This window comes from Anser brachyrhynchus (genome assembly GCF_964034855.1).
Source record: "Anser brachyrhynchus genome assembly, chromosome: Z".
NCBI lineage: Eukaryota > Metazoa > Chordata > Aves > Anseriformes > Anatidae > Anser > Anser brachyrhynchus.
In genome coordinates this window covers 49,403,482-49,690,905 of record NC_137697.1, presented here as the reverse complement: position 1 = coordinate 49,690,905, position 287,424 = coordinate 49,403,482, and the positions used below count along the sequence as shown (strand labels likewise).

The following is a 287,424-nucleotide window of genomic DNA, read 5'->3' as shown; positions in this document are numbered from 1 at the left end:
AAATAAGCAGCTTGTATTGCAAGCCTATAAAGATGCCTTTTGAAAATTGGTATGACTGGCAACGTATGAGTTAAATCTGATTTACTGTTAGTAGGATCACCCTTGAAAGGTAAGATGTCAATCCAATTAAAAGGGAAGTGTCTAGATAATCCATCTAGATATTCCATCTCCTAACCTGTGCAACATGTTTCTCTGAAGTTAAACCAGCCTCCTGGAGAACAGCCATATGCCCTTAAATCAGGGATGTATTATATACGAATGGCATTAAGATTAACTCCAGCAATAACACAGAACAGAAAACCAAGGATGAAAACCTGTCATATATGATATGAAGTATTCTGCCACTGGCACTAGTTGCGAGTTCAGCACTTCTAGCTATTCTGTGGAATGTTTTCACTAGTGTCTTAATAGTTAATTTTTTTTTAAATATGGGACTGTAGGGAAAACAGGATTCACAAAATGTCAGGGTTTTTTATTTGTTTGCTTGTTTTCTGGTAAATATCCTCTGAGAGAGTACTATGTCCTTTTTCTTCTGATCCTGTGTTCTGGCACGAAACTTCTGCAGAGGGCAGTTAATGCTGATTTTGCTTTCAAACATACCTGCTTGTATTATATGCTAGTCTCCATACCTTGGCCTGTGGATGCGTGTGTTTGTGAACATCAGCGTACACATACATATATAAATTTAAAAAAAACACAGTTAAAGACATGGGAAGATGTTACAATAGGTGGGATGGTGAGAAGTCTCCACTGAAATGTAAAAACACAATTGAACTAAAAGACTACATCTTGAAGAAAAAGTTATGAATCTGGAAAAATCATACTTCATGGTTGAGGAAGCATCTCTCAAACATATGACCAGTCTCTCAGTTTCAGCAACCTTTTTGTCCTTCTTTATGCATTTTAGCCCTACTTCTCTCCATTGTTCAGTTCTTCACTTGTCAAAGAGTTATTGGCTAGGTATTGCTGGTTTATATGTGTCGCAGAACTTTCCAAGCTTTTGAGTGAGGTCATGAAGAAATACAAAAATCTGTTCATTTTCCATGGAGAGCTGTGTGTTAGTAAAGTACAAAGATACTTTTACAGGAGCAATGTGATGGCCGCTGTTGTAGAAAGGCTTTATACTGTAATAAGGTCGTATAAATGTGTGCACAGCTTCTGTGTTTACCTTTTCAGCTCTGTAAACCATACTGTGCAGGAACTATCACAAGTGGAGTTTTTTGTACTAAGCTATGCTATATATGTAAGTTCAACAGTATGCTGGAAACAGATTGTTTCATTTGGGAACAGGGCTTTTTAATCCCTTAATAATATGTTGTTTTACACTTAGCAATTTTGGGATCAAAGCTTTGTTTGACAAGCCCTGCAAGAAGTTTCTCAAATTCCTCACAGAAATTAATTGCTTACTGGTTGTGAAATTAAATACCCATAGTCAATAAAATAGAAGGCCAGATTTGGCATCTACTGATGTGAGTGGAAATGTTCTCTGTTAATTCAGTGGCCTGTGAATTGGCCCCCAGGTCAACAAAGTGACTTAACATTAATAACCTAATTGGACTAATTAAGATAAATCCTGTTTCTATTCACTCTTTTAAAGGTGTGGACACTCACCTACAAATAATGGATATGACTAATTTGGTACAGGAAAGTCAAGCTAGTTCTCATAACGAATTAAAAAAGAATTAAATCTTGACTACCATTTTAAGAAAGTGCATTAAGCTCTAAAAGAACTTACAGCTGTGGAGGTCCACAGAAATTACCCTACTATCTGTCAGAACATATGTATTTGAGTTTGATTTGACTCATCCTCGAGTATTTAAAGTAAAATATTGTGTATGTACTATAGAATTCATTTTATTCTAATAAAAGCTATGGGCATTCTGTATTCTGTACTTTTTCCTATGAAATTTTGTGGGAGTTTTCTGTGTGAGCAAAGCTGGAAACAGTGGAATTAGAAAATTATATCTTTAAGAAAGTCTACACACCAAATTCTCTTTGTGGATTTTAACTTTAACTCCCTTTAATTTGGATGGCAGCCATACACAGTCATGCAAGGACACACTTTGGTCTATTATAACCTCAGAACAAATTTAACTTGCCCAGACACATTTAAGATGTAATAAGAAGACATAAATCCTACAAAATAAACTGATTATGTAAATTAGCAATAATTGGTGATTTTATGTACTCACTGTGTGGAAGCCAATGAACTGTACTGCAGAATTATATCCCTTCATATCTATCATCTTTGGTAACCAGGTTGTGACTTCTTTCTCTTTCCCTTATGTTTTGGAGAGGCTTGCAAATAAATTCAGAAATGCGTGATGGCTTTGTGATTCACACTTGCTTCCAATAACTGACCCTGTAAGGACAGTCTTAGAACTGCTGTAAAAAAGCAGAGATTCATGGAGAACATATGTCTACACACATTACAGATTGTCAGAATGGTTTAGTTTGGGAAGGAACTCTGGAGGTCACCTGGTCCAAACACCTGCCCAGGCAGGTCTATCTACTGCAGGTTGCCCAGGACCATATCCAGATGGCTTGTGAAAATCTCCAAGGACAGAAAACCCAGAACCTCTCTGGGCAACCCTGGGCAACCCTGGTTCCATCCTCTTTGCACCCTCCCCTCACATATTTGTACACACTGGGGAGATTCCCCTTGAGCCTCCTCTTCTCCAGGCTGAGCAGTCCCAGCTCTCTCAGCCTTTCCTCACAGGAGTGGTTCTCCAGTCCCTTCAATATCCTGCTGACTTTTCACCAGGCTCTGTCCACTATCTCTTTCTCTTGTACAACACAGAGCTGCACACAGTGCTCCAGGTGTGGCCTCACCAAGGATCATCTCCCCTCCCCTGCTGGCAACACTCATCCCGATGCAGCCCAGGGTACCGTCTGCTGCCTTTGTGACAAGGGCACTTTATGGGCTCAGCTTGGTGTCCACCGATCCTTTTGTGCAGAGCTGCTTTCCTGCAGGACAGCATTCAGCTTGTGCTGGTGCATGGGGCTGTTTCTTGTGCCGGTGCAGGACATTGCACTTCTCCTTGTTAAATGGCGTGAGGTTCCTATCAGCCCATTCCTTCAGCCTGGCCAGGTCCCTCTCGATGGCAGCACAACCCGCTGATGTACCAGTCACTCCTCCCAGGTTTGTGTCATCTGCAACCTTGTTGAGGGTACACTCTGTCCTGTCATCCAGATCATTAATAAAGGTGCTGGACAGGACTGGGTCCAGTATTGACCCTTGGGGTACAGCACCAGTGACTGTCCTCCTGCGAGATTTTGTGCCACCGATCACCGTCCTCTGGTCCGCCTGTCCAGGCAGTTTTCAATCCACCTCACTGTCTGCTCATCCAGCCTGTACTTGTCAGCTTCTCCACGGTAGACAGTGTCCCTTACTGAAGTTAAGGAGGACAATATCCACTGCTCTACCCTTCATCTGCTGAGACATTCATTTCATTGTGGGCTATCAAGTTAGTCGGGCATGACTTTCTCTTTGTGAAGCCATGATGACTCCATGCAGCCACCTTTTCCTTCATGTGCTTGGATGTGGTTTCCAGAATTATCTGTTCTATCTCTCTCCTGGGTGATATATCATATGTAGCTTCCATACAATAGAAACAATGGATGTTAAATTAACATCCACTTTGTGTTGCTTTGCATTTCAGTGATTCCTGTAACTGTGAGTCCTGAACATAACTCTCATTCCTTAATAAACATTAGCTTCACCAGCCCAGGTTTGCTCTGCCAGTATGCATAAGCCTTTATGGCAATACTCTGCTGATGACTTCCTCATGATGCTAAGATACCACAAGGCTGCTGTCAGCTTTGAAGTTCTGGATATTCAGATGTGTTTCTTGGCAGAGATAAGAGGTCTGTGGTGCACCTTTGGCCTTTCCTAAGTGGCAGAGATAAAAGCTATTCTATGATGTATATGAGAGCTGATTCTCACTGGGTTAGAGAGGTCTGAAATCTCTGTCTCTGCACAATGTTTCCCATGAGGAAAGTCAAAGCAGTGGAACAAGACCTGGATAAGGACTTTACTCAAGTTCCAGTACAGACAGCATAAACTGGATTCCTATTTTGTGGCATACTGTTAGACTCTGGTATCAGGGAAAGAAGAAATAAAGAGGTCAAGGTACTTTTACAAATACCATATTCTCCCATGTGCTAATAACATCTATTCCTTAAATTCTCTACAGCAGACTTACTGAAGGCTTGACCTTTAAATGAATCTTAAATATGGATTAGTTGCCTTGCAGTGTTCCAAGTTACAGGTTGGGAAAAGGTTAGTGCAAGAAAAACCAAGAGCGTCAGATGTCAAGACATGAACCACTAGCACACCCTTTGTAAGGTGCTGATTTATCACAAGGCCACATGGAAGAATGGGAGGAGATTTCTAATCTGAGACAGAAGGAACAACTATGAGAAGCAGATGTACTACTGATGGGTAACCACACTCTATAGCTCCTATTGTGTGAACAATTTGTATAGTTCACATGAAAAGGCTTTTTTATCTACGCCCCTAAAAAAACCAACCAACCAACAAACAAAAATAAAAAAATAAAAAACAAAAACAAAATACAAAAACAAAATAAAAAATAATAAAAAGAAAAAAAAACACAACCACAAAACCAAACATCCCAAACCAAAACCAAAATGAAAAACTTTAGTCCTGATTTTCATTTTAACCTCCTTAAGTCAAGAGGAAGTTCTTCCCACGATGAGTCTTACAAGATGTCTCACTCCCAAACATTTGGATCGATGTGTAGCTGTTCTGCTGGAAAAGGACAACGAAGCATAACCAGAACAACACATGACACCGAACATGTGCTGGGATTTGCTGCGTCTTCAAGTAGCCGTTTCACAACTGATGGTGGACAGAGGAACACCTCCTGTCCATGGCAGAGAAACTCTCCATCCTGTAGCACAGTTAGTTCACTGTGATGATCATGCTAGAAGTTTTGTGTAATTGCTGAGCCTTTCTGTTAGGGCAAGGCAGTGGAGGGAGGCCTCCCTCGGAGGGAGCTCGAACACCAGGTTGTGCAGCTTTGAGACTGGCAGCGTGGGCTTGTGATCCAGCATGTCTCAGCTGATGGCACTAACTACTTGTTGCTGGGCCAAGGGCAGGAAACTTTACTCGTTATTCATATTTTTCTAGTTGCACTTGAATGGAAATGAGTGTGATGTTACAGACTCTAGATTGCAAGTGGTAAACCAGACTGAGTGAATCTGATTAGAAAAATCTGTTTGCATACAGATACAATCTTCTGGCAATGAACATGGACAGAAGAGGAAGTAAAGAATGGATGTAAAATATGAATGAGCTTTGGTAGTTGTTTGCCTGATTGTGGTAACAGATTTCCTCTTGTGCTCAGATGTTCCTGTTCCTACACCGAAAAAATATTTAGAGTTTCTCCCTTGTTACAAGAAAAAAGCTGGATAGGATGTGGCACTATATCCACAATATGATAATTCATATTGTTATTGAGGACAGACCTACAAGCAGTACAGTCTTTCACAGCAAACAGGAAATACTATGAATGACTTAGGAATGAGACATATTTATAATCCCTCACTAGTCATACAGTTTAAGACACCACTACTCTGGCACAAAACATGCAGTGCAGATCCTATTTTAGCACTGAAAAGAATAAGCCAATTTTGCAATATTGCTGTGTTTTGACACAACCATGCAAAGTGTAAAACATCTATGTTTTGACATCCAGTAGTGACAACACTCTGGATCACACAAATATATTCCAGCTTTCCTAAAATGACTGCCACTTTACATACTGTCTTTTAACACATTCCTTCTGGAAAAACAGAAAGAAGATTCTCTTCAAAAAATCAGATCAAATCTTTGTTTCTCTTTCTAGTGCAGTGACTATAAAATCTAATGTACATTTCAGTTTAGCTATTTTTTCTTTATTATTACAATACATTATTTACCATTACTTTTGCAAAAACCCTTTTTATGATCCTCATGATCAATCAAATACCACTTCTATAGACAACACAGAACAGCAAGAAGTCGGAGTTTCTGTATTTCATCTTCTGAATGAAAATACTAAAATGCCAGGTTTTTTTTTACATTTTTTTTTTTCTTTTTCTCACCTGTTTAAAGACCTAGTGGACGAGATCCTCTGGAACACTGTCCTTGGGGAGAAAGGAACTGAACAGAGGTGTCAGCTCTTTAATGATGCTTTTCTTACAGCACAAGAGCTCTTCATTCCCCCTGTGTAAGAAAGCAAGCAGGGAGGGCAGGAAACCAAGATGGCTTAGCAAATCTGCTGGTCAAACTGAGGCACAAGAAGGAAATGCACAGGCAGTGGCAGCAGGGACATGTGGCCTGGGAAGAGGACAGGGATGCTGTTCAGATGTGCAGGGATGGATTCAGGAAAGCCAAAGCACAGACGGAATTGAGCCAGGCAGGGGATGCAAAGAATAACAAGGAGGGATTCCATTGGTACATTGGCCAGAAAGGAAAGGCCAAGGAGAGTGTGCCCCCTGTGATGGATAAGGAGGGAGAACTCGTAACAACAGACATGGAGAAGGCTGATGTACGCAGCAACTTCTTTGCCTCAGCCTTCACTGCCAGTCAGTTCCCACATCTCTCCAGTCCCTGACCCTCTAGGTGAGGGCTGGGGGAGCAAAGTCCCTTCCACTGTAAGAGAAGAGCAGGTTGGAGACCCCCTGATGAAACTGGACAGGTACAGGTTTGTGGGCCTGGTGCCATGCATCCCAGGGTCCTGAGGGAATGGGCTGATGGAGCTGCCAAGCCTCTCTCCATCATATCTGAAAAAAAGTCCTGGCAGTCAGGTGAAGTCCCTGGTGACTGGAAAAAGGGAAACACCACTCCCATTTTTAAAAAGGGTAGAAAGGAGGACCTGGGGAACTACAGACCGGTGAGCCTCACCTCTGTGCCTGGTAAGATCATGGAACAGATCCTCCTGGAAGCAATGCCAAGGCACATACAGGACAAGGAGGTGATCTGAAGACCCTGGTGACTGTAAAAAAGGGAAACATGAGGAAAAAGAAACTACGAAGAAAGGATTTTAAAGGCAAAGATTAAGTGGAAAACTTCATTCAGCTCATGATCTGAATCTTTTTCATCTTTAAAGGAGGCATGAGATGAGCTACACCCTGTTGGACCCGTGTTGTTACAAAGAAGAGAGGTAGGTTATGTGCCATGCAAAAGGTAAGCACCACATTCTCTTCTTAATAGTGAAAAATCTATCTAAGACTTATGGGCATTACAAACTTTATAAGACAATACTGAAAGAAAAGTAGTTATTTTAAGCAGTGGGGTTGCAAGTGACGTGGCTCACAGAGACTCATATCAGACAGAGCAACCCTCTCACATTTCTTCCCTTTGCTGTGCCTTACAACTTGGTAGTGTGAACTCCACAGTTTCTGTGACAGCAGATTCACAAAATCTGTGGCAGAAAACACATTCATTGCTTAAGATCTGGAGGTGGCAGCTGCCAACGTTGCCTCTTGACTGACCACAGCGATTGGACAGACTGCTAGAATCTGGCAGTACAAGAGGCCTGAGGTTTACATTTCAGGCTGCTATCAACAACATGACCCGGGACAAACTGTGAAAATCTCTTTTATGTATCATTTCCAGTTAGTAGCTCCTGGAAAGGGAACATGTTATTTCAAGGGATCAAACTGTAGTAAGAAAATTGTGCCTCCCCTCCACCACCACTAAAGTGTTCTGAATACAGGAGTCTATAATTACAACATATTGAATGGTCAGGCAAATATTTCTGAGACAAGCGACGACTGTGATTATAAGCTTTGAAGCAAGGATCCCTAGCCTGGCAGGAGCTTTGGATTTAGGAGTCCTACTTCCTTTTACTTCAGGCTCTATGACTCCCCTCTGCAAAATTCAGCTATGCTCCATGCCAAGCTAGGCCAGCACCCTGCCTCTGTGTCTCTTGTGGTCAGGCTCCGCTAGAACCTCCTTGGCCTGTGGTTGGATGTCTTCCCCTAATTTCTAGCCTGTTCATGGCAAGACTACTCATTTGATCTTATGCCAACATTGTGTCTTAGCTCAAAATATTTCTCTCCCACTGTGGCATTTACTTTTCTGATGTATTTACAGAGTGATCAAATACCTTCAACCCTCCCTTTAACTGGGAAAATCAACCAGGCTTTTGGTCTTCATTCTGAAGAGCTGCCATTCAGCCCAGAGCCCTGACTCTGGCACTAGGTAGCACAACATGCATTAGGAATTGTTTAATACCAAATCAGCTTCCAGTAGTCTGTGAGCTGAAGTTTCCTGAGACTCTTGCTATCCTTTTATACAAAAGATCTAAGTGCTTTTTACTTCCTTGAATTTGTCTCAATCCATATTTTAGCATCCATGATATTCTGGGGGAAAGTCCACATGTGAGTGTTATGAAGGTTCAGTTAAATCACTACAACTTACAATAAGCTAGTTTCCTTTCAGTGGCCACAGTTTTAGCATGTGAAAATACACTGAATTAGCATTCAAAACTGACATATTACACTGACATATTTTACACTTTCCCCTTTCTTTGTAACCATGATGATCACACCTGTACAGCTTTCTGTCACACTACTCACATTGCTTCTAGGCTGAAGGCTCTCTGTTCCCACAGGATGGTCTTGTGTACAGACTCCATCCATCCTTTGTCCCTGAAGTCTGCTCCTGTTCATGGAGGTTATTCCTTCTGAGGTGGAGAGACTGGAATACAAAGTATTCTAAAGGAACATTTTTACAGCAGCATGAAGATATTTTCTCTCTCCATAGCTCCTTAGAGTCTGTTTGTTTCTTGACCTTCATTCGTAAGACAGGCTCCTCATTCCCCAGTTAACATCACAGCCTTTGTCTGCATCAGATCTAGTATGAATTCATCTTCCATTAGTGAGAGGAACAGAACTTGATGCAGTTCTGGAAGCAAGATGAGGCTTTAATTACAATTAATCCTTTTCCCAAATACCTTAACATACACATTCTAGGCATCCTTTTGTCCTTTCTATAACTGCATCTGCTTGGTGGATCATAACAATCCTGAAAATGATAAGTATACTCATTTCCTTCTCTTCCTCAGATCATTCAAGTCTTGGAAGCTCCTGTAAACTTATTTGTCCCCCCCCAAAAAAATGTCCTAATATCTTCTTGTGTTGAATCGTACTCCTGTTAATGTGTGCAGTGTACCTTCATATAGACAATAACTTCTAACATTTTTCATCAGCAATTTTCATAAGTATACTTCTCTTGGGAATAAGGTCATTAATGTAATTATCAGACATGAATACAATGACTGGATCTTTTATAACTCACTCGTGTCTCCTGTTTAACATGATAGTGTTGATTCCAATGCAATGTGGTGATATGTCCTTTTCAATTAGTTCTGCATTCACCCCAGTTCTGCATTTTTGGATTTCAGAGTGTGATTGACTATTTCCCATACAGAATCACAAGTTTCACTACTGTCCAGATATCTAGCTGGGTAAGGTATCATTTCATTGCCAAAGATCTTCCAGATCATGATCTAGAGATCATTAATGATCTTTGTCTAGAAAGTCAGTTACATTAACATGGGAAGCTGGTCTGGTATGATACATGCCTGGATAACTGATTTTGCATTTCGTACTTATTACTGCATTATTCCATGTCTTTGATGTCTCTTTCACTAAAACAAAGGAAAAAAAAAAAAGGACAGTGTTACCTAATACTTACAATTACTTTCATTCTGAAGGTGGATTTTACCAAAAAAACCCACATTAATCTAAAACAAATAATTACCTGAATTACCTATATCTTTAATAATGACTGTAAAAAATTTGGTTAGGTTTTGGTACTGAAAATTGATTAGAAGGCACAGGTTTATAAATATCGCTTACATGCTAACTGAAATTTTCTTAATATGACATTCCCAAAGTTTCACTGTAACTGTACGGTTATTTACTTTTTTTTTTTTAATTTTTGTCCAGAGATATATTTATGATTAAATCTGATTTTGTGAAGTGGGTGTGTCTGACAGTGAGGATTAATGTGCAGTCTATGGTGTCACCTTGTGTATTGGAGCTGAAGCTGAAGTCAGCCATTATGCAGATAGGAATCCTGGGCCTCTTTGTTACTTTTATAAGAGACAATTACTAATTTTAAATTTGTCAGAACGCTGGGTCCAGACAGTAATATGCCAAAGGAATATTTATCATTTTGAAATGAGATACAACTGTCCTCCCCCATATCTAAGTCTTGCTTTATAGCCCATCCCTGCCTGACAAGACAAGTTGTTCTTCCCTGCCTCACCCTCACTCAGGTTGACTTCACCTTCTACCACCATGCAAAATTTTCTGGCCTTCAGCTTTCCCTTCCTTACTGTACTGGCAGCCCCCAGCTGTCTATCCTCTTTTTCAAAATGACACCCTGATTCAAAAGTTTGGAGCTATCTACTCAATAATGGCTTTCATTGGTTACATAGAGTACTGCTTCTTTCAGATAACAGCTGAGGCTGTGAAGGACCTTGGGTCACTAGCCCAGCCTTGTGTCCCGAGAAGAATCATCTTGTCAGAGTACAATGCGCTCTCATCAGGTTCTTTTAGATATTACATGTATGTGGGGTTTAATATTAAACTTACTTATTTGAAAATAGTTGATGTTACACCAGATTTCTGATCTAGCAGAGTGATACAATATATACTGAAAACAATACAATTGTAAGTTACACTTAACAAAAGATACCAACTACAATACAAAGTTCAATCACAATACCAGTGCAATTCCCATTCCTCATCTCTATAACATGTTCACCATCATTACACTGGTTGTTCCCAATTGCCAGGAAGGAATACGTGGGTTGAAGCCAGCCCAAAATTTCTCTTTTAAATTCTTTTTCTACTTGTTTAATTTCTACACTCTATGTTGGGCTGAGCTATGTATTCACTCCCTGCTACACAGCCTCTCTGGGCAACCTGCTTCAGAGCTTGATTGTTCTCATAGATAAAAAGTGTTTCCTTATATCCAGTCAGAACCTTAGCATATTTGTCCTGTCTGCTTAGACTGCCTGATCTCTACTTACCTCTTATTTCCCACTCCTTTCCCTGTGAGTAGGAAAGGGGAAGGAAGAGGAAAAAACAAAACAAAACAAAAAACAAAACAAACAAATCCAACATATTTGAAAACTATTCTGGAGCACAAAATTCCATTTGGAGTGATTCATTCTTTTTTTCTTCACGAATGATGGAAAAAAAGGTAAATCACTTTTTCAACACACAAAACAAATCCAAGCAACCAGAAACACATGGAGGGCAGCTGAATTTCCCCACTACTTTTCAGACCTGCACTTTCTGACTTTCTCTGAACATTTGTTGTCCCTACTCTCTTCTGCCTCTTTGTGGTCTTCCTGATTTCACAGGATTTTTGGCTGATTCTGTTGGACTGAGACTCATCACTTCCTAAAAAGATCTCAGGTGCCTGTGAAAACACTGGATCTCTCTATACAAGCAAGGTGCCCTCCAGGGGATAGGGAATGACATATGAACATATGTGTGGGTCTAATCATCTGTCTGTAGGCAAGAATACAGGCAAAATTTCACAGCACGGTATGGATGTTACACAAAGACATAAAACAATTAATGTTATTTCTGCTGTCAAGTGAAGAACAACCTCAAAGTCATCAAGAGGGCATGCTCAAGGACAGGTTAGGTTATTTAAGACAGTGCCTTTACGGAGACATCATTTTTAAGTGCAATACACTGCTGTCACACAGTGGAAAGAAGACTTCTCATGGGTAAGTAGGCTGCCTTCATGGTACCACTCCCCAGGATTCACACTGCTGAATCTAAGGTTCCACTGAGAATCCGTGAACAGCCTGGTGCAGTGGAGGGCACCCCAGAGAAACCTGTCCACTTCTCCCATCTCCCACTCTCACTCGTAAGACCTCATCAAGCTGTGCCACGATGCCCACACACATATCGTCTCTGGGTGACATTTTACTTTTTCCTTTTCACATAACCTGTCTGCTTCCACTGATATTTTCCTAATTTCAACTACCTCCATTTATAGTTACCCAATTTATTTTCTATTTTTTTTTTTTTTTTTTTGGCATTTAGATTCTTTCTTTCCCTCACTCCATGTTTTCTTTCAGTTCTTTCTCCTTTGTCATGTTTGCTTTCACTGAGGCAGCTGCTGTTTTCCTGTCTTTAATTTCACTCTGTGATTCCGTCTCCCTTTTTGCTGGTATTTCACGTGTTGCTTGCTTCCTCTGCAGAATAGCTGGAGTGGCTTGCTATCAGAGCAGGGATTGAGTCTCTGCATTGTCTGGGTCCATAGCACCAAGTGTTGCACAGCTTGTCTGCCAGAGATCTGTTATTTTGCTCCTGCTTTTGGGGCTGTCTAAGAAAATCTCTCTGCACATTTATTTTTATTTTTATTTTTATTTTTGTTTTTGTTTTTATTTTTACTTTTATTTTTATTTATTTTTGCTTTCTGAGAGAATAAATACAAATATCCTGCTCTCCTGGTTTCCCTACCTGCTCCACTTCCCCCTTTTCCCCAAATTATCTAGCTTGGAGAGCAGAAGAAACAATCCCCAGGCCAGCTTCCATGTTAACAGATACCCAGCCACATTAGTGCTACCAGCAGGGCTGTTTGTGTGGTCTTGTGTCACAGTCTTTTCCAGGACCTTGGTGCTCTGTTGTGTTTCTACTACATTGTTATAAGCCAGGATGTTCCTCCTTATATCTGAACCACAGAAGACACTTTTCCCCTCCTCCAACAGCAAAACCAGCCTGGTCTGTGCAACCCTTCACACATCAGCCCTAACGCCTTGGGAGGCTGGGTGCAGGTGAATGTGTCAAAGTATCTTGATATTTAGATTCACCACACCCTGTTCTGAAAAATAAAAATAAAAATATAAAAAAATAGGAGTTTTCCTGTTACCTGCAAATCACTACTAACTTAACCTTCTTAAGGTAAAGTACAAATAGAAGAGTTCATTTACCATATTAAAAGAAGCAGAAGGAGAGAAAGAAAACACATTTTACCTTGTTAAACCTAGATCAATGCGTTTGCCAGTGTGCAGGGCCATTGCCTGGACCTGAGCTAGGCCACTCACTGAGTCTCTTGATGCCCTTCCTGCAGGGGTTTGTCTGCCCTGACTCTTTCCATCTCATACTGTATTTCTTACAGAAAGCCTCTCCCTTGCAAAACAGGGCAGCTGCCACAGACAGGCTTCCTCCTGTAATGACTGCAGGCTTGCCCATACCTCTCAGCACCCAGACTTAATCACCTCTGTGTGATGACATGCTCTGGAGCTGTAACAACTAAGGTCTTTCTCACATCTTTGGAAATGCTTGAGCAAAGCAGTAATGATCTCTAGTGCGTAACCGTGCAAGCAACAACACCTTAACTTGAGAAGGGTTAAAATGCCCAGGTTCCTTATGCAGACTGAGGCTGGGCAGTGAATACAGGATGGAGGTACTCTCATTCCCTTTCTGGCTGCCAGCTCCTACCCCTGTGCCACACAGGGATCTCTGTGCTCCTATCCTAGGCTGCGCTGGTACAACTAGCTTTGTCTTTGCCTCACTGGACCAATCTGGTATTTTAAAAAAGCTGTTCTTATGCTTTGTTTCTTTCATTGAGCTATACAAGTTCCCAAATTCATGTCCTCATGTGTCAATACAAACAACTGGGCACACGTCTGAAGGAAGGGGAGGACATACATGCCCATATTAAGGAAACAAGCAGCGAGAAGAAAGCTTCTCTACAGAAAAGTAAGCTTGGGGAAAAAAAGTGTTCTTTTGATACTGTCTTGGAGTGGACTTCCACTTGTGCTTTTCTGTAACAGCTCCTATTCAAGCTTCTGATTGTCATATGTAAAGTAAAACTCACGTCTGCAGGAAAGGCAATGGTCAATACCAGGGGAACGTGACCAGCACTACCACAGGCTGCCCAGTCGGCTCTCATGCTTCTCCATGGCACACAGACACTTAGAGGCTCACACAAGTGCTAACTGTCTCCAGTGCTTCTGATAATGCTGTGGCAGGTTTCTGGCTTTCCCAGGCAAGCCAGCACACACACAAAAAAACTGAAATGAATGGAAACTTGAGAGTAGGAATGCAGGAGCTGAACTAAGAATTTTCCCATGGTTTTTGTTGTCAGGGAAACTCACTCTCCTTTCTGTGTGGGTGCAGATCAGATACTTCAATTTATTGTTGGAGTACAGTACGGTGCAGCTTTGGGAATAATACAGCAAATAAAGAGTAAACACTTGTAATGCAACAAAATTGAGTCAAATAATATGACTTGTTTCCTGTTCTGGCACAGTTTCAGGAAGACCAGTAGCTACTTTGGCTTTCTGTCAAATATTCACAAAGTTTTGTTGCTATACCACCTTTCACCTTCTATATTTTCTTCTTCAGTAGATAGGTTTCCCATTCTGTTATCCACATGTAGACTATCAGACCATTATGTAATAATGCAAAGATTAAAAAACCTGCCAAATTATACTAAAGATTTAAAACTTTATGCCTTTTATGAAGTACCACATCATCCTGGAGTCTGACCTCGCATTGATATCAACAGGTAGAAATTTTGTTTAAAAAAAAAAAAAGTGGAAAATCTTCTTATTTCAAATATCTGCCTTTGATAACATTATTGTTGTCTCATTTGTTATATTTGCATTCCTGATTACATAGATTCTGTTCTACAATGATGTGCTTATATAGAGTCAAGGCAATTTTAGTGTTATGACACAGACCACTGTAGTGACCCTGAGCAGAAGATCATTGTACATCGAGGAGTTAATGACCCACAAAACAGCTATCCCGGGTAGGCCCTAGCTTGTGCTGTGCCACACTATAGTATGCAGAGTGTATGGCTTGACCTTCAGGCCTGTCTTCTTCTGTACATATTCCTTGGATGCAGGATAAACTTATCTGATTGATTATAGCGGAGGAGCCTGTAACCAGCTTCCACTTGATACCAGCAATTACACCACCTGCACGCTTTTATCTTTATCTAAATGTCAGCTAGAAGTTCTTATGTAAACATCATCTTGACTGGCAGTAGAAAGGATGTAGAAGTTATTTTCTTTTGAGAAAATACTATAAGAAGCTCAGTTGATGAAAATGGGATAACCCTTCTATGGACAGGATCAGCATGGTTTGCTACATGCTGGTTGAAGGCCCATTGATGCTGCACAACTCAGGGCTCCCAGTCTCTGAAGGGATGGCAGAGTATTTATACTACCGTCTCATTCTTTTAAGGTTGGCTCTAATAAGGAACATTATAACTGACACTTTAAATGATCTGAGTGCCTTTCTTACTTTGGTTATCATGAACCAGCATCTCCTGCTACAAAACAGAAATGTGGTATGGACCTGTGGTCAAATATGAATGACAGGTGTTAATTTAGAGGCAGGCTCACACAAATACTGGTATTTCTTCTGATATGCTATTGGATAAAGCACTGTAGGGAAGAGAACCGAGGAAAGCTAGTTAATACTCAAGAATCACCTCCTGCAAGCTCAATCCCAATGTGATCCATCCCAATGAGCAGGCAGTCTCCTATAAAGACAGTCTGAGGGAGTTGGGGTTGTTCTGCCTGGAGAAGAAAAGGCTGCGGGGAGACCTTACAGCAGCCTTCCAGTGCCTAAAGGGGACCTATGGGAAAGCTGGGGAGGGACTCTTTGCCAGGAGATGTAGTGATAGGAAAAGGAGGAATGGTTTTAAACTAAAAAAGGAAAGATTTAGATTAGATATTAAGAAGAAATTCCTTACTGTGAGGGTGATGAGGCTCTGGACGAGGTTGCCCAGAGAAGCTTTGGATGCCCCATCCTTGCAAGTGTTGAAGGCCAGGCTGGATGGGGCTTTGAGCAACCTGGTCTGTTGGGAGATGTTCCTGCCCATGGCAGGCGGGTTTTAATTGCATTATATTTATGGTCCCTTTCCATCCAAACCATTCTACGATCCTAAGAAAGCCAAAGATCACCCACATTGAATACAGCAATGTATTTCAAAGGCATAAACAAGGGCTTCCATAAGTTCATTGGTGACAAAAGGAAGACTGGGGAGGCCAACTCATTTTCAGCCTGCTGCTGAACAGGATAGGTGACCTGGTGACACAGAACATGGAAAAGACTGAGGTACTGAATGCATTCTTCATCTCAGGCTTTACTAGCAAGACTGGTCTTTGGGAATCTCAGGAATCCCAGGGACCAGTGTGAAAGGCTGGAGCAAGAAGTACACGTGGTGGAACATGATAAGGAAATGCTTAGGCAAATTGGACATGCATAAGTCAATGGACACTCATGGGATCCACCCACGAGTGCCAAGGCAGATGAGAGCTGGCAAATGTCACTGTGAGGCCACTCGTAATCATTTCTGATTAATTATGGTGATTGGGAGAAGTGCCTGAAGACTGGAGGAAGGCAAATATCACTCCTGTCTTCCTTTAGGGCAAGAGGGGAGGACACAGGGAACCACAGGTCAGTCAGACTCACCTTCATCTCTGGGAAGGTGGGAGAGCAAGTAGAAACCAGAAAACATTTCCAGGCACAGGAAGCAATAGAAAGACACCAGGAGTTATCAGTATGGATTCACCAAAGGGAAGTCATGCTTGACCATCTTGATAAGCTTCTGTGATTAAATGACAGGTTGGACACCACCTCCCATAACATCCTCATGGAGAAGCTGACAAGTACAGGCTGGATGAGCAGACAGTGAGGTGGATTGAAAACTGCCTGGACAGGCGGACCAGAGGACAGTGATCAGTGGCACAAAATCTCGCAGGAGGACATTCACTGGTGCCATACCCCAAGGGTCAATACTGGACCCAGTCCTGTCCAGCACCTTTATTAATGATCTGGATGACAGGACAGAGTGTACCCTCAACAAGGTTGCAGATGACACAAACCTGGGAGGAGTGACTGGTACGTCAGCGGGTTGTGCTGCCATCAAGAGGGACCTGGCCAGGCTGAAGGAATGGGCTGACAGGAGCCTCACACCATTTAACAAGGAGAAGTGCAATGTCCTGCACCGGCACAAGAAACAGCCCCATGCACCAGCACAAGCTGAATGCTGTCCTGCAGGAAAGCAGCTCTGCACAAAAGGATCGGTGGACACCAAGCTGAGCCCATAAAGTGCCCTTGTCACAAAGGCAGCAGACGGTACCCTGGGCTGCATCGGGATGAGTGTTGCCAGCAGGGGAGGGGAGATGATCCTTGGTGAGGCCACACCTGGAGCACTGTGTGCAGCTCTGTGTTGTACAAGAGAGAGAGATAGTGGACAGAGCCTGGTGAAAAGTCAGCAGGATATTGAAGGGACTGGAGAACCACTCCCGTGAGGAAAGGCTGAGAGAGCTGGGACTGCTCAGCCTGGAGAAGAGGAGGCTCAAGGGGAATCTCCCCAGTGTGTACAAATATGTGAGGGGAGGGTGCAAAGAGGATGGAGCCAGACTCTTGTGAGTGGTGCCCAGTGACAGAACAAAGGGGAAGTGGGCACAAACCAAAGCACAGGAGTCTCCCTCTGAACACCAAGAAGCACTTCTTTGCTGTGTGGGTGACTGGGCACTGGCATAGTTTGCCCAGAGAGGTTCTGGGTTTTCTGTCCTTGGAGATTTTCACAAGCCATCTGGACATGGTCCTGGGCAACCTGCAGTAGATGGACCTGCCTGGGCAGGTGTTTGGACCAGGTGACCTCCAGACTTTTCTAACCTTATCTATTTCTATTCTGTGATTGAATGAGAGCCTTCACCCAAGGTTTGTGCTGAAATTTAAACTCCACTATCCCTGGCATTCATCTTTGTCTGGCAAGTCTCTCCTTCTCTGAAATGTGTTGCACAGCCAAAAACAATTTCAACCGTCACTTTCCTCTGAATTTTTCCTTCACCACTAAGTGCAATGTTCAGCCTCCGATCATTATTTTTTTACACTAGGAACAGGGTCCATATTTCTCCTCATGATTTGACTGCATGCAACAATTCAATAGAGTTCTCAGAAACAGTAACTTTTCTCTTGTCATAAAGCCAACAAGTGATTGTCTGTTAATCCAAAAACGGTTAATACCTTTTAAATTCCATACTTAAAGCCACATTACTTTGTTACTGTGCTCTTCCAATTACCTGTATTGTTGTCTACCATCCTCTCTGGCTTACAATTCTTTGAAGCCTTGTAACTTCATTTTTAGTATGAGGAGAAATTAACAGGTGGAACAGGTGTGTCTATTGCAGTTCTGCTGATTATGGACAATGAGAACAAAAGCACACTATTAATATGATGCCTTAGGGAGTTTTCTTGCTCAAGACTTTTGAGTCATTCACTGTCAACGAGTGTTATGCCTGAAAATGCACAGTGTCTTTGCTCAGCGCTGTTTCTGTACCTGTTTCCTCTCTTCTCCCTTTCTCATCCATGCAGTTTACCAGGCAAGAAATTCACTGATCACTGCATTTGAAATCAGGGAAACTCCTTGCTGTGCTACTATGTGTTCGAGCAAGCCTCACCAGGGACCCATTGTCTTTGATGTTGGTCTCTACTGTCTTTGATTATCTCCTCAGGTAAAAAGTTTTATGTCTCCTATGTTGAAAGGCTCAGCTTTAAACACATCTGCATTTGCTGGCAATTTTGCCGATGAGTACTGCACTGTCCCACCTGCAAGCTCTTTGAAGCATTCTCTCTACGTTTGTGCAGTACCTAACAGCAGATCCGTCGGTGGAGTCTATAGACACTACTGTAATAATAAAGTGAATCATTCAAATATATGATGAACACACAGCTTTTAACAAAAGCAGGGTTTTTCTCCCAAGGAGCCTGTCAGTGAATCTGATGAACAATACATGATACAACAGCATGGGGCAGGATGGTGGGAAGAATTATCTGGAGAGGAAATCAGTACGGGGAAATAAAGTGTGAGTCAAGGATAGAGTGGGTTGGTTAAAGACAATATTGTCCAAGATAAACAAGTTGTTCCCTTTAATAAGATAATACAGATGACATGAAGAGGAGAGATGGATCATTATGACAATTTCATATGTCCAAAATCCTGAGTCCTGGCCTTCTTTCACAAAGTAGCAAGGTTTTTAAAGCCAATAGAAATGATGGATCTCTTACCATCCAGATGTTTTATATTGAACACCCAGCATATTTTTGAGTTCTTTCTTACATGAAAACATACATATTTCCTTCCGTTAACTCTGTGATTCATTGAAAATTGAGCTCTTAGGAAAAATCAACTGTTATAAAAACCTAGGAATTCATGGATTTTAGAAGGTCTGTCAGAACTTAGCATTGTTATCTCATGAACTTGTCTTTTTTTTTTCTATGTATGTAGACACATGACATTACCACACACACCTCTCTATATGTGGGGTGTGTCCTTGGCGATACAGGAAGATGGGGCCTAGGTCAGAGGTCTGCAGTTTGGAGGACGTACACATAATGTGAAGTCAGGATTTAGTTCACCTCCTGTAGAGAGTTGAAAGGAAGGGTTGTTGGCCCAAGGTTTGTCTCCAACAGTGAAAGCTGGGTGCTCTCCCCTGCATCTTCACCTAGCATGCTGTGCTGGGCAGTGGGACAACACCACCATACAGTCTTGTACAGGCCTTGAGAGGATGGGTGCAGCATGGTGGTTGGAAGATGCACAGGTAGTGAAAGTCTGACTTAAAACTCCTGTTTCCAAAGCACTAAATAGCTCCCACATGAAGCCAATAGTATTTCAAGAGCTCCATTTTCAGATGCTCCTGATAATGTGACCTCGGGAATTTTATGAAGCACATAAATCCACCTCTGCTGGGCAGTCTCAATTCCACATTTTATATTGGTTCCACAGTAATTTGCAATGTCTAAATGCCCTACACTGTGGAAAAAAATATATAAAGACATGTCTGAAGAGGAACATGATTCAGCAAAAGGTATATGAATATATTTGCAGCACAAGGAGTTACTGCTACAGTTAGGGAAAACAGCAAAAGATTTCATTACCACGTCTCCAGCTTTCAGCATGCTTCCCTTTCAGGGGGCAGTATGCAGCCCTCAAGAGCTCCCATCTTCTTCATCATCATCAACAGCTGCAGCAGCTTCCTGATGGGAAGGAAAAAGATTCTTCACAGCCCTCTAGCTCATGTAGTCACTCAGCTCAATGCAAAGCAAAGACCAGCTCTATGTGAAATTATACCCTGTCGTGTGGGCATTAGGGTGGCACCTTTTGTCTACAGTGAAGGCCAAACATATGCTGAGCCAAAGATGTAGTCCTGCCACTGGTGGGACACACTGGCAGTCCCATGAAAGCAGGTTAGATGTCACAACATTGCTAATATGCCACAGTAAGCAATTCGGGTTTAACCATATATTGAATGAGAAGTTTTAGGAATGTGTAAATCACCATCCTCTCACATGGGTCGGATGTGTCCCAAGGAGAAGCTGAGTTATCATGAAGGCTGCTCTGCTCTGCTAGCAAATTTTATTTGTTGTTATAAACAGAAGGCTGATAAGGAGGGTTGCAACCATCCACATCTGATCAGACCAGGGTGCTAGAAGAGTTCCTGTTCAAAGTTGTGACTGGGTCTGATGGTAGGATAGGCTTTACTTTGATGTCTCCTGTTGCGTGATACCATGGTTCTTCAGATTTTGAAGAGCAAGCATGGAGGGAATCTGCTGCTAATTAAGAATGAACCTTTTTTTTATTTTCTAAATTGTAGGAACAAGAAGACTGGTTTAATGACCAACACTGGATGACTGCTACCTCCCCAGTGAAGACATGTTATTCATATTTTCCTCAGTCAGAGGTGCAAAAGGGAGGACAAGCATAATACTGCTCATTTGTGTGTACCAGGACAGAGTTACTCTGTAATCCAGGGTGGGAAAGATCTACATCCATTTGAACTGTTCATGCAGATTAAACACAAGCCATTTTGATCCCCATGTACGTTGTTGAAATTCCATTGCAGATCCATGCTGAGCCCACTGTGATGGTCATGGACTAGTCAGAGGAAAGCCATCACAACTTCCCTTGATATAAGAGTCCCATTCAACCACCAGCATGCACTTCTCCACAATGCAGTAACCAAGCTGAAGCCAGCTCAGCTCAGAACTGCTGAAAATCAAAGACCCACCTCTTCTTCCCAGCTGAACACGTAATACTAACAGAACAACACCATCACCAAGCAGGTGAAGTACCTGGGATATTTTTACTGCTTAGATACTGGTGCTTCTGTGGTCTTTGCTTTGCCCAGCTTTTCTCCAACTACCTGGAGTCTCCTAAATTTCCAGCTTGAGATTTTTCATGGAATAGCAAATTAATTTGTTGTGGTTGTGCCTCCATTCCTTTTGAAAGCATCCATGAGTGGGTGAGCATGCACCACCTGCCATAGGATCTGAGTGTTTTTACCCAGTTTCTCAGATGGTCTGTTACAGTTCATAGAATCATAAAACCATAGAATCATTCAGGTTGAAAAAGACCCTTAAGGTCATGTACTCCAACCTTTAACCTAGTACTGACAAGTTCACTGCTAAATCATGTTACTAAGTTCTACATCTATACATGTCTGGAAGACCTCCAGGGATGGTGACTCAACCACTTCCCTGGGCAGCCTATCAACCCTTTCAGTAAAGAAATTTCTCCTAATATCCAACCTACACCTCCCCTGGTGCAACTTGATGCCATTTCCCTAATTTGGAAGCAAAAACACCAAAAATTACTAAGTCAAAGCAAGCACCAGTCATGGGAGAATGATGAAACTTCTACGCTCTAAGTTACTACAGATGGCAGATGTCTTAACCAAGCATGAACTGTCAGTGTGGAGACTTGTAGTACTCATACGGTCTTAAAAAGGGACCGGATTGTCAGCCATACCTGGCGAGTGCTTCGTGCACAGCGAGTGTTAAACAATGCAACGACAGTGGGAATACAACAGCATGGGAAATTGTTTCATAAAAGTAACTATCAATTTTCATTTCATTTTGCACCAATATGCTCAGAAGACAGAAAATTGTACTCTGCTTGACCTGTATTTGAAATGAGTTGGATGTTTTGCTGTATGCTTAATTTGTGCATGCATTTGCCACCATTGTTCTCAAATGCTGAGACATTTTCTGTGAAAATACTGTCATACATCTATTGCCAGAGCTATACTTCACTATACTATGTGGGTCCCTTCCCACTTGGGATATTGTATGGTTCTAGAGTTTAAAATCTGAGCCACTATATTTCATTTCTTCAATAAAAGCTGTTAGAATAAATACTAGTAATGAAGAAGCATTCCAGGATGTTGTCGTGTGGCTGATGTTAGGCTGAGGTTGAATACTGCTCCAACCAGCAAGCTCCCTTCCTCTCTTTGCAGCCTGGTATGACATTCTGGCATACTGCACTTGCTGACATACTATACTTGCTAGCACCTCCAACATACAAACCAGTTTGGGCAACACATTTTCTAAAAACTGATCTCTTGTATAACACTAGCAAGCCAAAACTATCCGTGGCTTGAGGCAAACCTTCAGCTCACCAAACACACCTTATAGACAAGTTGGTGGTTTATCCCAGCCTTTGATTTGCTGATTGGTTACATTTATCACAAACCACAAATGGTTGTGAGCTGCCATGAGCTGCTGATATTAATTTCTATTTCCATAGCACACAAACAAATATCAGTTTGGCTTCAAAAGCCTCCTGCAGGGCTTAATTCACAGGTTAAGTTATTTCTATTCTATGAATGAAGAAAATGTGGTCATAAAGCGTCAATGGATTTAGGCAAATCTGAGCACAGTAGAGGAAAGCATAGCACTGCTTTACATACTCCAGTCTATAGGTATGTCCTACCATGTAGTTTCTGCTTGGTAATATTCCGATTCAGCTTCCCATTTAGCAACATTTCATTAACTGAGCTCTAGACTCCCATGTAAGTAGATGCACAGCTCCACCGAAGGCATACACAGGATTTTTTTACATGTTGTGGGGAGGGGGAAAGGAGCCAGCAAAACTTCCTTCCTTAATCACTACCAGGCACATAAAGCATGGCAGAAGCCAGGAGCAGAAATAAATAGGAAATGGGATGTACTCAGTGCCAAGTGGAATTCCATCAGCAGAATCAAAGCTTAGTAACAAGTGTGCAGGAGATGGAGAGGTGGTGAAGAATGCTTTGCACAGCTTCCTGAGGCCACTGAGTACCTCCATAACAATTTACCATGCTTCTCTGCAACAGTGATGTCCTGTGTTTATGTAACAGTTATCTTAGCTGATTTAGAAAATGCAAGTATTCATGTATTAACAGGAGAAGTGAGCTTTTATGGAACTGTGATCAAAACTGGCAATCGTCCTCCAAGTTAAGGCTTTTCCTTATTAAAATAAAAACAGAAAAAGTTCATAGGAGTGGGAGAACCATTGCTCATACCCAGAGTAGGTCCATCCTGTAAGATCACTAAGGAAAATTGCCTATGGAGAAAAAATCTGCAGTGTGGCAAAATGAGAGGTGGTGCCACAACATACTTCAGCGGAGAACCAAAGCAAAGGTCCAGCGGTGAACAGACAGCATTTCATGGCAAAGTCTGAGCCTTGGGCAGCAAAGGTTGCTGCCCAAATTTTAGCAGAGTTCATTTCACAGTTTTTTTGTTGTTAGTAATTTAATTATGCCTTGAATTTTCAATCTGTTTATAGACAGTATGTTAATTAAAATTATTAATGTCATTTGTTAGACCTCATTAAAGCGTGATTAGTAGGGAAGGTAAACTTTTAACTGACTTTTTGTTGAAATGGGTGTTCTATGAAAATCAAAAATACTGAAAACTAATATATAACCATGGAAAAGGGGAGTGGATGATTACATGTTAGTTTGACAGTCCAATTTTCGAAAGTACTTTGGGATCCCCGAAGGCCAGAATTTTAATGCTGTGCTAAGTGCTTAAACATCTTTTGAAATCTTATCCAGTGTGCCTAACTCCTGCTCAGATCTGTGAGAATTTGGCACACCCGTATCTTTGAAGACCTTGGCCTTAATATTTCTAGAACAGGGCTGTAAGTCCCATGTTGAGCAGGCATCTAAACGTTTCCCACTAAGTCTTTTAGGCAATGAATCCAAATGCCCTTCTTGATCAGCCTTGGGCAGGCAGTCCCACTAGCTGTGCAGGGCTACCTGGGGAGTTATTTCTTTAACACTTACACTGAGTCTCAGAGTACCTTGCACTGGTGAAGGAGGAGGGCTAAATGAGAAATGGGTGAAGAAAATGTGGGCAGAGTGTCCACCAGGAGAAACACGAGAAGATGCTGCTTAACTACAGCTCTCAGCCCTGTGTTTTTATCCCTCATAAAACACCTTTGAGGTTTGCTTGAAGGAGATCCAGGTATTGGTGTTTTGCTAGACAGTCACTGCAGCTCCACGTCTGGCTGCAGACACCAGTCACAGCATCAGCTCAGAAATCACGGGGCTCCCTTAAAATTAAAATTAGCAATATCTAAAATAAAGCATATATCAATGTGTCACGGCTTTTAACTGCTGTTGCACTTGAAAGCTCCCCTCCTCGGCGCAATGGCCAGGGTTTAGGTACGATTTGCGGGGTGTTGTGGTTTAACCCTGGCAGGCAGCTGAGCCCCACGCAGCTGCTCGCTCACTGCCCCCAAGTGGGATGGGGAGAGAACTGGATGGTAAAAGCTAGAAAACTCTTGGGATGGGAAAAAGACAGTTTAAGAGGTAAAGCAAAAACTGCACATGCAAGCAAAGCAAAGCAAGAAATTCGTTCACTGCTTCCCACTGGCAGACTGATGTTTATCCACTTTCCTAGAAAACAAGAATCCATCACACATAAGAGTTACATGGGAAGAAAAACACCATGCCCATGAATGTCACCTCTTCCTCCTTCTCTTCCCACCTCCCCATTTTTTTTGCTGAGCATGATGTCATATGGTATGGGACATCCCCTGGGTCAGCAGGGGTCTGCTGTCCTGGCTGTGTCCCTTCCCCTTCTGTCCCATGTTGGTGGGGTCGCATGAGAAACAGAGAAGAACGTGGTGGTGTGCAACCACTGCTCAGCAGCAGCTAAGACACTGGTGTGTTATCAGCACTGCTACCAAAACTCTCCTTCCTGCCAGCATATGAGTAAAGCACAGTCTGCTGCAGGATTCGTGCATTCATGCTTGTTGACCCAGGGGTCAATGCTCCACAGTGCTGAGCATCCTTGCCTCCAAGTTAGGAGGCATTCAGCTTCTTCTGAGATCAAGAACCTACAAAGGAAATCCAGCTAACAAGGTGTAGTTTATACCAGGAAAGCATTTGGCATGTTGGATCTGTACCTGAATCTGCATTTCCCAGGTCACAGATGCCCAAGCTGGTGAGTTCTTCCTAGCTGATTAGAGAAATAATGATCAGCTATAAAGTTTTGAGTCAGAACAGATACTGATCCCTAAAATCGAGATCCCATGAAAACTTTCTTCCGCGTATACAAGGCAACTGTAGGTATGTATTCTGTGCTGCTGGGTACCTCAGACCTGGCATTAGCCTTCTGGAGTCTGAGAATGGCTGGAAGAAAAGGATTAGATATCAGGAACCTCATGCAAGTATTGAGAATCAGTGCATCTGGCACCCCTCACTCTACCTGGTCCACTTGTACCGTGTGGTCTTCCCCATCAAACCTTCTGTCTCAACTTCAATTTAGAGAGTGGTCTTTCCTCTGCTTCCTGGACTTGATTGGTATCAACTCACAGACATGTCCTTCAGAAGCTGATTTATTCATGTTTTCACCCTTCTTTGTGAGATAACTTCTGTTTGTTTTGTCTTTGCCCCAAAGCAAACAGGTTATCATTGGGTCATAGAATGGTTTGTGTTGGAAGGGACCTTAAAGATCACCTAATTCCACACCCTGCCAGGAGTACAGACACCTCCCACTAGATCAGGTTGCTCAAAGCCCCATCCAACCTGGTTTTGAACACTTCCAAGCAAGGGGCATCCATAACTTCTCTGGGCAGCCTGGTCCAGTGACTCACCACCAACACAGTAAAGAATTTCTTCCTAATATCTAATCTAAAACTACTCTTTTGTAGTTTAAAGCCATTACTACTTGTCCTATCACCACACCCCCTGACAAAGAGTCCCTCCCCAGCTTTCCTGTAGGCCTCCTTTAGGCACTGGAAGGCTGCTGTAAGGTCTGCCCAGAGCCTTCTCCAGGCTGAACAACCCCAACTCCCTCAGCCTGTCTTCATAGGAGAGGTGCTCCAGTCCTCTGATCATTTTCATGGCCCTCCTCTGGTCTCATCCTAATACTTCCCTGTCCTTCTTGTGCTGGGGGCCCCAGAGCAGAACGCAGTGCTCCTGGTGGGGTCTCACAAGAGCAGAGCAGAGGGGGACAATCACCTCCCCAGCCCTGCTGGCCACGCTGCTTTTGATGCAGCCCAAAAATTTTCTGAGCTGCAAGTGCACGTTGCCAGCTCATGTTGAGGTTCTTGTCAATCAACACACCCGGGTCCTTCTCATCAGGGCTGCTTTCAATCTGAGAAAGATATCTGAAAAAGATAAAGGAACCCAAATCCAAGCCAGTCGTTGCTCCTTAAAGCTAAGTTTAGAGTTTGTGCAATGAAAAATCCAGATCTAACACTCAGAATACGTAGTTTCCTCTTCCTTAGTTACTGTAATTTCTCACGTCTCATTTGTCTCACATCTTAATAGCTTCCAGTTAAGTACTGATTTTACCTACATTACCAGAAGGACACAGACCCATTCCATGGCAGAGAAATCTGCTTTCTGTGCCAGGGGAGTGAGGGAGAGAGGGCCCTCTTGATGAACTTTAGCTAATGTTAGCTTTCCAGGAGTATAACTGAAACAGCTGTTCAACTGACATCAGCATGCAGCCATGAAAACAGAGCAGCTGTATGACATATCCTCATACTGCTTCCTGCACGTGCAGCGGGGTTGCCAGGTCTGTGTTTCTGACTATGGGGTTGACGGTATAATTAGAATAATTTTTTCTGCCCTTGTTGCCTAAGTGAGTTGGGAAATGTAGGTAAGAAATTTTCTTGTAGTATTTCACTCTCATGTTCTTTCTTGAAGTCATTCTGGTCTTGAGGAGACTGATTCCCCAGAGTAATTTAAACTGACCAAACTGTAGCAGCTATACAAAAGTTATTCAGCTCTCAAATATCTAAATACTGTAGAGGCCTAACACTGAAAGCCATTAAGAAAATGATCTGACTTGGCTGATCATTCTGTCTGTTTAACATCAGACAGAAATTAGAGCAACTAAATAAAAGGTATTACATCATTAATCTGGTCTCATCAAAAAGTTAACATTGCAGTTTTGTGCTCTTCTCACGATGCCCAATCTGGATCAAAATGATTCAAATGAGAAGGTAAGGTCATAGCACTAGTTTTCCCTCCTACTCTACTTATTTTTTATTTTTTTTTTGGACTGCAGTATATTTTCCCCATTACTTATTTTAAAATACTTGAGAAATCTGGTCTCCGGTCTGTGCTGGTTATGTGCCCTGAGACCCCAGCATGAGCCAGAAGGGTTCCAGCAGCAGGGCCAGAGGGATAGGGGCTGTCACCAGATAAAGTGTGTCCACAGAACACCTTCCAGTTGGGCAAGGGCAGCTTGTTGGTGATTTAGGATTCATACCATCCTACTATCAACTGCAAAGCATACAAAGGGCTGAAAATCTACTTGACTAGTGCACTCACACTCAAATCATGAGAACATTCGTAAGGTACATTCTGATGTTCATGTCCATGCTGGAGAGCATCTTATTCTGCCCTCCCACAGAAGTCCTCCCAGGGTACATGCTGTGAGCAAGCACATCAGACTTGGGCTCATCAGTATTGATAGGAAACAGCAAGGTCCTTGCATAAAGCTCATTGCACTCTCCCTGACAGCATCTGAATTTACCTCATGTCTGTTTCTCTGCGGCGTGATTTATTTTCTTCTTCATAGATTATGATGATGCAGGGAAGAACTAGCATGCAGTAGCCTTTTGGCCAGCTTCATTTTATTCATGCATTTCGTTTTCTATTGATGACTTCTACTCGCTTGTAACTTGTATTCCTTTCAAAGTTGTTTGCTGCCAAATTTGAAGGTAAGCTGTGTTTAGATGATTATTCCATTGCAGGACAAATTTCAGCCAACCTGTTGACTTGTAATATTTTATCAAGATCTGATTTGTGTTCTTAGATGTAATTTAAGTCAAACTTATGCCCTAAAGAGTATACAAAATATTGACCTTGTTATTTGTATGTCAGTTATAACTGCTGCTTCTTCAGTTCTATACCATTTCTGTTTAATCGTACTAAATTTTGCAGCATTTTCCTGGAATTAGTAAAACATTTGATTACTGTCTGTCCTGTGGTGTGTAACTTTAGCTGTAACTATGATGTCTTTATAAATGGCGTGGCTGTTTGCTGAGTAGGGCTCGGGTCTTTTTGGACCTTTCTAGCAAGGAACAATTCAAAACAGAATAAACCATTTAGGGTCATTTTATATTGTTTTAAATACATATCTACTACTTATTTTCTTCCTTTCATTTAGTTATTTGAGAAAGAAATTAAAATTCTTACATTTTATATATAGCCCGTTAAGTATCCTTGGCTTTAATTTAACTTCTAGAAGGTGAGGGCTTCATACTTTATCCCTGAATCAAGATTTCACCCTAATATAAGATAATCTGACTGTGCAGTTTCTACCCCTCCATAAAAGGTAATAACCTTTCACATCCAATCCACAGCAAAATAATCTGAACTAGGGCCCATCAGTGTAAATCTTTGTGATACTGTTGGTGCCATTTCTATTGTTTGTTGCTGTGAGAATGTAATAAAGATTAATTCAACAGCAAGGATATACAGTGCACAATCCAATGCACAGAAACTCACAGAAATACTTTAAAAGATTAAATTATGGTAATTTAAAAGACTAATAATTTACTTGCTCTGGATCATGTTTTAAATACTGTCCTTTGAAACCATTACTTTCTTGTGATTATTTGTGATTCTCCATTTTAATTCTAAATGTGCACACTCTTCTTTGTGGTCACAGACATTAGGTCCTTCTGATGTCAGTTAGGCCAGGAGAGGTTAGGATTTTAATCTTTTAATCATGCTATCAGTATGTTTTATAAAACAAGCATTATGTACGCTAGATTTATTGCAAACTTTCTGCTAGGCTTTATGTGGTGATGATTTACCATTAAAAAAAAATAAAAAATTACCTAATCTAAGCACAGAGCAATATATTTTTATTCTAAGTTGTATTTTTTCAACTATATTTTGTGAACTATGATCATCACAAATGGAAAAAACTTCTTTACTTCCTTAATGTTCTGATGGCCAAGCTGCATTCCTGCTGCTGTCACTTGGAAGGCTCAGTAATGGGTCATATGAGGACAGTTGTTTGGTGACTTTAGATTTCTCATTAGTAAATCAGAATCAGATGTTACTCATCCCAAACAGAGAAGAAGAGAAGGAGGATGCATGTATCTCAGAATAAGCAACCTTCACTGCATAAATCAGCCCACGTCTCCAAAATGAAAACTGAAACAGCAATCACTCATATGATTAGCATTCTTCTATGTGCAGAATGGATGAAAAAAATATAGTCCTTATAATTAAGATAGCCAACAGCGCAGGTTTCGAATTTGTATTTTGCAGGGAGCGACAGCAGCTTGCTCAGGCCATCCTTAAGGAGAAGATGGGAAGGATAAACTGGGAGCAGCAGCAGGCAGAGTGGGATTTGTGTCCCAGTTAGCAGGGAACATGACTGCTCATAGGCAAAATCTGTTTTTTGGGGAGAAAAAAAAAAAGACTGTTACCCTCTTTAGCGTTCTCAGAGTTTATGAAGCTTCTGCATATCCAGAATTTGTTTTGTCCAAACATACCTTTGTGTGTGTTTGTGAGTGGTGGTGAATGGAGTGAAATCTAGCTGGTCATCGGTCACCAGTGGTGTTCCCCAGGGGTCAGTGTCGGGGCCCATCCTCTTTAATATCTTTATTGATGACTTGGATGAGGGAATTGAGTGCACCCTCAGTAAGTTTGCAGATGACACCAAGTTGGGGGGAAATGTCAATCTGCCGGAGAATAGCAAGGCCCTGCAGAGGGACCTGGACAGGTTGGGTCAATGGGCAGAGGCCAATGGGATGAGGTTCAACATGGCCAAGTGCCGGGTCCTGCACTTTGGCCACAACAACCCCATGCAGCGCTACAGGCTTGGGGCAGAGTGGCTGGAAAGATATGTGGAGGGAAAATTGTCTGGGGGTGCTGACAAATGCTGACCTGAACATGAGCCGGCTGTGTGCCCACGTGGCCAAGAAGGCCAATGGCATCCTGGCTTGTATCAGGAATAGCATAGCCAGCAGGACTAGGGAGGTGATCATCCCCCTGTACTCTGCTCTGGTGAGGCCGCACCTCGAGTACTATGTTCAGCTTTGGGCCCCTCACTACAAGAAGGACATCAAGGTCCTGGAACATGTCCAGAGAAGGTCTACGAAGCTGGTGAAGGGCCTGGAGCACAAGTCCTGTGAGGAGCGGCTGAGGGAGCTGGGGGTGTTTAGTCTGGAGAAGAGGAGGCTCAGGGGAGACCTCATTGCTCTCTACAGCTACCTGAAAGGAAGGTGTGGGGAGCTGGGCGTCGGCCTCTTCTCACAGATAACCAGTGATAGGACTAGGGAGAATGGCCTCAAGTTGTGCCAGGGGAGGTTCAGGTTGGAAATGAGGAGACATTTCTTCTCAGAAAGAGCAGTCAGGCACTGGGACGGGTTGTCCAAGGAGGTGGTGGCGTCACCGTCCCTGGGGGTGTTTAGGGAAAGGTTGGACATGGTGCTTAGGGACATGGTAGTGGGTGACATTGATGGTAGGGGGATGGTTGGACCAGATGGTCTTGGAGGGCTTTTCCAACTTTAATGATTCTACAATTCTATGATTCTCTATGTGTATATACTTGGGTACACATGTATGTCTATAACAAGAGTGTATCCTATTACTGCTAGACTTGCAATGCAGTTATTCCAGGAAAGGACCAGGACTGTATGTGGTCATATATGTAACTCCAGGAAATTTTGTAGGTTTGCTCAGACCTCAGTAAGGTCTTATTTCAAAAGCAGGTCCACCTTCAGGAATCTTTTGGCTATGCTGCAGAAATAAATAAAACCACCAGAATGAACATGTGGATGACCACATCACATCTCTCACATCACACCACTGCACACTGAGATGACCTGTCTCTCCCTCCTGCCTCTTGGCCCTGGTCATGTAGACAGCTGCTGTACTTTGGTCTCAAAGTGGGGTGATTCATACAGATCCTTTGCAATGACTGGGACAGGCAGATGCTTCACAGGATGAGGACTTTTCTGAAGGAATTTTGACTGATCCAAGCACTAACCCTTTCCCAGCCCAGCTAATTTAGGACCATGTCCCTTGCCTTTTCTTTTCTCTCTCCCATCCCCCATGCTGGGAGAGGCAATTCCTATAGCAAGACAGTGTGAGTGAGTTTAACATCTTTCTTGGCATGACAAAAATGACACACCAACTGAGTGCTCCTCCCCAATCCCCACAGGTAACTATTAATTTCTCTTTGATTTCATCACGGTTTTTCTCTTTTTGTGAAAAATCTTCTGACCTTTTCAGTATGTTCTAAACTCTCCTTTGACATCTTACACATCAATGGAACAGAAGATCTGCCCTCAGAGTACCTGAAGATGTGGGTCCTTATTGATCTTTGGAGAAGGCTATTGCTTGGGAGAATTTTTTTCTTGCCGTCTGGATGTAGCATGTGTTCAGCCAGAAAAACCCTCTCACAAACATACCTCCACACCCTTCCCCATTCTGCTACTTGCTGACCTGTAGTCATAAAGCCATAACAGTCTGCCCTGCACTAGGCTGGTGCAAATCAAGACTTATAACAATATCTGAGGGGTGGGGAAATGGACTGTCTAATCTCCTTCCCACCTGCCACTATCAAAGTCTGCTGCTCATAGGAAGTGGCAATAAAGTCAAAAATGACATTTTGGTTTAGTTCCTGACTGAGGAGTTGGAATCCTCCAATGCATCTCATTCATCAGAGCTAAGCTGAACGGTTTGGAAAAGGCTCAGTGGAAAAGCAGACCAATAACTTGATCAGCAAGTTGACAGTGATTCTGACTGCCTCAGCAAAGAGTCATTGGCTTGACCTAATCCAGCCACAAAATCTACTATTCTGAGAGAAATTTGGCAGGGCAGTACTGGCCAGGAACTAAGGCACCTCAGACAAACAGAAATTACAATATAAATAATACCTGCAGCACTGTAGCCAGTAAGGGAGTTTCTTTTTAGAGTCCAGGTCAGCCTTATTTTACTCAAGCTGTAAGAAGCATCTTGCTCTGGAAATGATTTTACAAAGGAGATAGGGCTGGTCACAGAGGGAACTCTCAGAAAATCCACTAAGGCACAGTACAGCAATGCTAATTTGTGACCAAGGGAGGCTCTGGCACTGAGGGCAAGAAGGTCTGGCTGCAGGATGGGCTAAGCCGAGGGGAAACAGAAATGCCAGGGACAGAACAACTCCGCGTAGGGAGTGAAGTTCCCCTTGCTGATGAGATAAGAAATGCTGCAGCTTTCTCCCATAGTGATCGTGTGGTGCAGGTGCTGGAGGCCACCTTTGGGGATTGGAGGTAAGTGCTGGGGGACAAACCCAACACCAGGCAAAGATGTCCTGTGCCAACACTCATGATTGATGCTGGGGCTAGTACATAAGGAATCAGCTCATGACACAGCTTTGCAGACTCCTTGTAGAACTGCTTACGGTGGTAGGACTGTTCAATGCACTGTTCATTAAATCTCTTTATACTTAAGCATAAAGACATGTTTAATTTACCTCAAGGGATACAATAAAAATTCCCCAACAGTCATTGCCTGTTTACTCATGAGTAGTATAATTTCCTACTTGCCTGAACACAAAACAAGAATCAAGTATCAGTTACTTTGCAGTTACTTTTACCAAAAACCTTCTCTTAGCATCTTCCTCTGTATCCCTTGTCAAGCATGCTCTTGAATTGTCTGCAGTTTCTCTGCACATTCTCTTTTATCTTCTGTATCCACAGAGAGATTTTCATTCTTACACTCCTGTGTGGAAACTGGTTACACAACCTGCACACACGGACGTGCACATGCACACACATGCATATATGCCATTATAGCCATTCACCAGCAGAAATCCAAACCTAATCAGCCCACTGAAATACCTTCCATTTGCTTGGAGGATCCCCCCATCCGTTCCAGAAGGAGGCGTGAGGTCATCTTAGCTCCTCCGTCACATCAAGATTTCAAAGGTTTCTTACAAATACAAATGCCTCTGACTCTGCCTCAGTCCTCATTCAGCTCCATGGTAAATGCATATATGTGCATCACATGAAACTTGAATTCGGTGCACTTTTTCTAAGTGGCTATTTTTTAGTTTATACCTAACAAAACCTTCAAAATCTAGTAAGTAAAACAAGCAAGGGGAGCACATCCTTTGCCACCTCATCCTAGGCTTTCTTCTCATATCAGGGCCTAACTCTATTTAAGAAGAAAGATCAGTGCTAGGTTTCTCCATTACCAGAGCAGGCTGCTCTCACCCTGTTTGGCAGAACTCTTTCTCAATGACTGTCTTCACCAAAGTAGCACAGCATGTGGAGGGAAGAAATGCACCTGCATCAATGAGATATTTAGATCAGTCAATCAAGGAGATAAATGTCACACTAATCAGTGCCACGCTCTGTAGGGGTGTCTTCTGATTTTAGTGGATGAATGGGTAATCTCTTTACTACTTATTAGATATGCTTAATAGTGAAACTCAGCCTCCAGAGGCACTGAGTCAGTGCTTGTCAATCCTGAATGTTCTCACTTTGTAGACACCTCATAAATTCTCTCTATTCCTCAGACCCACACAGTTAGCAATGATGGCTTCTGTCATTCCAAACTATATTTAAAATTCCTGAGTGTGATTGCTGTTATTTATGAAACAGCAATACCACTGTGTCAAAAAAAATAAACATTAAATTTTGTCAAAAACATTAAATTAGCAACTCTTGGCTTTAATTTTAATTTTGAAAAGTTAGGTTTTTAGGGATTTAATTTTAATCTGGATACATTCTATCTAATTCTACTCAGTTTAATACTGAAGTATATATTTATATACATGATATATGCCTACCAGTCCGAAATGTGTCCTCCATGGAAAAACAATTGCTTCTTTATCAAAAGACAGACACAAACTTCTCCGGTGAAAATATGTTTCTTTATTTACTTGTTTTATTTTGGTTTCATATATTTGTGAAAATATACAAATATTACATTAGTTTTTGTCAGGACTATAATTTGGGCAGGAATCCAGTTTCCAACAAAGAGGGTTTGAGTGGGAGTGTTTTTGCTTTAGAAGAACAAGTTTGCCCAAAATTTCAGTTTAGGTGTTCTTAACGTATAGAGCCCTTTGCCCACTAGGGTCATGAGACATTCCTAAGATTCCTACAAGAGAACACAAGAAAATATTTTTCACTGTTTTGAAGAGCACTTCTTCTGATTTGGTTTAAAGTAAGATGCCCTGCAAATATTTCACAAGAGCCTTGTGTTATCTTGTATTTCTTTGCTACTGTGCCTTGTCTGAGCACCTGGCATACACTAAAGTACAAAAACAGATGGAAAAAAAAATCAATGGGTGCATATATTTTAAAAAACTGATTGAAACAGGGTGACTCAACAAGGTTCTGTTGTAGGTGACAACTCAAGCACAGGAAGCTGGGCTCTTCTCCCACCTACTGACTCTTCTTCAACAACAAAGCTACAGATGAGCACGCAGGCTGAAGCTCTCATCTCCCTCTATAAAGGGAAGAACTGCTGTGGTCCAGTCTGTTTCTGTCACTGGGAAGGGGGTGATGGTTTCTTCAGCACTCCTACATGTGTGTAGTGAGCTGGCTGGTCTGAGGTGGTGTTTCTCACTGCCTGTTGGAACAAAACTCAGAGTGTACTGGACACTTCCAAACAAACCATAATACCTATCACTCCACTACCTTGCAGACACAATTGCTATCTTTGCTGCAAAGTAAATCAATTCTTGCAGCCAGAGTTAATTTTCACAGGCTATAGGTAGCGTTTCCTGTAATTAAATTGGTACTTTATAACCCCTTCCTTAACAAGCATTCATTAAAACATTTTGTTGAGAGAACTGCATCTTTCAGGAGAAGCTTTATACAGTGTCTGATTGCTAATGTATTCGTGAGCTGTCCCAACAATTTCTGCTTCATCCTTGGACTCAGGAATGGCCACTGATGCTCTCCATGTGACTTCTGGATCCCAGGCTGTTTTTTGAAAATAACATTGAGTATGAGCACATGAAGACTCCAACAGTGCCCATCTTTCAAAAAAATGCCTAGGTGCCCTCCTTGAAAGTCAGACCTTTGAAATTATCTTGTTATATTATTATATTATATTTTATCTTGTTATTATTATATTATTATCTTGATATTATTATGTTATTATCTTGTTATCTTATTACACTCTTATTAAGAAGCAAATATTTTTAATGTTCCTCTTCTTATACAGGGTCGTTCTGCATCACCTGAAAAACTGTGATGCAGTGAATCCCTGATCAATATGTCTTCTGTCTCCCACCTAGACAATGTTGCTCTTCAAAAATTCCTTTTATGTGCTTTGAGCTTCCAGTAATGCCGAGCCTTGCTTCTCTATAACTATCATATCCACATTTTCTATTTTCTTCAGATAATTATTATTATTACATAGCATTCATAAAAGACAGCAGCAGCCTGAGGCTCCTGTCAGGATCAACACTTGCTGTGCTGGCAGTGTAAAACAGACAAGTTTCTCTAGCCCAGCATTTTATTGGGCTGACAGTATAATACTTAATTATGTTGCTTTTCATGTCCATTTTTCTCTTCTCAGGACCTCCTCTACTTCCCTCTTTCCAATGTTATACTAAGATGAAATATTCCTTTGCAATTTCTGAATAGGGTATACACCTGGTCTCTTTGCAGTTTCTAAATAAAACATCACCCTGGTCTCTGGATTTCTGCTGTCACACCAACAGATATTCCTACCTTGTTCAGTCCCTAGAATTGTCCTCTCAGAAGCTGTGGCATTTCCCTTCCACTCTGCTACAGCATTTGTACGTGAGGCGTGGGGTTGCTTCACACTTGGGTGTGAACAATTTTTTGGATTATATCAGCTGTTTTTTCCTCTCCCCATTCACAACCCCACAAAGGTTGAATATAATCTTACTGCATGAGATGAAAGCGTAACCTGCAAAAGGCAGGAAAATCTGGTCTCAAGTGAATTTATTTTCTACAGTGTTTATACAGAATGACATACAGCTGGTTAAAAGAGGTGATTGTCCCACTATATTTAGCACTGATGTGGCCTCACATTGAATGCTGCATGCAGTTCTGAGCTCCACAATGTGAAAAGGATGTTGATGTCCTTGAAAGCATCCAGAGGAGGGCAACAAAGCTCTTAAAAGGGCTGGCAGACGTGCCCTGTGAGGAGATGCTGAGGACATTTGGGCTGTCCAGTGCAGAGAAGAGGAGGCCAAGGGGCAACCTCATGGCTCTCTGCAACTCCATGAGGAGGAGAAGCTCGGAGGGAGGTGCCGGTCTCTGCTCCCTGGTCACCCACGTCAGGATGTGCAGGACTGGCACAAAGCTGCACTGGGGAGGTTTAGATTGGGTGATGCCACTCATTAGGTTTGGTTGATGGTTGGACTTAGTGATCTCACAGGTCTTTTCCAGACTGCATGGTTCAGTGATTCTATCTGTGAAGTCACCACACACAGAAATTTGGTGTTACTTTTTGACTGGAAATAGTTGCTTTATTTCCACACCCAAGAAAGTGGCTTAGCTGTCTTTTTTTTTTTTGGTGTTCAACATTGCAATGCCCTTCAGTGTTGAAAAAATATCTTGTTATACCTTTCTCTCCCAGCCCTCAAACTGTATAAAGTATTTTGGATCCATTTGTGGAAGTGATACCTGATGTAATTATCTCTTAAAGTCAAAGGGAATTTAATGGCAAAGCATCCAGCCTTTACAGATACACTGAAGAAGCCTCAATGCTTTTAGGATGCACCAAAATTGCAGAGCCAGATATAAAGTCTGCTTTCAGAAATGCCAGTGGTCTGAACCATTCATAAGTGCAGGTCTCAAAAGAAAAACTTGCCAGTGAGCCACTGAACTCTTGTCCACTGGACTGCTAGATCAAAAGCTGTGTCCATTACTGAGAATTTCCCGCATTATCACCATGGGAGGGACCAGTACTTGGCAGAGAGATCTGTAGAATAGCAATGTGGAGAAGGAATTCTTGTGACATTCCTCCTGGTATGTGAAACAGCTGCTAAGCCCCACTTTCTGGAAATAGTCCACCAGAAGACAGTGAAACTATATCACACCTTCCCCGTTAGTCGCCCATATGTCTCTGAGAACTTCTACAGTCTTAAAAGCAGCAGCTGAGTTACATGGATGTGGACATCCTGCCTCATGCTTAAGCAAGGAGATTACGTGGCAATAGTGGTTGGGCATCCCAAATGCTGTGCTGGTCAGAAGCCAGGTGGGGCAGGGAGTGGGAAAGTATTCAGTGCAGTCCTAAGGAGCCAATTTACAATGAATTACAGAGAAACAGACACTGCTGCAAGTGTTATGCTCATCTTGCCTACCCCTTTTCCATTTGCATGTTCCTCCTTTTCATGCATGTTCATATTCTGAGAGTAATGGAAACAGCATTATAGGCTATTCCCATTTTGTTTTTAGTGTACCTATGGCCAGGAAAGTATCGGTTAACTTTGGTCCGTAAAACAGTTAATCATTATCTACAAAGAAAAACTCTTTCCCTGAAGTACTGTGTCCTTTGTCTTTCACCTAAAAGAAAATTTACTCAAGAAAGCAGTGTGGTAAGAATGCAACAACAAATTCAGTCCAGGACTGTTCTGCCTCTCTAGTGAGGGAGTTTGCAGCTTGCCATTAGTGGGTATGACATTAAAAAGCAGTAATTTAAATTAAAAAAATAAATGTCAGGTTGCATCACTGTAGACACCTTCTGCTCTTCTCTGTTTTGCAGGGCTGACTCCCATGCTCAATCCCCACCTCAAAAAAAAAATAAAATCCAATGTTTGCAAGCTCCAAACAGGGTACTTGTTGATACAAATAAACGTACCCACTTAAATCAGTGCTTCAGATAAAACAAGGGAGCTTTTCAGGAAAGTAGTTTTGTTCCAGCAAACCCTTATTCCAAATTTCCAAGGCCTCTGCGTGCCCGAAGAAAGGCTGTTCAGGAAAAGCACAATAGGTATGCTGATGACAAACAACCACTGGGTGGCAGCTGCAGCAGGGACGTACCACCTGTGGAGAAGTACAAGTGCCGTGCTTCTCCCCGTGTGCACAGCTATATCTAAGTTCAGCTTCCTTGGTAGTGTAAGGAGTCATTGCTAGCAAGCCTCTACACCAGGGACCTTCTTTAGCAGTTACTTGCCTATACTTACAAACATAAGTAGTACATTGCTAAAGTTAGTTATGAGTAAAAGCAGATCTCTAAAAAATTACAGGGAGCAAGTGGAAGGAGACTCAGCAAAAATTACGGTCAGAAAACTGAAAAAGTAGCAAGAGTCATAACAAAAATGTAGGATTCGATTTTGGCCATTGTAATTTAAGGAAGGTATTCAATCTTCACCCTACAGTATGGTTCTGCTGAATGGAGCACGGGATCTCTGCATTTAATCCAAATAAAGCGAACACTTTCACATTTGTTTGTCTTGAGAAGAGCAAACTAAAATGTGGCATCTCTTGCAGATTTAACTATTTGATAACTGCTATAACGTGGTGATTGCCCTGTATGAGCATGGGGGTAGAAGTGTTAGTGTTGGGGAGAATCGAATGGATGTTTTATTAATGTCTCTTAGGTGATGGGTCATACAGTATAATTAAGCATTGCCGAATGTACTTACATTATCAATTAATTTATGTATACTGGGAAGTTTAGGGAGTATATTATCGAATAATCTATGTATACTGGGAAACTTAGGGAGTATACTGAACAGTCAAATGAATCTTTGAAGGGGAACCCTGGGAGGGAACAGATACAACCTGACCTTGGATAAGGGCCTGGAAGTGCTGAAATGAGTTGAAGCAGAACCAAGGAGCGGAGGGAGCATGCGTCGAGTGAGAAAGGTGAAAAGTTTAGCAGAGAGGAAGACTCCTTACTTCATCTGGACGACCACCTGGACGACCACCAGAGAGCACCACGCATGTGCAAATGGGAGGAGAGCTAATTAGAATGGAATGCGAGGCTGATGTTGCAACCTGTAATGAATATGTATGCCTTACGTAATGTTAAATGTATAAATAATGGCTGGAAAGTAACGGGACTTGAAGCCAGATTTGGGCACCTGCCCCGGCTTCCAGCGCTGAATAAAGCACCTTCATATAATCACTTGGTGGTTATGTGGTTGCTACGCTAACATTTTGGCGACCCAGATGGGACAGCGTGGGCACTGCTGAGGCGGATCGTGTCTCGGTTTCGCTCCAGCCGGCACCGAGGGATTCTCGGGGAGCAGTCGACCGCGACCGACCTCCGCTGCTCACGACGTACCACTGGAGCGGTAAGCAAAGGTGCTTTCAACTTCGGGTATTCGGTACCGATTTGGTTGGGAAAGCCTGCCGGTCAGACGCGGCGAAAGCCACGCTCGGTTGGGCAGGGAGCTCCCGGGGTAAGCCTAGGCGCCGTCCGTTAGACAGAGCGAAAGCTCTGCAGGTTCGGCATTGGTGGTTTGGTATTGGTAATTGTATTGGTTTGTGCTGAAGGGTCAGCACCTGGTATTATTGGTATGTGGTAAGCACGCTGCTGCTCCGGCAGCTTCTGGGAGAGCGTGCTGCTGCTCCGGCAGCTTCTGGGAGAGCACGCTGCTGCTCTGGCAGCTTCTGGGGGAGTGTGCTGCTGCTCCGGCAGCTTCTGGGAGAGTGTGCTGCTGCTCTGGCAGCTTTTGGATTTGTATCATAAGCTCAAAATGAAAAAGATTAAAGGAATTCTGGGAAAAGATGTACCTATCCCGCAGACATCCCCACTGGGGTGTTTGCTAGCACATTGGAAAGAGGGAGGTTTTGGTCAAGAAATGCGGAAAGGAAAGCTGATTGATTATTGTAATATTTGGTGGCCACAGTATAAACTAGAGGACCAAGAAACTTGGCCTGAGAATGGAACATTGCAATATAATACAGTCTTACAATTAATGCTATTTTGTAAGCGGGAAGGAAAATATGATGTACTGCCGCATGTGGAATTATTCTTTTATTTGCGCCGAAAGCCTGAATGGCAGCATGCTTGTGGAATAATGGTGCTTGAAGTTTCAACTGAGGAACGTTGTTGTGCATGTACTAGGGAGGGACGCTGTATACAGCATCAGGCAATAGAGAATAATAAGTATTATGGGGAAATGAATAATGGAAATATTGATTTGGAAGTTGCGCCGTCGGCTCCGCCGGAAGAGCCAGGACAGGGAGGGAAAAGAGAAAAGGAAGATAGCAGTAGTGATGGAGAATCCCCGACTTTAGTCTCCCCTGTGTCACATAGGACCCGGCAACAGCGAAGGGCAGGAGAAACTATAAATGAACAGAGAGGGAAAATAATCGCTCCCCTCAGGCAAGGAGTGGGGACAGAAGGACCGGTATATGTTAAGGTGCCTTTTTCAGCTGGGGACTTAATGATATGGAAACAAGCAGCCGACACCTACAGGGAAAACCCAGATAAAGTAGCCAGGGTAATGAAAATGATAATTAAAACCCAGAATCCCGATTGGGATGATCTCCAGGTGATCCTGGATACTTTGATGGACTCGACAGAAAAAGACATGGTATTGCGGGCAGCCAGAGAGAGAGCCCGAGAAGATATATGAAATGGATTAGTGCTTGGAAATCTAGATCAAAACTTCCCCACTGAGGATCCCCAATGGGATTATAACACAGGGGATGGAATAAGGAGGCTGAAGAGATATCAAGATTGGGTACAAGTCGGGGTACAGAATGCCATGCCCCGGACCATAAATTGGTCAAAATTTTATAATGTCAGGCAAGAAAAAGCGGAATCACCTTCCGCCTTTTTAGAGAGATTGAAAGAAACTGCTAAGAAATATACAGATTTAGATGTAGAGACTGAGCAAGCTAAAGCTCAATTGGCACCCATTTTCCTGGGACAAGCCCAAGAGGATATTAGGAAGAAATTGCAAAAGTTAGAAGGTGCAGATTTGAGAAATTTGGATAGGCTGTTGGAAATAGCCTGGAAAGTGTATAATAACAGAGAAAAGGAAACGACAAAAAGGCAACAACAGAACTTATTAGCAGTAATTCAAGGGAGAGAACATGCAGGATTAAGGGGCAGGGGAAGAGGAAATATTAATGGTCGAGGTAAAGGAACAGGGAGAGGCTACCCGAGCTCAGGGGGAAACCAGCTGGGTCTTAACCAATGTGCCCATTGTAAGGGGGAGGGTCATTGGAAAAACGAGTGCCCTCTCCATGGACAGCTGATCGTTGGTGGGGGAAATTCGTTCCGAAACCAAGAAGCACCTAAGGCGATGGTTCTGGGGGAATATAGTAGCTGACTAGGAGATCCGGTAGCAGAAACTAAAGAGCCCTTAGTAAAAATTCAAATAGGAAATAAGGAAGTAAAATTTTTAATTGATACAGGGGCCACATATTCAGTACTCAATAGATTAAGTGGTAAGATAGGGGAAAGGAAAACTACTATTGTAGGTGCCACCGGGAAGGAGGAAATACGGCCTTTCTTACAACCCCTTGATTTACGGTTTGGAGGTAAAGAAATTACGCATGAATTTTTATATGTACCAGAAAGCCCTATTCCTCTTTTGGGACGGGATTTGCTAACTAAACTAAACGCTACCATAACATTTGAAGATGGAGAATTGATTATGAGAATCCCGGAATCAAAAGTGGGACAAATATTAATGATTAAAGAGAAGGCTGTTCCTCATATACCAAAAGAGGCAGAAAATGCAGTAATGCCTACAATTTGGGAAACGGACGTGCCTGGAAAATCAAAAGTAGCCCAGCCAGTAAAAATTGAACTTAAGGAAGGGGCCCGACTGGTACGGATTAAACAGTACCCATTGAAGCTAGAAGCTAGGCTAGGAATAGTAAAGATTATAGATAAATTTCTTAGCTACCACATTCTGGAAGAATGCAAATCTGAATATAACACCCCAATTTTCCCAGTAAAGAAACCTAATGGGGAATACAGGCTAGTGCAGGACCTTAGGGCAATAAACGAAATAACAAAAGATATTCACCCAGTGGTGGCTAATCCTTATACATTGTTAACATCTGTAAAAGAGAAATATAAGTGGTTTACAGTAATTGATTTAAAAGATGCCTTCTTCTGCATACCCATTGACAAGGATAGTAGAAAACTCTTTGCTTTTGAATGGGAAAATCCACGGAATGGACGAAAGATGCAACTGACCTGGACAAGATTGCCTCAAGGATTCAAGAATAGCCCGACCCGCTTCGGCGGTCAACTAGCTAAAGAAATAGAAGATTGGATTAACCAAGGACAGATTCAGGTACCAAAGGATCGATACCTGCTGTTACAATATGTGGACGATATATTAATAGCTACCGAAGGAGAGTCAGAATGTATTCAGGTAACTATTGATATTTTGAATCAATTGGGACTAAATGGGTACAAGGTTTCTAAACAAAAGGCACAAATCGCGTGCACAACAGTAATTTATTTGGGATGTGAAATTTCTCAAGGACAGAGAAAATTGGGAGTTAACCGAATACAAGCTATTTGTGAAATCCCCGAGCCGCGAAATTTGCATGAACTACGGGCTTTCCTAGGTATGGCCGGGTGGTGCAGACTGTGGGTAATGGACTATGGACTCATAGCAAAGCCCCTCTATGAAACCCAAAAGGCCTGTACATTTACCTGGGGAAAGCCACAACAAGAGGCCTTTAAGAAATTAAAAGAAGCCCTGATAAAGGCGCCTGCCTTGGGCTTGCAGGACTTATCAAAGGACTTCCAGCTGTTTGTGCATGAGAGACTACGATTGGCATTAGGAGTACTGACCCAGCGACTTGGGAGCTGGAAAAGACCTGTGTGGTATTTTTCTAAACAATTGGATGCGGTAAGCGTTGGATGGCCCTCGTGTTTAAGGGCCGTGGCAGCCACAGTCCTTTTAATACAGGAAGCCAGGAAGCTCACATTAGGGAAACAAATTGAGGTGTTCGTGCCACATATGGTGACTACGGTATTGGAGCAAAAGGGGGGCCATTGGCTATCGCCCAGCCGAATGATGAAATATCAAGCTATACTAACTGAGCAAGATGATGTAATCTTAAGAACTACTAACTTATTGAACCCAGCAGTGTTTCTAGGAACAACTACGGAGGAAGGAGACCTCAGTCATGACTGCGTGGAGATCATCGAACATACCTATGCCAGCAGAACAGACTTAAAGGATCAGCCTCTGGGGAGACCGGATTGGGAACTTTTCACGGATGGAAGCAGCTTTGTGGAAAATGGGACTCGTTATGCAGGATACGCGGTAACTACATCAAAGGTAGTGATTGAGGCAAATTCCCTACCTCCGGGAACTTCAGCCCAACGAGCAGAAATAGTTGCCCTGACACGAGCCCTGGAAGTAAGCGAGGGTAAGAACGTGAATATTTGTACAGATTCAAAATATGCATTCGGGGTAGTTCATGTACATGGGGCATTATGGAAAGAAAGGGGAATGCTATCCTCACAAGGGACTAATATAAAATACCAGGAAGAAGTATTGAAATTAATAACAGCTGTACAGAAACCCCAACAGGTGGCCATAATGCATTGTAAAGCCCATCAAGGAGGGGTGTCAGAGATTGCAGAAGGTAACAGACTGGCAGATTTGACGGCCCGGAAGGTTGCGCGTGAAGTATGGAAAGTAATGGCTCTAATTCCATCAAAGGTAGGCCTCTCTTGTTTTAAATTACCTAAAGACCCAAAGTATTCAGCAGAAGATGAGAGACTTGCTAATTTGATGAAGGCCCAGAAGAATCCTGACAGATGGTATGTGACTACGACAGGACAATTCATAGTGCCTCCTATAGTAATGCGAGAAATCTTACAAATAAAACATAATGAATGTCACTGGGGTGCAGGAGCAATGGTGACCTATTTGAAACGAGGTGTCATCTCGGTACACATGTTAACAATGGCAAAGTCAGTAATGTCAAAATGTGAGCTTTGCTTAAAGAATAATCCGGTAGCAAGGAAACATGCTGAGATGGGAAGAACTAGAGCTGGGATAGAGCCTGGAGATTACTGGCAAATAGACTTCGTGGAACTGCCTAAAGCAAGAGGTTATAAATACCTATTGGTAGGGGTTGATACTTTTTCAGGATGGCCGGAGGCCCTTCCCTGTCGCACCAACCAAGCAAAGGAAACAAAATGGTTACTACGGGAAATAATCCCTAGATTTGGTGTACCATTGGGTATTTCTTCAGACAGGGGACCACATTTCATTGCCAATGTGGTTAAGGAGGTTAGTAGGTTACTGGGAATTACCTGGAACTTACATACCCCATGGAGGCCTCAATCTAGTGGTCAGGTAGAGAGGATGAACCAAACTTTAAAAAGACAATTAAGCAAAATCTGTCAGGAAGCTAAGATACAGTGGCCACAGGCCTTACCAATAGCCTTGCTAAGAATTAGAATAAAGCCAAGAAGTGGGATGTCAGTAAGTCCCTATGAAATCATGTATGGAAAACCTTATGAGTCTCCTGAACCAAACCCGAATATGCACGTTACCAGTAAACAGGATGTATATAATCATGTTTTATCCCTTGGTAAGACTTCAGCTCAACTACGCAGCGTTCTGGTGTGGAACCGACCCCTGGCCTTGGAGAATCCAGTGCATGATATACAGCCAGGAGACAGAGTCTACATCAAAAATTGGAACGAGGAACCCTTGAAGGAACGGTGGAATGGACCTTACCAAGTTCTACTGGTAACCTTCACCGCTGTTAAGGTAGAAGGGGTAGATGCTTGGATACATTATACTCGGGTGAAACGAGTACCGAGACTTTGGGAGGTACAGCCACTGGGCCCTACAAAATTAAAGATCCAGAGTATTTGATATGATTGTTTATCAAATTTTGGGAGTGTTTTGGGGTTGGTGGGTACTATCGTATTATAGTGAGACAAATGCTGCTTCTCTGAAAACACCTCAGAAGAAAGAGAATAAGACCGTATATGTCGGAAATAATGCCACTCTGATCTGCAGGGTCAAAAGTGATTCCCCGATAGATCTGTCGAAAGCCCAGATTGTACAGGAAAAGATTCGAGACCCCCCGCAAGACCCCGATACAATTTACAACAACAAGGGCGGGCATGAGGGATTATGGGAACGCTGGAAAAAGAAAAGGTGGGTAAATGAAAAATGTCAAGGGAAAGAAGGAAGTGTAGAGCTGCACCCCCGGAACCTGACTCTCGAAGACCAAGGAAAGTATAGGTGCTTGGTAAGAACTGGCGAGAATTTGAGAGGAAAAGAAGGCTATGGAATTAGGCCTGGTCATTGTTGTAGGTTACAGGGTAACAGTAGAGCCAATACCAGCTGGACAAGGAACAACGATCCAGTTGAGGAGGATGAGAAACACAAGACAGATACAGGATTGGGAGGCCAGATGACCCTAACAATTAGAGGAGTTACCAGGGAGAACTTAGAAGAATATCAATGTTCATATAATAACGGAACTGCTGGAGGATTTAGTAAGATTACAGTCTCCGAAACCAGAAGGAAAAGATCAATTCTCCTACAACACCAGGAATGCAATGGGTAGTAAAGAATCGAGAAGAAAATCTGATGATAGGTTTGATTAGGGATTTTGCAAAAATGCAGAATGTGAGTCAAGTAACTGCCTGTTTACCTATACCCAAGTCAGCAGGGGACCCTATACCATGGGGCATAATAACATCTTCATTGCCCCAAATTGAGCGGAATAAAACAATTCAATGTAAAGCAGAAAAGACTGTGGAAACGGAAAAGATCGAGGGATATTATAGGGAAAGGATAGTTGCCTACTACTCACAATGCGAAAAGAAAAGAAACTATCAATTCACGAATTTAAACACCATGAGCAGACGACTAGGATGGTGTGAGTATGATGAGCAACGTACAAAATCACGGGAGAAAGTTAAATGGGAATGCGAGGAAGTAAGTGAATCAGGAGAATTAGAAGGCTGGGATAGCGCATGGACCATGAGCATACTGCAGAGATATCAATACGGAGGAAATACTCCCTGGTGCATACAGTGGACTGGTAAGACAAATGATAGCCAAAGGGACCAAGAATATATGGCAGATCAGAGGGAAACTAGTAGTCAAGAACGAGTGAAGGCAGTCCCATGGTGGAACTGCTCCCAGATCCTGAATTGCGATACGGACCTGAAAACCATACCTTTACCCCCAGTAAAAATAGCTTTAGCGACCGGATGTGCATGTAGGGGACTGCAAGTCAACGGAAATATAACCAGTCAGAAGAGCAACAAGAGAATCAAGGTAAATTGCAAATATTCAACAATACGGAGTATGGGACACTTCGTATGGGCTGCTAATGATGGAACTTGGACAACACACCTGGAACTAGATGGTCCAGCGAAAGAAATAACACTAGGCTTGCCCACCTTGTGTCCGCTCTGGAAGAAATCTCCTTTTAAAGGGAGTTCGACAAACTTGCGAACTAGAATAAGAAGGGAGGTAGACCAAGATGATGACTGGCAAGACCCCCCAACTGCAATCAGGATAGGATGGGTGATAGAATCACTATTTGCCCCAATAGCAACATACCAGAATAGGGAAATAATATATAGCTTAATGGGCCAAGTAAACAGGTTGGCAAAGGTAACCAAGAAGGGGTTCAAAGATTTAAACTTACAATTACAGGCCACAACCAAAATGACCCTGCAGAACAGAATGGCTCTGGACATGCTTTTGTTAAAAGAGCATGGGGTGTGTGGATATTTGAAAGGCAGACTTGATCATTGCTGTGTACATATTCCAAATGTAACTACAGATGTGGAAAATGACATATCCCAACTAGCTCATGTGGAACATGAGCTAGAGGAAGAAAAGCAAGAAGCTGAGCAAAATTGGTTGGGAGCAACTTTTGAGGGACTAGGCCTTCATCTGGAAGGATGGCTCAAGTCCCTCCTACAAAGCATTGTGCTGCTGCTAATTGTATTCGCTGCAATGGGAGTAATGTTCTCGTGTGTGAAAGGAGAAATAGTTAGGAGTAGTGCATGGAATCGCCGAATAATGAGAGTCCTTACTGGGAATCACCCAGAACACCCTATCCCACTTACTCCACCCCCATCCTATAGTACTAGCGTTAACAAGCAGGCATAGAGGAATCAATAAGATAGTAGACTAACGAAGATGCGTTAAGATTATACTTACTAATCTCTATATCAAGTTATACTCACTAACCTCTACTAACCTGATTCAACCTAATAGTAATGAAAATATTTGCTCTTGGTATGAGTGAAGTATTTTCAAAGGGGGGAAATGTTAGTGTTGGGGAGAATCGAATGGATGTTTTATTAGTGTCTCTTAGGTGATGGGTCATACAGTATAATTAAGCATTGCCGAATGTACTTACATTATCAATTAATTTATGTATACTGGGAAGTTTAGGGAGTATATTATCGAATAATCTATGTATACTGGGAAACTTAGGGAGTATACTGAACAGTCAAATGAATCTTTGAAGGGGAACCCTGGGAGGGAACAGATACAACCTGACCTTGGATAAGGGCCTGGAAGTGCTGAAATGAGTTGAAGCAGAACCAAGGAGCGGAGGGAGCATGCGTCGAGTGAGAAAGGTGAAAAGTTTAGCAGAGAGGAAGACTCCTTACTTCATCTGGACGACCACCTGGACGACCACCAGAGAGCACCACGCATGTGCAAATGGGAGGAGAGCTAATTAGAATGGAATGCGAGGCTGATGTTGCAACCTGTAATGAATATGTATGCCTTACGTAATGTTAAATGTATAAATAATGGCTGGAAAGTAACGGGACTTGAAGCCAGATTTGGGCACCTGCCCCGGCTTCCAGCGCTGAATAAAGCACCTTCATATAATCACTTGGTGGTTATGTGGTTGCTACGCTAACAGAAGAGCAGGAAGGCCAAAAAGCATAATTAAAGGCAACATGTTTGCCTTCACAGTGAGGAGCAAAGACACCCTGGAACTTGCAGTTTGGGTCAACCTTTGCAACTGCACAAGCTCCCTGGAAGGGTCTCAGGTCCCAAGGTGTGTGGTACTGCCTTGGGAAGGTTTCTCCTCCCTATGCTACCCAATCAGACTGCCCCTCCTCCCATTGTCTTCACTCCATACTTCACACCCATTGTCCTCATACGTGTGCTTGGCATGTTGGGTTTCTCTTTCACTCTGTGACACTAACAGACTTCTTTTAAAAGAGAGTCTGCATGCCTGACTATCGGCAAGGAACTGCATAAGAGTGGATCATGGGGTGGTTTGTCTCATATCTTATTTACTGTACAAGGTCACAACAGGAATTCAGGCATCTTGCCTCTTACACACAAAGGGAAACGCTTTCTTTCTGGGGAATTAAAAAGCAGTATTTTTTTTTCCATGGCTTGCAGATGGACAGTTGAAAAAGAACAGGGACAATGCATAGAGAAATCATTTAGTGCTTCAGCACAGTGATTGGGATGAGGATAATATAAGCAATGAAGATAAGAAAATGACAGATTTGGGTCTGAAGTGATTTCTCTGCCCCCAAAACCTGTCCAGAGATTGAGGGCACCATAAGGCATTGTATGATGATGGAGGGGAAAAACAGAGCCAAAGGGTGTCCCTGTCTAATCTCTTCGCACTGAATGCTCTGCAAACACTGCTGGGGAGGCATGCAAAACCCAGAATGAAAAATAACCTTACTGTTTTCATCAAATATGTCAAACACAGGGTGTGTCAGTCTGGCAGCTATGGTGCCTTCTGTGGATGTATTACAACATGACATGTGCATCACTCCTGTTTCTGATACTGTTGGGAGTAAAATTTCTCTGTAGAATTAAACTCTTGAGGTCTCCCCAGCCAAGCTTTAACCTAGCAAAGGGACTGGCTTGTGGTAGAAGTTGCCAATCCATATCCTTGAAGGTAAGTATTAGTTTCTTCTTAATGTAGATGCATCTCATGCTCCCAAGCTCTCACTACCTATCTTATTTTCTGCCAAGACAGAGATACATGCTGTTCAGAGCATGCGACCTCTACAGCCTCTGGTAGAGACAATACCTGTGTTCTTTCTTGGCTTTGTTTTGCACTTTCGAGTTTTCCTAATCCAAAATAAAACTCACTCAGGCTGGACATACTCAAAATGTTGTCATTATTTCCTTAAATCTGTGTTGTTCTCTAGGTAAAGGAATCTCACCAAGACCAAGAGGTGTTGCCAGACTTTAAAAATATGAAGTAAGTTGCTGATCAGTTAGCCATAGATCAAAAACCTTGCCAGCTGCTCAGGATGTAAGTGAACCCAAACCTCATCAAAGCAGGTTTAGCTGTGTTCAGCTCCCCTATGCTGAACCCTTTAACTCACTGTCTGGCTCACTCCAGAGTGCTGGGCTGTGTTCAGCTTTCCAGAATACTTTGCATCTAAGAAAGACAAGTTTCAGAGATTAGAAAGGTTCTTTTATTGTGTGTTGAGAGGCAGAGCACACTTAAACAATGGAGCTGTTTCTAAATGTAAATTGAAAACTTAATTTGAAATGCTTCAGGCTACCTGTTTTGCACTTCTTTCAATGTAGCTGGTTAATATCTTACTTGAAATTTATATATATATACATATACATATACATACATATACATATACATATACAAATATATATTGGGGGGGGAGGGTTAGTTTCCATAATAAAGCATTTTATTGACAACCTCTTGAAGGAAGAATTACAGAACCACAGAATGGTTTGGGTTGGAAAGAACCATAAAGACCTGGTTCCATCCCTCCTGCCATGGGCAGGGACACCTCCCATCAGACCAGGTTGCCCAAAGCCCCATCCAGCCTGGCCTTGGGCGCTTCCAGGGATGGGGCATCCGCAGCTTCTCTGTGCAACCCGTGCCAGTGCCTCACCATCCTCTGAGTAAAGAATTTCTTCCATATATCTAATCTAAATCTACCCTCTTTCAGGCTAAAACCATTACTTCTCGTGTCCTATCGCCACAACCCCTGACAAAGAGTCCCTCCTCAGCTTTCCTGTAGGCCCCCTTTAGGTACTGGGAGGCCACTGTAAGGTCTGCCTGGAGCCCTCTCTTCTCCAGGCTGAACAACCCCAACTCCCTCAGCCTGTCTTCATAGGAGAGGTGCTCCAGCCCTCTGTTCATCCTCATGGCCCTCCTCTGGACTTGTTCTAATACATCCACATCCTTCTTGTGCTGGGGGCCCCAGAGCTGAACGCAGCGCTCCAGGTGGGGTCTCACGAGAGCAGAGCAGACGGGGACAATCACCTCCCCAGCCCTGCTGGCCACGTTGCTTTTAATGCAGCCAGGATATGGTTGGATTTCTGGGCTGCAAGCGCACACTGCTGGCTCATGTTGAGCTTCTCGTCAACCAACACCCCTAGGTCTTTCTCAAGAACAATATATTCTTGTTTCAGTTCCTTTCAAGTTGAATATTTGTTTGCTTTAAATCTATTAAGTATGCCTTTATTCCAAAGTTGGAAATTTTTGAAATTCTGATGGTTTTCATCTTACTTTTTCTTTGGTTTCCAAAAGAACCCATGGAAAGGAAAAATTAAGATTAAGACTGAAAACTGTTCAAATTTTTTGCCGTTGAAAACTGTTTACATTTTTTGTAATTAGAGGCTACAAAACTGCTTAAACTTTAGAAACTTGATGGGGGAAGAGAAGAAATTCAATGCTTTAACTTGCCCTCTTTAAAACCTGCCCAGTGCTATTCCTACTACATCAAGTGACAAAAAAATAGAAAGGTAGGAAAATGCGGGACAAAGAACTAATAATTGAAAATGTAAAGAATATTTCAAAGTGTACTGAAAGGTTTGCACATGTACCTTTATGTTCTGAAAACCAAACTAAAAAAAAAAAAAAGATCCAAAATAAAAATTAAAATTCGTCTTATTACCCTTTGCCAGTGTGTCCTGGTTCCAGTTAGGACAGAGTTAATTTTCCCTCATAGTAGCTGGTAGGGTGCTATGTTTTGGATTAGGATGAGAAGAGAGCTGATAACATGCTGATGTTTTAATTGTTGCAGAGCAGTGTTTACACCAGGCCAAGGACTTTTCGGCTTCTCGCTCTGTCCTGCCAGCGAGCAGGCTGGGGGTGCAGTAGGAGCTGGGAGGGGACAGACCCAGGACAGCTGACCCAAACTGGCCAAAGGGGTATTCCATACCATCTGACGTCATGCTAAACAATATATATGGGTGGATGGCCGGGGTGGGGGGGGCCGGCTGCTCGGGAATAGGCTGGGCATCGGTCAGCGGGTGGTGAGAAATTGCATTGTGCATCACTTGTTTTCTTACACATTATTATTATTAATACTATTATCATTATCACTATTATTATTATTATTGTTATTATTATATTCCTGTCTTAATAAACTGTCTCTATCTCAACTCACCGGCTTCACTTTCCCGTTTCTCTCCCCCATCCCAGAGAGGGAGGGGGGAGGGTGAGCGAACGGCTGTGTGGTGTTTAGCTGCCAGCCGGGTTAAACCACAACACAGTGAAAGATTTTAAACAAAAACACCAACCAACCAACAAAACAAAACAAAAAGCTAAACAGAATATATTGGGATTTTGTTTGTTTGTTTGTATTTAATCTGGTACAAAAAGGCATGACAACATCAGAGGACATTCATTATCATCACTGTAGTCCTGCCTATAGCAAAATGGTCATGTAGTTTGCTTGCTCCTCATGTGGGATCTCTAAACGTTGTAGAGTCTGGCTTAGGTACTGAGATATTTCATGCATATTTCCTTTTCTAGTATTTCCTAATCAAACCACAGTGACATTTCACATAAGATTGTTCATGTAACCTACATCTGTTCTAATGTTGAGCTGGTCTGACGCTCTATTCCACAGTTGGAGGCAAGACATGAATTTGTTGTACAACGCAGATGTTTGGCATTAAATATAGGTGGGCATTTGGTCTTGAGTTGGAGACACATGTGGCAGATGAATCATGCCAAGCACCAAAGCTGCAGAGAAGCCTAGTGTGCCAGCTCTGCCATTTTGCTGCCTTACTCTGCTCTGACTGAAGTAGTGCAAAAGTTGGTTTACGTACCAGCAGTTTAGCTTGGGTTCTGCATCAGCTACAGGAGTACTTTACACAGCAATAAATACAGTATAGCTATACTAGGGCTATTTATGTATACAAAGTGAATCATAATTCTACTTATTTTAAGGAACCTTAACATTGTCAGACAATTTGCTAATGTCTCTGGCACAGGGTCCACCTTTCCTAGGAACCCTTCTCTGACTATAGCCAACACCAGACGCTTCAGAAGAAGTTACAAAAAGCCCAATGCTGGCAGCTGTAGTCTCATCTGTTCTTTGAACAGGATTTATCTTTAACCTTTTGGAGACTGGCTTAGGGCTGAAGTATGAGGTTTCCTACTTCCTCTAAAATTCACTTCATTTTTCAATATCAGCCATCTGTGCACAGACTTGCACCTGCTTGACTGGGCTAGTTTTCATTCATCTAGTGTAAACTCTGCGAGAATGTGTGGAGGTTCCTCTTACCATCCAGGCTGCAGACATTAAAGCAGGGGACGAAGGCTTTTTTTTTTTTTTTCTTTTCCCATTAGTGAGGGAGCATAGCTTTAATTTTACAGATGCAATGAAAAAGGTACAAAGCCAGCTTAGCAACCAGTCCTTTCATTGTTTTTCCTTCAAAGCGTACTGCAACCCAAGATTGCCCAGAAGCAGCTGCACTTAGGGGTCTGGAGCACAGCAGCCAGCAAACACGATGTGCAGCTACACAAGCAAAGGGTGAGAATGTTTTACATCCAGAATAAGTGTGCCACTGTCAACTACACAAAAAGAGCAGTGAGGATGCAACAGCTGGTCTTCAGCATGCACTAGTAAGCAGATCAATGCCCCCCCTGTTGCAAGTGTGTGCTAAAGCCCATACTGTTGGGCTGTTCCAGGTGCTGCTCTGGGACTAGGTTAAGCCAGCACACTGGTAGCAGCACCTGACAATCCTGTCTAGCTGAGCCTTGTGTCTGGTCACCACAGCCTTGGTCATTTGAGAGGATGATACATCAACATACCTCTGCCGGAAAGGCAAAGTGCGGTTCACGCAGGGCGGGCAGCTTTGAGAAGGCAGGGAGAAGAGCGATAGGGAAGTGCTGCTGTGACAGCATGCAGGATGTTGGTTTGCCTGTGTGCTGGTTTGACATATTTGAGGGATGAGACATACTTTGGGAAGGGTTCCCAAGAATGCTGGGACAGTTCTAGTTTGGTTGCCTTCCCAGCCTCCCTATTCTTTGGTTCTGCCTCCCAAACGCCATGCTCCCCTTGTACTTGTGCATGAGCCTAAGGGTCAAGACAGCTCGTGTTTGACAGCCTCTACACTTGTTTGTTGATGTATAAACCACTGCTAACCGTTCTCTGTGGCCACTGACACAAAGAGCCTTGAACCCTAAAGCCAGCATGGTCTTTCCACTGGTTTAAGTTGCCCTGTAGACAACTGACTCCTGTGCTCACCCCTGTAGGTCAATAAAGAGCAGCAGCCTCCCCTCTGCACCTGACACTGTGTGGATGTCTCTGCTACCCCAAGGAAGTGAACCCATGTCAACCCTCACCTTAGGTCACACTGGCCACCGCATTTATTCTTCTTATCAGCATAGATCCTCCAGGAAGGTGAACTCTTTAACAGAGAGGATGGCTCACCAGTCTGAAACCCTTTTATCTGAAGCAGAGACAGTGATGAATAAGACCTGTAAGATTTTCTCTAAAGGGTTTTGACTTTAAACACACATCAGGGAGTAGTGACAGCCACCTTAGCCATTTTGCATTTAGGAGTGGTGATCACTTCATGCTTGTGGATGAAGGGTTACCAGTTCAGTGTGCCTGCTGGTCCAAGGCACTTCCAGGAAGGGCACCATCCCAAGCTCATTCTCCACCCTGAGGTGAAGCATAGCCAGAGGCAGATGGTGTGCTTTCAGGCAGTATCAAACCTGAGGCGTTGGATGTGAGTTCTGCCACTGAGATGCCCTGTTTCCAGAGGCAAATAAGTGCGCTTGTCCGTGCCTTAGCTTCCCTTCTTCCCCGTTCTTCTGAATAGATTGCAAGCTCCTCAGGACTATGAACATGTTTGTACAGCACCTCACACAGCGGGGTGCTGCCGTTGGCTGAGCTCTCTCTAGCACGTCCCAACACAAATGTAAAAGAAAGAGAACTTGCTACATTTGGCACTCCTTTATCTCCAAGGTCTACCACTTGGGATATTCCCCCTATTGCATCATTGCGTCTACACTGTTGAAGTCGCTCAGAATGCTAGACTGTTTTTGTCCTGTGTCCATTCGGCATTCAGATGGACATATTGTTAAAGTCCATTATGAGTGACACACTGGTAGTGAGAAGATAGGAAGTAACAAGTATGTCCTGGAAGAACTACAGACAGTACAGACAGTTCTTGTCATGCACAAGCAAAGCCCTTCTCTTTTCACTTACATTCCTTGTTCCTGTCTGTGTACAGATAAGCAAGTAATTGTGCATGCTCTTCAGCTATGATGTATGCTCAGCTACATGATTTCTCGTCTCCTCACTAAGCTTTGCCTAGGGTGAGGTTTTTGCAACTCGGCTGGAACATACAGAAGAGTTTAGAAATGACTGCGAATGGGGAGTCCAACAAAAGAGCAGCTTCAAAGCGAGTGAATGCTGGGATGGAGCATGAGGAAGGACATCAGAGGGCCCATCTGAAAGCTCCACACTGTCTGTGTGACTGCCTACTACAAAAACGTTATCTTGTTGGAGGAGTAGAAGACCTGACTATATTTCCATGTGTTACTAATGCTAAAATTTGTTTCCTGAGGGATGTGTTACATCTTCTGCCTTTTGCATACCTCACTTTTCACTGAGGTTAGCAATGTCTCAATGGCAACTTCAGTGAGTGACCTGTTCTGTCCCCAGCAGGGCCAGCCCCACTGCCTGCTCTGCGTCCCCTGCTCTGTGTCCCATTTGCTCCCCAACAAAGAGGTGACCGAGTGCAAGAGTGTAACCCCCAGTGTCTCTTAGCCCCTGGCAGGACTGCAGCTGCCCCTGCAGTAAGCAAGGGATGGCTGCGCATGTTGAACATGCAGTAGACACAGAGCTAGCACCACTGGAAATACCTCGCAGGAGAGACAACACCTGTATTGTTGCAGTCAACTATCAGAGCTGTTGTTTTAAGTCTTGTTGATTTCAGTGTCTTTCTGAACTACTTAGAAGATAGCTTAATGTCAGCAGGAAGCTGGACATGGATTGTCTCTACAAGGAGTTTCCGAATGAACATGTTTATTCGCCCATGAAGAAAAGAAAACACTTTTAAAACATGCATATCAGCTTTCTGTTGAAAACGTTGTTGTTTGTTTTTTAAATCTGACTCAACTCTCTGATGTTTTTTGTTTGGTCTTTTTTTTCAATTAACTGCCACTGTGCCAGTCTTAGTTGGACTAAGACTTTTTTTCTGTGTCCCCCTCATAATCAGGCACTTCAGCATCACTGAGAGAGACAAAACAAAGCGTTCAAGGTAAATATCATCCCGTTGCAAAGCGTGGCTGACACAAAGACTTAAACACCACTTCAACTGTTATCAGTCTTTAAGAGATGCCTTTGGGTACAGTGGAGGCTTAACTGGATCAGTTTTTAATGAAACAATTCAGCTGATGTCACCTTTTTCAAGACTGGTTGGAACCCTGAGAACTGTATTGTATGCCTGATTCTGGCAGACTATTTGGCAGAAACCCACACTCAAATTTTGTGGGGTTTTGTTGTTGTTTTAGACAGAGTTAGCTATGAGGTTGGAAGAAACAAGCACTCCTGATCTGCAAGGCGGCTTGCAGCAGCGTGAGACGTTGTTGTACCGATTGCTCCCAGTCAAACCAGCAAACTCTTGAATTCACCTAAGTCTACAATACTGAGTGCGGTAGCTATTTGGTCATTGCAGTACTTCAAGTTTGTAAACTTTAAAACAAAGTGAAAGCTGTAACGTAAAAAAAAAAAAAAAAATCATTCACCTTAACTTTTGCCTGGATCTGCTTGATGAGTTTAACCCATCAGTGAGTTTACCTCTAGACTTCTGTCAGTTTGTTTCTAAATAGAGAAATGAGATACTAGCTGTTTCAACAGTACAGAGAGAAAACTTTAAGTATCTGGAGACCTTAAACAGACCTGAAGAAGGCTCCTGTCTAAAGCTGGTCAGTTTTCCGAATACGTTAATCAGCCTAATAAGCTATTGGGCTAAAGGGATCACCATTTCTGTCCCCCCTGAGCTAAAAGACACTTGGAAAAAGGCTGTATCTGACTCTTGTAATGGTATGTTCTAGATTTTACTTCAGAACCAGCACGACAGGAGGACAGGACAGCCCAGCCCCAGCAGCAAAGGCAGTGCCAGGCACCAGAACCCTCCTGCTACGCATCCATGGGCCCACCGACCCGTGTCCCTCGGACGCAGCCTCCCCGACCTTCCAGAGAGCCCGTGGCCTGGGGTGCACATTAGACCAGTGGCTGAAGTGGACTCATCACGTGGAGACATCCTGCCTTTGCTTGTTTCTGGGAGACAAACCAGGCGCATCCAAGTTGGACTTAGTTGAACGACCGACGCTGTTTTCAGGCCTTTTCCTGCAGCAGTTACCCTCTAGCATTTGACTCTACCCTGTTTCAGAGGGTTCACGAGGAAGGAAGTCTGTGCCACAGCGCTGCGTTGTGTAACAGCTTCAGCTTGGGAGCTGTTCAACAGCAGCTTCCCCTCAGGAAGCCGGCGAGAAATGAATCACCAAGGAGCAGCGGTGGCTTCTGTGACCATCACCACACAGCCCGGGGCTCCATGTGGGCAGTGCACATCTGCCCCATGGCCACCTGAAAGGGGCACGGGCACCTCACACGGGTGAAGCAGGTGATAGGACAGGGATCACCATGCTGTGGGCGAGCTCTGTGGAGCTCAGAACACCAACCTTGAGCAGCTTTGAGTGACCCAACGCGACTGCTGGCAAAGTGAGCCGTGTGGGCACTGGGCTGCAGGCCCCAGAGGCGCCAGCCCTCTGGGAGTAATGGGTCCCACCGTGTGAAGGGGTGAGGCAAAAGGCCACGGGGGGGATGCTGACACCACCCGCTGCTGCGGAAACCTTCGCCACTTGCTGCACCGCATGGAAGGTGGCACTGCTGTGGCGCGTAAGCGCAACGAGTCCTGCCCGCACAGTTGTTCTCCAGCTGGCGACATCACGTGTGGCCCCGCCAACAGCAAATACTGCTAAGCAGCGGTTTTCCATTGGCCATGGGCGCATCCACGCTCCCATTCCTCCCCTTTCCCCTGAAACCCAGCACCCGCTCGGGGCGGCGTGCCAAACGCAGGCGCTCATTCCCCTTCCGTGTGATACATTGGCTCCCGTGCTTTTCCACGAACTCCTGACACCGCCGCGCTGCCCTGTGCCAGCCGACAGCCGCCGTCCCGCGGGCAGGAGCACGGGCAGCGGCACCCCGGCCCCACGCGTATCCCTGCCCGTGTCCGGGCGCAGCCCCGCGGGCGTGGAGCCGCAGGCGCGGATGGGGCCGGGCCCGGCGCGACTGCGCGGGGCGGGCGGAGGCTCCCGGGCCCCGGGGGGCCGGGTCCGGTCGGGCCCCGCTCGCCTCCACCCCCGGCCGGGCGGAGCGGAGCGGAGCCGAGGGGCGGCCGCCGGCAGCCAGCCCGCGGCACCCGGACCGGCGGGCGGCCAGCGGGGATCGGCCCCGGGAAGGCGCCGGGCCGGCGGAGCGCGCTGGGGACGGGGCGGAGGGAGGAAGCTAGGCGGGGAGACTTCCTCCTCCTCCTCCTCCTCCTCCTCCTCCTCCTCCCCGGCGCAGCGCCGGGCGGCGGCTCCCCAGCACCCCCGTCCTGTCCCGGGGCGATGCCGGTGCCCCGCCGGCCGCAGCCTGACTCCGGCCCCGGCCTCCCCGCCCGCCGCCGGGAGCTCGGCGCGGCTCCGCCCGGCTCGGATCGCGGCTGCTGGGCGGCCCCTGCCACCGCCCCCTTCCTGCCTCCCCCCGCCCCCGCGCCCGCCTCCTCCTCCTCCTCCTCCTCCTCCTGCCTGTCCTCCCCCTCCCCCGCCGCCCAGGCCGCCGCCGCCGCTGCCACCTCCCCCCCGGCTCCCTGCCTCCTGCCGGCGGCCCCCCGGCCCCGCGCTCGCCCCCGCCCCGGCCGCCCCGCGCCCGCCATGAGCGGCGGCGCCGCTCGCTTCCCCCCGCCGCCGCCGCCGCCCCCCGCCCGCTGCCCCCCTCCGCCGCCACCGCCTCTCCACGGGCCGAGCCTGCCGGAGCCGGGAGCGCGCAGCCAGGGCCGGGGCAGCCCCGCCGCGCCCCGCAGCGCCCCGGGAGCCAGGGGCCCGCCGCCAGGTGAGCGGGGCGGGCACGGCCCCGAGCTGCCGCCCCCGGGGCTGGGGGGCGCGGCGGGACGGGGCGGGGCGGGGCGGAGCTGCCGGCGGGGACCGGGGGTGCGGGGACCCCCCCCCGCCGCTTCGCTGTGTCCGCGGGAGGGTCTCGGGGCGGGGGGGGCGGCCGGGGGCTGTCCGAGGGCACGGCGGCCTGCTGCGGGCTGCCAGCCGGCTGTCCGCTTGGCTCGGCCCCGCTCGTGTGCCCGCGGGGGTCCTGCTGCACGGTGGGGCGGCTGCGGGAGGCAGTTCGCCCCGAGATTGGCGTTGGGCAGGGGTTGTGCAGCCGCGAGAGGCAGGGCTGGAGTTTGTGGCGTTTGGATTACGCTCGGGTGCTTAAAAAAAAAAAAAAAAAAAATCGCATCTCCGACGTGCCGAGGCCACACGGCATGTGCTGGAGGCTGGCCCCTCGCCGCCGGCTGCACGGGGCTTGTGCGTGGGGTGTCCTGGAGGAAACGAGCCTGCGGGTACGGCTCATCTGCAGGAGGGTCTTCGCCTGCCTGAAACCGTATTTCAGCTTTTTGTTTCAAAACTGCCCCGACGGTGTTGGGGTGCGCGTCCCGCTGCCAGCCGTCCCCTGCACGAAGCGTCCTGGTGCGGGAGATACCCCTGTGTGCTCCGGGAACCCTTGGTGGTGGAAGGAAACGTAGCCCTCACCGTGCGGGGGGTGAGCTCAGCGCAGCCCTGCTGCACCCAGAGCTTGCTGTCGGATCAGGGAGCACTTTCCCTTTTCTTTCCCAAAAATGAAGGGGGTCCTGGGGGCTTGTCCCGAAGTTTGGGTGTTCACCAGCAGAGCCCCCGTGCTTGAAGGCAGCCCCAAGAGTCAGAACCTCTGCTCAGAATAATTCCTGCCGGTGTCGGGGTGAAATGGTGAAGTTTTACAGTGCGCTTCGCTTGCCGTTAGCGGATCAATGTTCGCTGTTAGTCGTGATCTCAGAAATATATGAAATGTTTTTATGTGGTGTGGTCTCTGATTCATCTTCTGTTTTCGAGATAATTTCATAATTCACAGGCCGATCCAGGAGATTTCCAGCTTGCGGATGAGAAGTGTATATTTTTCCTCCTCCGAAGGGAAAAGCTGTTGTACAGAATTTGTGGCAGTCCCCCTGTCCCATTCAGATATTTGCCACCAGAGGAAAAAGCAATGTGCCAAACTGGCGTCAGGGCCAGGCTTGGATTGTTTTGCTAAGCATCCTCCTGGCCTTGCTGTTGAAAGCAGTAGTCTCCCATTGGTGGTCCCTGTATTTTAACTTCGGGGAAAATAAAACAAACAAAGCCTGTATTTTTATGATCCAGCCTTCAAGTACAAGAGGCTAGTGAACTTAGCATAATTTATGAGCAGGATTGAGAGAACGTGCTATTTCTTTTATTTCTTTTCCCCCAGCAGAAGTAGTTTTGGTGTTGTCTGGTTCTTTTTTTGGCTGCTGTTGTTTCTTTGTGTGTGTCTGTTCTCCCCCTGTGTGTCAGCAGAAGGGAAAGTCTCTATTCATGGCTGTCAAATTAGTGAAAGGATATTGGACCAGAAAACACTGCACAGAAGAGCTGATTCCTTGTTTCATTCAGGAAATTGATCCTGATCTTAAGAGGCACTTCACCTTCAGTAAAGTACTTTGCTTCCACCGGGGTACGTGCATCTTCTTAGGGCAAGAGAGAAAATGACCTAGAGGTGTGGTTGTCGGCTGGGAGGAGAAGAGTGTGGCTGCAGTGGAAATTTTTAGATGCACTTTTTTGTAAGGGGTCCATATTACTGTTCTGAGGTTTTGCAGCATTCGAAAAGCGACTTTGAAACTTGCAATGTACTTAGCACCAAAGGAATAAAGGTGATGTCTATGCTGCTGAACGCAGCTGCTCTCTTAAATATCTTTGCTACACAGGTCAGCCCTTTGGATGTCACCTGGTGAATTTTGCTAATATTAGTTAACATCCTCCTTATGTCGCAAAGTCTCGAGCTAGAATCATGTTAAAACTAAAAACAACGTTTACGATGCGCATGAGGCCAAGTCCTATCAGGAAACATTGTTAAAAGGAGTAACGGGTGATGCGTACTTAGGCAGATAACCCAGCATTTGCAAAGTCTTTCTGTTTGGAGAAGCTGGCAGTACCGATGGAAGGATGGGTGCCAGTTTTCCAGCATAACCCACCCTGCAGAGCCCTGGGGCGGCCCGCTAAGTGCAGTAGGAGGCTGTCTGGGCTCGCGGTGCTTCTGCCGAACGCGGCACGTGCTGAGCACCAAGTGCCAGCACCCTGCGTCTTGGGATGGGCCCATGTGAGCTTGTTGGCCTCGAGCGATTACCTGCATGTGGTGCATCTCGTTCAGTGCTCCAGCTGTGGGGCAGTTCCTCTGGCTGCGTGGTGGAGCCAGGGGAGGTTTAGGTTGGGCATCAGGGCTAATTTCTTCGTGGAAGGGGTGGTTGGGCATTGGAATGGGCTGCCAGAGGAGGTGGTGGAGTCCCTGTCCCAGGGGGTGTTTAAGAGACGTGTGGATGTGGCACCAAGGGATGTGGTTTGGCGGTGGACTTGTAGAGTTAAGTGGTTGGTTGGACCTGATGATCTGGAGATGAGCACGGGTCTTCAGGTTTGTGTTACAGTGATGCCTGCACAGCTTTATAAATGTGTGAAGTAGGGCAAGATGCAAATGCAGCTCCTTCCTAAGCAAAGTGCATTCAGTATGTGGATGGTTTACAAGTATCTTGGTTGATTTGGGTAGATTAAAACCAAAAATGACAACAAACTAAAATTTCACAGCACCTGTATTTGAATTTGTTTAAAGTGCAGTGTTCAGGAGTACGTGGTTTGGTGGTACTTCTTGGTTAGGATTACCACACTATTGTAAACCTGCAGTGTCTTACTGTGCATATTTGATGGATAGAAATAGTTTATCACAGACACTAAATTGTAAATGCGTTTATTATCTCAGAATTATTTATTATAATGCTGGTGCATTGTTTTTGCTAGTTTTGAATTAAAATTGAAGATAGAAGGCTTTGGTTTTTACATAAAGTAGTTGTATTCTGACCAGATCCTCGTAATCGTGGAATTAAAGTTAGCAGACATATGTTGAGCACTTACTTCAAGACTTTCGTAGAAATAAGTTGCATATTTATGGGACCGCTTTGGGAAATAAATGCAGATGTACTTTTTTGTAATTTAAATGTTTTCAGGTAATGTGCACTTTGCTTTTAAGTCATGGTCATCTTCCCTACCAGTTTCATTTCCTTTTGATTTGTTTTAGTAAGTTAATAAATAAGCAGTGCTTATGTAAACTGGAAATTATAATTTTATGACATAAAATTGTTCTATGCTATAAATGTACTGTATAAAGTTGTTTTAGAAGTAGGCTTTTTAGGTGCTGTTAGCACCAACCAGTTCAAGCAAATGCTAGCAAGTATTTATTTATTTTTTCTATTTTCCCAGGCTTACGTATTTAAAGATAGTGTCAGACTAGGATGACTACATTTTCAGGAGAAAAAATCAAATAAAATGAATATGTGGGTCCTTAAAATGTAGTCCTTGCAGCACAAACTACTTTATCCTTGTTTATATTGGCATTTTTCAAATGTAGGATAGGCAGGAGCACAGGAATGAAAAATTCTGAACTGACTCTACAGTACAAAGATCTGTATAATATTAGGAAGAAGACCAAAGGTAAATGTTTAATTTTGAAATGCATACTCTGCTTTGCAATGTCTGCTTACGAAATAACCTAAATTACCTTCTTGGTCTAATCCGTCAGGATACCAGTTTCTGTCAGTGTGTGTTGATTTGAACTGGATGGTCTCCTGGAATGGATCCTTCAGCTGTCAGAAGGATGAGAGTTTGGGGGCCCACACAGAAAAACTTGCTGCAGAGCTGTGGTGTGGCTGGCAATTGAGCCGGTTTGCAAACTCATCTGTCTTTTTTCAGCTAAAAGTTGTGAAGTGCCTCGAAAGTGTAATTATCTGCATCTCCTGCTATACTTCCTTTGGTTTGCCAGCTCCAAATTAAAGATAAATTCAGGTGCTTCCATCAAAACAAAAAAAGTGTTAGACGCGAGTGTGCATATATACCTGGAGACAAACACTTTTTCTCTCTGTTGCTTTTTCTGCTGGCTTTCACGCCACAAGTATTAGTGAAGATGCCATGGATATGTAGCTAAAAAGCAATTCAGGTCTGATATCTTGTACAGTTTGTATTGGTTTGTCTCATTTTGCAACAGATAAATCCATCTCAGTTCCTGACTTAATAACAAATAGTTGATAATTCAATGTGCAGTACAGTCTCAGTTCAGAGAAATGAAATGTCAACCAGAATTACAAGTACATGTATATATGCGTGTGTACTATCCTGGTTCATGTCCTGTTATGTCATGTTCCCTCTTATGTCTGCATGATTCTTCTCTATTTTAATGACAAAACTACAACACTTGCCTTTTCATGTCCACTTGAAGTCAACATCCCAGGCACACTGCGTGTACCATTTGATCCTTAAGCTACTTCTTTATGAAATGAAATATCTACAGGAAAAAGGAAGGCACCAAGGCAGATTTTGTACTCTCGCTGCAGCACACAGGGATTATGCGTAAAGGCGGGTGTAGGGACTGGAGTTCTGTGACAGAAATTTCACAGGCGTAGTGTAGAGAAGAATGTTTGCCTTGTCACAAAAAAAGGTTAAAATGAGAAGTTGCTTAATAAGCATACTACTAAACGTGAGTGTGAACATTGCAAATCCTTGGAAAAGCTGTGCTCAATTTATAAAACAAAAACAAAACCCAGCAAAACAATTTCTTGCCTTTTCATACTCACTTTTGCTGCTCATCCAACCCTTTTTTTCCACCCACAACATTAATTGGCAAAATTAAATCCACACATACACACAATCTTTTTGAGCCAGGGTTGTCAGTTTTGTGGGCTTTTTGTTTTGTTTGTTTGTTTGTTTTAGAGGAAGACTTTAAATCCTTTTCTGCCAATAGTACTGCAGCTATTTTTGTCTTAATTTTTTCACCCTGGGTATTTTAGATGGTCTCTCATGCCATCTGATTTATATCAGAAGTTCAGGTGAAGCCGTGTCATCTAAATGTAAGATTTGTCAGTGTGAATTTGAGACAAGGTATGGGTGGGATGATGAGAAAGCAGGCAGACTACCTGAGAGCATAATAAGAAGTTTGCAGTGAGAAACTGCATGAATATTCTGATATGAGGGTGCTGCTTTCTTCCATATTTGTTTTCCTGGATTGGTTTGTTTGTTTTTATTGTTGTTGTGGTGTGTTTTTTTTTTTTTTTTAACACCTTCTGCTTTCGCTCATTTATGCTTCCTCTAAAATATATTTTCTTCTTTGTGTATATGGAGAACCATAAATACCCACTTGGATGTTAAAGTTCCCTGAATGTGGAAAACATTTTCCATTCTTGAGGGGAAAAATATTGTTGTCCTTATGGTCTGATGGCTAAAGATCAACTTTTCTTTCAGAAGTCATTTGATGTGTAATGCACAGCAAAGAATGAATACTTCGCTCTATTTGAGGAAAGAAGCAGGAAGTGGTTGTAAGTCATACGTATTTTAAGTGTTATGAGCAAGCACAGTGTACAGCATTTCTGTTTCCCAGGCTTCTCAGAGGCATGCGTGCGCTCCAAATGTTAATTCTTAAAACTCCCTTTCTTAGATCTTGCCCCGTGGAGAGCCTGATATCCCAGCTCTGACATCCCAGTGCCATGGCCACCGCATTTTGGCTGAGCCTCCGCCTCCTTCCTCTCGCACAAGCTCTCAGCAGACAGGATGCGTGCAGAGGTACCACCTGGGGTCGGTCTGTCCGTGGTCCAGCAAGCCAAGGCGTTTTTGGGATTTGTCTTGCCATGATGCAGGTGTTTGTGGCTGCGTTGTCCAGCAGCTGGTGAGGTTTTCTTGGGGATCATCTCTACAGAGGGGATGCAAACATGCTGTCATAGCCAGCCTTTAGTGTAACACCCCAGTATTTCTGAGCTCATACATCTGAGCATTTGGGCTTGGTCACCAGCTGCTGGGAAATTGGGAAGCGATGAGCTTGAAAGAGGACATGCGCCATCTCCTTAATTGCATAAAAATCAAGAAGTTCACTTAAACCTTTGAGTTTTTATTCTTTTATATAACGTGCACAACTGTAGCACAAGAGGCTTCTGCCGTATACAGTCGTACTGTAAAGAACGCTACTTACACCGTTAAAGACGTACTTAAGATTGTTTGGCATTTCTCCTTATGAATAAGGAATTGCACTTTTCTCTTATGCTACTAATGTGTGCTCCAGGGCACCTTTTATCAGAAGGAGGGCAGGAGAAAGGTTGTCATTTATGTTAAATAATAAGTTTTCTGTCAATCTGTGTTGACGAATAGAGCTAAATATGAATTCTGTGATTTATTTTTTTTTAAATACCTCCTAATATGAGTACTTGGAAAATTACCCGTTACAAACACTTAAATAGCCTAAAAGTTGCTAAAAGTCATGGAGGACATCTGTTTGCATGACTTTTGTTAGTAGGAGAGACTGGGGAGGGATTTCTGACCCGCCGAGTATGGCCAGGAACATTAACCGTGCAAGTGAAGCAGCCGGGGCTGCTGGGGGACGCGTGGAGCAGCAACGAGCGCTGGCTGGCTGGACCCACACCAAGGAGCTGCAGCACATGGGCTGGGAACATTTGCTGCCTGTTTGCACCACAGCTGAAAAACGTCCCCTCTCATCCTTTTTTGCAGCTGGGGTACGTTCTGGTTCCACGGTGAAAATGCTAGAGGCTTATGTTTATAGTCTGCTTGGGTTTGTGCTCCACCAAGATTTGTCTCTTGGGCATGTGGATGCTTCTGCATTCATTAAGAGCACGTGCAACTCATTGCAGGATCTGAATTGTGGTTTTTTGTCCCTACGGCTCAGTATTTCTATGTACTTTTTATGGCCCCTCTCATAACCTGTTTGTCTGCCTATTTTTGGTGCGTGCAGGCTTTCTATAGATCTTCTGAGTGGCATCGCTTTTTTCCTGTTTGTGAACTGGTATGGCAGCAAGCCACGCAAGAGTAAGAGGTATCTTGTGGAAGGAGTTTTGGTGCAGATTTACTAGTAGTAGCTCATTGAGCCTTCTGGTGCTGAAGCACCGGGAGTCCGTGATCCTTGTGGTTTGTGTGTGGTTTTGAGCAAGGTTACATAGAGTGGATATGATAAGATATGATATATGATATGAAAACTGCTTTTGCATATTATTTTAGGTTGGATACAGGTCACACTTCTGAGCAGTTCCAGAAATTCCTGTTGATTTTTGGAGATACAGGAGCGGATGCTTCTAGTCATTGGAATGAAAAGCATGCTGAAAGTAAGAATTCTGTGACGGCGCTTATGAAGTAGCAAAGCAGCAAACCGTGGCACATGCTGCAGCAGCGTATTTCCAGAAAAGTGTGAGTGAGGATACTCTTGATGTTGTTCTTGGTAGGTGCCTGCTGGAGTTGGACTGAAAAAGTGAAGGAGACACACCCAGAAAAATACTCCCTTCTTCATTAGAATGTAATTTTATTTTTAAAATAAGGGCAGTCTTTTGTGCCCGTAGGGTCTTTTGTTGTATAATATTTTGGGTGGTCATCCATGATGCTAAGCCATAGATGTGTATATACAAATCCTTGTTTAAACCAATAATCTGCAACGGTTCTGGATTAAGGAGATGTTAAATTAACCCTTTTTTTTTTTTTTTGCTCTGTTCTAATTTTAAATTAAGTTGAGCAGTGAGAGAAATTCAGCCATCCTGAATGACCCTGAATCTGACCGCTGAGTTGTTTACTTCTGAAACCTGCACAGGAGTTCTCAGGAGATGTTTTGCCAGTCTGTAAATTCATAGTATGCTGGTTATTTGCCGGTTTGGAAAAATGGATATCCTTTTTGTTTGTATGGGGTTTTTTTTGACATAAATCTTACTGATTCTGTTTTTATACAGTGTGATGCCAAAAGTAGTCATAACTAGGAATTTCAGCATTAAGGAAAAATTAATTAAAGGACTTACTGCATTCTGGCTGTTTTTGTTTAAAAGGGGATAGTGAGTATGAAAAAACAGGGAAAAACTGTGAGAATGGCAAATATGGTGAAAATGATGTAACAACAGTGGCTAGGGTGGAGTCACCTTACAGACTTACGTAAAGCCTCCCATTACTCAGCAGCATGTCTCTGGCGGAGCAGTGGTCCTCCAGCTGGTTCACGGATGACACCAAGCTGTGGTGACCAGCCAGTATGCTGGATGGCAGCCATGCTCTTCTGAGGGCAGCTGGAGGAGAGATGGCTCAAGGGGAGATCCCAGTGGTGTCTGCTAGCCCTCGTGGGAGGACACAGAAAAGAGGGAGACAGATACTTGCACGCTGGTAGGACAGGAGGCTGCAGGTAGAACTGAGGCTGGAATGCTTGAATTTCTGACTAGCTGTTAGGAACAAATACTTTTTCTCTCTGGGGGTGTTCAGGCACTGGAGCAGAGACCTGGAGACACTGTGGGATTTCTGTCTTTGCGGATACTCAGAACTCAGCTCGGCATAGCGCTGAGCAGCTTGGTCTGAATGGTAGAGGGGACTGGACTAAGCGAGCCCCAGCAGTCAGTCTCTTGCCACCTGAGCAGCTCTCTGACTGCACATGGAGAAGTAACAGTAATTCAGGACTGCTCTAGTTGCAGGCGGTCAGAAGCAATGGCGAGAACTCAGTTTTCTTGGACATACAAGTGCCACCTCTGTCGTGTTAGGTGGTGTGCCTTTTTTTGAAGTTTGAATATTTCCCTGCGATCATCATAACACACTTCTTTCCCACACACCCCGGAAAATCTTTTGAGATGCATAATTTGTATATAAATGCTTCTGATTAAAACATAATTAGCTGTTTATATTTAAATGAGCACTGAAAGCAGAGCCGTGTTCTTTCAGCACCTCTTCCTAACTTCTGTGCTTGCTGGTTTACCTACAAGCATGTGTTTTCTTCTCATAGACAAAAGCATGCACCTCAGTTTTTATTTCTTTTCATTACAGGTGTAGGGGATATTGAGTCTGGTCTTTGCTGTCATACTGGGTGCGCTGTCTCAGAAGGTGCCAGCTAAATGCATTAAGGGGTGTGTTGTTTGGTAATGGAAGGTGTTTTTATGAAGTTTGTAAGGCGTGTGAGTAAAATAAGTAAAAAATAAACAAAATATGTAAAAGTTATGCAATGACAGTTTCATCTTTGTCTGTTAGCCTTTACTTTATCAGTATTTGTGGTGTGGTGAATCTACTGGAGCAGAAATCATCTGTAGCGGTACAAAGAGGAATTCTGTCAGTAGCACAGAATATGGGCATAGCAAAGAGCAAAAAACTCTGGTATGTGACCTCCTCGGGCTGCTTTCTCATGTAAATGTAAGGCCAGCATTCAATGTAAAGCTGCTTGCTTGCTCTTTTAGTCCTGTTTCTGTGTAAATAACTTCAGAGTTGTTCGGGGGAGGCTAGGAAATGCTCAACTTGGGAGAAGTCAGCCATCGAGCGGTGTGTCCCCACAGCATGACGGGCGCTGATGGCGCCCAGCTGGGCTGGCAGCCGCAGGCCTGCCAGGCCTCCAGGCAGGAGGAGTGGAGGGCGGCAGGGGCATGGGAGGCCCAGGGGATGGCAGGGGGTCGTGAGGACTCGGGGGACAGTGGGGTTATTGCAGGGGCGGAGCATGGAAGTACAGAGTGAAGGCCCATGGAAACCGGGCTTCACCGACTGCTGCTCTTGTGACTACTGATTTGGCCAGAGGAGTGCTCCTAAAACAGCCGTGTTATGAAAGAGAGTTTTAAAAGTTGACGAATTGCCCATATCATTGTGGATTGTTTAATGTGGGTCAACTGCAGCGTCACCTGCACCTCTTTTTCGCCAGCTGCACAGAGGCTGTGTGGCACAGGGGTAAGTGAGGCCAAAAGAGGAAAACAGGATTTGCCGGAATTCCCGAATCTACACCTAGGTTGGGTCAAAAGTGACCTTAAAGTACTTTAAAACAAAGACTTTTATATATTTTTCTTTTGTATAATTTTTCCATGTTAGGTCAAGTATTTGTTTCCTGTCTTTTTTTTGTTGTTGCTGTTGTTTTGGTGCATGTTTTGGATGTTGTGTTTTCTATCTGGAACTGACAGATAGATATTTCTGGTATCTTAGTTCTTACTTAGGTTAATGTTTCTCCCTCTTCTACTGTTTTACCCTTCTGGCTTTTTTCTCTCAAGTTTTGCAGTGACAAACAGAGCAGTGGCGAAGAAGTCTGATGGTCTGCATCAGAAGGCAGGACGTAGGAAATCAATCTATCATTGTACAAAGCTGTAGGAGAGCTTCACTCTGAAGGCAGCATATCTACTTTTAAAGGCCTTTTATGTCTGAAGGGATACACAAATTCAGGTGAATTGTTCAGCAAAGAGATATCAAAATCATTTTCTATTTAGAGCTGGAATTTACAGTTTGGAGAAGAGATGCTGGCCCAGGACAACCAGTAAAGATTTTATGTACTCCACAGACAGCAGTAGGTGCAAATCCTTAAATGCTGTTTGCATTTACTATAGTGAGGATGACATTGTTGACTGTCGGTGTACTGAGAAGCTTTGACATTGTCCAGCGTTAGTGTGTAGGTTTTGTCAGTGCTGGAAAGTTACATGTTAATTTAATCAGTGTGTAGCTAAAGTGACAACAATGCTCTTCTCAAAGGTGAAAATGGCTTTGAATTGCTGATTCTTGGAGAGTTTGTCCTGTTCTGAGAAACATGATAAGCCATTGATAACATTTTGATCTGTTAACGCAGAGTTACAGACATGGTGTACCTGGAACTTTGCTGCTCACCAATATACTTGCCTGTTCTCGTGTGTAGAACAGCAGCTTAGAAGTCCTTGAAATCTGAAGTTGCTTAGTTACATTTAGTATTGAAAATAAATTTCCAGCCTTGCTGGGAGCATGTGGTACCTTTTGGCTTAAGCCTTCTTTTCCCCATGTGATGAACGTATGAGATGGTTTCCTTCAAAACATTTGTTGTTTGTTTGTTTGCTTTGATCTTGCTTTGCCTAACTTCTTCTTTGCCTAACTTCTTCTGTTTTGGTTTTGTTGACCTTTGTGTTCAAAAATTTTATGCTCTTCTCAACTCATTTGACAAGTCATGCTGGAGCTACATGGATTGATACCCAGACTTCCCAGGCTTTTTCCTGGCTTTTGCTCCCTCCCAATTCAATTAAGCTTGTCATTTTCAAGGCAGTTGCTAAAGGAACAAATTTCGAAGTGTAATAAAAATGCTTTGGTGGGCTGAGTCACATCTATTGCAGATTACTGTGTCCATCATTCTTTGTGGCTGGTGGAGCTGTTCGTTATATCATAGGAGAAGCGGTGTCGATGTGGGAGACCTATCATGTAGGAGAGGGGACACCCATGCCTGTGGATATCTGTGTTCTCCAGGGCTGTACTGAGGTCTTCTTGGAAAGTATAGTTAGCAGGCTGAGGCCGAAAAAACATCTCTGCGAAACACATTTCTGGAATGTGAAAGTGATTCTGAGCTCTGGTAAACAAAAAGCTGTCTTGCTCCAAGTGCCTGGAGTCCCTGTAAGCATTTCATACTAAAACTCTGGCGAAACTAGGCTTAAAAGTTTGTATTTATGGTGTTAATAAGGAAGGTTTTTGTATGTGAAGAAAACTGCTATTGTTACCAATTATGACTTGCAAAAAGAAGAGGAAGTGGGTCTTGTTTGGTGTATGTACAAAAAAGAAATGTAGCAATTTGATCTCTGGATGTGTCTGAGCTCCTGGAGTTTTGCTCTGGAAGTAGCATATTTTGCGTTGCAAAAGCTTGGGTAGTGAGAACTTAAATTCTTAGTTCACTCACTCACCCTTGCAGTGCAGATATCACTTTCCAGACTCCATCGTGAAACAGAGCAGATGCAGGCAGGTTTTGGGGATCAGATTTGGTCTGCTATCCCCAGAAGTGTAGGCATAATTCTCCTTGTAACCAAGAACACTCATGATTCAACTTTGCAAATCAAATGTCATGAAAACAATATTGATCTGTGATCTGTCAGTCTGTGTTGATTTCACTGTTTATGCCTATGTTAAAGGAGTGACGTGCTCATGTACTGTGAGGACTGTATTTGGAGAGGGGAAGGCAGGAGAGATTATTTCTGTAGACTTCCAGAATTCCAGTGGCTAAGCTTCATTACTGTGGAGAGGCAACTGGAAGGCCTCTTTTGGCTTTTGGAGATGACCCACAGGCAGTTGACGTAGAAAATATCCTGAATAAATGGTAGTGTGCTGAAAGAAAGATGGATATCTTACAAGTCATTATCTGTTCAAAGTCTCCTTTAAATAGACATTTCTGTTGAATATTCTGTTTTTTCCTGCTTGTTATTATTGCTGTTATTAACATACTGTTGCTCTTAAAGAGGGGTTGAGAGTTCAAAACATGCACAGCATCTTAAGTTTGAACTCTCTTTTGCTGTGCATCTTTTCAGTTGTTTGTTTGCTGCTCGAGACAAGCACCCCGTGCATGGGGAATGCTCACAGGCACGCACATGGACTTACACATTGCTATAACTAAAAGTCACCTCTTACAGAAGGTTTAACAGTTGTGACTTCCTTGACTCCCGATTGCATCGGTGTGTTACTTAGGATGTGAAAAGAGATACTGCTGGGGAGGAAACTGGCTCTACAACATCCCAGATTTATGCGTGCTGAGTGCATTGTAAATGTTGCAGAGCTCTTTTGTGAAACTGTCTGCAATATCCATCTCTGCTGTGTGATGACTTGCTATTGGGGCTGGCTGACCTGGCTGCTGAGCTACTTCTCTTCAGTTCTGCACACTACTTCGCAAGACCTTTGCTTCGTCTCACATGTATTTAAAACTGAATTAGAACGCGGTATATATGTCTTAAAATCTGTGTATATGCATTGTGCCTAAGTCTGTGAGCCCTTTGTTCTGGATTGGATACAGCTATGCCCTCATTAAAAGCAAAAGAGGTAATGTGTTCAGTCATACAAATATAATAGTGGTCCCCATCAGAAGGAATTAGTCGCTTAAAATGACCAAAATGTCGAGTAGCTATAATTGCTTGCCCTCATGATCAAATCTGGATTTCCTGTGTCTACAACACTGTGAACTACAATATGTATTTTTGTTGTTACGCTGCTAGATGAACAATTGAAAACTACTGAGCTGTGTGGACCTGTCACAGGTACTGGCTGACGTGCATCTGTGTTGCTGCTTTTGCTTTCAGATGTTGCCATCAGTATCAGTTGGAGCACAAGGAGCTATGGTAATGGGAGTGTTTGGGAGAGCTGGGTCTTGTATACTTGAGAAAGGTAAGAGTGTGATGGGGCTTGGGGACACCTGATGGAATAGAGTGAGAGTGGGTGATAACTAGCAAGGCTAGACCATGAGAAAATGAGAGACGTAGCTAAGTTCAGAGGTGAACATAGCAGCAGCTGAGAATCAGAAACTACAGAGAAGGAAACAGTAAGAAATCCACTAGAAAGAAAAGTGAGCTGAGTACTTCTGTAGCCCTGTACTCAATTAAGAGACACGAAGAGTGCAGTTCTTTTATGCCGAACTTAAAAAATTAAAAACTGTGGAAACTGATGTGGAAATCTGTGAAGAAAAAGGGTTATTGTGTGCAAGGCCTTATTGTGGCATGGAATAAAGAGACCTGGAATTACTGTGATAACTGATGCAGACAAACCTTGCCTGTCTGTGTGTGCTTATCTGTTCATTAACTGTGCAGGGAATTTAAGCTCGTAATCTTAACACAACTCGAAGACAGGTGCTAGAAGAAGGAAATGCAGCTAATATCCATAGGGTGTCCTGGGGCAAGAGGAGGTATAGGAAGAGCTGTGTTAAAAAAGCTAATGCAAGGCAGCAGAATGAACTCAGCACCCTGTATTGCTTTGTGTGTGATTATTGTATTATGATTTATGCCATTTGCTGCCTAGAGAAGCTCTACAGCTGAAAAGGGTAATGTAGTTGACCCCAAAGGCAGGTGTTTCTGGCCTCCTCATCCTATAGCCTGCATCTAAAATTGAAAGTGAGTTGCACAGCAGCCATAATTTTGAATAAAGGCATTTGTATATGCAGAAGATTGTAGAAAAGGGCTGTGAATCTTGCTAAGGCTCTGTAGATTACCCACTAGCCAGAAATTTTAGGATTTCTACATATACTTACGAGTTTGAGATTGAGGGGGGGGAGGGTTAAATCTGCTATTGTAAAGAAAAGAAAATAACCCAATTCAAAATGAAGTGCCGAACCAAAACCATTTGATGTTTTACAGATCCTTAAAGGCTGAATTATCATGACTTTTGCTTAGCATTTGGGGTTGTTGAGATTTTTAACTTTCCCCAGGCTTCCAGAAATCTTTTTGTTGTTGTTGTTTTGTTTATCGCACAGCAGATGGAAGTCTCCTGCAAGACTAACAAAGATGCAGAAATAATCCAGCCATGTAAATGGAATGGAAACAGGAGTGTTCAGACTGATGTGTGATTTGCAACAAAATCTACTTAAGAGTGACCTGGTGTTCTGTCATTTGACAGAATTGCTGCGCTTTGTGTATTCTTTTGTAAATGCTGTACTGAGATTTCTGCATGCATTTTTGTGAGACCCTTTTAAGTGGATTACATGTGACTAGCACCTATCTTGTGGTCAAATGCTGAGGGTTGTGATGTTCAGAGTAAATTTCAGACAGCAGTTGTGCCCATCGCAAGGACAGAAGGAGCTTTGTTACAGATTTTCATGTCAGAACAGACGTCATCCAAGTAGTTGGCAATAATTGAGAGTAACAATCTTTCCTAATCATCCAGACCATGTCTCTAGAAGGGTGCATGGCATTTTTGAATGAGGAGGAGGGGGAAATGGCTTCTATCCTTGTGTTTGTAAGGAAGTGCTGCTTTCCAAGGAACATTTGGTTTGCTTACCAAGAAGGAATGGTTAAGGGCTTTTGTTTTTGTAAGGATCAGTTTGTGTTGCTTTAGGCGACCCCTCTGGTATTGTGTGCTATGGTAAAAAGCTGCCCATTTCAAGCCATCTGAAGTAATGCAGGTGCTGTGGCTTATCCAAGATACCAGTATTGTTCATAGAAAATTTTATGAAGTACATTTGAAAGGATCAATTTTTCACTGGATTGAGTGGGTGTAAGGCCTTTTCATAAACTCTAAAGCAGGCAGTTCCTCCAGGAGGCTTTTACTGTGATGACAGACAGTCTTCGGGGTAAAGAACACTGTCTGCATCTTTGCTAGGAGTGTTTCAATATTAGGCAGTCGCTGTCTTCACATTGAGCATGAGGCTATGTGGCCTTCACAGCAAAATGGGAGGCAGGTGAAATTAGGGCATGCTGCAAGACTTTTTTTTTTTTTTTTTTTTTTTTCCATAAACCTTTGGAGTGTTTGACTGGAATCAGTTGCATAAAAGGCAGACAAGACCAGCTTTGGTCTCTTCAGAGTTCGGAAAGCATTTGCCTTATCTCTCTCGTGTGTGTTTTCTCTAGTTGATGTCATGAAGCTCTAAATCAGGCAATCACGCCTTTATTAACCATCTAGAAACAGTATAAGGAATGTCATGAAAATTAACCATGTTTCTAAGGCCATAACGTCATGCACACTTAAGCTGCAGCTGGAGTAGCGGAAAAGGCAGCCTGTTATCTATCACCCTGGCTTCCGACCACCTCCATCCTAAGCTGGATGAATGCTGACATAAAGTGTTAAATGAGGTAAATCCCTTGTCTGGGTTCACAGGGCATCTGTGTGGATGATCCCATGATCCTTACCCATGCTGTATGGGAGGGGTGGAAGTGTTTCCCTCAGTGACAGTGCTGCCCTAGAGTGTAATCAAGAAACAAAGCAAAAACCTTGCAATTACTTTTCAATCTGCCTGGTGACTTCTAAGTGATGCTTGTTTCTGTCTCTCTTCATCCACGGTACCTTCTAGTAAATTGCTAGGGGCACTGAGTAACAGGGAAGGGCTGATAGCTACTACATTGTTGAATATAGAGAATTCTTCTTTTTAATAAACTGAAATATAGTTTGCCATAACTAGTAATGTCTGTGGAGTCCTTAGAGGGCTTTTAGCATATACAGATTAAATTTCAAACAGACTCACACAGTAAATGGGTGTTTTGCAAAAGTAAACAAATATTGATGACAGTTATTTATATTTTTGGCTGTTAATAAAATATGCATTTATTCCCCCTGTAGAGATTAGTAGTGATAGAGACAGCATCAATGCTGAAGGGACATATTTGGTAGGGGGAGGGAGAGCGTTTCGGTACATCAGAAGTAAAGGTTTTGTTTTCTGTTGCTTGCAGCTCTACGGTAATGCAAAGTGACTGAAAAACAGTGTTTAAAATGACTGCGTAGATGGAATGTCCTCAGTGTGCAGATAACATTTCTCTGAACTGCACCTTCATTCATGTGATTCAGTTTCTGCATGAATCAGATAGAATAGCTTGGTTTCCACTCGCTGTGTTGAGTAATCCTCGCTGTTCAGGAGTCTGAGGCTAGAGCCCTGCCATTGTGCGGGTAGCGATCGATCCTGCCTAGTCCCCTGCGGCTCAGCAAGCCACAGGCTTACAGGCTGGTAGGCACCAGCCCCGGCAGCTGAGTGGAATTTTTACAGGGCTTCATGTGGTTTGCTCAGGTAGCCCCAGTGCCTTCCTCTTGTGCTTTCAGCAGGCACATTTTTGGGTGCTTTTTGCCTCATGTTTTGGTACGCACAGGTGTGAATATGATGCAAGCTGTGCTTAAGGCACACGCTGAAGAATTGGTGGCATTTCTTTCTTAACAAGGAAAATGCAGAAGACCTGTCTTTAACCCAAGTGCATGCTGTCTTTTCACAAAACTGTATTAAGCCTGTCCTATAAAACTAAATGAGTGACTTTTTTTTTTTTTCTGGCAAAGCTGTTCATTAACATCATTCTGATATCGGTTATTTTCATCTCAGAGTACACCCTCTTAAACTTTGTAGTATGGTTGCCAGTATTGGAGGGAAACAATTTTGTGTTAAAGTTGGGAGAGTTTCCCACTGTAAGAGCTGCTTTTGTTATGAAAATAACACATAAAATATTGGCAGTTAGACAAGTGAGGATTTGCATCTAGAAATCCAGAGTATAAAGCTTTGTCATTTTACTTTAGGAGAACTAATGTTCAGTTGCTTATTAAACCCAGCTACTGATAGTACTTGAGTTGTGAAAGCTGGATTGTGGTTTACTCTCTCAAATTAGCTCTTGAAAGAAGAAGGTCTTGATGTAGGACTATTAGGAGAAGTAAGCAGGGTCTTCTAGTGCTTCTGATGGCTTCTGAGAGACTTTGTGCATTTGGAAGTACTTACTGTAGTTGCTGTCCCATGTTGGGTTCCCATTAACAGACACTTTGAACGTGTTGTAACATCCCACTGTTGGCAGAAGGGGGAATCTTTTCATCTTTTAATATGGGAGAGTCCTTGGGCTGAGCTTGTCTCTGGGAGGTGGTCTGGAACCCAGTAGTTCCCTTTTTACTCATGCATAGTCTTGGCCACACATATCTGTGGCTATTTCCTTGGTACTGAAACCCTCTCTCCGAATAGTATTACTGTTCATTCCAGCTTCTCTTACCATCCATCTCCCCTGGGTGATTTGGGGAGGAAGGGAAACAGAGATACCGTTTTCAGAAGGTCTTTCTCTCTCTTAATTTCTCCAGCCTCAACTTTATCTGCCATTCTTTAGTTTCATTTTCCAGGTACCCGGTCAAAAAGGCGTCTGTCACGTACTAAGTGTTAGGCAATCAAAACAAACTTCAGGTTTTTCCTCAGTCTGTGTATCCTGCCAGAAACCAACACCTGGCACTTGGTCGCATTCCAGGAAAATCATGGGCTTGGTACCTGGCTCCCGAACCAGGAAATAGCGTGTCATACTTTATTGCTTCCTGGGTCAGAATGTTTTTACTTAAATTGCTGTCATGCTTAGAGAAGCTTTATTTTGCAAAACGCAGCAAATGCACACAGCAAGGAGAAAAACTGGTAATCAAGCAGACCACTCTCTAAGTGGGGAGAAAGTGCCATATAGATTTTGTCTGATCTCATGCCAGGAGGTTTCTGCTGCCCTGTTAAGGCACCTGTCAGTCTGTGATAGGACTCCTCCAACAGGGGAAAACTGCTTATGCCCGGTAAGCCACAAAATGTCTGTAAATGAGTTTTCTACATTGAGAGGAACTGCTGTTGTTTGCTCTGGTGATGCTTGTTCCGTTCTGCTGCTTTCCTGAGTCCGCACACGAGTACTGAAGTGCTTTGCAAAACCTGGAACTTACCTGTAATTGGACTTGAGTGTCTATAGGGATGTTTGTGGAAGGCAAACAGTATTTTTGGAACAAATTGTTCTCATGTTGTCAGATACAGGTTAGTCCTAGATCAGTCTAGATTGTACCTTTTTGCTGCTGCTGATCTACAGTAGGTGCTTGAGAACCTACTCAACCTACTGTGAGTGAAGCACAGACCAAATAATCCTTCTCATTGTATCACCCCAGCTTTAGGGAGTCCTGGTTGGGAACTTCTGAGCTGGAAGTTGTATTGAATCACAGAATCATTAAGGTTGGAAAAGACCTCCAAGATCATCTGGTCCAACTAACCCATTGCTACCAAAGTCACCCACTAAACCATCGGGCACATTGTATTCAGTAACTAGACCTTATTTTTGAGGCACAGTGAATAACTTGTCTACTTTCTCCGTGGTCTCATGAACTGATGATCAGCCTTCTGTCTTCAAAGCTGAAAGGTCCAGGTCTATATGTTGTCTTCTTTCCCCTCTTGTTTGTTTTACCACTGTTTTGTGATTTGAGTTATAGGCTCTCGAGAATGCAATTTTCGAGGTACTAGCTAACCTTGATTTTATGGCATCTTCAGTCTTGTTCCATGGCCCTTTCCTGCTGATTCTGAATGTTCATCTCTTAATTCTATCAGAAGCAAAGTCTTTTTCATTTTAAGGAGAGGCAGGAGAAGAAAGATTTTGGTCCACAAGTGTAACTGGGTTTATTTTCCTCCTTGTTTGGGTTCCTTTGTATTTATTGGTACTGAATTTCATCTGTCACTTTATTTGCCCAATGTGTTAAATCCTGTGTTAAATCCTTTCATAACTCTCTGTTGTCTGTCCTCTGTGTTGACCGCAGGTTGTGTCTGACCTTAGTAGACTAGAAAGCAAGGATTACGTTGAAGCTTTTAAATCCTTGCCTAGTTTTGCAGAACCATGCTAGAAAGATGAGCATGAACACTCCTTAGAGGAACAGCTCTGCCCACTTCATCCAGCATGCTTGCATGTCTGCGTGGGGCTGGCTCAATCACACTTGCCCCGTTTCCATTACTGGCAACGTGCTGCTCTGCCTGCTCCTGAGGGTCTTTGGGAAATGTGGAGGCAGTGCCTGACATGGGTGGCAGAGGTCTGTGGCAGAGGTGGCTCCCTCTTTTCATTCATGGTCCTGTGTTGTTGCTCCCCTTTCCACCTCCTTGAAGATATTTGCTGGCCCTCTTCCCACTTTCACTTATTAAATTACTTAAACCACTTTTCCTAGTTTAAATGGTATGTAACCAGTTTTATGGTCAACAGCATTTATTTTAATTGCTGTGAATAATTACGAAGCTTTTATATTACCCCCCTCACTGCTTCTTCATGATGAGCTGTGAATCTACTGATCCCTCTTTCACCTGTTCTCTGGGAATGTTTCCCTTGCAGATCCCACTGCTGGCATCACCTCTTTTCCACAGAGAGATCCTACTGGGTGATCTTGCTGTCAAGCCAGAGTGCTCAAAACTGTAGCTTCACTGAATTCAGACGGAGACTGGAAGATCTAAAAATGTCTGCTGGAGTCCAGCAGGTTGCTGTGAGAGCTGCTTCAAGTTGTATGCTGTATTTCCACTTCAGATTGCGTTTTTCCACCTTGCTTAGGGAGTTTGGCTTCTGTCCCCTAGTTATGACATCTTGTGGCTTCCTTGAAATTAGCAAGACCAAAAAGTATGTCTTCAGTCTGCTTTGTTTCTCTTTTCAAGAGAGAACAAAAGAATCATTCCAGTGCAGTAATTATCCTGAGAGCTGTAAGTTTCTTAAATAAGGTTTAAATAATGCTATTGTGGAAAAGTCTCCTGACTGTATGTGGTAGTGGCACACTGTGCGCAGTCTTCTTGTTCTGAAAGCTTTGGTTTTCAGAGGCAAAGTAAACACGGTACTGACAATGTGCTTGTGAATATATTGACTTCTATTTGGGGCAGCGTCACGAAAGAGCTTCCTGATACATGATGCCTGCTTGCTGTCCCGCTTAAGAAATGAGTGAGTATTTGAGTCATCTGTCGGATGGGGAAGCCACAGTGTCCATTATGGACAGCATTAATACCTTCTATTAAAAAGAAGCCTTCAGTGAAATGTAGGTTATCGTTAATGTGCTTGTTGACCTAGGTTACTGGCTAGATGTTTACCTTCATGTTGTTAATTTTGTATTATTTGACAGCGTGCCTCAGGTTATCGTTAATGTCTGTGCTGAAAGAAGGATGAGTGAAATAAGTGGAAAAAGTGCTACAGTGAGAGAAATGGGCATCTTGGTACTGGTGTTGGATGTGACAGCGTACCTAGTCATAGTATCAAATAGCTCTGGCACGTTTGGGATTAAGAAAGAAAGAAAATTGAACAGTTAAAGCAGTAAGTGTGGTACTGAACTACTGCTTAGTGCTTGAAGGTGAATTTCTCTGCTGTGGTTCAGTCTTTGCTATAGCGTACAAACAGGACAGCTGTTCTGTTTGTCAGCTCAGGGTAAGTTTTCTTCTGAAGAGCATCCCTTACTGACTTACCACAGCATGTCAGAGTGATGGAGTAAGAGAGAGGCCAGGTGAAATGATTTACCAAGCTGGTGTAGGTTGAGCAAAACTGGCTTCAGGGAATGAAAGACTGTTTAGTGAACATGGTTCAGCTTCTCAAGGGCTAGGCAGTTACTTCACCTTTTCGTTTTGCTCCTCTGTTTATTCTGTGAATAACATCATCAGCTTCTGGTCCCTGTAAATCTTATTTTTTTTAAAGTATCTTAAGGTTAGATCTTGTGATGTGTGATTGTCTCATAAATTGTTACAATTGTTATCTCATGCTGGATGTACTTTCTGCTTTTACCTATTCCTACTTCCTGAAAGCTCTTTCTGGGTGATCTGGAACTTTTGCAAAATTGCCCCCCTTAATCTTCAAGTGTGCCCCTGCTTTTTCTACTGATTTGTCCTTCCTGTAATTTTCAAAGACACCCTTCCCTGTCTAATCACTGACTTCCATACAGTTACCTGATGATATTACTTTGCGTGACACGTATGTTTCTATGCCTTTAATAGAACTAAGCCCTGTGCCCCGACTGCTGAGTTTTGTTTTTTTTTTTGTCTCTGAAACTTGTCTTTGTTCCTCATGTCCATAGACACAGAGGATGCCGTGTATGTTACAAATGAAGTCAGTGTTCTTAGTGTTTGCATGTAGACTGCAAAGCCTTCTGTCCAGTGAGATTACGGATATATTATTATCCTTATGCAGAGACCTGCGAGGTGCTGGACGACGAACCTGCCCTCTCACAGGAGGAAAGCTGTCCTGCTGGTGCCTGTCAGAGGGCAGGCTGTGGCTGGCCGGCCACTACCGCCATCCCAGGGCCTACTCAAGCGGGTGGTGGGGATGGTGGCGTGTGCTCCTCGCCTGTGGCGCTAGGCGATGTGGTACCACCGTGCTGCCGTCCTCAGTACGCAGACTGCACGGGCCCTTTTCTTTCAGCCTGTGTGACTGAGGTGCGGTTTTACGGATTTGGCCGCCTTTAAATTGGGCAGCTTCAGTGACGGCGCTGAAAACACGTCCCCGGGAAGGCAGCGCTACTGCAGCCGGACTGCTGCGGTGGTGGTTTTGTGCCCCTTGCTTTGTTTTTTTTGTGGGACTGCAAGGATCTCCAGGCAATGGAGTTTCAGACAAGTGGCTCCGGAAGTGTTGTGTGTTGAAACGTGTTGTTCACGTCTTGGTAGCAGGGCCAGAAGTTGCCTTACAACGAGAGGCAGCTTTGCAGGGGGTGCAGTGGTGATAGAAGCGTTTGTCCTTGTTGGTGGCTACCGCTGCCGAAGACGCTGCCAGGAGTTCAGGAGCAGCGCTTTGGTGGGCTGTTCAGAAAGAGACCGCCAGAACAGGAGCAAGGAGCTGCTCAGAAAACAAGCTGAAAGAGGAGTGGTGAAGGGGAAAGTGGTCCGTTTGAAATTCTCCCTTTCCAAACACGTTTCTCACCTCCCAGTTGATGCATCATTAATTTATTTCAGGGGTGTAGTTAAACTCCTGTCATACATTTGTCGAAAATGTACTGGAGAAATGTGTTCTTCTTTCCCTAGCTTTCCTGGTGTAGCTGTATTTTGTTGGTTATGCTTTTTCTATTATCATTTTTTTTTTAAACTGTGAATGCTAATGTGTGTGTCTTATATGCCTGTTTTTTCTGTCCTCTGTGAATGCTGGTTCAGAATGTTTCTAACTTTTAACAATTTAATTTATTATTAATTATAATCTATTTAACTTTTCAATTGGGTTACTGTCACCACTGAGTAAAAATGACATCAGCTGTAACAGACTGTCTGGGTAGTCAGCATTTCTAGCACAGAATGTCTTGGACAGCTGTTCCTGTAACTTTTTCCCTTGAAGTCATAAAACAGTTGTCAAAGCACAGACTATAATGCATAATGATGCTTAATTACCTTTAAAGTGCTTTAAGACTTAAAGATGCAGAATGTCTGGGTTCTTCACGTATTTAACATTGTAGTCATGTGCCTCATAGTGGATCTTCTGCATATAGTCTGTAGTTGCTGAGCAAAGACAAATCTTTTTTTTATGATTCACAGAAGTTATACTTTATTTCTTTCAAGGCTTATGTCAAGTTTGATGGTGTTATTGCAGTTTTTTATTCCTTGCTTGCTCATTTTGTTGTATGTGCAGTTTTAGCCCAGAGAGGTTTTTTTTTTTTTTTTTTCTGATTTGCCTTTGGCCAATTTCCTGCTTTGATTTGTATTTATTTTTTTTTAAGCTAATATTTTCTGTGGACACCTTGGTGTTGTCAGCTGCTTGAGTAACCAGTTTGGTGGAGCTTGTGAAAAAATTCCAAGTACAAAGAAAGAATAATTCTAAAAACAAACAAACAAAAAATTTTGAAACTAAAACACAAAATGTCTCTGATCATTTATACGGAAAATAAACCCGTTTGTTGCTGTGCAGTGTGCTTGGTCTCTCTTCTAATTTTATTAAAATAAAATAAAAAAAAAAAACACCAAAAACGTGATGAATGTTGTCATAATTACAGGAGGTGTTAGGTAACAGCACCTTATGTGACTCAGCTCTTCGGGGTAATAAGACTGCAGGAACTGGGAGAATATTACTTTTTTGTTCTATTTTTCATGCTTACTCTGCCTGAAACTGAATTGTTTTACAGGCTTGTCTGTGCCTGAGTGGAAGAGGATTAAGAAAAACATCCCACATTTTCTTTCCTTCCCCCTGTGCTGTATGTGCTCTTGCAACGATTTCATTAAGAAGCTGTGGCATCTCAGCTGTGGAAACCAGCAGTGGGTGGGAGTGCTGATGTGGGATGTTTTGCCCCCCATGTGAAAGAAAGCGTGGTGAGGCTGCAAGTGTGCCAACGTGTGCCCGGGTGGACTCCTGTCTGTCGGGTGGCTACAGGGCACACAGCCCTTACAGATTGTGAGTTTGGCTGCATGAGAAGCAGTGGAACAGGGTGAAATTTGTAATTTCCTGGCTTAAAGGAGCTCTTTATGTCATGCGATGTGGTTTACAGAAGGTTATGGTTAGAAAGATGCAGAGGTTTTGGCAGAAGGACAAGACCTTCCTGTAGCAGTTGGGTAAATCTCTCTTTCCAGAGTCGGATTAGGGATCACAGTGAGCTGCGTAGCAGGGACCCGTGGAGGTGGAAGTCTCTTCATCCTTCCAGTCTGTTAGCTGGTCCTTGCAGATTCCAGCTGCTTCTGGATGCTCACTTGCTGTGTCAGTAGGATTTCAGGAGGGCTGAAATCCCCATTGCTTTGCTGAGGTTTCCTGTGTGGAGCAGAGTTTGTATGTTGTCCTCATTCTGCAGAATTAAATTTCTGGTGAGCTCTTGTCTAAAATAGCAAGAAAATAAAGGTATTTTTAAAGTGCAGTATTTGGAGTTAATCTGGGATATTTTGAATTACTTGCTTTGTAACCTTTGAGTTGCATGGACAGCCTTAAAATAACTTTCTGAGATGTATTTATGATGTTGCCTTACAGTACATAAGACTTTTTTTTTTTAATTGCACTTCAGCTTTGTGGCCAGAGCAGGCAGCGGATCCTGCTGCAGAACAAGTCAGGGTGCATCACGAGAGCATCTGGCCTGTAGCATCCCCTCGTCATGTCACGTGTGAAAATGAGCAGCGTCTGGGACAGAGCCTTCCAGCCCAGAAAGGCTGTGGTGGCTATGACTGTGGGAACTGCCATGGCAGACTGAGTTCTGTTCCTGCCTCCAATACCTCGTGTCAGGCAAATAAACTGTGCAGCCCATGCTTTTTGCAGGAGCTCTTTCTTTTTCCCTTCCTATAAACCCATTGTCTGGTTTTGCAGAGCTCTGGGCATGTGTAACTGCAGCTGAGATCAATGAAAGCAGTCCTGTCATGGTTAGGAAACCAGCCTGTCGTCAGCATGCACCGCGCGCCAGAGGATCAGACAGAAAAGGAGGCGAACATTTGCCAAGTCAACTCTTTGTAAAATGGCAGCAGGGGGTTGTTGTCTTGTAGACGTGGTGGACTTGTTAATGACGTCCAAGGTATGACCACAGGGGAATCGCGGGTGAGATTTGTGCAGGTTCAGCGTGTGGTGCTGAACTTTGAAAGGTGAGGCGAAAGGGAAGCGGTGGATGACCCTTCTCTGTGCCGAGTATCCGGTCACTGAGGGAGGGGTACAGGGGGAAACATGGTGGTTTTCCCACTGTCACAATATCCAGAGAGGTTAAAATTAGCATTGTGCAAGTTATAGTATTTCAGCCATTTCCTGAAGATCACTTCTCATTTGTAATGTGATTTTACTTTAAGGCCATTTGAAAAGTTCAGCTGGAATTTTGAAACAGGTACAGGGTTTTGAAAAATTTGTTTTCTTTCAGCTGTGATACCTTTTTCTCTGTAAAAGATGAAACCAAGGAGCTAATACAAAATTGTGTATTGCTTTGTGAGAATGTTAGTAACAAGTTGAATTGAATCCTTTCACTTTTCTTTTACCAATTTGCTGTCCTCCCTCACTGGCAAGCCTCTTGAGCTACTGTGTATTTGTGAGGATGATCTCTGAATAGAGTTAAGCACTAGGTACTTTCGGTTGTGTTTCAGGAAGTCTTGTATGTCATATTGCGGCCTCTTGGGGACAGACAAACCAGAAAATCTGTTAGTAGCCTAGACAGAAAGTTGTTGTGTTAGTCTCCTGTGTACATGTGTATGCTTTTACATGTATGCAGTCACCTCTCTTTATTTTTTACTGCAGTATGGAGGAGTAAGTGGGTCACAGGTCTGTCATTCAGGCTCAGCCTCCAGGGTGGGTGATCAGCTTTTAAACTAGCAGGTGTGAAAAACTGTGTAGGTAGAAAACACGGAATTTCCCATGTGCCTTAGGAGTGCCTACTGAATGTGCAGAATGTAAAGGAATATGGCTGTCCAGTTGCAAATAATTCCTCAGAGCTACAAAGCAGAAATAACTATGGAAGCACCATACCTCACAGTCTGCTTTAATAACTGGAGTCCAGATCACCAGGCTTTGCCACTCATAGGAACATCTTTGGAATAGTTAAAAGAAGAAGAAATTCTTTGTTTCGTTGTGCTTCCAAAACAAAGCGCTCTGAACACTTCAGACTATTACTTTGAGCTGATTTAATGACTATGAATCTGAATACTTCTATAGCAAAATAGCAGGAACAGACAAATTGATTTCACTTGTTAGTCTTCATGCTGGCAAACAAAGGCAAATAAAAATGGAATATTACCTTGTGAATGGTGCAGGAGTCCAGCAATAACAGAGGTGTATTGGGGTTCACTCTCTGTTCAGTTAACATATGGAGTAAACCAGATGCACCAGTGGTTGGAGGAAAATACAGTCTGCAATCCCTTCCTTCCTCTTACAGAAGTCGAGGGCTTAAACATAAAGAGACTTACTATGGTTTTCCACTGAAAGGCTGTCTGCAGGCCACAAAATGCATCTCTTCTAACCTGATGTCCAGGTCTTTCCCCATGCTGTTTTAAAGTTATTTTACAGTCTTTTATGGTAGCCATAAAAGATAATGAAAAGAGAAATCCCCTTGAAGTGTCTGAGTGAGATGGTTAGGCAAGGGACTTTCTGCAGGCTTTTCTTACAAAAAAAAAGCTCTGTGTACATTCTCACTTTTTCTTAGTTTGATAAATAGGATGAAGGCTGTCTTGTTTGTCTGTGGCATTTAGCATCGAAGTATTAGAATGAGTCCAGAGGAGGACCACAAGGCTGATCAGAGGTCTGTAGTGCCTCTGAGGGAGTTGGGGTGTTTCAGCCTGGAGAAGGTTCTGGGCAGACCTTATAAGCAGCCATCCAGTGCCTAAAGGGGGCCTAGGGTAAAGCTGGGGTCTTTGTCAGGGGGTGTAGTGGTAGGGCGAGGGGCAATGGTTTTAAACAAAAAAGGGTAGATTTAGACTAGCTATTAGCAGAAACTCTTCACTATGAGAGTGGTGAGGCACTGGAACAGGTTTCACAGAGAAGCTGTGGATGCCCCATCCCTGGAGGTGTTCAAGGCCTGGTTGGATGGGGCTTTGGGCAACCTGGTCTGGTGGGAGGTGTTGGAACTGGGTGATCTTTAAGGTCCCTTCCAACCCAAACCATTCTATGATTTGTAACTCCATCTCCTCTGCTAAAATAGTCATTTGTAATAGCAACAGATTTAGCGGATTGCAGAGTGGTTCAACTAACCTGCGACAACAGTTCGCAGTTCTTGTTCCTTCTTTCCTGATAAGAAAGGTTGGCCTTCATGGATGTTCAAGTGACAAGTGCGCTGTAGACTCCAGTGGGTATTGCAAGCAGAAGCAGATCAGCCTGGCTATAGATGTCATGCCTTCGCTCAAGAGTGCTGAAGTTGCCAAACCATCTTAAGAGGATAAGTAGTTTGACCTCAGGATTGGCTTTGACTGAGTGGTGATTAGAGTAGAATTTGGGAAATCGTTGCTTTTGTTGTGGCATGTGTTGTCTGTAGCTGTAGAAGAGTGAGATTTTACCTGTTATCTCTATTTGTTTAGGGGAAAAAAAGTCTATCTGTCCTTGGGCTATGTCCCTCTTACTTAGTCTTTCATTTTGATGAGTAGCAACTAGTGGGTGCTTCGGGAGAATCTTACGATCAAAAGCAGTGACGGATCCTTTCATGGTCTGTACTTCCAGTTTATTTGGCAGCTAGTAGTGGATGTTGATCTCATTGTCTATAATCACTTCTGATCCACAGCTGTCTGTGGCACCCTGAAGCAAAAGGTTCCAGAGCTGAGACAGGGACTGTGCAGAAAAACTACCAGTTAACCATGCAACGTCACAATGCTGACAGGTGTCCTGAGAGAAGTAGTGAGTAATTGTTATCTGCTTATTCATATCACGTGAACATTTTACTCTTCAGCGCAGTGTCCCTTAGTTATATCTTCTCTGAGCTGAAAATTGCTGGTAGTCTTGTGCTTTCTCCATGTCTTGATCATTCTTGCTGCATGTCTCTGTGCTGTCTTCCAGATTTGAGGTATAACATCACTTACGCCGTTGACTCCTGGTGCTCTGCATCTGCTCCCTTGACAAATTCAGCTTTCTTGTAATCTTCACACTATGTTGTTCCCTGAAGCCTGGCAAAGGAGAGAAGTATATCCATGTGTAACTGCAGTGTGTCTTGAATGGGTTTCTGCTACCAGCTTACCCTCACCTGAACTTTGAAGCCTTGCTCTGGCATCTTCTTTATAGATGAGCTGTTAGAGCTGCCTTTCAAATCCCCAGCTAGCCTAACCTCAGCTAGCAGATCGTGGGAATGGTGTGCTGACAACCAGCGAAAGAGCCTGTCACATGTACAGGTCCTTATCCCTATGCCTTGATAATTTGCTTCATTAATTGCACGCTTTTTTTGTGATGCAGGGAGTGATTCAGAAAGCATACTAATTCTGGAAAGGTTGCACAACGGGGTTCTGTGTGTGTGTTCATTTCCTTATCAAATGGAGTCATTTGGGGTAGAAAAGATTTGTTTGACTGCAAGCAAAATTTTCCTGCAAATCAAAATGTCTAATAATAATAAAAAATAATATAATAGTAAACAATGAGGGCCAGGTTAAGTTCTCTGTCACCCATGCATGATTTCACAAAAAAAGTTTTGTTGGTCTGAACTAAGGAACAATATCGACTCTTTTCTGAGCAGTGTTGGTACTTTGTCTTTTTACTCCTCTTAGAGCTTGCTATCTTCAGGTTTTCTGGTTGAAATTACCAGGACTTTTAAGTTTGTGAGAAACAGAATCCTGGTGCAGAAAACCACTAGTATATATAATTATTTTTTTGAAAAGGACCATTTTAAAACCAGGAAATGTGAGGAGTCACTGTTTGTTTTTTTTCCAGTACTTCTTAGCCGTTTTGTTGGATCACTGCATTGAATTTTACCTTTTGCAGATGACAACATAGCAGTGTTGTAATGTATCTCCTTAGCATGAATATGTTCTACCACAGATTTCATAACTCTAAAGGAAGAGCATTTGTATATGTGAATTCTCTGTTTACATTGGTTACATATTTGGCATTATACCTCAGTTTGTTTTGTAGTCACTTATATAGGGTGTACTCTTCCTGGTAACTGTGGTGTTCTTACTTAAATGTCCATAGAAATCAGCAAGCTGAACAACAGGGAGCATGTTGTGGAAGGCCTTCATGAGGCTTCCAAGTTCTAATGAACAATGGTTGTGCCAGCTTGTAGCCCCTCCTAGCGCTGTCTGCATACCGGCCAAAAATAATAGATTCTGCATGCTTAAAATTGTGGATTGAGAACTCTTACCACAACCCAGCAAGGTCAGCAAGTTTCTCCCAAATCATGCTTGCTTTTTTTTTTTTTTGCCTTTTTTTTTTTTAAGAAGGAGAAAAAACCACTAAAGCATAGTTATTACTAGTTCTTGCATTGAACTTTGCTAAGGTTAAACTGAGCAGAAATTAGAAACATATTTTTCTGATTTCAGTAAAGCTTTTGATACTGTTTCTCACAGTATCCTTCTGGACAAAATGTCCAGCATACAGCTAGACAAATGCGTAATGTGGTGGGTGAGCAACTGGCTGATGGATCAGGCTCAAAGGGTTGTAGAGAATGGGGATACATCAGGCTGGCAGCCAGGCACTAGTGAGATCCCCAGGGCTCCGTTCTCGGGACAATTCTCTTCAGTGTTTTCATAAATGACTTGGATGCAGGAGTTGAAGGTATGCTTCAAATGATTTTGTGGATGGCTCTAAACTGGGAGGAGCTGTTGACTCCCTCAAGGGTGGAGAAGCCTTGCGGAAAGATCTTGACAAATCAGAGAGCTGGGCAGTCACCAGCAGTAAGAAGTTTAACAAGAGCAAGTGCTGGATGCTGTACCTGGAATGGGGCAACCGTGGTTTTACGTACAGGGTGGGGGACAAAAGGCTGGAGAACAGCCTCACAGGAAAGGATCTGGGACATGTGGTCGACAACAAGTTAAACACTAGTCAGCAGCATGCCTTGGTGGTCAGGAGGGCCGACTGTACCCAGCAGTGCATCAGGCACAGCACTGCTAGGCGGCTGAAGGAAGGGATTGTCCCGCTCTGCTCTGCACTGGTGTGGCCTCACCTTCAGTACTGTGCAGTTTTGGGTGCCACAACATAAGAAGGACATAAAACTATCAGAGAGGCTATCCAAAGGAAGGCTGCAAAGATGGTGAAGGTTTCAGAGGGCAAGACATTTGAGGAGTGGTGTAATTCTATGATCCTAAATTCACTGCTTTTCATTGTCTAAATGCATGTAATTGGGAAACTATTCTTTGATTATATGTTTCTTGTCCTCTGATATACTTATCTTCCTCTGATACACTTAACCTCCTGCTGAAAATGAAAATACTTTTTGTATTTTGGTGTGACTATACAAGACACACTGCAAATACACCTTGAGAGAAAGAACTGCTGGATTTTCTTCCTTATTCTCCAAACAGGCAAACAGTACTGTGGTTTTAGAATATTGTCTGCTGCCTCAGTATTCCCACCCTTAAGCAAGTGGACAGAATAGTATGTTCTTGCATCCTCATTTTTTGGGCTATCTTCAGAAGTAGACAAAACATCTTAAATGTAATTGAAGCAAAATGTATTACCATCAGTTGAGGTGATTCTGGCTGTAGAATTGAGAGCAAAAGGCAATAGGCACGTACTGAAACACAGGAGGTTCCTTCTGAACATCAGGAAGCACATCTTTACTGGGTGACTGAGCACTGGCAAAGGTTGCTCAAAGAAATTGTGGAGTTTCCCTCCTTGAAATCTTTAAGAGCCACTCGGATGGCTGGGTAACTTACTCTGGGTGACCCTGCTTGAGCAGAGCAGGGTGGACAGGATTTTCTTCAGCTGTTGTCCAGTTGCAGCTGAAGACTGTAGGTGATGATCAGTTTAAGTAGATCATCCAGACTTCTGCTTTGTAGTTGGCAGTCCTCTTGCAGGAGAGTATCTTTTGCAGCCTTTGCCCATAAGCCTGATTATAATGGTAAAGATGGAAAGCAGCTTCCCATAATAAGCCCTTTAAAGGAGAGGGAAAACTGAAGCAAGTACACATTTCTGGGAAAGAATTTGCACCTGGTAATATATTTGGTTACAAGTTCAAAATGTTTTGGTTTTCTTGGGAGGAGGCAGGAGGAAGAGAGATAAGGGATGGGGGTGGGAGAGAATATCAACTGCTGTTCTGATTTGGGATTGAAATAAAAATTGTCATCAGCTTTTCACAGACCAGAAATTCTGCTTACTGATAGTCTCTAGCAACATGCAAGCTGGAATTTTGTAACGGAAGGTGAGAGGTATGTTTTCATTTGAATGGCTGGGTTTGCCATCCTGTTTCTGTTGTTGAAAAGCCTAATTTCTCTAAAGCTTTGTCAGCTGGCAAGCACACTCTCATTTTTAACCTTCTGGAAAAACTTCTGCTCCATGGAGAGAAAGTGATGGATGAAAGATCTGTGACAATCAGAGAGTGAGAACTACTCCTTTGGGGACAACGGAAACCTACTAAGCCTTTATTTAGCTGGCTCAAAAAGCAGCTGGCTTTATTGCAGGAGGGTCTTGTTTTCTTATGAAAGTCTCTTTGAAGGTAAGGTGATACATGTTCTTTCCTGTTCTGGGTTGTCACAAATTAGCTGGCATCTGGGTCTGATGTTTTGCCAGGTTGAGATTATGAGCTTTTAAAGCTCTTCAGTTTTATGGGAGGAAAAAATACCGTTTAGGAAAGAATAAAAAAAAAAAAAGGAAAAAGTTATTTGAAAAATGAGCTATTTCTTACAAGTCTGTGAAGAGAACATGCATATTCTGCCTCTGGAGTGGCAAATAGATGAGGTGGTCTAACTAAGGCACATATTCAGATGTGTCAGCAGTGTAAATTGCTGATCATTCAGGAAAATCTGCTCATTTGTTCTTTAATTCAGTGCTGAGATAGCACTTTACCTTGCAAAAACGTTCTCCCTTCAGTATGAAAGAAGAGCTGCTAGGAAAAGAAACCCATGCCACTGCAGAGGAATGTACAAGGCAAAAAGATCTGTTGGTCCCATTTTTAATGACTATCATTTCTCTGAGCATCTGTTGGGAAAGATCGTATGTGAGATTTTTAGGTGTTTTAGCAGCAAAAGTGGTTCAAAAGAAAAGTGGCCTGCTCATTGGAGATGGCATGAGGTGCCTGTTCACCAGAGCTTTCACAAGGAAATGAAATCTGAATGTCTTTGCAGAGCTAGCCTGGGATGCTGGTAGAAGAGAGTATTTGCACAAGAGCAGAGCTCTTTAGAAAAATTAACCATATCAGACCCTACAACAGCTACAAATTCTTCAGTCCCAGAGACCGTGATGAATTCACCTTGGTTAGTGAGGATGATGTTACTGAATATAGTGAACACCTTTCATGTGCCCCAAAAATCTACTGGTGGCTTCAGGCCTGTGTGTTTGTGTATTGCAGCTAACATGAACATCTGATGGAGATCCTGTGTTTTTATAAATGGCTACTGCAGCCCCTCTGGATCTGGGAGTTGTACAGAAGACATTAGAAAAACACATTTTTTTTGGGTGTGTCTGGTTGCTGGACTTCACTTTCTTTTATGATATACCTCTACCTTCTTGATACTGTTAAGCTTATGTAATCAGATGCTGGGAAAGTTGATGAGGGTGGAGTTTGTTTTAGAGGTAATCTAGAGTGGTTTCTTCTTTTAGAAACCAAACATTCATGTTTTGCAACAGCTTTGGCTCACATCAAACTGCACATGTCCTACATAAGGCTCTGTGCTCTGATTTCGAAATGAAGCAAAGAGGAATGGTTTGTAATTATGTTGCACCGGTATTTTCCCTGAGCTCTCCCTTTGACAACGTGCTACCAAAATTCTGTACCAACAAACAATTCAGCGGTATTTATTGCCTGTTGTCTAAGTCAGAGCTGCAGCTGACCAGGAGAGCAGCACAGGAGGCTTGGCTGAGCAAAAAGGCTGCTTCCCGAGGTGTGCCTCCCCACACCAGTATGTGTCGCGTACATGGTTATTTTATTTGCTGGTACCAGGTATCATTTCCAGTGGCCAGTACACCCCTTTGCATCCCAGATCTGGGGACAGATTCATCAAGCCATGGAGTTCCCAGTAGCCTACTGCAGCCACTGCGCAGTAGCTGGTTGATGCTCTAGTACAGCAGCTTGAAAAAGACACAGCACTGCAGGTGGAGTGCTCTGTGTGTGTCCTACTACACTTAAAAGGATCTAGGATTTTATTCATCATTACTGCTCCTTACCAGTACAGCCTCCACTTCTCATGGCGTAGGCTGTCTTGTGTTGAAAATGTTTCTCTCCTGTCTGAAGTGCTCAGAAAGCACATTTTAAAGGATGCAGTAAAGTAACTGGGCTATGTTACTTAAGCAAAGGTCTTTCTGATGCTGTTTTGTGTCAGGGAAGAGCCTTTGCTAATGCTCCAAACCTTTGCTGGAGTGGAAGGGTTCCTATTCAAGCAACCTTGGAGCTGCAGGTCTAGCTTTAGGGTGAGAGTGCAGAAGTTCTTAGTGCTTACCTTGAAGGTAAAATGTACTTCTGCTGTCAGAATGTTTTTGTAAATGTTGTTCTTTGCACAGGGTATTTTTTTTTCTTAATGTGGAAGAGCAGCCAAGGGTGGGAATTTAAAGTGCATTACCCTCAGTGCCAAAGCTCCCCCTCACTTCAAAACAAAATGACCTTTCTATCTCCAAAATTATCTAGAAACTTTTCTTCTCCTTCAGCCTGCCCTCCTGTCCTCAGCCATCCTCCCACTCTAGCTAGCTGGATAGCGTTCCTGGCAGATCTCTTGTCAGTTTCTCTCTTACTTTATTACCTCTTTGGAATTTTATGCATGTGCTGGTTTTATTTGTTCGTTTGTTTTCTTCTTATCCCTTATTTTTGTTCTTAGTTCTGAGGCATGCGGAAGCAATGATGACAATGGGAGCACACATAGATAGTAGTTACTGTGTCCATTATGTGCCTAATTAGGGCTCTGGATGAGCGAGTTGGGGAAGTGTTGTATAGAGGATTTGATTACTGCAGAGAGAGTGAATGGGTGGGAGCCTTAGGGCAGTCTTGCAGGTGGCCCCAGAGACCCAGCTGGGGTTCATGCTGTTTGAAGAACCTGTCAGGCAGTCTACCAAGGAGCAGGGGATTTCTGTGGTGGGAGACAAAAAGCATTCACCGGAGCACTGTCAAAAACAAGATGTTTTGGTTGATTGGCAGATTCCAATTTAAATAATGCCAAGTGAGAATTTCTCCTAATCTGCTCTACTTCTGACCCTAAAATCATGTTTAGTATTTCCTTGCTTTTAATGTACATCTGCTTTCTGTTGGCCCAAGTGGCTGTACTACAGTAACTGACTTGCAGTGTCCCTCTGCTCAGATAATATGAAGACTTCTATAGGATGTCAGCTGCAGTGTTTTGCAGCTTAGTGTCTTCTATCTAGCAGAAAGCAGGAAAAAGACTTCTAGCTGCCTCTCAAATGTTAGACAACGGGTCTCTTCTGAGGCTGGTAACAATCCCGTGTGTTAATACGTTATTTTGAGTGTTAGGGTGGCTCAGGGTGGTCTGTTGTTATCATTATCTAGAATCATAGAATGGCTTGGGTTGGAAGGGACCTTAAAGATGACCCAATTCCAAACCCCCGTCATGAGCAGGGACACCTCCCACCAGACCAGGTTGCCCCGTCCCACCTGGCCTTCAACACCTCCAGGGATTGGGCATCCACAACTTCTTTGGTCAACCTGTTCCAGTTTATCACCACCCTCAGAGTGAAGAATTTCCTCTTAACATCTAATCTAAGTCTCCCCTCTTTTAGTTTAAAACCATTCCCCCTTGTCCTATCACTACATTCCCTGTAAAAGAGTCTCTCAACATCTTTCCAGTTGGCCCCATTTAAGTACTGGAAGGCAGCAATGAGGTCTCCCTGGAGCCTTCTCTTCTCCAGGTTGAACATCCCCAGGTTTCTCATACGAGAGGTGCTCCAGTCCTCTCATCATCCTTGTGGTCCTCCTATGGACCTTCTCTAACAGGTCTGTGTCCTTCTTGTGCTAGGGGCCCCAGACCTCGATGCAGCACTTCAGGTGAGGCCTCACAAGGGCAGAGCAGAGTGGGACAATCACCTCCCTCCACCTGCTGGCCACCCCTCTGTTGATGCAGCTGAGGACACAGTTGGCCTTCTGGGCTGCAAGCACACACTGCTGGCTCGTGTCGAGCTTCTCATCCACTGGAACCCCCAAGTCCTTCTCCACAGGGCTGCTCTCAGTCGTCGTCTTCTCCCAGTCTGTCCTCACAACTGGGTTTACCCTAGCCCAGGTGCAGCACCCTGCACTTAGCCTTGTTGAACCTCTTGATGTTCACGTGGGCCTACTTCTCAGGCTTGTCCAGATCCCTTTGCATGGCATCCCTTCCTTCTGTTGTATCAACTGCACCACTCAGCTGGGTGTCATCTGAAAACTTGCTGAGGGTGCACTTGATTCCAATGTCTATGTCATTGGTAAAGACATTAAACAGTACTGGTCCCAGGACAGACCCCTGAGGGACACCACTCATCACTGGCCTCCACCTGGACATAGAGCCATTGACCACCACTCTCTGGCTACAATCTTCCAACCAGTTCTTTATTCATTGAATATTCATTGCACTGTTCAAATCCATATCTTTCCAATTTAGAGATCAGGATATTGTGTGGGACCGGGTCAAAGGCCTTACAGAAGTCCACGTAGATGACATTGGTCTGTCTTTCCTTGTTGACTGATGCAGTCACTCCATCAGAAGGCCACCAGACTGGTCAGGCACGATTTGCCTTTGGTGAAGCCATGCTGGCTGTCTTGGATCACCTCCGTGCCCTGCATGGTCCTTAACATGGCTTCCAGGAGGATCTGTCCCATGATCTTCCCAGGCACAGAGATGAGACCTACCAGTCTGCAGTTACCCAGGTCCTCCACCCTACCCTTTTAAAAAAAGGCAGTGATAATTACCTTTTTCCAGTCACCAGGGACTTCACCTGAATTCACCTGCCATGAATTTTAAATATATGGCGGAAAGATGCTTGGAAGCTCCGTCAGCCAGTTCCCTCAGGACTCTGGGATGCATGGCACCAGGCCCCACAGACCTGTACCTGTCCAGTTTCATCAGGGGGTCTCCAACCTGCTCTTCACTTGCAGTGGGAGGGACTTTGCTCCACCAGCTCTCGCCTAGAGGGTCAGGGACTGGAGACGTGGGAAGCCTGACTGTCAGTGAAGGCTGAGGCAGAGTGGTTGCTGAGTACCTCAGCCTTCTCCGTGTCTGTCGCTACCAGTTCTCCCTTCTCATCCATCACAGGGGGCACACTCTCCGTGGCCTTTCTTTTCTGACTGATGTACCTGTGAATCCCTCCTTGTTATTCCTTGCATCCCTTGCCGGGCTCAGTTCCATCTGTGCCTTGGCTTTCCCGATCCCACCCCTGCACATCTGAACAGCATCCCTGTCCTCTTCCCAGGCCACATGTCCCTGCTGCCACTGCCTGTGCATTTCCTGCTTGTGCCTCAGTTTGCCTATCAGGTCTTTGCTCAGCCACCCGAGTTTCCTGCCCTCCCTGCTCGTTTTCTTGCGCATGGGAATGGAGAGCTCTTGTGCTCTTAAGAAAAGCATACTTAGCATGTTGCTCTACAGTGAAAAACATGTTTCTATGATGGAGAAAATCCGTGGAGATTTAAATCTGCTGAGCTGCATCACACTTCTTTTTCAAAATCGTCAAAAAGTTCAGTATGCTTGACAGTAGTAGTTATGTAGTTCAAAATACTGTTGATTTTGATTGCTGTGTGAACTGAAAACTAGGATGTTTGTTGTAGCAGTCATTGCTTGTGCTGGGAGTTCTTGCTCATTGCAGAGCAGTTAAACGAGCAATCTGCCCCAGGGCTGCAACAGGGCGAGTTGTAGAGTTATAGTAGTAACCTGTGATACTTTTTTTATTGGAAGGTGTTAAATACTCCCAGAGTGTCAGTAAAGCAACTTGTTACTGTGGGCATGTACCCCAGGTGTGTGCAGTGCAGATGACTGACTAGGTGCCCCCTGTTGTCCAGCGTTAGTGAAAGCTGTGAGTGACGGAAGCTAACAAAATGCAGGCGTTCACTCCTTTAAATGCAGATTGCAAACTAATGCACAGCAAGGTCATGCTAAAGCTCTGCATAGTACATCAAGAAACGATGTAAACCTTACAATGCCAACAAAAGCAAGCTCTGTGAAACTGTAGGAGACTGACTTAGGAGATAGAATGCTGTGTTGGGGAGTTGCCTTAGCATCACTATTATTTTTTTAAAAAAATCATTTATGCACGCCTTCTGTTATCATGTAAGTCTCATAAAACATTTATAGCACCCCCCCTCAGCTTGGTGGAGAATTAATATCTTCTCTCCATGTGAGCTGGATCTTTAATGAGCTGTGAAAAGAAACAGAACAGCGCAGCATTCCTCATTTTTGAGAGAATTAGACAGCATTGGTCTGAGTGGAATAAATTCTCTTGAAAACCATTTCTTATGCATGAAGGAGGAGAGGAATAACTCAAGCTTTATGAACCTGAATTCTCTTCTGCGGTGAAACAACTAGATCTGTGGAAGATGGGAGAGCAGAGGCTGTCATCACCCTTGATTTATAGTAAGGCTATTGATATGGGCTCCCATCGCCTCCTTGCATCCAAGTCGGGATGATATGGTGGGCACAGGTGAAAAACTGTATGAGTAGAAATACTGGCTAGATATTTGGGCTCAGAGAGTAGTGGTTTGTAGAAGCTGAGGGACTGAGTCTTGTTTGGCCTGGAGAAGAGACAGGAGCTGTGTTAGGTAGTAGTGGTCTGCCTCTGCCCGTGAAGAAGCTGGGCAAAGGACAAAGCCAGGCTCTTTACTCAGATGTAGAACAGGAGAATGAGAGACAGTGATCACAAATTGAATCAGATCATAAACTGAGTAGTTTAAACTATTCAGTTCAATAGCTTTTGTCTAGAATGTCTTTTCATATGGGCTTGTCTATAGAGGGATAAGGCAAGCTTTAAATTACCCCATGATGTTTGTGTGGGATCATGTAAGTCATTATGGAGGAGGTGGCTTCCGCAATGAGAATCACAGAATGGTTTGGGTTGGAAGGGACCTTAAATATCACCTAATTTCAACCCCCTGCCATGGGCAGGGACACTTTCCAGTAGACTAGGTTGCCCAAAGCCCCATCCAGCCTGGCCTTGAACACTTCTAAGGATGCGGCATACACAGCTTCTGTGGGCAACCTGTGCCAGTGCCTCACCACCCACTGAGTGAAGACTTTCTTCCTAATATCTACTCTAATTCTACTCCTAATTAGCCCAGAGTAATCTCTGTCAGAAAGATGGAAAGCACCTGTTGAGATCACCTAGTCTAAGCTCACTGCTTGAGCAGGGTCATGCAGGCAGGCTGCCCAACACTGTCTAGTTGGTTTTGAATATCTCCCGATCCTGAAACCAACTTCAGGGTACCTACTGCTGTGACTTTTGCTATACCTACTGCTGTGACTTTTGCTATGTAGGCAAGGCCTCTCTGTCACAGCACGGCTGTTGTGGAAAAAGGCTGAATTATGTGTTAGAGAGCCAAATAGAACAGGTCTTTCACAAACTAGGTTGGACCAATTTTGATTCTTCATTTGTGTTGATCTCTCAGTAACTAACAACCTGTTTTTCCCCAGCCTGTAATTCTGTCATGTTGTGTGCATTTGAGTGACACTAAGTTCTGTGGAGGCAGAAAGGGGAATTAATAGTTCTTTCTTCCCTCTATGCGAACAAAATGTATTTTCTGCAGAATGTTCCCTCTTGATCCTTGTGGAGGGATGTGGAGGAAAGGATTTGCACTATCAGGCAGTCTTTCTCTTACTGAACTATTCTGTATCGATCAGGGAAATTTTTCCTAGCGTCCTTTTTCCTCCCAAGAGATGAAACACATGATCCCCAGCAGTTAAGTGTTGCCAATTTTCCATATTAAAAAGAAGCTGTGGAGTGCGCTGTGCATTCTAAATTCAGGTACTTTGAGAAAGATCCGTATTACTGTACGCAGTAATTTTGAGGTGATTAGAGCTCTTTCTTGTAAGTCAGAATTAAGAAATAAGATGCCAATGTTGGTATGTTATAGCACTAGAACTACTTAAGAGTCTAGTAGTCCAAAAGATGTCATTTGGGTCAATGTTATTCAAAATAAATGAAAATAAACAAGAACATACAGCATATAACTTCTTCATGAAAAGAGCCTGAGAGGATAATTTTCCCCTCAAATCCTTATCCATTGTACTAACTGATAAGACTTTGTGGGCATAATGCATGTGTGTGTTTCTTCTGTGACCTTTAAAATCGCAGAATCATAGAATAGCTCAGGTTGTTAAGGACCTTAAAGATCATCTAACTCCAACCCCCCTGCCATGGGCAGGGATGCCAAGCCACTAGATCACATTGCATTTCTTTGCATAAAAGTTGCATTTCTTTGTGCTATACGTGAACTGTTACATGTAACATTTGACATTATCAAGATCAGAAAACACTGGTGAGTTTGGAGCATTCTTCCGAATTGATTTACTTTTAATATCTAACAGCAATTGATGTACGGGGTCCTAGTTTTCACCATTCCATCACCCTCAGCAGATGTTTCCTGCTGACTACCGTGTGTGTCTTTCTTTCACGTATCAGTGGAGTAAGGAGAAACGATGTTGTATTGCTTAAATGAACAGTCATAGACCCTGCTCCACAGCTAGTGGATGTGGAGGTGCCTGCGTAGTACCTAATACTGTTTTTCGGTCATTATTTTATAACTACTTAGGTAGAAAATTGGGTGTCATTTCTTAAAATTACTTGGTTTGTCTGAAGGTGTCATCAGTGAGTCAGGATAGCTGAAATGCGTTTAACTGCTGAAAACACAAGGAGTAAAAGCTTTCTTGCTGTTCCTTATTTACAGAGGTAATGAAATGGGCAGCCTTTGTGCTTAACTCAAGTAAGAGGCCGTCTGACCTTAGTGTACAGATCTGATTTACTGACATTTTATAGTCTTGAAACAGGAATTAAAACTAACTACAGGGAGCTTGCTGCCCGGGTCTTCTGTCATGTATGGGTGTGTGACTGCAGGACCATTTTACTGATTTTTGTCAATGGGTTCAAGGTGCCTACCAACACAGAGACTGCTGCTCATCTGCACCACGTAGAGCAAGCGTTGTGACATTCGTGAGCTCTGAGCCCCTTCAGCTGCAATTGCAAGAGGATTAGGTCCCCCCCCCCCCCCCCAAGAAGATTAAGTAATGATGTGGTATAAAATTCTTAACAGAGGCTGGGTGCACACTTACTTAAGGCTGCTGGGCTGAACAGAGAGAGAGATCAGGTTGATTTAGGTTTGCTCCAAGGTAACATGAGAGAAGGAGACATGACTGTTGTGTTCTGGTTGCAGAAAGCGGGTGGAATTGGGGTGAGATCTAGGAGGGATGCTGTATTCATTCACTTTGTGCTATCTGTCTCATGTCTTGTATGGAAAGAATTTCCAATTCTTCATCCTCTAGAGGATATTTTAGGAATGAGATTTGATAATGAACTTATTGTTACATAGAAACCGGTGTTCCTTCTGTCTCTTGTCAGGTACCAGATCCTTTTTAGACTAAGTCCTGGGAGACAGCAATCAGGTTCAGCATGCAGGCATAGCTTTTTCATTGGGATTCTGCATCATGGCATGACCTCTTTGGCTGGGTTTTCTTTGTGTCTTTTCTTTGTGTGTCTTTTCAGTTCTGTTTCTGTCCTTGTTTTGTAGCTACGTCCCCGTGCATCCTGCTCTACCTGACAGCTGGGCTGCATCTTATGTACCCGTTTCACTTTTCATTTTTGCTGTCCTCTCCTCCCTGACAGGGAAAAGGACTCATCAGCTGTACAGTGAAGATGTATCAGCATGGCTTTGCATTGCTTTTGATTAAACAAATCTTCGGAGAAGTGAAACCTCTGAAAAATAAGCCTGCTTGTGGCACTGAGATTGTGAAATTTCTGGCTAAAGTTTTATACACTGAACAACCAAGGACAGTACCAGGTGTTATTTCTGAATGTTGAAGGTGCTGGTTTCAGTTATCATGTCAGCTGGTCCTCCTGAGTGATTCTCTGCCTTCCTAAATAAATTAATTTATTTTAGAAATGCAGTTGGGCTTCCTTCTAGGCTGGCTTTTTTATTAGCCTAAAGTTGGGTTAATTTGTACCTGTCCCTTCTTTGTGAAGCCCAGCAAAATGTCCTGCAGCTCTCAGTTTGTGTTTCTATGGCTGTGCGTCACAGATTAGAATTAGAAATTAAATTGCTTGAGGGAGAGCATGTCCTGCATGTAGTAAATGGCTAAATTATCATTCTCCTCATTTTTAGTGATTTACTTGACAAATTGTTACTCACTTAAGACATGATTTGTACACTGTGGTAGTTAGGGCTTAAGGTCTGTAACATTGCCTTTCTATTTTTACCAATAGATAGTCCTTTCATTCCCTTTTCTGTTTGTTACAGCATTTGGGGTGTGTGGGAGTAGTGCAATCTCAATGTTTGAATGTTGACTATTTTCCTTCAGGTTTTCTGATTAATCTGGGAAGGTCAGAATGGTTCCCAGCACCTGGCCTACTGCAGCTGTAATACCAAAAATTTTATTTCATGTTTTGACATCCTGTTTCTGTTGCTTTTATTAATACACCTGTGCCTGGCTCAACTATGCTTCTAGGCTTTTTCTTTAGGGCTATGCATGATAACACAAAGGAGACCTCTGCCAGCTCACATCTCCTTTCTTCCCTGTATCACGATGAAAGAATTATTTGTGTAAGGTCAGAAAAGTTTTCTGGTCAAAGAGGATGAGATATAAAAACCTAACTAAATAAATCGGCCTGATTAAGATACCAACTTTATATAATTTTGCTCCAAATAACAAGGGTTTCTTGCTGAAGATCTGAGTACATCAGCTCTGTTTACATGTGACAGGTACTAGGAAAAGCATCTCCATGATCCTCACAGTCCCGGGTAGATGGAGAGAGATAGAATGCCAAGCTTTGTCTTTACTGCATGTCCTCTTCCTCACTTTTTCTGACTTTTCTTTCCCCACATTTACATTCTACCTTTGAACAGGGAGAAAAAAAACCTAAGAAATAAGCACGCATGTATACACATGAATATTTCTGAGAAGAGATGGCTGTTGTCCTTCATTCTCCATCTTTTACTTTCTCAAAGTCAAACCTCAAGAGGGAGGCAGTCCAACACCAGCTGACCTATATGCAGATGAGTCTCAAACTCTTTTTTTGCAGTTTTACTGTTTGGCAGGGGTTGTTGGGTGGGTGGGTTCCTTTTCTCCACCCCTCCTGCTGGTAGCGAAATGTTGAAAGTGCAGTCCTTGGCTTTGCTTTTCCGTTCTCTTGCTCTGCCAGATCACGTGCTGCTTTTTATCAGATTTGCTTTCATGTTGTCCTTGCACACAGCAACCCTTTCCTCTCCATGGAAAGATAAGAGGGAAAAAGAAGAAGAAGGAAAAAAAAAAGGGATGGCATAGCATAGACAGTAAGTTCTGCTTCCACTCAGTGAGACTCACTGGTGTGCTTTGGTAGTGACACTGCCCCATGTAACAGCAACTTAGCCTTGTGAGTTGGAACATGCCCCTCTGACCCAATGGACTCCTGAAGTTGTCAAGTTCTTCTGGCATGTAATAGGTGAAAGTCTTGTGCTCTGCTGTGCGCCCTCTTACCACAGTCATTTTCAGATTCTCTCTTTTCCATGAGTGGGGTAGTCTCAGCTGCTGACGACTTGGGGTGTTATGCAGGGCTCTGGCTGCTTGTGAATCTTCTGCACAATGTCTGTTTAGCAGCTGAACTCTGATGTGGATGTTTTCTCCGGCTTATTCATGTGGGTGGCAGACAGTGGGATCCAGGAAGATACCCTGCACTCCGCACTGCTTTTCCTGGCTTGGTACTGGCGTCAGCCTTTGTCCCACTCGTGTGTGCATCTACGGAGTCGTCTGGCACCGTGTCTCACTCCCTCAGAGTGCATGGCAGGTGTGACTGCTCTGCTGTGCTGAAATGGCAAAGTGCTGCTGGGATGAGCACGGCAGTGACAACAAAGTTCATCTGTGTAAAAAAGTCAGACACTGGTCACAGTTTTCCTGTGTTGCTGCATGTGCTCTTTCTGTTGTTTTGGGCACAGTTGCTGCAGGTGAGGATCATCTCTCTTTCCGACTGATACATGTAGCCGTGCTGGTGAAAAAACACCACACAGACCTGATCTCCAGGCTTGGTTTTCACCCAGGCAGGATGCTTTCCAGTACATGTTGGCTGTAGCATCAGCTCTTTAGGCCTCTCAGACCTCTGTGGCTGGAAGCACATGCGTGAGATTCATGCAGTATGCTCGCTACTCTCCATGACAGAAAAACCTAATGGTGGATGCAAGCTGACTCATGCTTTGTGGCTGCTAATGTAGCTTCTCTTGCTGTCTGTTGTGAAACACATACACGGGTACAGTTTGTGGACCTCTCTGTGGCAGTGCACTGAGAACATGAGGTGTTCAAAGCCTCGCTCAGAGATGCTTGAGTCATGCCAGGCCTCCAACAGCTCCACAGTGTATGCCAAGACAGCAGCCATCAGTGGCTGAGCCTTGAGTACAGCAGTATTCAGAGGCTAAGGTAAGCTTTTACAGACAGGCAAATGTGTGCATCACCCCTGGAACTGGTCTCCTGAAACTGCAGTAAGAGAATGCTTCATAGCAGTGCTCCACTGGCAAATGTTGCTTTGCATCCAGGGAGGTACCTGGATATAACAGACCTAGGCAGAGGGGAGAAAGGGGGAGACTTCAGATGGGGTTCAGATTTCAGCACCACAGGTTCTCAGTGATCTGAGCATGGGTTTTCAGTGAGTGGTTTTAAGCCAGTATGATGCACCAAGTAGGGTAATATAGAGATGGAGTGAGAGAGGGCCTCTCTCATCGCAGAAGTTGCAGATTGCTCAGAAGCTTTCAGTGAATGTTTCTGGACAGTAATACTGTAATGAGGGAGAAGCTGACATTCAGAGTAAATCCCAGGAGAGTGCAAGCCTCTTCTCCCTGGGGACTGTCTGTGTCAGCACCCAAGGAGTGCTCTCGTGTCATGCTCTGAGACTGGGGAGGATGCTGGTGCCGAGGGCCCTGGGTTCCAGCTGAGCTCTTCTGAGCTGCCTGCAGCTGCCAGGGGGCTTCCAGCAGGGATTGTTGGGAGCATCTGCAGAGATGCTCCCCTGTTTAAAAAGGACAGCCCATTCTCTTTGTTTAGAAGATGTGTTTCAGTTCCGATGCTTGTCGTTGGTGAATTTCAGATATAGGGAGAGGGCAGATGGGAGCTGCAAAAAAAAATTTTTTTTTTGCAGACTAAGCTGGGCTGTCGACTAGAATACTGTTGTTTCAGGATTTGTCTTCGCAAGTCTGTCAGTGTGCCTCTCACCTCACATTTGCAAACAGGAAGAGTGCAAAAAGTCGGAGTATTTTATTATATTATTTTTGTTTGACTTTAATGACTGAGAGAGCTTTGGGGGAAGCATGACTGGGAGTCTAAGTTGTCTTGAAAAGTTAAATATATTTAAGCATAAACTAAGTTCAGTGGTCTAGTCATAACGTGTACAAGAGGCACACCTGCAAAGTTGTGAAGGGAAACTATGCAGAGACAAAAACAGCAGGTGCTAGAATCATGTGTGTAACAAGAGAAAATTTATAAAGAATATTGGAAATATAGTGAGCAGACGTTTTATTATTCCTGGTGCTTACAAAATAAATGTAAATTGATAAAGAGTTCCTGTACACGTCTTCTTTCTCTCAGACTTATTCTGTAGACTGGGAACTAAGCCAGGATTTGTGATGAACCACTGCTGCTTAAAGACATTTCCTGAAGGGAGACTTCTTCAGGCACGAGGGTTCTCCCCACATTACTTTAGATGCTTAATACTATGTTAGCTTACTTCCAGAGTGCAACCAGGTATTATGTCTTGAAGGAGCTTGGCAGTAAAGGTCTGAGTTTTACACACCTGTTGGCACAAGGAGCAAGTGGCAGATTCTTAACTTTTAAAACAGAAAAAACAAATACTGACCTTGGATGTTTGGGTACAAATATTTTCACATGAGAAATTCCCTCCCTCCACGTTGAGTCACTAACCAGCAGAACTGATGTCAGAGAAAAAGGTCATTGTCTCACAGTGTTTGACCAGCCTTCATTTTTCATAATTAAAAGAACATTTTCTTTTCTAAAGAGTTCTGAGAGGCAGGTCTGGGCTTCCCTTGCAGATTTTTCTGTTATTCTTGCTTTAAACATAAATGTGATGAGACTGTCTCTAAAAACTCTCATTCTTAGATATTTATCCCATTTATTTCGTTGCTCTTTTATAGGTTTTCTTACACACACATGCACACACGCACGCACCGAAAACAAACAAACAAACAAACCTCAAGGGGTTGCAAGTTTTAGGATTGGTTTGTGTTTGTTTTTCCTTAGCTAGCTGTTATGTAAGAGGTTTCCAGTTGGAGATGTGGAGATGTGTACTTTTGTATCCCATTCCTCCTCCTCCTCTCCCATCCCTCTGTATGTTAGTTCATTGATTTCTTTCAAGCACAGGTCTGGATATGCAAGCATGAGGTCCCATATTAGCCTGTTGCCTAGTGACTATCAACAGAGTGAGGATTCTTCAGGAGCAAATGCTGTTCGTCATCATCCTTCCCTTCATGTATCCAGAAATGTACTCAAGGACAACTCGCTCCATGATTTTTCACCAAGGACCAGCATGAGGCTGACTGTCCTGCAGCTCCCCATGTTGTCCTTTTGCCCATGTTTGAAGATGGGGGCAACATTTGCTGTTCTCTAGTCATCAGATATCTCCTCTGATCTCCGTGATGTTCATGTGTGAGAGAGAGCATCGTTACTGGCACTGCCTGGAACCCATGGATGCAACAGGTCTGATCCAATGGACATGTATGGATCAAGTCCTGTTCAGCAATCCCTGACTCAGTCGTCAGTCACTGATGGTCATCCTTCCCTCCTTGAACCCCGTTTCTAGGTACAGTACACTGGAGGATCTTTCTGATAAAGAAGGTATTGAGTACCTCTGCCTAATCTCCATCTGTTGTCACTAAATCACACATTCAGTTCAGTAACTGTCCCACGTTTTTCTTGTTCAGCCTCCTACTGTTAATGTAGCAGCAGAAGGTCTTAGAATCATAGAGTCATAGAGTGATTTGCATTGGACAGGACCTTGAAAAGATCATCTAGTCCAACCCCACTGCCATGGTCAGGGACATCTTTCACTATATTGGGTTGTCCAAAGCCCTGTCAGCCTTGTCCTTATAGTACTTGCAGTTCCTACCTGCTTTTCTGACATCATTCTTGCATGCTCAGGCAGTGTTCAATTCCTCTTCTGTAGCCTTACCTTGCTTTCACATCCTGTAGGCTGCCTTTTTGCTGTGGAGTTCCACCAGTAGTTCCTTCCTTGGCTGTCTTGGGCTCATGATATGTCTGCTTGATTTCCTGAGTACTGGCATGGGGCTATTCTTGTGCTTGGAAAATATCCATAAAGACCTGCCAGCTTTCTTCTGATCCTTTACTCTTCACAGGTGCTTCCAGTGGGGTCACACCTACCAAAGCTGCTCTCCTGAAGTCCATGGTCTGTAGCCTACAACTGTCCTTCCTCACTGCCCTCAGGACCACGAGTTCCCCTGTGTCATAGTCACTGCCACCAAGGCTGCCAGTGATTTTTATGTCCTTAATCAGTATTTCCTGCTAGTGAATAGGGTGTCAGTTGTACACCACCTCGGGTTAGACTATATAGTACCTGTATCAAGAAGGTATTCAGTTTAGAAATCTCCTTGCCAGTGCATGTCCCCCTTGCTCTGTTGTCTTCCAGCAGATGTCAAGGGGGTAAAAAATACTTTGTAAGAACCAGGGCTACGATCAAGAGTAGTTCTCAAGTTGTTTAAGGAAAACTTCATTTATGTGGGAGATCTGTAAGAAAGACATTCCTGCTACCATGTGGTGTTTATTGGCCTCTTCTCTGATCCAGACCTACAGCCTCTCACCCAGCTGTTGTCCCCTGGAAGAGCTCCCTATATCCAACTGCTGTTTTGCGTGAAGGAAGGCATCCCTTCCTCTTCATCTTCCCTGCCCGCATCTCCTGAAGAGCACCTGTCTGCCCATGATGACACTCACTGTCGTTCAAGAGGTCTCAGTTACTCCGATCATGCTGTGTTGTGATCGGCTGCGGGGCTCTTGTTCCTCCTGACTGTTCCCAGCTGCAAGTGTTTGTGCACACATATTTGAGGCAGGCATCCCTCAGCTTGTAGTGGTGCTCCCAAGGTGCCTCTTGTTCCTTTCATTCCAAGTCCTTCACTTGCTGCTGCTTCCCAGTTCTCTTAATTTTAGGTCAAGGTCAAAATCTCCTTGTACTGTTGGAGATGCTGCAAGCTACAGAGTAATTAACTGGAAAAAAAATGCATTGCATTCACTGATGTTGCTGTGCAAAGAAATAAGTACAAAGCGTAATATCCTGGGACCATTCACGCTGGCTACCTTCTGCCCATTGTATCTGATTCCTCCCTTGCCCAAATCTTCATGCTGCTGACCTACTTATTGCCTAAATTTAACACTGCCTTCAGTTTTCTGTATCTGTTAGCTGCATGTGACACCATTAACTGTGTGTTCATGACATTTTTGTGTTCTTTTGGACAGCTGGTGATGCTCCTCGTGCATACCGAATGGCACCAGGTTGGTACAGCTTGCCGTAGCTGAAGAGCCCTTGGCTTCTGTTATGCTTCCACCAGCGACTTTGCTTCGCAGCGCTCAGTCCCTGGAGAGTTTCAGGTGGCTGGGCTCCCTCAGGGGGTTTGCTCTCAGAGTTTGCTTGAGTTTTGCGACCAGTTCATGTAGCTCTGCTTCAGCCAGCACTTTTTCATCCATGTCTGTTACTAATACTGTTAAGATGCTTTCTGCCACCTGTGTCTAAAGGTAGCACTCAGAGTGCCCTTGTAACATCTGATGTGGTACCTCAATCATGGTGTTAGGGAGGTATCACAGGGAGCACCAGCTTGCCCTGGGACGGGATCTTTGTGCAGTGCTGTATTGGTGTGGTTACGTATGCAATTTTGTTCTCTGTGTAAGGGAATTGTGCAGCAATCAAAGAATGATCAGAATGGTGTGGTGCTTATTTAATGGAAACAAAGGTTTTTCAAAATAAAGGATCCTCTTCAGCTTTTTGTACCAGCAAAAATTTTGATCTAAAAACTCTACAAGGCAGAAGGGCGACAACCAGGTCAGTCAGTTTAAAAAAAAAAAAGAAGTGGAACCAAACTCCTGAGTGATGTTTTGATTCTCTTTAAAAGCTGCTGGAGAGCCTTCTTCTGACAGAGGACTTTGTGATGGTTCTTGCTGTCCTGCTGCTGTTAATGTTGCATTCCCAAAGCATGAAACAACTTATTTTCAGAGTACTGCCTGGAAGTTGGCAGAATCTTGTGTGGAAGAAGGCTTCTTGGAGGGGAAGGAGGGTGCCTGTGATGGTGTGTTTTTTGTTTTGTTTTGTTGCTGGTTTGTTTGGTTTCTTGTGTGTGTGTGGTTTTTTTTTTCTTTGAAAACTGTTCAAGAAAGGGAGGAGAGGGAAAATATTTGGTTATTAAACTCAAATCTTAAACGAAATTAATGGTTTCATGAAACCCGTTAAAAGCTGTTCCCATTACTAGTATGCAGTTAAAATAATTGCCGCACTCTTCCACTATAACCTCATCCATGGCAGCACTTACTACTTTGTGGTAAAAACATACTGCGGGCAATGAAACTTGGCATTCCTGGCCAGAGCCCAAGGAAATGCTGCTGCTATTTGTTTTTTTTTTCTTTTGTCTTCATTTGGGTTTTTATTTTAATTTAAAACCATCATTTTATTTTGATTTGTAAAAGCCCAAGTAGTAGAGGTTTAATGGTTTTGGCCGGTGTTTGTAGTTCCTACAGCTGTTTTGTTTATATAGTGATTGCTGGGTCATTAATTCAGTAATGTGATCTAATTTGTTTCCATTATATGTACACAGTCTTAAACTTTTACTTGAGCGTTTACCGTTAGTTAGCTCTGTCGAGAGGGCATTTGCAGGATTTACTTTATACCCCACCGAATACGTTCTGATGCTCCCCTGTGCTCACACAACCGCACAGAGGCGTGCAGGCGCACGCAGTTCATTGAGGCTGGTGAGGCAGGAGCTGTGGCTTCGGCAGCTCGTGTTGTTGGCCCGTGCTTGCGAGCGAGCGATTTTGGTGAGGCTGATAACAGAGCTCAGCACAGCCATCCTGGGCTGGGCCCCCTGCCACGCGAGTGCGTGCACGTTTGTGGTCGTCCTTGTTCAGCTCTTGCTGCAGGCGTCTTGCAGCGATCTCAGTGATTCAGGCAGGTGATTAAAAGGAAATCTCCATTTGTGAATTACTTTCTAAGAGGATGTTTTGGAGAGGAGCCTCTTCAGCGGACTTGTGCTATCCAGCTGTAGGTAGCTCTGCATCCAGTTCGGGTTTTGCTTGCTAGCTTACACAGTTCTGTTATACTGCAGGTGAACCTTGGTGTAACACTTGAACTCTAAGTGGGGTTTAGAGCTATGGGGATTAGGACAGGATTAGGACAATGGACAAAATTTTGATTTGTTGTGAGTTGCATGGGTGTCATGTGGTAGGGTTAGCTAGTTTCAATTTGGTATGGTATAACTGAAACCAAGTCCCCAGCACTGACATGGTTTATGTTAGCAAAAACACATTTTACCAATGAAACCTGCTTCAGGCTTGTACCTAAGAACTCTCTTTAACCTAATTTTCCTTCTGAAACATATCATGTATGTGTTTTAAAATATATGCATATGTTTGTATGTATTGCCATGACCTTTTAACGTTGATGGTAAAGTAATAATCTTAAAATTGTATTTAGTGTTATGTTATACGTGGTGTTCAGGTTGCTCCCCAAGTATTAAAAACTGTCAAGCAGGCAGGAGGGCAGTAGGCTGGTATAGTTATACAGGAGAAAAAATAAAAATAAAAGTTGAGCTCCCTGAGGTCCATTTAGGATTTTAGTTCACTTCTTTGGCAATTGAAGGTGCTTCACCTTCTGCCTAGCATCTGATAAATCTATCCCACGTAAACCATAGTTTTAATCTGCATTTTGTTTTTGTTGTAGTGGAGCAGCATTGGGAAGTGTTTACAGGCAGACCCTTGTGCTGTGGGTGTTTTTCAATGAAGAATTTCAACTTTGCAGCTGCTTGATTGTGTTTTACTTTGTTTTCCAAGAAAACATGGTAATGCAGTGATAGAACTATATTAAATACATGAAGGGAAATCTCTGTTAGTAAATTAGTCTAGGTTATAAACTTGAAGTGGATGTAATTCTTAGGGCAGAGATCAAAATCTTCCCTATATCAAACATGCTTTTGATGCTTAAAGCATATATAATAGTTTGTTATTCTTATCATGGTATAGCATAGTAAGTTAGGAAAGAGTTCAAAAAATAAAAAAGTTCTGTTGCCTGTACCAGAGAGTTGAACTGCAGCCGTAGTTTGGTCAATGTTGTACATGAGACACTCTCATTTACAGCCGAGTTTGGTGATGTTAGGCCAGCTTTTCAGGCGACATCCCTTTACACTGGCTGGGGACTGCTGGGCCTAGAGGGGAGATGCTGGGAGAGGGACATTTGTGCTGCAGCCTGGGGAGTCACCAGGCAGAGGCCGATGGAGGAAGGTAGTGGCAAGGTCCTAGGACTTTGCATGCAAGCTGGTGGTCACGCACGGCTCTGGGCATTGCTCGCATCCCAGGCTGCTTGCACTGATGGCTGCAGGAGGAGGTGGGAGGACAGCAGAGCAAGGCCCAGCAAGCGTACAGTGCCTGGGCTCGTGCAGCTGCGTAGGCATGGGCCTGTCTGTGAGGGAGGCTGGGAGCAGGAGCACTGCTTGGTGTCCGGCACCTCCAAACTCAACATCTGAGCCACTGAATCATTTACATATATTCAGTTTTGGGCCCCTCACTACAAGAAGGACATTGAGGCCCTGGAGTGTGCCCAGAGCAGGGCTACGAAGCTGGTGAAGGGCCTGGAGCACAAGTCCTGTGAGGAGCGGCTGAGGGAGCTGGGGGTGTTTGGTCTGGAGAAGAGGAGGCTCAGGGGAGACCTCATTGCTCTCTACAGCTACCTGAAAGGAAGGTGTGGGGAGCTGGGCGTTGGCCTCTTCTCACCAGTGATAGGACTAGAGGGAATGGCCTCAAGTTGTGCCAGGGGAGGTTCAGGTTGGAAATGAGGAGACATTTCTTCTCAGAAAGAGCAGCCAGGCACTGGGACGGGTTGCCCAGGGAGGTGGTGGCGTCACCGTCCCTGGGGGTGTTCAAGGAAAGGTTGGACGTGGTGCTTAGGGACATGGTTTAGTGGGTGACATTGGTGGTAGGGGGATGGTTGGACCAGATGATCTTGGAGGGCTTTTCCAACCTGAGTGATTCTAACAGCTGGCTGGGTGCTTCCAATACCAAGCTTACAGTCCGCCCCAGTGAAATTCCTCTTGTAACCACCTGCTCCCCCTTGTGCCTGTGGGTCAGGATGCTCTCAAGTTGTGGGTAGCTCTCATTTTCAGATACGCTGGAGCATGCCTGGCAGGTATCTGGCACCCCATGCGACAGCCTCTGGATGCCACCCACGGGATGGCAGCCCTGGCAGCAATGAGGATTACTGGTGTCAGTGCTGAACAGAGCGTGGACTGGCAGGTCAGGATGCACCACCCGATAACGGAGAAGCGTGTTGGTGTTGATTGGTAGCGGAAGCTCGCAGGGTCAGGAATGAAATCAGAGGCTCCGTCTGCGTTCTGGCAGCTCAAAGGCAACAGGCACTGTTGTGCTTTCTTTCCCCCCTTTCAAGAGAACAAAGCCTCAAACAAAGCCTTCAGCCCACCACACAAAAAAACAACCCTTCACCCAATAGCTAAGCTGCGTTGGTTTTAATTAATTTAGGTTGCCTCTGTTTGAATGATGCTTTTTCAGTTTAATATTTTGGAGGTTTCTGTTGAATAAGATTTTATACTTATTTGTTAGTAGCTGTGACACTTCCAACTGAACATAGCTTTTGGGTTTTTTTGCTAAATTTTGTGAATAAATTTTATGAAAGCTTGCAGGCATACTTAAGCAATTCATGTAGCAATTTATTGTTTTCTTGTGTTCCACGGTTTATTCTGTTGGAAAATTGTGAAGTGTGTCCCCCCTTCCCCCTTGCTAGGATTAGTTTTTATTTCATAATTGATGCTGGACTGCTGTTGAATAATAATGTAATATAATTAATTTTAGTCAAAAAGCTTCTTAAAGGACTCTTAGAAGTAAGGCATATGTTGATAAGTCAGTGTGCTGAGAATAAAACAGCTTAGGAAACTCAGGAAAATGAAAACAAAAATATTTGAGGAACTTGCAAAGTTAAGGTTATTCTCAATATGTGGTATTTGTAGATTTCATGATTTAGAATTCACTTGTGCTTTGCCTTCTTTTTCTAATCTATAAAAATTATCCTGTTTTCTCCTACAATTTGTAATACATTTCCTCTCTTTGAACAAGTAAGCCATTATCCTGAAATGGAAAATGACTCTCTTTTCACCAGAAGGAGGAAAAAAGGCTGCAGCTTTTGAAAGCATACCCTAAACAATTCTGACTTCATTTGCACAGCCAAGAATTTCCTCCAGAGGCTTGACTGATGTTAAAACTTCAGGATTAATATGTACCATTTCAGACTTTAAACTTAAAAAAAAACAAACAAACAAACAAAAAACCTAGGCTTTAATATAAATTCTTGCAATTTCAAGTACACTTAGTAGCACACAAAGTAGCATTTATTATGTTTAAAGTCAGTGTCTTTATTTAAATGTTTGCCTTTTTACCTCCTAGCTTGTGATGTTCAAATAATCTTCCTTAGATCAGGGATTGGAATCAAGGTTGTACATACAGTCATTGTTCTGCTCTGTCTTGATTTTTCTTGAACAATGTATTATTATGGAATTCCATTGTTCTGCATTGTTTTTTCGTAATTATGAAAGGGTTTGGAATGGAGTTGCTTTCTTCAGAACTGAGTAATCTCGTGCTTTAAAATATTGGAAAGTTGAATGTCTGGTCCCGACAGTGGTGCTGTGAGGCTGTTTCTGGGTCTCAGGAGTCTCAGGAGAGGTGGGAGGAGTCTTTCAGTGTGCTGTGAATTAATGAGAACCTGCCTGTGTGCTGAATGTTTTGCAGAACCGAAAGGGACCTTACCTTTAGCCTTGTTATTATCCACCTCGTTGATTTTGATCATGGCAGCGCTCTATAATTTAAATGCATGGGTGCAGCACAGCCTGCCTGTGCTTTGCAGAAAGGTAAATGAAATTTCTGATGGATATTAACTCTGGTGATTTCAAACACCTTAACTCTGAAGAACTGTAAAGTGAATAAATACTGAGACTGCTTCTTTGTAACACTGGTCTTTTATCACAGGTCAGGGTTTGAGTTCTGCATGACTTGAGCTGCTTACATAGAGAGCAAAGTTTATGATTGTAGAAAGGTATGTTGTAAGTTAGAACCTTTTTTTTTTTATATGATCTTTTGGAAAAGATGTTCTTCTCTGCTGAGAACCTTAGGAACTCTTGTTAAGAACCTTAGGTGATTTTTGGAAGATGCAGGGATTATAAAAAAGGAAGATTTTAATCAAGTTCAAATTGGCTACAGTGGCCCAAAAAATGGTTGGACAAATTCATGAGGGAAGGATCCATGATTGCTTATTAGACACCATTATTCACATGAAACTTGCAGCTAAGGGATCCGTGGACTATCAATTTTTGATAGGCTATGGGAGGAAAAAAAAAAAAAAAAAGGAAAAGGAAAATTGTGCTGCTCTTCTGTGCTCACTCCTGACAGATCTGTTGTTGACCAGCAGTGAAACAAGACACGTGCTTAAACAAGCCATCCATCTGAGCTTGAGTATGTGTTCCTAGGTAACAGGTTTCTAGAGTACCCTTACCAGAATTACTGATGTCTAACAATAGCAAAATAAATGGAAACATTAGTTTTTTTGTTTATTTTTTCGATGTGCTTCAGTGCATGAAACTAACCCACTCCTTGGCTGACAGGTTTCTAATGTTGAATATGTATAAAAAGGGTGCCTATATTAGCATTTAATAAGCCTGCTAAGACTTGGTAACCTACAGAAGCAGGAAAGATAGGCCAAAGAATTTCTGTATTTTAAAATAGAAAAGGCAACAGTGTGCAAAAATAGTGAATGACTTAAGCATGCTAAAAAGTTGCCTTATTTGATAGGGTGATGCAGTGTGTTTTGTGATACTGAAAAAGAAACCTACTTAAACCCTGGAAGCTTTTCACCTCTTTCCTAGCCCATATGCATGTTGTTATAGCACGTATTCAGAGGTTCTTTTTTGTCTGTTACTATTGCTCTAGTACATAAAATTATCTGCTTGCAAAACAAAGAAAGAAATGGCATGAGGAGATGAAGGGTCTGGAGGGGCAGGACGTGGTGTTCGGTGGCATGTGCATTAAATGTTGGCCAGCTGCTTTTTCAAACGGATACAGTGAGGTAGAATGGAAAGACAACATAATCTGATTTTTGAATTTTGAAATTTAAGTTGAAGCCCTTAGAATTAAGAGAGTTGCATTACTTAAAAAAGGAGTTTTGTGTGTAGATAAAGTATGTGTATGAATCCCTGATAACATGGCTGGTAAGAGTCAGTAGTTCCCTGTACAAGGTAGCATTCAGTTATTCAGAGCTTTTTTCCAAATGGTGACATGATAGATGGAATTTTTCCAGCACAACATCTGAGAAGACCGCAGAAGGAATTTTCTGCTATCTTCAAGGTCCATGACAGACAGAAATGCATTTTGCCAGGTTAGGTAGGTTTCTCGGAGCATTCGTTTATGAGAATTTTTTTAGTTGTGTACTCCTAGGATTTGAAACTTAGGAGAGGCTTGGGCTCTTGTGTCAGTGTTGTACCATCCCTGTGGGAATTCATTTCAGTTAGAGAAAACAAGAGTATTTAACAGTCAAAATGATTAAAAAACAAATCAGATTTCAGAAATGCTGGAAATTGAGACTCGTGAACATGGTACTTTCTGCTTATCTGTTTACTGGCTGATTTACTTGTTTTAACTACAGGTTATGACAATGTGTACTGTGTTTGCACCAGAACTGAAACTGTTTGTGTACCCGTTTCTGTCCTTTCTTCTCAGACTAAACAGTGTGAGAGAAAAGTCTTTTGCAGAAGAGTGTAGTCTGGACAAGAGCAAGTGTGTGTGTGGGGGGGTCTAGGTGGTGACAGGAGCTGGGAGCTGTAGAGATGCTTTGGGTAAAGGCACTAGGGGGAGCAGCTAGGAAAGGAGCACTGAGATGGGTTGAAGTATGTGGTAATGCACCTTGGTTTTAAAAAAAACAGAGCATGAAAAAAGTCAGAAGGAATTGCAGCATTCCTCCAAGAGAGGTGCAACGAATTAACACAGAATTGCTGTGTTGTAAAGCTTGTTGTAATTTGCTTATTGAATGGTACACCAAAAAAGCAGAAGCTGGTTTTCCAGAGAAACATTAATCTGTGCTGATAATACATTGGCTTGTTATTTTCTCAGGACCTGTGCCTTGTTATTTGCAATAATAGGCCCGCTTGTGATTTAGCAAACTGAGATTCCTTAGGAAAGTTTCTCTCCCTGGGGAAACCTAGTCATATTGAGACGTGGTATATCCAGAACTGGGGACATAGAGTGATATCATGTAATTGATGTCTCTGTCACCATGTGTGGGGCTGAGATAAAATAGGTGTGCTGCCAATCTTTTCTTCTTTTCCTTCCAAGTAACCTGTGTATTATCGTTAGAACCTAACTTGCTCAGACAAAAAGATAACTAAACATTACTAAATATTTTATTTATTTTTAGAAAGAATGCATGGTATCTGTGACTGCCAATGTCCTTACTCTGCAGGTATAATAAGAAAAAGGTAAAATGCTGAGTGTTTCTCCTTGGAAACAAGGCTGGGACAAATGCTAGCTAATTGGAGTGAGACGAAAAACGACAGGACGAGAGAAAGTTATTTCATGGCCCATCAAATATAAATTAATGTAATTTATAATCATTTTGTCCTGGCGAGTCAATCCTACTGATTAGTTGCACTAAGTAACTGGTAAGTTGCAATAGTAAGCACTTCATCAGCTGCCAGGAGATCAGGGTTGTAGAAAGCTCATACAGGGTAACAAAGTGCTACTTAATTCTGGCTTCTCTGAACTGAGACCAATTTAAATTATATTCAGGTTTTCCCATTTTTGGAGATAATCTGTTGTGAGAGAGAACTTGGGCTTTCCCTTGAAATACTTTTCTAGAGATGGTTTGATCACACAGCTTCAAGTAAACAAGCTTTCAGCTTGGCACTGTTTCTAGCAGGTGTTTCCAAGGTCAATTCCTAAGTAGGCAGTGCCTCACTGGTAATCTTTGCTTCATGGCTAGATTGAACAGGTAGTGAAAATACAAAACAAAATAAAAATGAGATATGTTTGAATTTTTTGTCCCAAGGTTTTGCTGACATTTTTTTCTTTATAAAAGTAGGAAACTGGAAAATGTTGATCACAAATGCATGCTCCAGATTACTGTTTCCTATCTGGACTAAAGCCTGTACGAGTCAGACAGCACTAGGAACATTTTTACTGCTAAAGCTTTCTGTTCCCCAGAATAGGCTGGATTTTTGTGCAAATTAGCAATGGGTTTGCTGCTTTGTTGGGTGATGCCACAAAGAAACAGAAGGAAGGCAACAAGCCTCTGAAGTTTAGAGCTTAACATTGAAACTTACGCCTCTTTGCTTTTGTTGTAGCTATTATAATGATGAATATGTGACAATAAGTTTAAACCAAAGAAAGGACTCTTATTTGATGCGTCCAAAAATATGTTTCTAGACAGTTTGCATAAGCAGTCTTTGATTCGTCAGAGTCTTAATGAGATTCTCAAGAGAGGGTGAATTTCAAGAAAATCAGTTTAATGGTCTGGTTACAAATAGAGAAAAACAAATGGCTTGAAATTTCATGTACCTTTTGCTTTATAAAGATAAGTTACATTCAGGTGTCTCAGGAACTCAGCTGAATCTTCAAAACCATTAGTATCAGTCCAGTAGGATGGGTAAGGATGTCTGTGTGTTCGTCTGCTCATACCCAGCTTTTAACAGGGTGTTTTCTCCTGGTGCTTCATCTCCCAAACAGTTGATGATGAAAATTGAATTCCATGACAAGATTAAATGATTTTTCTTTTTACAAATGCTGTGTGGCTTGCCAGTCATACTTCTTGCTCTGGGGTCTCAGCAAAGTCAGCCCTGAGTTATTGAAATACTTGTTTTCTTTACATTCTGTATCTGTTTGCACATGCTTTTAAATAATTTTGTTTTCTTTTTGTCTTTTGGTGCTGCCGTTAGCCTCCTTTTGTAAGATGACAAGAACAGGAAGAATATTACCTTTGTTCTAGTAGATACTGAATTCCCTGGAGGAGAGGCTTTATCTGAAAAGGCGGTACTAAACTTTGGTTCCTAGGAAGTGTTTTCTGTGGTGGGTTTCTCCCCACTGAGTATCTGCATAAATGAACGCTATGCTTCACTCTGGAAGTGCATCAAAAGCACGTTTCCACATCCTGCTCTTGCAGGATGAGACGATCCAGAGCTTAATGGTCCTCAGCTAGAGTGTTACTTGTGCAGGATCACACCTGATGAAATAGCCACCCCCTTAGCAGCCAGGGGCTGGTGTAACTAGCCTACAAAATAAGGTGTCACAGGGGCCAGACACCGTATTCAGTGTGCGTCGGCAGTAGTGGCAGCCTCTCACAGAGTTTTAATGAAGAAAATAAGGTTTATTTTAGTTTGTTAGCGATTAAAAAGTTCCTTCTGGTAAGTATCAGAGATAATTCCAGTGTAGGAGTTGTGGTTCCTACTGTGCAGCAAAGGAGAGGAAGATAGAAAAATACAAGAGTACTTGTCTTTCAACTGTTTCTCATCCCTCCAAGCATCAATTTCTGTGTAGGTAAATCCTGTGTGATTCCTGTAATAACAGCAGCTAGGAGGAAGTATGCTTTCACGTTATAGTAGCAGTGTGTTTCAAGCTGCAGTTTACATTGATGTCAATCCTTTAGAAAGTATCCTCAGAAGGGTTTTGTTGTGAGAGAAGATCTTGGCAGAATGATTACTCATACAGGAGGAACTGGTCATTGTGTTGCTGGCTTAGTATCTGACTGCCAAGGCCAGCAGGGATAACCTCTTCCGAATCTGGAGGCATTGTCTCCAGCAGCATGTTAATAATCTCCAAAGGGGTATTCCAAAATGTATAGGTAGACTGCACCTTAACAAACACGAACTGGCTGTGGGAGTAAGCAGCTTTTTGGAAAATTGTCCAATTTCCCACACAAAGGTTGGTATATGTGTTAGGTGGTGTTTCTGTATGTTCAGGGAGCAGTTGAATTGGATCTGTCTTTTTTTTCAGTAGTCACACAGGCACGCTTATTTGCTGGCCTTCTTTTGTAAATGAGCTCGTGCCCTGTTGATTGATTATGTGCAGCACTGTGATTTTCCCTTGGGACTACTTGGGCAGTCACCTGAGGTGGATCTTGCTGCTGAACATTTTTAAACGGTCTCCTAACCTCCATTTACAGGTAGTGTTTCATGTTTGAGGCTTGAATGAGATAGCACAGAAATCAGGTGATTTTAGTGAATCGAGTTCGTCAGAGACAGGAAGATACAAAAGTGACACAGCCAATTAATTTAAAATCCTGGTACAGTGAAGGGTGAATGGTCTAACTCTGTTCTATTCTGTTAAAAAAAAAAAACAAACTCCTTTGAACAGCTTGTATTTATAAACAGCGGATGTTAAATACATATCTTTGCAATACTTGATGGCAGTTTTACTCGAGTGGCACAGCAAGTGGGAGTAAAGTTATGAACAGTGTCATGTTATGTAAGAAAATCAAGAAGTGGCTTTTGAATTTCTATTTAAAAATGGTTCTCGAATGAAATGTAAAATGCTGTTTGAGGAGAGTAGTATATACTGTATATAGTGTATATATATAGTATGTATATATATATACTATATATATATACTGTATATAGTATATACAGCAAAATGAGGTGTTTTTTAGAGTTTTTTGTTTTTTTTTTTTTAAGAATATCCTTGCAATTACATCACATATAAAGTTCTAATCTGGGACTTTAGCAACATCAGTTCTTAGTCTCAGATTGTAGAGGTTGTCCTCAGAACAGAAGGTGACTTCCTCTTTTTGGCCCTAAGATTAATTAGCTTATTTGACACAAGTAGTCCTTTGACCTTACTGCTTTAAGTATTTTTTTCTGAGGGTGCCTAACTATTATAAGCCAGACTGACAATGTGCTAACAGATTTTGTTGACGCTTTGCTGTGTAATCTCATCAGTTGCACTTCACCTCCTGAAATTCTAAGTACTGAGATTACCAGCAAAAGAGTGGTGGCACTGTGCTTATGGGTGTAAAAGTATTTCTGCATTAACCTAATTTCCTGAAGGTTTATGGCTGCTGTAAATTTTTTGCCCCAAATGACTTCTTCCTGAGCTGCTCCTTGAACAAGCAGGAAAAGCTGATCCTCAGAGCAAAGCAACCACCTGTGAGTAACCTTAAGGAAAACACTGCTGGCTTTTATATGTGCACTATATAGATAGGGAAATACTAAGTTTAAAATACTAATTCAGCACTTGCGTGAAATTCTAAATAGAATTTTGAGTAACGTTTGAAATGACATCGGACTAAGTTCCTAAAAGCCGGGGCACCTCCCTTAGAGTCATTCCTCTGCTTTTCCCCTGGTGTATCTGAGAGGTGGCACTCAGAAGTGTGACTGGAAGGTATATTTAATGAGTGTGAAGTAGCATGGGCCCAGACTTCACTGTGAGCTTGCAGTTGTCTCATTTTCCTCAGCTTTCTTGATCCTTATGAGGCAGACAGTCTGTTTCCCTGACAGCTACCGAGAGGGAGCTTTTCTTGGAGATTTCGCCATGCTTTCTGATTCCCACAGTGTATAAGCTTTCAGTGAGTATGGGGAATTGAGGGCAGTGTCCCCCACCTGGGTCTTACGGTGGGGAGAAGGGGCTGGCAGGCCTTGTGGTGGGGCTAGCTGGGGCCAGGGCGTTGGAGAGGAGACCTGAAGGCAGAAAACAGTTGGGCAGGAGCGTGGATTTCTTGGCAGGTAGAGGAATGGGAGGAAGAGGTTTGGGAGGCATTTTACATATTTTGTTTTTCTGTAGTGGCTTCAGGCAGCTTCCTGAAGAAGAGTGTCACCCAGAGTTTTGTAACAGCCTCCTAAATATGTATACTCCGTGCTCAGGAGTTGCTGAAGTTACCAAGGACGTGCTACGCCACCCAGCTCTTCCCAGCATGTAACGGCTTTCTTTCCACCAGCCTAATCGGCTACAGAAGTCAGAGTGGATGCAGATCTGTGGGATACCTGTGGGGTCTGTTTGCTGGAGTTTACAAAAAAAGAAGAGCAGAGAAAAAGAGGGAACAGTCCTAAGATGCGTTATGTACAGCTAGGATAGCTACAGCCTCCAGGCAAGATGTAGCATGTTTCTTCATCGTGGTGAGCTTTCTGTTCCTGGGGAGGAGAGAAGTTCTGGAGCACAGCTGATTTACAGACATCTCTTCCTTGCCCCAGCTAAGTAGAGGTTGTGATTGGCACTGCATCATTTCTCGAATTCATCTCTAACTTCTTTTCTTTGTTAATAGTGAAATATTCCGCTTGCCTTTTAAATAGCGTCTTCACTGTGGTTTGAAAGATTCTTGAATTAGCAGGAACATCTAAAATACAAACAGTGTGTTGCAAACAGGAATATTGTTGACTAGCAGATAATAGACATCTGCAGGAGTGTTTTGTAGGTTGTTTTTTGGTTTTGTGTGGGTTTTTTGTGTGTTTTTTGTTCTGTGTTTGGAAGATAAAATTTTTGTATCACTGCAAACTTCTTGTTTCTCTTCCTTGTACCTTCAGAGGTGGACGGGCCATCTGTGGCTGTATCTCATGAGAATACATCCTCCTCTCAACTCACAGGTTTTATCAAAGAAACTGTTGATTAAGAGCCTAAACTTGTTCCAATCCAAACTTTGTTTCCATGCCTTTGCTACTTTGTGGACTCTGGCCTTCAAATCTGCTAACAGTCACCCTAGGACTCCCGTGACTTAGGCAAGTCGGTGAAGCTCAACAGCACTATCCTACTTTAAGTTTGGTGCAGTACTTCAGGTGACATACACAAATGGTTTCCAGTTCAGGCTGGTGCTCAGAAGGGGATGAGTGTATCCATCGGTGTCATTCATTTAAGCAACGAGATGCTTACGGTAGCTCTGAAATGAGTGCATTTAAAGGATTGAACTCCTGCCTCTTACCCTTGCATTAGCATTTCGTGAGCTTGAACACATATCAATAGGCATGAGGCAAGCCATTCAAAACTGATATTCACCCCCTTTTTATTACAATCCATGAGTTAGGTAGAAACCATGAAATTCAGAAGATTCTCTCTGCTGTTCAGTTTAATGTGTGGATTTAGAAGGAAAACAATCCCCTTCCTGTGGTAGGTGGGGAGCACAGCACTCTTCCTTGCTTATTACAATATAGCTGATGTTTTTTCCTGAATTCAGGACATACCAGACAGTGTATCTCACTTTGATTTGAAAAAGGGACTTAAAAAAGAATTTAACTGCGTTTGAAGAGGGAAAATGCAAGTTTGTCTTTGAATGTCTTTGAGGCTTTGTGTGCGTGTATTACATCTAGATATATGTACACACATACATATACAAGCGAAAGTTGTGTGTGCATCACTTGAAGGGCACTACTCTGTATCCTCTCAATATTGGTGATGCAGAAGGGGTGGCTGCTGTGATGTTTCACGGATGGCTATTGTTTCTTGGAGGCCTCTCAATGTAGCTTGAGGCTACAGTTTTGTCATTGAGGTATTAGAAGCTGTGAGTTAGAGCAAACCTGCTGACTGTCACAAACCGCCCTGTTATTCACGCAGCAGAGAGACTGCTGTGGGTCGTGGGGGAGGGAGTGCAGCCCAGGATGTTTCATACGGAAAAGGTGGGTGTTAGATCTCGCAGTTGCATCTCCTGCAGCAAGGAAATGCATTTGGCAAGGTGGTGGGGACAGTAGCTTGCGTGCCTTGCTCTGTCACCTACACAGGAGCCTTATTGGCGGGTTTCCCCACTTTCAGTCTGTGCATCGGGCTTATGTGGCAGGGGGAGGAGAAGGGCTGCGGGGTGGCCTCTGTGAGCAGAGCCCAGCAGCTGCCCCATGTCAGAGAAGAGCCAGCTCCAGATGGCTCTAAAGGGACCTGCTGCTGGCCAGAGCCGAGCTAGGGAGTGATGCTGGGTGGGCCTCTGGGAGAGCAGATTGAAGGAAGGGGGAAAAAGTACCGCTGTGCAACAGCAGCTGGGAGAGAAGAGTGAGAAAGTGTGAGAGGAACAGCTCTGCAGCCCCCCAGGCGAGTGCTGCAGGAGGGCAGGAGGTGCTCTAGGCAGGCAGCGCTCCAGGCAGGCAGCAGCAGTTCCCCTGCGGCCTGTGCAGGGAGAGGTCCCTGGTGGAGCAGGCTGTCCCCCTGCAGCCCATGGGTCCCACACAGAGCAGATCTCCACGCTGCAGCCCCCCCGTGGAGGAGCCCCCGGTGGAGCAGGTGGATGTGGCCTGGAGGAGGCTGCGGCCCACAGAGAGGAGCCCCTGCTGGAGCTCTGGCATTGTTTCCCAGCTGAACCACAGTTGAAAAGTGGTGATGAGGAGTAGAAAGCTGCTGAGGTTATCTTTGGGATTTGGGCTCAGCTGACCTTCCTTACAGAGGCGTGAAATGCTGTTCGCCTTTCTTCAGGGTTGCCTCAGTGCAAGGAGAACCTATCTGTTTCTCAGAAAGAAGATACTTGAAAAGCATGATAACCCAATTACTAAACCGGTCTGTTTAAAACTAAAAACGTGTTAAAAAAAAAAAAAAAAAGAACCACAACTCCTACAACGTTATAGATTGCATTGCTGTGAAGCACAGCCTCTAGCTGGTGGTGATCCTGTCCCAGCTCCCTGGCTCTGCGGCCTGTGCTGGCCCCATCTGGGGGACCACGTTACCAGCGCAGTCTTTGAAGGAATCCCTTCTGCAAGGCTGCCTTTGGGGAGACTGTAGTTGAGCTCAGCCAGCTAATTAGTGCAAAGCAGGCAGGACATCCGTAAAGTCCTGACAGTTACGGGATCATGTTTTGTACCTTGCTCTTGTGCTTTAGTATACTTAATAAGCAGTTGACCAAAAATGAAACAAATATGATATGAAGACCATGGAAAACCTTGTTCAGAAAAAAAAAGGGAAAGAAGGCATTTCTGTATCTGTGGCTAACTGCACTTGGTGGTATGTGGTTCAGCTTATGGAGCAGTTGAGTATGAGTGAAGAACGTAGATTTATCCCAAGCTAGCTTTTTTTCTTAGTAATGTGGGTATTGTTAGAATTGTGGCTCTGGTGACCTGAAATGTAGTGGGCTGCCCAGCTGCTTTATAGGTTTGTATTTACTAAGTGAAAGCTGTTCTGCTGCAACTGTATTGCTGCTGCTGGTATCCATTACAGCTAGAGCGAAGCCAGCTTCTGATTGTCATTGTGTATGTGATCACTGTTCTTGAAAACTGCAACTGTAAATGAACAGCATGTGCTACTGCCTTTCTTTGTGTGATGCAAAGTCCATGTATGTGAATTTAATGTTAGAGAACAAGTTTTAGGTGATGTTGAGTCTAGACGTAAGCTACAGATGTCATAAATGCACCAGCTGTGGAAACATCCTTTGTTATCCAAATGCACAGATGCCCAAAACATGCTTATAAGTATTTGTCATGATTTGGCAGAACTGAACTTGCTCTACAGTTTTATCTTAGGCTAATTCAAGAGGTCATATTTTACTTCAATTCTGCATCTGAAGTAATGGACAGAAAGCTGCCAAGCCTTATCTTTAACACTATTTTCATGATTTTTTTAGTTTGCCTTTGAGCTTGAATTGATTCCAGATTTCAGCAAAGCATGTGGAGTGTTTCTAGTGAAAATACATGTGTTTTGCACAGGTCTAAATCAAATGGGAATGAGCTTAGCATGTTTTGCAGTTTAAAATTGGTCTTTTTTTAACTTCACACCCTGAAACTTCAACTTAATAATGATTTCTTCTTTGTTCTCGCTTCCTACAGAAATACACAGGAAGTCTTCTGGAACTCTTATGACCTGTGTAAGCCAATGTCAGTGAATCCTATGGCAAAGTTACTTCTTTCCAAAGTGATGAGTAAGAAGTTAATTTTATGAAACTAATATTTGGAGGAAAATAACATGTTTTTCAAAAGGATGGCCTTCCAAAAAGCAGCTTTCCTTTTCTTTTTTTTTTTTTGGAAACTGTCAGCTCTGTCTGAAGAGGTCAGCCAGCCAGCTAACTCACTAGGAACTCACTACTTTAACATATCTTCGTCAGTCTTTACATCTGCATTGTCAAAACTTTTATCAAGAAACCTAACTGGCAATCCTTGTGTACTTTGACAACAAAAGTCTTGATTGTATCTTGGACTATGGAGTGATAAGCTTGCAGAGTGCAATTACTGTTTTGTCCGAAATTATCAGTTTGAGGCTAAGTGATTTTTTTTTCCTGCCCTGTGAAAAGAACTAAATGAATTTTCATGTTTGCCTTAATGTATCTTGCATTCAGTTGATCAGTATTACCATCAGAAAAGGCCCTCTGGGTGAATACTGTTGATTTTTCCTCTCCAGGGTTCAGTCTATTGCTTCTTGCTCTCCTCGGTGCATTTCCTAAACTTTCTTGGTGTCTCTCGGGTAACTGGATTTTCAGAATGTGCGTTCTTGGTCTTGCTGCATCGTGATTTCCAGCAAAAACAAAAGGCAAAATGGGTAACGAGTAGGTTTAACGGTGCTGCAGATGTCAGGTGTGGTCATTTGCGGTTTTAGGAGACCATGCTACTAGAGGAGTGAATGGAGGCATGTGTTGCCGCCTTAACCTCTGCAGGACAGTACGTGGAGGAGTTCAGACTGTTCTGTTACACTGCCTTTTTCTTTCCAAGTGCCTTTCTGGTATGTGCTTCTTGAACAACAGGGGTAAGTGAATGCAGGAGTTGAATGTGTCCTCAGCAAGTTCACGGATGACACTGAACAGGGAGGTGCTGCTGACTCACTGGAGGGACGAGGGGCCTTCAGAGGGGTCTGGTTGGACTGGAGCATTGGGTGGTCAGCAAGGGCATGAAGCGCAACAAGGATGTGAAGCTGTGTCTGGGACGGGGCAATGCCAGGCACAGGCACAGACTGGGAGACAAGCGTCTGGAGAGCAGCTCAGCAGAAAGGGACCCAGGGGTGCAGGTGACAGCAGGCTCAGTGTGAGCCAGCAGAGTGCCCTGGCAGATGAGGGCAAACTGCATTTTGGGGTGTGTTAAACACAGCATTGCCAGTGTCTGAAGAGGTGATGCTCCCACTACATTTAGCATTGGTGTGGCCTCAGGTTGAATATTGTCTACAGTATAAAAAGGGTGCTAAGGTCCTTGAATGTGTCCAGAGGAGGGCAACAAAGCTGGTAAAAGGGCTGGAAGACATGTCCTTCTGGGAGAGGCCGAGGACACTTGGGCTGTTCAGTCTGGAGAAGAGGCCGTGAGGCGACCCCATGGCTCTGCGACTCCATCAGGAGGGGAAGCACAGAGGCAGGTGCCGGTCTCTGCTCCCTGGTCATCGATGGCAGGATGTGCAGGAATGGCACAAAGCTGTGCCAAGGAGGTTCAGATTGGGCAGTAGGAAGAAAATCTGTGCTGTGAGGGCGGTCAAACACTGCAGCAGGCTTCCTGTTGAGGTGGTTTGTGCCCCATGCCTGTCAGTGTTCAAGAGTCAGTTGGGTAGTGCCCTCAATAACATGTTTAAATTTTGGTTAGCCCTGAAGCGGCCAGGCTTGTTGGACAACATGACTTTTGGAAGCCCCTTCCAGCTGAACTGTTCTAATTCTAAATCTAAATATGTTTGCTGTTTTTTTTTTTAACCTTACAATGTTGTCCGGAGAAGCTGTGGATGCCCCATCCCTGGAGGTGTTCAAGGCCAGGCTGGATGGGGCTTTGGGCAGCCTGGTGTGGTGGGAGGTGTCCCTGCCCATGGCAGGGGGGTTGGAGGTAGGTGGTCTTCAAGGTCCCTTCCAGCCCAAACCATTCTGTGTTTCTATGATTATATGAACTCTGAATAAAAGATAAGTTTCGATCTCAGGGATATTTATAATCTTTGTCAACTTACAAATTCTGGAATGATTTGTGGAAATAGGGTAAACAAGGCACTTAAAGCTTGTATTTTATTATTAAAGAAAAAGCTGGGTGTATCAGCTATAATTCTAGATAAAATATTTATGTAAAATTTTAATCTAGAATCCTACCTCTTTGCAGTGCTGCTGAGCCTTCTTTTACAAACACTGCTTATTCGTGTTGCTAATTACTTATGCTTAGCTAGTTAAATAATTTCAGTCTCGTTGTAATTTATCTGTACTTACTGTCTTTTCCTTTTGCTATTTCCCTCCACTAGAGACTTTTCTTAACTTCCATATTTTAACACGGGCTATATTTTGTTTGGAGACTCTGTTCTGTCAAAGAACATGACATATCTCTGCTGTTCTGTAAGAAATAAATAATGGAGCTTTGGAGACAGTTTTGCCCACAAATCACATTTTGTGTAGTTCGGGATTCTTGTGTAATTATGGACACTTACTTGAAAACAGACCCCTCAGTTTTTTTGTCTGTTCTGGCTGTCTGATCCTTACTGGAGTCGTTAATTATCCTCCTAGCAACTGGTTGCATTGTTAAAACTGAAAAGATGGATTGTAGAAATCCGTAATAAACAACGTAATATATGTGTATATGTGTATGTAAAATATTTATACATATATGCATGTGTATGCACTCATGTATATGTATGAATGTACATACATATAAGCCTGTTTGTGTGCATATATAGAATGTGGTTGACTGTGCATAGATAAATACAGAACATAGTGGTAAGCAGTAGGTGCAGGTGAATTCCTGACACAAGATTTTACTTTGTTATAAACATTGCCTACTGTCCTTGGAAGTTTCTGATTAAAAGAAAAGAAAAAAAGAAAGACAGAAAGAACTCCACCACCACCACCTTCCACGAGGCATTAACATCTATTTAATTTCAGTAACACGGTGTGTTGTGGTAGATCCATTTGCTAGCAAATACACATCTGTAAACAAAACGGCAAAGACTCTTGCAGAGCAAGCAGGAAGAAAGAGATTTAGTTTTCCTTCTACTGAATTTTAAACTTTTTTCAGCAGGCAGAATTGTCAGTGCTAAATGTCAGGTTTCCCTTCGAGAACATGAAGTAACAGACTCTGAAAGCCAGTCTTGTTAAGGGAGGAGGGGGGTAGAAATCAATGGTAGTGACAGGCTGGCTGTGGGAACATCTCTGCACTGTCACTGCTAACGATGTTAGGGACCCAGAGGAATGTGCTGCTGCTGCTGCTGTCCAGAGTTTCCTGTCTGCTGTGCAGCAGTTTTTAGTACAGTGATGCAGAAACTTATGCAGGTGCCCTTTCCTCTGCAGCAACACCCATTCTCAAAACACGTATGTGAGAAAAAGGAAGTTTGTTGTAATTTTCCACAGTTCGATGCACAGGCACACTGCATAATTTAGTTCTGCTGTAAAGACCTTCAGTCCTGTTTCAGTTCTAGCCTTCATCTTTGCTTGTAAAATGGCATTATTTAGAATTTTGTTAGAATTTATCTTTATTATTATTTAGATTTTCTCTATTATATATATATTATTCTATATAATGTGTTATATAATATTTATTATTTAGAATTTATCTTTGCTTGTAAAATGGCATTATCTCTATTATTTCTGAGTGGCGTTAAGGCAAGGATCAGAACAGTTATGCTTAGTATTGAGGGGCACCACTGCAAAAAAAGGTACAGAATATTGTTCCTAATGTTGAGAAAAGTAAATATAGGGAACTTAATACAAGTTTGCTCTGTTTTCACCAACTAGAGATAAATCTGTACAATGTAGATCAAGCAAAGTAAGACCTTCCTACTTCTGAGTGCCCATCTTCAGTTTATGTGCCAAGCCTTTATACCATACTTCTAGAAGTGTTGTATTCTAATGCCTGAGTGATAAAGGAGCTGCTTTTTCATATCCCGCTATCCTTTAAGCCCAGCGTGGTTTGAATATTCTGACAGCATGAGTGAATGATTCTAAATAATGAATGTTTATAAATACTGGAAAGATTTATAGAAATAATAGAATTATAAACTATATTTTGCACATATGCCTATATAAACACTTGCATGTGTGTACATACAGATATATGTGTACATATACACGCCTATGTACATATGTGTACATGTACACATATATGTTTACTTTTGATTTCCATAATCTGTTCTTCATCTAACGTACTTTACTAGAGATTTCTAAAACCTTTTTTTTTTTAATACCTTTGCATTGAATTGATGTTACTGCAGTTCTTGATACGAGCAGATCAAAAAATCTGCAAGATGAAGTTGGGCACAAAAAAAAACCAGGATTTTCCTTTGAAAGGGGAGCTGAAGTAAATGTGCAAGTTTGTGTGTGTGTGTAAAATCTTTCTCTTTTTTTTCCCCTCTGGTGTGTTTCTCCCACAAAATCAACACATTCAATTTCTTTACGCTTTTCAAGTATATTGTCTGTAAATTTAAAACGGGAAGGTCCAGAGTTGTTTACAATGTTAGTGCAGAAGAGAGATGTTTAAGGGAAACCCCAAATCTCATGAAATCTAACACAATACTCAGGAGCTCACAGTTCCAGGCTAATGTGAACTGGCACCTTGAGGTGCCGCAGAGCTACAGGTGCTTGCAGAGGAAGGAGCACATTGGACTGCGTGGTGTGGGTACCTGCTGTTCCCTGTCTGCATTACTATCAGGAAGTGAGTTCACCCTTTTGACTGGAGACTTGAGTCATAATTGGTGCAAAGCAATTCAGAAGTTTATTAATTAGTTATGGGGAAACTGGTACAGCAGCAAAATCATCACTGGTCGGCCATCAAAGAAGTTTGCAATTATGTTCCAATGCATATGATTATGCCCTCCTAGGTAGCTGCTAATTATAGGTTTGCAGTCTAATGACCACTGAATCGCAGCTGTGGGAGCACGGCGATGTGTCTCGCCACTGCTAGCACTCCCCGCAGCATGTCTTAGAGGTACAGAACTGACCGAGAGCCCGTCAGGCTGTGCGAGGGGCTTGGCTCCGCAGCTCCACCTCATCACTGGCTGGAGGTGTCAGCGCTCCTCCTCTTTCTTCTCCAGGTGACTTTATTACTTATTCTCTGTTTTCCCGAGTTTGGGGCCAGCCATGTGCTTCCCAGACATCTCCTTCATTCCACCCACTCTCCAAATTCATTCCTGTGGTATTAGTCCTGTGACCGCCTCCACCGCCAGCCACATTCCCCAACACCAAAAGAGAGTCAGGCTTTTCAGCGTGAGGATTCCCAGCACATTCATACACGTGGAAGTCACGCTGCTAAAGAGGATTTTCTGCTGCGTGGCCACTCCAGAACGGGGCTGCAGGAATTTTGACACTTTTATGTTTATTATTTAGTACATGCATATATTTACATGAAGTCCTCTTTTAACCTTTGTGAGTTCACATGGGACTGGCTTCAGGAAGCAAGCATGTGTGTATGCCGCATTCAGAACAGCAAGGAATAACCGTGTTTGTGCAACCTGTAAAATTAAGCTGCATCTAATATAATCCAGGCTTGACAAGGTGGGTGTAGACATGCAAATTTTTCACCTGAATTTCAGGCAATACACTTCTCTGTGCTTGTTTAAACTTTTTGTGCATGTTGCAGCCATGTGAGAGCAGCATCTAAAAATTCTGATTGTGTAGATAGGCACCAGGGTGCTATTATTTAGCTCTCTGCATTATCTGCTGTGTTTGTGATAACACTTAAGTTTTCAGCATTTGAAAGCACATTTGCATGCAAAAAAAAAAAAATCAATAATAGATTTTCTTAAATAGTTTTCTTGTCTTTTTCATCCTAACCTGCTAGACCAAAATAGCTATGAAAAGTGCAACTCTAGATTCAGTTCAAAGTCTGCTTGTGAGCCCAAATGCCTAGCAGTTTGCAGTAAACTGTGACAGCTGAGTCAAGTTTTTTAGTTTGGGTACTAGGAACAGATGCCAAAAAGAAAACTGTATGACATCTGAAGCTGTTTTTGTTATCTCAAGACAAATAAATATGTGGCCTTTTTATCTATATTTAATTATCTTTTATTATATTGATGTATTATTTATGTAAACTGTAACTGATTAGTAATTTCCGTGGAAAATTTATGTTTTAGTTTATTTGTTTGGGATTTTTTTTCCAAAAGGATATGTAGATTCTGGCAGTGTGTTCTGGTTCCTTTTTTTTTTTTTTTATTTCCTGAGAGTGGAACCATGGGATTATTAAAAATTTAACTGGCATCTGCTTTCTTAAGGAGTTATTCCATCCTGGAAATGCTGGGGGAACTTGGGGACGGGGGGAAAGTCCCGTCCCATCCCGTCAATAACATACAGTTCTGGTAGCTCGTGAGAAGTTAAATGTGTAAGTCTTGAGGGGGAGGGAGGGGAATAACCAAACAACATATTTAAAAGTGCTCTTTTCTTTAAAAGTTGCAGTGTTTAAAGGCATGTGGCTTTTTAGCTGACTTCAGAGGTAACATGTTTCTGCAAAACTACCACACAGCAAAGCATTTATCGAGGAACCGAAGCTTCTATTTCTGATCTGTGGGGGTGTGAGGAAGCTCTAATCCGACCCAGCACACGAGCGTGGATTCCTGTGCTTTGCTATAAAACGAAACCAAGTAAAATACCTTCTGCGTGTGAGAGCCAAACAGAGCTGTAGGTGGTGTAGCCTACAGGATCCTCTGCTACCACATTTTTTTAAGAGATTTGCTTCCTTTATGTATTAATATATGCTAATGGTGAGCATTTGTAAAATACCGTTGTGCATTCTTACACGTTAAGAGCTTCTAAGAATTGTCAGCTCTAAAACAAACTCTGATTTGGAACAGAAGGAAATCGTACACGTATCACGTGATGGGATGAAGTTTTTAGCAGTACCTGACAGGAAAAAGGAAGTCAAGTGCTTTATTCTTTTTAAGAAAGTCAGGGTATGTTGGAGTTCTCTTGTGGATTAAATTTGATGCTTTGATGGAGACTTTTTTTTCTTGGGAAAAGTAATGTTTAAGTGGATGAGTGAACTTATGTTAAAGTTTTTCCGATTTAATCTTGTTCAGCTAGTATGTGCAACTTCAAACCTGTGGACAGAAAAACTGGAGGCTGTCAGATATTTTATGAAACTTGGAAACGTCAGGATAGGATCTACATGCAGCCGTGACAAGAATTGTTTCCCAGTAGCTGTGGTAAAGCTGGCTAATCTGCAAGTGTGTGATTCAAGCCTAAAACGATGCGAATTGGCTGAAGATCGCGATGAGTAACATCCAGAGGCTAAGCGCTGGATAGGGCTCAGTGTGCTGTCACAGGCTGTGCCTGTGGTGCCTGTGCTGCAGGGTTCAGCAGTGGCTCCTTCAGGAACGTCTACTCTGGCTGCAGCACGCCTACAGCTCAGTGGAGGGGAAGGAAACTCGTTTTCCCTCTCTCCCGTTCTTTACTTTCTATTTCAGAAGTCAGTGGGCAAATGCAATTTTAATGCTAAATACGTTGAGTCTTATCTGAGGCAGCGATGGCAATAAGGAGGGACAAATATTCCCTCACCCAGTCACAGGGCTTTAAGGGGCTTACATTAACTGACCGTCATTTCTGCTTATGGCAGAATAAAAAACTTTTTTTTTTTCGCCTTTGGCAGTATAAAACCAACAATAGCTGTTACTCCACTCTTGTAGTTTCTAAGCAAGGAAAAAACATACGAAATAAATCTGTACAATGTAGGGGTTTTGTAAGTCTGTTTTGTAAATCTAAGAAGTTTGAGAATCTGTGTGGATACGATCAAACTTCAGTTTGGTTCTCTCCTTAGACAGAAGTCCCATGACCAGGTGAGTCTTTGCAGAGGTGTGCTGTACCCCATAAGAGAATGTGGCATAAAGAAACCTGTTGAAAAACCTTAAGGCAGAAACTCCGCTATGGACAAGACTGATAACAACAAAGCAAAGCTTTTCTGCTTTGACCTTGGATCTTTCCGCTCACTCTTATTCCTAACATACCATTGGAGAGAGACTTGTTTTGTGGCTAACCAGGGTGCTGAAAATTTTCTGTAGTAAAAGATATGGGGCAGGACTGCACCACCTTAATGTGGAGCGTGTAGCTTCTCTCTGTTTGTGTCTGTGTATATGTACTTTGCTGCATATGTTTGCCTTGGATTGATGAAGTAGTTAGTTCTAATTTTGTTCTGTTTAAATATTTGGAAAAAATCTGCGTGGAGATATTGCTGGCACATTGTGCAAAATGCATCTCTGATGCTTATTCCAGGATCAGATTTAAATGTATGACTTGTCAGACATAACTCTTCGGCAACTAAATCTCTCTTCTGTGTGTGGAAAAAAAAATCTGGCTGGTACATTTGTCTTTACTTTTAGCATTCACAGGAATTGGGTTATCACTTTAACAATTTTTCCCCAACTTCTTTTGTAGGTAGCATTGGTACTTCCTTTCAATGCCAGTCAATCCATCAAGATCACATTTGCAGCGATGACAGTGATAAGGTGAGGCATACATAAATTTTTCCTTCAAAAGATGCATATATATATATATATATTTATGTATTGCTTTTACTATATAAAAACTGTTTGTTATGCAGGCGTAGAAGTCAATTTTAAAAATTAGTCTTTGAACTCTTTGGCATGTAAAGAAATATACTTTATTCAGGACAATCTCTTAGTAAATGAAGGAGAAATTTATGTTGTACAATATTTTTCTTTTTCCTTGCATTCCCGTGGTAAACAGTGGTGGTTTGCCATATTGATGCTCTCAGTTAATAAAGCAATGTTGCTGCTAACGGTTAGGTAAGGTAGGATGTCTTACTACTGTTGCTTCAGAAGTTGTAGACTAGCTAAGTGTTCAAGGTGTTCAAGCTTTTTTTGTTGGTGGTTTTTTTTTTTTTGGGGGGGGGGGTCTTTTTTTCTTTTTTTGTGTGTTTTGTTTTGTTTTGTTTTGCGATGGCTGTATTTTCCTGTACTGCTATTGGGAACTTCAGGTTTTACACGTAGGAAACTCACTCAGTAGTGCAGTCTTAAAACACCAACCTCTCCAGTAACATATAAGTGTTTTCCTAGTCATTTTTGACAAGAAATCACATTCTCAGATTGGCTCGCAGTTGGTAGCACACTGGTTGTTAAACGTTCAATGTTACTTGGATCAGTAGTGTCAGGCTGGCATACAGAAGAGAAGAGTTTTCACACTGAACTGCTTGTGAGACTTTCCTTCAAGTTACCGGTATTGTTGATGGGTTTACCCTAGACTTCAACTGTCCTTAAGTAATTAAGAGATTTTAACTTCAACTGTCCCTAAGAGATTTTAGAGTACTTAAGATTTTAGAGTAATTAAGCAAATTGATAAACATTCATTCAACATATAACAGGTACTACATTGTTTGCAAGTATGACACTTGATCGTAAGCTTACTTTTTGGCTTGACGTGGCTGGAAAAGGGCATATATTAGTCAAATTTTAAAGATCATTCTTAGAAATGAGATCTGCATCTTAGTGCCTTGATAAATGCAAAACCCCTTGTATTTTAAAATCCTGGAATAGGTCAATTTTATAGTTATTCCAGCTCATCCCAGCACTGGATTTGTTCTCACTGCAAGTTTTTTTACTGCTGTACTGCTTTTTTTTTTTTCTTTTTTCCCCTCTCCCTCTTTTTAAAAATGTGTTTGTTTTCAGGGAGCATGCTATATTTGGGGCTTGGTTTAACATACAGATACTGGACAAACATGCTATCCACAATATGGGAAAATTACTTTGTTTCCTGTTGATTAGCTGGTCATGAATTGTGAAACTCTAACAGAGATATTTTCTCTACTTTGTTTCCAATGTCTGAAAATATTCTCTGTAGATCAAAAAACCAACCAAACAAAAACAGCTAAACTCCCTTTTTTATTATTGTTTTTTATTTCTTGTGGTGTTGGAGCTATTTTTGAAGATGCTTAAAGACAGAGTTCCAACATCACTTTCTGCTGTGCTTGCTCACAGCAAGTAAAAGTCTTTGCTGTCCTTCCACTTTGGAGAGATAAAGCTGAAGGTCGCTTTTACATGATAGATCAGAAGTGGGAAAAATGTGGAAGAGGAAAAAAAAATAGTATAAAGGGCAGAAGATTTTGTTTAATGTTTCCTTGCGCAGTTAGCAGTTGTCCACACCTGGTGGTGCTACCTGGGGAAAACAGCACAGGAAAGTGTTAGTTCCTTTTACCTGCATTGTATTCACAGCTTTCTTTTGGTCCTAGTGCTCTCCGTTCCTGCAATATTCTTGGGTGAGAAGCAGGTGGTGGAAATTTCCTTTCAGACTGGCACTCTCTTTTAGCATTCTTCCTTTTCTGTCATTATGCGGAGGAACACACTCTAGATGTTGGATTGAAAGAAAACTGAGGGAAGACAGTCATATCAGGGTAATTAAAGCTGTTTTAAGGCTTGTTGGAAATTCTGTTAGGTAATTCACAGGTTTAAGGGGTGGGAATGGAAGGGGTGGCAGCTTACCTGGCTTGAGATTCAGAAGAGCGCATGTATGATCTTTTGAGTCGATTGGCATAGCATCTGCCTCCATATTGATAGAGGAATTAGGGCAGAACGTTGTTTTTTTTTTATTATTAATATTACAACTTTAAGGATGGTGGGTGAAAAGCATGTTTCACATTGGTATTGATTCTACACCAGAAGAGAATTCCACGCTGTAAAGGCCCACTGAGGTGGAACAAGTATAAAAGCAGAAGGAATCAGTTTGGGGTGAATTCCAGGGAAATGTGTTCTCCCTCTGGTGCCAGTTCTCTGGGGTAGGAGCTTCGGGTTTTCTGTGAGAGTACACGAAGCTGCTTCTCTCGCATTTTATGGGAAGTTCTAGTTGATACCTTGATTACGATGGCCACGTGTTTGGAAAAAAAATCCTGAGCGGACACCTGTGCTTTTTGTTCCTGTGACGTGCCAGTGAACGCTGTGCTTCTATTTTAAAGGAGGAGATGGAGCACTAATGCCTAGTTAACAGCACCGGGGGGGGGGGATATAGGCTAAAGGAATGCCTCATGTTCTGCTTATTTGCTTTTTGAGGAGTTGCGTTATGTTTTGGTTTTGTGTTTTGTTTAAGCGTAAGTAGCTCTTCCTAAAGGCGGTTGGTTGCGATACCGGAGTACCGCAGCAGTTCCCTACCGCTCCCTGCTTTTCTGTTCCACACGGGCATATATTTCCGTGTCGGTTGTGAACTGGCTGTGAGCTCCAAGCGGGAATTTCGTTGATAACCGGTTTTGTTCTCTTTATTTCTTTATTCGTTTCGTGACGCGCCGGTGCGGAGCGGGGCACCCTCCTTCCCTGTGGTGTACCCGATTTTCGGAGGGGGAGGGGGGAGGGAGCAGGGGAGGCGGGGCGGGGCCTCGCCCGGCGGAGGGGGGGGCGTGGCCTCTCCGGGGTGTGGGGGGGGGGGGGCGTGGCCCGGTGCCTGCCGGCGGGCGGGTGCCAAACAAAGGGCGCCGCGCGCGGGGAGAGGGAGGGAGCGTGGCCACCGCCCTCCGCCCCGCCCCCTCCCGCGCGGGGGGCGTGACGTCACCGTGTCCCGGCGAGCGTCCGGCGGGGGGCGGAAGATGGCGGCCGGCGGAGGCGGTGGCGGGGGGCCGCGGGGGGGGGCGGCCGCAGGTACCGGCGGGCGGGGGGGGGGGGGGGGGGGGGGGGGCGGGGCCGTGGCGTCGGCCGCGGTAAAGGGGTCGGCGGCGCTGGGCCCGGACGGCCTCCGCGGCACCTCCGCTACGTGGGACGGCAGCGCTGCCGGGCCCTCGCGGGGTTCGGCACGGCGGTGCGGGCACCGGGGGGACCGTGAGGCGGCAGGTGGCTGCGCTCCCCTGCCTGAGCCCCGGTGGAGGGTTTGGGGCGCCTCCGCTGTCCGCGGTCCGGCGTCGCCTCGGAGGGGCTGGGAGAGGGGAAGGGGGGCGGCGGGGGCTGGCAGCGCGTCGCTCGGGGCTGCGGCGGAGCGGTGTCGAGCCCGCTGACCGGCCCTGGTGCCTGTGTACCGTGAGGGGGAGCTTCTTTATCCTCAGAGCAGAGAGGCCCGCGCCGCTTCCGTGAGAGGCACAGCCTGAGACCGATCGCACGCTGAGGTGTTTTCCTGCAGACGCTCGCTTTAGGTCGCGGTCCTTTAGCGTAAGTAACTCGTTTGCCTCTTCCGCGCAGCTTCGTCCGGCTCAGAAACTTAACGACCGCGTATAGCGCTTGCACGCTGAAAGGGGTTTTTGGGGGGTGGTCTTTGGAACAAAACGTACGTTTCGGTAAGTTCTTGGACCAGGCGGTGATGGAAATGGGAACGGTAAGGTGGGCACGTGCGCTAATAGTCTGCCTTATTTTGGTGTTTCTCTGTGATGAGGTGTCTGTGCTTACATGCTTGTTCTTACATGCTGTCTGCTAAGAAAACAGCTCTGGGTGCAGTTGCCAAATATATGCTCCGTACCCACTCCTAGGGATTTTGTTATTTGCTGGCCCAGCAGCTTCCATAATTGCTCTGCAGCACTAAAAGAATGAAAAATGCAAACCTTCTTTTTCAAGGCAGGATTGCAGCTGAGGCAGTAGAGATTTGCTGTTCTGAGAAAGTGGAAAAAAATCCGTTTGTGGAGCAGTTAGAGAGCGGAGGGGGGTGCGCGGTCATTCAGAGGATCAAGCGTGAGACAGGAGAGCCAACGAGGTGGTGCCGTGGCAAGTTTAACGGCTGGTGGAAGTCAGTAATGTTTGTCTTCCTTAATCACCAAACCCTGGAAGAAAAAACGAACACGTACATAGTATAACAATGTGTTGAAGGTTTCCATGGGCTTGTTACCAGCAAATAGTACGTGTCAATACAGGTACTTGCAAGAAGGAAAATAGCGGGGTTCGTAAGTTAGGGATCTCAAGATTTTCCTATGGGAAACTGACCTTGCCATCTCCCTGACTTTCAGCACACTCTAAATTTTGATCTACGTACGCATTTTTTCTGCAATTTGCTTTCTGGGTTGTTTTGGTTTGTATTTTGCTTAAACAAAAGGTGTGATAAATCTGAAATTGAAGTTACGAGTTTAACCGTCCTTGCTTTGCACTTGAAGTGGCAGGGGAGTCATAGTGTGTAATTGTCTTTACTTTTTCTGGGAGGTATGGATTTGTCTCAGAAACGGATATCAGGACTGGTACAGGTGTGATTTGTGAAATTTATGCATAAGCTTATCCGCATGGATTTTTTCAACATGGTTTATTCAAGTTGTTATAGGAGATAATGGTTTAAATTGATTGCTATTGACAAAGTTACCTGTTCAGCTCCAGTAGAAAGTTTTTGAGAATTAAATAATTTCTATATTCTAATTCAAGAGTAGTACAAAACTTGTAGAGTTGTGAATACAAGAGAGTTCTTCAAGACTACTATTGAAAAGCAAATTGAAACTTAAGCGGTAGTCTTATTGCTTTTCAAAACCATCTTACATGTTTGTCCATGGAAACAATACGGGCTAAACTGCTAGTGCATTTAATGGGGATTTGTATGGAGCGAGTCTTAGACTCCCTCCTAAAGGTCTTTAATTTAACCTTTGTCAGGAGCTCTTCCTCTGCACCCCAAAGAGGAACATGAAAGGTAGGAGTGAGGGCACAGATGGAATATGAAATTTCTTCCTATTTAGGAGAGTTGGAGAGTTGAGTTTGATTGTTGAGGCACTGATTCTTGAAACATCTGTGAAGAGACTTGACAACCAGTTCGTGCTGAAATGTAGCTTTTGCTTTTCTTCTCTGTGTACGTTTGTGTAGCAAGTTGAATAATTCATTACAGCATGTTTAAATTCTGTTGTGGACGAAACTTGCCTAGGTCTTCTCTGATTTAAAAGGAAGACTTTCGTGGTTCTTGCTCTGGCTTCGCGTGGGATTAGTCCTCTTGAAAAATCAGGTAACCTTCCTTTGCTCTTTGGTGCCCTCTACTGATATCTGATGGTCAGAACGCCTAAAGCTAGGGCTTTTTTTTGTCTTCAACTGCAACAAAACGCTAACAGCAGCTGCTAGTGAAAAGCAGTGGGAGGGAGAAGAAAGGAAGCTCTATTGCACCTTAAGTGTTTTGCTGATTGCTGTCTGACCAGTTTGTCTGGATCGCTTTGGAACTGTTCCTCTCTTGGTAGAAAAATAGTTAAGTAGCATAGAGCTGCCTCGCCAGGTACCTTCAACAGGCTTTCCAGCTGTATAAAGACTGGTGGCTTTGCTCTCTATCACCACTTGCTCTCCCCTTGCAGAAAAACAGGCTTTCCAGAGTTGCTGTCCTGGAGATTTTTACCTCTTGGTTCACTTCTGATAACTTTGCCTTTTGTATTTGTCACTACAATCATACAGTGTTTGTTTGTTTTTTGTGTGTTTTTTTTTTAAAAAAAAAAGAAAGGAAAAAAAAAGTGCTGTGCTTCTTCATATGAGCACTGCTACACATCCTAAATTTTATTTGCTTTCTGTTTAAGGAGCCCTTTAGTCTGGTGAGTCTTACAGTATTTTCCTATCACTGAGCTCTCTTGATGCCTCTGTCCTAGGCAAACTCACCAGTGGCTTGAACTCACCTGTATCCTCTCCAGAGCCTCCTACTGATAGCCTTGTGTCTGTCTTTGCCAAATCTGTTCATTCTTTGATAGAATTACCCATTTTTTTCTTTCACGTTGCAGCAAGGGTAGTACAACTTATGTTGCTGCTAAGCAGGGGGTCTGTCTGGAAGCCTTCATCAAAGCTTTAGGAAATAGCCTTCTTTCTGAGAATTTTTCTTCCTTGCACAGGTGATTTCCTTTAAAAAAATGTAGCGTGATGAATATTTTTGTTGAGCTGCACTTTTAAAATCTGATTCTTAGAAACCAGTTGTGAAGACACATTTAAAACTACTTTGACACTAAATGCTGAAGGGGGGGCGTTTTGTTTTGGTGTCCTGTGTGTGTATCTGTTGGCAAAACATCTGGACTGAATATAAAACAAGAGTGGTGATGTAGAGGTTGGAGTCAGTAAGAATAGCTATTCTTTTTAAGTAATGCGGGAGGAACTTGTGGAGACAAATGGCAAAGTACTAAGTGGATGAGTATGGATTTAAGAGAAGCATTCAGATGTGAACGCACAGTCTGGCAAGACCGGTTATGTATTTGGGCATTTTTCAGTATAGAGTAGGGCTTAGGACAGTATAAGAGAGAAGTACAGATCTCAGTGAGTTTCTTACACACTTTGTCCTTTTTTTTCCTTAGGAAAATAGGGGTGGGGGTCAAGAAGTGATTCTGCAAACCATGCTTATTTGAGTGCATTTGGTGGAGTGAGGCTTTCTTTCTTCAACACACCCTCTGATACATATCATCTGTTTCATTAGTTTGTTTGTTTTAACAAAAGTTACTCTAACTTTGCCTGAAAATGATTCCTATTCTTTAAAGGAAATGAAGAGAAAATATGTAGACAATTATAAACTGTTTCCTGAAGCTGAGAACCTGCAATGTTTTATTATATTTCTCTTTCAGGTTAACTCAGTGAGCAGAAAATATATATTATTTCCTGGTTTTGCTATCCACCATAGTTTGTTGTGTAAATTAAGAAGAGTAAGTGTGCTATCCATTATATCCCTGTAAGGGTTATATATATGTATAGATGACATATGCAAGATGACGGCCTCCTGCTGTGCATTTTTCGTATGGGTAGAGGAATCAGCTGCTTTTGCAACAGTTAGTATGTTCAGAGGACTTGTGGTGAGTCTGACACACACACAAATGAAGTTTTTGAAACTACAGAGGGTAAAAGTTGTGCTTAAAACTCAGCTTGATGGCAAAGGGAATATTTTTTTTTTTCCAAAGCTATTATATTAAAAATTATGTTAACTTACATAAGCTGTTAGTAAAAATTGAATGGCTTATGTAGGCTTAAGGAAGTGTCTGATATGGGCATAGCTTTAACAAGTTAGTTAACAGGATGCCATCTGTAATGTCACGTTCAGTGGGCCTGCCATTGTGTTCCAGCATTTGTAGATGATGCAGAGAGTTTGCTTGTCCTGGACTGTGTGAATGATGAAGTAATGCCTTTATATTTGTTTCAGCTGTGAAAACGTCCTCATGTGAGAGATAGAAGATTCCTCATGTGTTCCTAGAAGGAAGGAACAAAGTGTCAGAATTGGGAGAAGTAGAGAACCAAAATGCCATGTGAGAGGAGCCCTGATGCCTTGGTAGTGGAGAGCACGATGTAGTCAGCTCTGTATTCTACCGTGTTGCAGTTGTACTGCATGCCGTTTGGGGCACGTATTCTCACTCGGTTCTGTGGGATCACCTCAGAGAGGAAAAAGGTTGGAGAAGGTAGAACCTAGAGTGCCTTTTCTTAGCATTAAGTATCTTGGCACTCTGTAAACTTGCAGGCCTGTGTTTAAATGCAACTCTTTTTTGGTCTGATGACAGACATTTTTTATACTAATACCAGGGTGCGGAAGATGCAGTATACTGAAGAACTTTCTGTTTGCATCGCAGTTTAGTCCTGCTAGTTGGGTAGGTTGGTTGTTTTGTGGATTCTTTCCTTGGTTTCTGAAATGGGTTAGGAGTATTTGTTTAGCCTTCACATTTCCAGCAACATGCAATGAGTAGAAGAGTGTAAAGAGTAAACTTTGGTATGTTGCTGAAGAAATTAGACTCTCAATTCGCGCAGGTTCTGAGAATGCATAATAACACATTAACACAACAAGAAATTTCTAGTTGTATGGAAGGCTGGACAGAGACGTGCATCTTTTGCTAACACAGCAAAACATTGTGACTACATGCGAAGCTGGTGAAGGCAACCAGGTATGAAAATGCTCTACCACAATAGGCACTGAGGTGTTTTGTAATATTTTTGATAGCAAATCCAGCACCAGAATTGTGTTCCTGACTTACCTTTGTGCCTGCTGTAGTAAGGACTAGTATACTAGTATAAAATACATTTCTATCAGTGTGAGTGTAATCTTCTGGGGGTTGACATTTGGTGAGGATTAATTTAAATCATGTATGTTAAGTTCCATTTAAAAAGTATTAATGTGTCAAAAATTGGCTCGTGCCTCTGTAAAAAACAGTGTAGGTGCTTAGGTAGCAGTATGCTTGAGTTCAGTGTTTGGATTTTCTTTAACATAGAAAGAAAACATGGTAAGCTTCTAACATTTGTTTATCTTCGTAAGACATTTCAGTCTCCAGTGCTGAAATGCTAGCTTAGCCACTTACACATTCTGCATTTAATGTCTCCGTACATGTGCTTTTGTACATATATGTATAAAGGTTAGTGTGGGGAAAAATACTTTATCTGCAAAGAGTGATTGTTTCCAAACAGTCTACTGTCTCTGGTGACATACCTGTACGGTAGTTTCACACATCTAAATGAAAATGTCAATAGCGAGTACATGCAAAAAACTATTTGTAGAGATGACTTTGATATGGAAATAACTCTCTCAGACTCAAAGAATATCTGAGTTGGAAGGGACCCACAAGGATCATCATGTCCAACTCCTGGCTCCACACAGGACCACCCAAAATCAGCCCATGTGTCTGAGAGCACTGTCCAAATTCTTCCTGAACTCCGGCAGGCTCAGTGCCGTGACCTGGCAGCCTGTCCCAGTGCCCGACCACCCTCCGGGTGCAGAACCTTTCCCTAACCCCCAGCCTGACCCTCCCCTGTCCCAGCCCCATGCCGTTCCCTCGGGTCCTGTCGCTGTCCCCAGAGAGCAGAGCTCAGCGCCTGCCCCTCCACTCCCCTTCATTGCTCTGGGCTGAACAAACCCAGGGACCCCAGTTGCTCCTTGTACATCTTGCCCTTCAGACCCTTCACCATGATTGTAGCCCTCCTTTGGACACTCTCTGATAGGTTTATGTCCTCCTTATACTGTGGCACCCAAACCTGCACACAGCACTTGAGATAAGGCCGCACCAGCGCAGAGCAGAGCGGGACAATCCCCTGCCTCAGCCAGCCAGCAATGCTGTGCCTGATGCACCCCAGGGTACAGCTGGCCCTTTTGGCTGCCGGGGCACGCTGCTGACACATGTTCAGCTTGCCATCAAGCAGAACCCCAGATCCCTTTCTGCAGGGCCATGTCCTCCAGCCTCTCATCCCCTGCTCTCTACATATATCCAGGGTTGCCCCATTCCAGGCACAGCATCCAGCACTTGCTCTTGTTAAACTTCTTATTGTTGGTGACTGCCCAGCTCTCTGTTTTGTCAAGATCTCTGCAAGGCTTCTCCACCCTCGAGGGAGTCGACAGCTCCTCCCAATGTAGTGTCGTCCACAAACTTATCTGAAGTATACCTTCAGGTCCTGCATCCAAGTCATTTATGAAAACGCCGAAGAGAACTATCATTTTTAGATTTCATGAGGTAGGGGTCCCTATTCAGGAAAAAAAAAAAAAACACCTTGATGAAATACGATAAATAATATTTACCTTATTTGATTTATTTAGAATTACTGAATTTGCTTTAATTCATTTATGTGATAAATGATTGCAAAATATTTTCAATTTTGAATGTGAAAATATGAATTTTGAATTAAAAAGAAATATTTAGTTTTGTTTGCATGCAGCAAGTATTGCATGCAATATCAGCATTTGCAGTAGCAAATACTATTGAAATTCAGATTGAAGAACTTCGTAATGGCTGTGTGTTTCCTTAATTCTTAGAGGCTGCTTCAGCATTAGAAAAGGAGATGCTTCAGATGTGATTTATGTGTTGCATCTTAGTATAGCTGTCCTTTTTGTATAAGCAATAGAACAGGGAAATAATGGAATGTGTAGTCTTTCTAAACACAATTTGCTGCTTTTCTTCTTGATGCTGAGGATGATGCAGTGTGCTAAATATGATGCTAAGTTTTTTTAAAACTTTTATTGTTCTTTTGTGTGCCTTTTAAATTCTCATGCAGCAAATAAACATTCCCGGGTTTGGTATAAGAAACTGGCAAATTCTTCAGGCTGTTTAAAATATTATTTCCTGTGTGAACCTTAGGCAGTTTAGGCTTAGCTGTCTGATAATTGTTTTTTTTTATGTGTCTCCTAAAAACACAGTTAAGTGAGAATTGCATTTCAGAGAGGGAAGTACTACAAAGGAACCCCTGGAAATGTTTATGGAGCCTGTCAGCCTGCCGTTGAATAAACCACATATTCAATATTCAGGTTAATGTGTTTTAATCGTAAGTAAAATTAAGTGTTGCACTTTGTGGAATGTGTTTTACGGTATCCATATGTGGTTTGCATTCCTCCGATCTTTTGCAGATCTTATTTGCGTGCCCCCAATCTGTTGCAGGAACACTTTGCATTTAGGGGTTCATTGTCATTTCTGGTAGCTGAAGAACAACAGTAGCCATTGTGTTCATTGTCAGTACATACAAATTCATCCTATTAACCATGAACGAATTATGGATGGCCCAGAAAGATCACTGGGAAGCGTTCTTAGTACAGTTGTTAGATGCACAGTCTAGCTGATAAATACCATCATGGTTTTGAAACACTGAAAAAAAGTGGACTTGCATCCTCTTTGTACTGCATTTAATAATGTTAATCCCACTTTACAAATTGTATTCTTTTTAGTAGATACTGTGTAATATTTCCCTATTTCATTATCAACAGGGCTAATTAAGTCACAGAAATCTGATGTATGTAAACCTGCCACAGCAAATTTTATATTGGCAACCTAACATTGTAGATCGGTTTCCATTTTTAAGCTGTCATTACTAATTTTTTTTCTTATCCAATGGTGATATTTCAAAAGCAAGTTCGGAGGAAAAGTAGGCTTCCTTTCAGAATGATGTGCTTTCTAGGGACTCTTCTGTCTCTAAGAATTAAAATATAGTGTTTCTTTCCTAATCCCACAGAGAGGAGGCCATAAGGGGTTTTCTTCTGAACTATTTTTTTTTCTTCTGTAACCATAGAAATGGGTATTAGTGTTTCTTGATCACTCCTGAAATTTTCATCTCAAGTACTGGTTACATACCACCAATTTTCTTAAATCTCGAGAGTCCCTTCTGAAGTGCAGTGGCAAAAAGTATCCCATTTTAAATACTCTGACACATTCATGGTGTTCAGTGGTAAACTGTATATATTCGCAGGAATACTTCTCCAGACCTCTACACCAAGGTATTAGTTGAGTTGCTTTTTGCTGCATTCACAGGAAAACACTACTAAAAGCCTAGTGTGCAGCATGCAGTGAAGATCAGTTACTGCTTTGATCTGTGTTGTCTCAGATTCACAGAATGGTTGTAGTTGGAAGGGACCTCTGGATACCATCTGGTCCAGCCCCCTGCTCAAGCAGGGTCACACAGAGCAGGCTGTCCAGGACCATCTCCGGGTGGGTTTTGAAGATCTCCAAGGAAGGATACTTCACAAGCTCTCTGGGCAGCATGTGCCAGTGCTTGGTCACCCACACGGCACAGAAGTGCTTCCTGATGTTTGCACAGAACCTCCTGTGCTCCAGTCTGTGCCCACTGCCTTTGTCCCCTTACTGGGCACCACTGACAAGAGCCTGGCTCCATGTTCTGGACACCTTCCCTTCAGGTACTTGTACACACTGATGAGGTCCCTCGTGATCCTCTTCTCCAGGCTGAGTGGTCCCATCTCTCTCAGCCTTTCCTAATAGAGGTGCTCCAGATCATTCTTCATCCATCTGGCTTTTCACTGGACTCTCTCAGTGCCTCCCTCCCTCTGTTTTGTACTGGGGAGCTCTATGCTACAGGTATTTTCTCTTAAGACTTCTGGACCTACCCCAACAACTGCTTAATTCTGGGCTTCTTTCCAGCTACCTGACTCACTTGAGCCAGCTCAGGTTTGGGAATGCCTGTATTTCTTCACCAAGTTTTCGTTAGACCATATTCATGTTATTGAAGGGTTCCTTCATCGGGAAGTCTTGAATATGCTCAGCCAGCCATTTTTCCAAGTTGTCTGTTGGTCGCTTATTAAAGTCCGAATAGGACTTAGGTTCTTATGATGCAGTGTTTAAAACAGTTGTTTTGAATGTTTGGAATCTGGGGTTTGAATTTGGTACTTGGAGGATGCAAAGTGTGGACGCTACTGTTAAATTCTTATTTTTCACCTGAATGTTTTCATTGTCAGTGGTTATAAAATTTTCTAGGTCCTGTCTGAGGAGTTATGGTGTATGTTCCAGGTATTTTATTACTCATGTGAACAGGTGAAATGGTGGTATAAAATTGGTGGGTTGGAGCAGAAGATTTGAATTCAGAAGTTAACACTGCAAAACAGAGGAAGTTAACACTGCAAAAAGTGTTTTGTGATATAGCTGAACTAGCACATTAGTTAAAAGCAGTTTAAAAAAAATATCTTAAAAAACACAACTAAGCCAGCAAAATTCATTGGGCAAACGCAATTACTCTGGAAAGAGATTGTCATTGCTGATGTTGATTCCGTCAGCTAAAGTTTCGTAAAGAGCTTTTGCCAATAAAAGCTGTGTGTCAACCCAATATGATTCTGCTGGCAAATTGCAGACAACTCCTTTGTGATGCAGCCCCATGTCCAACTGGATAATCGTTGTTTATTTTGTCTTGGAAAAAGCATAGCAATTGGCCTTAGAAATAATCTGTTCGTAATCCATAACCCTTTTGCCAGTTCTGGTACATTACTCTTAAATTTAAGTTTATTGTATGTATTTGTTTCTTTTTAGTAGTTGCTTTCTAGATTTGTTTAGATCTAGAAATTGGAGGGAATATTTAAAGGGAATGTCAAGCTTTTTGTATAAAGCCTATGAGCTTTTCATTTGTCACCTTGAAAGTTAATATGATCACTTTTTTTCTCCTGTTTATTTTTTCTTGCCCTTTGAATTTTGGTTTAGCATTCCTGTGTAGGACAAGGCACAGGGGGATGTTCATTTGTCCAGTTTTCATGGGTAGTCTATCTCATTCTTCCTAAACTGTAGTTTCTGACATCCGTATTTCTCTCTGTACAATTAGTAGAAGTTGAATGTGATTTCTTTAGCTGTGTGGGGAAGGAGAGAGTGTCTGCCCCTACATATAAGTATGTCTGGTCAAGGACCATTTCAGTGCCGGGGGGGAAACCATAAAAAGGAACTCTCTTGGGAGACAAACTTGACCAAAAAATGATAAGGGAGGTGGTTACAAGAACCAAATCTGGTCAGTCAGTAATTGGTAAGAGTATATGGAATGTGGGAGTGCTTTCTGCAGTGAGAGATCTGATCAAGGACCTCGCCAAATGGGATGATAAGCAAGAGGGGGAAGCAATAAACAGAACTGAATGCAAAGACTCAGACCTGCCAGACAAACTTAACAGAGGTGAAGACTAAGAGCAAACCCAGTCAGCTGCACTAACTGATGTGTTATCAACAAACTGCAGGCAAACAAGGACTTTGCAACCAGTAAGGATGCAAACCTGAGGTCCAGGCTGCTGGAGGGGGCTGGTGGAGCGATGCCAGCTGACAAGGTGGTGTGCAGGGGAAGGGGAGCACGGACGAGCAATGGGGACAGGCAGAAGAGGGCATGGAGGGGCTGCTGGCGTGTGACCGTGCCTGGTCACCGCGGCCTGTCCCCCTTCTCCTCACATCCTTGCTTAATGACCCCTCCGTGGGCTCCCACTCGAGTCCCGTGCGCGTGGCGGGGACCAAACGCCAGCTGCCGCCCAGGCCGTGGTGAGCAGCACAAGGCCGGCAGCTGGAGCCGGGCCTGGGCCTGCGGTGCCAGCAACCGGAGCCAGCGGGGTCTCAGTGCCAGCCCCAGGGGCGGGGACCCTGCACCCTCCAGCCCCGGGGTGGGAGCGCTGCCTGTCCCCAGAGCTCCGCCGGGCTCCGTTCCAACGGCTGGGGCAGGGCCGGCGGCCACAGCAGCGGGTGAGAGGCCGGGGTGTGGGCAGGGGTCCCTGCTGGGGGAGGCCGGGGTGCGTGTGCTTGGGGACATCACCTGTGGGCCTGCACCAGGGCCTGCTGGCTCTGCCAGCCCCAGGGCAGGAGGCGTTGAGTCTGTGCCCCTCAGTGGTGGGGTCTTGTATATGGGCAGCCTCTCATCGGTGGCAGTTTGTGTAGCTGGCTGCCTCTGTCCTGTAGGTGTATGCCTCTAAGACGTGTGCTCAGTTTGAATCTGCCAACAGGACAGCAGTGGCCACGTCCCTCAGCCCTATAGCTCCCTAGACACACGGGACTGGGCTCCACTGGCCACACAGGAGGAATTTCCAGTCCTGGAGCTGCTCGTGGCAGTGGCCACTCCCAACATAACATCCCTTAACAGCTTCTTTTCCTTGGTCTGTGAGAGGGGACATTTGTTTCGTTGGCTGATGCTCATACTCAGTATGAGTATGTATACTGATTCTCAGTATGCAGGAAATCAAGAGTTTGTCAGCACGTTAAAAAAAAAATCATGAGATGTGTTAGCACAGTGATGGCTTGTCAAGCTGCTGGAACAGCAGGGAGTACAAATGACTAGACATGTTGCTCATATTTAAGTACGAGTATCTTTCACCAATGTTTTTTCTTGGACTAAAGATCAAGATCACATCAGACTAGACAAAAGATGTATAAAGATCAGATCAGACTTTTTGCACAGTTAACATGCATGTGGACCGAACATGGGAGGAAAATAGTGTTTTTGCAGTGGACAGAGGAAACCAAATGCTATTTGAAAGTGTGTCTGAGGGGACCAATAACTCAGATGTTAATAAGGTCAATGATGGTTTAGTTCTGTAAATGGCATACAAGCTAGCATTCCTGTGAAGGCATTTTACCCAAAATTTGCTTGCAGATCTAGTTAGCTGGGTTTTATGGTCGGCAGCCGGCTGCTATGGACTGGGGAAAATAAGCCTGTATCTCTGAAGAAAATTACTTTGTCTTTGGTGTTTGGCAGCAGGTAGAGAAAGGTGGTGTAATTAAAGCTTCAGCCTTTGTGGCCTATGTTGTGCTTGACAGGGCATGTCCTGTTTATTCTGTCCTATGAGATTAAACCTAACTTCTCCACGCATTGCATGTGGACAAGATGTGATTGTAGGTATGTAAAAACAGCCTTTTAATAACTACACCAGTCTCACACACAAGCTGACAGATAAAAATCTATTGCCTTGTTCCTCGTAATATGTATTAGTTAAATTTTATCATTAATGTTAAAGTTGAGAATGTTTTGGTACAGTGTGACTAAATTCTGCTTGTAGGAAAACTTTTTAGGTTTCTAAAGAAAAGCTCTGCTTTCTTGGAAAGTTACCATCCTTGTTTAACACTGCATAAGGTGTAATACTAGTATGTTAGCACTGATCTTTCAAAGATCTTTTTTCATGAGGTGGTGCATCTCTGCTTCAGAAAATTTTCATGTATCTGTTTTAATGCATCTTCCAAATAAATAGTTTTATTTATGAAGCCTGCTCCCTTAAAAAAAATCCAACTTTGTTATTCACAACTTTTTTATGTAGAATCACCTGTGGGCATCATTGTACATCATTATTCATGTTACAGCTGATACAGATAACGGATAAAAACAATCCATTACATCACTCTCTGGTACTTCTTTGTGTACCTGCGTAGCCCATAACGTGCTTCAAAGTCGAAGGTAATGAAAGCTAACTGAAGTTTGAGATAATCAGCTACTATAGTGTTTGGGGCTGTCAAAATATTGAAGTAGGTAATAGTTATTGCACTTTATTGCATTGGTTACAGCATATACTAAGGTTACAGTCCACAAAAATGTTGTCTGAATTGCTTCTGATGATATTTTAGAGCAAGATTTTGAGAAGGATAGTGTTAAGTGTTTTGCTGAAACTCAAATATGGAGTATTTGTTGTATTCACTGTATCTGTTGATTATATAATTGCATTTTAAGAGGTTAAAAATAAAATCAGTATACTGCTACTTTTTTTTGATAGTTTGCCATAACTGAATTAAAATTATATTTGGCTTTCTGAGTAAAACTGGTTCTTTAGGTGGCATGCAGTTCAGACTTGCCAAATCATTATTTTTATGTTATCATAATGATAGCTTTTACAAGATCTTTCCTAAATATAAAGACAGTTGTTTTTTGTTTTTATCAGAGGCAATATTTTTACATTTACTCTTCTGATGAGCAGCAGTCGGATTGATGAAAGAAAAGGTTGCACTCATTAGCTTAATTTCTGCTCTGGTTGCCTCTTCTGAAAGGGCCTTAGTGAAGGGGGGATGTGGGAGAGAGGTGTGGGAGGCACATACCAATGTAGTACCCAGCTTTTACGTAGAGTAAGGCGATACAGCCAACAAGTTACCTTCCCAAATGTGAAAAGGAATATTAGGGAATAGAGTAAGTCTGGTTTTTTTCCTTATGCTTTTTTTGTGTGTTTACATCTATAAGGTTTTTAAGTAAATCCATTTTGATCAGTTGCTGTTCTGTTATCAGAAGACTTAATCTGCTTAGGCAGTAGGTCGCTCTACATCTGCAGTACTGTTTTGCCAGTTTTGAGCAAATAGGTGACTTTGGTGTAAATAGAAGACACTTGAGAGCAGTTGTTCTGGACTGGGCTGAGGGAGATGCTGTCATGTGAGCTTATTCTGAATACCAGAACAATATCTGTGAATCCAGTATCTTACCTGGCTACAGGCAGAGGATGTTGGAGTTTTTTTCGCATCAAAACAGAAATCTGTAACAAGCCTCTCTAGTGCCAGTGTTCATGGAACTATTTGCGTAATGAAAAATTTCTTCTAGATTTCTTCCTGTTGTCTCTATAAATACATGAGAAACTGCCAAAATGCTACAATAACTACTGTTCAGGCAAATTGGATTCAAAAGAATCCAAACAGTGAGGATGGTGTGGTTTGCTGGCATGTCAAAATGTTTTCTTCTTCTTAAATTAAAAAAAAAAAAAAAAAGTTTTATTTTTTAATACTTAAAAGCAACAGGAAACACTGGAATACAAATACTGTGTAGATGATATCCAGGAAACAGGACAAGTCTGGAGAACAGACCAGCATAAGATTATCAATTTAAGAATTGATAATGAAAGTGACAGTCAGACGAGCTCTTTAGAGAAGGAAAGATAATGACATGTGTTCATTGCTCCAAGTCTGTTGGGGAGGAAAATGAGAAACGTTGACACTGAGTTTAGACAGGAAGTCCTGCTAGCATGGCTTCAGACAGGGATTTGCGGAATGGAAAGGCAAGGCTAACTTTTGCAGTGAAGAGAGTTTCAGGGAGACACAGAGTGGCTTCATTTGGGTTCCTCCTTTAAAAACAAGGAAACTGCACATTTTGATCAGGATTCCAAACTGTAATATGGACTTAATTTCAGTCTCTGATGTACAAAACATTTAATTGACTGCCATCTTCTGCTTGAGATAAAAACATCATTAATTTGTTGCTTGTGTAAGTCATGTTTGTATTGTCACTCAAGAGACGAGTGAGAATGACATTTTTTGTGGAGAGGACCTCTTCTACCTTCCAGTAAGAACATTCTGGCCTTAAAATTCAGCAGTTGCCAAATGGTTGATTGTGTATCACCTTCCCTGTGTGTGCACAATATGCTTTTTTGCCTTGGTTACTACTTTACTTTAAATCGTTTTGATTGTGGCACCAAGATGTCTGTTTTTAATGTGGAAAAAAAGTGGAATTCCTGAGTTTCAGCTTTTTGGATGTATTCAATTTTAAGTATATGAAAGTATGTAAACAAAGTGGTGTTAAAAGGGTGTCTGTAGGCAAACACAATTTGCTAGATGTTGTCCAGATGAAAACTGGTGATTCAGAGATAAGATCTACAATATTTGCCAAGTGAGATTTATTTATTTATTTATTTATTTATTTATTTATTTATTTAAGTTCAAGAGAACTACTCCTTAGGCAGTGCAATTGTGGGGACATCTTAGAAGCATAAAGAGAAAATGATGAATGCTTATTCTTTGCTTGAACCATTAGTCTCATCTACCAGAGGCTTTTTAAATATTTAGAGAATGGGAAGTTTGATACATGTTTTGTGTTTGAAATTAAACGTTTAGTACAGATTTCTAGACAGGCTTGCAAATTGAAGATGTGAATATTAGAGGTTGCTATAAAATACTGTGCTTAGAAATGCAAATAAAATAAACGATCAAACCTGTTCTCCCATCTAAGGACCTACATTACCACCTCTTTTTTATTCACACCAAAGTAAATTGTTTAATTAGGATGCTTTGCTTCTTTGGGGAAGGAATTGCACTTCACTGGCCATAGGGTTCATCTCACACTAGTCCAGAAGTTCATATTGCTTGACTTATAATACACTCAGGGGTCCCGCATTGAAAAGTGGTATTTCTGGTGTTCCTGGTAACCACAAACAATTATTATTTTATAAGAGACTCCAGTATTTCAGTGACTGTTAGTATCAGCCACTATGAGACAGACATTCACCATCTTTTATATCCTATTGGTATTTTTACACAGGGCTAGGTCATGTTGTTAGCTTTGTACTCAAAAACAACAACAAAGCACAGACATTTAGGATATGCACATTAGTATGTTCAAAGGATCTGGTTACCTTTAAGCCTTCTTTCTTTTATAATACAGGTTTGCAGGCCTTCATCCTCTCATTTCTAAAAGCGTAAAGGTACTTGTAGCATTTTGTAATTAAACACCTGCTAGGCCATGTTCTGTTCAACTATATCCTTAGTATAGCTGTGTTTTAATGCCCTTGGAAGTGTCAGCTATTCAAACTTAGTCTTGCTGTAGCTCTTGTTTTGAGAGGCTCTTATTGCAGTTGTAAAATGCCCTTCATATTAATTATTCTTTGAAAACCCGCCTGTTGTGTAATTATTTCCTAATCAAGAATATGAATTTATTATAATATATTTTGGTTGATTTTTGTGATTCATAATAAAGTAATGTGAATAGACACTTTCCAGTTTTATAGTAATGCATTTGCAAGAGTAATTCTGTGTGTATTGATTTTCTGTTTTGCTTTTTTATGTAAGAAAATGAACAAAACAAGTCCTTGGAAAATATAAAAGTATGCATTAAAGTGAGGTTTCCCTAAATCTGTGGAAAAAAAAAAAAACTGTCTTGCTAATAATTTACAGGGCCGTTGACAGTGTGTAGCTAGTTATGTCCTGTTGGTTGCTTCTTAGCTTCTGCTGGTTTGTTCTACTCATGAACAAACTTATGAACAATAGACAATGAGTACTTATGAACGATGGACAACCGTGAACACAGACAATCCACCTAAGGATTTAAGGTTTTGCCATACTTTCCCTAGAGCTTCTGCAATGTTGTCAATTTGTTTTGGTATTTTTCTAAACTAATCTTCAGACATTTGGCTTTAGGAAAATGCACCGTAGTTTCACCGCATCCTCCCCTCGAAAGCTGAGGGCTTAGTTTTCTTTCTCATGTGCACTCACCTATTATTTGAAGCATGTTTTTAATCTTTCCCAAAATCGTTTATACTTGGTTTCATGGAGATTTCCCATCTCTATAGCATAGGGCAGTAGAGTGGCAGAGAGATGTTCAGGTGAATGGTAAGCTGAGCGGAGTTACTCAGTGGTGTTGAATCTTGGCTGAAAGATGAATGGAAATCCTAGGCAAATACAGACAATCCTCTTAGTCTGTGAGCTAAGTTTTATGTGGAGAACTTGATCAGGAGGATTAATTTACAATAATTCTGTGGAAATATACTATTTTCTTTCTACTAGCAGCAGAAATTAAGTGCATTTGGAAACGACTTTGGTGTTCTTTGCTGCCTGATCTGTGCTTGCACTTCTCCGGTATGCAGACTTGAAATAAGACTGGGGCTCTGTCTGTAGTACCCATCCTGGGCTAGTTGGTAGTTGCACATGTTGGTCAGTGGTCTGCTAGCATGTAACACTATAGTTTTGTCTGCCTTTTCTGCAATGGGAATAGCTACTTTGCTTTTCCCCTTTACCAGTTACCTTTTTTTTTTTTCCCCTTAAAAGGCGTCAATGTAATTTTTTTGGACATTGACAGATTTCCATTAAAGCTAGTTGATGTGTTCAGACATTTTTGTGAGGGGTAGACTGGTAAACAGATGGTATATTTTGTATTTCTTCATTGTTGAGGGTAATGACAGATTAGGTGAAACACTTTCCAACCTATATTTGGGGGGGGGTGGAAAGCAAGTAAACCAGGAGATGCTGTGTAGCAGAGGTAGATGATGACAAGGAATCTCAGGTACACTGTACAGTGCACTTCCAAGAGTGGCAGGTTAGTTGAATACAGCACTAAACTGGCTTGTGAGCTCTACCTGGTAATGCCACACGTAACTTAACCTTCAGCCTGTGCTGTTTTTGGGGGGTGAGGTGCAGGATGGCATTAATGCTTATAAAATCAGCTGGGCCTGGTTGGCTCCATGCAGTCACGTAAGCGTCTGTAACCAACTTCCTTTGTCGTGGCTCTAGGACGCAGCGCCGTGGGGCACAGCTCTTCCAGAGTTTTCTAGACCTGATCTATATGGTACTTTAAGTGAGCTCAGTCCTGGACAGTGACTAAGCCACTGTGTTTGGAGACAGCTAGTCTGTTCATCCCAAGGATTTGACGTTACTGCAGGTACCTTCAGAGTACTAGAAACATTGCGATGTAAACTAGATCACTGCTGTTGAAGCGTGTAGATTCTTTGCAGAGAGGATACGCAAAATGTTTAGTTAACTAGCCCATTAGATGCCCATAGTTAAATTTGAAGTTGGTTATACGCTATCAGATTTATCTTATTCTCAGTTCATTTCAAGGGAAAAATCATTGCCTTTTCAGTACTCACACTTGAAAAAGGAAAAATGCAGCTAAAGGTTTCTAACCAGTCTGGTAGGGTTGTAGAGGGCATGCTGATCAGATTGTAATTCTTGTGTATGGCTAAGGAAAAGGCTGTGCTTGAAAGGACTCTTCAAGTATCTCCGTGCTGTAAAGTTACTAAGGTGAAGGTTACTTTTAAAATACAGGTATTCATGAGCTGCAGGAGCGTGATATTCAGGTATTGACAGCAGTTGTTTTGACATTTCTCTTATGTAGTGGTTGGTCTACTTGGTTCATGTGTGTAATCTTCAGAATTTGACTGGGAAAGAAACACCCCAGAGGATGCTGTCTTCATGAAAGTATCTCCTCTGTCCCCAGGTGAAAATGGAACAGCAGTTGGATAAACCGTATAAAAATTACTGTAAGCAACATACACTGAAGCATAACAACAGCTTTTTTTTCACTAGTGTGTTCCCATTAAAAGATGTTTCACAAACTGGCATACTCTTCAATCACCTTTGTCACTGTTACATTGTGAGAGCTTGCACAGATGAGAATGGGGCAACACTGGTGGGAATATCTGAATTGCTGGCTTCTAGGGATGAGATTGCACATCTAGTGTCCTGACATAAATTGCATCTCTTGTTAGGTACAGTCTGATACTTTTGTCCTAAAATTTTCTGATTCTGCTACCTTTAAATACAAAGTAGTTTGTGCTCATTAGGCTTTTTGTTTAAGTAACATCTAAAATAGGGTTGAGTTTTTACCTTGCATGTTAAAAGCTCTATGTATGGTGTTTTCGGTAGCTGCCAGATGCCCTATTCTTGTTGCTTGTTGGGCTGGAGGAAAAACGCATTGTGTAATGGCTGTTAAGAGCAGCAGTAGTCCCAGAGCATGTTTTGAATATTAGCAAGGTGCATCTGAAGTGGTTTCGGGATTTGGGGAGTTGCCATCATTGCTAAGAGCATCGTATTCCACAAATAAACTATTGAACTTAATGAGTGATAACTATGTAGATTTGAAAATTATACTGAAAATAGCTAGTTATTCCACCAGCTTGTTGAAACCGACATGAAAATAAACCTTAATTTATACAGGACATGTTCCTGTTATTAGCTCTGTGTTCTTTTTCTTTTTCATGTGCTGTTACAACCTTGCTGTAATCATAACATGAGATTTGGTTTCTTAATTAGAACTAAGATAAAACACCAGGTCTTCTTCAGGTTTAGGTTGTTTGTATTCTATTTTTTAAAGCCATCTGTTTGCAAATCTGGCATAGCTTCAGGTTATTTCTTTCTCAGTATAGGGAAAAAAAAACAAAACATAATTACTTTTTAAAACTATAGTTATATGTAATTCCAAAAATGATTTTATCTTTATTTTCTTTCTAATGGGAAGCAAGTTGAAGTGAAAGTACCGTTGCTTAATGTAGAGAGCAATTAAGCGCTTGCTGTGGAGTTTGAAATAGCAGTGTGAGGTAGTAATTTGGAGTGATGATGAAGGCTAGCTAGTTGGCAGTTGGCATCTCCACTGTTTTTGAAGAGGTGCAATCCAGATACAAAATGAAAAATAATCAAAAAACTATTTTTCTTTTTCCCAAACTACTTTCTACAGGGCAGCGTGTGTTAGTGTTAGTGCTTGGGAAAATGTGCCAGATGTAAATTATGTCGGTAGCAATGGGAGGTTGCCAACCAAAGGCACATGTGGGTTATAGCAGGGCAACAGTGGTTATTTGGTTACTTCACCATGTTTTATTCTCTGCCAGCTTAACTAAACCTTGTGTCTCCTTCTTCCATTTGACTTTTCTTTCTGTGCTCCCACGACCCCAGTGTGCCGGCTTTACCTGCATTTTTGTTTCCTGTGTTTCAGTTTGAATAGAGTCAGGCCACAAATCACAAATCTCTGGCCCCAAGTCGTCCTTCTCTTTGGCTCCTTCTGTTGTAAGAGTAGGATAGATTAAACAAGCAGCTCTGTGAGTGGCAGAACAACTGTAGCTTTGTTTATGATTTGTCCTTTGATAAGACTCTCTGAAATCTGGTAAGATACATATTTTCACAGAAGCTTTGACTGCTCTGAGGGCAATTGTAAAGTGTCTCTTCCAGTTGTTTGGTTATAACACATCGAAATCCTGAGTGCCTGCAGCCTTCTGGAAGAGTCACCCTTTAACTGGGCATCTGCTTTTGTGAACCTTCAGGAATATGCCTGTATTTTGACCTGTTTTTCTCTTGCTGCTTTACACTGAATATTGATACTGAATTTGATATTCAAGTGCAGTGAGTTAAGGAGTTGAAAAGCAGGTTGCATGCATTATCAGCTTGTTTCCCTATGGAAACCACACTAAAAGCAGATGTGGAATTAAAAATGGGCACCCTCCCATGTACTTTTTTTTCCTCATAATTTTCTCTTCCATCATCATGGCATGACTGCTTGAGTTAAAATAACAGTAGGAAAAACCTCAATTTCCATTGAAGTATTTGGAAGCATGAGGCTGAAGAGAAGTGAAATTTAGCCAAAATGGCCAGAAGTCAAAAGAGGGAAAATACGTTTTTTCTCTTAAACACATCAACAAAACTTAGGAGTTACATAAAGGTATGCTCACACCGGAAAGAACCAGAGGACAAACTAAATATCATTACTAACTTAACAAGAAGCAACTGGTAGTGTTCAGAAAATGATAAGGCCCTGTAAAGTTAAGAAGAGGTCCGTAATCTACAAATAAATCTGAAATGAGACCTCTGACAATCTCTGGATTGCCAGATACTCTCTGACTCGGTTATCTGCAGTAGTCTGCAAATTTGAAGCCGTTCCAGCTGATCGAAATAACGCTGCGAGGGACTGAAATGGGTGAGGTGAGCTGAGTCAGTAAGCTGGAGAGCAGCAAACCAGCAGGGTCTGGCTTGCAGGGGGAGTGTCAGTGAAGTGTACGTGATGTTTGGACTCAAAGGTGGATGCAGCGTGGCTGTTCTTGTGTAGCTGTTAGCGTTCATGGGTTCGGTGATCTCCGGAGCAGAACATCTTCAGTTGTTAGGCTGGTTAACAGCATGGCAGGTTACACTTCTGACAGAAGAGAAGGGTGGAGGGAAGGGACGTGTATTGCCTTCCCTGCTGGATTTTTGGTCGCCTGTGAGATCTTCTGACAGGAATGGCAGCTGTCTCTATTTAACGAATCAGCAGCACGGGCACATGATGAAAAAGAGAGGTAGTTACTTGTGTTCAGAACCCACTGGGAGCACGTTGCTTGGAGGCGAACGGCGTTCGTATCGCTGACACCAAAACTCTAGGTGTTACGTAGTCCCAGCAGAGCTCTAGTGGAGTAAACACACATAAACAGAGAAGTGATTTCTTTTCAGATCATGTATGAGTACTTCTCTATGACCATTATTGTACTAATAAGTAGAAAAATGAGCACGTGTGTGCTGATCTGGCAGAATTAAAATTGGCTGCAGAGCAACACTAATATCTGATCAGTCACGTTAGTACAGTCCTCATAGAAGAGGGATGCATCCCAGAGCACAAGTGGTAGCATGAGGGCTGTGCTTATACATCTTTTCAAGCTTCTGTAACCTATAAATGCAAGGGCAGGAGGGATGCAAAATAGGATAAACCTTATTTTCCTCATCTTATTCTCTTTCCTGGTACAATTTTGTTTGTACATGGATGTTAGGATTTTGGTATGTTCATGCTTCTAAAATATAACTTAGTTATTCGTCAGGGGTTAGAGCGCCATCACAGATCTGTATTACAAAGGTAGTAAGTAGGTAACTACTTGCAGTTGATTAATTTCATGGTGTTTTAGTGCAGTCTGCAGTAAATCTCTCCTTCTAATGCTAGCTGCAAAGCGATATTGAAGTGTGGATTGTAACTCACTCATCTGGAGGTGGGTTTTTTGTTTTGTTTTGTTTCTTGCACTGGCATAGAGCGAAGACAGTCCTAGTCCCAAGCGACAACGCCTTTCCCATTCAGTCTTTGACTATACAGCAGCATCACCAGCCTCATCACCGCCAATGCGACCATGGGAGATGACATCAAATAGGCAGCCTCCTTTGGCTCGGCCCAACCAACACCACTTCTCAGGGGAACGATGCAACACACCTGCACGAAACAGAAGGAGGTAAGCAGTATGTACAGATGGGGAAACAGTTTTTTATTCTTCCTGATTTCATCTCAAGAGGGGAGTATCTCAGAACAGATTCCTCTATTCAGATGAATCAGTATTTCAGACCAGATCACATGGTAAATATGTTAACATTTCCTTTGAGCTGTAAATTATTATATATGTAACTGAGAAGTTAAAGTAATATAAATTGATTCATCATCCTATAATTTATTGAAGACAACTCAAGGAGTGTTTATTAACATCTTTAATTATTAACCTGCTTCTGTTCTACTATGCATTGGAGCAGTAATCATTCAGAACAATGTGAGGAAAAATTCTATTTCTCATCAGGGTACTTTCAAAGATGATAATCATTATTTATGTAGTACCATGATTTTCCTTGCAGTCACACTTATTTTTGTGCATTAAAAGTCTAAATTGAGGGTTACTGGCTGGAGAGAGCGAGGAAGTTAGCATAGTGTCATATGGTTAATGGGGGTGGTTCACTTCTGATTAAAAATTACATTTCATATTGTTTTTAGCTTGTTGCTTGTTAGACTCTCAAAAAAGAGATTTTGGAATATATTGCAATAGTCATGGCGGAATACAGTTTTAGATGGCAAGGTTGAACTGGTTCCTTCACTTTACTTTAACTATCCAAAAGACAAGCTTTCGCTGCCTTGAAATTTGGCTCAGAAATGCTGGGTCACCTAATGCAAATTATAAATCACTGTCCTTCCTTTGTTTCTGAGAAATACTGTAGCTTATTTTCTACTAAAATTGAAGAACCCACTTTTTCATGAATGTAAAATATCAGACTTAATATGTATACATTAACATATGTATACACATAGTATATATGTATATAACTGTTTTTATTCTGATTCCATCTATCAAGTTTGTCAACCATGATCAGGCAAGGGTTGTTTGAAGCAAGTTAGTTACCCTGTTCTGGGGTAACACCTGCTTTTGTTCTAATGAGAGGCATTTGAATGTTTCAGCGCTCTGCTCCCCTGCCTTTGAGCAGGGCATATTTTATTTTGTGCGCACTGTTGAATTGCAGCTGACTGTAGCTTATTTTCATAATGGTACTGCACCCAACCTCCCCTCCTAGAACAGGATTGTTAGGGAGAATGGCACACACAAGCCTCTGTTTTGTAGGAGTCTTTCTGAGTCTTAGAATGCCCTGGAGCCATACCAGAGGTAGTAAACACTCTCATGGGTCAAAGTTTGATTCCTTATGATCATTGTGAGTGCATCTGTTGTTAAAGCTTTAGTTGTGATTATGCATTTGCTTTTAAAGCAAATTGCCTGGTCTTCCTGCTTTCTTTCCTGTGTTCCCACTCTGAGTGGTCTCAGAGTTAATAAACTAGACTCTTTGCAGATGAAGATGAGCTGAAAGGTTGCATCACTGCAGTTGCAAATGGTCATTCAGTTCAAGGGAACAGACTAGCGCAAACTAAACCTCTGAAGTGTGTGTTGGTGGACATCACTCTGACCCGATGTAACCACTACTAACTCTTCTGCCCTATTGATTCACTCCTGTCAGTCAGCACAGGCTGAATCTCTGCTGGTTTTTATTATCATCCGGATTTTTTTCCTTAACCTGGGTTGCTGTTTAGACCCTGTCTCTTTGTATCCGCGATTTTGTACCATGTCTAGCACAACAGAACCCTAATTTAATTTTGGGTTTTATTTTTTTTGTTTTTGTTTTTGTTTAGATTCATAGTAAGCAATAAATATCATATTTAGAAAAGTGGCCTCCTGCTATGAATTTGCGGAAGGAAGATGCTGTTTTTGTCCAGATAAGTATAGTGCAGATAAACTGTGAATGTAGAAGTGTAGTGCGTGCCTATATGAAACAGAAGGCCATTTCAATTTGTCTTTGCCAGTCACTGCAAAATGGGGAGATCTGTACCATTGCTGTGCCTCTCCTTTCATCTAGTTTTCCTTTCCTGCTCATCTCGAAGGTAGTACTGAACTGAGTAAAGGCATTTGAGAATGTGCTAGTGCAAAGAAATCTCCCTTGTTAGAGAATACTAACATCAAGACTTAGCAGTTACGGACACCTTTTGATGGTTCTTCCTACCTGGGAGTCTAACTCCTGCATTTTTTTCACTGCTTCCATTCTGCCTTTTTGTTTCGGTTGGGCATTTATCACGTTTATACTTCGCATGTAGAAACAGAGGTTTTTATGTGGTTACTTTCAAAGGGCTTTAAAGCACAAGTTCATTACCAATGTTCAGTAATAGTTTAGATCCCTGTGTTGATTATTCATCTGAAGTGCTTGCCAGTAACTTTGGAAGCATGTAGAGCTGTGTATCTGGATGCACTGAATTTTGCTGAATGAAACCTGTAGTTTCTTTATTATTCTGCATAGGAAAAATACTGTTTTTATTTTTTTCCAGATAATGTTTATCCATTTGTTTAAAAAAAATAAAAAATTACTCCAGAAGTCATGCAAGCTTTTCCTGGCTGTGCTTTCTCATAATTCTGAGTCCATAAAAAAGTAAACGTACACCATTTAACATTTAACAAAGAGCAATTATGAGAAGCTACCTTGTCTAAGTCCTGGTGTCAGAGAATTTCTGTAATTGTTCTTCCAAAGCACTGGGGTTGCCATTGATAGCTTTTCTCTATTACTACAGAATTTTCGAAACACATACGTTGCACACACGTATTATGTTAAAATATTTATTTAGAGCATTTATGTTTTGTAGCAGGAAATAACTGTAAAGCAACTTCAGTTCACAAAAAAAAATATCTTTTGCAGTAAGTGTTAATCAGTTATGTGGTTAGAAATAATATATACCAGTTTTATCTAATGAGAAAATTATATGTGTATTTTAATAGCAATACAGAGATGGAAAGCGGAAAAAACTTTTCAGAAAAGAAACTGTGATTAAGACATACAAATACATTGAACTGTAAATTGACGTCCTCAGTGCTGAGAATAAAACATGCTTTATGTGTTCTGACATGTTAATTTGTGAAGAGAATGAGGGCTATGCTTTTTTTTTTCCGCTGTATTATAATTCAGCATCAGGCCTTCTGTCTGACCTGAAGTGAATGACCATTTATTTCAGTTTTAAGACAGTAATGGCATAACGTCTGTATGAAGTAGGGCAGAAAAATAGCAGCTTAAGACATGGTATCGTTTACTTACAGTATCATCTGAATAACCGGTATTATGCTCCCCTTTTCCTGGAGTACATCAGTTTCACTCAGCAAAAAAGTTGGACTTGGCTTGAGCAGGCTTTGTTTTGCCGATTTGCCAATTTGTTTTAGTTTTATTTGGTAATAGGAAAGGAATAGTGAGTGAAGCATATTACATTCTCTTTGACACTCTTGGAGAGGATGTGCTCTAGCGGTTGCAGCCCCTTCTGTTTCTTTGCTGCATTTTGGCTCCTTCAGCTTGTTCTGGGAAACCATTTTGTGCCATGTAGCTTTACTTTGCTGTTGCCACTGGGGCATGCAATTTGTGTGTCGTGGAGATTGGAAGGTACATATTGGAAGTATTGGGGGATGGTGGGATGGTCTTGTACTTCCAGGGATGTACTAGTACTGGAGGTATTCAAAAGACGTGTTGACACGTCTTAGGGACATGGTTTAGCAGTAGTCTTGGCTGTGCTAGGTTAGCAGTTGGGCTTGATGATCTTAGAGGTCTTTTCCAACCTACATAATTCTATGATTCAGTTCTTTCCCCTTCCAAACAAATGAGAAGTCTCTCAGTCAAAACCTCTAATCGTGAATTTGTTACTTGTGTGTGCCTGATTTTCTGAGTGTTGAGCCTGAGCTGCTGGTTTCTGATTTACAGAAGTTTTGGCTCAAGATAGTAGCAGTTCTGCTCATAACATACGTGTAATTATATAAGATTATATTATCAAATCCCACACATGTAAATGAGTTACTCAAATGAAGTAGATGCTGTGGTCTATTTACACTGCCGTTCTCTACACTGCAAAAGAACGATTACTGCAATCACAATTTCCTGGTGTATGCCAAAGAGACGCCTCTGAGTCATTCAGTTATTTGGTGAACGTATGAGAGCTGAAAAAATCATGTTTCTCCAGAGGAGCCTACTGCTTTGTCTGTCTCGCTAAGTGAGCAACCATTCTGTGGTGTGGCTGGAGCAAGGAACGTAGGGAAATCTGTAATCATACAGTTAGGGATTTTTGCCTAGAATAAATGCACAGAAATCTCCTGAAGTTTGCTGTCATTTGAGCACTTGTCCTGGCAATCCAACTGTCATCTTTCTAGCAGGTTAATATTTATATTGGAGTTCTCCAGGTTTCCTTTACAGCATTAAGCTATGCTCTATTAAGCACGTCTACACTGAGATAAGTGTCAGCTCTAAAGTTCTTGGCAAGTTTGTTGGTAAGAAATTGCGTTCCGATTGTGTTCCAGTAAAATTTTCAAGTTTTTTTTTTTCTTGATACTTGATTTTCATGTGGTTTTAGTTAATAGGAAGGGATTATGGCATTTATATGATCTCTAATCTTTTTAATGTGTTTCCAGTCCTCCTGTTCGACGTCAGAGAACAAGGAGAGATCGCCTGTCTCGACATAATTCCATTAGCCAAGATGAAAACTATCACCATCTCTCCTATGGACAACAGCAAGCAATAGAAGAGCCCCGAGCCTTTCACCCTCCGAATGTATCTCCTCGTATGTTGCACCCAGCTGCTCACCCACCACAGCAAAATGCAGTGATGGTTGACATTCATGATCAGGTAAGAGTTTCAGGGTACAAACAAGCAAATGTCACAGATATCTTTTTTTCCCAAATCTTAAGATCCCTCTCCACCCCAAATTAGCTGGCTATGAAAGTCACGTTATCACTAAATTCTGTTTGCCCTCTTACAAGTTGTTTTTGTTGTGTACTATTATTGGTGTTTAAAGTGCTGCGGTGGCAGTGGGGAAATAAAAAGTCCAGAGTGTTAGTAAAGAAGATTGAAAGTTAACAATTTTACAATGCACATATTGACGTAGTGCTATAGGCCTCCGGCCCGCCTTTGAAATGCAGTTCTCTTGCTTCTGAAGTTAATTTAACGTGATTAAGATGTAAGATGATAATCAAGAATGTGTTCTATTTCACATGAAGTACCTCTCCTTAGCACAGGAGTCTGTAAGTTTTTTATATAAATTATTCAGAAGTAGAATTCACGATGCGAATAATTGGTTGTGAACATAACAGTAGAAAACATGACAGTATTGTCACATAACCAAATTAGTTGTCCAAACCTAATCAACTCCTTAAATTACATGAAAAACTGAGATCTGTGGTTGGTCCAGAAAGCAAATAATTCCTGAGACAGGAATTGGTACAGAGTTCATAATTGAAGACCTATAAAAGAAGCTGACTTACTGATGTAACGTTTCTTGTTCAAATCAGCAAGCTGCAGAACAAGTGCATTAGTTGCTACACAGTCATGAACTAGTTATCTGGACGTCCGCTTCTCAAACTGCACACGCATGCAACTCTTAACTGCCCTGCTTGAAAGCGTTACCTGCATTCAGCGCAGCTGCATGCAACTGCTGCGTTGTACTACATCTGCAGAGCAGTGCTCAGTGAGGAAGTATTTGCATTTGGGACCAAGTGCAAGGGTGGAAGCTAACCACCATTCTAGCCATCTCACAACCTAGCGTTTTGATGAACAACTGGACTGCTGCAGCATCTTAAAAATTCAAAACATGCTCTTGCTTTGTGTTGCAAGATTACATCATGACAAGCCTGGATAAGCAGTTGTTCCATCCCACTGCCTGTACCTTCCAAGCACCATCTGTGATCAGATGTCAGTGTTTCCAGACTAACTGAGGTCTTCCATGGTGATGTTTTATACTTCAGAGACAGAACCATTTTAAGAGGTCGTTTTTTATTCTTATTCTGAGCATTTCTGAATCGCACCCAGCATTACACTGTATGCCTAATTTTTGTACCTGAGCCAGAACCAGGTCAAATTCAGTGTCTCTCCTGAGAGTGGTTTCTGTCATCAATGATGCACTTGTTGAGGCTTTAAGTTCCATTCATTGATCCATGTTCTTGTTTTGGCCTCTGTGTCTAACTGTACACTACCAGTTCAGTAAATTAGCTGTCTTTTAATTTAATCATTCTCACCTTCCTGATGAGCTGTTCTTGCCTGTTAAGTTCCCATGAGTGAGTTCTGTTTTAGCAGAACGAGAAGGAGCTTCTCTGAAATAACTACTTTCTGTGAATCCATGCTCCATGACACTAAGGCTTTTCGGTTTTTTCAAGAGCATCAGAGATTTCTTATTTGGTGTTAAACAAACAAACCAGAACAAAATAAGAGCCTTGGAAGTTTTAACATTTTAAACTGAGAGATCCCTCTTCACCCTGCCCAGAAACTGCTGATCAGTGAGTAGTATTCCAGTGAGAAGAGTATTTGAAAGAACAGGAATTACAGGCTTGTGCCTCCTTTTGTAGACCTTCATTGTGAGTATAATTTTTCCTGATAAGTAGGTAAAAGCTTGTTAACTTACTCAGCATGCTGTACAATACTGTTAAGAGTTTACAGTAATTAAGTTATTTCAACTTTTTTTTTTATTTTATTTTTGCTGCAGATCCATCAGGGCACAGTTCCTGTCTCATATACAGTGACAACGGTGGCTCCACACGGGATACCACTTTGCACAGGCCAGCACATCCCAGCCTGCAGCGCACAGCAGGTCCCAGGGTGCTCAGTGGTTTTCAGTGGACAGCACCTTCCAGTTTGCAGTGTACCTCCCCCTGTAAGTGGGCTTCTTTAGTTTACACCAGCTTCAGTCTTAAACAGAAGAATTGCACCTTGGAGCCTCCACATCTGTGTAATCTTTAATTACACTGGAAATCTTTACACTGTAATCTTTAATTACACTGGAAAATGACATTATTTTTTTCCAAGTGCTAAATTGTAGTGGCATAGCAATGCAGGCCTTAAACTGGTAAGCATATGTATGTTGCTTACCTACCAGCTTAGTAGTGCATGACTGTTTTTAGTGTAAAGTCCTGATGGCTTTTAGTTCTAGTGACGTGCTGTTTCATGAGCTGATTTCATACCAACAGCTGTTTTGTGTACTTTCACATTTTAAGAGGAACACTTCTAAGACTTTTATTAGTTAACTAACCAGGAAAAAAGTCTTATTTTATAGAGACCTCTTTCGTGGATTGGTTATACACAAAGAAGGTCTGATATTCCAAACTTACTTTTCTTCTGAGAAGTAGTAAGATCCTGAATGATCAGTAAAAGGCTGAGAAGGGCTCTTCTATCTAGAATGCTCTCACAAAAATCAAAATATTCTTTAATAATGATGTCTCTCAGCCTTTCTGGGAGTGAAATAAAGTGCCTTGATTGACTTACCAACTTGGAACTTGAAAGCGTATGAACTATTTTCTCAGCAATATTCAGATATCAACTGATAGATACTACTTTCTAGTTCATAGCATTCCCATGCTATGCCATTCTGTAGAAATTTCACCTTTAAGGGCTAACAGATGCCAGGGCTGAACAAATGAAACAGGTACACCCAAGAAGTTTTAGCTGTACAAATGAAGGTTGTAGAACCTTGCTGGAAGAGTCACAACTATTTTTTTAACCCTTTTCTGGTATAAATCTGCAATATCATACATAAAAACTATATATTCAGTGTCCAGTAACTACTTATAAAGTTGATATATACGTTGCCAACATCTGCCAACTGTGCATTTCCTAGCAGTGTGTAACTTAGCTTTTCCTTTGTTGCATGTTCTGTGACCAGAGAACATGAACTAGTCTGTGGCACTGAAACAAAACCTGTGATGTGACCACCTATTTCTTTGTTTAAGCTGCTTGTTGAAGAGTGAGGGTGATGTGCACTCAGGTTGTCCAGGTGCCATTTGTCCCCATGAGAGACAGTAAGCACTTAATCAGGTGTGTTGACAGGATGGATGAACATAAGGAATTAATCAAGGTTGAAATTATGTAATGTCAGCAGGCAGACTTTACACTTTCTTCTGTTAAGTCACAGAATCGAGTAATAATATAAGTTACAACAGGGCTCTGGAGATGATCTGCTGGTCGCCAGTTTCCGAGGATGGAGATTGCACAATTGTTCTGAGCATCTGCTCCAGCGTTAGTATGTCCTTACAGTAAATAGCTGCCTCTGTGTATCTGATTGGAATTTCCTTGGCTGCAATGTGGTTCTGTTGTTTTTTGTCCATTTACTGTGCCCCTTGAGGAAGTCAGGTACCCATTCTTATGAAGTAGATGAAGGCAGTATTAAGGTCATTACGTAGTTTTCTCTTCTTAAGGCAGAACAAATCCAGTTCTGCAGCCTCTTCTTTTATGCAGTGTGATCAAGGCTCCTTGTCGTCATGTTGTTTTTCAGTGGACCCATTTCAGGATGTCAGTGTCTGGTTTTGGTACTGAGAAGGCCAAAACCGGACACAGAACCATCCACTAGAACTAATGTTTTTTTTTTTCTTGTACATCCACTCTGCAGCCCCTCTCAAAATGTCCTGCTCCGTGAGGTTATTCTGTCCCAGCACCAGACTTCATATCTTGCCTTCATTGAACTTCACATGGTTCCTGTCATCCAGTTTCCCCAGACTATAAAAGTACATTTGGGGGGGCATTACTGCTCTCTAGCATATCACCTTGCTCCCTCTGACTTCACCTGTGGACTTTGCGGTATCATTTTGTTGCTTTCACAAAATTAGCGCAATTCAGTATATATGTAACTATAAAATAAACAACTGTCATCTAAAATATTTTCATCAGTTCTAAAACTTACAGAAGCGTAAGTTCAAACAGCAGAAGTTTTCCAAAAGTCTGAATGAATAAACAAATAATTTGTGTGATCTTTCAAGTGGAAAGACATGAAATCTCATTTGCTCTTACTTAAAAATTTCAGTGAGCATAGCACAGATCCTTCCCAACATGTGTTGCAGATACTGCAGTAACATATCCTGCAGCTAATCGTTACTGTACAGAGTCTTGGGGTGAAACCTATTTTGCAGTATTCTCCAAAGTACTTCCTGTTTTAAAGAGTTGTCATGTTGTACCTGCAAATTTATCTTTAGCTATTTTGGAGAACAGTTTTCAATGCAGTAAACTGTAACAACAATTGTGTTTTAGCAGTAGAAACATTTCTCAGTGGTATTTACTGTTTATAAAACAAAGTAGTAACTGAAAGAATAGTCAGCATTTAAGAAAAACAAAATAATCTGATACTGTTTGTGTGCATCTAAACGTGTGTTTGGTGATGACAGTACATAGTAAATAAAGTGGTCATTCCACCTTTACTACTATAATCGTATCTTAAACTAGATCTCTCTACCATTTTGCCATTATAGTCAGCGTGTTCAGTATATGTTGTGTGACACAAGACTCTAATGAAAAAGTGAGAGATCAGAACTGTGTCCTCTACATGACTTTGTATAATTCTATAGGCTTTGCAAGTAGGGTGGTAGAGTTTTAAATTTAAAATTGTCTTAATAACCATCTTTGTTTATACAAAACAAAGGTACCTGTTGTTTTACAGCTAGCAAATGTATTATTAATTGCTCTTTTAATGGCTAAAAATGCAACAGAAATACCTAACATTCTGATAACAGTTCAAAGATCAGGAAAAAAGAGAATGAAGATTTTCTTGATCCTCTCCATGTTTAGAAATGGAAATAAAACTGAACTCTTCCGTGAAGCGCATTCATGCCGCCCTGCAGCGCCTTCATCATTTCTGTGTTCAAACTTCAGTGCCCAAAGTTGCTTTCATATGAGTAATTGCAAAGACGAGAGAACAAGGGCTACTTCCTACAGTCGGTGTATCTCACCTGCTTCAGAGCATAAAGCCCCCGTCAAAGTGCAGAACTGAGCAGAGCTTATTCATTATTCTTAATATATAAGGCCACATGTTTTAAGACACAGTTTGATGTCTGGGAGTCCCTCAGCTACATCTACAGCTTAAAATGTTTGGAACACTTTTGCTTTCGGATGCCATTTTGAAGGTAAAACATGAGAAAAAGTTAGCAGGGTAAATATATCCACTTTTTACTTAGGAGTTTGTCTAATACTGAGTATTGAAAATCCCACTGACCTCACAAGAAGTAAGAGCTACATTGCACCTAGCAGATGTCACACTATGGTATTTCTAGAGCCTGCAGAGTGCTAGTTACTGATCATTGTGTATTTGAATGAGTTACTATTTATGTGTGTTTTGGAGGTCCTTCCAAGGAGGCAAGAGAACTACTTTCTTTTTATGACATCTTTCCATGATAAGCATGGATTGTTCTATAGGGAGTGTTTGTGCTAGAGACAAAAATGTGTTGTTTTCATTTTATTTCAGATGCTTCAGGCATGTTCGGTCCAGCACCTACCAGTACCGTACGCAGCATTTCCACCCCTCATTTCTAGTGACCCATTCCTTTTGCATCCTCCTCATCTCTCTCCACACCACCCTCCTCACTTGCCTCCTCCAGGACAGTTTGTTCCTTTCCAAGCACAGCAGTCACGGTCGGTAAGTAATGCTTCTTACCCTCTCTCCTTAGGATTGGTATGGCTGAATGGGCAAATAGTGCTGATACCTTATTCAGGAAACAGGTGGATTTTGTTTAAAGTAACAGGTTTTTGCCCTGATACTTCCTTAGCAAGTCTATAACTACTTAGTGTGAAGATGAAAAAATAATTTAAATATTCACCCTGTTTATCTTCAGATTTCATCAGCTGTTGTCTGTGCTGTTTCTCCATGGGCCTTTACTGTTCATCAAAAAGATGTGTATCTTCTTTACCAACAGTTCCTTCAGGTGTTTCTTTTCCAGGAAGCCAGAGAGAATCCACAGGAAGCTGTGTAGAGCAGTAGTGGTCTACATTACTTAGAAGTAGAGAAAGGTTTAGCAGAGAGATAAGAAAGGATGGAATGTTACTCTTATTAAATGCTTCCCCTGTATTACTTATCAGTTAATTTTTAAATGACCAGTGGTTTTGCTAGAACATGATGACCTTAGGGCTTCCAGTTATATTCGGGAGCCTACAGTCTCTTTCTTTCTCTTTCTTTTTTTTTTTCACTTACAGAAGTTGTTGGCACTTTTTGCTTATGCAGGCTTGGCTTAGTGATAGAGACTATGCAAATATAGGAAAATGTGACCCTGTTCTGGATTTGGGGAGAGAAGCTAGATTTTTACTGCTGGCGTACAGCTTGTACTGTGGGACTATCAGTATACTCCCATCCATTTGTTTGCCCCTCTGACCAGAAGATGCCAATATTCCACTAATGCAGAAAGAGTTTCATTAATTACAAATGTTGCTGAGACCTATCCATGCCGTATCTCAGGTGTGGCTAACCGTTGTAACAGCTTTGTTACGATGATGGGAGAACAGCCGGAAAAATGCATTTTTCAGTGGCAATCTTTAGAAGACTCCTTTAGAAAATGTATGAACTTTGGTTTTAGCTTGGATTTCTTACTTAGGTCATTGACCAGGTCTGCCTGCCAATCTTCAGGTCTGGCAAAAAGCTTGTATCTTAGTGCTTTAAGAGTACATTGAATTTAACGCTTGGTCTACATAAGAAGGAAGCAGAGTTTTCCTTTGCTGCCACAAGATGGGATTCGTAAGCTGAATTTCTCAAAATGGTGGAATTTAGCATCAGGAACAGAAAGGTGTGTTAATGAAGCAGTGACAACTTCTGGGAATTTTTTCAGAACTGTTGGGCCTGGTGGATGTACTGCAAATGACTAAATTACAATACTGAACTGGAATCTTAAGGTTCTGAAACCACTGGACTGTGTTCTGGATAGGACTTCTTGCGTAATCCTCCTAGGAAAGCACCTGCTTGATTACTGAATATCATTCACAGCTTAATATCATTAAAGTCACCATGTTCACTCTCCTCTTTTCAGATTGTCTTGACACAATTTCAGTTCTCGTCTTTGGTTGTTTATTTTTTTCTTTCGCATAGTTTTACAGTGAGAGCAGCCTGGCAAGAAGGAGAGCAAATATTTGTCCCGCAAAATGCAAGAGACAGGAAATTACAACCACTCCTGTATTTGCTAGATCGCATAAATTCCTGGTCAATAAGCATGGCTAGCTGGAAAAGGTGAATTTATATCAAATGTGTAGTGCCGTCTTTGCTTTTTGGTAGTGTTAATGACACAGGAATTGTTCATATTCTGTGAAAGTGAGTACTTGTAATTTTTTTTATCCCACAAAATTGGCCGCAGCAGTGCAGAGTATGCATCTGGGATTTCAGTTCTTTAGTGGGGAAAAATTGCATCTATTACCACAGCAAAGATTTTTTTTTATTTTTTTTTTAGCCACTTCAAAGGATAGAAAATGAAGTAGAACTGCTTGGTGAACATCTTCCTGTAGGAGGTTTTACGTATTCTCCCTCAGCCCATCCACCAACATTGCCTCCCTCAGCTCCTCTCCAATTCTTAACCCATGATCCTTTACACCAGGAGGTGTCATTTGGTGTTGTAAGTATTGTTTTCTGCATGACATACTCATTCATTCATGCTGCGCTGACTGTCTTGTTCTCAATTCTGTAGTACATTTTGTCAAAAAGTAGCACTTCTTACTGTTGTCCATTAATGGCTAAAGCTGCAGCTGTGGTGTTTTCTTTAAGCTCATTTTAATCAAGTTAAGGATAACTTATGTGTTGATACCAGTAAACGATTTCTGACAACATTATCTGCAGAGAGAGAGTGATAGCAGTTACTTTGAAAACATATCATATTACCACACAGCCCAGGACTTCCACTGCAGAAACTAGTTCGTGTGATTTTGAAAAGCTCTTGTCAGTTACCTTACAGCTAATTCTTCATCTATACTGTGAGTTTCTACAAGTCAGAAAAACTAGAATGCTTTAAAAATAGTTCTTCTCCAGAGTGTTCGTGATGTGCCCACAAACAATTATATAGAGTGCTTCCATACTGCAGACTTCCGTATTACAGGAACAGCCAAGGTTGCTTTAAGCCACCTGTCTAGAGGACTACAAGCAGTTCAGCTGCAGCAGCACAAAAAAAAAATGAAACCTGGTCTGGGTTAAGATCTGCACTGAAATTTGTGCTTTGCAGTTAAGCTACGTCCGGTGTGTGTGCTGCCTTTACGGTCTTTGTGGCGCACTTCAGTTCGCTACGTTGTTTTGTTTGAAAAAAGCCTTTCCCACCTGTGTAATGCTTGAAGAAATAACTGCAAGACAAGACTAGATGGATTTTTTTTTTTCAATTTTGACCTGTGCATCAAGTCATCGGAAGGTTTTAGAAGCACATTGTCACTTAAACCTTTACATAAGAATGAAATTTTAGGACCTGTACCTACAGAACACACTGCTAACTTTGCTTTATTAGTCTTTTGAAATCAAGCAACATAGTTTAAACTGAAGTTGAAAACATTTTCAATGAAATTTTCACTCACTATGAGACACTTTCAAAGACACTTTTAAAAACTTAGGTAAATTGCTTGGATTTTATTCACATCAAAAAAATTTTGATTGGAGTGAGTTTTTCTTGATTTCCATGTTCACTCATTAAAAGTAGATAGAAAACAGCATGTTTTTTGCAGAATATATATGATTTTTCCTCTCTGGTGTTTTCGTTCTGGGTTGCATACAGCTGAGGGGTGGAATAAAGGTTTATTATGAGTAATTGTACAATGTTTTATAAAGCAATCTTAAATATTTATAAAATTTCTCCAGTGGTTCAAAATGATTTTCAGAAAAGCTTGGTATTTTTCAAGTGGTCATTAATGTTCTCTTTTTAAAAGTTATGGTGGAATGGCTGCATCCCTGATTCTCTTTCAATCAGTGAACTGAAAACTGAACACAGCACATTATAATGATATTTCTGAGTTGCAGAATTCACAGAGCAGTAAAGCTAGTATTTACTCCATCTAGTTTGGGATCTTAGTTGCAAGAAAAAGACCCTGGTTTTTATATTGTGTTTATATGTAAGTCTGTGGCTATCTATTCGTTATGTCTCCATTGTAAATTTAAGAATTTTTAGCTAAATTGCTGGTGGTGTTGGTCTTCTGTATGTTCTTAAGTTTCAAACATGAAAGAAGGAATACTTTTTACTGAAGATTTTGAGTGCTCTTAGTTCCAAAAAAATAAATGCCTCAAGGCCTTCAAATTCGAATTCAATAATGGTATGTGAATTTCCATTTTAAAAATTACCAGAATTTTTTAGTACTTTGAATATTTCTGGGAAAATATAATTTACTATTAAATGGAAAATTTCTACCATGTATGTTCCCATTTTAGTAGGTAAAACAAGGAATTTTGAACAATGGTACTGTAAACATAAATATTTAAGTGAAGAGCTTGGCATGCAAATGAAAAAATATGATGTTGAAGCCCTGTTTTATCCATGGAAATTGAAGCTGTAGGCTTGTAGGCTTGACCATCTCTTAGGCATGGTCCAGATGCAGAAATTGTACTAATTTAACTCCACAAGTACAGTTTAAAGCTTTTCAGCCCCTCTTTAAATGTAATTATATGCCACTACTTTTTTAAATCCTGCTTAGAGATTTTGCTGTAGTGCATTGTGGCGGTGCCCCATAGCAGGCATTAAAGCAGTATGCTGACCAAAGAATTAATGAAGATAACAGCTACAGATCTTTAAAGGTTTTATTTTAAGATTTTTTAAGTCTTCTTCACTCTACCACTTGTGCACAAGCCTGCATAATAGCATGAGGCTTGAAGCAAGTCACTAGTTCAAGTCCTGACTGGTTTCCCAAACCAGCCTACATGTGGACTGAGCACTAAAGGTCTTGCCAGGATTCCTGTTACATGTTACTACTTTTTTAACATGGAATGGTATGAATTTGTTCCTGGTAGGAATTACTATTTCAAATTGTTGTAAGAGAGGCTTAGATTTTTGGACTTGAGCAATAGCTGGATTTTTTGAATAACACTTTATTGAAAATGGATTTTGATATTCAGATATAATTTTATTTCATGATTAAGAAAACCACATGTTGAATCACGGGATAACAGAGTGGTTGGGGTTGGAAAAGGCCTCTCAGGTCCTGTGGTCCAGCCCCCCGTCCTCAGTCGGGGACACCTAGCATTGCCCAGCACCGTGTCCAGGCAGCTGTTGAATATTTCCTAGGAGTGAGACTCCATAACCTCAAAGTTCCGGTTCCACAAGTTTCAAATGACACTTACTTTCTTCTCTCTTGTAGCCGTACCCACCGTTTATGCCTCGAAGACTCACAGGGCGCAGCAGATACCGATCGCAGCAGGCAATACCACCACACCCATACCATCCTAGCCTACTACCTTATGTGCTGTAAGTTCCAAGTACATTTTCTTCCATGTAGGTTTAATGAAGTGAGTTAACCAGTCCTCTCAACGGGAATCTGCAGTCTTCATGCTTGCACTCTACCAGAGAACAGGCATAGGCTGCACCAAAGAGGAGGAAAAGTTCTGTTCCTGTGTAAAGTTTTCAGCCTGTTCAGAATAACATACACACTCGCAGAAGAGAAAATATAAGTGAAGGATTTCGTACAACATACTTTTGTGTCTGTACCTCTTGTTTCTGAACTCTCCATAAAGATGACTTCAATATGGAAGTTCATCAGTAGCGTATCCTAATTATCTTCATTGTGTATTGTAGACTTTAAAAAATATATATAAGCTTCAAGAATTTTGTGTTGGGGAGTTAGGAGAATTTAGGGTTCCTGATTATTTTTTATATTTTATACATTTAAAGAAATAAAATATTGTTTAAGTCTGGACTATGAATGCAATGTCAGTATTAGCTCTCCGTAATGTGTGATAATCAAGAGATTCATATTGGTGGTAATGCTAAGCATTATTGTAAGTATCAGTTAAGACATGCATGCAATTAAAAAGGCAGCACTGGCAATATCGAAAATTGGCAGAATTAGCTTTTCCCTTGATCCTTTCATTTCAAATGTATATTCTTGATTTCACACTTAACATTTTTATCAGTTCTGAGAACTTGACATTTTGAGAGGAATAAATAAGATAGCTTTACCTATGCCATATGTTTTTGTGCCTTCCTTCAGCAAGATGCTGAGCCTTATCATTGTTTGCTCTCATGGTAGATCAATGCTTCCAGTGCCACCTGCAGTTGGACCGGCTTTCAGCTTTGAGTTGGATGTGGAAGATGGAGAGGTAGAAAACTACGAGGTTGGTGCGCAAACTATGACTACATTTAAAGAATAGATTTAGATCAAGCGATACATAAAATTGCATTATATTTTGCTTTTTATCCTGGTTTTGCCTTTCAAATAAATATAATAACCGTGAAGACAGAATCCGGAAGCCATCCTTTCATATCTGTTTGCAGTACTGGATATCTGAAGTGCTTAGCTTTACCTTTTACCAGTTGCTCTTTCCCAGAAAACACCCTTCCAAACTAGTAATCATTAAATTGTTCAGCCTTTCTGTTCTACATGCTACTCTTCTTCTTTTGAATGATAAATGATTTTAAATATCAAACAAGAAAGTACATTCAAAAGAAAAGTTAGTGTTCTTATGTACATAACTGCAGAATAGTGTTAATATTGTAGGATTAATTGATCTAAGTGTAACATTTGTAAAACTGCTTCAGTGGCTTTTCTTCTTGATGCTTGGGACGGTACAGGAATTCACATCTAGAGATGCATAACCCTCTGTAATATCCTAGGTAGTTGTGAGGCAATTCAAGCTGGTGTGCCTTTGCTGGTTCTGAAACTATCTGATTCCCTTTGGATTCTCTTTAAAGATTCCTCCTTCAAAAACCCTTACTTTTGCATCTCTTCTCCAGTGCTCCTCTGTGTAGTAGCAGTACACCATCGTCAGCTGAACAGCGAGCGCTTCTGTCGTAACTTCTGTGCTAGTTCAGAAGAAGCATCATCTTGTTTCTAAGAAATTGCCCCGTAGGTTTGGCAGTATTAGAAATCTGCTTGTGATCAGTACTGTTTTGCAGCTTTCACCAACTCTTAACTTTTTTGGGCATCAGTTCTCTGTTAAGATTATAGTGGTATTTTTCCCAGGTCCCTTGGAAGGGAGTGCAAGTTACATACATGACAAAGTGCAAAATTAATTACACGAGAGGCTCTTAGTTGCAAAGCTTGACTCATAGAAAGTGAACATAAAATTCAACAACAAAGTATTTGAACTTTGATGGTATGCTCTCATTTTCCAGATTTATTATAAAGTCTCCATCTCCCAGTTCATCTAGCCCATGTTGTGGAGCAGGAATCAGAAGCTGTTCCTTTACATTCATAAATCACAGAATCACAGAATGGTTTGGGTTGGAAGAGACCTTAAAGATGACTTGGTTCCAACTTCCCTGCCATGGGCAGGGACACCTCCCACCACACCAGGTTGCCCAGAGCCCCATCCAGCCTGGCCTTGAACACCTTCAGGGATGGGGCATCCACAGCTTCTCTGGGCAACCTGTGCCAGTGCCTCACCACTCTCATAGTAAAGAGTTTTTTCCTAATATCTAGTCTAAATCTACCTTTTTGTTATTTAAAACCATTGCCCCTTGAGCTGTCACCACACCCCCTGACAAAGAGTCCCTCCCCAGCTTTCCTGTAGGCCCCCTTTAGGCACTGGAAGGCTGCTGTAAGGTCTGCCCGGAGCTTTCTCTTCTCCAGGCTGAACAACCCCAACTCTCTCAGCTTCTTTTCATAAGAGAGCTGCTGCAGCCCCTTGATCATGTTTGTGACCGCCCTCTGGACTCACTGTAGTACTTCCCTGTCCTTTTTGTGCTGGAGGCCCCAGGGTGGAACACAGTGCTCCAGGTGGGGGTCTCAAGAGAGCAGAGTAGGGGGGAAAATCACTTCCCTCACCCTGTTGGCCATGCTGCTCTTGGTGCAGCCTAGGATATGGTTGCAAGCGCACATTGCCAGTTCATGTGGAGTTCTTGGTTTCCTTCAGAGGACTAGAATTGTAGTATATTCTTAGGAAGCAAATTTGTTGACTTTTTTTTTCTGTTTACCTACACTATTAATTTCATAATGGCATGAAGGGATCTTTCAGAAGCAAAATACACACCAAGCTGTGCAACCAGAGTAGCATTTTGAAGTTTGGCCCTGGATTTTGAAATCCCGAAGAGAACATTTCACTTAGTTCAGAAAGGTGGTTGAAAGGTGTTGGTGGACAGGACTTCCCACGATGTTTGTTTTGTAGGGGAGAACTAAGGGTTCTAAACATCTTTTAAGAGTGTGATTTGTGCTACCAGGTTGTATAGTGACATATAATGGCCCCTCCACCTGTAGCAGAACCAGAGCTTGTTTAAACAGAATTTTTAATACCTGATTTCCTTATTTTCCAGGCACTGCTGAATCTGGCAGAACGTCTGGGAGAGGCCAAACCACGAGGACTGACAAAGGCAGACATTGAACAGCTCCCATCCTACAGGTTCAATCCAAACAACCATCAGTCAGAACAGACATTGTAAGTACATTTGTGTCTTTCAAGGTTATGCAATTTATGTGTCTGTATTTGACTATTTAGATTGCAGCCTCAACTACACCAGAAGAGCTAAAAGCAGTCATATCAGTAACCATTTTTTTCTTAGATTGTTTTCCAAATCAAATACTCTGTAACTTCACTGTAAAATGTCTATGTAGCCTCACATTATTTAGAATTGTTTCTATTTAGTTCTTCACATTTAAAAAATTCTAAGTGAAGGAAGGGTGTTCTAGGATTCAGCATCCTAGAATCTAAAATAACATTGTCAGTTTGGATTTTGGCCTGTGTTAAAATAGCTTCACGTGTTGAAGTTTCAAGTGCTTCTGATAGAGTTTAGTCCGTGGTTTAGGAGTGCATTTTCTTATTTTTAAAATCCATTAACTTACTCTGTCTGCAAGATCTGCACAACTAAGTGGAAAGAGCACTATAGATAAAAAGATATTTAAAGTGACTCAGTAACAAATTAATTGCAAGAAGTTTTTTCTTTGGTATTCTGGTGGCTGTGCCCCTCAGTTCAACTTCAGTGTCAGTAGGGAGTGAACACGATCTATATGCTTGTATTTTATTTATTTAGATTGCAGCCTCAGCTACATCAGAAGAGCTAAAAGCAGTCATATTCAAAACAGTAGAATTTTTTTTTGAGTGAACTTCATAAATAATCGTCTCCGCCATTTTAAATTTTGGTGAAACATCTGTTCTATGAATTGGATTTGTTGACTCCTGTGAGAAGCAGCACTTGCTTTGTGATGTAAAAGCACAAAAAAAGAGAGTTCCCAGTTTACCTTGGTGCATTACACATCTTCAACCACAAATACAGATAACTGTAGAAGCTACTGTGTTGCAGTCATACCTGCAAGGTTGTGTGTGGAATGTATATTCTGTGTTCTCAAATAACAGATACATTTAAGCTTTGATGTCTTTTTTTCAGGTGTGTGGTGTGCATGTGTGATTTTGAGTCAAGGCAGCTACTTAGAGTCTTACCCTGTAACCACGAGTTCCATGCCAAGTGTGTCGATAAATGGCTAAAGGTAAAATCATCTTATAGAGAATTCATTATATAGGGATTTTGAGGAGGGGTGATTATTATTTTGGGATTTATTTCACTGTTCTGCTTCATTTCATCTCTTGCTTCATGTTTCTAATATTTATGGTAGAAATGTCAACAGACTTCAAAGTACAAATTAGAATTTCCCTAACTATGGTGAGATTAACTAGTTTCAATAACCTTTGTAGCAAAGAGTAGATATTAATACCCTCCCTCTCTGCTTTGCTATCAACGTTAGGTTTTAGAGGACATTGAGTGTATTGTGTGTGTACATATATGTGTGTGCATGTATATATAGAATTACAATATATGTGAATAAAACTTAACCATAGTTATGGTTTTACATAATTATGATATACACTTTCAAGACAATTTGAGGAAAAAATAAAAGGGTCTAGAATCAGGACAGCTCAATAAGATGACAGAAAATAACAGCTATATAGAAGGTATGAAGAACAGGAGATACAAATAAGTAGACGATACGCAGACATTTGTACAAGCCGCATTAGCCAGGTATATTGCCAACAAAGTATCCTAACGTCTCACCTTTTTTCTGTATTTTCTTCTATTCAGCTTTATTTTAATCTTTGTGTAATCTTTATAGAACATTTGAAACTGCAATGATTGCATATTAAAAAAGTATATTGGAAGCAGTCCCTAGAGGACTAAAATAAAAAAAAAAAAATAGAAAGTACAAGCCCTTTCCTTTTTGTCTTCCTAAAGGCAATAAAATATGTGTCTTTGGTATACGCTAAAATACTTGCTGAGGAAAATGAATAATCAAGTTAATATTGACTGCCTTCTTTCAGCTAACTTTCAGAAGAACTGTTGTCCTTTGGTACCTGAATTCATGTACATACCTGAGAATAAGCAAGAGGAATATAAACATCTGTTTGTTTTATCTTCAAATTAAAAAAAACACGCACACACACACAGATGTATTGTATTTCATTCGGTAACTGCTAATTAAGTAGATAATTTATATGAAAGTGGTGTTCTCCAGTGTCCCCCTATTCCTCTTGGTGCTCAGGAAGTGTTAATACCGCATTTTTAAAGTCTTTTCAGTGCATAAAACTTAAGTAATTTGTGGAGTTAACAAAGTAGTCGTGGATAGCAGTCAGTCTGTTTTATGAGGAACAGAACTAGGATCATTGGACAGCATGTGAGACAGAGGATGCTAAAAGCTTAAATAGGTTAAAATGGCTATAAAGATTTTAAAAAGAAAGCTCTTCCCAGGCTATTAGTGCAAAAAATCACCCGTGATTCATGGAGATCCTGATCTGCAAATTGCTGGGAGTTAGGAAAATACGTCAGGGAAGTTGAATGCCAGCTTGTCCTGCTCTTGTGCCCCTTATTGCATGCTATTGGTCTCAAGAGCCAGGAAATTAACTTAAATGAAGCTTTTTGGGGACTCTATGGCAGTTCTAGCGTTATATGTAGTACTTCTAACTGGTAATGAACTGGCAATTGAATTCAGACCAGCAAATGGGAAAAAGCAAGCTTACATTAGCCTTTATTTTCAAAATCTTAGATTTACTGTAGTAATGGTGAAATAGCTTTGCTTGATGCTCCTGTCCCAGCTTAGGAACCATGTATTTTCTAAGAGGTCTGAGTGTGGTATATTCTAAAGGTTGTTATATCGTAGGAAAACTCTATGAGCATAAGAGCGTCACCTAGATGGGTGAATAAGGTGAAAGAAATACAATCTAAATGTAAACGAGGTGCAAGCATACCTACAAAAAATGGTTTGTATTTGCATAACATATCCCAAAGCTGGATGCAAAATGACCTAGCAAGAATAAAGCACCCTGGTGGAAGGTTGCTGAAGCAATATGTGTAGGTTTAGTTTCATGGAGCATCCGTGAAGATGCTGTGTCAAATAAAGGTGATTTTGCCTTGCAAACCAGAACAAATTACCTCTATAATGTCAGCTTATTTTAATATAAATAAATAGGTTACAGGTAAAGCAGCAACCATCTGGAAGTGAGGATAACAGAAAGGTATTTTGGGTTGTAATTTTTTGCTTATCTCCATTTTTTATACATTTGACAAATCTCTGAATATGGTAATAGTATGATTATGTCCACATCTACATAATTCACAGCATCCAGCCAACGTTGTGTTGATAAATTTTCCAAAGGAAGGTAAAAAGCTTAGCAATTAGTACTTTAAATATTAAAAAAAAAAAAAATGGTCCTAAAGGGTAAATAAATAAGTAAAAACTACAAAACTTCAATTTTTTAACCTTGTCTGTTTAGCCTTGACTGGAAAAAAAAAAAAAAAAAAAGGTATCCCTCTTTCTTACTGGATTAATCTTTTTTCTTTGAAGAAAATATGTGCTGTCTAGGAATATTTCGTATTGATCTGGAGCTCCAGAGTCAAGTTGATTCTTTTAAGCTTCATTTTGTTAGTGAAAGTTGTAAAGACATAGTGATCCAATGTGATAATTGAAAGAGAATAAATCCTTATTCCGTTGCCTGATGATGGTGGAGCAAATAAAGTGTCAAGGCAAGTTTTGTGACTTGTCTATACATGAAAGCTTTGATCTGCCCTGTGGAAATAATGCTGTGTATAGTGCCACCTCTTCATATAGTGTGAGCAAGCAAGAGGAAATGTTCTTTTAAAGTGCGTTATGTCGCCTGCTTCTGGTTATATTTCTCTGGTTAAGCAAGGCTAAATACTTGTGAAAGAGCAGAGGAAATACTTGGGTAAGAGCAGAGGAAATAGAATTAACAAGATAATCCTTTTTCTTTTCATAATATTGTCAACTCTCATATTTTACAGTATTTGGTTATTTCTTAATATCCTAAATCCTTTGGTCAAATATGAATACATGAGAAATCTTTTCTTTTGTAAGGTAAAGTTTAATCATCATTCCAAAGGACAGCTTGAAAATATGATCCATCTTCACTTTTAGGATTTAGGTCCAGGTGGCAAGGAAAACTTGATTTTATGTTTAACAGTCTGATAGGAAACGCAGTATTATATATGAGAAAAGACAAACTAAATATTACATATTTTCCCTTCGTTCTGATTGATTAACACTAAAGAAGTGCAGTGGTTGTCAGAGAATTCTAGTGACATTACAGATTAATTGCTCTAAATGCAGTTCACTTTAGCTACAAATTTCTATCAATCACAACTAAAGTGGTTAATTCATGGTGCAACTCTCTTTTACAGTACAGAAAGTTGGCTTGGCTGAAGGAGTGACTACCGTATGCCTCTCTTCGCACCTAAAAGTCTCTTTAAATGTCAGGAAGGGAAGTGAATTTTAAGAAAGACAAGAATGCAACTAAATTTTAAATGGATCTTCTAGTAGAATCTTGAAAAGTTGCTTAAAAAGCAGTGCTTCAGTGTGCATGGCTACTTGTTTTGTCCTGACACAGTGGGTTTGTTTCTGCAGATTCTGTCAAGAAATTTTACTTAGTAATATTCCTGCCGAATGCTCTGTTTCATGCTGCAAATGGTATATACTTCATTATTTATCTTGGTAATTACCCCTTGATTTATTAATCCATTGAATTTTAAAGAACACACCTTTTTTATTTTAGAAATTATGTTAGCTGAACTGTATGTAGAGTAATGCAAAGTAGTGACCAATTGATGGCATTGTCTTCAAGGAATGCTCTTCAAGGAATGCTCTTCAAGAAAGAGCAAGGAATAACTTTTGAAATGATTCTCGAGTTCATGCTTTAACAAAACTATAAAGCAATATTAACTGTGGTATAAACTATACATCAATAACAACAGAAGTAATTGACAGAAAAAAAATGTGTTTCATTTTAACTGACATTAGTAAGAAATGTTTTACAGTAATAACATGCTACATTGGCACTTATAGCTTGGATTTGAAGTGTGCAGCAGTGATGTTGGAACTGTGACCTGAGGAGCCATGTTTCTTCATGCTGTCAGTTTTGTTTTCACTAAAAAGTTTGTCTACCTTTGAAAAATGTGGAGTTGACAGTGGCTGGTCCTGTTGTTTTAGGAATTAGAAATACAGAATCTGGTAACTAGATTACCTTCCCTCTGCCCTTTGTAAAGTAAATGTTTGCCATAAATATAACATTTTTGGGGGGGTGTTTCCTCTTACTTTCTTTAAATGAAATTATACCTTTACTTAAAAAGAGGAAATAAAGACAGAAATAGTCCCGGTAACCCAAAGAATGTTACATTTCATCTGTGTTAACGTTTTAAAGAAGTTGTGAAAGTTGCAGGATACGTATTTTCAGTGAGTGCTTTAGTTAAGGGATAAACTTACACCTGCTTTTCTGTATGTTACTTGGGCTTTGAAGTTTAATACCTGTTTAGCCAGGTCATCTTCCTTCTTTTTATTATTATTTTTTATGTATTTTCATACTAGAACCCTTTCTGTTTTTCCCTGCTTTGCTTTGACCAACTCTATATGATGGGTTTCTGTGAGAATAACTGGATAAGGAGAGTGTAAAGAGTAGTGATCCCTGATCAGTAGAGCTTGTGACAGCATGACACCTTCATATAGGGCATTTATTTCTGGCCCACTGTGGCTTGTTTGGTTTTGCTGGGTTCCTCTGCAACACACAGTACAACTTCTAAGTTGCACCCATCTGATTGCAATATACCATGACTGTAAGTCTACATTAATATAACCACCATCGCATAGGTAAAGCCCAGTTTGCTGTTTTCCTCTATCTCTTAAGATAAAAAACCCATTTTTTTTTTTTTTACTTTTGTAAACATAATTTTGAATTGACAGATGGACAACTCTAAAGTAACAAAGGAAACTTAAAAAGGGCATAAACACACTTTGTCGTCTCTTCTTCATTGCTTTTGAGTATTCTTCAGTGCTGAAAGTAGCAACCTTGTCATCACGGATGTTCTGTGTCATGTACTCATTAACAGTGTATTTGTCAGTAAAATAAACCCTTTTTTGTTTCTGGTTTTACAGGCAAATCGTACCTGCCCAATTTGTCGAGCTGATGCTTCAGAAGTGCATCGTGATTCAGAATGACCAATCTAAGAGCACAAATCTGGTTTGGATGTTCCTGGTCACGTGTATATATGAACTATCTATCGAACTTACCCATGTGGCTTCCAGCCTTTCCCTTTCCACAAAAGGTTCAATGGACCTTACTTTGCACTGTGTGACTTAATCAATTAAAAAGCTTAAAACTAGTCTTCACAGTTACGGGATTGTTATACTAACAGTGTGATTGGAACTCCAAAGATTTTTTTCTTTAGCTTAATTCTGTGTGTGCACTAACATTCCCTGGTTTTTGTGTGATCATTCCGAGTGTTGCTGCGAGATTACTGTGGACGTGATCTTTAAGCATGTGCTTTTATATAAAATAAAAAGAAAAAAAAGTGGTAGCTCCAAACAATATAGCAATCTACCTTATATAGAGCCTTCAGATACTGTGAGTGGGAATGAGTGGTGTGAACGTGTGTTTGTCAGTGAGAGGATGTGTGAAGCGTGCTTGTGACCGAGCGTGCATGTGTGTTTGAGAACCTATATACCAGCATGTACTGAGAACGTATGTGTGTAGTATTAATTATGCTGCAATGTATAATCTTGTGTGTTATTTAAACAGTACTAGTACTGTACACTGGTTTCTTTCCTTGTGTTTGCAGTTGCACACTGAATGTGATGGGTGCAGCAATTACAGACATTTAGTATTTCCTCCCCAACATACTTAGAGGTATAAAGACCTTTCTACCTACTATTCAAACAAGCGGTTATGCTTCCCCTTCATTGGAGGCTTTAAGCATGTACCACAAAAGAGTGATTGTTCACACATGAGTAACCTTGTTTTACTAGCATATGTTACAAAGTCCAGATTTTTAAATTGCTGATTTACAAGTTATTTTATCACTGTAAAGTTGCAATATCGCACAAATCATTTAGCAATATTAACATTTTGAATTATTAATTTGAATATCAGTGTGTTTCTGTTCTCCCTTTCAGTTTTTCTAGCTGGGTTATAATTGCATTCGGTTGATTTCAGATTAGAGTTAAGTTCTGAAGATGCTGCGGTTATGTGCTTCTTTCATGAAAGGAAGCAGAAAGGACGCTGAGGGTCTTGTGCAACAGCTCTTCATTTTTCACCATTGTACTTGCTAAGTACGTGTAATCTTTTAGCTTTTAAACATTGGCTTTAATCATACACATTCTTTGTCATTTACTAGGGAGTTTGTATACAATTAAAATAACTTGTAAGAGGTTACAATTTTATTCCTGCAACTTCATGAATAAAATAAAATTTTTAGCATTTTCACAGAGAAGTAGAACTTCTGATTTTTTTTCATTGCATCACAAAAGAGGGTGGTTTTTGGTCACTCATTGCAGAATTCAGTTGCCCTGATGCTGCTTCTTGTCCCTCCTTATTTACGTGATGAGTGTAATATGAAGAAGGAACTCCCTTGGTTTTTGCAATCGAGTTTCCAGAGTGCTCCACTGTAGGATAAAATGGGAACACCTTCCAGAAGAAAGTGCTGTTAAACAGGAGGCAACCTCTATTCAACTGTTTTCTGAATAGTATTTTCTCTGTGCTTTCGAAGAAATTAGTTTCATTTATAACATTTCAGTCTGTTAACATCTTCAAGATGTTTCACGAAAATATTTAGGTCCACGTATACCATAGTTATTCAAAGGATGCACTTTTTACATCAAAATGCTTCTAAGTTCAGTGTCATTACTTTGGTTGCAGCAGCACAAGTGGCACAGTTAGCAGTGTTGCTGTTACTTGCTGCCAGTCTCAGCTTTAAGTTTATTCTTTATCACTTCTGAAGTTTTTGTATGCTGCTGTGCTTTAGTGTCAGTTATAATTTCAGACAGTGTTACATGTTCTCCGTGCTGCTTGCCCTCTTTGAGTATTCTACAGACCAGTCACAACTCGTGGTGCAAATGAAATAAAAGCACAGTTTTGCCCTGTTTCAGATGATCTTGCTTCCATTTAGTTATGCAGGTAGTTCTCAAAAACACTGAGTCTTTCCATTCCTATTCCTACCTAAGAACACTAACTAAACAAAAATATGCTGTTAGATCAAATTCAAAATGTTAGAATTTCTTCTCTCTTCCAGAGGAGTTAAAGAGTAGGTTTTTCACAATAACACCTAGCAGGTTAAATTACATATAGTAAAATTTATTTTTTTAACAAATGAAATCATGTTTAAAAAAAAAAAAAGCATATGCCACATGTCTTACAAAACTTAGGCTCTTTTATATAGCTGTAAAAGAAAAGTTTCTATGTGTACAGATTTAACCATAACTAACACTACTATGTTCAGTATTCAGTTTGAAGCATGGAAAGAGGGCACTTTTTCTAAGCTAGTTACAAATGCATAGTGAGCAAGAACCATTCTTCTGAGGCCAAGGGAAAGTAGTCCTCTTTCTGGAATTGAGAAACCTTGATGTGTAACATGCCTTTTTCCCCAGTGAAACTATGTGAGGCAGTGGGAGATTGAGATGGAGGGTCTAGCTTGGTAAAATTCTGAAGTGAATTGTTGCACTCTTACGGCTCGTCTCTTCTGGAATGGTTCTTTCGTTTGCATGGGACTCTTGCAGATGTGTGTGGACTTGCTTCCTGTGGTTAGTGTGTACAAACAGCACACATGCATATGTTCTGGATCAGCTCAGACGAGCTACAACCAAGTCCTCTATGTTGCGGCTGTCAAGGGAGGGGGATTCATGCTCAGCTGTTAACTGCCATGTGTTATGCACGTTTGTGTGTAATTTCACAGCCTGCCATGGTGCCTGGCAGCACCAGCATCCAGCAAGACATTTCTTATGTTCATTCCCTTCCTGCCATCACCTGTCTCCTTCTTCTCAAAAAAAAAAAAAAAAAAAGTTTGCTTTATCATAATGGCACTGCTGTGTTTTTGGCATAAACTGTCAATTAAATTTGACATTTTGGTGGATATCAAGGCCTATAGATAATTCCAACGTCTCATTTTGTGGCTTTCTTTACAAAAAAAAAAAAGCCTTTTGTTGTATGCCGTTTTATACGGTCTCTTGAATGTGATTTCACAGCTGTTAACCCGTCATGTAATACAGGGGATGACAGTTATCAACCTTTTTAATTTTACTTACAGAAAACACATTTTCGACTGAGTTATCTTTGGGCCTTTATAAAAGCTGTGTTTTTTTCCTTTGGTACATTGTTACCTCATTTTGCTACTTGTGTTTCAGATTTGCTAATGATTCTGAAAGCTTATGGGTTTTGTTGGAATCATATTTTGTCAAGTGTTTTCTTTAAATCATACTCTATTGTATCATTTAATGTGTAGTTTTAAATGTATTATAAATATCTGTAACCAAATCATTTGAAGGCTTGATAAATTTTTAACAAAATTTGTACATTTTTTATGAGAGTTACTAGTAATGCTTTACTAGGTAGTGCAATGAATTTTTATTTTTAATCCCTGTGCCCACTTTTGGAGTTGAGAGAGTTGTTCAGTAATAAATGTATGATGTACACTTACACACTTTTGTCCTGTTTTTTCTTCTAGAAAAAGGTGAATTGTTTCCTTCCAGTATTCTTTATGTTTCTCTGCCTCATCATGCAACTCTAGATATTGGCAACATAGAATCACAGAATAATGTGGGTTGAAAGAGACCTTAAAGATCACCTGGTTCCAACCCCCCTGCCATGGGCAGGGACACCTCCCACCACACCAGGTTGCCCAAAGCCCCATCCAGCCTGGCCTTGAACACCTCCAGGGATGGGGCATCCACAGCTTCTCTGGGCAGCCTGTGCCAGTGCCTCACCGCCCTCATAGGAAATAATTTCTTCCTTATGTCTGATATAAATCTGCCCTCTTTTAGTTTGAGACCATTTCTCCTTGTCCTGTCACCACACGCCCTGACGAAGAGTCCCTCCCCAGCTTTCCTGTAGGCCCCCTTTAGGTACTGGGAGGCCGCTGTAAGGTCTGCCCGGAGCCTTCTCTTCTCCAGGCTGAACAACCCCAACTCCCTCAGCCTGTCTTCGTAGGAAGGGTGCTCCAGACCCTTCATCAACTCTGTGGCCTCCTCTGGACTCATTCTAATACATCCATATCCTTCTTGTGCTGGGGGCCTCAGAGCTGAAGGCATTGCTCCAGGTGGGGTCTCACGAGAGCAGAGCAGAGGGGTTCAATCACCTCCCCAGCCCTACTGGCCACGCTGCTTTTGATGCAGCCAAGATATGGTTGGCTTTCTGGGCTGCAAGCGCACACTGCTGGCTCATGTTGAGCTTCTCGTCAACCACCACCGCCAGGTCTTTCTCCTCAGGCCTGCTCTCAATCCATTCTGCATCCAGCCTGTATTTTAGCTTAGAGATGTGTTGTAGGTGGAAGGTTTATCTTCTAAATTGCAGTGCATAGAAGCATAGGATCATATAGATTGGAAAAGACCCATACGATCATGAAGTTCAGCCACCACATAACACTAACAAGTCCACCACTGAAGCAGGTCCCTAATTGCCACATCCATTCGTCTTTTAAATACCTCCAAGGATGATGTGGTATAGACTTTTAAATAAGATCTACTTTGAGAGATCATAAGAAAATGACACAAAGTGTCATATTTTAGAAGTGTAAAATGGTTGTAGTTAATAGAACACAGAGCCTTGCCTAAAAGATCAGCTTTCTGAAAATAACGACATAGTCAAAGGGAAATTTGAGGGGATGGAAGTGCTCCTTGGGCATACAGTTCACACAGTGTGTTATGGAGATGTGTTAAATGTGTCACATTTTGCAGTGCTGTAAAGGTGGGGAAAAAATCATCTTGAGTTAAGGGTGAAACTGAATTGCAGGGATTTTGGGTCACACAAGGAAGTGGTGGTTACACAAACAAAAAGGAGCCCATCCTATAGGTGTTTTCTTGTTGCACTTCAGTTAGTTTACATCACCTCATTAAAAACAAGAAATATATATATATATATTAAAGGTTTTCATTTACACAGAGTATTGAATAGGTTTATCATCAGCAAATCTTAATACTCAAAGCATATCCAAAGATCCATTGTTGCTTTCAGAAAGGAAATCCTTATGGGGGGATTCATATGCATCTTTAGGATTTATAATCCTGGATACAACTAGTTTACCCTCCTTTGTGCAGCAATGTTAATTATTAATTACACTGTTACAGTGCTGCCAGTGGTCCTCGTGAAGCTGAGGTACATCGCTGGAGCTGGGCAGCCCTGGGTGGGGACCTCAGAAGGGCTGGTGGCTGGCTTGGAGCCTGCACTGGCAAGGCTCTGAGAGCAGAGCAGGGCGTCCTGCTCAAGACGAACCAAAGCATAGCTGACATAAGCCTTAACCCATTTAGCTGCTGTCTCCGCACCAGCATGTTGTCCGCTCCCCTCTGGCCACTGCTCCTTGCCTGTAGAGCGGCACCAGCACACGTTGTAGGAGCACTCTGCCAACAGCTCGTGAGGGGCAGCACAAACCCGCGCGAGGCTCCAAGCACCGGGTTAAACCCACGCTACAGCCGCATCCACCGTTCACGTGGGTTGTGCTGAGTTAGGCAGCACTCCCAGCCACAGAAAGCTAATCCTTTTTGCAATAGTTTTTCTACACTCACTGGGCATTAAGTGCTGTATGGATGGATGGTACTGTAATGGGAGCCTGTTTTGTAGTCTGTCACGCTGTGAGTGCACGAGGCAGACCTTTGGCAGAAAGAGAAACCCTCAGCAGCTTTCTGCAGTTCCTTTCTGTGCAGAAGAAAAGAGGATGTTTGGCTGTTCAACGGGAAGCCTCTGAGTGGGGAAGCAAGGCTCAGAAAACATACTTGTCAGCTGGTAGGTGAAGTGGCAAGTCTGCCTTGCCAGACAGTCTTCTCACTGCCAAACCTGTAGATTTTCTGCTTTTGTCTCCTGTTAACTGAGTATATTATTTATTTGCTGTTCCCAGTACAACCACCTTCAAAATCTAAATCCCTTAATCCTCAATACCAAGCCAAGCTCCAGCTGTTCTATAAAACCATGGACACATGTTACTTGTAACCCAGGAGTTGTCCTTAATTTCGGCCAGAAGTGAAGTTCTCCCCCATCTCTCTCCCCTTGCATCACTGGAATACATAGAGCCCTCCACTCCTTCCAAAAGAACAGGGTTTATGAAGCTAAGTCTTGTTTCCCTAGGATATCTTCATACAGTACATTTCTGCAAGGAAATCTGTCCAATTCTTCCTACCTGGCTGACTCGTGGCCTCACCAACCACCATGAGCCCAGTCTTGCAGTCTTTGCAGGTAGGAGTAAAACAACGAGGAAAGCACTGATCAGAAGCTGCTGTGTCCTATGTCATCCAAGCAGATACTGAACACTTAGGAAAATAGGCTGAGCAATTATGCTGCTGTTTGAGAAGTCTTGCACGTTCTGTGTCTTGGTGTGTTTTTGCTGCCTTGGTCACCATTGTCAAAGCAGGACCATTTAGCAGCCTGTCTCAGGTGATATCAAAGCTGAACACTGGGGACCTTGCAAGCTTTTACCGAGATCTTTCTCATCAAACCACAGCACTGACTGCTTAGTAACACTTTTGATCTCAAGTACTGATTCTGGCAGAGGTTTCTTGCTTCTAGCACCAGCCCACGTGCTGGCTTTCCACCACTTAATCTTAACTTTCAGCTGGGAGGCAGCGTTCAAAAATGCTATAAACTCCCAAGTAAACAAGTTTAGCCCTCCCTTCTGCAGTTAAAAGCAGCTTTCTGGTTTCTGCCAGCACCAAGTAATGCAGCGGTGCCATCAGAGGGCAAAGAGTAAATTGCTAGTGGGTAGGAGGAAAGTGGAGAAAGAATTGGAGGAAAGACTGCCCTTCTGGTCCCATAGGATGGAGTTTATGCTCTCTTCTTGTGCAAAGTTCCTACTGAATTACATCAGGAAACTGCCTGAATAAAGAGCCCAGTCGTGCTTTTTGTGCATCTCCACAGAACAAGGATAACTTACCATGCCATGCAAGTATGGCTATAGGACAGGAGTATCAGCAAATACGTGAAGGTATTCCCTTCCTAGTAACTTGGGATGTACGGACTGGCTGAAACTCCTGAAAAAAAAAAGAAAAAAAAAACAATTTGCAAAGTCAGCAAAGAGTTATTTCAGCTCCACAGAGAAATATTACGTATTAGAGATGCATCACAGATCATCACAGCAACACCTGCACCAGCAAACAGAAAGGCGCCTGAGCTCAGATACCTGCAGAGCCACGTCTGCTGCCCTCAGACATGGGCTGTTCTGCCTGTGTAAAGCAGGTTGGAGGAGCAGCAGGAGTTTGGCCACAACCAGTCCCAGCCTGAAGAGCGGAGTTGCCCCCAGATCTTCCTTTCCTGACCTCCGTCTTCCCACCTCCTTTGTGTCACAACATCTCGCACTCTTCCTCAGCCTATAAAGCAGCTGTATTTGCTGATCCTGCGTTGCCACTTCCTGTGAGTCTTCTGCCATCCTCAGTTAGCTGGAAGGCCACGGTTTAAGTATCAGCGGAAATGCTGCCACACAGTCACCGTGCAAGGAAGGACCACAGAGCAAGCTTGCGTCGCCGGAGGAACGCACACTGAGGAGTGAGGTGCCTGAGGCACCCAGAGCAGTGGGCAGGTGTGCGCAAAGGTGAAAAGTGTTTTCTAGCAGGAGAAATGCATGAAAGGTCCTGGGAAGAGTGAGGGAAGCAACCCATGTGTGCCCTACGCTTAACGTGGAGACAAGGCAGCCTGGAGGAGGATCCCATTGCTGTCAGCTGTTCTAGTGGCTGCAGGAGCACAACACCCAGAGGGTGCTGGTGGTGGATGGGTCAGGCCCTCGTGGTTCTGAAACTGATGATGCCATCTACTGACGAACACTGGGTTTTACCACAAAACAGCCCGTTCAATACAGCAGCGACTGGCAGCAGAGCCGCAGCAGGCCGCGGAGCTTTGGGTCGGTTTGCTGCCGGCCTCAGCACTGGGCCTGACACAGCGGGGGTCCCGCTGGGCCTGCAGTCGTGTTACAGGTGGGATGTGAGGTAAAAATGCTTCAGCTGAGCCAGGGCTGTCTCACGTGCTTTTCTTACACGTTATTAATGAAAAAAGGCATATATATAAGGAGATCCTTTCAGGTATGGGAACAGGTTAAAGCCCTTTAGACAGGACAGAGTCTGTCTGGCCAGGAGAAACACGTATCACCAAACCACGTCTGGTGGGGGTTGGAAGATGTTTGTTGGAGAGGGAGGTGGAGAGAGGCAATGGGGAGAGAAGCTAAGAAGCGGTTCAGAGCTTGCATGAGTACCAGGAGCCTGGGCCACCTCGTAATCTTGTTCAATAAGTGAATGTAAGTCTCTTGGGTAGCAGTGCAAGCTGTGGTACTTCAGCCCCTGAAAGACAACTATCTGTTACTCAGGCAAGGAGCACCTGCTATGCAAGTGGCAGTGTTCAGCAAGTATGCAAAGAACAGACAAATAGCAGAATATCAAGGATAATCCAAGGGCAGAGGATGCAGAGATTGCTTATTTTTTTAGAGAATTTTGGTTCCTGGTGAATGCACTTTGATTTCAGTGCTACCTTTGCTGGGTTGTCCTAGGGCACTGTTGTTCACGCAACAGTTAGCTGCATGGCGGACAAGCAAGGCAGAGAAACAGAAAGTGAAAATAGGATGCTGTCATAAATACAGATAGGTGGGAGGAGATAGGAAGCAATATTTTTCTTTCCCCTTAGTGCTAGTTAAAAACCTGTCTGTAGGAAACGCATCTGTTGCTGAAACGCAATAAGTAAAAAGGAAAAGTAGAACAAAGCAAGGCCAGTACAAGAAGGGGACAGCAGGCAAGATAGTGCACAGATGAAAACACCAAACAGAAATCCTACATCTCCTCCCCCAGAAGGGGACAGGGCTTCTTCTTTCCAGCTTCTCTTCTGACCTGGAACAAGATGGCTTGGTCCCTGGGTTGGGCTTTCTGTGTCCTATGGTAGTTGTTAATAACAGCAAGTAACAAGGGTCGTGGCAAAGGAACAACAACAGGTTGTTGTTTGCTTGTTTGTTTGTTTGTTTTTTACTGGAAACTATGAAGAAGCATGGGAAATGGGGGCAGAAAGAGGACTTTACTTGGCCTTTTGCCCAAGTTCTCTTCAAAAACAAAAACAAAACAACCCAAATCTGTGCTCTGAGGCAGGCTGGGCACAGCTGTGGGTTATACCTCACCGAGGAGGGGACACAGCAGCTGCCTGAACTGCTCTACCTGCCCAGCCACAGCAAGGCCCGTCATCCACACGCAGGAGGCTCCGGCTGCAATGTGGGGACCTTTCCCGACAGTGGCTGGTATCCCCAGCCTCTGCCCCTTCCTGGGGGCAGCACAAACCACATACATCTCTGCCTTTAGCTGAAAGCCATGCTTTTTGGCTCAGCTGCCTAAAGGTTGTACCTGCAGTTCTGTCTGATGCAAACTACTTGGGCAAAAGTGTGTCACTTGACTTTTCTGCAGCAGGAATGGTTTCTCTTCTCGAGCCAGGGGGAAGGGTGACTCTTACTGAAAGCACCACAGTCTGACACGGGGTGTTTGGCTTCATCCTGTCGAACATTCACTCTGTGCAGCAGGGGCTCCCTGTCACTTGACGTCTACAGATGCTGTGTAGCTGCCACTTCTCACTCCCCAGTGTCTCTGCCAAGGTGCAAAAAGAGTCCAGATCCTCACCAGAACCTGTGAATTGTACACGAAGTCAGACTCCACTCCTCCCCTTTGCCCTGAAACCCCAGAATGAAGAAGAAGCCGGATCTGTGTGAGGAATTTTCTGCACAGAGACACAGGAACACCCCGGCTTCACCCCTGCCAGGTGTCTGTGTGCTGCGGCTGCCAGCCCCACGCAGAGGCTCACCAGACGTGCACCGAGCAGGACAGTCACTTGACAGGGGAAATATAGGGCGGTATCCAGGCTTAGTTTCCTCTTCATCAGGCGTTGTGGGTCTTCGTCACCCCTAGCGTGCAGAGGGGTTACAAAGCCCAAAACCAGGGAAAGGGAAGTTCAGCTGAGAACAAACAGGGGGAGGCTCAGCCCCCTTCAGCTCCCTTTGGCCCACCCCAACCAGCTGGCTGTCAGGCTGAGTGGCTCCAAAGCAGGAAAATGTCACGGCTCCCCACTGTTCATCTTCTTGATTTAACTAACCTCTCTTCACTGCCAGCACTGGAGGAGAGCTCCTCCTGGCCGCAAACAGCCCACAGCACCCTCTGAGGCACCTGAGCCCCATTTTGAGTGCTTCACCAGGCCCCTCTGCAGAGACAAACGTGGGAGCTGCACAGAGGAGCAGGGTCCCTCCTGCTCGCCTGGCCCCTCACCACCACAGGGCAGCGCTGGCTCACGGTGTCAGGCAGGAAAATACCAGGGTGAAAGTGCGTCCGACCTGAGTGCATGGTACCAGCACCTGACCACCCGCTGGTGCTCATGCAAACGCTCATTTTACTGCAGCTCTCTCCTCTAAAGCAAACAATTAAAAGCATTGGAAAGCTGAGAGAGATGAGCTCAACGGGTTCCTTTGCAAGGTCCTATACGAAATGGGAAATAGTGTCCCAGGCAGTCACAACCTGCAAGCTGCAAGGCACGCACCCATGTGCAATGTCCTCCCAGCCAAACTGATGAGCAGTTGTTTGGATAGGTAGGCCAGCAGGTGGACAGAGAGCCTCCTGTGCTGCTTGGCACTAAGCACTGCCATCAGATGCACAAAGTCCAGGCTGCAGCTGGGTGCTAGCACTGCTCCTCAGGGAATGTTTAATGCCCTTATCTACAGACAGGGCAATAGGGTGGAACGTGCTCTCCACAAGCCCACGGTGATTATGGATGGGAGGTGACAGCAGGCAGAGCAGCTCTGCAGAGGGCCTGTGACAGGCTGGGGAAAGGCACCAGCATGAATCCCACCAAGGTCAAGGCAGGCGAATGCCACGTCTGGGATCATCCCGTGCATGAAGGAACCCCTCTGCAGCGGTTCAGGCTGGGCACCAGCAGGCTGGGGAGCGGCTGTGGCAGAAAAGGGCCCAAGTCTGTGGGCTGAACACCTTCCCACAGCACGTCCCCCTGGTGATGGAGACCAGCCTCAAGCTGCATGTTGGTCCCATTGAGGGAACCCTCCTACAGAGGCCACTCAGAGAGTGATGGGGTTGAAGCACAGCGTGTCAAAGGAGACATGGGAGGAACTGGGCTTGTTCAGCCTTCAGAAGAGATCTCAAGGCTGTCTGTAACTCCCTTTTTGGAGGAAATAGGTGATGGGGTCACAACTGTCCTTGAAAGTGCATGGTGAAATGACAGGGCACAAGGTGCAACAAGGAAAATTTTGACTTGACGCTAGGAAGTTTTCCCCGTGGAGATGGTCAAACATTGCAACAAGGTCCCAAAGAGGCTGTGAAATCCTCATCCTTACTACCTCCACAGCACCAGGCTCTAGCCCTTTTCTGTGTGGGATGGTGAGACCAGGTGGTCCCCAGATACTGCTATGAACCCTCACCATTCTGTGACTCTTGCATGGGCTCTGAGCAAGGCACCCTTGGAGAACGTTTTTGTGAACCACTGAGTATCCGTGCAGCTTTTTGGCAGGCCTGGCATTCCCGCTGCTGTCAGAGGGAGCACCCTCGGCCCTCAGCTCTCCACATCCTCTTGCATTCATACATGCACTGGCTCCCAGGCTCGCCGGTGAAAAAAAGGCTCATTGTCAAATCCCATCCTGTTTTTCACATCGCTTTAACTCTGGGCCATTATTTTGGCCACTCGGTTGGCTTTTGCTGACAGAAACAATAGGAGGAAAACACATAAAATAAATACAACTTGAGGGGAGGGGTGGGGATAGAGAGACTCGGCAGAACGCAGCAGTCAGATTGGTCTGGAGAAAGTTGAGCAACCCCTGGGGCCGCCCCCGGCCCGGCAGGGGGCAGGAGGCAGGAGGCAGCGGCCCCGGGCCCGCCCCGCGTCCCGGCCCCGTCTCGGCGGCGGTGCCCGGTCCCGTGCCGCCATGGCGCAGGGGGAGTCGTGCGGGGCGCCGGCGGCGGCGTGGCGGTGCTGCGGGGCCCACGGCGGGCGGCCGCTGGAGCTGCTCTGCGAGGAGTGCGGCCGCTGCGTGTGCGCCCTCTGCCCCGCGCTGGGCCCGCACCGCGGCCACCGAGCCTGCCTGCTGCCGCATGCTGCCAGGCACCGGCAGGTGGGGAGGGGAGGGGAGGGTGGGGAGGGAGGGGAAGGGAGGGAAGAGAAGGGGAGGGGAGGGGAGGGAAGGGAAGGGAAGGGAAGGGAAGGGAAGGGAAGGGAAGGGAAGGGAAGGGAAGGGAATGTGCACTTGTGTGCCTGACTGGAGCTGGGAGACTAGTGGAAGTCCCTGCCTTTTACCGCGTTTGCACGCTGGTGAGCGAGTTCCCGCATCCAGGCAGCCCCTAAGGGAACGCGGCTGGAGCTGGCTCCTCAGGGCGAGCGGTGCGGGTGCCGCAGGAGCGCTCTTGGAAACAGCTTTCGCTTTCCTCTGTGCAGCCCTGGGTAATGCTCGGCCTGAAATGCCTGGGGCTGGCGCCGTGTTTCCTTGTGGCCACCTGTGAGGGTGGGAGTGCCGGGTGATGTGCGTTGGCTGCTGGGGGAGAAGGAAGGGTGTGTTTTGCTATGTTATCTTCACGGGTCTTTGAGGAAGGCAGTGGGGTGCAAATTGCAGAATGGATCGGGGAAGGTTAACACCTAGCAGAGCTCTTGAATCTTTTAAGTGGTGCAGAAACCTTTGGTCAGTCAGGGACAAGACTGGAAGAGATGTCATGCCCCAAGTTTCTCGGGGTTTCTTGCTCCATGCGAGAGAAACATCTGTCTGCTCGCACATATGTGCCTGTGCCAAGGGGCTTCCAGACATGGACTCTCTGGCTTTCTCCTGCAGCCCGTTTCGTCTGTCTCTCTCGTAACTGAGTGAAAGATTGCATGCGTCTCTAAAGGAGCCACATCTCAGCAATGCAAACCCGCGTTGCCCACACGGTTTAACCCCCCTGCAGAGTTTAAACGCCACGCAGAGCTGGGGACGTCGTGGTGAGTTCGCCCATGTGCCTGGGTCCCGGCTGCAGGACGGGCGCACCGACAGAGCTGTAGCTGCGGAGCTGGCCTGCCCGCTACAGCTGAGAGGCTCTGTGTACACCACCAATGCTATCGCTGATGCCAAGCTGTAAATATTTGTTGTTGCAGCCACTGGCTACAGCATCAGTGTAGTGATAGCGGGTGTTTCTGATTGCTCTTTTGCGTGCCAGGAAGCACCCTGAACATTCAGTGGGTTTTGACTCTAGACAGAGCACCCTGCTGATGGTCTGGGTGAAAGTGCTTGGTTAGCTGCCCCTCAGCGCTAAATGCGTGAGCGTGCAGTCCTGATCTGAAGTACGGTGGGTTGGCCTTATCTGGTCACCCACCCAGCAGCTCTCTCAGCCCCCCTCCTCAATAGGACCAGGGAAGAAAATAAGATGGATAAGCTCCTGGGCTGAAGTAAGGACAGGGACGGGGGATCACTCAGCAATTGCTGTTGACTTGGGGAAGGTTAACTTGATTTATTGCCAATTAAAAATAAAGTAGGATAGTGAAAAGCAAAAACAAAACTAGAAATACCTTTGATACCTTTTCTTGTCTCCCCTGCATTTTTCCCATGCTCAACTTCACTTCTTCACTCTGTGCTCCTTTACCTCCTCCCCCCCGAGCAGCGCAGGAGAATGGGGGAATGGGGCTTGTGGTCAGTCTACAGCACTTCGTCTCCACCATTGCTTCTCGGTCACTCCCTGCCCCTGCTCCACGCGGGGTCCCTCCCACGGGATGCCGTCCTTCCCGAACTGAGCCTGCGGGGGCTGCCCGCAGGCAGCAGCTCTTCAAGAACAGCTCCCACACGGCTCCGTACCACGGGGTCCATCCATCCCCCAGGAGCAAACTGCTCTAGCACAGGTCCCCCACGGGTGGGCGGCAGCTCCCCCCAGACCCCCTGCTCCTGCGTGGGCTCCTCTCCACGGGCTGCAGCTCCGGCCCGGGGCCTGCTCCTGCGGGGGCTCTCCATGGGCCGCAGCCTCCTCCAGGCCACATCCACCTGCTCCACCGGGGGCTCCTCCACGGGGCTCCTCCACGGGGGGGCTGCAGCGTGGAGATCTGCTCCGTGTGGGACCCATGGGCTGCAGGGGGACAGCCTGCTCCACCAGGGGCCTCTCCCTGCACAGGCCGCAGGGGAACTGCTGCTGCCTGCCTGGAGCACCTCCTGCCCTCCTGCTGCACTCACCTGGGGGGCTGCAGGGCTGCTTCTCTCACACTTTTGCAATCCTCTCCCAGCTGCTGTTGCACAGAAATTTTTTTTCCCCTTCCCTCAACCTGCTTTCCCAGAGGCCCACCCAGCGTCACTCCCTGGCTCAGCTCTGGCCAGCAGCAGGTCCCTTTTGGAGCTGTCTGGAGCTGGCTCTGCTCTGACATGGGGCAGCTGCTGGGCTCTGCTCACAGAGGCCACTCCTGCAGATCCCCTGTTAACAAAACTTTCCCATATAGACTTAGTACACAGTGCCATAGATTTCAAGATGAAAATGTTTTTTTCACCATTGGTTTCCCTGCTGCTTATGAAGGTGGCATAATTTGTACATCTGTATGTATCTTACCCTTTTAACCACTGGGCAACAGATGAAATGGTGAAATATTTGTTTAATCTCCCTCCAGTGGCCTTGCTGGACAGCCTTATAAACTGTTCCTGTAATATACTCCCTGATAAGGAAAGAAAGTTGTTTTTTATAGATGTTGTTATGAAGCAGTAATTTTATTTATTTATTTATTACTGTATAGGAACTCCTGACGCTGTATTTGAAGGATCTAGAAGAGAGAAAAGAACAAGAGGCTGGTAACAGAAGGTGTATAGAGCAAGCTGCTAATGATCTGAAGGTAAAGCATAGCTTCCTTCTCCCCTGGATGGTTGTTTTCCAAGGAGAGACATTTTGCTCTGTCTGTAGCTCTCCATAACCAGACAGCTGTTGCTTCCCAGGAAAGGAATGTTTTTCGTGTGTACATTACAACATACTACTATCAAAGGGAGAGAGGAAGGGAAAGAGTTTCTAAAGGCCTGGCCCTCGCCCCCTGCTCAGGCAAACACCTTTGGGAGAACCGTGTTGAAATGTCTGTGCAGAGGAATAGTAAATACTCCCAACAACTTATTTTATTCCGACTTTACTGATGGATGTTGCATTGCACAGAATTGCATTGTTCAGTCTGACTGAATTCAGAGTGTAGTAAACAAGAAAAGCTCTATTAACTTTCCCCTAAGAATGGGGATGCGTGCTAAGCTCCATCTCATTTATAGAGCATGAACTGGCCTTTGCTCCAAGGAACATCTCTGAACTTCTCTGTTCCAAAAATATCAGTAAAAGTTGGAGGAACCTCTGAAGAGCTTTGGACACTGTAGTTTGCTGTCACTTCCTTTTGGATGCTTTCTTTTGCCAGCAGCTCCCTGACCCTAACTTGCTTTAAAAAGGGGACAAAGCGTTGCTACCAAAGGACCAGGTCTGCTGCTTGTAGGGGTTGGTACCGGGCCCAGTACCTGGCCTGGTTACATTACAGCTGAAAACTGTGTTTTTCACATACTAAGCATCACGGAATCTGCCCTCAAGCTTTTTCATCCGGGAGATAAGCAGGAAGATCCTGACTGTGCTTGCCCTTAACTGGGTAAACACTCATTTCTAAAGAGATACAGCAAATTGGTTAAAATTCAACAGAAATGTGTCATTGACAGCTGAAATGTTTATGGTCTGTTGAATCTGGGGCGGTCACTCTTCTGCTTCACCTTTAGGCACATGCTGCTATGACCAAAAAGCAGCTGTCAGACAGAATGACTGAGCTCCAGTTACTGCTTCGCGAAGAGGAGAGCCTGGCGAGAAATTTAATTGATGAAAAGACTCAGCAAGCCCTGGAAGCACATGGTCAGCAGGTGGAGTCCTGTCGAGAAAAGCTTGCAGCCCTGGAGACCTTCTCGTGTCGAATCAGAGAAACACAGCAGAACAATGACATCATTCAGTTTCTGGAGGTGGTATTGTGTGATCTGGTTCTGCCTCTTAATCTTCGTAGTCCCTGGTGAACTGCTCTAGTGGTTAGCCTACCTAACCTGTAGATCGTTCTGTATGTAAGCAGCATCTTTCTCACTGATTTTTTTTTTCTTCTTTTTGTTGTTATTTTGGTGGACTGGTTTGTTTCCTGATTTATGAGCTGTTAGGTGTTCATGCCGTGGCATTGACGTCAGCGCTGTATGAGAACCACGTTAACTTTAAGCATACGTGAAACAAGTTAGGCCTGTCTCCTCGTCCTGAAGATTAATGCTGTATGAGGTCTTTCCTTACACAGTGTAACATGAACGTCTGAGGAAAGGCAGCCCTCTCTGGGAACCTGAGGAAGAAGGCTAAATTGGCTCATTCCTTTAATTGCAAAAGATGCCGATCTCCCCGAGCTCATTTTACTGGAGTGCTTTTCTTCTTGCCTACTGATAAATGTCAGCCTCTCTTTCCTAACAGGCTGCTAAACAGTCTGAGCACAGCAAGGGTCGCCTGTTACAGTCCTTATGTTCATTCACGTAGTGATGGAGCTGTCCTTGCCCTCTGGTGTGTGGGAGCTGGCGGGAAGAGTCCGTTTGTGCTGCTGTCTGTACTAATCAGAGGATTTGCCTTTCTGCCCTCAGAAATCCATAGAAATCGAGAAGGAAATGCAGGAGCCAAAGAGCCAGCTAGAACAGTGGCATCCGATACCTCTCTCATTTGAGCATGTACTCAACTACTACAAGCATCTCATGACAGTGCTTCAGTCCGTTCTACAGAAACCACTAGAAGCCCGGCTTAAAGAAGGTACTCAAAAGAGTGCTGCGAATTTTGCTTCCTCCTGGCCTCCTTCTAAATAAAGTGTGGTTTGTAAGATTCTTTTACTAAGTAAACTAAGCTGGAGAAAGCAAGCATTTCGAGTATGGGTGCTGTTCTCTGACAGCACTGGTGTAATGTTGCTATAGCTGTGGTGATGTAGGAACACGTGAGGTTTCTCTTTCAACTCTGAAGAGGTCTTTTACGTCTTCAGATGCTTTTTTTCCAGCCCTATCAGTTATTTCAATATAGATTACTTATCTCCACAGAGCTTACCTTATTTTTATCCCTAGACCATCACGCCTACACAATGCAGCTGCTCTGTCCTTTCAGTTACTGTTAAGTGCTGTGACAGAACATCTGCAGACATGGGACATTGGCTACCTCTAGAAATCGAAAGCTTTTTGTAGTTGGTACACCTAGTGATCCTTCTGTCTCCGGCACTCTGAAAAAACTCTCTGTTTTTTGGTACTTTAAAGGTGGGTTAACATGTTCTGCTTAGAGGGCCTTTTGTCTTCGAGCTCATATTTCAACTTTAAGGGACCTCTTGCATGATTGAAGCAAGGAGTTCCCTAACACAGAGCCACAAAGCCACGTAACCATGGGGAAATCCTGATGCTGGTTGAGTTTCAGGTCAGTAGGGCCACAGTGGCCATCAGATTACATCCAGCTACCTTTTAATGATCCCATTTTTTAAGAGCTGCCACCAAGAACAGTAGAGCAGGGTGCTGGGGGAAATGTTCTCACCAGACCTGGAAGGTCACTGCAGGATGAGTGGGAAGTTGCTAGACAGTGCCATGGAGTTGCTCTGTGGCTAGTACCTGTGGTTGTCTTAACAGCCTGACTGTGTTCTCACCTGGTGTGTGGGGCGGTTTTGGAGGAATGGCAGGTGCTTGCCTAGGGTTGTGCTGGGTTGTGATGTCCCGTGGCATCTTTGGGATCTAGCATCTCTGTGCTATCCAAAGAACATAAAGTAGAAAGTGTGCAGAGCGAGCGTACCTTGTCCAAGAAAAGTAGTACAGATTGTCCCATGAAATTGGAATATGGGGTGTGACTATATAACCTTACTCAGGATGTGGGTGGAATTCACAGCAAAGAGGTAAAACCCAAATAACCTGTCTTGCAAAATCCCCCCTGGTGTTTATTTTTAAAATCTTGAGAGTAGAGCCATCTTCTTCCACTGATAGGCTTACCTAAACTGTCCCTTTTCATTTCTGCCCAGACGTTTTCAGCAGCCTTAATGCCACCACAAAGAAGGAGCCTGGAACAATGCTGAAAACCATGTCTCCTGTTGATCGGTTGCTTTTCTTAAAACGTAAGTATGGTTGCACAAAAGCTAGAAGCACTCCAAACACTCATGGCTTAGTCATTGAAGCAGTCAGTGAATGTGTGCTACCATTATCTTGAACAGGTCTCTTAAAAGGCCTCCTGCTGTTTGAGAGGAACAAGTTCTCAGCTCTGCTTGAGAGCCAGTACTCTTTTCTGTATCTCAGGTTGGGAAAGAAACTTTAGTTTCTGCCTGTGACGTCTTGATCCTTTGTTTTTATTCAAAACTGCTAGCGTGTGAACCAGTTAATGGCTAATTTCGTTTTTTGAAGGCGTTGCTATTTTCCACGTCATCGTGGTCTGTCTTTAACTGTATCTGTCCATCATGTACGGTTGGACCAGATGATCTTGGAGGTCTTTTCCAACCTTAACGATTCTGTGATTCTATGTAGTGCGTCTAGCGACAATCCACAGGTCATCATTTCCTCTGGTGTTGGTAGAGAAGATGTATAGCAAATTGTTTCACCTCTCTGATGGAAAGCTAATTAACGTTTCCAGCGGCCTGCAGCAGATACGCTGTGGCTGTTCTTAATCCAAAAGCTGTTTTGTTCCCCATTAACATGGCATCTGGTGGCTGTGATGTCAGTGGGTCTTTCCACGTTTGCATCATCTCTGCGCTGCAGGATCCAGATTGAGTCATTCACTTTGTAACCATAACTTGATCTTTTTAGGATGCTAGGACAGGTAGTACGTGTCAATGAGCTCTAGACAGAAAGAGAACACTGCAGAAGCTTTTGTCTGGCAGTGAAGTGGGCTCCCAGTCTTCATGAACGTCAGCCTTTATCCATCTCCTTCAGGCTGTCTCCTGATGGATTCATACAGAAAGTACTCCATTTGTTTCACGTATGAGCAGACATCTCTTTAAGGGCCAAAAAGACTATATCTCAACTCTATTAAACCTAAAAATAACAAACCTCACTAAGAAAGATGCTGGATGCAGCTGCTCATAGTCCAGCAAAATTGTCAAGCCCTAGTGATAAATGAGTATTTGGAGTTAAAGTCACTTAGAGATGTTACTGCTTGGGAAAAATGGCAAGTCTTCCAGTAATCCAAACAACTCCAGCTGTTTTGCATTATTTTTCTAGTCAAATTCACATCCATGCTCTCATATACTGGCATCCAGATGCCGTTCAGTTCATGTGTTTTTTTTTTTGTTGTTGTTGTTGTTTTTTAAGCAATGGAGGTATTTTCATTTTAGTAGCAATGTATCTGTTAGGAACGGATTTTATGAAAATCTAGGTTTTCGGGCAGATTTGACAGACTTGACACCACTAATTTGCACAGCTTTTCAAGTGCGTTCTCAAAGAGAAGCAGACGCTGAAGCCAGGCCTTTAAAATCATCCCTACTTTCAAGTGACACTTTCAGTCTCTTTTGGTCCCAGTGTCTTCCATGTTCTGTACAAACAGCATCCCCACCATTTACCTCTTGGAAGGTGACGTGAAGCCAAGACTCAAAGACAGACAGAGAGACATCGACAAGAGACAATCCTGCAACACGCTGTTTTTACCTTCGTAATTCCTGTTTCCTGTCTTTTGTCACCAACTGTGCACACAGGTGGGCGTTAGTGTTTGCAGTGTTCACCCACCTAAAATGCCTATGCAGACCGTATGAAAGCCAGCACTAGCTTTTCTGCCTGGTGCTTCACCCGTGAAGTGTAGTAGAGATCACAACAGTAAGATGTTGCATGTGCGAGACCTGTCCCTGTAGTGGTATGCTTTTGGAAGTTTCAACTTGGTGTCTACAGTCATAAGACCAGAATTAAAAGTATGAAAGCTTTTTTTTTGTTTTGTTTAGAAAATGTCAATGCTTCTGTTAACACTTGTGCATGTACAGTACTGTTGGCCTCTCCCTTTTATTGTAGCAAACAGGTACAGTTTGAAGGGGGTAGAATTATCAGCAGTGGGCTCTCTAGCACCTTCACACACATTTTACACATCAGCAACTCTTTCTGTACGTCTTTGACCCAGACTAAGCAACTGCTTCATTTCTGATAGCCAGGTGTGTGCAGCCCAGACCAAGACGATTTGTTAGCAAGGCTGTGTATAAAACAGCTACTGGTGCACCACTGTTTCCTGTATGTTAAATACAGCTAATGTTAGGGGCCATGGCAAGGCAAGGGAGACGTGGCATGCAGCTGTATCTTTTAGTCACGACTCGTGTAGTACTTAACTTGTCTTTCTGAAACACTACGGATGGGTATAGAGGTCTTTTTCTGGCTTTGTGATTTCCAGTCCTGTAACAGCTGCTTCGTGGTGAAAATATTCTGAGCTGCTGCTGAGTAAGACAGTGAGTTCTAGGGTATAGTTCCAGACTGTGGTTCTTCCTTTGTAAATTACAGGCTAGGTGAAAACTTAGTGCTGTAAATCCTCTGGGAGCTGGTAGGTTGTTCCTTTGGGTAGGTTGTTCCTTTGCTACATACATGCTGCTGCTCCTCTGAGCTGTGGTGCCCCTGTGCGAAACCAACACTTAGCCCATTTTTCAAATGCGATCTCACTGAAATGAGGTCTCGCAACCAAAGACTCTGCTCCAGTGCTCTCTAAAAACCTTAGGCTGTCATCACACTACCAGTCTCCAACTAGTCCACTTAAAAGCAGAAGCTCTGTGTTCATTCCCTACCTAGTTGTATTCTTCTTACCATTTGTTAAACACACATACACTGTTTTACGTATTTGTCTTTTACTGACCTGCTTTAAGGCCTATGCAACTTTGAACCATCAGTGCATGTTGATAGTGCAGTGTTTTCCAATTTAAAAAATGTCTATTTCCTTACAAAACGGCAGTTTCCAAGCCACTGCCGGCTGTGGGCTCTTTTGCCGGCTTTTTGTAACTGAGGCTTCCTTCATGAGTCACGATAAATGTAGCAAGTATGTTTATGGTTTTGATTGCAGATGCAAGATCGCCAACCTGGGAGTATGACAGCCTTCATCCTAGGCTGAAGTTGTCTGATGACCGTCTAGTAGTGAGCTGCAACTGGAGGAGGATGTTCTACCCCTGTGGTCCCCAGAGATTCGATAAATTGTGGCAAGTGCTAAGCAGAGATGCGTTCCTTTCCGGGAGCCATTACTGGGAGGTTGACCTCCTTCAGGCTGGAACTGGGTGGTGGATTGGCGCAGCCTACCCGTCCATTGGCAGGAAAGGAGACTCTGAAACCTGCCGCCTGGGCTGGAACAGAGCATCGTGGTGCATCAAAAGGTTTGATTTTGAATACTGGGCTTTCCACAAGGGGGAGAGGATCCCGCTCGCAATAGAAGATGATCCTGATCGCATTGGTGTTTTTCTGGATTACGAAGCCGGGATCCTTTCCTTCTACAATGTTACGGATGGCATGGCTCACCTGCACACCTTTCGCTGCAAGTTCACAGAGCCAATTTACCCAGCCTTGAGGCTCTGGGAGGGGTCCATTGGGATACGCAAGCTAACATAAAGAATGAAGTAAAAAAAAAGGCTGTATTTCATGGTTTTGGTATGAAAACCACTTTAGTAGTGATCTACATGAATTACTCTATGTCATATGGAAGATTCAACTGTGATGCTTTTAGAAGGTAACGGTGAAGTTGAAGAAAACCAATTGTTTTTAATGTCTGTGTGTTTTAAACGGGGGAAGTTGACCTGCTGTTTATAAATGATGTCAATATATCACCTAAAGTGCCATACATTATATTTTTTGTACTTGATTCAAATTTGCAAAATGGAAAAACCCTGGTTAGAATTTTCAAAAAAAAGTTTATTACAACTCATATTTGAGCCTGCTGTAATTTTTTTTTCAGCGCCATCCCCTTATCTGCCTGGAGAGGTTGCAGTTGTGCATCGTATTGGGTTTAGTTTGGCTCAAGCTTCAAGTGGACATATTGCCTAATTTTATAGTTGATGTCAGATTTGGATAATGTGGTTTAATTAAAATTAAGTGGTTTGTACTGAAGTATCGTCTCATGGAAGATCTGAATAGAGGCAATGACTGATAGAGAGGCACCTTTAAGCGGAGCTGAAGTGGGAGCTACTGTAGCCACACTCAGTAGTCATGAGCCGGCCTTGGGTGTCAGAGGCTCTGAAATGGGATCCTCAGTGCCCATATTCTTCCAGCTTGCAAGGATGACTTTTCATCTGCTGTTTCTACACAGGAATAATGATTTATTCTTTTTCCCAGGCTCAAAGAGTCACAGGGAACAGAGTTCAATCCCATTGGCAGCTGCTCACCAGTGGCTTTCTCCAGGGCTCAATTCTGGGGACAGTTTTCTTTAACATTTTTGCCAATGACCTGTGCAAATGACCAAGTGCAACCTCATTAAGTTTGCAGATGATCCCAAGTTAGGCAGGAATGTTGATCTGCTTGAGGGTAGGAAGGCTTTTCCCGGGAACAGCCTGCCCAGTGAAGTGGTGGAGTCCCCATCCCTGGAGGTATTTAACAGATGTGTGGACATGGCTCTAAGGGACATGGCTTTGTGATGGGACGCCATATGTCAAGTGGATGGTTGGACTTGATGATCTTGAAGGTCTTCTCCAACCTGGATGATTCTATGATTAATTAAAATCCTGGAAATCTTTGGAGCCTATGTTGGCAGCGTTCCCTAGAACCAGCTGTACCGCCCCACTGAAGGAGCACTGACACTTGAAGCAAGCAAGGTAATCTTGGGTGGTTCAAATACTAACTGCCCTGAAACCCTCTCTGCTGCTAGCAAAGGCAAGCTCTGACCACACACTGAAACACAAAAACAATAGTTTGTCTTATAAGCTCAATTTATTTTTTAAATTTGCCATTTTAAAAAAAATCTTTTAACAATTTACTTGTTTCTTAATGTAAGGCAAGCATATTGCATCAGTCAGAGCTCACAGACTGTCACAAGCACAAGATTCAAAGACCTCTTCTCCCCAGTTTAAATACAGGACTACAGTCTCCTCAGAACGGAAGAAGGGTAAACATTTTGAGAGTAAACAGCTCACAGGTACAGAAACACAACCATCAAATTCAAAATACTTCACCAATTCATAACCAAGAGGTAGCAAGTTCCAAATAACCGTAACTAGTAAAGGGTTCTGTCACAGACAAACGCAGACAAATTAAAACAACGTGGTTTTGTGCTGACCCAAGCTAGCTGAGAGATGTGTTGTACCTGCTGCCATACTGATCCTTCCTGGACAAAGGTAAGGGCAGCAGGCTAATGGGTAGAGGAATTGCATTTCTTACTTGGAAAGTAAGAAGCTGTGATGGAACAGTGGAGTGCACGGAGGAGCACGGACCATCATGCTGTGATCTAGTCAGTGATGTGATCCAGTCGAGCAGCCAACCTCAGCTGTTTCAAAGAGCAATGAGTGGGAAAACAAAAATCCCAATGCAGTGCCTTTGCTTATTAGTCTAGAAAGGAGGCTGCTGAATCTTTACCAGCGTGAGAAGTTGCCCCCAAATACAAATACAGATACCCCAATGCACTGCAGAAATCATGAGGATGCCAGGATTCAGTCAGCTGATGGTGGATGCTTTTGCCAATTTCTGGATGCATTGATTAAACTTAGTTCCACTGATCCATCTTGGACCAATTTTTCCCCTTAACCTGTCCAGCTTGCTCTCTTGCCTTTCAGTTCACAAAAAAGTACAAAAAGGCTCTTTCTCTGCCCATTACACTGGGGCTTTCTACCCATCCAATTTACTGCATTTCTTGGAACTGTCTCTTGAGAAGGTGTGGCCATGCTGGAATCTAGTTTTCTCAAGGAGTTGTTTTTTTCCCATAGTGGCTTTACTGAATAGACAGTTATCTCCCTTCACTGTAATGCTTCATTTCAACTTTGTCCACCTTAGGCAGGTTCCTGCAAACCCTTTATCTTGAGACTTCTTTTTAAATCTTAAGACATACCTTGAGAAAAATCCATCAGGTTGCATGTGTAAAGTTTTCTGTTAAGTTTATGTAACCTTGCACTTGTCTGCATTTAACTCCAACTAACATCCTGTTTTTGCAGGGATAAGGAAAATGATGGAAGAGAGAGGGAAACATTAAAAGATATAGCACTATGACAATTCAAAGTGTAGACAAATCATTAGGATTTAGTGTATTCTTACCAGAAAAGGCAAACTGGAAGGCAGCAGACTTTGGTCTCTGATTTGGCAAAACTCCGAAATAATCTAGGTTAAGTGGAATGGAAAAGGAGTATGGTATTTTCTAGACACGCTGATACACAGTTTCTAAAAATTGCTCTTCATAATTTATATCCCCTTCCTGCAAAAACTTCCTGGTAACTGGATCTGGAAAATTCTAATCTGCTTAGATCCTTTCTTCTAATCTACCATGCTGCTATACTTAAATATGTTGTGCAGTAGGGCAGGCCTACATCATGAAATGTGTAACAGAGTACTTTGGTTTAGCACTTTACTTTCTTGACATGATTTTCTACTGCCTGCTCAGTGATGGTTTCATCTTCTTCAATATGCTTTTTAACCTTCTGGCCCAGCAGATCGAAGATGGCTTCTGGGGGAAATCCCTTAGGCTCTCCCACCTTCACTGTCAGCATGTCAAGGGTCAGTATGGTACCTTCAGGAATTGTCACCTTCGCCACAACAGACTTCCCCAGCTACAGGGGAGAAAATAAAAAGAAAGTTTAAGTCAAACACATTCCTAGACACAGAATACCAAAAGAGGTGAAAAAAAAAATATATCTGCAGTTACTTGGGAAGAGGTTGTGTGGACTGCCCTCCCCATTGGTTACTTCTTAGTCCGAATTAAGTTTGAGTTAGCATGAAAGCCTTCACTCTAACAAGGCTGTCGGGAAGATCTAAACCCATTCTGAAATCAGACAATGCCTCACTGGAATATCCCAGAAATAGAATAGCGAGAATCTCATTAGACTGACTAGTATTCTAGCTTAGTGCAAAAGCAGCTCACATAGAGTCATACACAACTATAACTCAACTTAGTTACTCACTGGATGATACGCATAGAACTGCACTATGCTCAAAATTGCCAGCATTATGGTTTGGTAAAAATAGTTAAGAAATAGCATTTTACAGGAAACAGTAAGTCTACGAAGAAGTTGTGTGCTAAGCATTATCAGTGTGCATGCTCTTACTTAGCAGCAGAATCTTTAGAGTGCAGAGGCAGAAACACTGCTGCAATAATTGAGATATTGAGACTATAAACCTAAGTATGATGTGCATAGTATCAAGCTGTTTTTTCTGAATTGTATTGGTTTTATGTGGCAAGAGTTTGGTAGCATGGGGGCTGCAGGGGTGGCCTCTGTGAGCAGAGCCCAGCAGCTGCCCCATGTCAGAGCAGAGCCAGCTCCAGACGGCTCCAAAGGGACCTGCTGCTGGCCAGAGCTGAGCCAGGGAGCAACGCTGGGTGGGCCTCTGGGAGAGTAGGTTGAAGAAGGGGGAAAAACTGTTGTGCAACAGCAGCTGGGAGAGGGGAGTGACAAAATGTGAGAGAAGCAGCCCTACAGCCCCCAGGTGAGTGCAGCAGGAGGGCAGGAGGTGCTCCAGGCAGGCAGCAGCAGTTCCCCTGCGGCCTGTGCAGGGAGAGGCCCCTGGTGGAGCAGGCTGTCCCCCTGCAGCCCATGGGTCCCACACAGAGCAGATCTCCACGCTGCAGCCCGTGGAGGAGCCCCCTCTGGAGCAGGTGGATGTGGCCTGGAGGAGGCGCCTGCGGCCCATGGAGAGCCCCCGCAGGAGCAGGCCCCGGGCCGGAGCTGCAGCCCGTGGAAAGGAGCCCATGCAGGAGCAGGGGGTCTGGGGGGAGCTGCTGCCCACCTGTGGGGGACCCGTGCTGAAGCAGTTTTTAGTTTGCTTTTAGTTTCTCACTGTGATAGTCTGCTAGTGATAGGCAGTAAATTACATTAATCTCCTTATGCTGAGTCTGTTTTGCCTGTGACAATAACTGGTGAGTGATCTCCCTGTTCTTATCTCAACCTTTGAGCCCTTTCCATCGTATTTTCTCCTCCTTTTCCTTTGAGGGAGTGAGAGAGCAGTTGTGGTGGAGCTCAGGTGTCCAGCATGGTAAAGCCACCCTATGAATTAGCTAGTTATTAGCTGTCAGTCTCAAAGACTTTCAGCTGCATGTGAAGCAAAAGCAAAAGTTACCTTTTCATTGCAAGCCATTTCACAAGGCAGGAGTTGTTTAATTGGAGAACCCATTGCTTTTTCCACAGTACGGATGGCTTTCACTAACTCTGCAAGTTCACTGGGCTCCAGGGATGCTTGGTGGTCACTTCCTTTCCACGTTTTGTCAAGAGTCACGTGGCGTTCCACTACTTTAGCACCCATAGCCACAGCTGCCACTGAAATGGCGATGCCAGTTTCATGCCCCGAATATCCAATGGGGATATCAGGAAAAGCTGATTGATATGCCTGCAATCATGACAGAGTTGGTCTGAATTATCAAGGTAGCAATTTCAGAGATGGAGCAAGTTTAACAACGATAACTGCAATGAAAACATAGACGGTCACTGTGCCACTAAACAAGTGGTTATGCTTGAGATGATTTTTTTTAATTGAACAAGTCACGCATTACCAACCATCTCGTTTCAGCAAATTCACTGGGATTATCAATGAACGACACACGTTCTATTCTTCAATTTCTCTTATACTTTTCTTTTTAATTTAGTTGTACTCTTCAAGGTCTTCAAAGCCTACATCACTGTAAATTACACTGATAAAGTAGTGCTTTATTTTCATCCAAGGACCCGATGGACTACTTAACTTGTATCCACAGCAGGTTCTACACCTCCTCCTATTTCAAATCTGAAGCACTCCTTTCTGCAGCACATAGAGGAGTTATCCAGTCTTACAGGCAATTAAATGCAGTCATGTTCTACTGAAACTAAAGCTAGGCAAATGTTTGAACACCGGCCAACTTGGGAACCTTTTCTTGCGTTAGCATCAGGCATACCCAAGTAATATTTTCAGCAAAGGCAACTATAATCCATTTCCTTTGCAGTTCCCATATTCACACGAAGCCTTTTCAATGAAAGTTTCTGGTCTTGTCCCCTGTTTAGAGTCATGTTCTCAATTACATGCACCTTCTTGGAGGTAACTGTGTCACTTTTCTTTCCACTGCAAAGCACGGGCTGACACTTCAGCCTCCTGTTTCACTCTGTTTAATTGCACATGCCCCAACAGTAATATACCTTATCATATCCTTCAAAGCTGAGTTCTGCTAAAAGAGGATCTAATTAATAATGTCACTTCAATGTTTGCATGAATTAGAGGAACATGACACTCTTCTGACTTCTCAGAGGTGAATTCCAGCTTGCCCAAGATCTGGAAATATAATGCAATAGAAATACATAGCTCTTCTCTGGTACCCTAACCATGGCACTCTCGGATATTCACTGACCGATATAACACGGAGATTGACATCCTCTGGCTGAAGCGGGTAGGCACTGGTGCATTGCAGGAAGCAGAAGTTTGGATTGATGGGCTTCACAATCTGATAAACCTGCTGCATTGTGTTCATCGACTGCATCCCGCTGGAAATCACCATTGGGCGTCCTAGCCATTAAAAAAAAAAAAATGGTTTGCCCCAGATCTCAAGTTTAGGTCCATAACAAAGCTACAAAAGCTTATTTGAAATTCTTGCAGTGAATTAATTCAATTGAACTGGAAAAAGAAGGTGGGTGAATCTTTTTTTTTTCTCTTTTTTAAGATGTTTTCCAAAATCAAGTGGAGGAAATATGTAATAATTGAGCTATTGAGACAAAGTGATGTTTACCAAGACTGCTCGAAAGAAAATGCTTACCTTTCTTTGCAGTCTTTTCCAAATATGGAAAATTGTTTGTATCTCCTGATCCTACTTTGAAAAATGGAACATCTAGTTCATGTAGAAATTCCACAGCCATCTGCAAGAAAAAGAAATCACTGCTTTTCACCACACCACTTCAGCTGGGTCAGGAACAGACAAGAACTACCATGCTGTATTACAACAAACAAACAAATAAAAGCAACCCAACCCTGCAAAACAGTAAAAGCAAAGCTTAAGTAAATACAGCACATATATACACAGCCCCCCAAACTGTACTTCTCACAAATCAATGGTATCAGGTACAAAAAAAAAAAAAAAAAAAAAGGTCAAATAAATCAAAAGCAGATACACCATTTTGCTTCAGGAGGTTGGTCTGCAGGTTAACATTTCAGAAACTCTGAGCCCATCAAAGGACAAGATTTTAAGATACAGTACAGACAGTGTGGCTGGATTTGTCAGATGCCTTGTGGCATGTCTATAAACATTAAGCCTGACTTTCTGAGACTGTTACCAAAAAGCTCTTGATACAATCAGCAGGTAAATAGTAAGAATATCAACATTATCAACATTTGTTACCCTGAGGAAAGGAGTAATTTTATTCAAAGGGAGACTTTGGAAAAGGTGCTTACTGGAACTAGCTAAGGAGCAGGGGATGTGTCAGGTACTTCAGTCTGCTCAGTTCAGTTTATGCAAGTCTCATCTACCTTTTGGCAAGGCTAGATCCCAATGGATTTACGTGTCCAACTCCTGAATAACATTTACTATTCTGAGGATATCTAGTTTCTAACTTCCCCCCAGATCAAGTGTTACTGATGTGCCTTCTTTTACATTTCTTTTACACAGATTTTGCACAGGTTTTTTATTAGGTTCCCTGTCTCAAGGCAGTCTCTTTGGTCTCCCGGCCACAGCTGGTCAAGCCTGCTCTAGGTACAGCAGCTTCATACAGCCGTGCTCCCCTGCACCTCTAACTCCCTCTAACTCCCCACAGGGCTCTGTGGGCCATGGCACTCTTGCTTGATTTTACTGGCACTACCAGGAAGAGTAACTACCTGCAGATGGGAGTTAGCCCCCTGAAGAGGGAATGCACTGCAGGCACAGAGGCAGTCTTCCTGCCTCACGCCTGCAGTTCAGAGGTATTAAACCACAAACCGCACTTAAAACTACAGGTAGCTTTCCTGAGCAGCTCTGTCACTCTGAACAGTCGTATAAGTATTCGGCTGCCTTTTGACTCTCGGAAGAAACCTGTCACCAGCTTCGGCAGTCTAGCTAACCTGTTTGCAATGGCTGATCCCCCTCAGTTCCACCATATGTAAAATTCTGCACCAAGCTACTTGCCACGTCACTATTTGTGGAAAAAGTTAATGCTCCCTTTCAAAGAACAAGTAACCCACAGACACGGAAAAATCATGTTTGCAAATCATCTATCCAAAAAGAAAGCCACAATGGATTGTCTTCTATGAGCGATATCCAAAAATAAATAGTGCCAAAGGAAAGACAGTAAAACAGTTTATTCAAATCTTAATTACACTCTGCCTCCTTCTAAGAATGTGTGTGCTATATTTGAGGTAATTCAGGAATTATTGGAGGTTCCATTAAAATTAGTATTGCATCAGTAAGTAACCTTTTGAAAATAAGTATATTTAATGAAAGAAAAATCCCAAACATATCACAAGCGACATTAAAATTCTTCATTCACATTTGGGCAAAACAATTAAATAGTTACCTAACTTTGTCCCCCTTTCAATCTCTCCCCACACATTTTTAATTTCTTTGCCTCATTCCTTGTCACAGCCAAATTCACTTAGTGCCAGAGAAAGACAAAGGTAATGTTCAAAACAGATTCGCACCTTCTTCAGTCTAATTTTTCTATAATCATTACGATGCAGATTCAATTGCTTGTGTCTAGGATGCATAATGCCTCTTTAATATGGTTTATTCACTAAGATGCATAATGCCTCTTTAATATGGTTTATTCACTAAGATGCATTGTGCATGAAGACATATTAAAAAGCCACCGAGCTAATCAGAAGAGACTGCACAAAATGAAGTATGACATATGGACCCAATATCTAATGCCACTCTTCATAAGGTGACTATCTCACGGAATTGGCAGCTTTCTCGTAGGAGATTCAAGGAACAGGACCAGCTTGAGCATCAGGGTTGGGCCAGATGACCCCCAGAGGTCCCTTCCAGCCTCAACCAGTTTGCGATCCTGTGTAACTTCAAATAGCAGGGACAACATTAAAGGGAGTGGTTCAACAGGATCCTGTTCCGTCTCCAGTACACACTGGAGCAGAGCAGATAAAGGAGTTACCTACAGTCTTTGTATTTACGTCACACATTGCTCCACAGAACTTCCTCATACAATTAAACACACAATTTAACCTCTTCAACTTACCTGGAGCTCCAGAGGTTATGCTCAATTCATAGAAGCTAACATTCTCAAGGACTTACTATATCAATCTATGCAAAGTCTGCAGTGAGTCTGAAGACGGTGAGCAGAAATACTACCAGAAGCGTCAGCAGCTGTATAAAGTAACTGCTGTTCAAAAAAGTATGCCCAAGTATGTATCAGTGCTGTTAACTATCTGACGAGGCCACAGGCTCAGAGAAGCACAGCACCTTGAGATAAAGAGAGATCTTAGAGGTGGAAAGCGATATTAGCTGCTGTATGTGAAACAAAGATGTTCTGCATTTCACTACAGCCTGTAGAAGGAGGAGGTTTTAACATCAGAAAAGAAAGGGTGTGATTTTTCATCCCAAAGGCACGCGGGTGTTTAAGATCTCAGGCACAGAAGTCTGAGACTACTGGATGTAACTGTTCTTTTACTGAAAGAAAAGATGGAGTAGGTGTTGTTATTCAGCTGGTCCCTTAGACATGAAGGCACCAATACAATAAATATCACAATACTCTCTTTTCCCTGATCTATTTCTGAGCCCATGGCATTGGGCTATTCCGATACATGCAAAACACCTGCTTGTCTATCAGATGTCTGAAGTAGTTTTTGATGGTGTTATGGTGTTCGGCAGCTGCACTCTCAGCTGGGGCACAGCAATTCAAGGATTTTGGTCCATAGGACAGTCTGTTAACAGAAACAGTGGGAATAGCCAGAGAACTAGAAAAGACAACGTAAGAAGCATCAAGGAATTGGAACTGCTTAGTCCATAAAAATATCAAAAAAAAAAAAAAAGAGAGAGTGAGAGAAATGTAATAATGGTGTTTGAATAAACAGGAGATAGGAGAATAAAAGTATGAACTTTTATGTTAGACGAGGAATTATAAGAAAGGAGATTAATCTGATATCGGGAATTCTCTCTGATGGTAGGGAAAGCAAGGCACTGAACAGACCACCTGAGAACACTAGATAAATCCCACCCTTGTCCCATCCTGGATAAGGCTACATGCAGAATGACAGGGATGATCGTTTGCCTGCCTTATGCAAGAGTGGCTGGCTTGTTTCTGGAAGCTCTCGTTCAGTTTGTTTCTCTATTATTTTCTAGGCCACAAAGAAAACTAGAACAATACATAATCTTCAATCTGTGTTAAGGTTTAACTGTTACCTGAACTTTCCAGTTTACACATTTCAATTGTAGACTGCATTTATCAATACTGTAATTAACATCGTTTTGAGGTAGACAACAAGCAAGAGTTAAAGATTTCTACATCTTTCAAGAGGGAACAGCAACAGATGAGCTTCATGGAGTTTCCAGGCTGGTGGTTGACTGTCCAAAAACCCACTGACAAAATAAGTAAATGTTTCAAGAATAACAGAGCAAGGTGAATCTCTACCTTGATTAGTAAAAGAAAAAGAAATACATTTCTTCTGCTTAGAAACATGAACTTAGTAAACAGAAAGAAAGAAAAAAAGAGAGAAACAATAGGCGTTAAGAACGGAATCTAGTTCAAATACAGAGAAGAGTTTGAAGTTTTGGAGCTGATATAGCAGACAACACTGGATAGCAGTCAGACTGCCCTTTTGATCTAAACTCTCAAAGTCTTGATTGTTTAAGGAGTCCAGCTGAGGCCTAGTCTCTAATATAATGTACTGTGCATACGTACTTCAGCATAAATGGCAGTTCTTCCGAAACACTCAGCTGTCTAACCAATCAGAATAGTGACACAAGTGAACTGACAGAAGTACCTTTACTCCAATTTCCTCATTTACAAACTCAACGTCCACACATACTTGGTGTTCTTTTTATGTCAGAACTATAGCGCATAAGTAACAAGCAACAGACACAATAGCTGGATTCTCCCTGTCATTGCAGTATGGCTTACGTACCTCGTCCATGCCAGAAGCTGTGAAGAAAATCCCTATTTCCTCAGCGTATTTCTTTAGCTCTCTGTATTGGTCATGGCTAAACTCCAAGTGGCGCTTGTGTTCCCCGTAGGTCTTTCCCCAGGAGTGTTTAGAGGTATATGGTCTCTCTAAGGCTTTCTTGTTGAATTTGTACTCCAGTTCGCTCTTCTGAAACTTCGCACAGTCTGCTCCGCATTCCTGCAGAAGAAGGTGGTGCACACTCAGTGGCAGTGCAACCAGAAACGCACTAGTCCTAGAAACAAACACACAAGGCCTGTGCAACTAATGCTGTCACCTGCATTTCAGTTTTCACATTTATCGTTGTACCCATGGCATAATGGTGTGAGCACTGCGTGACAAAGGAGCCTGCACGTGCACCCTTTTATTTCAAAATGCCTGCATGCTTGGTAGAAAAGCAGTCCAGAAATAAACCATACTGAAACTACAACACTGACCTTCCTCTAGCCATGCCTGCCAGTTCCTCAACTCAGCTGCCGCACGCTAATTTTACATGGCAGTGCCAGGCCTCCGTAGTGCAAGGACCGCGAACCTGAAAGCTGCCTGGGATGTCGCCTGTCGCAGAGCCAACCCCTCACTACTCTGCTCCACGCCAGCACCAGCAGTCGCGGCTGTGAGCACAGCACGACTCCTCCTTCCGCGGCGACACGCCGGTTCCGAACACAGACGAACGTGCATAACGCCACAGTACGTCTAACGCCTGTCTAACACGCGTGACACGTCCCCATGATGTCCACGGGAGGTATCTCGGCAGCTGCACACGCTCCCCGCCGGCTGAGGGCCCCCGTCCCGTCCCGCCACGCCCGGTCCCACCTTGGCCATGCGGATCATGCGCTTGGCGATGTCCAGGTCTCCCTGGTGGTTCTGCCCGATCTCGGCGATGATGAAGCACGGATGGTCGCCGCCGACGCGCCGCCCGGGGCACAGCTCGAACTCCCGCGACATGACGGCGACAGCACCGCCGACCTACCGACCGACTGACGGACGGACACACCGGCACACTGACCGACAGACCGACCGCGACTGCGCCGAGGGGACCCGCCCCGCCCCGCGCCGCGCCGCCCCGCCCCGCGCCGCACCGCCCCGCCCGGCCGCGCTGGTAATGGCGGCGGTGGCAGTGGCGGCAGGGGGCGCTGGCGGGGTGCCCGCCTCCACGGGGCCTCACGGGCGGCCCTGGGTCAGGCCCGGCGGAGCCGGGTTGGAGTTGTTCACCTAACCGAGACGCTGCTTTGCTTCGTTTTTTCTTTCCTCACGTGGGAGGGCACCTTGTGGAGACTAGAATTTCTGCTGTGGGGAAAAAAATGTAAAAAACTCTTAATTTCTTTTCTCTTGAAACAAAACTGACTCGAATGTCGATGTGTTGCTCTGTTTTTGACCAAACATCATTGTGCAACAGAAGATTTTTACAGAAATGTTTATAAATGCGACACGCATATCCCCTCTTTCCACTCAAACTTGTTTTTCTCGTGAGCTACCTGCAACCAAGCTGGGATACTTTGCTCAAGACAGCAGTTACCTTCTTCCAGAGCTTTAGGGATAAAAGGCATTGTAATGAACGTTTGTAGGAGGAAAGAAAAGTTGATTGTTAAGCCTGAGGAACAAGTTTCTGTGTAAAAGGGAGCAGGTTATGCAGATCAGTTATACTAACGGAATATATTAATGAGCAGTTTGTTTGCATTTATTTCATGTAGTGGTTTAAGGCTGTGTTGGGCAACTACATATTAACTCCAAGAAAAACAAAAGCAGAACTGTCTGTTGTGAAGTAAAGTGTATGAATCAGGAACTAAACCAAACCAAGCTGTGCTGCGTGGACAGAGTCCGCCCAGAGATCCAAGTGATCTCAGAAGGTGATAAATAGTTCCCGTTTCTTCCTTCCTCTGATTTTCTCTTGACTGAACCTGATAAGGCTGGAAAACATTGAATTGCTTGTTTACTTACATAAGCCACAGATTATTTTTTTATATAAAAATGTGTATCTTTGGATAAAAATGATGAGTTAACAGTTATGAAAAAAAAAAAGGAATACTTCCTGTGTTCAGAGGTTTTCACATGGTTAGCTATTCCACATTCCTGTCATTCCTCCAGGGTATATGGCTTACTTTCTGTCTTCCTCCAGTATCTCCTTCACTCTTTGGAAGAAAAGAAAAGAAAAGAAAAGAAAAGAAAAGAAAAGAAAAGAAAAGAAAAGAAAAGAAAAGAAAAGAAAAGAAAAGAAAAGAAAAGGGAAGGGAAGGGAAGGGAAGGGAAGGGAAGGGAAGGGAAGGGAAGGGAAGGGAAGGGAAGGGAAGGGAAGGGAAGGGAAGGGAAGGGAAGGGAAGGGAAGGGAAGGGAAGGGAAGGGAAGGGAAGGGAAGGGAAGGGAAGGGAAGGGAAGGGAAGGGAAGGGAAGGGAAGGGAAGGGAAGGGAAGGGAAGGGAAGGGAAGGGAAGGGAAGGGAAGGGAAGGGAAGGGAAGGGAAGGGAAGGGAAGGGAAGGGAAGGGAAGGGAAGGAAAGGAAAGGAAAGGAAAGGAAAGGAAAGGAAAGGAAAGGAAAGGAAAGGAAAGGAAAGGAAAGGAAAGGAAAGGAAAGGAAAGGAAAGAGCCATGGGCCTGTAAAACAAACAAACAAAAAAACCTCTTGGACATTCAGTCTCATTTGGCATTTTTAAACATTTAGGAATGGCAATACTGGCACCCATGAGAGATAATGAAAGAGCAGCCACATTTCATGGAGCCGGCTACATAAAATCATTTATCCTGGAGCTCTCCTTCCAAGCAAACATTTGGAAGGTTGTTATTAATGATCCTGTCGAGATTATTGCTGTACTTCCCTAATTTAGTTACCCCCTCTGTGATAACTAAAAGACAATGTTGAGGTGGTGAATTAAGGATGGGTAAAGCAGTTTGTGGTTACCTGACACGAGCTGCTGGAGAGCTGCAAAGCTTGGTGTTGGTGGAATAGAGCAAACAAACAAACAAACAAAACTTAACCAAAAAAAAAAAAGCCACAGAAGTGAAGATCTAATGTTCTGGATATAATGGAGATGCTCAGATGATGAGAAATTACCACTGTTGGAAGCTGCTGTCTGTGTTACGGAAGGAGCTCAAATTACTGGTTATGCCAGTTCACTTAAACAACCAAAATCACTGCAAGATAGAAGAGTCCTTGCAGGTCGTTTCTGTTGACCCTCATCATTAACCCTCATACAACCAAAGAACGTGCAGATTTTGCTGGAAGTGTGAGACTCCTAGCATGGAAAGGAGGCCACACCAAGTGAATTGCTGGCGGTCATGGTAGGGTTAAGCTTGAAAATGAGGCTATCAGAATACCAGCAAGGTTTCTGTGTACTGGTGATGGAAAACACTGAACTGCAGCCGTCTCAACTGTTCTGCTGCTGCAAGTCCTGGTGTTGTAAAAAAAAAAGAAAAAAAAAAAGCATTCTTACTCTAAGAAACTAGGAAAGAAGTTCGCAATTTTGGTGTGTGTGTGTGAATATTTTGGAAAGCTGAATGTTTTTGATTAGGGGATGTTGTTCTACATTTTTAAACTGAGGATGGTCTTGCTTTCCCCTTGTATTCCAAGTGATGGCAGTGTATTAATTTTGTAAGGGAACTTACTATGCCAGCGAAACTTAAACTGTGACACTTTGATAGGTCATACAGCTTGGTTTTTAATATCTAGATTTACCGTGATAACACTAGAGAAGTATAGAATGTGTTTATTTGCATCCATCTAACACAAAAGCAAAAAAAAAAAAAATCAGAAATCTCAAGAGATTTAAGAAAAGAAAGGGCCATCACCACTATAGTAAGTGAATGGGTTAGAAAATTGATAGAGGCAGGGAAAAAGGAAACAATTTTCTCCTTAAAAGTACCTTCGTGGGCAAGAGAAGGAACATTAATTTAGCAGAGTTATATGTATTGATCAAATAAGCAAGGGCAAGGTTTGCTATCTCCAAGGTCTTGAGTATCTGTATGATAGTCTTGTGCTTTGGTAAACTCCAAAGAACAACTTTTTCAGGGATTTAGCCTACTTTCTCGGCACTCCTGAATCTGTGCCTCAACTAAGCCATACGGAGGCGCTGGAGAAATAATTTACACATACTACTGCATTCTGACAAAGGCTGCCTCTGAGACTCCAAAAACATCTTGTGGCAGATGTCAGACATATTTCTGATGTTGTGGGCCTATCTGCAGAGTTTTAATGGAACTGAAAATCGGTAATTGCATTTATTATGATTTTGTGGTACGTGGTTTTTTGTTTGTTTTTTTTTTCAGGGTGAAGCTGAATTGTGTCTCCAAGGCTGTACCCACGCATACCAGATACTGCCCTTTGTACCGCTGTAGATAGAGAAGCGTAGTAGGTCGTTCTGCTGCTGTGTCTATTCCCGTGCAGAGGAGAACGGCGTCCTTCTGAGGACTGCAGTAACAGTGATTACTTGAACACAACAACCACATTGCTATGATATGATATGAAACCCAGCCTAAAAAGCGACCTCAGCTTCAAACCAGGGGTGCCTCTGAGCTAACAGTATACCATGATACAACACCTCAGTGCTGAAGTGACACACGGAACGGATGCAGCTTTTTACAATGCACTGGGACCTGTAAACGGCAGTGGGAAGAGGACACTGCATAAATACCATTTTTTGCTTTGTCTACTTAGGCATTGTAGAGCAAATATTTTTTTTTAAACTAACCTGTGAGTAAGGAAGAATGAGTTAAAAGACAGGTTTGTCACTATCTCTGCTACTCAGCAATATCACATCTTAAAGAAAACAGCGGATGTATAAAGAGCAGGCACACGTATCCATTTCCTGGCTGTTTCACAGCCAGGAAAGTTTCCTGATAAGTGAATCTGTACTAGTCATTTCTACCAGTCAGTTACATTGACCACTGTTATGTGTGGATACAAATGCAGGCACAGCTTCTTTAGGGGTGCTGAGCCACTAGAGATCTGAGTGCAATACAGTCCCATTTTATCCTACAGAAACATTTACATTTTGTGTAATGGGTAGTACATACTTTGTATGTTTCTGAACAGTTTCAAGAGACAGAATAAAAACTTAAAAGTATGTTGCAGCTATAACTAAAACACCCAATAATGGGCCACAATATCATTTGAGGAATTAGAGGGGGTTGCAAACCACTAGTCACCTCACACTCATTGTTGGATGTACAAAACAACTTGGGAGTGTAACTTTAACACAGAATGCATATGGACGCTGAGAATAAGGAAGTTCCCCACAAAATTTGCTGATTGAAAGAACAGTTCATTAAGAAAGTATTTTTTTAATTGTAATATTTGGAGTGACTTCTGAAGCAAACCTCTCAAGTGCTAGGTCTCAGTGAATGTCAGTTTACACTCCAACATGCTATGTGTGCTTATAAGACATTACTACAAGTAACCAGTATGTCTTGCAGCTCAGCCCAAAGCCCCAGATTTCTCGTCCACATTCAGTAGGTTCTCCCTGTACTAATGCTCACCGGCAGCTCTGCGGAACAGGCACACCCCTCCTCCTTGGGGCAAGTTTCTTCTGCAACCACCTGGTAAAGAAGCAGGAAAAAGATGCCTCCAGAACACAAATAATTAACTTCTGAAGTAATTTTACTATGGCAGAATACAGCTTTGCCTGTCAAAGTCTAACAAGACAAAGGATTGAACACCTGTACTTTTTTTTTTTTTTTAACCTTGCATTAAAGCAGTGGAACAGGAGATAAAAGGAAATGCAGCCACAGATTTGTAATTCTAATGTAAAGCACAAAAGCAGGAAACAGATAATGAAAGTGCAGAAGCTGTGGAACAGCAAGTGAACTGGTCCAACTTGGGCAGTTTTATACTACCACCTCCTAGAAGCTGCCAGAAGCTTTGATGTTGTCGTTTTTGTGCAGGTAGTAAAACTCATACAAAATGAGTAGGGCTAGGACCTACTTACTGTTGTCAGATATCAGGCACTTTTCGATCTCTTTTACCCTTGAAAAGGGTGTGGCAACACCAATTGCAAAATTGTTTTTCATGAACCTCTGCATGATGTAAGCCTAAACCCTGGTTCTGTTGGAGTTTCGTCTTTTACTTTGGTGGGAGAGCCATCTCACACTGAGTATTTTATGGATATGTTTTGGCACCATAATGAGAAGTAAACTTTTAAGGCCAATGAGGGTGTGTTTGTTCTCACACTGATAGATGGTGACTTGTAAAATTGATTTTTATGCCATAATGCTTTATTCAGGAATTAGAGAGCTTGAGACAACAAGCGCATGTAGTTTGAGCATTCTGACATGAAATGGCTTCTGCACAGCTCTGGAGATCAGCTGGCATGACAGAAGACCTCCGAAAATGGTTCTCGAAGCATGCAGTGTGCTTGCAGCTTTGACAGTTTGTAGGAAGACTATTTCACAATGGTTCAGTACTGATGATCATTTGCCCACAGCGATTTCTTTCCAATATCAAGATTCTAAACTGTTAAATTTTCTCGGTGGATTGTAAATTTTTGTTCTCAGCTCCTTGGACTATGGACTGCACAATGCTGGTGGCTGTTAACTTCCTCAGGCCACATCAGCTGCCTTACCCTGTTCTGTGACTGCTTCTTTGTCCTCTTTGTTCTGTCTAAAGTGGTCTTCCCTGTTCTTAAGGCTGTACTTCTTCAATAACCAGAAGCTGACCATCAGTGAGATGTTTAAAGTTTTGTGGCCTGTTTTCAGCCTGTGCAGATATTTTCAAGGTCTTTGGAATTATCCCACACTTAAACTCCATATCATAACAAAAGACACCTGGCACTGACCTCCAGTCTGCACTGCAAATTCGCACTAGCTAATAACAAGCCTCACGGTTCTCCAGCTCTTGCAAAGCTAGCATTAGGTTTCTTACTAGCAACAGCAGTGTGGTTGTTGTTGGGCCACCAGACAACAGTCACAGGCTGCACACCGACTTGTGGTGATGGCAAGAATTCATTCTCTGTAGAGTTTGGTTTTTTTTTTGTAATTTCAGCACAGCATCTAAACTTCAGACTCCACCCAAGATTACGAGCATTTCCGTTTTGCTCTGGGCACTCTTCTCTTGCCAGTTTGAAAGCGAGCCTGTGTATTTTGACTGGTCTAGACGTGCTAGCAGCTCAGTAAACTACAGTAATGATGGATGTATAATGTCACAACATTTTGTAGATTTTAAATGACTGTAAGCCAGGGAAGGACTGTTCAGACTGAAGAGGAAGCTCCGGGGTGACCTTATTGCAGCTTGTCAGTATTTAAAGGGGGCTTATAAAAAGAAGGACAGTGACATTTTGCTCAGGCTGACAATGACAGGACAAGGTGGGAACGGTTTTAAACTAAAAGAGGGGAGATTTAGATTAGATGTTAGGAGGAAATTATTCACTCTGAGGGTGGTGAGGCACCGGCACAGGCTGCCCAGAGAAGCTGTGGATGCCCCATCCCTGGAGGTGTTCAAGGCCAGGCTGGATGGGGCTTTGGACAACCTGCTGTGGTGGGAGGTGTCCCTGCCCATGGCAGGGGGGTGGGAATTAGGTGATCTTTAAAGTCCCTTCCAACCCAAACCATTCTGTGGTTCTAGGATTCTGTATGAAGAAGAGGAAGTCTGAGACTGGATAAGGAATTTGGAGGGATTGGCTGGGATAGCGTGCACAAGACAGCTGTGACTAGAAGCCAGTAAGGGTAACAGAAGTGGAAACTGCAAAGAAACAGATCAAAGGATAAACTGAGGAACAGTGAGAGAAGAGAGTAGGACTGCCTGATACTGGGTCAGTAAGCTGGGAAGAATAAGGAAAATCCCAAGAGCTGAGGAAGCCAAAAAGTTGCTTTGAAGGATGTGGGACAGAGTAACTAGTGCAGGAGCTGGAGGCTGAAAAGGAGAGAGGTTCCATGAGAAGTGCTGCTGGGAACGGCAGCTGAAGGGACTGAGTAATGAAACTAAAGAGCCTTTCCATAGTGGGATGACTAGATGACTAAGGTGAGACAAATGGGACTGGAAATAAGGAAAAAGGCAGGAGAGAGGCATACTGGAGGATATGGAACTGATAGTGTTAAGCATCCTTTTTTTTTTTTTTTTTTTTTTAATGTTTTCCTCCTAAAAAGTCACAGGAGAAAGGCTGTGAGCCACTAGAGCACATCCCAATCTGGTGAAGATTTTGAATCTAACCAAAGATGTGCCATCAGCATATTTTCTCCCTCCTTCAGCACAACTGTCTGCTCCTCCTTCAGTTATTTCCTGTGCTGAAGTAGCAGAGGTCTAAATGTTCCAGCCTTGTGCATGTCTCTGGGACACACTGCTTTCTGATTCGACAGTGCACGTGCTTGGGACTAATGACACAAAGCACATGATTAGGGCTATAAAAAACTCCAAAGATAAGGGCTGCTAGTTTTAAGATTGTTTTTTTTTTTTCAGTTGTTGTTTTTGCCTCTTTTAGCATACTTACTATAGAGCAGTCAGAAAAATACCCTACCCCAAAAAGGAATCTTTGCCCCAGGTTGTACCAGATGTAGTGGAGGTGACTGTCCTAAAGTCCGTATGTTACGTGTTTTAGAGGGTGGGAGGCTGAGCGATCAAAGCTTTATGGAAAAGAAAAGCTGGTCCCTACATTGAGACAGTGATGATTCCCCAAGCCTTTGCCGAAGATTCGCTGGGTGATGCTGTGCAAGTTACTAATTTAAGCTTTTGACAGAAGATTGCAAATTTGAATTCCTCGCTTTATGTCTGTGTGATTTGAGGCATTATGATTTAGTCTACCCAAGTGCTGAATTTGTCCAGCTACAAATCAATAAAAGTGTGCTGAACTACACAATGATCATAAAATACCAGTCTTTAACATCTCTAAATAGGCATTGGGAATAAATAGACACTTTCTACCCTCTTCTCATTGTATTTTAGTTCTGCCCTGTATGTGTGAATGTACTCTCTGGAAATTGAGGACAGAGAGGGGAGGAATAGTTCTCTCTCACCTTGCTGAGAGGCGTGTAAAAGTAAATTATTACTTTAAAAATCCTCCACACTCTTGTGAATGGTGCAAGGGAGAGGCACAGGGGAGAAATGAAGAAATCTGTTGTCAGAGTAGTGTTTGAAAGGTATCTGGTGCAGAAAGCCTGAGTGACACACACACAAAAGAAAAAAAAAAAAAAGAATAAACTTAGAAATACTAATTAGTGTCAGAGTCCAGTAGCCCAGCAGCATCAACTTAGCCTGGGGGCCTCAGTCCTGCCCCAGTGAGAGCTGGGACAGTTTAACCTGGAGAAGTGATGGTTCAGGGAGATCTTACCAATGTGTATAACAGCCTGATGAGGCTACCTGGAGAAGGGACATCCAGGTTCTTCTCTGTAGAGCCTGCTGACAGGACAGGAGCCAATAGGCACAAATAAACATAAAAATATAAGAGCATTCAAACTGAAGACAAGAAGACACTTTCTTATTGTGAAGATGGTCAAAGAGGTTCCCAGAAAGGCTGCAGTCTCCATCTGTGGAACTACTCAAACCCCAATTGGACAGAGTCCTGAACACAGGGTTCTTGGTGATGCTGCTTGAACAGGCATGTCAGAATAGACAGCCTCAGGAGGTCCCTTCCAAACTAAACAATTCTGTGATTCATCTGCCACTTCTTTTGATAAAAAAAAAAAAAAAAGGAACTCTTAATGTCTTGTTCCTTACCAAAACCTCTACATTGCATTCTTTTCTCTGTGTTGTTTTGCCTCAGTCATTCCATTAAAAATGGGGTCTCATAATCTCATGTTCCTCTGACTTCAATTTTATGGTTTTACATCTTCAATCGTATCATTTCAAGCATCTTGTGCCCATCACTGCAAAGATGGCTTTTATACCACTCCTCCCCCACCTGTTATCATATGACTTTTCTGCTCCAACAGTCTGTCCCTCTCTCTGTGCAGTTCATCTTTGTACAGCTCTGAGCTTCCCTTAGGCATTGAACAACCTCTGTCCTCTACACTCTACTTACTCAGGTTCTTCTTGAATACCATGCACTGGTGTGAAGATCAGAGATGCAGCTGTGACAGCAACAAAAAGTAGCAGCACTGCAGCACATGTACTAGTTATATGTACACTTCTGCTTTACTTCCTGCTTACGGGTGTTCTTTGAAAAGCAGCTGCACCTCTTATCTTGAGACCTTTGTATTTTACCACATTGCAGACACTACCAACAGCATCTCCTCATTATTCCATCCAGTTCAAATTCTCATGGCAACAAATCAGTGTGGTAAACTGGAGGCAGTGTTGGTTTGCTGTGGTTGTGGAGCCCGTGTAGAAGGTAACAACATGTATGTCAATATGCATATGAAGTAAGGGTGAGACACTTCAAGCCCGCTCGCCTAGCTGGCGAGTCAGTGCTCCCCATGGAGTACGCCTCATAGGGCAGCTGCCTTCCCGCTGGAGAGGAGAACCACCCCTAGTTAAAGGCTAGCCTTTCCTGGGTGTCGTGGCAACTAAATTCTGTCTGCACAGTGACTGTGTCTGAAGGTGTGAGCTGCTCCCTGCTCCTCCCAGGTCCGGCAGAGTGGGCAGCTGGCTGAGCCAAGCTGCTCCTGTCAGAACGAGTTACGGACCCTGGCTTAGCTCTAATTCCAGCTCAGCGGAAAAAGACGAACAGCGGGGGCATCTTTAAGTGGTGTGGAGCATCAGCATATTTCCTTTGTGGGCTGTAGTCTTCCTAGACCTGCTTAGCAGCATTGTTACTTGCAGCTGACACTGCCCAAGTCAGCAAGTGCTCAGAGATCTCTAAACGTCTGCGGTGAGGGAGCTTGCTGCTGGATGTAAAATGGTGTGCAGGGCAGCCGCTGTGAGGCAGGCAGGTGCTGTAAGCTCCCCGTGCCACTCCAGTCCGTTCTCCTTGGCTCCTGTGGCTTGTGGAGGAGCAGCAAGCAAACTAGTTATCACCTTTCAGACACAGGAGTCTAGTTGTAAAATATTAGGTTAATTTAACTGGAAAAAAATATTATTTTTTTCAAACTCCTGTCTGTAGCTTGATGGTTGTGAGCCATCAGCAGGTGGAGGGGGTCTTTTCATTGATTTCGATGGACTTGGACCAGACCCCAGGCAGTGTGTGTGCCCTCCCTTTCTCATCACTGGAACTACCAGCTCCTGAGCAATAAAGCTCTAGTTGGAGAGATTCCCTGAGATGTGCTTCCTGCCCAGATGCCAGCTGGACGCTGCCTGTCTCATTTGCATGCTGAATGGGTTAACAGGCAGCTGAAAGCACTTGCATTTACATTTTCTGCACTGGAGACGTCTATTCTACTAAATCTTTAATTTCATAAATCAAAACTGTTCTGGAATAGTCAATAAAAATTCCATTAAAACCATTGAAACCATTTCCTTAAAGTGCTGGAAGTATGTAACAGCAGTCCCTTATTTTGGCAAGTGCTTGAAAACATCTTGTGAAATAGAGCATGGTAGATTTGGAAATGAGAATTGTGTGTCATCCCGGCGCACAGAATGGGGAGAAACTGCACTGTACTGTAAGTATTTTGTAGTCTGGTTGTCGTTTGGTCTTTCCATTAAGTCGTCCCCCTACTAAGCTCTCCTCAGTGTGACACGGGAATTACAAAGGGCACTACTGTGGGCTCTACGCCCACGGTGGTCCGCAAGGTGTGGCATCTGCCTTTAGAAAACAATACATCCTGCCCTGCTTTGCAGGGTAAGGCAGCAGGAACAAAAATAACGGTTTTGATCGTGCAAAAACACTGCAAAACAGCGCAAAAGGGGGCAGCCTTCGCACCGCCTCCCCGCCGCACCGCCCCTCCCTCCCCGTGGGGCAGCCCTGCGCCAACGGCCACGCCCCTCAGCGCACAGCCCCCGGCGGCGGCCGTTAACGCCCGTTAGCGGCCGGGCCCGCCCCCTCCTCGCCGCCGATTGGCCCCTCCCCGGGGCGGTGCTGCTCTCCTATTGGTGGCGGCGGAGGCCCCGCCCCTTTCGCGCCGATTTGTGGCCGGGGCGCGGTGCCGGAAGCCCGTTGCCGCCGTTGCCGCCGCCATGTCGTCGGACGCGGAGGTGCTGGGCGCGCAGCCGGCCGGTAACGGCGCGCTGGACGGCGCCGAGGAGGACCCGGCCGCCGCCTTCCTGGCGCAGCAGGAGAACGAGATCGCGGGCATCGAGAGCGACGAAGGGTACGGCATCCTGGACAGCGGCGACGTGCCGCCCGCGCTGCAGGCCGCCGACGGATTCGCTGCCGGTACGGCTCGGGGGCGGGCGGCACCTCAGGGCCTGCGGCAGGGCCCCGCCGCGACCTTCGTACCCGGCGGCAGGCGGCGCGGCGCGGCCTGCCCCTGGGGTCTTGGCACGGCCCTCAGGAGTCGGTTATCTCGTAGGGTTTGGGGCATGGGGGCTGGAGGCTGGGTGGTGAAGGGGTTGGCGGTGTTGGTGCGGCTTCCCTGAGCGCTGGGGTGCGAGGGGGGTTGTCAGAAAACCATCTTGTGCTGGTAGGTGCAGCCTTCCTTTTATATAGGGCAGAAATAGCGCACGGCTCCCTCCTTTCATGCACCTCGCACATCGCTTGTACTCCCCCTTTCATACACCTCACACGCCGCTTTTTTTCCCCCCATAAAAGCCTTACATACCCTTTATATTCAAAAGAGATGCTAGAATATAAAAGCAATCTCCTTGAGGACTGAGTTCTTTAAGGGAAGTTGTTGGATGCTAGCCTCTCCCAGCTGCCAGAGCCATCTAGTCCCACCGCTTTCCCCAGATGCGTGCAGTGTGGCTCTTGCAGTGTGATTTCTTCTCAAAAAGTCAGCTCGTTAAATGCTTCCAGATTGGGTTGAAATGTGAAAGTAGTTAAGCTGTGTTTGAAGAAGTGAAACAGTTATTGGAGAACTTGTAGAAAAAAAAAATCATAATGGATATAATAATTTGATCTGTGAAGTCTGGGTGTGATCAGTATGTCATCTTGCTGTTTAACATGTCTTGGGATTGTGTGTATCCTCTGGCCTGTTACATAGGCATAGCAGATTGTGCTTGTGAACCTTTGGTGGTCTCCTTTTTAATACAACCTTCATTTGCTGGCTGTTGGAGCCTCTACTCTACCAGTTAAAAAAAATTAAATAAAAGTGCAGATTGCAGCAATGCAAAGTGTGCTTGTTCAGCCATGGGGACATATGAATTAATGACTTACGTTGGCATTTGTCTTTGAGATTTCTTGTGATCCAGTCAGCATCCTAACAAACATCAGACAGCTCTAGTCCATGCTAGTTTATTAAACAGTTTTGTAATTAAGTTAAGTAAGCGAATGCAAATTTCTTTTTGAGTTTATATAAGTCCTTAGGTAAGTCCTTAAGCACTGTGGTCAGGGATTTGTGGATTTACTTTTTTTAACCTTCTTGAACTCCTGACTTACGGATCTGCTGCTGGATAAATTTTCTTCCCTCGATACTGGGGGAAGAGCTGTAGCTGAGGCAACTCTCAACTGGAGTTTGTAGATCTCAGCTAGATCTTAACTTCAACTGTTGAGAAGCAGTCACAGCTTCATGTAACGTACTTCTGAGGGATGTGCTATCTCATACAACGTGTTTACATTGCAGCCTGTTAAAAAAAAGAACAAAACAAAAACATTCTCATGGACAGTGGTGAACTCCAGGAGCTTATGCCTGTGCAAACAGGTATTAGTGTATAGTCCTGTTAATTGTAGTTACATTAAATAGTGAGTGAGTGTGGGGGAAGTGGCAGAATGTTGCCAAGCTCACCTGGTCTCACAGAGCATCACTTCATAGTGCTGTGGTCAGGGCTGGACTGCTGGCCTGTCCCATTTGACCATTTATTATGTAAGTAGCCATTCTGTTCAAGTTTCCTGGGTGTACAAAATTTAATCTGCTTTTCCCTCGAAAGGGAAAGCATAATCACCGTTTCAAAAGACAAGAAATACTGTATAAATAAAGCAATATAAAGCTGTTGTCTCGTTATTAGTATCTTGGTCTCTTACGGGATCCCCTTGTCAGTGATAAATCAGCTACAACAGTTCACTTGCTGTGTCCCTTCATCAGGAGTGGATGTGTTTGGGTTGAAGTGTCTGCCTTTTGGAACCTGTGTATCAGCCTAAAGACCCCGTGACAGCTTGTCAGGTAGTTTCTTACTGAGAAGAACATTCAGAGGCAAGCGTTTTTGTGTGTTAACAATAATGAAAACATTACTCAAGTTTAATGTAGGCTGCCTAGTCTCAAACAGCTTCAGTTTTGAGCTCTGTCATTTTTATGTGAACTTGCATGAATGATGCCTCTCCACCTCCTGGAGAGGCTCATAAGCCTCTCTAGGAATTAAGGAACTTAATTGCATTTGGTGGTTTGTCCATAAACCATAACAGCTCATAACATTTAATATTCTCTCAGGGACTGAATATGAATTTGCTTGAAAATATCATTAGGGAAAGAATTGTTTCCTCCTTTCTTTAGTTAGCACCACAGACCGAATGAGTTACTTGTTAGTGGCTGTTGATACTTCTTAACAGTTTGAACAGTCAGTGCCATAGGTTCTGCTATGCAATCCCTGTCTTTAGGCTTCAAGGCACTGTAAGGTAACATTGAGAAAGGTGTAATATATTTGGAGAGATCTATTTAACTTGTATTTGCAATTTTTTGGTGATAGTATTTGATGGTGAATTTCATGGTAGAAAAATCTATTTTGCCTTTTAAAAGGGAATGCTATGTGTGCTGGGAAGTTACAGAAGCACTTACAGCACAGTGTTATAGAGGTGTGCAGCATTACTGCCTGGAAGTGTGATCTAGGATCAGCCTAATGAATATATTGAAAACGACTCTAATTTTCGCTGGGACAGCAGGCCAGAACCAACAAGGAGATAAGCCCTCTTCCTGACCCATTTGTCTTTGTTACACACAGGCTTGAGAAATAGATAGAAAACATATTTATTCCTCAGTTTCTTGCATCACTAACTTTAAAAAAAAACACAACACAAAAAAAACAACAAAACACAAAACCTGAGCAAACAACAAAACCAAAACAACCACTTTTTAGAAGAATCTCTTTATCCTCTTATGGATGAGAGACAGATGAAAGGGATGAGAGACAGGTGAAAGGGAAGCTGTGTTCTTCTGTTTTAACTATCGCTTATGAGTCCACTTGAAGTAGCAGTGAAGTAGTAGAATACTCAGTGTCTAAAAGGGATGCCAAAAGTAGCTCGTAAGTACTACTTTTATGTGTATGGTTGAAGATCGTTTCTATTGCATGCAGGACATTATCCAAAGTGTAGGTGAATACAAGGACTTCAGGAGGGGCTAATCCATGAGGTAGGAACTGCTTGGACTTGTTACAAGTGATAACTCTGCACAGTCCTGCCTCTGACACTTCTGGTAGCACTTATCTATTGCATCATCCCTAAAAGTTAGGGAGGCTAGTGAGTAAGGCTAAGCAAACTGTTTTACAGCAGACAGTAGAGTGTAATATTACTTGAAAGCAATTCCTTGCAGTAGCTGATGGCCATTACAGTAAGCTTCTGGCAGCTTAGTTACTGTCCACGTTCAGTATTAAAGTTGACACGAGAGGAGGAGCATGTCAGCTAGTCCTTGGCTAAACCTGTGCTTTGGTCTTGGAACTGGTCTGTAGCTCTTGCATAGTGCTACCAGAAAGAGCTCAATGCCGAAGGAATAACTTATATCCAAATCCAGCGTTAGCTGTTTGGTCTGCCCTGTTTTGAAGTTGCATTAACTTCCTTGGTTGTTCCTTTCAGCTAGAAGCTTAATTTGGCAAATTCACTGCTTGTTGACTTGTAGAACCAAAGGGACAAAACTGTTGTGTTTATCTTCAGGATACACAGACCTTTCTTCACTAAGCTGTAGGACATGCGGAGGGCACTGATTCTAGCTGTCTGTGTCTGGCAAGCTTGGCTGCCGTTTGTCTCCTGTCTGTGCAGATTGCTGATACGGCTGAAGCTCTCCCCACCAGCCCAGACTCTGAAAACATCTGGGAAGTAGCTGTGTGGGAAGTTGGTTACCCTGTTGTCAGCATGTTGCAGAACCACAGATGCTTGGACATGCTCTGTGCTTATCTTAACTCCAGAAGCAAACACTGAGGAATGTGGGATATTTATTCCTAACTTTTTCAAAAAGTGTGGTGTTAACTTATGAGCTTCAAGATGCAGTACCGTGTTGGGATTAGGTGGACTCTGAAGCCAGTAGAGAACTCATTGTTTGTGGTTGATGAAAGTGTGATAGTAATAATGGTATTTAGGCTTCGTCTGGAGGAAGCCAGGTACAAAGTAACATATTTCTACGAACAAAAATCTGGCAGGTAGCTAGCTTTGCTTACTGAGACGAAGTAATTCATACTGAATTACACAAACACTGAGACTGGAGAGCTGAAAAGAGAATATTTGACCATTGGTTCTGTTCCAGTTAGTGTGCTTGTCTTGGCATGTGATAGGATGTTGATACAGAACCATTTCATCTTCAGCTGGCAGTATGTGCAGTCAGCATGCTGACTTGGCATCTTAATCACAAGTTCTAGGGAGCTTATAACAGAAAGTTTTAGTATTTTTAATGCTTCTGACTTGTGTGCTCTCTGAAAACACTTTCTACAGCACCAATTAGCAGCTGTTTCCAAGCAGAAGAAAGCAGTGCTAAGACAAACACATCTGTTCCTCAGCTGCAGCTCTCAGCAAGAATGTTTTTCCTTTCACCTCCGTGGTCTACCAGCCTGAGTGCTAAAGACATTGGTGAATGCTTTCTCTTTGTTAGGGTAGCAAAACCTACTTGTTTTATCACGGTTCTTGGAAAAATCTTCAAGACTAAACCCACTCGCCTAGCTGGCGAGTCAGTGCTCCCCATGGAGTACGCCTCATAGAGCAGCTGCCTTCCCGCTGGAGAGGAGAACCACCCCTAGTTAAAGGCTAGCCTTTCCTGGGTGTCGTGGCAACTAAATTCTGTCTGCACAGTGACTGTGTCTGAAGGTGTGAGCTGCTCCCTGCTCCTCCCAGGTCCGGCAGAGTGGGCAGCTGGCTGAGCCAAGCTGCTCCTGTCAGAACGAGTTACGGACCCTGGCTTAGCTCTAATTCCAGCTCAGCGGAAAAAGACGAACAGCGGGGGCATCTTTAAGTGGTGTGGAGCGTCAGCGTAATTCCTTTGTGGGCTGTAGTCTTCCTAGACCTATTTAGCAGTGTTGTTACTTGCAGCTGACACTGCCCAAGTGGGTGTGCGCTGGGTATTGTTATGGGTGAGGCAAAGCTGTTAGTAACATGACTTGTTACCTTACACAGACAGCTGTAACATACCACTATTCCAGAAAGGTGCCTTGCTGAGACTTAGCAGTTCCTGAAAATCTTAGTGCCTTTTGCATAGTCTGGTGATTTAAATGGTTTCATAAGCTCAAATGTTTGTCTCAAAATTGATACGTGTTCTCACATCTTTGTTCAAGATGAAATTCTGAGCTGTGGCAAAGGTTGCAGCTGGTCACATTCCTAAGGCTATACTGCCAATGTCATTTTGGAAGGAATAACGCTGCAGCTGAAGTAGAAGGCTATCAAATATGGTAGCAGAAGATAGCTGAGTTGTTTTTTTGGTAGGAATGTTAGCTATAACTTTTGAATTAACTAGGAATCAGGAAGTATCCAAACGATGCTAATATTTACAAAGTGTTGCCATACTGGATTGTTATACTTCCAGGTAGATGGAAGCATAGGTCATGCTGCTTAACTTCTGAACAGTTGTTTATTACTCATTTTCGAAGACTGGAGAGAAAGTGGGAGTAACTTGTGGACATTCCCTGTAGCAGCTGCTCAGTAATACCAGTTCTGCTCTTTATGTAGCCTGTGATGTGATCCTGTGAAGAGCTGACTTTGTATTGTGGGTTTCAAAGAATGATGGCTCTCTGTCCCTTGTGCCTGTCTGGAAGAGGAGTAAAAGTGCAGAGATAAGGAAATGACCCTGTGAGGTATTAAGTGACGAGCATTTACATAACTCCCACATTGGATACTGCAGTATAGCTTTCCCTACAAGTTACAGTAGTCAATAAATCCAGTGGTATTGTTTTTCTCAAGTGGCTAAACTGAAGTCATTTCTTTACAGGTGCTGTTGATGGAATGATTAATGGAGGTGTCTATCAGGTAAGGTAGAATCATTCTGTATCTAGAATGTGCTGTTCTGCTGTAAGGATTTTACCTCAGTCTAGGCTTATGCTTCCCATGGCCCTTATCTAACTTGCTTGTACCTCATGTCTGAAGAGGAACTTCTATTCTGATAGCTCATCCCATGTTATGCCCATATTGTGCTATTCTCTGAACTTGCAGTCAACTTAAAGCAGCTGTCCATTTTGAATTATGTCTGAATGGGACATAACCACTCTGAGCAGCTTGACATATAGTAGGATGGCTTAACATTGACTTGCCACTGGCTAATAAACTGAACAAAGCATGTTCTGACTACTTTAAAGCAGAGTTTTCTAAATTGCTTATTCTTTAAGGATAGCTCATATATCCTGGTTGTCTTACCAGCATTGGTCTTACAAGGAACTGACAGAAAACATTACACATTTCTTAGTTTCATTTCTTAGTTGCATGAAATCGAACTGCTGGCTAGATAGCTCAGTCATATTATGAAAGCATGTTAGGCATGGTAAAAACAAAAGGAGAGGCTTGCTTTATCAGTGCCAGGGAGAAATAGGGCATGTTAAGGCAATCGCTGCATTGCAGCTGCATTTAAGACAAGTTTGGCTAAAGCATGGTTGCTTCCTGCTGTGAGCGTTGCTTGGATAGTGTTGCGTAAGTGACTGCTTGGAAAGGACACAGCGTATGAGCTACTTTTCCATAGACTTTTAAGTGAACACAGACTGCTGGAGACATAAGCTGTTTTCACTGGTACTAATATTTTTGACCTCGCTGTTGCTGTGAGGTTGGTAGGAAAACTGCTTCTTATTGGTCCTCTGTGCCTCATTACATGGTAAAAGGTAGATGAAATATTTTGATTATTTGCAGTTCTAATTAATCAGCTGCTTTGTTTGATGGAGCCTATGCTTAATGTGGAAGAACAGACAGAATGGGCTATATATAACTTCTTTCAGCCACCTGTAACTCATTTATCCCTGCAACTGGCCAACTTATTTTGTTTTGAATTCAGTGTGAAACCTGGTGCTGTTGTACCAACCTTCCTCATTATCTTAGCATTATTCCTTCATTTTGAGGACTATAAAAGGCCCAAAGAAGGGCAGGATGTAGCCACACCTGCCATGAACTGCAATCTAGTACTATCAGCAGTGGTATTTCATCTGTTCAGGGTAGGGTGAACCTGTAAAAACTGTTGGAGTATGCTCTGTGGCAAAAAGCACTATATTAGTTTTGGAAGTCTGGTACATTAATAACACTATTCATTGCAAGTCTTTGAACTATTGTATGGTAAAAAGTATGCTAGTACTTGCACTGTTTTGTTGCTTAAATGTTAACCTGCATCCTGTTTAACATAGCTGCTTACAACAATACAAATTCTGTAATGCCTTTGACTGATATTAAAAGCCAACTTCCTTTAAGGTTTACACACTTTTCTGAAGTAGACAAATGCAAGTTACAGAGAACATTTTAAACTCCTGTGCACAAAACCAAAAAAAATTGAAAAAATACTTTCATAGCAGATATTTAAGCTGAAATGAGCTGGAGGATCTGTAGGCCTGCAACTGCATGCTGAGGCACTAGGCACTGTCTTCTGCTTTCTTCAGGCATAGAGCTCTGGCACAGTTTGAATTCCTAGTCAGCTTGAATTTGTTTGATCCTAAATTCCCAGAGGCAGCCCTATATTAATTTGCATCAATCCTGCTGTAATTTGTGGCAAGAAATTTTTCATTGTAATGGTGAAGATGTGGTATAGTGTAAGATGAATGTCATGTGCTCAGTTCAGATGGTGTCTGCTTTTATGTAGCTTGCAGGCAATTACCTGAAATATTCAGCTGTAATGAGTAAATGACGTGATTATTTCTTCCCTTTAAGGAGAGTAACGGTCCAATAGACTGCTATGCTGCCATATCACAAGTAGATCGACTGCAGTCAGAACCAGAGAGTATTCGTAAGTGGAGAGAGGAGCAAAAGGAGCGCCTGGAGCAGCTTGGTAAGGAGGGTGTTTGTTGCAGTAGTGTTCTTGCTGGTGACTCAGAAGTGGCAGCTTCTTAAGCAGGCAAGCTTCTCAAACTGTGGTTGCTAGTTCCTTGGAGCATAACTTGCCGCTTGAGCAGGAAGCTTGGGGGGAATGAGTCTTCTGGTAAGCAGACTGTTAATATTGGTGTAGGTAGGATCCAGCAAGCAAGTGGATCGCTGAACCTTGATCCAGGAATGTTCAAGTGGCTTGCCCTTTACTTAGCAATAAGCTGTTCCTCAGTCCTGTAGCAGAAAACAAACAGCTTTTATCAGCAGAAAAGGGTGAGTTAATGCAACAACCATCAGCACTTTTTTTTTTGCAAGGAAGAAGATTGCTCTTTGAGCAAGGGAGAAGAATTTTGTGATGGAGGCCATCTGTTACGTAGATTTAACCTAATAGCTAACTTAAGTAATGGACTTGTAACTAAATCAAGCTATAAAATTGACACCTACCTGTGGACAGCTTCTAAGAGCCTACAAACTGGTGTACTTTCCAGTTCCATTTGGGAGGAGACACTGCCTTGAAACTGTTAGGAAGACTTTGTATACAATGTGATTCCAGATAGAGCTGAGCCTGTTGTTTCTCTTCTGTACTGGTTACAGCAGATGAATTTGTCCTGAACTGTGGGCTGGGTGTAAAAGCAAGCTGAGTGTCACGCACCCTCATTTTGTCTAATGCAGAGGCCTTACTCTGAGCTTTTTTTCTAGTACTACTATAGCAAGGTGACTGTTTCTGTTTCTGAACAGTTTGCAGACTTACTGAATCAAAATTAATCTACAGATTCTTAGCCTAGACTGAAGTAGACTGTCTGCAGCACAGGCATTCTGTTTAGCTAACCCTCTGAATTCTGAGGGCATTGGACTTCTCATGGCCTAAATCAGGAAATCTTCTAACCCTTATTTGAGTGGATCAAGCAACAATCTGCACTAGGGTGCACTGTGAACCATCAGCTGAAATATTATTAGCAAGATCTAAGTAGAACAAATGTCTGACAGATTAATTCTTAAATCTTTAGATGCTAACTCACGAAAGCAGGAAGCAGAATGGAAAGAGAAAGCAATAAAGGAGTTGGAGGAGTGGTATGCCAGGCAAGATGAAAAGCTCCAGAAAACAAAAGCCAGCAACAGGTAAGATTTCTCCAGCCATTTGAAGACCTGTGCTACTGTCTGTGAAAGTGATTGGGTGGGGGGAAAGGTTAGAACGTCTAGCACTAATTCTTCATCCCACTTCAGTAACCTCTCTAAGAGATGGGTGTCCAGTGGTAGACTCTTCTCTAAGTTATCTTAAAATCTAGTTTCTATGTCCAAGAATAGTGAGTGTTAAGATAATGAACCAGAATTATTCATGTCCTTAAGACAAAAAGTTTGAACTTGGCCAGAGTTTATCAGTCTGCCTACTTGTTTGTACGTGCCTAGCTGCACAGGCCTTTAGTGGCTGCCATGCAACTAGCAATCTGACTCATTACCTCTCAAAAACACAGAAGTGGCCTTCTGGTTACTTTGCTGCCACTTGTTTCATTAGATACCTTAAACCCTTGGACTGTTTCATGTGGAAGTGTGTGAGAAATACCCTGAGTACTGCTAGTGAAGAACTAAATGATGACTGTTTAAATTATTACATTTAAGGCTTGAATTGTTTCATTATGGGCTGTGGAGCAGAAACTAATGGCTTAGCTGCAGTCCAGTAAATTCTTACAGTTCCTTAGAAGCTCCCTGCAGAATTTTGACTTCTGGCTACATAAAGGTAAATATGATAGTCCTGACTTAGATCTTCACTTCTGACTTAGGGCTGCCAGTGTCATTTTGTCCAGGTAATCATCAGGGCTACCTTATACTTTGGGAACCCACAGTCATCAAGCTGAACTGTTTTTTGAAATGCCATTTTTCCTATCTAAATAGCCAGCAGGCTTGTCAGAAGTAGTCCTAGCTTACCTAGGACTACTAGACTTACTAACGGAAGAAAGGAGGCCTATATATCCTACAAAATTATGGATTTGACACTTTCATTCCCTGAGGTACAGTCTTTCTGATAGGTTGAAGAGAAAACAGGGTTGCCACTCGTACAAGCAGTGGCAAGATCTCATGATATCCCCATAGCTTTATCTTGGACAGAGTTTGAGCTCAGGGTGTGTTTCAGGAGAAAGGCCCATTTAATAAGAGCTGTGATCGTGGAAGTAAAGCATTGCTCTGGGAGCATTTGGCATTCTCATCAGCCTGGTGAGATCCTCTAATTAGTCTCTGTCTACGTTGTTTAACGCTAACACTGGGGCTAGCCCTAAGGTAGCTGGTCCCAACTTCCTGGGACATAGGAGAGCTTTTATGCTGCCCCTGTGAGTCACTGGCCTTACTGGTACATTCCATGTGGTGGCAGTGGCTTTCCTGTTAGAGTGAGGTCTAGGCAATATGAGATTAACGCACTTTTAAAAACTGCCTTCAGCTGTGTTCTGTACTTCTCATCCTTATCTCTTTTCTCCTGCCTGCTTGCCTGCCTGTTGGACTACTTGCTACCTAGGGTGGCAGATGAAGCTTTCTACAAACAACCCTTCGCTGATGTGATTGGTTATGTGTATGTTGCTTAACTACTAATTCTGTCTGCTAGTAACTAGGTAATGAGGAGGTTCAGACATAGTGCTGAATGACCAAGTGTGACTTCTGCTGAGTATTTCAGGCCAGTAGAAGCTAGAATATGTAAACAGCCTTTACTTCTGCACAGCACTTAATGCTGCAGGTCAGAGTCAGTTTTCCTGTGGGAATCTGCGCAACATCCAACACCTTTAAGTCATGCAGTACACATACCACTGGCATTTTGTTAGTGAGTTCAGTAGTCTGTAAGATACGGTACTTCACAGTTCACTGGCTTTATAGGCCAGTGAACACTGCTTAGCAAGGTGCTTTGTATGTATGGGTTAATGTCACATGTAGTCTCACGTGGGTGCTGTATTTAGTCCTGGTCGCTTCAACAGTGAAGTACAGTGTTTAACTCTGCATTCTGTGTAACAGGCATTGTGCTCCTGATCTGTGCCATTTGCCTATATAATCAGAAAAATAGTCAAGCAAGCCTTGCATGTTATGCTCTGCAAACCAAAGAAGGTGGGGAGGAATCAGCTGCCATAAATCAGGGTAGAAAAGGTGCCTATAGAACTTAGGGTACTGTTAGAACAGATGAAAAGGACAAGGAGGTGGTATTGGAAAATGAACATTAGCTGCTGGCAGAACAGAACACTGATGATCACTTATTTGTAGACCTGTTGCAAGACTAATGGACCAGTGAGAATACAGCCATGACTTTTAAGCCCCAATGAGTATGCTAGTTTCTGTGGGGTGGAAGGATTGCAATGTTCATTGGCTTGTTCATGTCTTTTAATTTCTTCCCTTAATTTGTAGACTTGAATTGAAAGATGGCCATGTCACAGATTCTAAGGTGACACCTTTAGAAGGTGTACTGGTGAGCCGTGGTGTGGCCTTGAGTGCATTTATATTGAAGGTCCAGTGTGGAACTCATTACCTAATTGTAGATGTATGTAAAGCAAGACTTGTGAAATGATGGATTTACAGGTGGTGTTTGACTTTGTTCTGAAGTCTTCTGGAGTTGACTTAGACTTTCTAACAAAACATGTATTTTCCTGTAGCCATTGCAAATGTGCAGTGCAAGTGCTGCAGAATAAAATTGGCAGCATGTTTCCTGAATGTAGGCTGAGCTACTAGTGCATGTTGAGCCAGCTGACCATCTGCATTAAACTCATTCTCATTTTCTATATCTGACTTAAACTTTCTCTCCTTGTTTCTTTTCTTCTCTTCACCTTTAAGCACAAACATAAATCATCCTTGCTACAGCCTAGAACAGTTAAGTAAAAAATCTTCACTGCCCCTTAAAAGTGTCATGTCACATAAAGTAGCAGTGTTGTAGTGACCCTTGTCTTCAGTGGTGTCTGTAACCTTACCATCCCTGTGAACAGTGCTGAACCCTCATGGGAGAGTCATCCTCACTGCTTTCTCTGTACTGCTTGTTGGAGTAGATGGATTTGGTTTGATCTCTCGATGCTTACTGCTCTTGCACTCAGGCAGCTACCAGGGCCCCACAGATCACCTAAACTGGATGCTGGAGTGTTATACGTGCATTGAAGCAATGCTGTTGGCAGCATAGAAAAGCCAAAAGGATACTGCTGGGAAGGCACTGCCACTAACCTGTACATACTGTAAAAAGCCTCCTTAGAGTATCCTCCGGGTGAGAGAGAGCAGGAGAAATGTGCTTATCCTGCTAGCTGACTCCAGATGAGTCATCCTCTCTGCCAAGATGTGCTTTAGACTATAGCACCCACAGGCATGGGATTCGTGACTTAAATTCCTTTTGATTCGTGCTGCTTCACTACAGCATTGGGAATCATCAGCAGATAGTTTTATGATGGCCTGGAGGCCTTGGGGCTGATTTAAATCCTCAAATGGAATCTGTTGTAAGACATGCTTGCAGGGAACTGTAAATTTCTAGTTGGCAAGTGTCCAAAGCAAGCCATCAAGTGGCAGAGGCTTAAATAGTTGAGACTTGGGCATTCCTTCATAAATAAAAAGCCTACATAGGAGTGCCTTACTTTCTGGCAGTTTGTGTGGTGACTCCTGTAGGCAAAGACTCAGTAACTACTCTTAAAACCAAACACCTGTATTCCAACATTTTACACAACAATCCTCTGCACTGCTTGTGCACAGCATACTATTGCAACCTACTTCCATCTCCAGGGTTGGGGCAGTGGGAGCTTAAATAGCCATAATGTTCACAAGCAGCTGTCAGGTCACATTCCTTATGAAACATACTGAAAGAAACTGCATCCTGTAAGAGGGAAGGAGTGCCTTATGTTGGGCATTAACACGAGGTGCATTGCATTGCTTTCAGGGCAGCGGAAGAAGCCTTTGTGAATGATGCAGAAGATGTTTTTCCGGGCACTGAGTGGGAACGTGTGGCTCAGCTCTGTGACTTTAATCCCAAGTCTAGTAAGCAGGCTAAAGACGTGTCCCGCATGCGTTCAGTCCTCATCTCGCTCAAGCAGGCTCCGCTGGTTCGCTGAAGGAAAGCACAATGGAAACACTACAAATGCAATATCTTAACCTTACTCAGAGAAGCTGTGTTTGCAGTAATTGGATTAATTGTTTCAATGTTTTTTTGGACCAAACGTCATGATGTATCTAGAGCTGATCACTGTTTGATTGCATGTTCTTCCTCGTGTTTCCTTCGTATCTGGGAGAACCTCCAGAACTGTAGTCTCTGTGCTGTTTGCACTGAGATGTCACTTCCATCATTACTGATATTAAAGATCTGTTAAACAGCAAAATGTGTTGACTTTGGATGAATTGAGAAGTCGTCCTGCACCTTTTTCATGGGGAGTCTTTAAATTGTGTGTGAGCAAACATTTCTCTTAATTGATGGGGCAGCCAGCAGTACTCCTAGTTTCTTAGAGGATATCTTGCATGTCTCTAAGTGTTCTTAAAGCTCCTGAGAGCTGTAGTTAAAACTGCTTCCTTATCCAATTTATTACACAAGACAGGAGCTTTGGGAAACTGGAGCAGCAGGCTTGTTAAGGAGCTTATTTCCTTTCTAGTGGAACTGAGGACACTACCTTCTGCAGGTAAGCAGTTCTGGGTAGTTTTCTGCTAAGTGACTCACTCCAGCTGTAGATCTTCGGCTAGAAGAGCGGTACAGGGCAGTGAACAGTTAAAGCTGACATTCTGCTTGTTGGACTGCCTGTTTCACTGAGTAAGTGTTCAACACTGGTTTCATATGCAAAGCTCTGCTGTGTGGAGGCTGTCTGCAGCTGAGCTGTCAAGGAAGAGGCAATGCTGCGCTCTGTGGTTGTAAAGAAGTTTGTGTGTCTGGAGCAGTGTCCTTGTCCCTACTGATGTGCAGATGCTTTCATGATGGTGCTGGACTGGCGATTCAAAATGTGTTTCTGCTGCTGCTTCTCTACCAAGTAGATTGGAGCTCTCTCCCAAAGTGGTTTGAAACAAACACATCCACAAAGTTTGTCCTGTTCCTTCCTTGGCTCTCCGGTCTCAATCCGCATTCAGAAAGGCTGTATTCCTGTCCTGCTCTGGCAGATACAGTGCCTTAGCTGGTGTGTAGGAGAGCTACTTTAATATATTCTGTGCCTGAGCTGGAAGCTTAGTACAAACAGTTTGAAGGTGGCTCCAGATGCTGACTGAAGCTTGCTGAGATTTGTGGAGCCATTGCACAGCAACTCTGTTTTATTAGCAGCTTGTTGCCTTGGTGGATAATACATTGAAGAAACGGTTGCCAGTTGGGCCTCAGTAGTTGAAGTATGTCGTGTCCTAATGTTAACTATAGTAAATGGGACTATTCTCATGTTTATAAATGTACCCACAAGATACAGTTGAGTGGTGATGAAAATGATAGCAGACTACAGACTACAGGTATGGAAGCTTAATACCATACAAGATGAAAGGAAGAAAATATTTTCTGAACTACATGGGAATACCACAGGTGAGTTTAAAAGGACTAGCACACAGGAAGTCCATTGGACACTGATACTCGGTGTTAGCCTCGACCAATTATGCATTCAGCTTGACTAAAATCTTCATTCTTCCCATCACCCCAAGGTTCTGCAAACACAGGCTTCTAAAATAAAATGATAATTTAATAGTGAAAACTTAGTTGCATAAAATTCACTTATCTGCTATGTGCTATGCTAAAATAGATGCTAATTGGAATTTACTGTCATTTGAAAGAATGAGCTATGGAACTAGTTGATCACCGCATAGATCTCATCAGACACTTTAACAGTGGTAAGTGCATAGTTTTGTGCTGTAATTGAGAAAACTGCCAAAGGCTTCCAGATTTGAGGCCGAAGCAATATTACCAGAGTTAAAGCATTGTTTTATGAGCTGGGTGCTATCAAGGGGTCTGCAGTTCTTGTGTATAGCATCCAACTGGGACACTCAATGAGCATCTTTTTTTTTGGGTTTGGTTAGCTTTTCTAGCTCTTACATTGAGTTTTTGTTGATTCCCTCATTTTCCTTGATATTTTTATTCAGTTATACTAGCTCACTGCCTCTCTCTGCCCCCATGCACACGCAGGGCCACCTAGAGCTGGCTGCTGAGGACTGTTTCCAGACAGCTTTTGAAGATCTCCAAGGAGGAGACTCCATAGGCTCTCTGGGCAACCTGTGCCAGTGCTCAGCACCTGCACAGCACAGAAGTGCTTCCTGTGTTTGGAGGGAACCTCCCATGCTCCAGTGTGTGCCCACTGCCTCTTGTCCTAGTGCTGGGCACCACTGAAGGTAGCCTGGCTCCGTACACTTTGCACCTTCCCTTCAGGTACGTGTACACATTGAGATGCCCATCAGCCTTCTCCAGGCTGAGCAGCCCCAGCTCTCTCAGCCTTTCCTCACAGGAGAGGTGCTGCAGTCCCTTATAATCACCTGTGGTCCTTTGTTGGACTCTCTCCAGTATGTCCATGTTTCTCTTCTACTGGGATGCCAAGACCTGGAGTCAGTGCTCCAGGTGGGGCCTCGCCAGCGCCATGCTCAGGCTGTCTGGGAATTATTTTAGTTCCTACTTGTGACACTGAATGGAAGAATAGCTAGCTTTATTTGGGTGAATCCAACCCCTTCGCTGTGTTTCTGAACACTGACTTTTATTCTGGATCCAGCATCTGTTGCTACTCTGCGACTTCATGTGATGATTCTGTGCTGCATCTGACCGACTCGGTGCTGTTTACTGCCCTCCCCACTGCTGCTGCTTATCTCAGTGGCAGTAATGTGGCTGACAGAAAACCCAGTCAGTCAGTGGGATCTGGGGAAACACGCTGGATGCTTCCAACCTTTCAAAGTCCCAGGTGTATGTGCACAGGGGTCTTATGTGGCATTGAGAGAAGCTGCAGATGCCTGCTGAATACACCCTGCAGTATAATTTGCTTTGTTCAGCCTGTGATCAGGTGCCAGATAGCACCCAGCTAGTCTGAAATGATGATGAGCATGCGTTGAGCAGAAGAGGGACAGACACAAGGCCATGGGTTCATTAAAAAGATGGGAGCCTGAAAAAGATGATGCTGCACTTTTTTGCGTCTAAGAGGATGTTCTTAGCCAGAGGAGCGTGGGTAAAAGTTGTCAACAGCCACAAACTGACACTGTGGCTTGCCTGTTTCTTGCTGATGTTTTTTTCTTTTTTTTTTTTCTGAGCAGCTGATAAAAAGGAAAATGTATAGTTTACTAGCTAACGTCTGAGAATGGACAAGGTGGGTGCCTGTAGGGTTTGCCAGAAGAGGATTCATGCGGTGGCACCTGTCATGTGGGCACGTTTGTTACTCTGCAAAATGAGGATGCTGCAGCAGCATGCTGGCACTGGGTGGTGGTCTGCCTGGGGCTGTGCAGGATCTTCACTCATGTTACAAGGTTAGTGATGATGGAGGCCTTTGGGGTATGGGATGGTCCATTTAAACCTGTGGTAGGTGCCAGCTATGAGAAAGGAAGGGCTACTCGACACTGCTGAGCAGTTTAATTCGGTGTTGCATCAGTTAAGCAAGTATCACTGATGGTTGGGTGTGATGACAATGACTGCAATGCCTTTGGCCTTCGGTTCTTTGCTCTTGCCTCGTCTGGCAGCTGTTTACCAATTGCAGCTATGTCACCCAGCTCAGTCAGGTGAAATAAGCATGAGGTATGGTATGGATGGGATAAAAACCTTACTAAGCTTTTCAAACAGTACTGTAACTATACTGATATCACAGGTTTGTGAAATTGATAAATAAAGGAACCTCTGGAAATTAAAAACAGGGTATTTCTTTAAAGTTTCATCTTAAATATAGTCTTCATGCACTTCTTAGGCACAGATTTAGCACTTCACACAGGAATTTTAAATGCTGGTAATGTGCTTCATGCAAAGAAGAAGCTGGAAAATCTAGTTTGGAACACATGCAGCTACAGAAATTTGTAGCAATGGTGGTCTCATTACAAAAGCAAGGCAGAAGTGGTGTAGAGAAGTATTTCGCTCTATTTAGACCTGTGGAAAAAATGTGAGCTTTCAAACAAGGCCTTCTTCAACTGAAGTAAAAGCCTGGTAGTAGATTTGATAAGGATACTACTGACATCTGCATGAGATCAGCAGGAGGGTTGTGTACCCAAAAGCTTCCCTCAGTTATGATAGCAGCAGCAGCAAACTGTCTGCTTCCTATACTCTTGTTGCCTTGTTCATTCTGAAAAAGTGGTCATCTGACTCTGATTTTATACCAGAGCACAGTGTACAAGCGGTGAGTGTTTTGGGCATTGCTGTGATTCCACACAGCAAAGTATAAAATTTCACTGTTTTGTGTGATCTTGCCAGGTGAACCAATCCAGAAGTGCTACAATGCTGTGTGCAAATTTAATCCAGGGTCTGTGGCTTTCTGTGTCTTCTCAAGAACATCATGAGCATTTTAAAACACTTAATGGGCCCACAGTGCAAAGCATCTGCTTTCAGATTATGAAGTAAACATAGCTTGGTGCTGACCTAAAACATTGCTGCACTAAATACATGGCATTAGCAAGTGTATTTCAGTTGCCAAAGCACTGGTTTTACTGTGCCTTTGATAAGCCATTTTCCAGACAATTATTTGGAATCTCCCAATGGGTGTCCGGTTCTGGCATTTCCCCCTTACTGAGAGCTTGTAAGCTCTCCACAGCATTTGAAAGAGTCACAATGGTCAGATTTCACTGATGCCGGTGAAATGGCGGAGCATAAGGGGACAATCCCTTCCCTCCCCCTGCTGGCCACCCCTCTGTTGATGCAGCCCAGGACGCAGTTGGCCTTCTGGGCTGCAAGCACATACTGCTGGCTCAGGTCGAGCTTCTCATCCACCAGCACCCCCAAGTCCTTCTCTGCAGGGCTGCTCTCAGTGAGTTCTTCTCCCAGTCTGTCCTCATGTCTGGGATTGCCCAGACCCAGGTGCAGCATCCTGCACTTGGCCTTGTTGAACCTCGTTAGGTTCATGTGGGCCCACTTCTCAAGCTTGTCCAGGTCACTTTGGATGGCATCCCTTCCTTCTGCTGTATCAACTGCACCACTCAGCTGGGTGTCATCTGAAAACTTGCTCAGGGTGCACTCGATCCCACTGTCTCTGTCATTGATAAAGACATTAAACAGTACTGATCCCAGGACAGACCCCTGAGGGACACCAGTCATCACCGGCCTCCACCTGGACATAGAGCCATTGACCACCACTCTGACTGTGGCCTTCAGGCCAGTGCCTTGAGTATCAGAATATAAAACCTGTCTGCACTTTACTGTCCAGTATCTGTGTTTCTGTGATACAAACTTGACAGTTTCTCTGTTGGTAATACATGCAACTTTCTGACCATTTTGGTAAATTTAAATAGAGGAAGGACACTACCAGAAGACTGAGGGATTTGTTAATCTTCACTCCCTGGATAGCGGATCAGAGACAGAAAACAATGAATAACTAAATTTGCTGCTCAGGAGACCAAAAAAAAAATCCAAACTTTGATGCTGTGCTGATTAGGTAACGTATCAGCAAAGATGAGTAACATACAGCTGGCAAAACTCAGCTGGCCTGCTCACAGTCCCAAGTCCTGGCTCTCTGTGCTTTGGCAGAGCTTTGACAAAGCAGTCTTTTTTCCACCAGATGCAAGGGTGAGGAGCAAAGCAGTATATGGACTGTTAGAGGTCTTGGATTTACTACACAAATTATAAACAATGACACTAAGTTCACTTCAGTTTAAATCACTTTCTGACCTTTTGGCACTGTGCGATTTTAAGTTCTGATGGTGCAGGCTAATGTATTGCTGAGTGTAAACGTGCCTTGGGTGTCCTACCCACACTCTGGAGTATAATATGCCTTTCTGCTTAGAGGGCTCGACAGTGGCATGCTTGGTGTTCTTGATGAGGCTTCAGCACTGCTGTGCTACCACGTGCACTTACCAGGGACACTGCAAATCCAAACCTCCTCCTCCTGCAACAGGTGGTTTTAGCAGACGATGCCCATAAAGTAATGAGAAGGCACTGCAGTATGTCTTACACTTCTTTAGTGTCTGAAATGCTGGGGACAGAATGCCCAGCTGCTCTCTTATGCTTTCACTCCCCTTCTGCCCTCCCAGTAGTGGATACAAAGGCTGATTTGCTCTCTCTGACTTTCAAGGTATGGGGTGCCTTGAAGTGCACAGGGTCAGCAGCAATAAGCCAGACACCGCAACACTGCAGATGTTCTCCCCCCGGGACTGCATACAATGGGGAGTCAATGCCCAGAAAACCTTTGGTACTCAATAAAGTGTCTGAAGTATGGGGGATGTTTCTGAACATGGAATGAAGTAATAAAGTGAAAAAAAAATAAATCACTACTACACTCTTAAATATGAACTTTTTTTAATTTTACAAACCCACAGATGTCTCAGGGAAAAACCAAGGACTTCTATACCACTTGCCCCATGCAGCAAGTTCTTGTTCAGTTGCCAGAAAAAAAAAACAAAACAATTTCAAAAGCATTTGAAGAACCATTTTCTTGAAGAGAACAGACTTTAAAGATGTTTAGCGTTATTTTTTTGAAATATTTTAAAATGTTCAAATACCTGTCATGGTTTCTGACTGCCTCAAACATCCCTTCGCCTGCTAGGGAAAAAAACATGTCTGGAGTCTGAGCTATCAAAATGCTATTTTTGCATCAGGAGGTCTGAAAAGCAAAAGCCTGGTCCCACTTTTAAACAGACATTCCTTGTGGTGGTAGTAGGATGGAAAGGTCAAACAACAGGGATCCTCTCTGTTAGAGCCTCAGTGCTGTTACCCCTGCCAAGAGGTGCTATCACTGTGGAGCAAAGCAGATTTTTTTCCTCGACTTGCTCACAGAGCTACTGCTCTGGTATTGAAGTTACTGGGATTCAGCAAGTAAATAAAGGAAAAGGAACACTACGAGACCTTGGTGACATAACCATTTGCTAACTTGTAGGAGGCTCTAAGAGCCAGTATATCCATACTTGCTGATTCTGTGAAAGACTGTGGTGCAGAGGGTTTAGGTCGTTAAATGAAGGACCCAAGACTGTTCCTCTGGCAGGTGTCTTCTTTCTGGGATACCTGATCAGCTAGATTGTTCTGTTTCTCAGTTTCTCCTTCTGTGAAGTAATTGTCATTACTAGAACAAATTGAAAGTGCGCTAAAAAGCAGATAGATAAGGACAGAACAATGAATCAAGAAGAACTAGTTAAAGAAACCGTCTTCCTTAAATGTGGAACAGGACTATGCCGTGTGATCTTAAGCCTCTACCTCAGTCCCAGAAAAGCCCACTCTCCCTCCCTCCCTCCCTCCCTCCCTCCCTCCCTCCCTACCTCCCTCCCTCTCTCTCTCTCTCTCTCTCTCAAAACTTTTCCTGTTGAAACTTTCACTACGTGATACAAACCACAAATCACCGCAGCAAGCCTTTACGGGTATTTATATACTCTGCTCCAAGGCCAGTGGATGCCTTGAACGTGAGAATGAGGCTCAGATTTGACTTTCCATCCCGTGAGATGATGGTGAATGCAGGACAGTAATATCGTACCTGCAGCCACCAGCACTGCTGAGGAGATGCACCGTGTCACTCTGCAGTGGATGAGATTTCTCACAAGGTAGTCTTTACGCTCAGATGTACCACATTACTGGATTTTAGCTAACTGGCCACTACAGAATAAAGTCCCCTCTCTGCTAATTTGGGAGACAAAGTGGTAGACTAAGTCCCTTGAGAAAACCCAATAAAATAAAATTAACCCCAACAATAAAATTCAAATAATTTACTGCTGGCTAAAGCCAGAACACGAAGATGCTCATTGCTATGCTTGTCAGTTTGTTTGGACTGCTTTGGCAGTCCGTAAGCTCACTAGACCATGGTCTTTTTCCTTCATATGCAAAGCTTCTAAAACGGGACTCTGCCCTCTAAAGATGATGTAATAAATAATTGTCTCCTCCAAGCCCTTCAAAAGCCACAATTTCTAAATGCAGCTTTTTTCGTTTGTGGAGGCACCCTCCCTTGTTTCCACCCACTGAAACTACCACCTGCTGTTGGTGATTATCTCGTATTTACATTGTTGGTGGAAGCCTGGAAATAAAAAAGATGGTCACACTGTAGACTTCTCTTTTCGCATAGGTGGGAAATGAGATGTGTATCCCCAAGTATTAGCTAAAATTTGACACCATACATATACTCCCTACCGTACGTCAATATATGCTCATAAATAATTCAGCTACACTTAAAGCAACATCTGGGCTTGCCAAGAGAAGTGATTAAAAACAACAAAATTGCACATTGATTCCTCTGAAGTCAAATGAAATTTAGAAAAAATACAAAAAGATAATACCTAATTAGGAAATGCTGAAGTAGTCACTAACTATTCAGAACATTACTCTGATTCTGTAGCTGCTCTGGTCAAAGAAAAAAATTTGGGCAAAGTATTCCCTCCACCCGTTATTAATTTAAACAGTCCATTTCTGTAATTCCTCCAGGTACCTAGTATATTCTACGTGTAGTATAATCTAGTACCAGGCTAGCAGCTCCAAGAAGAGCAGGATCTGCTAGATTTGAGACCACCACATCCACAGTTTTAACAGAGGACAGAGCCTGTCGCTGTATCACATCTTTGACAGCATTAACATAGTGGCTGGCCAGGACTCCAGAAAGGATCACAAGAGAGGGGTTCACGGTGTGTAGAATGTTCACAACTCCAAGGCCTAATGCTGTACCAGCTGAAAAAATAAAATAAAAAGAAATTAAGTAGAACACTCAAAGCAGTCCAAACATCCATTTTTGAAATAGGTCTGTTAGCAGCTAATAACACAGTAGTCAGGAAAGAGTTTTATTCCATATGGCAGAAAGTTTTTAATTTGTTATCACAAATGTTAGTTTGCCATTACTCTTTCCTTCAAAGAAAAAAAAAGGCCATTTTATTGCACAATAATGCATTATTCAATGATATGGATGTGAAAGACCAGGCAATGTATTACCACACTTGTAATATAAGAGAAAATAGCAAAGCATTATTCTACTTTCTCAGTTCTATCAGCTATGTATGAGGAAGGGGACTATGTCTGAAGATAGTAAAATAGTAAATAATCCAATGTAAAGTAATATGCATATTGCCTTTGCTTGCTCAGGCAAGACATTCCCTTGCTGACACTGAAATGTCCCAAAAATTTCCAATATGAAAATCTTGAGACCTCACTTCTTTTTTTAATTTAAAGCCAAACCTGATCTTTGCAGGAACACAGAGACTTTTCAGTACATCTTTTGCTTGCATTTCCTGTAACATTGTATTTAACTTTTCATTAAAGTTAGTAATTATACACGGAGAGTTCCTTGACTCTAATGCAGGATTGTTGTTTGTAGTGGTACAGCGCATTACCATTTCTGTATCCCCCAACATCTAATCATGTAAGGGCTTTCCAGCCTGTGGCTGTCTTTCTTACCTGTTCTGAGAATGCTTTCTGCTTTTGTGTTCCCAAGTTTAGCTGCCTGAATGAGATGTGCAGCACTAACAACTTCCTCCTTCTTCATTGACATTCCTTCCACTAAAAGCAGATCCGCTGTTTGAAGAGGAGAGAAAGCCAAGAGAAAAACATGGTGATGTGGTAAGTCAAGAAATGGAGAGTAAACAGGCAGTTAAGATTTTTACATCTCTTTTACTTGCATACTGAAGCCTGAAACCTGAGCAATCTGGCCAGTCCTGAGTTTAGCAGTCATATCCATACTCAGGAAACTCTTTGTAGAAGCAGGACATCAAATTCAAACACTTTTAGCATGGTAATTCACTAGTCCTGTCATCTGCCCCCAAACTTCACCGAATAAAAAAATGTTCTCAACTTCAGTCAAAAGACCGAGAAGCTGTTGCTGAAAGATGATGCCTGTGAAACTAAACCTCTCACAGACTCCCTGTCCAGTTGGCTACCTTACAGCACACTTAAAAAGGAGAAACTGAACTGTACGACATGATTATTGCACTTTTGAAGCCAGAGGTTCCAAGTATGGCTTGCCTGCATATTGCAATCACCGAAGGAGAATTGTATTGTACTGTACAGGCTGTGGCAGCTCATCCTGGCCATACACAACAAGTCCAAGCTGACTGCCTGTATAACTGTTGTCTCCTCCTCAAAAAAAATGGCAGGTCTATTCTTTCTTTTTATGTCTTCTTTGCATTTTTTTTATATGCTGCGGCTTAAATATTTAAAAAAATGAGGTACATAGATACCATCATGCAGCTTCTTAGCTTCTCTCTGCAATGCTATGCCAGAGGCATATGCTTCTATACATCCTTGGCTACCACACAGGCACTCCGGTCCATCCAGAGATACAACAATATGCCCAAGCTCAGCGGCACAGAACGAACTGCCATGGATCAATTCGTGCTGGTGAACGATTCCACCTCCAATTCCTGCAAAGATACAAAACCAGCCATGAGTAAAAACGACCAAAGTACAGTTTCTGAAGGCCCCAATTCTGTAGGACATTGAAATTTACATATTCTAATATAGACAAGATAAAATATGTGCATCCGTGGTCCTCTATACCGAATCCTGAAAATGACTGGTTATTGAAGAGCTCTTCTCTGTTCAACACACCTACTAAGCAAGCTCAAAGCTCTCTCCTATTCGTATAAAACAAACCAGTAAGTACTGCTTATTCTTTCTTCCGAGCTTATGCTAAAGCCTATGGATAGTACCGAACTACTATGACAAATCTTTAAGAGCTTGTGGGTCATGCCCTTTATGCACAAAACTAACCTCCCAAGTGGCCTTAAAATTTTGCATTTCAGAGGATATGTTTTAACAGCACAGTTTGACAGCTGTAGAATGATTGTGAACTCTGTGCTGAAGACCCAGGGCATTTAAACCCAGTCCCCTCTTACTCCTTCACAAACCCCAGGTGGGGATTTATCAGCCAGTTACTATCGCCACCATTCTAAAGGACTTAAAAAAAAAAGTTGCACACATTTGCTTTTGAGATATTGTATTCAGGTGCTTATCTAGCTGTTCTATATGTATATCCTGATCTGACTTCTATTTCTGCATATGAAAGAGAATTAACTGATCTATAAAGCTGAATAAAGCAAAAATATTCCAGCTAAAGTTGGTCAGATTTTACTTATTTCAAAAAAACTGCTTGCCTGCATAACTGTATCAGCAGAAATTCTTTCATCAAGAAGCCTGTACCATGCAAAAGGTTTCATTTGCCTGAATAAAGATAAAAGTACCCCAAAAGGAACAAATAGATACAGTGGCAAGAGGATTTTTGGTTTAAGAAATTAACGTATAAAAGTTTTACAGGCACAATGGTGTTGTTTATGCTTTTAAGATCAGATGAGACTCTGAGTGATGGTACTGATATTTTGACTCTGGATTTCACTGAACTGTAACATACCCACCTGTACCAGTGATGAGTGTTACAAAATTTTCTATTCCCTTTCCATGACCAAATTTCCTTTCTGCTAGAGCCGCACAGTTTCCATCATTGTCCACCCAGACTGGCAGGTGCAGAGCATCAGATATTGGGGTTCTGAGATCCACAGAGCTCCACTCCTGAATGAGTTTTGTGGAGTGAAGCACAATTCCTTCTCGAGGGTTTACCCGTCCACCTGTGGAAACACCTAAGTCCCAGAAATACAGGAGAGAAAAAACAAAACTAAGTCTACGTAAAACTTTGAGTAAAAATCAGTTTTACCTCTGTGCATTGACAAGTATTTATATTTCTAATACAGGCTTTGAAACAGAGCGCTAAAATAAAAAATTCCATGTATTTCTGGCAGTGCTGTTTCTGACATGTACAGAGAATTCACAGAACTTCATTGCTCTAATCATGACACACCTAGCATCTTAGGACTAACTAACCGGACATTAGTCAGAGAGTTAGTGTTCCTACTTCAGGCAAGATTGCAAAGAATTTTAATATCTATGTTTCTTTTTAGCAATGTATGAAAGACAATACAATAGCAAACTGTAAAAGCGTTCAAATTCTCCCTAGAATTAAAAAAAAAAAAGTTTATTGCAACAAAACCTTACTTAATACTTAGTTGCTAACTCAGCAAAAGCTCATTAAAACATACCTACTTTTTGTCATAACTGCGTAATCAATGTAAACAAGCATGGAAATAGCAGAAGCTGTTTTCTCTACTGTCAGTTCCAGAAAGGTAAGTTAAATACTGCTGCAGGCATCTCTTTGCTGTAGTCACATAAGTGATTCTCAGGCAGACTGGGATACTGGCAGCAATCTACTTCTGTATTACAGAGTGCAAGCTAGGTAATGTATTTTTGGTAAATTTACTGTCCAACAGCAGTGAATAGATAGCTCTCACAAGTATCTCAAAGAAAGATTTGTGCATACAACTACATCTGCTTTGGCTTAAAATTTGTGTTTGGTAAAATAAAAAAAATAAATAAATCAGTAATAGCTGCTGGTGTTCTTTGGGAATGATCATCTTTACTTTTCCCTCATTTTCATAAAGCTGTTTCTAATACAAATTCTTTGAGTGAGAAAAACCACCACGACTAAAAAACATAGAAACTAACTGCACAGCTGTTACAATCTAGACTTACATGAACAACAAGACACAAAGATGTTGAAAACTATTTTTTTTAGTGTTCTGTTTTTTAATCGCTCTTTGAACATGTTTTGAATAAATGGGAGTTCTTCAGAACAAGTTATGGTCATGTAGCTAGTTTTTTGAGTGATGACCAAAAGGAATAAAATGCTTTCCTCATAGAGCTACTAACAGAAAGCTTTCTCCTCATTTATTTCCAATGATTATTACTTTTACCCTTGCCTATGACAGCTAGCCAGAGTTACTGATAATGTCTCCAGGATTAGGTCCAGACCTTCCTGTTCTGTCTTGCAAAAATTCCTCCGAACTTACAGGAACACTCCAACTTATGATCATTAGCCTTAAGGAAATAACTATCATCTAGCAAATTAATTATTCTCATAGGAATTATATGTCTTCCTCTAAAGAGAAATCTTAATTTCAACTACCATTCTGATTCAAACTGTGAGGCTGAATGAGGCAAGGAGCAGCTAACAAAAATAAAATAATCAGGTAAGAAATTTATTGTATTCTGTAGCACAATTCCTCATTCATGAGGAATTGAACAGTAAACAGTCACAGAACTAAGTGGGCTGAAGAATAAATAGGGATGTTATTCTGATAGAATGATAAAAAAAAGGAAAGCTTCTTCCCCACATAAAAACTCTGTGAATTGGTTTCTGTAACACATAATACACCTAGCTGACTATAAACCGTTCTTTGATACTTGGAATACTGATTAATGCAGAGTTTGCCACCTTTGCTACAGGAAGTTTGAGACTTGCAAGATTCAGCATCTGGGCACAGTAAAATAGTCTGGCTGGTTAAGTCATGTGTATTACAAACAGGTAGCCTGAAAGATTTGATGTGAGTGTCTGCCATATATCTTATGGCTTTGTGTACTTAACGCTGAAAAATATTTTTGAAAAATAAATACCTTTAAAAGTTCAAAATAACTTTTTTTTTTTTGCCTATTGTGTGACTCAAGTAAGTTTTGGTCTGGAGGAAAACTGTCTTCCTTCAGACCATTTCTCAGCCAAAACGAGAATTTTATGTCCTCCTTGAAAATCCAGGACACGTTAATCAAACACCTTTATAAATAATTGCAATATGTAAGTCATTAAACTAAAGGAGTGTCTTGTGGTATAACCACTCCATTTAACATGGCTTTCTACAGAATGTGCAACCTCTGCAAATCTGTGGATTGCACCAAGCTCAGCGGTGCAGCTTATAAACTAGAGGGAAGAGATGACACCCAGAGGAACCCTGACAGGCTTGGGGAGTTGGATCCTGTGAAGTTCAACAAGGCCAGGTGCTGCACCCAGGCCAGGGCAATCCCTCATATCAGTACAGACTAGGGGATGAATAGACTGAGAGCAGCCCTGCAGAGAAGGACTTGGGGCTGCTGATGGATGCAAATTTGGACATGAGCCCGCACTGTGCGCTTGCAGCCCAGAAAGCCAACCATATCCTGGCTGCATCAAAAGCAGCGTGGCCAGCAGGGCTGGGGAGGTGATTGTCCCTCTCTGCTCTGCTCTCGTGAGACACCACCTGGAGAGCTGCATTCTGCTCTGGGGCCCCCAGCACAAGGAGGACAGGGACCTGTTAGAGCAGATCCAGAGGAGGGCTGCAAAAATGATCAGAGAGGGCTGGAGCACTTCTCCTATGAAGACAGGCTGAGAGAACTGGGATTGTTTAGCCTAGAGAAGAGAAGGCTTTGAAGGCTCCCTTACTGCGGCCTTTCAGTGCATATAGGGGGCTTATAAGACAGACAATGAGACTTTTTACGAGCTCCCATAGTGACATGACAAACAGTAATGGTTTGAAACTGAAGGAGGGTAGATTTAAACTGGATATAAGGAAGAATTTTTTCATGATGCAGGTGGTGAGGCCCTGGCACAGGCTGCCCAGAGAAGCTGTGGATGCCCCATCCCTGGAGGTGTTCAAGGCCAGGCTGGATGGGGCTTTGGGCAGCCTGGTGTGGTGGGAGGTGTCCATACTCATGGCAGGAGGTGGGAATTAGATGATCTGTAAGGTCCCTTCCAACCCAAACCATTCTATAATTCTACTACACAGTAAGTAAGATGGAAATGAATGAAAAGGTTGCCTTTGTCTCTGTTAGTTGCAAAACTGATCTAACGTTTTAGCCTTTTTATTCTGCTATAGTGTAACTGAGGATTCCGCCGCACAGTTGATCCTGGCCATAAAGAAAGGCTTACAGGGAACAGTGGAAACTGGACTCAGCTGCAGTTATGTTTCAAGAGCAGTTTCAATATACAGACAGCATCTGGGTCACAATTCTGAGACTGCAGTTAACTTAAAAATCCGCTTCTGCTATATACCACAGACTTTACATATGCTTCATTTAGAGAACCTGTAGAACGCGTCATTCAAATCCACAACCATGAAGCTTGGAGACAACACAAACAGCAATCTTTTAAGTAGAGTGGGAGCCTCTCCTGTAAGTTTAATCGTGTTGGAGGTTAGGACTTAGGCACTGTTAAAGCTTAGCAGATTGTGTTCCTTGCTGTTACAGACTAGGGCAACGTCAGTTTTTATAGCCAGCTTCTCATTTTCATTGACACTGTTTTTTTCTGTGTGTTAGGAATGTAATTTAAGAGTTTAAAATACACAGGATCTGTTTTAGAGAAATGTTTTAAATTAAGCGATAGTGATTTCATTACATGTTAAAATTCTCACTTGAAAAGACAAAAAAGTTGGTATTTATTAACTTACCTACTCCCAAAATTCTGCAGTTCAGATTTACTGCCTCCGATGCAGCTTCTATACACATCTTTAGAATTAAATCTAGTCTGTCCTCATAAGTTTTAGGGTTGAGCTGGGTGTACTTCTTAACTATTTCACCCTAGAAAACAAAAACCACAAACATAACACATAGAAATGTACTTTATGGTGAAATTTCTCTTCAATTTCAACACAAGTCAACGTAAAAATGGAAAGTCACAACTTTTCTCTTTTCATTAAAAAAAAAAGGTACATCTTAGGTCTTGGTCCTACAAACTGTTCTGTGTAATAAGATTCCTGATGACTATGGGGGACAAGCAGGCAAGATTAGGCCTTACTTTCTGCTTCAACCACCTGTCTGAAATAAAATACATAATGAACACGTGGGTTGCCTAAGGAAATACTACAGGGGTTGCTGGAACTGTTGTTAGGAGTAAACTGTGATACAGCAGTGCAGTTAAGCTCATTTTTGAAGTGTTAAAAAGATCAACAGAGTAACAAATGGTAAAAGGACATAAAATCTACACGACTTTAAGAATAAAATGTTTCCAATTCGACTACCTGGAAGTTTGAATGGTTTCACAGACGCTGCTACTTTACCAGCTAGAGGAGAGTCAGCCAGAGAGAAATGCTTGAAATTTCAATGTACATCTTACCATCCTTTCAGAGTAAGCAGTTATGATTCTGAGTCACTTGAAATATTTCCAGAGTACTGTCTCCTGTGATGTCTGACGTATGTGGGAAGGAGGACCCAAGAGAAAGGGATTGTTTTTAAAGCCCTGCAGTGTTTAAAGTCATGCAGTGGTAGTGAAAGAATTATGCACATCTGAATCTGTGGGTACTAAGGAACCTTAATATAATGTTAATATTGCAGGATTAGGACAGGAAAACGCAGAAGATGATATTTTGTTTAAAAAAGTTGTTCTCTCTGATATTCTGAGTACCTCACAACAAACCTAATTGAACAGCAGTGTATTAATATAACTAAAGACAAAAGAGTAACAAAGTCAGTCTATATGCAACATGGCTCACTTGCTGTTGACAAAAGAATGTAGAAAATTCCAGGACACTGAAGTTTTTGAGTATTAAATCCCACCATACCAGCATTACATCAGCAATAAGGTTTGCTTTTTTTTTAATTATGTTTAATCTTCGCTTTTGGCTTTGAAGGGAATTAGAATAACTTATTTTGGAAGACAAAGCTGCAGCAAACCTCAGAAGACACAACAGCTTTTAAAAGGAGCATTTCCTAAATTCTGAAAAACTCAGTTATTTTATTCACGAAAACCTCATCTTCAATTCTGCCATTTGCTGTTAAATGCTTACATCTGTTGTGTAATTTCTGTTACGAAACTTTGATCTTTTTGCTCTGATTTACTAACATTTCAACTTTCACAAATGCCACCTCAAACTAGATTGTACAAAATAAAGAGCATTTTTTTTTCCAATTCAGTTACTTTCATGACTGTGATGGCAGAAATGTGCTGTTAGTTTTCCTGCTTAAAAAAAATATACTTTTAAAGGTTTTCTTCAAGGCCTTATCTGTCAGACATATCCTTTTAACTGAATGCAAAAAAAAAATGAAACCATATCAGGTTAATGTAGCATATTTTGTCTTTCTTGGTTAACTATGTCTAACTGATCTAGTTATCTGGATGCACACACATTACAGTGTAACTGAAGGAGTAACTGTCCTACACTGTTGAGAATAAAAGCCAAAAACTTCAACATGAATTTTAATAAAATCCTTACAGTGCTGCAGAAGTTCAGGATTTTTATTTTATTTTTTCTCCCAAAGCAGGAAAATGGATGTTTAAGTGAGTTAAAATACTTCAGCCCTAACTGCCCTTTCATTTATCAACCCATATAAAATTATTTCATGTATTTTTACACCATACTGAAGTAATATTTATACCATTATTGCCATTAGCTTGAAGCTTACAACTTTAAATAGAAATTCTGTGCATTTTTCTTTGATGTGGAAAATCAGCTGAGGTCATGGGTGTATTTACTTGTACCTGTATTTAATACAGAATGCTTTTGCAAGTGTTCTGTCTTAATGATTATGCTTCTGTGTAGGAAGATAACTAAGAATTTTTGATTACTAGCTTTTCTTCTCCTGGTAGAAGAGATGCAAAATTGTGTATCCTGAGACCACTCACCGTGACCCCACCTCCATCCGCCTTTCCCAGTAAATTGCTTTTCCAGATGCTCGCTGTTGCTTAGAATGATTCTGTGCATCCATTACACAGCTGTGTAAGATAACGGGGAAGAAACGAGACTGGGCATGGAACCTTTCCTTTTTTTGTTTGATAAATAAAAAGCTGCCGGGTGAACTGAGGCACCTTCTTCTGGGAGTCAACACATCAGAAAGTCATCCTGTAGTTCTAGGACTTCCCACAGAAAGGAAGTAGCTAGGACCAGGTGCTGGCAAATGGGCTTTGCTAGTTTAACAGCAGCTTTAGAAAAGCAAATCAGCAAGGCAAGTTGCATCAAGGCTGGATGAGAAGTCCACCCAGCTGGGGAAAATCTACCTTATCCCTCAACAGCAAAAGCCAGTAGGACTGCTTGTTTTTGGAGGTCTTTTGCGTTATACACATATCCCCACCGTAGGAACAGAACCACAAAGCCCAATGGAGTTTGCAGAATAGCTAAAAGAATAACAGAGTATTTACCTTCATACTGACAATTGCTACTCGGAGATTTGTTCCACCTAGATCCACAGACAAAGCACTCTGTGTCTCTAGAATATGGTCTATGTCTTGAGAGATATTATCTTTGACAGGAGGAAAACAGAATTTCTTTTGCAATGGTTCTTTGAGATTGATAGATTTGAGGAACTTCAAAATCCTTGGAACAGCATTTCCATCTCCATATATTTTTGAGCTACAATATGAAAAAAGAGATCAATTTAAATGGAAATAACACTGCAATCTATGAAGTTTTTTACATGACAGGAGGCTGTAATACTGTATCATTACAAAATTATGGTATGACTATTATGACAATGCTGCACCTCAGACTACTCAAGTGAGTCACAGGATATGGTAGAGTACAATAGTTTGATTATCATGCACAACAGTACACAGATTATGTAAATTCGGCATTAGCTCCATTTAGGAATATGGAATGTAGAAAAATGGAAAGTTAATCATTCCAAAAAAAAAAACTGATGAAAGGACACACACATAATCAAGTTCTAAAATTACGTAAATTAAGAATTTAACTTCTGTATGTGCTATGTGCCCAGACAAGATGTATGTATCAGAAACATGACAACTAAGTAACAATAAATGGTACATTCATGTCAATTTGCCACAGAGAAGTCTCATTTTAAAACATTACCATACCTAGTATCACACATTTGGTATTCCAGAATTTATTTTTATTACTTTACTGAGGTTCTTAAAAAATATACTCTTGATTCTTGTCCTTAATTAAACACATGTAATCTCTTGAAGTTTGTAAGAACTCAGTTATTTCAGAACTGTAAGTCAGTACTGTATGGCTGAAGAGGAATGAATTCATCCAGCAGCTCCTCTGGAAGCTTGCACTCAGGGCTCTCTATGTATCGTGCCTGAAGTCAATCCATCTACGAAGTAACATGTCCTTCAGGCAGGAGTTAGAGGCAGACAGTCAGGACGTTCTCCCTCATGCTGCTACTATGGAGCAAGCTATCATGTTAATCTAAGCCTCACATACGAATTTCTTGACTTTCTGTTGAATGTTAAATTCCTAGTTACACCAAAATAATCCTAGCAACATTTTGCTTTCCAGACACAAATCTGCACACCAGACATTGCACTATGATTCTGAATGAGACATGTAAAATGAAAAATAATTTGCAACCTCAGATTAGTGCACTAAGAAGAGTGATCAAATATGACCACCTCAGAACTAAATGCCTTTTTCTCTAACACTTTAATATCTCAAAGGAAGACAAATGTACTTACCATGGGTACTGTTTACCAAACTGAAGCTGCAGAGCATGCAGAATCTTATCCTGTGTGTCAGCATCACGAACGTGAAGAACATTTTCACCTAGACAGCGAAAGTTAACATAACAGGACAGGTCAGCTACTTACAAGATGTTACAGCATAAGAAGAAATCAATTTAGAAATTGCTTTAGAAATGAGTACATATAATTATTTTTGTTTACTATGAGCAGGAAAGACTCCAGCCAAATTAACATTAATCTTCAACCTTTCTGTGCCTGCCCTTACCCCCAGTGAAGCAACACTGACTCCTATAGGATGCTGTCATGCCTTACAAAACACTGGAGAGTAAAGTACCTTCCAACAGAATACTACCATTAAATTAAAAGAGCACTGATGAGAAGAGGGAGGCAAATGGCTATTTGTGTCATATCTGAAATACCACAATACAGTTAATTCCTGAAGTGGTGATCAGCTCCTGTTTTTAAAGTGAAAATTGTATGCACATGAAACACTGAACTAAAGGAAAAAAAACAGTTGCCTATTCTGCTACACTCCAAATGGAGATATATTTTAGCTTGCCCACAGACAAAAGCCTCATTATCTTAAGCAAAACATACAAACATCACTAATATGATACAGAAATAGCAAGCAAAGTTTTAAAATAGGTCAAAAATTATTTTGCACCAATACTGCAGGATGGTCTCTGTTAAACATTTGTTTTACTTTATTCCATGGAACAAAAAAAAAATCAAAACAAGACAGAAATATAAAGAAATTAAAATAGTTATGTAGTTACAAAACACAAACCTGTTTCTCTTCCTGTCTGACGTGTCCCCAGGTTGATAACAGGTGTACCAAATGCTCCCACCTCTCTGACACCACAACTGCTGTTACCAATCATACAACCAGCATGAGCGACTAGCTGAATGAACTGGTCAAATGGGACATGCTTCACTGCCCGAAAATTGGGATGATGTTCAATGCCCTTCTTCCTCATCACCCGAACCATCTCTTTGCTTCCTACAGAAAAACAAAAGGTACAAATAAATGATTCAAGTTCTATTGCTCTACTGAAAGCCTCAACACACAAAGGAGCTAAAAGCAGTCAGTTGAATTGTCCAGTTGAATTTTCACCTCTGAGCTGCTTTTGTTCCCTTTCAGGCATATAAGCGTAAGTGTGATCCGAAAATCCACTGTAAAAATCCTTCCTGTAATATTTTAATTAGTTCAGGAGGCATTGAATGTTGCTTCTGCATGACACATGGTTTCCCTTCATCTTCTTCTCCACACTCAATGTGGAGAAGATGTCCTCCGGCAATGTGACACAAAGCTGCAGTGGATTCAAGCCTGATGCTGAAATCATCCAGCTCCATCTGTCTGGAGGTTCTGGGATAAAAACGCTCTGTAAGAACCAACGTATGCTTTACATACTACCTATTATCTGTCCTTCTGTAATGCAGGCGTTTTACTCACCTGCATCCACATTAGGGAACAGAACAAGTGTTCTCTTGTTGAAGGAGATGAGTGCATCTAGAGTCAGCTCAAACATCTTTATGGAATGTTTAATATCTGTGGTTACAGGATGTTGCAAAGCAACTATGTAATCTCTAGGTTTGACATCTTCACCTGTTCAAAAGGAAAAAGAAGAAAAGGTTTTGTTTGTTTGTTCTTTTTTTGTTGTAGTTTTGTTTTTTGATTTTTTTTTAATTGGTAAAGAATAGTATGAGGAAGAGATGACACAGTTCTGAAACTACTGACGTGAAAGCCTCAACAGTCAAGGCACTGAATGGGATATCTTACGTGTAAATTTCAGTGCTACAATAAAACTCATCGGATAACAGGAGGATCTAGCTTGTTATTTGCTTCTCTAAGTAAGACTTATAATTTTCACCTTTCTCTAAAACTCAAAACACTTAACATGCAGGCCTAGATCTAAAGCTTTGCAAAAGACCACAACAGAGTGGAGAGCTTGTTCTGACATCACTGTAAATGTGGAATAACATGAAAGCCCTGAAGCAGCTCTTAACTTTCACTAATGGCTTTGAGAAAAGAATGTCCTGCAGTGCTGTTTCACAACAGCAAGTGGACAGGTATTATCATTCTTACTGCAGTACATAATTCTCATTATCACTCATTACTCAAGTTTACTGTCAGTTCTCCATCATCAGGCAAAGATTTTATTCACATTGCTTTAAAAACGTGAAAGCCATACTTGTTTTAGTACATTTGTTAAACAATTTGTCTGCTAAATATTCACTTACCGATCTAGTAAGATTCTACCTTCTAAGTACACAAGTTATTGTGCCAGATAGGACATTGCTTTGTCAAACATAAAAAGCAAACACAAAACTCCACTATTTACCAAAATTACTTTTAAGCAAATTAACATGAAACATGTATGGCCCTGTTACAGTGAATTCCTGAAAAGAATGTTCAAAATATAAATTCCCTTTGATTTTTTTTTCTGTAATTAGTCCTAAATAGCTCTGATTCTCTTTTGATATATCCTTCACACCGTCATAACTGTTCATATAGGAAAAAGTCGATTTTTAAATTGTTCATAGAAGTTATCAATTTAAGGAAGGTTTTTTTTTGACCTTGTAAAAGGACCAGATATGTTTGCTAAGACAGATTTGTAGCAACACTGGGAGCAAATATACTGTTTTTTTTGTTGTTGTTGTCTGTGTTTTTTGTTTTGTTTGTTTGTTTGGAAACAGGTTCATAATAATACCCAATCAAATAAACTAAAACCTGCTAGCAACAAGCCTGCCTGCCGTTTCCTGTACTCTACTCAAAGCCACTGGTCAACAGATCCCCAAGTCTCCATGGACCACAGATTAATAACCCAGTTAAAGTTTGTCTGAAGTCACTGGAATAACATTAAGAAGTGGACTGCTTACCTAGCCACACGCGTATAACACTCATGTAGTCTTTGTTTTTGGCAGAGAGAAGCTTGTCATAGGAGGGACAGCCCGCTAAAAGGATGCGATCGTGGTCTTCACACATGGCTATCAAATGCTGCTCTGCGCTCCTTGTGCAGCACACATGGTAATGGGCCAGTTTGGTTATAGCGTGCCTAATGGAGTCGTCAATGGTCCCACTGACTTCCCCGCCTTCAATGTGAAGAATGCGAATATTCATCAGGGCTGCAGATGTGGCTAGTGCCAAAGCATCAAATCTGTCACCGTGAACTATCATTATGTCAGGTTTCAGGCGATTCAGGACATCTGGTAACTTCACTAATGCGAGGCCCACTGACTCCACCATGGCTGCTTCATCCTCCCCTCTCACAATAGTGTGCAGTCTTGTATGAATATCGAAGTCATCTTGTTCAATCATGCGATAGGTGTTACTGAAGATAAGAGAGAAAGGGTTAGAGGAAATACAACTTGGTTTTACAGCAACACAGCTTGACAGAATAATTGCATACTAGAAAACTGTAACAGTGCTATGCTTGAACAAAGGCCTGCATATCCTTCACTAAGGAAACTAACTTCTAAGTTTAACAGAACATTCTAATCCATATGGAGATCTTCCCTCATATTCCAAGTCCATTATGTTTTTCTAGACACCTTTAATGAACAGTCCTGCTGAACGTGTTCTGGAAAACCCCAGATATAACTCTGCAGAGTCTTTCGGAGAACAGATATGAAGAACAGAATATAAGAACATTTTCTTTTCAGAAAAGCTATGTTGGTTCTTTACCAATATATGGACTTTGCTGGACAAATGTATAAATACAACAGAGACAATGCAAAGCTGAGGACTCTATGTTCAAGTAAAATACCTTGCTGCTATCATCTAATAGAGAAAAAAGGTTTTTTTTTAATTATTTTTTAAAAATCAGGTTAGTTTTATGGTGTTGAATACACATTGCCATGTTACTGCATGAAAACAATGGCCAGTATAAAGCAGAGAGCATAAGGCTGAGAATGTGCGGCAGTGGAACTTCATTTCTTAGTAGTTTCAGGTAACAGAACTTCCCACAACCACACAGAAAATCACACCTTAATTTATAAAGTGCCAAACTGTATAGTATAGGTAGTCCAAAATGTGTCTTTACTTGAAGATAAGCATAGCATTTCTAAACATTCAGCAATGCTGGTATACTGAGAACCTTATGCTCACATCTTACTTTGACTTGTGAAAGTGTTTTCCTATCAATTTCACTTAACTGAGTTCAATCTGATAAATGCACCCAGAGAAAAACAAAAACAAAAACCAACCTCAGCAATAAACATGCTTTTCTTTCTGCTTTTCTCCATTCCCTCAGCAAAGAGTATACTCACCTGGGATACAGGAAGTCCTTCCAAAGGAAGGGATCCAGAACAAGACATTCCATTTTCCCAGGCAGGTGATCTGACTGCTTACATACAGGGTGTTACAGAGGGGACCCTAATCTCTCTTGCCAAGCCATACCTAATATACCTATTAGTTACTCATTTTGTCAGAGTAAAATGACCTCTCCCTTTCTTTCCCTGCAATCCTGGATGTGAAAACTTAACAGTATTCAACTGTGATACCAAATATATAAAGACTTTAATCAGTAAATATACAAATTGGAAGAACTTCAGCTTAGAATGTCTGCAGACTATCTTTTTGTTTTGAAAGTTCAAAACTCTAACACACTTTTCTTTGATAATCATCAGATTCTGAGGGAAATTTGAAGGAATTGAATTTCTCACTTCATGATAAATTCTACAATTTGGCTGAAAACCTCAGCTATAGCATTTACTAAAAACTTTCTAAAATTCCAAGATTGATTTGAAAAAAAATATGCAATCTCAGAAGGAGCTGGGAAATGAAATAAAAAGTACTTGAAATGTCTGAAAATTTACATTTAAAATGTTGTTATGTGCATTCGTGATGACAAGTAGTTTGTGACCCAGCATTTGCGATGTTATTGCCAACACAGCAGAAACAGATTGGAAGAGGTACAAAAATCCACCTTACCCATAATCATCAATCAGGTGGGAACCAAGCACTACAACGTCAAGCTCAAAGAACTGTGGTTCTGCCTTAATGCCAAACATAATGGGAGCTAATTTTGAATAATCAGCACGGTTGCAGGTAGCAACACAAACACGTAGTTTGTGGTTGTTTCCATTCTTCTCCATGACTTCTTTTTGTCTCTGTTTTGAAAGATTCTTGAAATACAGCTCCTGAAAAAAAAATAAAAAAGAAAACCAACATATTAATAATAATTTTTATGGCAAGTATATGGTGTGCTTAGTGAACAGCATAAATAATTGCAGCCCAAAACTGTGGGCACATAATCTCACCCATTAATAACAGACAACTGATAGCTTACAGTACCTATCATTAGAAGATTTTTAGAAGTACATTTTTTAAAAAAAATCTAAATGTCACAATTTTAATACCTTATAAATAATTCACATATTCTATATAAGCAATATTTAAGTATTACTAATTTCAACTGTAATTAACCTTTGGAAGAAGGGGCAGGCAATGCAGGAAGACTACAGAGCTGTTGTCAAGTTGTGCAGGTAGAAAATTGGAAGTGCCAAAGCCCAACTGGAGCTCAGTTTGGCTAGTGCAGTAAAAGATAATAAAAAATGCTTTTTAAAATACTCCAATTGCAAAAGGAGGATTAAGGAGAATCTTACTGGGTGTGAGGGGAAACATAGTGATGAAAGGTGAGGGTAAGGGTAACATACTTAATGCCTTTTTTGCCTCAGTCTTTATTAGCAACTGTTCCCAGGGTATACAGCCCCCAGACTTGGAAGACAGCGATAGGGAGGGAGACGAAACACCTATAATACAACGAACTGTGGGTGAACTATTACATCATTTGAACATCCATAGGACTACGGGGCTGAACAGGATTCATCCAAGGGTAGTGAAGGAGCTGGTGGAAGTGCTCGCAAAGCCACTCAGTAATTTACCAGCAGTGCTGGCTGACTGGGGAGGTCACAGTTCACTGGAGGCTAGCAGATGAGACTCCAGTCCACAAGGGGAGGAAGGAGGATCCAGGGAACTACACGCATGTCAATCTGACCTCGGTACTGGGGAAGGTTATAGAACAGGTCATCTTCAACTCCATCTCATGTGCCACTTGATAAGGAATGCAGCCTGCATGGGTTTACGAAAGACAGGTCCTGCCTGACTAACCTGATCTCCTCCTATGACAAGGTGACCCACTTAGTAGATGAGGGAAAGGCTGTGGTTGTTATCTGCCTGGATTTTAGTAAAGCATTTGACATTGTTTCCCACAGAATTCTCCTGGAGAAACTGGCTGCTCGTGGCTTGAACAGGTCACATTCCACTGGCTGAAGAACTGGCTGGGTGGCTGGGATCAGAGGGTCACAGTGAATGGTGGCTGGTCACCAGCAGCATTCCCCAGGGTGTCTTGGGGATGGTTTTGTTTAACATTTTTATCAGCCATCTGGGTGAGGGGATGGAGTACGCCCTCAGCAAGTTTGTGGACAATACCAAGTCAGGTGGGACTGTCAATCTGCTTGAGCGTAGGAAGGTTTTCCAGAGGGATCTGGGTAGGCTGGATTGATGGGCTAAGTCCAATCACACAACATTCAAAACTGTTCAGGCTCAAAGGGTTGTAGTAAACGGGGTTACATCTGGCTGATGGCTGGTCATGAGTGGTACCCCCAGGGCTCCATCTAGGGGCCAGTTCTCTTCATTGTTTTCATAAATGACTTGGATGCAGGACTGAAAGGTATACTAAGTAAGTTTGTGAATGGCTCTAAACTGGGAGGAGCTGTTGACTCCCTTGAGGGTGGAGAAGCCTTGCAGAGATCTTGACAAAACAGAGAGCTGGGCAGTCACCAACAATAAGAAGTTTAGCAAGAGCAAGTGCTGGGTGCCCACCCGGAATGGGGCAACCCTGGATATACGCACAGAGTGGGGGATGAGAGGCTGGAGAACAGCCCTGTGGAAAGGGATTTGGGGGTTCTGGTCAACAGCAACTTGAACATGAGTCAACAGTGTGCCCCGGCAGCCAGAAGGGACAGCCATACCCTGGGGTGCATCAGGCACAGCACTGCTGGCTGGCTGAGGGAGGGGATTGTCCCGCTCTGCTCGGCGCTGGTGCGGCCTCACCTCAAGTGCTGTGTGCAGTCATAGCAGCAAGCCTACTGGAGTTCAAGAAGAATCTGCACAGCTCTCAGACACAGTGTGATTTTTGGGTGGTCCTCTGTGGAGCCAGGAGTTAGACTCGATAACCCTTGTGGGTGCCTTCCAACTCACGATGTTCTACGATTCTGTGAACACTAAGCATCTGGTCCTGCATTTGGCTCTTAACAGCCCCCTGCAGCAATACAGGCCTGGGAAGGGTGGCTGGAAAGTTGCCCAGCAGAAAAGGACCTCGGGGTGCTGGCTGAACATGAGCCAGCAGTGTGCCCACATGGCCAAGAAGGCCAACGGCATCCTGGCTTGCAGCAGAAACAGTGTGGCCAGGAGGACCAGGGGAGTGTGTGTCCCTCCGTACTCAGTCTGGTGAGACCACACCTCAAGTACTGTGTTCAGTTTTGGGCCCCTCATTACTAGATGGATCCTGAGTTGTGGAAAAGTGTCTGGAGAAGGGCTACGAAGCCGGTGATGGGCCTGGAGCACAAGTCCTGTGAAGGGGCTGAGGGAACTGTGGTTGTTTAGTCTGGAGAAGAGGAGGCTCAGTAGAGACCTTATTGCTCTCTACGGCTACCTGAAAAGAGGACACAGTGAGGAGGGTGTTGGTCTCTTTTTGTCAGGTGAGAAGGTATAGTATGCAAGGAAACAGCCTTGAGTTACACCAGGGGAGGTTTAGATTAGACATTAGGAAGAATTTCTTCATGCAGAGTGTGGTCAAGAACTGGAAGAGGCTGCCCTGGGAAGTGGTGGAGTTCCCATCCTTGGAGGTATTTAACAGGCATGTGGATGAAGCACGAAGGGACATGGCTTAATGATAGGACTCAGTACGTCAGGTTGATGGTTGGACTTTGTAGTCCATCAAGAAAAGACCTGAAGGTCTTTTCCAACCTAGATGACTCTATGATTCTAAGTAGCAGAATGGCTTTCCCTGTTCAAATGGAAACTTTTATGTAAGAAGATTATTGGTGCCTTAGTAGATCATGAAAAAAAATCTATTGCAAAACCGCAGAAAGGAACAAACTAGTAAGAGATACATCCACTGACAGACTCCATTAATGAAAAAAAAAAAAAAGTTTCTGGTCAAGTCAGTTTATGTATCTGTTAAACACACTTCAGTGAAGCAAAGTGAGTTAAATATTGACTCATAACCGCTTCCATACTATTTTGCAGGCCAAAGTACAGCAAGGTATTAAATAATACAACATTAGATTACAGTAAGATAGCTTTTAGAGATAGTAAGGACAATAATAACCATAGGTTAACAATAATCAAAACTCCAGATCACCTATGATTATCATTGTCCTTATTAATACTATTTTTAAAGGGTTCCTGACAATTAAAGTTCCCCAGGAAGTGACTATTTTTACAAGCAACATCAACAGTTACTGTAATAAGACATTTCCTCTAATTAACTTTTCCAGCTTGTCAAGTAGCTGATTAAACTACATTACGATGTTTAATGTTTACCTGTCCCACGTTAATCATTTTACCCTGCTGTTTTCACAACCTCCCCACCCCCGCCTGAAACGTAAGAACTGGGAAAAAAAAAAAACTTTAGAGAAAAATAGTTATGTCTTAAAAAAATGATACAGGAACTAAAATTGCACTGCCACCTCCCCTTCTTCCCCCAGCAGCAACCAAGTTGGTAGCACAGAATATCAGATCAGATATTGATAATTTTTCTGTACTTCTCCTTCTGAAAATAACTGGACTTCAAATGAGTACCATCCTTTGGGTATGAAATCTAATGTTATGTCAGATTTTTACTGCATTTTGGTAGCAAGTAAACTGAAGTTGACTTTTTCCAGCTTAATGGACAAGGATCACTCATCTCTGACTCAGATACAGCAGTATCAATCTTTCTACTCATTTTGATATCTAGGGAAGTTCTTACTACGCAGCTGCTATGCAAGCATGACAACAACACTGACTGTCCAATTTCATGCTCTTTTACATTTAATTTTTTGTTTTTTTACACTGCACTACAAGTTTGTGGTGGGGAAAACAGAAAATTAATTCCACAATATATTAGCTATGATGGAAGGCCCAAATTTTATTCTTTTGGAGAAGACTCAAGGTTAGATGATAGTCTGGAGTAGCATACTGTACACCACACAAATAACTGAAAACAAAAAAGTTTTCAGCTTTCTCACATTCTGACATCAAAAAAAATCTCCCTTAGTTGCTTTTCTGTTACTGACCTTTTTTTGTATTTACTCTTCTGTGTACATCTTATAAGCAGGAAAAAAAAAATACATTTTCCAGTAAATTTTTAAAAGAAGATCTATTAGGCTATTATTATTAGGCATCCCAGTCTCATGACATATATATAAAACTTCAGCAACTTTTTAAAGATCTCCCTATTTGTAATTCTTATTAGGTTTTATCACAGATAATGAAAAAATATTTTGCGTAAGTCATGTCAGGACTATCAGGAATCTGTCCTGAGTTGACAATGGTAAAACATATTTCTAGTCTCCACTTGCAATCTGTAAGGGCTCTACAAAACTATAATTGGCATGGCGATTTTTTTTTCCCTAGCACAACTCTAATAACAGTGATTCCTGAGTAGTTTACCTTTCAAAATGAAACTAAAGTGGCAAAAAACAGTGACGGCTGGCATGACTCAGCTCACCAGAAATGGCATTTCTCATTCACCCTAGCACGGTAGCAATACCAACCAACTTCAGCAGAATAGACACAACCTGGAATTTCAGCAATTGATTATTATGACAAATAAAGCTGAATTCTATGGGTTCAGCCACAAAGTAATAGATATTATTTGTTTCACAATGAGCAGAGGCTCATGGTATTTTCACTAGAACTTTGCTTCAAAAGTAGTATGTTAATTAACTACCAGTTTACACTTCCAAAGGGTCAAATGATAATCCTTCAGACAAATTACTTCCTCCTGCTGAAGACTTCTGCAGTTATGTGTGTATATGGTTGCTGTTTTAATTTTGTCTTTCTTTTTGTCCAAGAGGCTTGAAATATTTTAAACATATATAAGCAATTCAGTACCTAATGTCAAAAATGTAGAGAAAGGATATTTGTAGAGTTCTAGATGACATATAAAGTTAGATCAGAGAGGACATCACCCTGCATCGCTGAGTGAAACCTTAAACCACATCAGCTAGACAGAGGTCTAGCAGCACCACTGCTTTCCCATTTCTAAACCAACCTCTTTTGGGAGATGCTTCTAACCAGGACATCCTGTCTTTGCATGTGTAAAAACAGGTACTAATTCAAATGAAGTCACACTGAAGATGTGAAGGAAACTTCTTACATCCCTGTAAGCTTGCCTTTGAACCATCATGAATAAGGTTCCTATAATTAGAAGCAAACCTCTCACAAGACCTCTCAAGCCATCCGCTGCTGCATACATATCACAAACAATACAAACTGAGAAGCCAAGACAGAAGGGCACGGAACAAAGACGTGACGAAGCCAGCCTACCCAAGGTCTGCTCAGTGCAAGTTATCTGTCTTATCTAGAGCCCCCACTTTCCTCTGGCAAAGCAGATATCTAATCATTTAGAAAAAGCAGGCTTTAGAGAAGCAGAATAATTTTCTGTCCTCCTCGATCTTCAGGCAGCATCCAAAACCCTGGAACTATTTAATCCAGAGCTATAAAATACCATCTAAAAGACTGAGTCTCTACATTGCCAAAAAAAAAAGGTCACGGTTCACCGTAACTACAGGTCGAATCACTACAGCCCAAATCTTTACGGCCCCACGTTTAGTTACAGCTGCGACAGCAGCCTCTGGAAACAACTTCCGAGGTAGACAGGGAGATGCACCAAAGGCGTACGAACCGCCAGGACAGGAACCAAAACAACCCGTGCCATTTGTGCATTTCCACTTCAGCTAGCGTTCGGGAAGCCCCACAGCAGGGTTATTTTCAGCGCTAAGCCTCTGTAGCGCATAAGTTTTATAAGTAAGCCACACACAGGCCTTGGTGCAGACACAGCTTTTGTATCGCCGGCTGTCGCTTCTGTCCCCGTATAACCACACACCTCCCCTACCAGAACGGCCAGCTAAAAACCAGACGAGAGTTAAATAAATACAAAGGGGACATTTGTCACGGGGTGGGGGGGGGGCAGGCGAAGGGCTGCGTCCCTCCACGGGACCCACACCCCGCGCACGTACACATATATATGTATATATATGCATGTATATGTGGGCATATGTGGGCATATGTGGGCATATGTGGGTATATGTGGGCATATGTGGGTATATGTGGGCATATTCACCCCCGCGCCCTGCTGGAGCCCCCCGCGGACACGCGCGGCCCCCGCTCCTCACGCCCCCCCCCCCCGCCGTTCCTTTCGGGGGGTGCGCGCTCCCGCTCACCTCTGCGGCAGGACCGCACGCTCGCACCCACGCCGCATGCGCGCCCCCGCGCGGCCCCGCCCCGCCGTCACCGTGGCGGCCGTTGGAGCCGCGCGCACCCGCGCCAAGCACCACCACCACCCCGCCACCCCCCCCCCGCCCCAACGCAGGCGTGGCGGTGTCCGCCCCTGCCTCAACCCGCCGGGCCGTGAGGAGGCGCCCAAATTAGAAGTGTCGGTGGCGAGTGACACGTCGTCCCAGCCAAACGAGAGGGTTTCCCTGTCTGTCTTTCTCCTTCCGATGGGGCTTGCGTTGTTGTATGATCATATTATCTGCTGAAATCTGAGAGCCCGGTGTGGGAGGGCTGTCCGTCCCTTCATCCGCTTGGCGCCTGTACTCTGACAGACTTTTTCAGTCCAAAGTGTATTTTTGTTCATCCACCCATACAATGTATACGGTTCCTCAAAGCCCTTCTGCCTTTGCTCTCTGCCTCCCAAACAAAAACACACCTTAGCAGTGGCTCCCGTGTTCAGCACTGACAAAAGAAAACAGATGCAAGGAATGGGGATGTCTGTTTTCCTGTCCTTTAGTAGGGGAGAAAAGTCTTTTCTCACAAGGCTCTGAGGAACAAATACTGAGATCTTCAACTAAAAATACCTTAAGTGGCTATTATGGCAATATAGTTTGTCAAACAAAACAACAACAAAACAAGGCAAAACTCATCCTTAGGAATATTTCAAATTCTGTTTCACAGAATCATAGAATATCCCCAGTTGGAAGGGACCCATAAGGATCACTGAGTCCAACTCCTAATGACTGTTTCCCAAGAAAGCGATAAAGAGCATCTTACAGTAAGGGTTGGGAAGTCCTCAGATGGCTGTGGTGCAGTGAGTCATAGCTCCTCAAAGCTTCAGTGTCTCGGGAATAGGAAGAGGGCAGCACACCCACGTCTCAGGTTTCTGGGGATCTTGACATGCTGACCAGAGGCAGCAGCAGCTGGATTGCACCACAGGTTCAATTCATGTCACCCTTGGTTTCACTGTTCTACGCAAAACTAGATTTTCTTTGCACACATTGCTCAAAAGCCCGTGTGCATTCTGGAAATGTCATTATATACAGGTTTGAATTGTCTCCTGCATAGGCTTTTAGGTTATGATAAGTTCACCAGAGAGGCTCCAGCTGGTTTCACTGAAACAGGAGCAGAGGCTCACAGAATGCCTAAGGTTGGAAGTGCCATCTGGAGGCCACATGTTCCAGTCTCCTGCTCAAACTGGGTCATCCAGAGCTCAAGACCATGTCCAGGCAGCTTTTGCAGATCGCCATGAAAGGAGAATCCACACCCAAAAGATTCCTGATCATAAAAAACATTTAATTTTCACCTGGTAAAATGTGAATCTCCTTTTATTCTAGATGTACTTGTGTCTTTGTAAAGTTTCCAGTTGTGCCCGCAAGAATGTTGGTGATTTTTTTTTCACTTCTTTTTTGCACTTTGCCAGCAACATGTTGTAAGTAAAATCTATATAGTCTTTAAGTTATGAAATCTAGGTAGAAAAGTTTCATTTTTGACCTTTCATCTAGTTTAAAATTTCAGTGTATGTATATTTATATAAATTCTCCTCTGAAATTTAACGTGCATGAAAGTTTTACCTTCTATTCTTACACGTTTTTATGAAAGTAAAGATCTCTCAAAGTTTCTAGTTCTTCATTTAGAGTTTTGTTCTGATTTTCCAAGACCACAACTCAGTCTTCCAGACAACTAACAAACTATTTTCTACGGCATTCTGGAGCAGCTTCTCTGTTCTTCAGCTTTATTTCTCATTTCAGTTGTGGATTATCTGTCTCACTTATCTGGGAATACTGAGGAAGAGCCTGAATCAAACAAATGAGTGTATGGTTGAGTGTAGATATTTATAAATTCTGAATTATGCAAGTACTTCTGCAGCTAGAAGCAATCACATTGAGGGTTATTCTTAGCACGGCATCAGTGCATCTCCTGGTATGTTTTCTCCAGAAATGTTTCAGCATCTTGCAGCACAAACTGCAGCACAATGGGCAAAGTTTATGCTCCTTTCAGTTATTTCTCCCCCACAGACCTCACACTGCATACATCGGACAAAATTTCTCCTGTGTTACGGAGTGAGCCCTGCCCCAGTCTCTCCAGCAGAGAGACAAAGACTTCCTAGAGAGATGAGATGGGAGGAGAAGATTCAGCCATAATCTGCCTGCTCCTGTCAGCCCCCTTTGCTACCTGCAATCTCTCAGGGCACCGAAGATGGCCTCTGCTCCCACCAAGTCCTGAGGGAGTACTGGGGCTCATTAGGGGAGCAGGACCTTTGCGGTCACATTAATTCATTGGCCACCTCTGCACGAAAAAGCTATGCAGAAATTGGAGCAACCCTGCAGGGACTAAATGGACATTGATACGCAAAGAGTTGGGAAATGCGGAAGATGGGCTTGCTTCTTTCCAAAGAGGGCATGCTGCTTAGGATTTGAACAGAAGGAGCAAGATCTTCTGTCTCGATCTGCGGCTGGTTTAATGATCACCCTGTTTGGGAAACCACGCCGAATGAGGTGACAGGTGCTAAAGCACAGTCTGAACTTGCACCAAAGAGCCTGTCAGTGCATAGCTGCACTGCCATGCGGTGTGGGCAGACTGAGTCAGTACCACTATGATCTTCTGCACTGAGGTTAAGCACAGTGTTGCTTCCTCATGCCTGAAAGCAAAGGAATATGTCTTTTTAAATCAGCATCTACATCACGTGGGGCTTTAGTTAAGCCTTTCCTTAACTCTTCATTTACATCGATTCTATTTACATCAAAACCAGTTTGCTGAGTATCAGGAAGTGAAAACTCAGTATAAATTTTCAAAAAGTAACTAGAAGCAGCTGTCCATGTCCATTCTGTGCTGTGCAGCCAAAACCACTTGAAAGCAGCTTGAATTTTAGAGGTAAGGACATAGGGGTTTCAGAAGAGCATGTCCTTCTGACACAGTCATCATTTCCAAAGAAAGTGGCCACAGTGCTCAGCTGCTGTGAATGCGCTCTGTTACGAATATCCTGTATAGGAAAAGACCAGGTAACGCCTACAACACAATATAAGGAGAATACAAGCTGATACACACAGTAGGGAAAGCGTAACAAGTTATTGCCTTCCTGTTTTTTTCTGTTTGTTCTTCCCAGTTAAAACTGCCAGGTGAGCAGCGCACAGTCAACAGTAACTGTAGGTGACCACAGCGGTGCATTAGCTAGGTCAGTATCATCACATCAGGGTCTTGCAGCTTCTATCTGATGTTTCAGAAAAATGGGAAGAGAGGGAGGATGAGAAAAAGCCATTTATGCTACGCAAAGGGAGATGTGGGGTTTTGTTCCCTCCTGATCACAGCACAGATCTCTCACATCTTTGCTCAGTATCTTGCACCAAGACAGACAGATGACATGTAGGTACAGTGGTCAGGCAAAGAACTTTTTGCAAATGGAGAGGAAATCCAAAACTGTGTGAAAATCTGTTCTGTCTTGGGAAGGTTACCTTAAAACCAGGTCCATCAAAACCCCAGGCAGGAAGGAGAGTTGTGATTCTCATTGAGGTTACTACAGATTGGCTACAAAATACCACAAAACTTTTTATAGAGTTGCCAGTGTTTTGTAACAGATCAACAACCTCTTCTTTCTCATTAGAAAGATGGCATATGCTGATATTTGGTGCTTTATGGTGTAATTTATATTTACTGATAATATATAAAATTTGACTCAAGTTTCCAGCCAAGTTTCCAGTAACTAAACAGAGCTGTAGGATGCAATAGATGTGTGGTATGAAAGGCAGCCTCTGTGCTGGGGGACTCCTTGCACAGGGGGAGGATACCATCTAAAACCAATGCAAAGCAGTGGAAAGAGTGCTGACAACCTCAAAGTGATTTTTATCATGCCATTCAGTCTCTAACAACTCGAGCCATTCTCTTCATTTCAACTGAAAGAAATGCTAAACTTTTCTTTCTCTAAAAATAAGATAGCGGAACTGACCCACCTTCTGCTGCCATCATGTGATTGTGTGTGATCTCTGCTTCTGTGATCTGTCCAACTCTTCAGCGGGGCCTGTTTGCTGTACTTGGGTTAAAAGCTCTTGCGGATATGGTTTGTCTGTCTCAAGCTACACTCCTGTTCGCTTCTGCTAGAATAAACTTGACTGTTGTTGCTGATTCATGCTTGTTGACACACGTCAAGCATCCACTAGGGAGTATAGCACAGTTTAACATACCCAAGCTGGCTTCAAAGCAGTTGGTCTTGAACAATGGTGGCAGCCGAGCTGGGGTGATGCTCGTAGGGGGATTTTCACTCGGGACAGCACTATGCACTCTGCTGAAGCCTGTGCTGTGTGTCTAAATCGACTGATTAGTAGAGAAGATAGACTGATTAACACTAGTTGGGGCATATTCAAACAGGAATGAATACAGCCACTGCACACACTGGAGCGTACTTGGACAAAAGCTGGGGAGGAACTGACTTGGTTGCAAGATGCCATCACTAGGGGAGAACAGCAGGTAAGTCTGTCAAGTACCAGATCCCATGTCACTTTCAGGCAGGAGACAAATTTATCAGGCAGACTGGCTTGAGGAAAGCATGCTGCAGAAACAGCCATGTCAGCTGGATGCAAACGGCTCTCAAATGTGAAAGACTAGAGAGCGAAACCAAGTTCCTCCAATAAACTTTCTCAGTTCTGGTCACTTTTGGCTTTTATCACAATGGCCAGTTACTTATTTCTCTTTAAAGAGGGCAGTTTGCAAGACTGAGCTTAATTCTCTATCTGGCTTCCAGCGGAAGCTAAAGCTACGTCATTTCTCCTTCAGGCCTCCTGTATTATCACACTAGGGATGTGAGATACCAAAAGTTTCCGTGTTCCAGTAGTGCCGCGGTGCTAATCCTGCCTTCACTCTCCACCAGCCAGCCCTCTGCCCTCACTCCAACCTTCCTTTCAGCGATGGAGCAGGGCTTTTTGTCCCAGCGATGTTTGTGCAGAGAGACACGGGGTGCACTGGGCCCACCATGCACGGGTCTGCGGAGGCTGTGAGCTCTGGCACACGTGCAGAGCACTCTGCTGTCATGGAGCGGGAAGCGCGAGAAGGGGGCAGGAACCACAAATAATCATCTAGTGATAACACTGCCTATTTTTTTTTTCCACTTAAAATTGACATATGGCATTGAAAAGCATGGTAAATGGCTGGCAGTAAGGACTACATCATCGAACTCTGGCCTCCTGTCAGTATGAGTAATTCCTGCATTGTGAGCAGATCTAGAGGTTCCTACTTGTTCTTCTTGTCCAGCTAGTGTGTGTATATAGATATATACATACACCTTCCTTATCCTTCCTAAGGTGCTACAGCATCTGTCTTGCTTGCAGCTGTGTTTTCAATGTGGGAAAACTATCTGCTCACAAATATCAGTCAAAGTAAGCAGACTATCTGCTCACGAATATTTGGTAATTCCCAATTTCTAATTTTAAGGGGTATTAATGCTGCTATATAGTTACAATAAATAAATAAATAAATCTGTTAATCAAGCAGTGATCTAATGTCAAGAATAAAGAATGATATTAGTAAACATGTATTTCCTCCTGTTTTCCATAGAAAAAAAAATTGTTTTGTATGTACATTGTGAACTTCTACCTTGGCTATTAGCTTCACTAAGACCAAAAAACAAAAAAGTGATGGAAGAAGAATATTTGATTGTAAAGGTGGTTATGCTACACAATACAGTTTGCAATTTAAAAGACAGCTGGGGAAATTTTGAAAGACAGAATATAAAAAGGGCAAAGACGTGATTTTTTTTTTCCCCCTGTAGCTGTTCACTAAGAAAAGGGCAAATCCTTCCATCTTGGAAGCTTATAACATACCGGATTTCACTACCTTAGTTAGGCAAACATCACCTTTAATTGTGTGACTTTTAGAGCAATCTTAAATCCTACACTATGGCTGTTAATGGCTGTTACTAGTTCCTGAAACAATTTCATATTTTTCATTTGAAGATGCTTGTAGGGATGTAGTGGAAGGATCAAATGCCAGCTGAAAGCACAGTGTTTTCTGTATTAAGCATTGTATAAAAGTACGTTTGTTTTTAATTCTGGGTCAGGAATGAAGCGTCCTCATTATTCTGTTTGGAGTATCTGTAGCTCTTATTTTCATTGCTAGCAATCTCCAGATATGGTTTTCTTTTCCAAGCAACAAGCAAAAGTCAAAGAAAATTACAAACAAGCACACAATTTTAAAGGAGGTACTATCTCTAAAGACTGTATAAAAAGCCTGACACAAACCTTCTGTAAATGTGTTTTACTTGGACAAGAAGCCAGAACCTTGTAAATGACAAAGAGCAAAGCTTTAGAGCTCAGGATGACATTTAGAAAGAAAGAAAAAATAATGGTTTGAAAAAAAAACCCACAACAACAACCATGGTAAATGGTAATTTACTTCTTTCCTTCCTTCCTTTAGATAGTTATCTGAAACAGACACTCACATAAAAAGCATCTGAGTGGTTATTCAGTGGTTATTCTTACTTAACCTACAGGATAGTCTCATTCCTCAGTTGGATTTGCTATCCGTGTTATTTTATTTGAGCTTTGATTTAATACGCAGTGTTTGAATGAAAGACAGTCCAGAATCACAAAGAAGTAAAACCAAATGCTGTAACACTGCCTGATTTTGCAGGAAAGGCAGCTCTCCCCACAGATGCTCTGACCTCAGCATGCACGTCCACTGGCTGTGCTGAGTCCCTCTGGGAAAGACCATACAACTCAAACACCACCGAGAGACAAGCAGCCTATTTTTCCCAGGACAGGGTGTGTGTCAGGATGTAGGAGACCACCCAAAATCGTGTGGTTAGAGACCACCTTATGACTGGCCTGGCCGCCCAGTATGTGTTAGAAACCAGCCCAAACGTCCCTGCCGTTTGGCTACTGAGACTCCACGCTGCGAGAGGTGCTACCTCTTACTTTTCCTGCGCTTTCTAAAACCCCCTGTGCCTCTGGAAGGCAAGTATGAAGTATCGACACCGTGTAGATGGCCTCATGCCAGCATTTTCTCATGCTAAGTGCTGTGAGACGTCCCATTCTTTTACAATGAAATTATAAGAAAAAGCGGGCAATTTGAACAGGATTTTCCAAAGGATATTTAGGGCACTTAAGAGGATATTTAGAGGCACTTTGTGGGAAAATCCCTATGACTGGCTCCCACCACATGACATCATGCAGGTTTACAGAAAATGCTAGAGGGGTCCTTGACTCTACCCTCGTCTCAGTTTCACATTGCCTATAAAAATCCCCTTTCCTTGAGCAGCGCAGCACTGATGGGAATCCCACTTCCTTATTTATTTCCCACAGTGTGGGCTGCCAACCTGCTCGCTAGCTAAAACTCCCCAGACTGCAGGCAGACCTGCTAACCGCAAAATGGTGAGGCAGCGACGGAGCAGAGGTGAGGAATCTTCTGGTGGAAGAGTGCTGCCAGCTCAGAAAGTCCCCTTCGCTTTTGTGTAGTGACATCCTACTTTAAAGCCTGGGAGGAAATGCAAACCTTCTGTTTCCATCCATGCTGCCGACTCCCTTATTATGAATGTGGCGCTTTGTTAGTTTTCATTCCTGTCCCTAGGCTGGTCTACTCTTTAGCATCCTGACGTACTGACACAGTGGTGTGGTGTTCAGACCCGGGGCCCCGTGGGGAAACAACAGCTACAAGAGGGCAAAAAAAAAAGCTGTCAACGAATCCCTTAAAAATAAGGACGCGTTTTCAGTGTTTGTTGGGAATCCATTTCTTTAAAGCCTACAAAAGGGATGCCTTCAATGGGAGAGTATCCAAGGTGATGGTACTTCTCAATGCCTGCGGGTCTCAGGGAGACCAGGAGCCAAATTTGTGGCTGGGAGGCAGGAGTAAATCAGGGATGTGTAAAGAAACACGTGATGGAAAGAGCCGCTTCCAGCTGACATGGTCTGACATTCGGATTTGAATGGGACAAGGCTCCTTAGGTATTGCGCTTGGGCCGGCATCCCCAGTGCCTTTTCCACACACCCTTCCTGCATGCCGACAGACAACCGTATCTTCTGGTCACGGAAAACAACCGACAGGCAGCCGGAAAACCTGCTCCACAGGTGGCAAAGCGAGCAGCCCGGGGTGACAGCGCCGGCAGAGCTACCTCCGGCTGGCCGAGGGGCAGGAGGGCTGCAGCCTGCCCCGGGGAGCCCTCTCCAGAGGCTGGCTCTTCGGCCGCGCTCCGGGGCCACCTCGCCGACGACTCCTGAGGACCTGTGTCAGCCCCGGCTCTGCCCTTCCCTCAGGGCTGCCTTCGCTTCGGTCCCGTTAGCCGACGCCTTCGGAGACCCCCCGCCTGGAGACGCTGCCCCACGGGCCTGAGCCCTCTGGGGCTGAACCCCCCGGTCCCGCTGCCTGCCTTCACGGCCCCTCTCCCCCTCACCGCCCACACATCCCGCTCGGGGTGCGAACCCTAAATCCTCCACACCCTCCCGTGACAGGAGACACCCCCCACCCCCCCGGGGACCCCTCTCCGGGCACTGACCCCACCCGGGGCAGGGGGGGCTCACCGGGGGGGGGCAGCGCTACCGACCCCGGCTCCCTCCGCCTCGCCTCGCCTCGTCCCCCCGCAGCCCCCCGAAGCCCCCCGGGACCCGGCCCCGACTTACGTGGGGGCCGCGGGCGGGCGGCTCCCGGCGCGGCGGCGCGTTGGTCCCCATGGCGGCCCCGCAGCGCGGCCGCTGACAGGCCCGGGGAGACGGGGACGGGGACGGGGCCGCCGCCGCGGGAGCGGCTCCCGGGGACCGGGGGACGGCGACGGGGCCGCACCGGGACCGCCCCGAGCCGCAAGCACCGCCCTCGGCTCGGCGGGGGGCGAGGGGGAGGTGGGGCGGGAGGAGGTGGCGGGTACCGGGGGTGCACGGGCGGAGGTGGGGGGGGAAGCGGGGTGAAGGCAGCTGGGGTGAAGGCAGGCTGCTCTGTGGATATCTGCAGCTAATATCCACTTCTCCTGGGGGTGTAGGTAGCTGGGGTGCAGGCAGCTGGGGTGCGGGTGGCTGGGGGTGCAGGCAGGCAGCCCTGTGGATATCCCCAGCTAATACCCGCGTCTCCTGGTGTTATTGACGCTGCCCAGGTCTCTTCAGAACAATAGGGACGCGTGGCTCTCACCAGGCGAGGAGCTGGGAAAGCTGTCACGGCATTGATATCGAACAAGCGGCACCTCCAAGCACGGGGTCTGGAGGACAGCAGTGGCCAGAACTTTGGATGGATGCTTCCTGACGCGTCTTGCTTTTCTGTACCCCATTTCAAGGCTGTGTCCTGCTGTGTCCTGCCTGCAGCGCTGCGTTTCTGCCCCCCTTTCAGGGCCCCCACACTGGGAACCCCATCCCAAGGGAGCCCGCAGTACCCCCTTCCCCTGCAAGGCCAGAGCTGCTGCGGGCACCTGTCTGTGTCCTGATGTCATTTCACGTCATTTTGGGGTACCTGCAGTTCTTTGCAAACTGTCTTTGGTTTTTGATACCTGGGCCTTGTTGTGTGCGGAGAAATGACTCATCTACAGCCATTACCTCCTTTCTGTTTTTTATTCCTTTTTTTTTTCTTTTTCTTCCTTCCTTTCTTTCTTTCTTTCTTTCTTTCTTTCTTTCTTTCTTTCTTTCTTTCTTTCTTTCTTTCTTTCTTTCTTTCTTTCTTTCTTTCTTTCTTTCTTTCTTTCTTTCTTTCTTTCTTTCTTTCTTTCTTTCTTTCTTTCTTTCTTTCTTTCTTTCTTTCTTTCTTTCTTTTCTTTCCTTCCTTCCTTCCTTCCTTCCTTCCTTCCTTCCTTCCTTCCTCCTTCCTTCCTTCCTTCCTTCCTTCCTTCCTTCCTTCCTTCCTTCCTTCTTCCTTCCTTCCTTCCTTCCTTCCTTCCTTCCTTCTCTTTCCTTCTTCCTTCTTTCCTTCCTTCCTTTCTTTCCTTCTTTCTTTCCTTCCTTCTTTCTTCTTCCTTCTTTCTTCCTTCTTTCCTTTCCTTCTTCCTTCTTTCCTTCTTTCTTCTTCCTTTCTTTCTTTCTTTCTTTCTTTCTTTCTTTTCTTTCTTTCTTTCTTTCTTCTTCTTTCTTTCTTTCTTTCTTTCTTTCTTTCTTTCTTTCTTTCTTTCTTTCTTTCTTTCTTCTTTCTTTCTTTCTTTCTTTCTTTCTTTCTTTCTTCTTTCTTTCTTTCCTTTCTTTCTTTCTTTCTTTCTTTCTCTTTCTTTCTTTCTTTCTTTCTTTCTTTCTTTTTCTTCCTGAAGCAAACATGTTCAGCCAAACATGTTTATAGCAAAAGCACCACAATAAGCAGATCAGTGTACAGCACCTGCAAATTCTATCGAGTGGCTCCTACTCTACGTCCAGATTTATGGCTCACACAAGTCAACGGCAGTGGTCATGACTATTGCTGAAAGATTTTTTTAGCTTGGATCAAACTGCTATGCAGCTAGCTGTTTTAAATCATCTCTTTGTAACCATGGCAGTTTATCATTTTTGCAATTTGTTAGCAGCGTGTTTCTAGCTGCTCATTTTATCCATTACATACCTACAAGGCAGGCTGCTGCATAAAGCATCAGAGAAGGAAGAACAATAAAGCAGCAACAAAGGGCTTTAAAAGACCGGGTACATGTAGAATTAGAGAAAAAGGAGGTACTTTGTTAGTTTGCTGTGAACTGTATGCCGCATCATTTTCCCTGTTTTCCACACGTGTATCTGGTATGATTTTTTTTCTATGTGTTTTAACTGTGAGCACATTTTCTATTACGCTCTTAGATTTTTCTCTCTCAGAAAAATATCCAATTTTTTCCTTCTTCAGTCTAATCTGAACTCTGCCAGTGTAACACTCTTCTACTGAAATCACATCCTCCCTCTCCCCCCATGTGCTTGCAGCTCTTAGTGTTTCTTGGCACTGAAATATTCACTTAATAGATTTTCTTCTCCTAGGGCAGTATTATGCATGTGTATATGTTTCTGCATGTAGATAAGTGTATATGCAGGTGGATGTTTTTTAAAAAATTTTCCAGGGAGATTTCAGAAACAAGCTGCGTTCAAATTTCCCCATACCAGATACTTGTCTGCTATAATTTCCCCATTGACGAAGGCCATTAGAATTGGAGCTGCAGGCTCTGTCTTTCCCCTGGGACTACACTACAAAGCAAAAAACCAAGTAAAAAGAAAAACCAAATCCCCACGCACTTCCTCGAGCCAAATTCCCTTCTTACTGTACTTTTCCACCTCAGCAGAGATTGGTCATCCTGCTTCTCCAAATCTCACTTGCCTCACATGAGACCTTTACTTCCTACTCTCCTGATGATTAATCCACCTCCAGAACAACTGGCTTTTGTTCTGGATTGACAGTAATGCACGTTCATTCATCTAACTCAATTGTTCCTCTAGTACTGTATTACACGGCACTGTGGAAAACCTAAGTCTGGCAGGAACTGTGTCTGATGGGTCACTTCCATGAGCTCTACGCCCAGCGTTAGGCCTCTGACTGTCGACTGGGTCTTTTTGCTATTCCCAGGAGCAAAGCAGGAGTCACAGAGCACTGGGCATCAGGCTGAGGCATTCCCAAATCTGCTCTGAAAACAAAGCAGCCGTCTTCAGACAAATGAGCTTTGCAGGGATGTCAGAGGTCCTTGCCCTGGGCCCTTGTGCCACGCAGGTTGTACTGCTGTGTTCCCCCATGTGCAGGAAAACAGACACAGGATCCAGAGGTGCAGTAAAGCACCCCAAAAGTGTTTAAGGTTCTGCACTGAAGCAATCTGAGCAGCTCGGTGTGTGTGCCTTTGCCTTGGCTTCCCCATCTGAAAGGTCACCAATGCTCTCATGCAGGTTCTGCAGTCATACCTGTGTGGGCAACACAACACATGCATGCAAGGCCTCGTGCAGGAGGCATGGCTGGGATGTGCACAAAGTGAACCTTTGATGAGGTTTTCCCTCACTGTCCCATAGCTCAGAGTAGCAACAGGTCATCTCTGTGATGTGTCCACCGCAGAGATGTTTAAATCCCCCCACCTATTGCCCCCATTTGATCAGACTGGTGGCTTGGAGCTGGAGATAACCTTGAGGAACAGGGGGTGTTCTGAGGAACAGGCTGCATGGGGAACTCAAACTCCTCCACTTGCATTGCTGGCCTGGTCAGGCAGCTGGCACGCAGCTCAGCACATCCCTGCTGTCTGGTAACAAGGGAGTGGAAAAACAAAGGCTTTGCCTTTGTGCAGTTGCATGGGATTTTAATATGAGGGATAGTAAAATGTTATATACGGTATGCACTGACAGCACCAGGGCTTCAAAAATCCATGCCCACCAGTGCTTCCCCACACCTCTGCCCTGGCATGTCCTACTGGGAGGCAGGCAGCACCTCCCTTTCCCTTCTAATTTCGTCAGGACCTTCAGCAACATCTTACTTGATCTCTCTTTGAAGTTTATATGGCCTGGAGTCCTCTGCCCTGCCCAAGTGAGGAGGCATTGGGCATGGAGAAAGCCAAAACTGGACCTGGGAGTTTTGTAGGTTTTTTTCTGCTCCCACGTGGGAATCCAGAGCCCTGAGCTGGTGGTGCAGGAAGCTGAGAGTAAACGTCAACTTCTCTGACCCCTTCTCTTTGCTTTGAGGCAAGGACGGACAGAAAGCACTCTGATTAAATAATTAGCCTCACTATACCAGCTCTTCTTGTTCTACCCTCCTCTCTGTCCTTTTACTTGCCCCTAGGCTGTTCCTGCTAAGAAGGCATGTGAACAAGAGCTCTCAGAACAGGGCAGACATTTCTATGTAGTTCACGCAGTCTCACTTACAGAAATGCCACTCCGAACACTGCAGGAATTCAGTACAACAATTAGGACAGTAAAGTTACCGAAGGAGAATGGAAGGATCGGAACTTCCAGTGTGACAGAAGAAGAGGAGGTTTCTGCCAAGCACTGCAGCGAAGAGCTGTGGACACCTCAGGCTAATTGGGGCTCTCCATTGGCATCCTGCAGCCCTCTTGGGGCCAGCCAGCTTTCATGGATGAAGTAGAGATGAAGTAGATGAAGTAGTGGATAAGTCCCTTTTCATCCCCTATATATAGAGCCTGGCCAGACAGGTTTGTTTGGACAAGAGTGGAAAGGGGATCTTGAGCCTTCAGCAGTGTGGACTCTGGGTTGAGAGGGTGGGGAATGGGAGAGCTCCATGTGGAAAATCTCTGGGCTTGCAGGCTTAATAAAACCCAATAACTTGTTCTGATTCAAACAGAAGATGAATATTAGCTCACTCAAATTAAAAAAAAAAAAAGGTCAAAGCCCTATCCTAATGTCCAAGGGTGTTAACATGGAAAAGGTGCATAGGTTTCCATGGCCGGTGGCATACAGCGTGGTTGATGTTTAATGCATTGAGTTAGCCATAATTCATTAAAAGTAGAATCAATAGCATCTGAAAATCTCTCTGCTACCCGGAGCAAACCACCAAATTTCTTTCCATGTCTGCAGCCTGTTCCAACACTCAATGAAATCAGATATTATCCCTGAGCCAGGTTTTAGTAAAGTCCTATGTTGTAATCCCAATAACATGAGCCTACGTAATAAGGTTCTCAGAATAATGTTTTAGTGCACAAGTTATGCTGTGCCAGAGGAAAGCATGCTTATTCATGCGTTGCTAATTTCAAGAGCTTCAGGCTCTGCTACACCTGCAGGATCCTGCATAGGTGGAGTTCAAGGAAGTATTTGTAATGTAATAGTGATTATCTTCTGACTGTTTATATAGCATTGAACTGCAATCTTTGCGACTTTCTTGTGAAGCAGAAGTCTGGAAACACTAGCTTTATATACATAAAGATGTATGGGAACAACCTGGAGGAAGGATTCATTGGGGATGGCATGGGATGTTTACCTAGAAAACAAGAAGGGTGCATCAGTGTCCTGTATTAAAAAAAAAAAAAAAAAAAAAAAAAAAAAAAAAAAAAGAGATTTGCTTGCAGCTTTTTACATCAGAACGTGCAGATTCCCTTTTACCTTGGTGTCTTATAGATTGACGCTTGCTCTGGTGCTAGAAAAGACAAATGAAAACAGCAAACATTTTCAGAGAGCTGAGTGATTAGCTCAAGGGAAGCCATGTGGATTTCAAAGCTCTCTGAGGAGACCGGTGACCATAACCAGAAGTCATGAGGTCTAATTAACCCTTCAGAAAAGAGATCCATGTGACTGGTAGGCAAGCTCATGTGGTGGTGAGAAATAACATGCAGAACAGAGTGCTTGGTTGTCACGGAGACAACATCACTGTCAGAGGATGCTCCTCAGGCAACCTCTGCCCTTAACTGAACTTGGGGAAGATACCCTAAGCTGTCCTCTACATCACTGCTGTACAGCAGGCGGCCAGCTACTAGTCCAGTGCTTTCCAGTGAGCTCTGGTTCTTCACAGAGCTTGCTGCTTATGAAGGGAGCAATGCAGTCAGGTATCCGAGCACAACACAGCCCTGGCTGATGGCCTTAGAGCTCCTGGCAGGTCTCATCCATCAGAGCAGCGAGGTGCACTGAGCGCTCCTGTCCCAGCTCTCAGAGAGGCGCCTGCTGACAGCGGCTCACCCCTGTGGCAACCTGTATCTGGGATTGAAAGTTGCCCCTGAAAGACTTGGCAGGCTGCCCTGGTATAGCCCTGGCAACTACTCACCCCCTGTCCTTGGTCAGAGCAGGGTCAATGTGAGGTTTTCTTCCACAGCTGAAAGTGCCCAAACAGCAGAGTACATCTGAGGACTGCGGTGTGTAGTCCTTTAGTTAACAGCTGATAGACAAGAGAAACTACCTGCTCCTGTTAGAGAACAGCAATGGTCCAGATGTACACGGGTCGTTTCTTTGAAGAATGGTGGTCATTCCACAGTTAGCAATGAACCTCCTCCCAGCCTTGTCTGGAAAATTGTTACACTGAGCAGACAGGAAATAGACACCACTATTCTCCTGTTCATGCTGTTTAGCTGTAAAGCCTTGTGCTATGGGCACACACAGAAGGGTCTGAGTTATTGATGCTGGTGGATTTATGCAGTTTCCAGCTCTTGGGAACAATCAAAAATGCTTTCACTTTGGTCCCAAAAGACAAACCAAAGAGCCCAGAATTGGACACAGCAGACTGAAAATGCCTTTTTTGCACTGCCAGTGGTCAGAAAGCAGGCCTGTAGCTTCACACCCCACTGAGCTGTGCTGCAGTCAGTTCACAGTGACTGCCTCTTTGCTTGCAATGCACAGTTTGGTGTTTGCTCATCAAGCACCTTGAAAGGAATGACTTTGTTTAGAAGTCCACAAGAGTGGCGTGTAAGTCTGGAGCAAGGAAGATGTACTCTTGGTAGAAGACAATCAGGTAATGGACAGGGGACTGGCCACAGGCCATGATGGGATGCACCCATGAGTGCCTGATGTCACTGTGAAGCTCCTCTTGATTACCTTTGAATGATCATGGCAACTGAGGACTGCAGGAAAGCAAATGTCACTCCCGTCTTCAAAAATTGTGAGAAGGAGGCCCCAGGCAAGTAGAGGATGGTCAGCCTCACCTCGATCCCTGTGAAGGTGATCGGGCAGCTGATTCTGGAAATTATTCATTCCTGGAAAGAAAGTGATTGGTATTAGTAAGCACGGATTTACAAAGAGGAAGTCCTTAACCAACCTGATGACCTACTCTGATGGAACAATTGGCTTGGCAGATGAGGGGAGAGCTGAGGATATTGTCTACCTTGACCTCAGCAAGACTTTTGACACTGTCTGCTTAAAGGAAAGGTGATGAAGTATGGGACAGATTAACAGATAGTGAGGTACATTGAAAATTGTCTGAATGGTCAGGTGTACAGCGTGGTGGTGATCAGTCATGCAAAGTCTGGTTGGAGGCTAATAACGAGAAGTGTACCCCAGGGATCGATATTGGGTCCAGCTCTGTTTCAACATCTTTATTAGTGATCTGGATGAGAGGATAGTGTGTACCCTCAGCAAATCTGCAGGTGATACAAATCTGTGAGGAGTGGAATATACATCAGAGTGTCATGCTGCCATCCAGAGGGATCTTGACCTCATGCAGTTCAGCAAAGGCATATGCAAATTCTGGCACGTGGGGAAGAATAATTCCATACACCACTATATGCTGGAGGCCAACCAGCTGGAAAGCAGCTTTGCAGCAAAGGTCCAAAAGGTGGACATCAAGCTGAATACGTGGTAGCAATGTGCTCTTGCTGCAATGAAGGTTAACGGTATCCTGGGCTGCATTAAGCAAACTATATCCAGCAGGTCGAGGGAGGTGATAACTCTTTTCTCCTTGGCACTGGTGAGGTCACACCTGGAGCACTGTGTGCAGTTCTTCAGTACAAGAGAGACATGAAGGTACTCAAGAGTCCAACAAGGATGAACAGAGATGATGAAAGGACAGGAGCACCTCTCCTGTGAGGAAAGACTGGGAGAACTGGGACTGTTCAGGGGGAATCTCATCAGTATACATAAATACCTGATGGGAGGGTGCAAAGAGGATGGAGACAGGTCCTTTTCAGTGGTGCCCAGTGCCAGGACAAGAGTCAATGGGCACCCACAAGAAAACAGGAGGTTCCCTCTGAGCATCAGGAAGCACTTCTGTGTTGTGTGAGTGACTGAGGACTAGCGTGGGTTGCCCAGTTGTGGAGTCTCCCTCCTTGGAGATCTTCAAAAGTCATCTGGACGTGGTCCTGGACAACCTGCACTCAGTGGCTCTGCCTGAGCTGAGAGGTGTCAAGGTGACCTTCAGAGGTCCTTTGCAACCTCAAACATCCTGTGATTCTGTGATAAATGTTGTAAAGAACTGAAGACATGTAAAAGGTCCTATAGGTCATGTACTGGCAGCTGAATGCCTTAAGTGGTGCCTAACAGTGTCTAAAATGACACCGGGTGCCAGGTTTAAACACTTGAATTGCTCTGTGTGTCTTGGCAGTAATTTCTACATTTGTTCCACTCAGCGTTGCACCACTGGATGGAGCAGATGACAAAACAGGTTCAGGATGTGGATCCTGTTGAAGAGGAAGAAGATATTTGACTTACAGGCGTTGGCTGGTGTGGTATGTCAAATGGCACATTGCAGAAATTGCTGCAGTTCTTTTCCCTTCCTCAACTTTTTACAGTGTCTTTCTTTCTTTCTTTCTTTCTTTCTTTCTTTCTTTCTTTCTTTCTTTCTTTCTTTCTTTCTTTCTTTCTTTCTTTCTTTCTTTCTTTCTTTCTTTCTTTCTTTCTTTTCTTTCTTTCTCTTTCTTTCTTTCTTTCTTTCTTTCTTTCTTTCTTTCTTTCTTTCTTTTCTTTCTTTCTCTTTCTTTCTTTCTTTCTTTCTTTCTTTCTTTCTTTCTTTCTCTCTCTCTCTTTCTCTCTCTCTCTCTTTCTCTCTTTCTCTCTTTCTCTCTTTCTCTCTTTCTCTTCCTTTCTTCCTTTCTTCCTTTCTTCCTTTCTTCCTTTCTCTTCCTTTCTCTCTCTCTCTCTTTCTTTCTCTCTCTCTTTCTTTCTCTTTCTCTCATTCTCTCGTTCTCTCTCTCGTTCTCTCTCTCGTTTTCTCTTTCTCATTCTCTCGTTCTTTCTCTTGTTCTTTCTCTCGTTCTTTCATTCTTTCGGTCTTTCTCTCATTCTCTCGTTCTCTGTTTCTCTGTTTCTCTCTTTCTTTCTCTCTTTCTTTGTCAGTTTTTGATTTGGACCAGAATTGTGTTTTACTGTGGCAAGGGACAATTGAAGCTTATGGTCTCAAGTATCAAGATAAGAAAATTCTGGGAGCCTAAATACCTTTGTAGATCTGGGCCTTGCTGCTTGATACTTCAGAAGTGGAGATTACCGTCTTGTTGATTCTGAGCCAAGTGCCTGGGACTTGGTGCTTTTCAAGAGGTGTGGATATGAAAACTTGGGTAGAAGAGTGGAAATCAGGGTTGGGCACTGGTGTCTTCAAACTGAGGGTCTAGGCTTGGGGTCCATTTGGGATGTGGGTTTGCTGAATGGTGGGAAAACCCCTTTATTGTTGTGAGAAAATTTTCAGGCATGTACTACAGATGGCTACAGGCACACAGTCTTTTCATACATCATCTCTTTTTGCCTTTTTCTGACTATCAGCTAGACTAAAACAGAAAGCTACTGGAACAGATATAATTTTATTGGATTCTCCTTTGTGAAAAATTTTAGGTCTTTGATTATTTGATTTCTGCTTCTTGGTGCAAACTCTGAATGACAGGACAGCCTTACTTTCATAACCATGTTTTACTGTCAGATCAGTCCCAAAACCAGAAGGCCTAATTCTATCATGAAAGTTTCTGTGAAGATCTGAATTGTGCTGAATCTGAAATGTATTGAATCTACACCTCCAACTAATCTTTGAAAATCCAGAGGTGGGAAAACAAGCCCTAGATGATGCAGATTTTTGGTCTGTAATGGATAGAGTAGGTATATTTGTGGGCATCATGCAGAGAGACATACAGTAGAGAAAGACTCAAAGGAGTGTTTATTGAGCAAGTTTTCCTTTAAAGACAGAAAGGCAAAACCATCTTCTTGCAAGTCACTGTTCTTCCACTGAATACAAGGAGAGCAACACTGATAATGCTGCTTGAGAGCATCCCTGGAGGTGAGTTCACACTTAACGTTTCAGATGAAGCAAAGGAAAGAGCAGGCCTTTCTGTTTTTGGCAAAGGTCTTTGCAAGGACCTGTGTGGTTGGCACTCTTTTACACAGAAAAGTTGAAGCTTGCATACATGTAGAGACTAGTTTTTTGAGTTCACCTCAAGAACAAGTGAGGTCCCTATTTCCACCAGCACCGTGCTTACCCAGAATTGCAGGATACTGTACCAGCGAGTGCTTTGGCAGGAGTGATGCTCTGCGAGTAGACAGATCACTTGTATCATATTTGCTCCAAGAGCAAAATGTAGTGTCCCAATAAGAACAGAGGCCTGTGAAGCAACTTAACACCTCCAGTGATATTTGCAAACACTGCTTTGTTAATACTACTCTTTATCACAGTCCTGCCCCTCA

General features: G+C 42.9%; 5 protein-coding genes across 14 annotated transcripts; 3 read left to right on the top strand and 2 right to left on the bottom strand.

The window, feature by feature from the left end:
- The first annotated feature begins 58,042 nt into the window (after positions 1–58,042).
- RNF38 (ring finger protein 38) lies at positions 58,043–184,099 on the top strand. 5 transcript variants are annotated; one of them, XM_080574861.1, is made up of 13 exons: positions 58,526–58,541; positions 71,773–71,857; positions 130,933–131,003; positions 156,017–156,210; positions 160,714–160,927; positions 162,777–162,944; positions 166,515–166,685; positions 168,478–168,639; positions 171,347–171,453; positions 172,235–172,319; positions 174,457–174,578; positions 175,525–175,624; positions 180,566–184,099. In XM_080574861.1, the coding sequence occupies exons 2-13, from the start codon at positions 71,773–71,775 to the stop codon at positions 180,626–180,628; spliced, it is 1,542 nt and encodes a 513-aa protein (XP_080430987.1). In that variant the 5' UTR covers positions 58,526–58,541; the 3' UTR covers positions 180,629–184,099. The 5 variants fall into 5 exon arrangements, with proteins under 5 accessions (XP_080430986.1, XP_080430987.1, XP_080430989.1 ...); XM_080574860.1 differs by lacking the exon at positions 71,773–71,857 and having other exon boundaries at positions 58,043–58,541; XM_080574863.1 differs by lacking the exons at positions 58,526–58,541; positions 71,773–71,857; positions 130,933–131,003 and adding exons at positions 134,000–134,135; positions 134,534–134,636.
- Positions 184,100–192,374: 8,275 nt separating this feature from the next.
- Positions 192,375–202,453, top strand: TRIM14 (tripartite motif containing 14). 2 transcript variants are annotated; one of them, XM_080574866.1, is made up of 6 exons: positions 192,375–192,726; positions 195,345–195,440; positions 196,342–196,575; positions 197,221–197,383; positions 198,615–198,707; positions 201,608–202,453. In XM_080574866.1, exons 1-6 carry the CDS (start codon positions 192,541–192,543, stop codon positions 202,141–202,143), a joined length of 1,308 nt encoding a protein of 435 aa, XP_080430992.1. In that variant the 5' UTR covers positions 192,375–192,540; the 3' UTR covers positions 202,144–202,453. The 2 variants fall into 2 exon arrangements, with proteins under 2 accessions (XP_080430992.1, XP_080430993.1); XM_080574867.1 differs by lacking the exon at positions 196,342–196,575 and having other exon boundaries at positions 192,424–192,726.
- Positions 202,454–203,435: 982 nt separating this feature from the next.
- NANS (N-acetylneuraminate synthase) lies at positions 203,436–213,810 on the bottom strand. Of its 2 annotated transcripts, none has more exons than XM_080574868.1 (6): positions 213,574–213,810; positions 212,725–212,940; positions 208,439–208,538; positions 208,037–208,191; positions 206,782–207,048; positions 203,436–205,277 (listed from the first exon to the last, which is right to left on the bottom strand). In XM_080574868.1, exons 1-6 carry the CDS (start codon positions 213,703–213,705, stop codon positions 205,068–205,070), a joined length of 1,080 nt encoding a protein of 359 aa, XP_080430994.1. In that variant the 5' UTR covers positions 213,706–213,810; the 3' UTR covers positions 203,436–205,067. The 2 variants fall into 2 exon arrangements, with proteins under 2 accessions (XP_080430994.1, XP_080430995.1); XM_080574869.1 differs by lacking the exon at positions 213,574–213,810 and adding an exon at positions 213,198–213,226 and having other exon boundaries at positions 212,725–212,995.
- Positions 213,811–224,665: 10,855 nt separating this feature from the next.
- Positions 224,666–238,128, top strand: CLTA (clathrin light chain A). 3 transcript variants are annotated; one of them, XM_080574872.1, is made up of 6 exons: positions 224,666–224,923; positions 230,757–230,794; positions 232,664–232,781; positions 233,824–233,935; positions 235,320–235,373; positions 237,693–238,128. In XM_080574872.1, exons 1-6 carry the CDS (start codon positions 224,725–224,727, stop codon positions 237,862–237,864), a joined length of 693 nt encoding a protein of 230 aa, XP_080430998.1. In that variant the 5' UTR covers positions 224,666–224,724; the 3' UTR covers positions 237,865–238,128. The 3 variants fall into 3 exon arrangements, with proteins under 3 accessions (XP_080430998.1, XP_080431000.1, XP_080430999.1); XM_080574874.1 differs by lacking the exon at positions 237,693–238,128 and adding an exon at positions 236,615–236,729; XM_080574873.1 differs by lacking the exon at positions 235,320–235,373.
- A 7,531-nt stretch (positions 238,129–245,659) lies between these two features.
- On the bottom strand, positions 245,660–277,284 carry GNE (glucosamine (UDP-N-acetyl)-2-epimerase/N-acetylmannosamine kinase). 2 transcript variants are annotated; one of them, XM_080574856.1, is made up of 12 exons: positions 277,126–277,284; positions 261,971–262,179; positions 259,918–260,369; positions 258,491–258,643; positions 257,825–258,037; positions 257,032–257,119; positions 255,754–255,964; positions 253,070–253,199; positions 249,182–249,403; positions 248,009–248,191; positions 247,230–247,346; positions 245,660–246,509 (listed from the first exon to the last, which is right to left on the bottom strand). In XM_080574856.1, exons 1-12 carry the CDS (start codon positions 277,174–277,176, stop codon positions 246,274–246,276), a joined length of 2,265 nt encoding a protein of 754 aa, XP_080430982.1. In that variant the 5' UTR covers positions 277,177–277,284; the 3' UTR covers positions 245,660–246,273. The 2 variants fall into 2 exon arrangements, with proteins under 2 accessions (XP_080430982.1, XP_080430983.1); XM_080574857.1 differs by lacking the exon at positions 277,126–277,284 and adding an exon at positions 268,474–268,593.
- Positions 277,285–287,424: the final 10,140 nt, after the last annotated feature.

What these genes read in the sequence shown, in the direction of transcription:
- TRIM14 (XM_080574866.1), top strand. Translation starts at nt 192,541, where the DNA reads ATGGCGCAGGGGGAGTCGTGCGGGGCGCCGGCGGCGGCGTGGCGGTGC. An exon ending in ATGCTGCCAGGCACCGGCAG is followed by an intron (nt 192,727 to 195,344) that starts GTGGGGAGGGGA and finishes ATTACTGTATAG; the next exon opens with GAACTCCTGACGCTGTATTT. An exon ending in AGAAGCCCGGCTTAAAGAAG is followed by an intron (nt 197,384 to 198,614) that starts GTACTCAAAAGA and finishes ATTTCTGCCCAG; the next exon opens with ACGTTTTCAGCAGCCTTAAT.
- GNE (XM_080574856.1), bottom strand. Translation starts at nt 277,176, where the DNA reads ATGGGGACCAACGCGCCGCCGCGCCGGGAGCCGCCCGCCCGCGGCCCC. An exon ending in TTTGGTAAACAGTACCCATG is followed by an intron (nt 255,965 to 257,031) that starts GTAAGTACATTT and finishes TTCATATTGTAG; the next exon opens with CTCAAAAATATATGGAGATG. An exon ending in AGCTAAGAAGCTGCATGATG is followed by an intron (nt 247,347 to 248,008) that starts GTATCTATGTAC and finishes CTCTTCAAACAG; the next exon opens with CGGATCTGCTTTTAGTGGAA.
- RNF38 (XM_080574860.1), top strand. Translation starts at nt 58,058, where the DNA reads ATGCCGGTGCCCCGCCGGCCGCAGCCTGACTCCGGCCCCGGCCTCCCC. An exon ending in AGCCAGGGGCCCGCCGCCAG is followed by an intron (nt 58,542 to 130,932) that starts GTGAGCGGGGCG and finishes CTTCTTTTGTAG; the next exon opens with GTAGCATTGGTACTTCCTTT. An exon ending in AGGAGGTGTCATTTGGTGTT is followed by an intron (nt 168,640 to 171,346) that starts GTAAGTATTGTT and finishes TCTCTCTTGTAG; the next exon opens with CCGTACCCACCGTTTATGCC.
- CLTA (XM_080574872.1), top strand. Translation starts at nt 224,725, where the DNA reads ATGTCGTCGGACGCGGAGGTGCTGGGCGCGCAGCCGGCCGGTAACGGC. An exon ending in TTAATGGAGGTGTCTATCAG is followed by an intron (nt 230,795 to 232,663) that starts GTAAGGTAGAAT and finishes CTTCCCTTTAAG; the next exon opens with GAGAGTAACGGTCCAATAGA. An exon ending in GCTGATGTGATTGGTTATGT is followed by an intron (nt 235,374 to 237,692) that starts GTATGTTGCTTA and finishes CATTGCTTTCAG; the next exon opens with GGCAGCGGAAGAAGCCTTTG.
- NANS (XM_080574868.1), bottom strand. Translation starts at nt 213,705, where the DNA reads ATGTCGCGGGAGTTCGAGCTGTGCCCCGGGCGGCGCGTCGGCGGCGAC. An exon ending in CAGCTTCTGGCATGGACGAG is followed by an intron (nt 208,539 to 212,724) that starts GTACGTAAGCCA and finishes TTTTTCTTGCAG; the next exon opens with ATGGCTGTGGAATTTCTACA. An exon ending in GGAAAAGACTGCAAAGAAAG is followed by an intron (nt 208,192 to 208,438) that starts GTAAGCATTTTC and finishes TTTAATGGCTAG; the next exon opens with GACGCCCAATGGTGATTTCC.